Source organism: Coregonus lavaretus (genome assembly GCF_964263955.1).
Source record: "Coregonus lavaretus genome assembly, chromosome: 18".
Lineage (NCBI taxonomy): Eukaryota > Metazoa > Chordata > Actinopteri > Salmoniformes > Salmonidae > Coregonus > Coregonus lavaretus.
This window is the reverse complement of record NC_140005.1, coordinates 39,858,973-40,147,330: the sequence shown is the minus strand read 5'-3', so window position 1 is coordinate 40,147,330 and position 288,358 is coordinate 39,858,973. Positions and strand designations below refer to the sequence as shown.

The 288,358-nt window shown below is 42.1% G+C and overlaps 9 protein-coding genes and 1 pseudogene across 18 annotated transcripts in view; 2 read left to right on the top strand and 8 right to left on the bottom strand.

Annotated features, from left to right (window-relative positions):
* The window catches only part of ahi1 (Abelson helper integration site 1), a 20,064-nt gene extending 13,079 nt beyond the window's left edge, over positions 1–6,985 (bottom strand). The window contains exons 1-11 of the mRNA XM_084182194.1: positions 6,908–6,985; positions 6,385–6,452; positions 6,159–6,292; positions 5,380–6,017; positions 4,985–5,127; positions 4,562–4,751; positions 4,078–4,270; positions 3,809–3,904; positions 3,506–3,691; positions 3,098–3,247; positions 2,721–2,853 (exon numbers count right to left, since the gene is read on the bottom strand). Coding sequence (XP_084038320.1) covers positions 2,721–2,853; positions 3,098–3,247; positions 3,506–3,691; positions 3,809–3,904; positions 4,078–4,270; positions 4,562–4,751; positions 4,985–5,127; positions 5,380–6,017; positions 6,159–6,292; positions 6,385–6,394 — 1,873 coding nt within the window. The 5' untranslated portion in view covers positions 6,395–6,452; positions 6,908–6,985. The remainder of the gene's footprint in view (positions 1–2,720; positions 2,854–3,097; positions 3,248–3,505; positions 3,692–3,808; positions 3,905–4,077; positions 4,271–4,561; positions 4,752–4,984; positions 5,128–5,379; positions 6,018–6,158; positions 6,293–6,384; positions 6,453–6,907) is intronic.
* A 632-nt stretch (positions 6,986–7,617) lies between these two features.
* Positions 7,618–21,389, top strand: LOC311145651 (annotated as a pseudogene). The gene is made up of 10 exons: positions 7,618–7,835; positions 16,061–16,180; positions 16,258–16,362; positions 18,157–18,279; positions 18,987–19,058; positions 19,802–19,933; positions 20,119–20,261; positions 20,641–20,753; positions 20,827–21,078; positions 21,283–21,389. The product of its transcript is annotated as an uncharacterized misc_RNA (transcript).
* LOC311145263 (uncharacterized protein) lies at positions 11,947–14,189 on the bottom strand. The gene is made up of 3 exons (XM_084181499.1): positions 13,733–14,189; positions 13,175–13,283; positions 11,947–12,981 (listed from the first exon to the last, which is right to left on the bottom strand). Exons 1-3 carry the CDS (start codon positions 14,176–14,178, stop codon positions 12,454–12,456), a joined length of 1,083 nt encoding a protein of 360 aa, XP_084037625.1. The 5' UTR covers positions 14,179–14,189; the 3' UTR covers positions 11,947–12,453.
* Positions 21,390–22,981: 1,592 nt separating the features above from the next.
* map7a (microtubule-associated protein 7a) lies at positions 22,982–31,455 on the bottom strand (the record flags this gene model as incomplete). The annotated part of the gene is made up of 16 exons (XM_084182154.1): positions 31,159–31,455; positions 29,886–30,008; positions 29,373–29,447; positions 28,960–29,118; positions 27,825–27,988; positions 27,016–27,118; positions 26,621–26,746; positions 26,100–26,326; positions 25,581–25,753; positions 25,120–25,385; positions 24,804–24,957; positions 24,366–24,558; positions 24,102–24,206; positions 23,780–23,833; positions 23,223–23,434; positions 22,982–23,111 (listed from the first exon to the last, which is right to left on the bottom strand). The coding sequence occupies exons 1-16, from the start codon at positions 31,316–31,318 to the stop codon at positions 22,982–22,984; spliced, it is 2,424 nt and encodes an 807-aa protein (XP_084038280.1). The 5' UTR covers positions 31,319–31,455.
* A 1,387-nt stretch (positions 31,456–32,842) lies between these two features.
* LOC311145391 (pre-mRNA-splicing regulator WTAP-like) lies at positions 32,843–39,991 on the bottom strand. Of its 5 annotated transcripts, none has more exons than XM_084181614.1 (8): positions 39,814–39,991; positions 39,170–39,213; positions 38,984–39,039; positions 38,830–38,888; positions 38,590–38,717; positions 36,581–36,759; positions 35,347–35,501; positions 32,843–33,857 (listed from the first exon to the last, which is right to left on the bottom strand). In XM_084181614.1, exons 2-8 carry the CDS (start codon positions 39,194–39,196, stop codon positions 33,277–33,279), a joined length of 1,185 nt encoding a protein of 394 aa, XP_084037740.1. In that variant the 5' UTR covers positions 39,197–39,213; positions 39,814–39,991; the 3' UTR covers positions 32,843–33,276. The 5 variants fall into 5 exon arrangements, 4 of the variants coding, with proteins under 4 accessions (XP_084037740.1, XP_084037742.1, XP_084037743.1 ...); XM_084181616.1 differs by having other exon boundaries at positions 35,956–36,759; positions 39,814–39,947; XM_084181617.1 differs by lacking the exon at positions 39,814–39,991 and adding an exon at positions 39,485–39,564 and having other exon boundaries at positions 35,956–36,759.
* A 24,378-nt stretch (positions 39,992–64,369) lies between these two features.
* LOC311146083 (otoferlin) lies at positions 64,370–110,610 on the top strand (the record flags this gene model as incomplete). Its single annotated transcript, XM_084182549.1, has 40 exons — positions 64,370–64,497; positions 64,730–64,784; positions 64,888–65,019; positions 65,221–65,283; positions 65,465–65,549; positions 65,675–65,834; positions 66,409–66,595; positions 68,049–68,235; positions 68,846–69,069; positions 76,918–77,026; positions 77,401–77,587; positions 77,780–77,900; positions 78,136–78,236; positions 83,823–83,913; positions 87,371–87,487; positions 87,681–87,833; positions 88,028–88,217; positions 88,552–88,676; positions 88,891–89,025; positions 90,249–90,410; positions 91,493–91,612; positions 91,797–91,958; positions 92,216–92,378; positions 92,526–92,596; positions 92,707–92,733; positions 92,893–93,021; positions 93,177–93,252; positions 94,189–94,307; positions 94,552–94,689; positions 94,966–95,103; positions 103,891–104,018; positions 105,865–106,035; positions 106,202–106,362; positions 107,211–107,353; positions 108,127–108,215; positions 108,491–108,589; positions 108,814–109,055; positions 109,336–109,514; positions 109,818–109,918; positions 110,430–110,610. The coding sequence occupies exons 1-40, from the start codon at positions 64,406–64,408 to the stop codon at positions 110,608–110,610; spliced, it is 5,313 nt and encodes a 1,770-aa protein (XP_084038675.1). The 5' UTR covers positions 64,370–64,405.
* A 2,274-nt stretch (positions 110,611–112,884) lies between these two features.
* Positions 112,885–119,346, bottom strand: mapre3a (microtubule-associated protein, RP/EB family, member 3a). Its single transcript, XM_084182355.1, has 7 exons — positions 119,245–119,346; positions 117,465–117,588; positions 116,987–117,132; positions 116,368–116,524; positions 115,066–115,208; positions 114,452–114,604; positions 112,885–114,189 (listed from the first exon to the last, which is right to left on the bottom strand). The coding sequence occupies exons 2-7, from the start codon at positions 117,583–117,585 to the stop codon at positions 114,121–114,123; spliced, it is 789 nt and encodes a 262-aa protein (XP_084038481.1). The 5' UTR covers positions 117,586–117,588; positions 119,245–119,346; the 3' UTR covers positions 112,885–114,120.
* Positions 119,347–124,639: 5,293 nt separating this feature from the next.
* On the bottom strand, positions 124,640–135,817 carry LOC311145829 (dihydropyrimidinase-related protein 5-like; the record flags this gene model as incomplete). The annotated part of the gene is made up of 13 exons (XM_084182153.1): positions 135,767–135,817; positions 135,396–135,608; positions 131,789–131,947; positions 129,706–129,885; positions 128,835–128,903; positions 128,489–128,533; positions 128,232–128,307; positions 127,801–127,957; positions 127,033–127,174; positions 126,609–126,751; positions 125,482–125,689; positions 124,941–125,106; positions 124,640–124,725 (listed from the first exon to the last, which is right to left on the bottom strand). The coding sequence occupies exons 1-13, from the start codon at positions 135,812–135,814 to the stop codon at positions 124,640–124,642; spliced, it is 1,692 nt and encodes a 563-aa protein (XP_084038279.1). The 5' UTR covers positions 135,815–135,817.
* Positions 135,818–139,373: 3,556 nt separating this feature from the next.
* dnmt3ab (DNA (cytosine-5-)-methyltransferase 3 alpha b) lies at positions 139,374–217,804 on the bottom strand. The gene is made up of 23 exons (XM_084182535.1): positions 217,722–217,804; positions 216,016–216,209; positions 212,439–212,549; positions 194,425–194,866; positions 169,157–169,203; positions 168,152–168,298; positions 153,808–154,086; positions 153,302–153,460; positions 152,925–153,032; positions 149,474–149,630; positions 148,690–148,839; positions 148,161–148,205; positions 147,681–147,760; positions 145,923–146,035; positions 145,495–145,684; positions 145,128–145,212; positions 144,398–144,543; positions 143,993–144,083; positions 143,739–143,887; positions 143,286–143,386; positions 142,805–142,874; positions 142,404–142,522; positions 139,374–142,094 (listed from the first exon to the last, which is right to left on the bottom strand). Exons 2-23 carry the CDS (start codon positions 216,097–216,099, stop codon positions 141,953–141,955), a joined length of 3,015 nt encoding a protein of 1,004 aa, XP_084038661.1. The 5' UTR covers positions 216,100–216,209; positions 217,722–217,804; the 3' UTR covers positions 139,374–141,952.
* A 6,491-nt stretch (positions 217,805–224,295) lies between these two features.
* Positions 224,296–275,604, bottom strand: dtnbb (dystrobrevin, beta b; the record flags this gene model as incomplete). 5 transcript variants are annotated; one of them, XM_084181684.1, is made up of 17 exons in its annotated part: positions 224,296–224,363; positions 224,464–224,553; positions 224,880–225,039; positions 229,450–229,470; positions 229,940–230,036; positions 231,145–231,258; positions 231,900–231,985; positions 232,385–232,490; positions 236,073–236,147; positions 252,937–253,064; positions 262,119–262,285; positions 262,558–262,663; positions 264,997–265,151; positions 268,001–268,086; positions 274,917–275,130; positions 275,301–275,381; positions 275,538–275,604. In XM_084181684.1, the coding sequence occupies 17 exons, from the start codon at positions 275,602–275,604 to the stop codon at positions 224,296–224,298; spliced, it is 1,821 nt and encodes a 606-aa protein (XP_084037810.1). The 5 variants fall into 5 exon arrangements, with proteins under 5 accessions (XP_084037810.1, XP_084037811.1, XP_084037813.1 ...); XM_084181685.1 differs by having other exon boundaries at positions 232,400–232,490; XM_084181687.1 differs by lacking the exon at positions 236,073–236,147 and having other exon boundaries at positions 232,400–232,490.
* Positions 275,605–288,358: the final 12,754 nt, after the last annotated feature.

The following is a 288,358-nucleotide window of genomic DNA, read 5'->3' as shown; positions in this document are numbered from 1 at the left end:
GGGTATATAACAAAGTATTGAGAAACTTTTGTTATTGACCAAATACTTATTTCCCACCATAATTTGCAAATAAATTCATTAAAAAATCCTACAATGTGATTTTCTGGATTTTCTTTCCTCATTTTGTCTGTCATAGTTGACGTGTACCTATGATGGAAATTACAGGCCTCTCTCATCTTTTTAAGTGGGAGAACTTGCACAATTGGTGGCTGACTAAATACTTTTTTTCCCCACTGTATGTATATATTCTTAAATTCCATTCCTTGCTTAGATTTGTGTGTATTGGGTATATGTTCTGAAATTGTTAGATATTACTGCACTGTCGGAGCTAGAAGCACAAGCATTTCGCCTCACCCACAATAACATCTGCTAAACACGTGTATGTGACAAATAAAGTTTGATTTGACATTGGTGCCACAAAAGACAGAAGATGGTGATGTGCAGGTTTTGCAGAAAGAAACGTGTGCTGTTTTGGGATACTGATTAGCGATTGCCAAGGATGCACAGAAATTCCAAGATGTGTGTGGAATTTTTCCTTCAGATAATTTTTTAGCAATATGTAAGACTAAGAGAGCTCCATAAGCTGTTTATTGGATTGTGGGGTTTGAATAGTGTGAGACGGCAACATATTGGGTAAGAATCACAACATAGGGTACAAAACCAATTCTAGCTCTTAAAGGGGTAGTAGCCTACATTGGGTGTACAATTTTCAATTACAGCATTATTTAATCTGCAGTTATTCTTCTCCTATTTATTCTGTTACCAATAATATGTACATGTTAATAGTCTCTTCTGATTACTATAATGTCTCATCTTTGAACTAAATGCAATCTATTAGCTTCCAAAATGTAAGTAGGTATGTCTAGCTGTCCGATAACACGATCTGATGAAATGGCTTGTCCTGCACTTTGTAAAGACCCAGAGTGCATCGAGTGAATGTTGGAAAAAGATCTTGGTTCCTTTTTAAGCATAGCAATGTGAATGCAAAGAGGACTCGGACAACAAAATAGGTGAAGTGAACTGGCAAAAGAGTTAAGTCCTCATTCAAAGGCAAGGGCAGTGTGAATTCAAAGAGAACTGCGTTATTTTGCTCTTTCTTTTTTACTCCAAAGTTCACTTTAAAGAGGACTGAGATCGGTTCTTTTAAAGACTATATGTGAAAGCACATTACAACAGGAAGAACAACAGGCATGTGCCTTCAGAAAGTATTCACACCCCTTGACTTTTTCCTCATTTTGTTGTGTTACAGTCTGAATTTAAAATTGATTCAATTGAGATTGTGTGTCACTGGCCGAGACACAATACCCCATAAAGTCAAAGTGGAATTATGTTTCTCGAAATTTTACAAATTAATAAAAGTTCAGGAGTAAACATTTGCTTAACAAGTCGCATAATAAGTTGCATGGACTTACTGTGTGCAATAATAGTGTTTAACATGACTTTTCAAATGACTACCTCATCTCTGTACCCCACACATACAATTATTTGTAAGGTCCCTCAGTCAAGCAGTGACATTTCATTCACAGATTCAACCACAAAAAAACCGGGAGGTTTTCCAATGTCTCACAAAGAAGGGCACCTATTTTAAAAAGCAGACATTGAATTTCCCTTTGAGCATGGTGAAGTTATTAATTACACTTTGGATGCTGTATCAATACACCCAGTCACTACAAAGATAAAGGCGTCCTTCCTAACTCAGATGCCTGAGAGGAAGGAAACGCTCAGAGATTTCACCATGAGGCCAATGGGACTTTAAAACAGTTAGAGAGTTTAATGGCTGTGATAGGAGAAAAGTGAGGATGGATCAACAACATTGTAGTTACTCCACAATACTAACCAAATTGACAGAGCGAAAAGAAGGAAGCCTGTACAGAATAAAAATATTCTAAAACATGCATCTTGTTTGCAACAAGGCACTAAAGTAATACTGCAAAAAATGTGGCAAAGCAATTCAACTTTTTGTCCTGAATACAAAGTGTTATGTTTGGGGCAAATCCAATACGACACATTACTGAGTACCACTCTCCATATTTTCAAGCATATGTTATGGATATGCTTGTAATCATGAAGTACTGTGGAGTTTTTCAGGATAAAAAAGAAACGGAATGGAGCTAAGTACAGGCAAAATCCTAGAGGAAAACCTGGTTCAGTCTGCTTTCCACCAAAAACTGGGAGATGAATTCACCTTTCAGCAGGACAATAACCTAAAACACATGGCCAAATCTACACTGGAGTTGCTTACCAAGAAGACAGTGAATGTTCCTGAGTGGCTGAGTTACAGTTTTGACTTAAATCTACGTCAAGACCTGAAAATTGTTGTCTAGCAATGATCAACAACCAATTTGACAGCTTGAAGAATTTTGAAAAGAATAATGGGCAAATGTTGCACAATCCAGGTGTGGAAAGCTCTTAGAGACTCACAGCTGTAATAGCTGCCAAAGGTGCTTCTACAAAGTATTGACTCAGGGGTGTGAATACTTAAGTAAATGAGTAATATTTCTGTATTTCATTTTCAATAAATTTGCTAAATTTTCTAAAAACATGTTTTCACTTTGTCATTATGGGGTATTGTGGGTAGATGGGTGAGAAAAATAATCTATATAATCCATTTTGTATTCGGGCTGTAACACAACATAATGTGGAATAAGTCAAGGGGTATAAATACTTTCTGAAGGCACTGAGCAATAAGAGAGATCTGAGCAGTGGTTTACAATTCTTACCTATGATGGGGAAAGCATCTCTGTCAGCACACGCAGCAGCCAGCCTCCTCCCGTTGTGGGAGAATCGTATCGTGAAACAACCCATCTGACCACCACGGAACGACAGCATGGGCTTATTAGGGATCCGGCACACCTGTAACATAAATTCAACTTAATCAAATAACACATCTGGGGACAATTGATGGCATTTCTGGATTTCCCAGCAAACACACAACCACCACAGAACATTGCGTAAATGTTGTCTCAAAGTTGTGTTTCTCAACATGCCTTCATGACTTTATAACAACGATTGGACAGCCCTTGAATTGGGTAGCAGTTAAATACTGTTAGAAGAGAGATTCGAGATTCTTAGAAAATAGATAATTTAGTAAACAGACCTGGCCAGGCATTCTGCTCCAACGGAGCTCAGGTTTGTTGCCTAGAGGTTGTGTTATGGTTCTCCTGGTGATCTCACTCTGCAGCTCGCTAAAGGAAGTGGAGCCTCTCTCCTGCTGCAGGGCCATCATGGAGCGGATACTAGGGTCCACCTACACAACAGACCAACACAGCATATGGTCAAACCACAACTCACCCCATGGGAAATAAAACAGCAACTCCTTATGGATGAAGATTTGATTTCTACTACTAAACTGCTACTACTAATAACGTACTAATACATTATTATTATACTATTGCTATTAGTATTATTTGCATTATCATCATAGTGGTGGTAGTGGTAGTTTTGCTAAAGCAGACATTTCAGTAACATGTTTTTGTAGTATGATTTCAAAGCAGTTTTGACTTACATGATCGGGTAGTTTGAGGCCTTTCACAGTGATGTAGAGGGTGGATGTGTATCTGCTACGGGGATATCTTCTCCACCAGTCCACCACCTCAATGGTCTTTTCTTGTCTCTTGCCCCGGGGAGGGGGACAGAAGAGCTGCAAACGCAGTTTACTGTCGATGTTCAGCACTCCGTTAGTGCCCACAAGCTGCAGGGAACAGAGATGTAGAAATAAAAATTGTTACAAATCGTTTTTTTTCTTCAATAATGGATAAACTCATTGTTATTCATAACGACCTGACACAAATATTTCTAAATGCATTACCTTTAGAAATGCCCAGGCGATCTTTCGAAACCCTCGTTCATGTCTGTCGACGTCAACATTGGCTCTGGCTTCCTCCATGGTCATGAAATCTAGGACCTGAAATATATTTAAGAGACAATCTTTTCAAAATGGCCTTTTGGAAAAAGTTTCTGGTTGATGCTTAATGTGTGTCAAGATTTTTTCCCCTACTGCTGCAAGAAAAGATACATTGAAAATTGCACAAGGAAGATATTGGTGTCACACACTCATCCTCTTTGCATAATTTTTACCTCAAAAAATAGCATAACTCTAGGGCCTTCATGGTTATCCTGGAGGAAATATCCAAAGCGCTCGTTGAAGATGATCTGCTCCTCCCACTCTGGAACGGTTGACTTGTTCTTCTTGAAGTCAAAAGGCTGGGTGATGATGGGAAGGATATGCTCCACACTCTCCTGCTCGTAGAACGACGAGACCGGACGATGACTGCAAAATACGGAGAGGGATACAAAAACTATTTGATCAAAATTCTCGTCACCACCAGTTTTTTAATTTGTTGTGACGGCAACATGTAACAACTAGCCTGGTCCCAGATTGGTTTGTGCTGCGAACTGCTATGGTCATAGTCAGATCGATTTATGCTACGAACTGCTATGTTTATTGCCAAACAACAACCATAGGAGTTAAATGACAGCAGAAACAGATCTGGACCACCAAGCTAGTAACACCAAAAACCCACAATGAACAAAATCACAAACTAACAAAACCATTTCTCACCTGTCCTCTTTTTTCACGTATTGCCCAGTCATCTCATCAATAACATGGATCTTGACCATAGGGTGTGAGACCAACAGGTCAGTCTTCAGGCGGTCTGTCCTGTGGATGTAGACTCCCAGGACCAGGTTATCATCAAAGACTGGTCCCTGAGGAGTTTCAGCAATCTCTGTATCACTCTCCTCCTTCACCACTACAACCAGGGAAATAAGTGTTACTCAATGTTATTATGTTATTCACCTTCCAAGTAAAGCAGAGTATTTTGTGCTTCCCTATCTTCGTACAGTATCACACTAACTAATGTTATTGAAGATAGCAAAAAACATCACACCAACTTTTCAAGAAGAGCTTAGCCACATAATTCCTAACTGTTCATAATGCAAGTTGTATGACCTGCGGAATGTTTTCTTAGCTTTTTCTACCCACCTTGCTTAATTTTTTTCTTCTTTTTGCCTTTAGATTTTAAAGATTCTAGTCTGTCCTCCTCGTCCTCCTCTTGGCTCTTCTCTTTGGACCGCTTCCTCTCAGTGACATCCTCAGACTGGCTATTCTGCAGATCTTCTATCATACTGTAAAACAAAATAGAATAGATTATCATAATTATTTTCCATGGCATTAGTGGGTAGTTTAGGCCTATAGCCTGGTCCCAGATCTGTTTTTGCTTTATAGCCAACTTCTATGGACATTGTTATGCCAAGAATATGGCTATAAAGGTTGCCAAGATAGCACAAGCAGATCTGGCAAGGTCATTTACAGCTTCCTTCCAGGTTCATGCAAACCTTACTAGTTATGAAAGTTCATCCTGTAAGACTTCTACAAACCTCGCCTCCCTCTCCTCCAGATCCAATGACGACCTCAGCTTCTTCTTCTTCTTCTTTGCACCTTCATTGTTTAATGCTACTACTTCCTGAGCGGCAGCATTGGTCTTGTCTGTTGTTGACTTCTTGTGTACAGTCTTCTTCACAGTAGCCATTTCCTCTTCCTGTGCCATCTGCTGCTGGTACTCATGAAGCAACTCATCCTCAGCTTCCACCGCATCCCCACTCTGGGCCCCGGACACCTCCTCCTCTCCTTCTTTACTGTTCCCTTTCTTACTCTTTCTCCTCTGTATATTCCCAGGTTCTTCCGACTCCAAGGAGGCCTTGGATTTTGGTGTTTTGGCATTTCCAGCAGTACTGTCAGTCTGGTCGATTTGAATGATATAACTGTTCTCCTGCTGCACTGGGGCTGGAGGCAGCTCCCTTGTACTTTTACCCTTCCTCTTCCCTTTGATTGGTTGCTCCTCCTCGTCCTGGTTCCCATTGTTGTTGTTGTTGACCTTCTCTGTTACCTCCCTCTCCCTACGCTTGTTCTTGGTGAAACGAGGGCTGCCCCGTTCAGCGTGGTAGATGTTCTGAAGAACAGTCTCATCGTCCTCTGTGTCTTTCACAAGGTCAAGGTTTTGTTTCAAAGTCTGGAGCTGAAAGAGAAGAGTGGGGATGCAAAGGTAAGAATAGGCATTTATGTGCATGGAAGTTAATTTTACAGAGACCATGCACAACAAATATTGTTAAAGTGATTTCAGCCCCAAACCTTCTTGATCTGACCTATTCGAACGTACCACAATACTCTCCTGCTCTGGCTGAGCTGGGATCTTCTTCTTCACTTTTTTCTTCTCCGATGTAGCCGGGTCAGTGTATCTCTTGAAGACCTCGTCAAAACTGGCCCTGGTCTTAGCTCGAGCTTCACTCTCACCTAGAGAATAAATATAGTTTGTTACTCAGTTTCCTATATTCATAAGGCCAGGGCTTAATTTATTAACCAAGCTATGGTATGTGTGTACTCACCTGCTGGCATTCTCGAATGCTGAAGTGACACTCATTCTGCATGCAAAGGACCAAGGGAGATTTTCCTCCTGAAAAATGCAAGGCAGCAGACTAATCAGATAACTACATTCATGTGGTAGATAAATAAGCTAGCTAGTTAGCTAACGTTAGCTAGCTACAGTAACAGGGCACAATACAATGTTATGGGTCTGACTGCAAGCAATGGAAGTTTTCAAACTTCTATTTGAACAATCTGCAAGCAAGCCTGCCTAGCCAGTCCATTTTGACTACATAGGCTAGGCCTACTCAACTGATGACAACACACATAGCTAGCTATAGTCTATAGCATAGAACTGTGGCTAGCTAGCTTGCCGTTTTAGCTAACTTGCTAGCGTTACTAACATTAGCTAATGCTAGCTAATCAAATCAGCTAATCTGGCTAGCTAGGGTCACCACAATGATGCCAAACGTAACGGTGTTTTACAATTGTGCTTATTTAAGTGGATGGACATGCAAACTAACATCGACAAACTGAAAAACATACAATTTACCACAATATTTGAGTAAACGATTGTGACCCCACCACCAGCTCCGTTGCGATGGTTTCCAAAACAACAACAGTGAGAGATTTTTTTTCTCCAGATTGTGGATGACGTTCCAACCATGGTCTTTGATTTCACCAATGAGCATCGGGAAGCGAAGTATCCTCCGCCCATCTAACGTCCAGCTGAATCCTATTGATTTTTTTAGCAACGTGTGTACAATATAACTTTTATCAATCAGTAATTTTTCCTTGGAGAATATATAGTTGAAAATGTATCTAAGACATTGCACATCAGCCATTATTTCTCAATATCTGAATCTACTCTGCAGAACTCTACTTTTGGATACCAATTAATTCATAGCCAAACGTATATGCATTTATATTTTATGTATTTAGCATTTTTTTATGAATGTTGAGTCATATTTCCTTGTATTTAATGAACATGCTCAGAATCTTTGGAATGACAAAGGAACATGCGTCCCCACGTGCTTACTGTTGCGAGTTCAGCCGGATGCAACGTTCAGATAGAAATAGCCTAAGTACTGTAGAACAAACATGCCTCTCTGACATGTAGAATCACATCAGCTCTAGCCATAGCATTTCTATATGCAACGTTCGAAAACGTTTGACAACTGAACTATGCCCTGGTAGAATGTATTTGAACAATATCAATGTTTTACTATAGTGAATGTTGTCACTTTACTTTGGAGATGGCCACTGAAATATGTGAAAAGTGTGCGCAACTGCTGAAGGACTTCGATGCTCATGTAAAGAGATTGTCAGCTGAATTTGCACTTAAGATAAAGGTGTATAAAGGCCCTGTCAAGATGTAACTGTCTGAGGAAGAAGAGAGCATCTTCTGAGTCCTATACTTCTGAGCAGCACCAGAGACAGGCTGCTCGTCTACTGCAGGACCACCTGGACACAGGTAATGTAAATGGATGTGTAGTGTAGTACACTAGTCTAATAACAGGTTTAACCCCACTGCCCAACCCAGTATTGTCTACAAGCATTAAATACATACGAGCATCAGGATATCATGGGGCAGTGTTCATTTATTACACAACTCAGTCTGTGTAAGTGTCATTTTGAGTAGGTGATTTCAGCATTTAGCCTACTGGAAGTGTCATGTTTATTTGAGACAGCTGGTTAATATAAGTTTGTAATATTCTAACTGCTTTGTCATGGCTGTGCAGTGCAGCTTTGTCATGGCTGTGCAGTGCAGCGAGGTCTCCCATCAGTTTAGCTCTCAAACTCTAGGCGGTTTTCTGCCTTCTCCCTTCAATTTTCAGCCAATAGCTTCGCATAGGACTGACTCATGTGAACTACAATCCCGACGCTGTGTTTGAACGTTTAGAAACGTCAATCATCGCTTGCGATACAGCTTTCGAAACATATGCCCTTTATCTTTAATCAGTAATAAAGAATCCTTCAAATAAAAAAAAGATAGATGGATTATTTTAAATATGGTATTGGACCATAAACAGATATGGCTCATTAACCTTTACGGACCAAATAATGATGATCCACAATTCTTTGACAATATATATAATAAATTATCAAGCCTGCAAGCAACTCAAGACAATATTATTATGGTGGGGGATTATAATACTGTTTTAAATAGCTCAATGGACCGAAAAGGAAATCACACCACAAACAATCACCCACATGCTCTTAAGGAAATTGTGAATGTCATGGATACATTAGAACTAGTAGATATATGGAGGCTTAAATATGCTGATCTAGTGAGATATACATGGCGGAGACTGAATCAAGCTAGTCGTCTTGACTTCTTTCTTATCTCATTCTCGTTGGCACCAAAAGTAAAGAAAAAAGTGTTGATAGGGGATAGAATGCGGTCGGACCATCATATAATAGGCATTACTCTGACTGAATTTCCACGTGGGCGAGGATATTGGAAATTTAATCAAAGCCTATTGGATGATAATTTATTTATAATTAGAACAAAGGAATTTATAACTGACTTTTTCCAACATAACATAGGTACAGCGAATCCCCTTATTGTATGGGACACCTTTAAATGTGCCTTTAGAGGCCATGCAATTCAGTACTCATCTCGAAAACAAAAGCAATTTAGGTCAAAAGAGTTTATACTAAGAAAGGAAATAGAAAGTCTAACAGAACAGATAGATGGCAATAAAAACTGTAACATAGAGGCTCAGAATAAATTAGAGGAAAAACAAAAAGAAATGGAAAAACTTATTCAAGAAAGATCAAGTGTAATATATTATAAAAATAAAGCAAACTGGATGGAATTTGGGGAAAAATGCACAAAATTCTTTTTTAATCTTCAACATAGGAATGCTACCAAAAAGAACTTAATGAAACTGGTTACAATTGACGGAGTCACCCATAATTCACCTAATGATATTTTGAAGGAAGAAACAAAGTATTTTAAGCATATGTTTTCTTTTCAGTAGCCTCCATCTCCTCTAACTGAAGCTAATTGTAGAGATTTTTTTTCTATTAATAATGTCAAATTAACAGCCACACAGAAAGACTCATGTGAAGGTGAAATTACAGAGGAGGAACTTCTGGATGCAATTAAAGACTTTAAGTCCGGGAAAACTCCAGGGTTGGATGGCATACCAATCGAGGTATACCAAACCTTTTTTGATATACTAAGAGGACCGTTATTAGCATGTTTTAACCACTCCTATGTAAATGGTAGATTATCTGACACTCAAGAAGAAGGTCTGATCTCATTATTACTGAAACAGGATACAAGTGGAAAATATAAAGATCCAGTCCATTTACAAAATTGGAGGCCCCTTACACTTCAGTGTTGTGATGCAAAAATCCTAGCAAAATGTATAGCGCATAGAATTAAAAAGGTATTGTCGGATATTATTCATTCTAATCAGACAGGTTTTTTACATGGAAGATACATTGGAGATAATATAAGGCAAGTATTGGAAACAATAGAACACTATGGAAAATATGGGAAACCAGGCCTGCTATTCATAGCAGACTTCGAAAAGGCATTTGATAAAGTTCGACTGGAATTTATATATAAATGCCTGGAGCATTTCAATTTTGGAGAATCTCTTATAAAATGTGTCAAAATCATGTATAGTAACCCTAGGTGTAAAATAGTAAATAATGGCTATTTCTCAGAAAGTTTTAAACTGTCAAGAGGAGTGAAACAAGGTTGTCCACTATCGGCATATCTATTTATTGTGGCCATCGAGATGTTAGCTATTAAAATCAGATCCAATAATAATATCAGAGGATTAGAAATACAGGGCTTAAAAACAAAGGTGTCATTGTACGCAGATGATTCATGTTTTCTTTTAGATCCACAACTAGAATCCCTCCACAGCCTCATAGAGGATCTAGATACATTTTCTAACCTCTCTGGATTAAAACCAAATTATGACAAATGTACTATATTACGTATTGGATCACTAAAAAATACAATTTTTACATTACCATGTAGTTTACCAATAAAATGGTCTGATGGTGATGTGGATATACTCGGAATACATATCCCAAAGGAAATAAATGATCTCACTTCAATAAATTTTAATAGAAAGTTAGCAAAAATAGATAAGATCTTACTACCATGGAAAGGAAAATACCTGTCAATTTGTGGAAAAATCACCCTGATTAACTCTTTAGTATTATCCCAGTTTACCTATTTGCTTATGGTCTTGCCTACGCCTAGCAAACAGTTTTTTAAATTATATGAGAAAAAAATATTCGATTTTATTTGGAATGGCAAGCCAGACAAAATTAAAAGAGCATATTTATATAATGAATATGAATTCGGAGGACAGAAATTATTAAATATTAAAGCATTAGACCTATCACTAAAATCTTCAGTCATCCAAAAGTTATACTTAAATCCGAACTGGTTCTCAAGCAAATTAGTAAGATTGTCTCACCCACTGTTCAAGAAAGGCCTTTTTCCCTTTATTCAGATTACAACCTCTCACTTTCAGTTATTTGAAAAGGAAATAATCTCCCAAATGTCACTATTTCTAAAACAAGCCATAGAAAGTTGGTTGCAATTTCAATTTAATCCTCCAGAAACGACAGAACAAATAATGCAACAAATATTGTGGTTAAATTCAAATATACTAATTGACAAAAAACCTTTATTTTTTGACAGAATGTTTAAAAAAGGTATAATCTTCGTAAATGATATCATCGGTAGGACTGGTGGAGTTATGTCGCACATGCAGCTAACAAAAACATATGGAAATGTCTGCTCTACCCAAAATTACAACCAAATAATTGCAGCCTTACCGCAAAAGTGGAAGAGGAAAGTTGAAGGGGGAGAAAGTAAGGAACTTGTCTGTCGGCCTTGCATTAAAGAACATAATTGGTTAAGGAAAACTGTGATAAATAAAAAAGTATATCAGTTTCACTTAAGGACCAAATGATTGACAGCCGTCCCATATAGATTGCAAAATAGTTGGGAAGAGATCTTTGACGTACCGATCCCATGGCATAGTGTTTATGAACTGACACGCAAAACGACACCGGATTCAAAAATTTGAATCTTTCAATTTAAATTATTATATAAAATTCTTGCTACCAATAGAATGTTATTTATATGGGGGATACAATCTTCCCAGCTCTGCAGATTTTGCTGTGAAGAGATAGAATCATTAGATCATTTGTTTTGGTTCTGTCCATTTGTAGCTTGTTTTTGGACACAGGTCCAGGAATGGCTAAAGGATTGCAATATTTACCTGGAACTAACCTTGCAGATAGCATTACTGGGTGATCTGAAAAGTCATAGTCAATCAATCAATAATATAATAATACTTTTAGCAAAAATGTTTATTTTTAATTCACAATCTGTAGAAGCAATGAGAATAGAAAGGTTCAGAACTTTTGTAAAACATCACAGTACGGTTGAAATATATATGGCAAATAGAAATCCTATATGGATGGTGTTAAGAGCAGTGGCGGCTGGTGAAAAATATTCTCGGTGGGGCTGTGCCATACTTTTTTTTTCCTGTAACCATCGCGATATATTTTAACACAAACTGCAGGACAGCAGTGCTCAGTGAAACATTCAGTAATTATTTAATGCCAATATTAAAAAGTTGAGGCATTCTTACACAAAAACATATTACACAAACCCAAGCCTTTCATTTGCATTTAAAGTGAACTTTTCACCATTGGTAGTAAACAGGCAACGCAACAGGCATGCTGTCAGAACAGAGTGGAAAGTGGACAATAACATGAAATTATTATAAAGTTTATAGGAAATCTTACACTGTATAAAAGGATGTATAATATAGAAATGGATATCAAGTGGATGAACTCAAACCTTTGACTGGAAGAATAGCATACAGTATTTTATGATCATACTAAATGTGACTAATTGTTAATGTGCTCCAGAACTGCAACAATTAATTGATACAAAACAACCTATATACAGTAATATTAGCAAAGACACTATTAAGACTTTCTAGAGTACCATATATAACTGGATTTTTTATGCTAAGGTCAACTATATACAAAGAAACATGCGGCCAGAGCTGCTCTGTGTGTGTGTGTCTGTCATCTTATTTGTACAGGAATTTTGCCCGTCTGTCCTTCTGAGTGGCAAACCTCTCAATGACCCTTTGATTAAAGTCAGGAATGTCCCTGACAAGTTTCTTCTCCATGGAGAGCATGGCCAGAGCGTTCAGGCGATCCTGTGTCATGCTGTTTCTCAGGAAGGTCTTGATCCTTTTCAGTGTAGAGAAGCACCATTCTGACTCAGCAGTTGTCATGGGTGTGGTGATGAGGATCTTGAGGAGGCTGGCAGTCTCTGTGAAAGTGCTCTGAAGGTTGTTCTCCATGAAGAACTGGTACAGGGGCACTGCACCACTACAAGCCTTGAACTCACTGTTCTCATAGATGAGGGACAGTTCGGTTTTGAGCTTGGCCTTGTTCAACATGGGGTACGCCTCCACGGTTGTTTCAAGCGCTGTATCGGGGAACTTCACACTGTGTTGTGGGAACAACTCTCCGTGCAATAGTGTTGCGCTGATGAGGTGCTGGGTGAAGGAGAACCTCTCTTTGGCATGACTCAGGATGGTATCACATACCTGTAAAAGATACATCATCAGCTTTAATTTGCAATTAAGCTATTTTGATGCAAGTGATCCTGACTGACACATGCCTATGTCCAACTCAAGTATATGATTACCAAGGTGCTGATTGTTCAGGGTTTTGGCTACATACTACCAGGCCTGAAAAAAGTTATAGGTGGGAAACACTGACAATTACATCACAACTTACCTCTATAGCCAACCTCTGTTGTTCTCCTGGTCCCAGCATCCTCCGTCGCTTGATGGGCTGTTGCTGCTCGTCAGATACGCTGTGCCCACACAAAGAGGGAATTGAGGCCCTGGGTCCAAAAAATAAAGTTTAATTTGATAACTTGCAATCAGACTTCTTAACTCACTGTAATTCCCCCTCAACACACAACCAGTGACTTTTATATATATATATAGACAGACAGACAGACAGTGTGTATATACACACAAACTATGTCTAGTAACTGCTTTTAACCTGTGATGTACATAATTAACTGATGTTATTACGTTTTAAAGCCTTTTTCTATTACATTTGTGAGAGGGATGCAACATCATTTTGTTCTGCTGTTCACTTAGCAATAAAGTTAATATTCAATAACAACTAGGCCTCTTCTAGAAATTGACCTGGTGGACACCTGAATAATTATTACAAACTGTGTAGTACTTTCCTGCATTATTATCAACGTCTGATTGTGTCTTCTCTTTCCTTTTAAAATACTAAAACAAATATAATTGTGACGGCTCTATGATAATCACTCACACAAGCACCAACTGGCAGTGGGTGGAAACGTCAGTCGTCTCGTCAGCTTGAATGGCGATAAAATCAGCACTCTTTACTTCCTCCAGGATGTAATCCTTAAGCATTGACAGCATACAGTCCAACAGCTCGTTCTGTATCGTCTTTGACGTGCCCTTAAAAACGGTAGCTGTCTTCAGGTGCTCCTCCAGCACACTGTCGAGGGAGGCAACAAAATCCACTAAGCCCCGGAAAATGCCGGGGTTGTCTGAGGAGTCAGTCTCCTCGTGCCCACGCAAGGCCAACTCAAAAGCCCCACAGAACTTCACACAATCGATAATTTTGGATAGAATGTGCCTGTTTTTATCCACCTCCTCATTGTGTTTCCTCACCGCAATCCTGTGGCCGTCATCCAGCTGCGTAGCAATGTTCACCCTTCCTAATACAGCTAGCTTTACAGAGTTGTCCATGTGTGCCCTGGTGTTCTCATGTTTCTTTACCTTCTCTGACAGGTGCTTCATATCCCTCACTCCGGTACCTGTCCATGCTGAATCTGACCCCGTCGTTTTAAAAAGCAAGCACGGAAAGCAAAATAAAGCATTAGCATCAGTGCACCCAGCTAGCCAAGCCTTCCTGGTGTACCAGCTACGGGAGAAGCCGCGCATATACTGCTTCCCTTTCTCGCTAGCCTGCTGTCTGATTGAGAGGTCAGGTTGATCTGGGCCCAGCTCTTTCACCCGAACTTTCTCTGACAAAGTTCTCCTCTCAAACGGATCTTGGAGGAGAGATTTCACCGAGTTAGGGTTGGGTCTTGGAGGAGTAACGTTTGCGTTCGCCATTGTTGTCTAGTAAAAATGGCGTCACTGGACCCCGGTCCTTATTTTATCAGGGGCGAGCTTGGGGCGATAAAATAATCGCCCTCCTTGGATTCGATTTAAGATCGCTTATTGACTACATTTTATGTCATACATTCATATCTTAAATTAGCAATTGGCTTAACTGCTACGTAGACCCGCATCCTCGGGGCACTTTCTGTATCGCCCAGAGCTGACGAGGCGTTTGACAGGCAGAGGAAAGGTTGCGAATATGATTTTCTATCATATCTTACACATATTACTGTGTGCATTCCATATTTCAAACACACAAATATTGACATACTGATGTTTTTATTATTATTATTATTTTTTTTATTTTTTTATTTTTTTATTTTGTAAAATAATTTTATTTAAGGGGGCGGCGCCCTAGCGCCCTCTATCGGCCAGCCGCCACTGGTTAAGAGATAGATGGGAGGTATTGAATAGAGTTGAAGGATGGGACTAATAACAAATAACAACTAATAATAACAAAGATAGCTAATAATGTAAGCATACTGTGTCCATAATAAGTATATAGGTTGTATGTTGGGAGCTTTTGGGAAAGAGCACAGTTAGAAAGATATGGCATTTAGAAGCAAACCGGATGGACATCATGAAAATGATCGGAGAGGTTGAGAGTAGAAGAAGTTCAGGAGCAAAAAAATAAATATATATATATATATATATAGAATTATTGTAAAATTAACTCTGTCCATAAGGTGTAGATAGTAAGTATAGACCGGAAGTAGAGGCCTGGGCGTTGTTGTTCACTAATTTACTCCAAGTAGGGAAAGGATGGTGGGGTTGAAAAGTTAAAAAATAAATTAAAAAAAGATACACTTATTGTGGCAGTTTTGCACCGATCCATACAGCTATGGGTAACGTTACCTCCATCCAACGAAACTACACTTCCAGAGTTACGCTTACACACAGGTGTTGGAGCATGCTAGATAGTTAATTAGCACAGGTGGTCGCCTCTTGTCTTCCGTCAGTTTTCCGTAAATAAGCGTTGTAACGTGGAGAGATGGTCATGTGGGAACATTAACCTGAACCATGTCAAGATGTGTATCAATTTAACCTTTTGTTTTTTGAAAATGAAGGTCCTAATGTTTCCAAACCCGTACCGCAAACGAAGCGTGTTAATTGAGCGTCGGGGCTCTTAACAAAACTCCACCCGACAGAAGACGCCTTCGTCCAATGACTCTTATGTGTAATGTAATGTAATGGAACTGAGCGTCATGATCAAGGGCTACCATCAGTTTATCTTTTCTATTGTAGTGCTACAGTTGTGACCAGCATTATGAAAATGTCAGACCAAATGTTTTGCTTGAGGGCTGGGAGATAAGAATGTATTCCCCCTGTAACGTGGAGGCAGCCAATAGGTCTATAGTTGGAAAGCTATACTGTACAGCCTATAGCGGTCTACAGAAAGATAAAAGTTGAAAATATAGCAATATGATTGGTGACATTGATTGTTTTTAATTCTGTCTTGTTGCAGTGGAGGCTCCTTTACCTGTTGCTATCCTGGAGCCATACACAGCCCTACTGCTATCCAATGACCTGGAGGTACAGAGGACCACCTCTCTGTAGCTGGTTAATTTGCTAGTGAAGAACAAAGGTATGTACACACAGACAGACACTCACACTGTCTTTGCCACATGTGTCAAGATTTAACACTGTACTATTGTTTCCCAGTGAGTTAGGAGAAGGTAATTGAGATGGGGATGCTGGTGCCCCTGCTAGAGATGCTCCAGTCTGTACAGTGTAACTCCTGTCAATGTGTTGCCTTACTGGCCTCAGGTCGGTGGACTAATGTTGTCACGTTTGATTTTGACTTCATTTGAACTTTGATTCCCAGAGGAAAATAATACGTCCCGGGCTTACAGAACAAGATCACTACACATGGCCCTCTGTAGCTCAGCTGGTAGAGCACGGCGCTTGTAACGCCAAGGTAGTGGGTTCGATCCCCGGGACCACCCATACACAAAAATGTATGCACACATGACTGTAAGTCGCTTTGGATAAAAGCGTCTGCTAAATGGCATATTATTATTATTATGGCAATATACACATTACAAAATCAAGTGCTGGTGCTACTGTCAGTGCATTTCATGTTTACAATCAATCAGCCTGGTCTCATAGGCTAGACGTAACATAGTAAATGTAAATCTGGTACACTCAAATTAGAATGTTATGTTTGGTATGGTTACATAAGACAAATGTTTACTTAAGGCAAAAACAAAAGTAGGGTTGATGGTCGGGCGTATAATGCGAACGTCTAGCAACCCAAAGGTTGCGAGTTCGAAACTCATCACAGACAACTTTAGCATTTTAGCTAATTAGCAACTTTTCAACTACTTAGCATGTTAGCTAATAACCCATTCAGCTTCCCCTAACCTTAACCCTTTAACCTAACCTTTAACCTAACTCCTAAACTTAACCTTAACTTTAACCTGAAGGTTGCAAGTTCGAATCTCATCACGGACAACTTTAGCATTTTAGCTAATTAGCAACTTTTCAACTACTTGCTACTTTTTAGCTACTTTGCAACTACTTAGCATGTTAGCTAATCCTTCCCCTAACTCTAACCCTTTAACCTAACTCCTAAACTTAACCGTAACCCTAACCCCAGCTGAAGTTAGCCAGCTAGCTAATGTTAGCCACCTAGTTAGAATTCATAACATATCATCATACCTTTGGAAATTCGTAACATATAGTATGTTAAGCAAATTTTTAACATATTGTACATTTTGCACATTTGTAACATATAATGCAAATTGTAATTTGTAACATATCATACAAAATAGGTGATGGACAACCACAAATTAATACCATACGAACTGTAACATATCATATTAAATGTAACGTCTCAAATTTACGCACAGAACTACTCACATGGTTAGCATAGGTAGTTATCTACAGTACAACACATTATGTTAAACAGGAAACTGCTAAAATAATGGAAACACTTGAGTAAGTGAGGGATACAAATATATTGAAAGCAGGTTCTTCCACACAGGTTTGGTTCCTGAGGTAATTAAGCAATTAACATCCCAATATGCTTAGGGTCATGTAGAGAAATGCTGGGCAGCCCAGAATTTTTGCCATTATTTTGTCTACAATGGCTATGCCCCCATAGGATGACAATGCCTTCATCCACAGGGCAAGAGGATGTCTGAGACAGCGTTTTCCACCACCATTAACAAAATACCAAATTATGGAATTTCTGGTGATGCTGAATGGTGTTGCATCCCGCTAATAGAGTTTCAGACACTTGTAGAATCTATGCCAAGGTGCATTGAAGCTGTTCTGGCACGTGGTGGCCCAACGCCCTATTAAGACACTTTATGTTAGTGTTTCCTTTATTTTGACAGTTACCTGTACATTCCAACATGTATGTGTTCCCTGCTGGAAGATGTATGTATGTATGCCTTCATTCTTGCTGGTTAGTGAAAGGCATGGCACATATGTGGGACGTCCTGTTCCATGTGTTTTGTCAATATTTTATGCTAACCCAACATTCCATTCTAATCCAACATGACTCTCAGTTTTCCACACTAAATGTAATCTCAATTTGCTTCAATTTTGTTGTAGACTCAAACAGAGAAGCCATCATGTCAGCTGATTGGGTGATTCCACTACTGGTTTTAGCCAAGTGTTACGATCCTCAAGTCCAAAAGAATGCAGTTTGGGACCATTTAAACCTCAAACAGTCTGGTAGGTCTGCACAGGACTGTCCACCAGTAGATAATGTACATATCTCAGGTTGCCGCCACATTTTGGGTTGTTGCTGTGTTGATATGTTCAAAATGGGTGGAGTTCAAATTACACATTAGTTGGCTGTGTTCAGCTTGTTTGTTGACTTTTCAAAATAAGTGATGTGTGCCACTGTTAACCATAGAGATCAATCAAGAATAGATGGCTAGATTGTGGTCCCGACATTAATTATGAACCCTCATAACTCATTCCTAGACATACACTCACTGGCCAGTTTATTAGGTACACACATCTAGTACTGGGTCGGACCCCCCTTTGTCTCCAGAACAGCCTGCATTCTATAAGGTGTCGGAAACATTCTACAGGGATGTTGGTCCATGCTGACGCGACGACATCACACAGTGGCTCCAGATTGGACGGCGGTACGTTCATGCTGCGAACAGCTCGTTCTATCTTATCCCAAAGATGCTCTATTGGGTTGAGATCTGGGGGCTGCGCAGGCCACTCAAGTAAACTGAAAAAATACAATTTGGTGAACTATTTGGTTTTTACAAATAACCATTCAAATACTCAATAAAATTACTATGTTTTGGGCTGTGTATTTAAAGGACTCAAATACACAGAAAACTTTAAATAATAAATACTCAAATACATATGTATTTGAACCCAGGTCTGCTGTCATGTATTGTTTTCATACTCAACCTCAGCCAAAATGTTTTTATTTTATTTCCAGAATGCATCCCAAGCTTGCAGATGCCTTCGATTCCTTTCAGGGAATGGTAATTATAACGTATAACCACGGAACACACCCATTTAACGTTATGAGGCACATATTCAACACAGATTGTTGTCGTGGAGACAAGGTCAATCACCATTCAGGATATTACTTAATTCAAAACGTATTAATAAGGTAATAAGTGAGGCTGGTCGACCCAACACTCTTGACTGTTGGGTTGAAAAGCTCCGACATAATACAAATATATTTTATAGCACGATACACCCTCCCAGTCTACATTACAAACAGCAGATGTGTGGAATGGGTCAAAAGGTGAGACTTGATATATGAGAAAGGAGTATCTCCCATCCAGATAGCATTTGCTATGAAGACTGTTCTTACTGTATGGAAACCAGAGTTTGGCCCCCAAAACAAGGTTCCTCTCATCATTATCCATACCTGAGCCATCTCTCCCTGGTACCTTACATTACACAAACCCCAACTCATTCTATGGAATGCATGCTGTAGGTTTTATCACCAAACCATCCATAAATCAATTGTCAGCTCCAGATACCCCTATCTCGAGTAAAACCCATGTCCTTGACCACACGCCTAGACTAGCTGCAGGGCGCTGGAGTAGAAACCATCCCTTTACAAAAACACAGCATTAGTAGAACAGTATAGAATTGTTAACTATTAATATTAAACAAAGCAGGTAAACATGATACATGTTAATATTTCTCTCACATTGTGCAGAGCCTTGTGGATTGGATGCAGTGAGTTTGATTGTAATGCTTTGTATTGTAGTTGTGACCCAGGAGCAGCTGATTCCTGGACTGTGTGTTGCCTCTGAAAGCTTTGCTGAGCTCCCCTGCTCTCCCTCTGGCTGCATCTGCTATAACACTACTGTCTGAGCTATCTACACACCAACCCAATAGAGTGAGACTTTTCATAATAGATAATGATGTTGATGGGGGCAACGGTAGCCTCAAAGTTAGAGGTAGCCAGTGAATCTCAGGGCCGACAAAAAAATCTGGAAGGATTCTATCTGTTATGATGGTGATTTACAATCAATGTTCTTTGTTCCAGTGTTAACAGTCAATATTCATTGTGTTTCCTTCAAGGAGAGCCTGGTGAATGAGAGCCCAGGACAGGTGATTAGGCAGCTGCTCCTCTGTCACAGATCTGTCACAGATCTAGCTCCATCATCATGAACCACAGTGTTGGTACCATCACCAACCTCAGCAGCACCAGCGAGGGACAGCAGGTAGTAACTGCTGCCATGTCGCTCACTCACTCACTCACTCACTCACTCACTAGAATATTAGGCTCTGTTCCAATGTCCACACTAGCATATTACGTAGAATACATGGCCATTACATTGCTTAATTCGAGCTGGTCTGCTTGTATGGACATTGGACTGTAGATGTGGTTTCCATCTAAATGTTCAGTCACATGTTCACTTTTTAAAAGGCTCACTTATTTATCAGTTTAGCATACCTATGGTCCTTCGAAACGGATATGGAGATACCGACCTGGTCATGTGATGTTATTATTGTAAAAAAGATTGACAATCATACGAATGCAGCTGATATTGGGAGCCATGCACTGTCATTAAAATGATTAACCTTTGTTGTGTTGTCTAGGCCTTGATGGACAGTGAGTGTGTAACAGGACTTCTCGAGGCCCTTGTGTCCAGTGTGACCTCAGAGGAGACTGTTCTGTGTTACTTCCTGTTTATATCAGCTGACCAGCTGGGGTGAAAGGATTGGGGTCAATATCATTTCAATTCAGCAAGTAAATTGAAATTCCAATTCCTCTTTTCTTTTCAGACTCACTTCGATCTCATTTGGCCACAAAAATGACCCCGGAACATGTTTCAAGTTTAAGTTTTCTGCACAAATGGAAAATGCAGAGCTGTAAAATCCATGTATTTTTCTTGTCGCTCATACAGACCATGTAATCCAACTACTGACACCACACTACGCTATATCTACTGATGTACCTCAAGAATCAGGAAGTGAGATTCCAGCAGCTGGGATTTGTTACTCTATGCAACCTCAAGAAAGGTTTGTCATGGTTTTGTAACAACCCGTTTGCCAGTCACGCTGTCTATGCCTAAAATAGCATATTTCTGTAGTTAATATCTCAGTCAATAACATTAATTTCTAGTAATTTGTCCTGAGCAAGTTAATACTAGCGGATTAACATGAGGGCAGGTACATGCAGTTATAGTCAAAAGGTGCGTTATGCTATGTCATGTTATTCTTCAAACGGAGAGTTGTCAGTGGTGATGAGTGGTAGTGTGCTCGACAAGCAGCTAAAGCGGGTGCATGCACAGACGGAGCAGACAAGACAGTTACTGCAGATGATTCAGAAGCCTCCATCCTCCTGACCAGTCCACTGGAGCCCTGCCTCAGGACACAGACTGAGACCTCTCTGCCTCAGGACACAGACTGAGAGCTCTCTGCCTCAGGACACAGACTGAGAGCTCTCTGCCTCAGGACACAGACTGAGAGCTCTCTGCCTCAGGACACAGACTGAGACCTCTCTGCCTCAGGACACAGACTGAGATGTGGGACATGCGTATCACTGTTTGTACTGACTTGCCATTACCTTTAGAGCATGACAATGATTGCTACTGCATGTCATGATTATGTTTTATGATGTTGATGAGGTGTTCTATTTTATGAGTGTTTACAATGGTGTGTTCTGAGGGTTTACATCCATATTGCACTGGTGAACAGGGGAAAAGGAACTGAATTGGGGTGTATTATATATATATTCTACACAGATTCAAACAGATGTATCAGTGCATTGCTTTATTTGTTTTTACACTTTTGTACGTTTTAATAAACAGGCTTACATTTTACACTTCACTCTTTTTATAATTTGTTTTCTAAAATGATTGCACAATTTCCAAGAAGGGGACTGCCAAAATACTTTGCAAGTGGTCAACCACGAGTGAGTATATCTATAGTACTCTAAAACTATAAACCACACAAAGGTACTGAAACTATTCTGGAACTAAGTTCCATAGCAGCTTTGGATTATATTCCACAAAAATAGGGAATGTAAGACAGAAAGTGTTCTTTATTTGAACTCAAAACTAAAGCTTTTATTCTGAAACTAGGATGCAAGTTCCTACTAACTGCAAGGCAAAGTGCTCAAATAGCAGCACAGTTAAAAAATGCTTAGGGAATAAGCTAAAGCACGTGGCTAAAAACATCAGTCGTGATTGTGAAACCTACAGTTAAAAATGTAGAGAGAATACATCTTTTCACAATTGATTGCTGTGTCTGACTCCCACCAAAGCGAACTCATTTTATCACAGTTTAAATCTACAGCTATGAGGCATGAGCTCTCATTTAGACTAGATAAGACATTGTCATTGCAGCAACACTGAACAAACAAGCTCCCCTGTCTAGTGTAGATACTGATACCACATGCAGCTCGTGCCACTTTGGATTAAAGAGAAATGTGACCAAATGGTGGTGATCGACTCCGAGATAGGAAAGTCTTCCAGGGAAAAGGAGTGTGTGTTGGTTTCACATCACATGCTCTCTCTCAAAGTGCAGGGCAGGAAAAAAAGCTGCAGTTATTCCTTTCTTTGTCGAAAAAAGGAAAAAACACCACAGCTGTGGAAAGATTCTTGGATGGGTTGTCTCCCCCCTCTGATCAGTACGATACTCAGATAACCTCTGAGGAGTATGTGATAGAAAAGGGTTAATAAGATCAAATCAGTTGATTCACTTCATATTTATCTTAGACTTAGAAGCACATACAACAAAAATGATTGAAAGGCCTTAACTATGCAATCAGCTTCATGGTTAGAATCACACATTGAATTTTAAGAGCGCATCATCTCTTGGGGCGCCCAAAGTATACTTTTTTTTTTACAGTGTGTGAGGTGGTGATTTGCTATGGGGGTGCCCACTGCCCAGCCCACCCTTTCCCTTCTGAAATTAGAACCATGAGCTCATTCGTTCAGGACTCTAGTGTAATATCTACATAGCATAGAGCGTATAGATGAGCTGATGCAGGATCTGGTGATGAGCTCTCACCTGCTCGCTGATGGGATTGGATCTCCTCCATGCCTGTCAGAGTTCTCAGGGACCTGAATGAATGAACCAAAATGTGCTAGGCAACACATACAGTACATCACTTCTGATAACATGCATCACAGAACATGTTTCACAAGAAAAACATAAATATACTGTGGATATACCTGCGTTCTTTGAAGGCCACAACAGGAACCATGTCTTCCGTGTCACTCAGACCTAGCTTGGACGGTTTGGTCCCAGTCCCGACACCGACCCCTAGGTTGATGACCTCTTCTAAAGTGCCGTTGCCATTCTTAACAGGCTTAGTGTTCTCTTTTGGTTGGGCTTCCTCTGGAGAGGAGGAGTTACCGTTTGAGTTCCCATTCTGGGCAGGCTTCTGCATGAAAACAAAACAATAATGTCAATTTGGTCAAGTCAAGGGCAAGTTCTGTTTATTTTTTAAAGCAAAGTATGGTTAATAACGTTGGTAATTGAGGCAGGAAATTACAAGTGCTTTGGTTGAGTTTTTTGCTAAAACCATTGTACCTTTGGGATGGATTTCTGCATGAAAGTGATCACATCAATGTGGTCAAGGGCAAGTTTGGTTTGGTTTTTAAATGGTTAACGACTATGGTACTTGTGGCAGGAAAATACAAGTGTTTTTTTGTTTCATTTTAAGCCAAAGATGGGTAACCATTGGTAGGTGTGGCAGAACCTGAGTGCTTCAGGGCAATGTTCTTACGTCTTTATCTTCAATTGAAGGTTTCCTAGTTCTCCTCATGATCAACTCCAGTCGCTGAAAACAAAAAGAGGTCTGTTAAAAGTCTTGAACGCTTTTATGATAAACTATCACCCTTACTTAAGAACAAATGTTTGTTTGTGAAACACAAAACAAGAATACCCCCTAACCTCCCTCCATCCCATGTATTGAAGTTCACCATAATTGAGCTCCACTGTATAGAGATCCTGGGTGCTGCTTGTAGTCAATTGTACACAATATGGATCCCCAGAATATCTTACAAGCATTTCAGTATGATAAGAACATTTGCCTCTGTCTCTTTCACCTTTTTTCTCTCCTGTCGTTGTTCCTCCTCCTTCTGGAAGTGTTTGTCTCTCTCCAGCCTCTGCTGCTCTGCCTTCTCCCTGGCCTGGGTCTCCTCCTCCTCTCTCTGGGACACAGAGAACGGAAAGATCAGAATGGGACAATGTATTACTTAGTGTTTCAGTTATATATCGTCTATATCATTTGAGGGTGCATAAATATCTGATGGCCATCTGACCAAAGCACTTTCTAGCACTGTACAGTATTCATAGACCACATCCCTCACCTGTTTCTGGAGGAAAGCAGCTTCCTGCATGGCTCTGAGGGCTTTCTCTTCCTCTGCACGGGCCCTCTCCTCCTCTGCATGTTTCTGCTCCTCTTTCTCCCTCCTCTTCCTCTCTTCTACCAGCCACTGGGCCTCAGCCTCTAGCCGTGCTCGCTGCTCTACTCTCCTGCGCTCCAGCTCCTCTCTGCCTCGCCTATGATCCCACATAACATAACATTTGCATAACACCACACCATACATCACATTACTATACAAATTAATCTGAACCTTTGAACACACGCTAAATGCCCTCTTAGACTTCCTAAGCTGACAAATAGGTCCACAAGACACAACTGCGTATTTGTATTTTACGCAAAAAGTTTACTCAACAGATTTTGTTCATACTGGGAAGATTAATGTTGGGTCATTCGAAGATGTAAGGTGGCCCTCCGTCCGTACCTCTCTAACCCCTCCCTACACAGGCTTTCCTCCTCCTCTCTCTCTCTCTTCAGGCGGGCCTCTCTCCTCTTCTCGGCCAGGAGACGTGAGGCCTCCTCTGGGTCCATGGTGCCAGCAGAGGGCCTTGGGCTGGGAGTGGCTCTAGGAGGGAGGGCTGAGGAGGTGGACATGTCATAAGAGTCACTCTGAACCAAAACACACCGATCCAAATTTGTAGAACTGGATATCCTGCATTGGAATTCACTCCAACCTCACACCCAATAATACAATATCTGAAATCTATCTAGAAAATAGATAGTAATTGATGGTGCAGTACCTTTCATTTTTAGATACTCACCCTCACCTGCACTGCCTTCAGTACTAAGTGTGGTTTCTCTCTGAGTCTGAGGTTCTGGGGAGTGTAGGAATGGTTGGACCTGGTCCCATGCTGCAGCTGGGGTCCTGATGGGCCGTGAGTTCCCAGGGGAAAGGGTATGGTTGGGGACTGGAAGAACGTCCTCCTCTGGTACAGGGTCCAGTTCCAGCTCTAACTGCTGTGATGGGGGCTGTCTGATCACAGATGTGTGTCTGATCACAGGTTTACTGGAAAAAAGGAAGAGGAGACTTTTGTTTAGATAAATAAGTAAACAACATCAAAAGGGGTCACTAAGATGGGGTTGGTTGCACAATATTCTCAACAGAGTGCTATCATTGTATGAAAGAAATTCGGTACAGTCGTTTTTGTGAAAACAACATCCAGACACAATAACAGACAGACGGACGGATGGACAGTCATACCGTTCTTGGGAGGGCACTGCTGCTCTGCACTGTGGGTTTGTGGGTAACGCTTTCACGCCAGCGTTGGGTAGTGGGTTTGTGGGTAATGCTTTCAAGGGAGCATTGGGTATGTGAGGCTGCTGAGTATTCCTCCTGGCCGTCCTCTCATTTTCCTTCTGCTGCGCTGCTTTTAGCTTCATAATAAATTAACAGGCAGGTTACAAGATCATCTTACTGCAGTCTTTTTAGGACCTCAGAAAGACATGAAAGTGATTTAGGCTTATTACCAATACATGGTATGACAATTAAAATCATTTACCTATCAATATAGCAAATATATGATAGTAAAATGAGTCAGAAGGAATAGAATGGAATAGATTCAGTTTATTGTCTTCATCCAAGGAAATTATTTCCCACAAGTTCATACATTGCATGGAGACAGACCAACAACACCATCCCACCAACCCAGTCGACCCAGACATTTACAATCATAGAGATAAAACGATCTATGTTTACAATGACATTTCCAGCAGGTATTACCTGTGCCGCATTGATGGATCTATGGCTTGTACGGCTGGGACCCGGGGAGGCGGCTACCTGGTAGTTTGCCTGGATGATAGACCGGTAGTCAGCCCGGTAGTCTTCCCGGAGGTCTGCCTGCGCCAGGTGGTGGTCAGGTGTGCCAGAGCGGTATGGTGATTTGTGAGAGTTCGTGGCAGTGGCAGGCATGGAGTGGCATGAAACTGAACGGGGACAAATATGGACAACTGAACCAGTGTGTTTGTTTCATTGTTGTGGGGCAATGGGGTGAGGGTTAGCAAGTGATACAGTGAAAGAATGTAAGTGTGTCCAAAAATGGTTTAGAAAAGAAAAAGAAGCAAAGAGTTAGTAAACAATTCACTTGAGAAGCCTTACCATTTTTGTGGGAATTAAAATATTATGTCCAAATATCCATAGATTTTACCAAAATGTATTATATGTCATTTTTTCTTAGCTTTAGATCTGGTCTTTATAACTTTCTATACTGTATATAACTGTTATTCTACAGGCCTGTAGAGTACCTTCTTCTTCTCTTGACTGACAATTATGACTCCTGCTCCTGCTCCTGGCTAGGTAGGAGCAGGTAGGGGTGAGGAGGCGACTGACCAGAGCCCTCTCCCAGGCAGTCAGGGGGGAGCGGCGAGGAGCTACAGAGGTAAAGCCAAGCATAGTGGAGAAAAGCCAATTAACAGGGACAGCGATAAAGAGAAAATACAAGACAGAGATAGAAAATACAAGTAAGAATTGGTAGGAAATAGGAGGAAAGTGAAGAAGAATTAGGGTTAAAAGATGTTACAGGGTGAAAAATAAGCTCGGTAGCATAAGGGTTAAGAGGATGAAAGTCAAGAAGACACTAAAAGGTAGTTCACTATATAGGAATAGGGTGTCATTTGAGACGCAGCCTTTATTAATTTACCGCTCTTGTTGTCGGTCTTCCTTCCTCGAGAGCCCTGGCTGAGTCTCTGCTTAATCCTCTGGCTCTTCTCCAAGGTCTTCTTCACCACAGACTCATAGCGCTCCTTCAGACAACAACACGAGCCTCAATGTCAGTGATATAGTAGTCTCTTCCCACATCCACTGTAGGTGCTGAGTTTGAGCATTATGACTAGTGATACAGTAACTTGGTCACAAGCTCCATAACATCATATTGAGCCTTAAAATCGTTTAGCTTCAGATGTGTACACAAAATGTGGAAAACAGTATCTGTATATTTTCTTCTCTGTAGAAAAACGGTTCTTATTGGAAAAAACTGTAAAGCAACACTGGTGCCCACAATAGACACCTAAGCCGAAGTAGCTATTGATCCAACATGCCGACCTGGAACCAACAGGACCCTGAACAGCTTATATCCCCAAGTCATAAGTCTGCTAAATATTTAGTTAATAGTTAACCAAATAGCTACCCGGACTATCTGCACTGACCCTTTTTGCACTAACTTTGACTCATCACATATGCTGCTGCTACTGTTTACTATCTGTCACTTTATTCCTAGTTATATGTACATATTTACCTCAATTACCTCGTACCCCTGCACTTCGACTCGGTACTGGTACCCCGTGTATATAGCCAAGTTATCATTACTCATTGTGTATTTATTATCACTTTTCTATTATTTGTCTATTTTCTTTCTCTCTGCGTTGTTGGGAAGGGCCCGTAAGTAAGCAGTTCACTGTTATTCTACACCGGTTGTTTACGAAGCATGTGACAAATACAATTTGAACTCACTGACTCCTCCTTCATTCTCTGCCTCCTCTTCTCCTCCACAGCAGTGCGCCTCCTCGCCTCCTTCTCTCTCTGCTCCTGAAGCCTCTTCTTCCTCTCCTCCATCTGTTGCTCATAGTGACGCATGGCCCTCTCCTCTCGAGCCAACCGGCCCAGCTCTCTGGAAACTACAAACACATTTAGTTGAGTTTTGTTTTGTTTATTCAGTGGTTCTCAACCTCCTTTGGTTATCACATTTTGCTCTGCCCCGAAGTACCCCTTCATATTGTGTGTATTTCTCAGCACCAGTATACAGTATTTAACCCATTTTAGAATAAGGCTGTAACGTAACAAAATATGTAAAAACTCAAGGGGTCTGAATACTTTCCAAATGCATTGTATCTTACATGACTCTTTTCAATATTAGGAATTGTATTAGCATTTTATGCCTTGAGAATAACATATTACATTTTGAGTAAATTTGTATGTGTATGGGTGTGTTTGCACATACGTGTGTGTGTGTGTGTGTGTGTGTGTGTGTGTGTGTGTGTGTGTGTGTGTGTGGATGTGTGACAGAGAAAATATGTGTGAGAGAGAGGCAATGAAGGGGGCTCTTTATAGCACAAGCACAAAATAGCTTGGGATTGATTGTATACTGGGAGTGACAATGTTGATAGTGACAACCAACCCCACATTCCATGTGACAACCATCCCCAACCCCGCCCCCCCCCATGCTAATTAAGATGCTAGTTACCACACTGGTTGGCATAGGAACTCGTTTGAAATATATTTCCTCTTTTCAACAAACATAATTGTTCCAGGATGCTTCCATAATTAAAACATTTAAATAGAAAATACCAAGAATGTATTTATTTACACTACCCTGTGAAAAACACAAAATAAATCCCCTCACCTCAATGTTTTGTGTCATGCTGACATGAATTGACCAGGTGGATGAGTTATTTTGAAGAATTCACACATTTTAACCTTAAAAATATTACACAGCGCCATTTAGATTGGGACTAATTAGCACTGTGACAACCACCCCGCGAGACAAACAATCCGGTATCCCCTACAACTGATCATTAGGCCTATGTTCTTATGAGTCTTCCCAAGTACCCCTTGGGTATAAGGCCAGGTACTCCCAGTGGCTACATACCAAGCTGTTTCTTATGCTCCTCCCTCCGCTCCAGAGCAGTCCTCCTCTTCTCCTCTTTCTCTCTCTGCTCCTGCAGCTTCCTCTTCCTCTCCTCCAGCTGTTGTTCATAGAGACGCCTGGCCCTCTCCTCTCGAGCCAACCAGCCCAGCTCTCTGGACACTGCAAACACATTGTGAGACTTATTAGCCACAAAAATACCAGTACCCTGGTCCCAGATCTTTGTGCTGTATAGCTAACTTCTAATAAACTCATTTGGCGTGACAGTTTCCATGGGAGCTGGCAAAAAGACAGCACAAATAGATATGGACCAGGCTACTAAAATACTTTCAAGAAATGACAAAAATAAGTGACAGAAAATTGAGTGATCTCATTGGTGTATTAGCTGTACCGTCATCATGTGTGGGTATACATACCAAGTTGTTTCTCATGTTCCTCCCTCCGCTCTTTCGCTAGTCTCAGTCTCTCATCAACCTTCAGTGCATGGGGTCCTGGAATATTAGAAAAGATGTCACATTCACTCCACATCAAGTACATACATTAAACAGTATGGGTTTGGTGACATTACTGATCATGACAGGGAGTTTAAGATGGTTCTACAGTAGCTGGAGCTTGGTTCATATGAAGGGACACTATTTATTTCATTCAGACAATATTCAGTTTACAATGGGTGGATTTTTTTGACTTAAAGTTAAGACATGGGGGGAAAAAAGCACAATGTCAGGTTATACTCAAACCGTTCTGTAAGGACAAAGCATGAAATTGAAAATGTCTTGATAGCGGTAGCGCACGTCAGAGGAAGACCACTCATGACGGATAACCCGCAAAGAACAAGCAGTACCCCAGAGAGAGAGAGAGAGAGAGAGAGAGAGAGAGAGAGAGAGAGAGAGAGAGAGAGAGAGAGAGAGAGAGAAAAACTGATGTAAGACCTGCTGGGTTTCCAGGGCTGGTTGTGTTGGTACTGATCACAGCTGATTTGATGGAGGCAGGGACACAGATGACTGCTCTCCTCTTCTCTGAATTATGGGGCTTCATGTCGTCATTGCCTTTTTCTGAAACGAAATAAAGAATAAAAGAGAACATCTTGTTTAGGTCTCTCTGACTTTTTCAGCTGACTCAAAATGACTGTTATTTAGTCAGGATCATTATGAGATGAGAATAAGAAATGATAAGGTGGTCATACAGTAAATGTTTATGACAAGTATAACTGCATCATCATGGTTTATACCTGCTGGCAAAGTCTGAGACACATGACTGCCTCAGAAAAAGAGAATCCTATAATCTTAGTGTAAGATGCTTAATTTCCTTATACAGTAGGTCATATCATTCCAGTTTCCAGAAAACTGACTGGTCATACTTAATACAGGCACTAAGCCTCTAGGCTGAATGTTAGCTGTTAATAAAAGAGCTATTATTATGTGCCTGTTCCTGTTGTGCCTTGCAGGGGTAAACAAATGCCAGCGCCTGACACAAGTCTTCATGGAGATGGCTAAAACAAAACAAGCACATAGAGACAGAAGAGGATAAGAAGAAAGACTTGCTTCACAGGAGGTCGCTAAATAGTGATAAGTACCATCTCAGAATTTTGGTGCAAGTGACGTACACAATAAATTATCATTCTCGAGCAAGTGAGGGACACACAAAAAATGATCTTCCTTGACACTCGATGTTATAATAATGGGCATTCATTTATCTTACTGAATCAGGCCTATGATGAGTGTTGATGTTTACCACAGTAGAGATAGAGGGTGATTCAATAAGCTACATCATTACCTCACTGTTTACAAAAAAAAATGGCAGTAGAGAATAGGATGAACATCTATGTACAAGTACGAGGCAATATCAGATCATCTGATCCATAGACATTTCCAAATTCCCCTGCTGTACATGCTACAGAATAAAACTCAATTAAAATAATGACTTCATTATCTGGCCTAGATACATGATGGAACATCTCCCCACTGATGATGAACTAGAAGGGAGAGGCTGATTCTGGTTCAGATAGCCTGCCCTGTATATAAACACAGTAAACAGTAAAGCTACAATACCAACCTCCATGTCATTCTATAAACACAGTGAACACTCCACAGCAAAGCTATCATCCTCACCATAGCAAAGCTACAGCTACCCACCACCCTGTATCCCTGCTTTTCTAGAAACACAGTAAAAAAATATATATAATATCAAAGCCACAGTAATCACCTCCCTGTCTCCCGGCTCTGCTATCTTTCTTCTGGTTGTCTTGATTATCTCTGGTAGAAAGCCCCTTTCTGTCTTCTTGGGATACTGTCTTCTTGCTGGGGGTCTCCCTCTGTTTCTCCTGTATCACAGCCATGTTACTGCTAGGCGCTGAGCATGGCATACCACAGCTCTGCCACACAACACAGACTCTCCTCCTCCTATGTTTCTATTTTAAGATGCCTGTACTGTACTGAAGGTCCTCCTGGTCCCCTGTGCTCACTGTGCAGCTGACCGACTGCCTTGACTGCCTCTTGCTTCAGCTGCTTGCTCGCATTTCAAACAAATAGAAGAGAAAAATTGAGGAAAAAGCCCTTTGGGGTAAACCAGCTGACTTGCTGGATCCTGCATCCAGGTCCAGTGAAGTGGAAAGCACAGATATGCATAATCAAAATAACACTGAGAAAAATCTATGAGAATATAAAATATATTTCTCTCTCCCAGTTCCACTGAGGGTCCTTCACAAGCTAGATTAGAGACATGGATGTTATATAGCCTAGTGAAAAGCTTTATTCTCGTTTCTCAGGAGCTGGCTACTGTACTGAAATGGTTACTTCCCTTTTGAAAATCTCTCAGCTCACAGACCCTGGAGTGCTACTCTGATCTCTTTAGCTACTGTCACGTACTGCAGTCCTGTCACTTTAATTCAACCCATCCCACCACCCACTGCTGAATGCAAGCAGCCATAGTTTGCATCCCAAATGGTACCCTATTCCCCATGTAGTGCACTACAATTCACCAGGGCCCATGGTCAAAAGTAGTGCACTGCATAGGGAATAGGGTGCTATTTGGGACTGAACCAGAGCCAGCTAAATGGATAAGAAATATTCAGTGCAGAAGAAATAGGGAAAGGAGGGAGGGAGGCAAAGACAGTCACTGGCAGGCAAATTAATCCATCTGGCCTTGTTCTGTGAATGGTTGCCGTGACAACAGTGGTACTGTGCTGTACTATATCCCAAATGGCATCCTATTCCCTATATAGTGCACTGTAGGGCTCTGGAAAAAATAATGCACTACACAGGGAATAGGGCGCCATTTGGGACATGAACATTAACTCACCCTGATGCACTCCACTGTTCTCGTTATGAATCTGAGGCAAGGGATGGAAGGATATTTATACCTTGCAATCCCACAATGCTTCACTCTAGTCTGGGTGAGTCAGCATCCTCATCAACCACTAGATGGAAGTCTTTCCTTGTTGGCTGGAGGTGGGCTAGACTCGACCCTAAATCAAACCATTCGAGAGAAGAATACAGTGAGTGTACTGACTGGCAGCGAGGGACTAGAGAGCTGGGCCTCTAGGAGAGTAGCTTAGCTTTAAGCCTCCTTACATCCAGGGGGATGTCTCAATACTCTACATCGTTTTCCTTTCTTAGTCTCTGATGAAGGGACTCGATAAGATTCGTCTTCTCATGTTTACATTTACGTCATTTAGCAGACGCTCTTATCCAGAACGACTTACAAATTGGTGCATTCACCTTATAGCCAGTGGGATAACCACTTTACAATATGATCAGTCATGGAGGAAAGGACAGAGGGAAAGGAATCAATCTCAAACTATTGAGTTATCAATTTATCTTAGTCCATCTGGACACTTCACCTAATGACAATCTACAACTGATTATTCATACAAAGTGAGATGCTCATTACATTAAAAACAATCTTTATTGTACTTCAGTCTGGATCGAACATCTACAAATTCAGGATGCCACATTTTTGTAAACAGTTTTTCACAATAAATGGGAAATCATAATCAAGTTCAAAATGAAAGTATGCAGCACATGACAACTTGTTACACTTAAAACAAGTAAAAGTCTGACTTCGCCTTGTTGTTATCATAACACATCACACGTGCACAAACTGAGACAATGTACTCATTGAAAAATCTGTATGAATGTCTTTATCACTGAATATCATCACATTCAACAACTACTGGCGAACCTTTTCTCTACATGGGGCATACATAACATTTTATCAGTAACCTAGGCCAGTATTCTTGGGCATGATTTCTATCCATTGAAAGTTTAGTCCACGAATAGCCTTACTCTGGGTTGGGGAAACCGGCCATAAATATCTGAGACCCTACCCTGTAACATTCAACCCATTCTGGATATGGCATGAGCCCACAGTCCTGCCGCCTTTGCCAGACCTAGTCTGTGTCACTATCCTGTCCTCCTGGGGGTCCTGGTTTGAGTCTGTCTCTATAAAGTGTTGTGTGACGGAGGTATCACTACCTGTGGGGGAGTCTACAGTCTCATAGCCCTCGCTAAGCTGGTTCGTTATGGTCCTAAAGTGGCTAGAGAGCTTGGAGTCTGTGCCTGTGGTTGAGGGAGATAGAGACGGTAGGGACTCCTGATCATGCTCTGTATTGATGCCTGTCTCTGCCTCTGTGAAAGGGCCAGGAGCTGTTTCTGTCCTATCAAAGGGGCTGGTGTTGCCTGGTCCGTTGGCCTTGACCAATCCCGCCTCGCAGTCCTTGCTCCGGCCAGCTTCTGGCTCTGGGTGGTGGTCCAGGGGGGCCGAGCGGGGAGCCGACCCAGGAACAGAGCTCTCTCTCAGGGTTAGCTGCTGACGGGTCTCCCGGAGCTGCTGCTGGAGGACCAGGATGGTGCTCTGCATGCCCTCCACCTCCTCGTCCAGCTGGATGATGAAGTCGTTCAACTCTGTGTGGAGACACATCAATATTACCGCAGGGCACACATACCCAATTACCCATATCAAAAATGTATGCACTCACTGACTGCACATCACTTTGGATAAAAGAGTCTGCTAAGTGGCTAAATTATATTAGCATAGAAGAATGACAGAGCCACAACATAAAGGCAGCTGTATAATGTACTGAATAACATATTAATCAAATATGTACCACCAGGGCTCTAAAGTGCGACCTGGAGTTATATTTTGGCCGCACCAGTGCGACTAAGTGAAAATCCTATAAATAATTCAATGCGTAACAATAATTTGCCGCAACACTGTTCTCTACACTGTTCAAACGAGACAGGCTGCCTGCTTCTAGTTCCCGGGCCACACACACCAAGCCCCGCCCTCTGTCACAGTTCCTCCATGCTGTTTATTCTCTCAGCATGCTGTCAATTCATGCACTCAATATATTCTTCCAAAACAAAAACGATGCTGCTTTCCACGTGGCTTCTAAATATGAATCCACATGTTTTCTCTATTATATTATTATTTTGTAAGTTAGTTACTAATTTTGATTTGCGAGTTAGTATAAGGACGCTGGCATGTGCCTACAATTATGCTAATCTAGGGTCAAAAACTGCGACCAAAACACTCGCATTTGCGACCCTTTAATTTTCACGTTAGTTATTTTTATTTTTATTATTACAATTTATTCAAACAACAATGGGTATGCAAACCAGGTATTCATAAAGGTTGGCCCGAAGTCTTGGTTGAATCTTTGCGACGCGCAATTGAGTCAACATGCGCTGTTTAATGAACATTTCTAAAGGCTTTCCCAAAAACCTTCCCAATTAAATGTTGACTGCAAAGTAGGCCTACTGGCTGAACGATATCATGATGATTTGTATCAATCGCGGGGCATTCGTTTTGCGAACTCTGCCATCACATATACGCTACACTGTAAATTGTACAGTACAAAAACACTGCTAGCCAAACACAATGGTCTCTTGCTAGGCACACAATGTAATTAAAGGACAACTACACCCTTCAAATCTTTTTATTGTGTATTTATTGTTCCCAGACCTCAAAAGTGGTCTCCTGTTGTGGCGTTAGAAAAACTACAAAAAATTGAGGTTCTATTACAAAGTGTGATTTTGAGAGTGAAAACATTGGGGAAAAACTGGGAAAACTCAGAAACCTTGAAAAATACATCAGGAAAAACTGAATTTACCAAAAGATCAAACTGATTTATAGGGCCCTACAACTGTAGAGTGACGGTTCAAAATCGTTAACAATAACACCCTCTGTGAGATTTTTCCTTCCAAACGATCAATATAAATATGATAGTCAAGTTAAAATGTAATTATTTGGGTATGGAGGATAGGTCATTATAGGCTACTTGCTCAGCCCGCCATTTAAAGATAACATTTAAATGAATGAATGAAATTTAGAGCCCTGTGTACCACAGAAATAGTGAAATAGCTAAGGATATAGAGAGACTATAGTACTCACCATTCTGGCTGCTCTTGAGCTCCTCGCTATACTTCTTCTGCAGGGCCAGCTCTGCCTCCAGCTGGGCGATACGACCCTGAGAGATCTGTCTGCCCAACTCCTGGTTCTCCTGGATCAACATCCTGCACTTAGCCATCAGCTTCTTCCCAGTCTGGCTGCAGAGGAGACAGGGGTTAACGTCAACATGATGGACTATACACACACAACTATATATAACGTCAAAAGACAGTCCCAGCAGCCCCAATGCTCAGTCCCTCAAAGATATCAGTGTGGGTTTTTTAAGATACCAACTCACACAGCAAACAAGAACGATGGGCATTAGTTTGATGGCAACCAAGATTCAAGGCAATATGATCATATGTTGTCATATATATCATAATACAATATACATTTTGCCCATTTGACTTACCAAATGCTTACACTGCTACCTGAACCAGTTACAGTTTCTAAACAAGTTCAACATTTAGGTGAAATCATTTAAACACATACATCTGAACTAGACCTTGGTAACACAGGCCTGCTTTCAACAGTGCTGTCCAAAAATTGCACAATTCAACTGAACAGAAAAAGTTTGGATTATTGTGTGATTAATAAATGAAACAGTCATACCTGGGTATCGTTCATATTACTGAAAAAGGTGTTCAAGATGACTCCTTGAAGCAAGCCCAGGATCACTATAACAAATGTATTTAGTGTTTAACAGTCTCTGGACTGGGCCTTGTGCAAGTTCCTCCATTTCAACTATTTAACTTAACTCAATATCTATACTCTATGTGGAATGGGGTCAGTGACTTTTAAGTTAGTACATGTTTTCTCCAACAAATGCTAAGTAAGGAGACTACAAGTTGTGTGTTCTAGGCCTAAGCCATTCACACTGAAATGTTCCCATCAAACCAAACAAAGTATAGCAATGTTCCTAGCGGGGGAGAGTTTGGAGGTTGAGTGTCAGTGACCATCTCTTCTGAGCAGTCCCGATTCCTTCAAGCCCCTTAACAGGGTCACTCAGAGCTGAAACCAGTTCACCTGACAAAGAGTTTATGACATATGCAGGAGGAGTAGTGGGGCTGATCTGATCTGTCTCTCTTTCCTTTTTAAAAAGTCACAGTCATGTTTGAGCGCATTGCATTTTCCTGCCTTCCTTTCCCTCCATTTTGCATTCTTGCAGAAGAGAGTCAGTTGTCTGGCTGGCACAGTCTTTGGCTGGAGGATCGAGGGTTATTTTGGTTTGGTTTACCTATCAGGTGTAAATTTCCAGGCATTTAGTTCATTTTGGGCTTGCTCCAATTTGTCTTTGTTCTCTTCCAGTTCGCTCTTCATCTTGAGGAAAAACAAGTTGACCGCAGGGTCCACCATGGTAGATCTCAGCTGGGCCACATTGGGTTGCTGGGCTTGCTTCAGGTACTGGATCTGGGTCTGAAAAGAGGTGAAAATAATACATTTATCAACCATGTGTAACCAGAGCAATCAGGTCCCAAGAAAGAGCAACAGTAGGTACAGTAAATCAAGTTTCCCCATTCATTACAATAAAGTGAGGGAAAAAAGTATTTGATCCCCTGCTGATTTTGTACGTTTGCCCACTGACAAAGACATGATCAGTCTACCATTTTAATGGTAGGTTTATTTGAACAGTGAGAGACAGAATAACAACAACAAAAATCCAGAAAAACACATGTCAAATATGTTATAAGTTGATTTACATTTTAATGAGGTAAATAAGTATTTGACCCCTCTGCAAAGCATGACTTAGTACTTGGTGGCAAAACCCTTGCTGGCAATCACAGAGGTCAGACATTTCTTGTAGTTGGCCACCAGGTTTGCACACATCTCAGGAGGGATTTTGTCCCACTCCTCTTTGCAGATGTTCTCCAAGTCATTAAGGTTTCGAGGCTGACGTTTGGCAACTCGAACCTTCAGCTCCCTCCACAGACTTTCTATGGGATTAAGGTCTGGAGACTGGCTAGGCCACTCCAGGACCTTAATGTGCTTCTTCTTGAGCCACTCCTTTGTTGCCTTGGCCGTGTATTTTGGGTCATTGTCATGCTGCAATACCCATCCACGACCCATTTTCAATGCCCTGGCTGAGGGAAGGAGGTTCTCACCCAAGATTTGACGGTACATGGCCCCGTCCATCGTCCCTTTGATGCTGTGAAGTTGTCCTGTCCCCTTAGCAGAAAAACACCCCCAAAGCATAATGTTTCCACCTCCATGTTTGACGGTGGGGATGGTGTTCTTGGGGTCATAGGCAGCATTCCTCCTCCTCCAAACACGGCGAGAATTGATGCCAAAGAGCTCGATTTCGGTCTCATCTGACCACAACACTTTCACCCAGTTCTCCACTGAATTATTCAGATGTTCATTGGCAAACTTCAGACGGGCCTGTATATGTGCTTTCTTGAGCAGGGGGACCTCGCGGGTGCTGCAGGATTTCAGTCCTTCACGGCGTAGAGTGTTACCAATTGTTTTCTTGGTGACTATGGTCCCAGCTGCCTTGAGATCATTGACAAGATCCTCCCGTGTAGTTCTGTGCTGATTCCTCACCGTTCTCATGATCATTGCAACTCCACGAGGTGAGATCTTGCATGGAGCCCCAGGCTGAGGGAGATTGACAGTTCTTTTGTGTTTCTTCCATTTGCGAATAATCACACCAACTGTTGTCACCTTCTCACCAAGCTGCTTGGCGATGGTCTTGTAGCCCATTCCAGCCTTGTGTAGGTCTACAATCTTGTCCCTGACATCCTTGGAGAGCTTTTTGGTCTTGGCCATGGTGGAGAGTTTGGAATCTGATTGATTGATTGCTTCTGTGGACAGGTGTCTTTTATACTCCCTTTAAGAGTGTGATCCTAATCTCAGCTCGTTACCTGTATAAAAAAGACACATGGGAGCCAGAAATCTTTCTGATTGAGAGGGGGGTCAAATACTTATTTCCCTCATTAAAATGCAAATCAATTTATAACATTTTTGACATGCGTTTTTCTGGATTTTGTTGTTGTTATTCTGTCTCTCACTGTTTAAATAAACCTACCATTAAAATGATAGACTGATCATTTCTTTGTCAGTGGGCAAACGTACAAAATCAGCAGGGGATCAAATACTTTTTTCCCCTCACTGTATGTCACTAACACATGTTACTATCAACTGTCGTTCCCTTGATTTGTGATCATTTTAGCATTTTCATACAGGGTCGGAAAACTCAAACCAATGGACTTCAGACACAGAACAACAACAACACATCACCATACTCACAGTGCATTCCTGCATCTCCTGCTCCTTCGTGGCCAACCTCATAACAAGGATGTTCTCTCTCCTGGCAGCCTCTTGTTGCTGCTGCTTCAGCTTCTCCTCAGACTCCCTCAGGCCCGTCACATCATTTGCTGCAGAGTCAAAACAGGATACATTTCAGTTGCTTGTGCAGACCTTTGAAGAGACTTATTTGTTCAATGGGCATTCATGCATGTTAACATTTAAGAGTTCAGCGTTACTTACAATTCAACTCTGAATATTTTGTCTCAAGTATCTGCACATAAGCATCCTCCTGCTTCCACCTGAAAGAATATTAAACTATTCATAATGGTGCATATTAAGAAAATTAATCTTGCAGACTTGCACACTAGCAAAGTTAGCTAACTTATAGCAATACCTTTCACATAGCTCCTCTCTGGTCAGAGTCTTCAGATCAGCTTCACTGAGGCGAACCTTCATAGACAAATGGGATAATAGATCAGTATTAGTACTGAGACTTTTGACTCTGGTCTTCACCAGGTAAAGTCACTTGAGGCAAAAGTCAGCTTGAGAAAGGTTAATGCAAGGTACTTCTTGAACTCACCTTTTTAGGTAAAGGTTCCTCAGTCATTCTGGCCTTAGGGATACCTTGAAATGATTTATAATCAGAGCTTGATCATTATATAGTTTAGTTAGCTAGCGTTATTTATAATTGTAAGTGTTTTAGCACTAGCAGCTGCTAGCTAGCGACCTAGTTAGGCCAGCTAGCAACACTTTAGATAGCTAGCAGGCTGGTTAGGTAAGCATAAGTAACGTCCGTTAGCCCACAGCATAGTTAGTTACCATTAGTTAGCTAGCTAGCAGTTATTTATCAAATATACAGGGATATAATTTACAATATAGCTAGTTAACTACCTACACTATTGGTAAACAAGCTCATTTCACTTAGCAATATGGCTAGGCTCGGTAGCTTCTAGCTCTGGACCATGCGCATGCGTCTGGTCTGCACTACGACGCATGCGCATGAACTAGAGCAAATTTAGCGGTAAACAAAGTAGCTAGTTCGTGTTTTGGAGAAATTACAGCTTTACTCTGGCGAATAACGAGAGTGTATTCAGCGCGTTGAAGAAAGCGCAAGCCACACGTAAAGCCCTGTAACAGAGCTAGGTAGCTTCTGGCTAACTGTCTTACTAGCTAGCTGGCTGAGCAAGCTCAGCTACTGTACCTAATATCTGGTAATACACTGACCTGTAAGCTTGAAAGGTGAACTTGGTCAGTTAGGCAAATTATGCATTAACAGTTAAGTCGTCTATCTTGGTATATTTTTACAGACTTAGGTTGCTTGCGCCATGTTGTCCTGCATCGCCGCCAAGTGTTGAAAGACAGGAAAGAAACATGCAGCCAGCCAGGAGGAACGCAAGTGCACGAGGAGCGAAAGCGTCACAACAACTTGTGGGATTGCGCGCGTGCCCGAGGCCAGGGACATCTTCTTTTTCTTCGAGGTTTAACGGCGGTTGGCATCCAATAAATGTTGCATTACCGCCACCTACTAGACTGGAGTATAACTCCCTTATATTTTGCTTTTTTTTTTTTTTTTATAACAAAGGAAATAAATCAACAAATACCCTACCATCTTACCCTACACTCATTAAAAACCCACCACCTTGCTCCACTATTTAAATATATATAGTCCTACCTCAGGCCAACAGCCTGAAAGGACGGGACACCACCACACAACACACCCTGTAATTATTCGGACATCAAGTCTCATACACCTAAGTACTTCTCTACAGCTGCCACCACAACCTCAATTTTTTGCGACTTACGTTCCATCCCTGCAGTGGTCCTCTGTAGCTCAGCTGGTAGAGCACGGCGCTTGTAACGCCAAGGTAGTGGGTTCGATCCCCGGGACCACCCATACACAAAAAAAAAAAAAAAATGTATGCACGCATGACTGTAAGTCGCTTTGGATAAAAGCGTCTGCTAAATGGCATATTATATTATTATTATACAGTTGATAACCATTGCTATAAACACTAAAACAGTTGATAACCATTGCTATAAATGCTAAAAATCCAATCTTACTAAAGCATACACTCTCGTTATTGGCCCCGTGTAGCTCAGTTGGTAGAGCATGGTGCTTGCAACGCCAGGGTTGCGGGTTCGTTTCCCACGGGGGGCCAGTATGAGAAAATGTATGCACTCACTAACTGTAAGTCGCTCTGGATAAGAGCGTCTGCTAAATGACTAAAAATAAAAACAAATAAGGAAAAAAAAACACTTGTTGGCCTATCCCTCTGTACTGGCACAGATCTACTAGTCATCACACCACTCTTCTCAGGATCCCTCCCCCTTGACCCATCTTCTTCACTGCCTCAGCATACAATAACTTCTGCACTACTCTAACCCTGTAAACCTCAACCTGCCTCTCTCACACTGGACATTTCTGATCCCCAGCCCCATGGACACCCCTACAATTAACACATACCACTTCTTTCCCCAATGTTACACATTCCTATGTCTCATGCCCTTCTGCACACTTCTCACACCTAGGAACCTCCCTCCTACACACTGCTGCCACATGCCCATAAACTTGACACCTGTAACAACATAATGTATTCAGCACAAAAGCTCAAATCAATCAAATCACATTTTATTTGTCACATGCGCCGAGTACAACAGGTGTAGACCTTACCGTGAAATGCTTACTTACAAGCCCTTAACCTACAATGGAGTTCAATAGAGTTATGAAAATATTTACTAAATAAACACAATCAAATAACAATAACGAGGCTATATACAGGGGGTACCGAGTCAAGGTAATTTGAACATGTAGGTTAGGGTAAAGTGACTATGCATAGATAATAAACAGCGAGTAGCATCAGTGTAAAAACAAGGAGGGGGGGGGGTCTTATGGTTTGAGGGTAGAAGCTGTTAAGGAGCCTTTTGGACCTAGACTTGGCGCTCCGGTACCACTTGCCGTGCGGTAGCAGAGAGAACAGTCTATGACTTGGGTGACTGGAGTCAGGATGCTCTCGATGGTGAAACTGTATAACTTTTTGAAGATCTGGGGACCTATGCCAAATGTTTTCAGTTTCCTGAGGGGGAAAAGGTTTTGTCGTGCCCTCTTCACAACTGTCTTGGTGTGTTTGGACCATGATAGTTTGTGGACACCAAGGAAGTCGACCCGCTCCACTATAGCCCCGTCGATGTGAATGGGGGAATGTTCGGCCCTCCTTTTCCTGTAGTCCACGATCATCTCCTTTGTCTTGCTCACATTGAGGGAGAGGTTGTTGTCCTGGCACCACACTGCCAGGTCTCTGAACTCCTCCCTATAGGCTGTCTCATCGTTGTTGGTGATCAGGCCTCTCATGCGGAATAATTTATATATCCTAACATCACTTTGTCGGGCAAAGACTTAACATCACAACTCAAAAGAACAGACGACTCTTCTGTTTCACCATTCACGCCACCCTGTCTGCATCGCACCAAACGACGAGCTTCACAAACACCGGGAATCTTCCCCTTCAGTTGGTGAACTTTCACCGCTACCCCAGTAATCACTCCTTTCAATGGCAACCTTTTCTTGAGAGAAAAACAATTCACATCTCTTGTCCCCATATTATTTGACGCGGAGCGCCTGCTCCCTCTGACCAGCAGAAACACAAACAATTATCACAAGACCACTTCTGGTTACCTTCACCGATTCCACAGTACCCAACTCTGTTTTCACCCACCCTGAATCCACACTTTCCCCAAAAATGTCACTCCTACCATCACAGACCTGACCCTCAGTGCAAGCCTCGGGCTCCGAGAACTTCACCACACCTACCACCTCCGACAATTCTCACTCACTTCCATTTCTCCTCCTGTCTTCGATTCGGCGTACAGCTCACTCTGCTTACAATTTCTACCATTCCTCTTTAACAAACCATCTCCCTTTTCCCCACCATTTTTAACTGATTCAAGCTCACCCTCTTCCTCCCTCTCTCTCTTCGACCTCCTCTGCCTCTCTTTTTCCCTTAATTCCTCCTCTGTATTCCAAGTATACGTATCCTTATGATAATATTATACTTCCCCTAACAAACATATCGTTCTTGCCCTCTCAATAGACGCCATTTCCCTCGCTACCTGTGGATCCTCCTCCTATCTATGGCAAAACTAGCTAACTCACTTCTAGAGCTATGTTCTGCCCTTCCTTCGTTGTGATTGGTCAGACTCCGCCAGGGACATCTGCTGTTGTGTTACAGTATATTCTGTTGTGACTATGCTAGCGATAATGTCACAATATAATGTACATTTAATGTAGGCAATAGCAACAGTTCAACAGTCGCCTCCAGATGACATACCTTTACTCATTATCATATTCACTGTGTGGTGACTGGTGTTGGGTTCTATTTTTCTCATAATTGGATCTGTATGTGATGAATAGCTTGGAAGGAATGCATTAATGAACTGTACTGATATAAATTGTTTCACATAACAGGCTGTTATTCATGTAAGGAACGTTAGGGGCTAGGATGAGATAAGACTTGTATTTCTCACAGATACGAACACTCTCTCTTTGTTGTCTGTGAAACTGTCCTTGAACATGGGTACATGGAGTACAGTGGAATGGTGTCTTTTGGGTGCTGACTCCACAGGTTATAATGATAGCAACTTATGCCTGGCAAACAATGTGCAACAAATGAAATGCCGAGGAGTTGGGACCAACCCCTGCGCCAACGGATTGGCTGAACCACACTCAGTCCTTTGCTCTGGTTGGCCAACAGAAGAAGTGGAGGCTTTCTGTCAGAGTATTTGAAGAAGAACTTAGAACAATGGATCAGTTCTCTGTCTGCCCTGCGTGGTTTTTCAGTGAGCCCGTATACGAACCTTCATACTTATAATACATACATTTTGCATATAATAAATTTAGCTTGGATTGAATATCTCTTGATTATGTTTTCTCTTATTCCAATACCAGATTTGAATTACGCAATTTCTAACAATTGGTGACCTCCGACTGTGATCTGGTAACGGAACTTCGCTGGAATTCACCCAGCCTATTGGACATCACTGTCATCGAACTGTGTGTTTCACAAATTGCCCGGGCTTCTAAAAAGGTAAGCAAAACACCTATTGTAATATAACTAAAGTTTTGCACATTGGCTTTATCCAAATTAATTTTGTGAAACACCTGTTTGATGTAAGTGAACCCTATTCTACTATAAATAACAATTACAGTATACTACTTCGATTTCATAATGTACTATGCAAAAGTTTGATAATTGTGATGGTTAAACCCATGGGAGTGCGACGCTATGACTGAGGCTCATAGGAGGTACTTTAAAATAGATTAGACAGTGCGACGCTATGACTGAAGGCTCATAGGAGGTACTTTAAAATAGTTTAGACAGTGCGAGCTATGACTGAGGCTCATAGGAGGTACTTTAAAATAGTTTAGACAGTGCAAGCTATGACTGAGGCTCATAGGAGGTACTTTAAAATAGTTTAGACAGTGCGAGCTATGACTGAGGCTCATAGGGGGTACTTTAAAATAGTTTAGACAGTGCGAGCTATGACTGAGAGACTCATAGGAGGTACTTTAAAAGTTAGACAGTGCGAGTGTTGTCATATGCATGAGAGTGTGAATGACAAACCTGTATACCTTGATAGAAAACGAATTGGGAATTAAAACGTCTGTGGCTGTCCAAACTGTATAATTTGGGGATAACTGTTGGGTTTGTGGTTGCTTAAACCATATAACCCGTTAATAACAATTAGGAACATAAAGCTAAAGTGATGAATGACTAGTGTGACTGAACTGAAACGTGTGAGCTGATATGATTGAACTGTGGCGTTTGACCCTGCAAAATACTGGTTAAACAATTAGACTGAAATAATTTGGTTTATCGTTTCAATATAAACATGCACCAGCTTTGACTAATTAGGTGGGAGTGATTTGATTTAAATAAATAGACTAAAATACTTTAAATAACCACAGAATATTGGAAACACTAAAACAGCTCCTCGAAGGAGCCTGCTCCCACCCGAGCACTGGAGAGAGAGTTGCGAGGGGAGGGGCTGGAGAGAGCGAAACTGTGGCTTTTGGAGCGAGGAAAGACTGGAGTTGGCTGGGAACACCACGGGGTGATTATTTGAGAGGTGCCTGTGGGTTTCTGACGAGGGATGAGATGGGTGAGAAAGTAGAGAATATTTACATTTGCATTTTTGGTGATTTGGCAGATGCTCTTGTCCAGAGCGACTTGCAGGAGCGATTGGGGTTGAGTGCCTTGCTCGAGGGCACATCGGCAGATTTTTCGCCTGGTCGGCTCGGGGATTGGAACCGGCGACCTCTCGGTTGTTGGCGCGGCGCTACTGATCACTAAGCTGCCTGCCGCCCCATATGAGTTTAAGGTTGTGGCGTTGTTTGATCATGTGATAAGGTTTAATTTGTAATCGGACCATAACTAAAGTGGTTATAGAAGTAATGTATAGGTAGGGGAGAGCCAATAGGGGGCTCCATTGAACTATTATGGTTTATTTGGCATTTCAATGGCATAAGGTGAAATCTGTATGCATGAGGGGAATTCGATTATGTATTATTATAGTATTATGGACACTCCGTAATAAATAAACTGAACCAAACAAGACGTTACTACAGCAATAGAGAATAGTTAATGTTGTTACGTTAGTTCTTAAACCTGATGATAGAGGTAAATGCAGAACGCTGTTAGAGTGTGTTTTATTTTGGCTACTAGGGTGTTTGAGACGGAAGGGCTGGCTAGACGGGGGTGATGACGTGGCTGGATGTGCGACGTGAAAGTATTTACTTTGAGAGAATCGTAGATGGTGTGGAGTGACTAGCGATGTCCCTGGTTCGAACACAGGTAGGGACAGTAGACAAAGCTTTCGCAGTGGGGCTATATACCTAGATTACTATGTGGATTGAGAAATGTGAAAGGTTGAATTAGATAGCTTAAATAGAAGTATTCTAGAAAAGTCTATGAAAATATGTTATAAGGTTACCATGCGCTCTCCCCGAAGGAGCAAGGGGAGGGTGAGAGACAGTACAGTTCAGATGGTAGAAACATCATTAAATGTATGCTAATCAACGATAGCAAGTAGTTGTTTTATTAATTAGGGCATAATCAGAGAGAACAGTTAAATAAATTGAATAGCGAACTGAAATGGTTTAGCGGGAAATGAGGAATTAGATTGATACAAACAATTATTGATGGGTTAAGACTGGGGATAACCAGGAGAAAGAGATTAGCTCATCTCGTTGGAATGTTGCCAAGGGCTAGGGGAGCAGTAGTGAAGTTAGGCAGTATTTAGGTCATAAAAGTGAGCTACCAAATTAAGGCCTGGCTATTTGTGGTTGTTTTTCAAATTGGGTTTTCAAACAAAAAACAACACACCTAGTATGATGTTTATAAAGCCTTGTTGTTTCAATTTTGGGGGGGTTTCAGCAGGTCAAGGGTGATAGGTCTTAGAGGAGCACACAGTGAATTTTATGGAGTTTTTTAGCTTTTGGCTGAGTTTGGGGTATATATGATTTCTTATGAGAATGAATGTCATGAGGACTTAATGAACACTTGGGATAACTAACATTTATGAAATATTTAGAATAATGGTAATGTTTAGTATACTATGGGATTAAACAGTTCGTTAAATGATTTCAATTGCCTCTGAACTCTGTTTTAACCTTCTGGTGTTATTTTAATCATCCACACTAGTAAATTCTAAAGGCATGAGAGGAGGACTTTAAGATAGTTTATTTTACTAAGTTGAGGGTAATTTGTAATACTGTGCAAATTGTGAAGAAGATTATAATTTGGTAATAATATATTTAATTTGAACCATAAAATAACAGAAGAGAGAGTGGAGGAATGGCAATTGGATAATGAATTACCAATATTAACTAAAGTGATTGTTTAGGTAGGTGGTAATATTGACACATGGCCAAATCATGTGTCAAAAAGGTTGGATGGTTGGATTAAATATTAAACATATACGAAGGAGAGGACAAAATACTTAAAAAAACAAAAACAAAAAACATGTATGATAGTTTATTAACCACACCTGTATGTCAGAGGTTTTGTGCCCCACAGGTGAACTAAAGGAGAAGGTGACCCACTCCATCTCACCAGGAGACTGGGTGTGGATCCAGTCCCTAAAAGAAGAAAAACTGGAAGCAGGCCTGTTGGGAAGGGCCCTATCAAGTCCTATTAGATCCATCTGGGTGCATGTCACACATTGCAAAAAGGTAAACCCAGTTACACCTGATGAACAAACACAGAGTTAGGAGAAAGATCCAATCACCATTAGGGCTCGGGGGTTGGCTCCTTAACGAAGATTCCCTTACCCTGTCTGATCATCCCTGTGTGAGTTTGGTAGAAGGTGAAGTAATGGGTTGGCGTCTGACATGTTCTCAGGGCGAGGGTGGGGATTCACAGGTCTCCTGACGGTAGGTAGCTGTCTGATTGTGGGGGCCATATTCCTAACACACTCAAACCCTTCTGATCAGCCAAAAGTAGTAGTTAACCTAACACAAGTTGAAAAGGCATAGGAGACAGCTAGACGTAGGGAAAGGGGAAATACTAGGGACTTTAGGGAAGGACATCACCAATCTCCATACACAGTTTAGGGACAGGTGGAGTATTGTGAAAGTAGGGAATTATCAGAAATGGCAGTGCGACCCATATGAGGGTAGGTACTGTTTGAAAGTCTGAATTATGCTAAAACAGATTACAGACCTGACAAGTGAGATATCTTCTTCAACTGGGGCACCCTATAGAGTAAACCTCTCTGAGGGAGGTAGTGAGACAGTGCAAACTATAGACCTGAAGGAAGTAGTACAGATGGAGACGGAGTAAATAGATTTTAACCTGTGGTTGGAATGGATTCAGTATACGGTCTAAAGAGGACTGTTATGCATGTAGGACAGCCAAACCAAGGTTAACAACTACTCCGTTCCCCTTGACAGGCTTTGACTCTCTGTCAGGTTTATCCTCCATGCAAGCCACCTGGGGATGTGGTGAAAGAGTCTTGTAGTAACTTGCACTATCTGTTTCCTCCGATAACAAAGTCATCCCGACCTGGGTTGCCTCAGTTTGAAGTCACAGGGGATTCTTATTGTTTTTCTAGGACTAATAAGATAGGATACAGGGTAGGGCATCTTAGCTCCTGCTCCCACACAGAGAATGTCACAACTAAAAGAGACCATGACTAATCTCTCTTCTTTGTTGCAGCCAGAGGATTTTAGGAACCAAAACCAGACCCGTGCTGACATCTGATGGATGTGTGGTGATAACTGATTGTGAACTCACCTACATATGTAAACAATCAAATGTGTCAGAGACTGGTGAGTTGTCACATAGAAAGTAGGACCTCCTCCCGGGATCCTTTGATGAAAGGATATATATTGATGGGATCCACAATCAGATCGCAGCTGGGTTTGAATCAAGTATTTTCTGGTGGTCAACAATTAATAAAAATGTAGATTGGATAAATTATATTTAATATAACCAGCAAAAGATTTATAAACCACACTCGTGATGCAATAAAGGGATTAGCTGAGCAGACAGCGGCAACTAGCTTAATGACATGGCAGAATAGAATAGCTTTAGATATTGTCGTATATGATGAATGGTGGCAATTATTGCTGTCAACAAAAAGTCCGCTATGCTGCATCGTGTTAGAGGCTTTTATTAAAATCACGAGTTTACAGCATAGGTACAGACTCGCGATGTCCGGAGAACGGCTCCCCAGATTGATATGGCCGTTCTAACTCTCCCGCGCCTAACCCCCTTATTTATAAACAATGAAACTACCTCCTCTGGCCAATCACCAGTCTCCCCTTTATATAGCCTTCCAAGAGTTGAATAGCTCCCTCTACTGTCCAATCCCCATATTTTACAAACCCCTTCCTGTCTGTCATATGTCATCATACTAAACATTGCCTTCTGATACTAACATAACCAACATTCCATTTCTTCATGAAAAACATTTAACAAAGGCATAATCTTCAGATACGATATTCCCCCCTTTCGAGACGAAATAAACGTCTCGAAAACAAACAGAATAAGATTATGACTATTAACCATTTATCTTATTGAGTATCTTTAACATTAAACCAAACACATTCTCCTCTAGAGTGTAAATACCTTTCTATGAAATACCTGTTTATGAAGTGTGAATACATTACTATGACATATGAAGAAATCTCTATGGAGTGTAAGAGCGAAAAACTGTCTGGCAGCCATCCATCCATATCAATCAAGACAGTAAAATTCTCTCACGGTCCCTCTGCCCCAGGCAACCACCGTCGGTACTCCAGATAACCTCATTAACCATGTAAATGCATTTGAAACTATGATGCAATTAAATACACATGTAAGCCCCTGCAAACATGCAAACAAAATCCTATCCATAAACATCCATTGTACGGCTGGTCAACCCATAGGACCGGACAATGAAACTCTCCCTTCCTAGCCTCTCTGTCCCTAAACATTCACCGAAATAAACAAAAACATCTAAGATCCTCCCATGTATTCAATAACATCAAACATCATTCTACAAAAATTAATACCTGAGACTATTACACAATTATGTATTACACATGTCTATATTTCATTGCAAACACTGGAATGTAGTCCACTACACTTCATCTCCCTGTAGTGTCCTCTTCCAATGGACTTGTTGATGATGGAATCAGCCACACCCTCCTTGTTTCATCTCCTCCAGTCATATTGTCCCTTCATATTGTCTTTGTTTGAGTATTCCAATCTCCACATGTTCTCCCAAATGCTTCTGGAATGACAAGAAAATAAACGACCAAACAGTATCTTTTGCAAAACAACATTTTCAAATTAAACCTCAACATCAATTTAAGAATATACAAATGACCTATAAATGATGTATGAATCACATTAACCTATCCCCCCCTTGATTCATAAATCATACCAACATCACCCTACTATTGAAAAAAAAAAAATTGAAAAATAATCAACTCATAAAAAAAAAAAAAGATATTTATCCATCAGTAGTCCATCCATCTTTATCCAGATCAGGAACAGTCAACACCGGCATCTGAGTGTTGTCTCCAGGAATCACTCTCCAACCTATCTCAATATCATAACTTTCTCAAAGATCAGTAACAAATTACAAACATCACAGTGTTATCAAAGCTGAAACTAAAATCTGACCCATCACTGCCCCTACTGGCCTAATTGATCTTGCAACCAAATCTTCTCAGATCTCCCAAACACATCCCTTATAATGCATCTATAACCCCAGTGATCTTATCTGAACTATCTGGACTCAAAGTATAACTAATATTTATCAATATGATCTTCCCAAATGTTACACCCTACCATGAATAAGGTCCCCCCTTCTCCCTGACCTTATCCTTCAATGATAGGCTTGAAGACTATGACATGTCGCCATGTCACCCTTTTAACCCTAGATTTAGCTGTATCCAATGCTATCCCTCTTATAATGGTAAAACCTCATATGGAAGCTTCAACGTTGACATGTAACCAAATCCTATCCCTCCATAGGGTAAGAATAAATATACTTTATCCTCACAAACCCCCTCTAAATATCTCTAAAATTCCCCATAGTCATAGGCAAAAGCTAATCTTTTAACCATCAAAGTCCTGCTTTTCTTACTACCTGCTACCTAAAAAGTAACATATTTCTCATTACTACCCTTAAGGTCATGCTTATCCAAAGTTATCATATAACATCCCAATCTGATCTTCCCATAAACACACCCCTTACCTCATATGTTTTATTAGAACAAAAACAACTTTTAGCCCTCAATATTTCACCTGAATACTTCATGGTTCCGTTGTTACCTGATTTTCCTTTCCATCTAACAATTCCCATAGGGTAAACCATTTACCCAAGAACACTACTTAAACCTAAGCTTAAACCACTGTTCTGACAACGACATTATTTTATCGGTCAATGACTGTTGCTGATACCACAGTTATGACAAAGCATAAAACTGAACCACACCTGATAGAGGCTGCGCGACCGTCTAACACGTTTGGTGCTGGAATCCTCAACAGACATGGACCTTCAAGATTCCTCACTGATCTTACAGAATGAGTTAATATATCTCCAATTTCCACAACAGAAGAACGAGCGGTACTGATCAGATACCTCTCCCTGTCTGTCATTAAAATCAAAGATCTCATCCTGTCCTTTCATGATGAATCTATATTCTCTCTACTACTCTCTGTTCTCCTATTTTAACCCCATTCGTACTATCATTGACAGCACTCTCCATCCATAACATAACCCATGAGTCTAACATTCCCCATTTAATTTCAGAAAAGTTGTTGTCGATGTCATACTCCCTACATCGTATCATTAATCCCTTCCAAAGTTATCATTAAAGTAGTTGATTTATTAACCTTAATTACTTCTAGTGCAAAAGTTCCCATTATCCTCTGTGTATTATCTACTGTTGGAGTGACTACTATAATCTACACTTCCTGAACTCCCTTGGTGACTGCGGAAGCTTCAACAGATTTCAAATCTTCCATTATAGGCATCACTTTATGAATTACATAGCCCTTTAACCAATAATTCCTAACCGGAACAAATTCTAATGCTTGCACTAGATAAGTACACATATTCTCCCTGACCTTTCTCTGTAACATTACGCAACATAAGTGAACAGTCACTCCTAACCTCTTCTAAACTATACCTCCTTTTACTCCTGGTCCTGACAACAATACTTATTCTCCATAATTATCTCTCCATATGGGAGAAACGTCCCCATCCTAAACCCTAATAAGTAGTTTTCCCTAACATTGGTGCTGTATTGGTTCCCTTATAATCAAATGCGATATATTTATGGCTTTAATAACTATCAATGTTGAAAGAGTTAAATTGCTTCTTACTGTTGTTATAATAGACTCACGTGTTGATGTCCTTAGTTACTCCTAGTTTTCCCCAGTTTTCCCCTAAGACTTTGAACTCTTTACTTGTACCAAATACACCTATAATTACCTTGATCTTCCTACTCTACAGTGTCATTCACCATTGTTCTCTCTCTCTCTCTCACTACTAACTTTGAAACTTAGCTTACTGTCTTAGAGTCCCTTCAACCTAGCCTACCCCTAACTTATTTTAATCTAATCTTTTCTCTCATAACATTTAACTTTTTCCCCTAATTTTCACAAAATCCCTTACCACCAAATTTGTAGAATATGTGATTGGGAAAGTTCCCCACCTGCTTCTGATTCATTACACACAGACTTGGCAAAACGACTAACCACCTTTTAGCCTAGCCTGAAATCCCTTAGTGTAAGAATGTACCCCAGAATAATAATCACCCCTTTTAACTTTTCAGACAGATTGTCTTAATAGACAGTCTAGTGTACATCTTATTGTACAATTCAATTTAAACAATGCATCTCTTCCCAACACTGCCATAACAGTTTCTTCTAATATTAGTATTTTAAGAATAATTAACTGTTTTACTACCTCAAATCCCTATCCTAATTCGTTATCAATTAGTGAGATGTTTAACCTCTTTAGGCTGAACCCAGATAAGTTTTCCCCTATTCACTATCCCTTCTAATGGTCGGTTGTTTCAACTGTTAGCTATTTCCTCTTCTTCTCTAATCGATGCTCTCAGCAATGCACCCCCCTTCATCTCTTCTAGAACAGGTGATCTTCACTTTCTCCTTCATCTTCCTCTGTTGTTTTCTCCTGTTCTTGGGATTCTCTCAGCAGTTTTCTTGGTCCTGTTCCTTCTCGTCGTTGACATATCAGTATTCTTCAACCTTAGTTCTAAGTTCTGTCCTCGAAATATAATCTTCCATCATCTTCTTACTTTTCTTCTGTGCCAGTCCTTGTAGGACAAACTCCTCTTGAAAATAAAGCACCTTTAATCTCCAAATCTTCATCGCTTTCTTCATCTTCAACTTCCATCAGAGATCAAATCTCGTGTATCCTTCTTCGTTTCTCTCTTGCCAACTTCCTTCTGATCACAGAGTCATATCCACCCATGACCTCTCTCAATCACTCTCATCTTCATCATCCTCATCTCCTTAAGTTCCCAGACATCCCGGTTTTCCTTCCTTCTGGAGTTTTGAATTCATCTTCATCGTCGTTTCTGCTCGTATTCGTCTTCATCTCTGATGCCATAATCACCATGCTAGATGATCACTGAAAGCTTCCTTCTCGTAAGGTGGGTGTCTTTCTGCTGAATCCGTATGTGAGAAAGGTGTACTAACATCTGCCATTAGTCTTTCTAACACTACTCTCTAACCCTACTTTGATTAAAAAATGACTATTTTAATAAATTTTCCCCTATATCAAGCCTTTTATATTCCTTTATTGTGAACTATGTTATTTTAGACTGTATAGCCTATGGCTTCCCCCCTTAAATTATTAATATAACCCTAAGAACCCCCCAAAAAAAAAAAAAAAAAATCAAATATGAATATTAAAAAATTCAATTAAATGCCTTATTCAAAAACCATTTAATTAAAAATAAAAAACCAATTAAAAACTCAATTAAAAATTATGAATAATTTAAAACCAATTCTTTATTCCTATATCACCAATTTATCAATTAGTGTTGGCTATCTTACCACAACCCATCAACTGCAAGTAAATGCAAGTTAGTCATCTTCAGACTAAAATACCCATAAACAAAGCCTTTAACCCCTTGCTCTAACCCCTAATTATCATAAATTTACAGAAGAATCCTCAATCCATCCTTGATTCCCAACACATCTGTAATCAAACCCCAGTGATACACAGAGCTTCCAAAATGCAATTTTTAATGAAATAGTATTTGCCAAGCCTATGTAAAATTGTCATAACATCACATATCTTGTTAGGATGATTTTGTGTACTAGCCTGATCCGATCCTCTCGTCTGCCTCGTCACACCTTGTCACGTGACGCACACGTCAGCCCCTTCTCTCTCTCTCCTCTCGTTCCATGTTCCTCTCATATTTCACAAAAACATAGAAACACACACGATTTCAGCAGTTAATGCAATCACTGAGTATTTCCAACCATTCAATATTCGTTCGTTCTACATTATTCACTCTAAGACTAAACTCAGAACTAAATAGATCGCTCAAAAACATTTTTTATTTTAATCCATCATTCAAATCAATGCATTATACTTCGTCAACATATATTCAATTTATAAATTTACTACATCTCTACAAATAGTTTAACGTTCACATAACAGTTACTTTAACGATTTTAAAAGAGTCATGTTCACCTTTCTTTTCCGGTAGCCATTAAACCCCTGACAAGAAACCCCAAACAACATATGACCTTACGCCACCATTTTGTTTCGTAGGCTCAGCACGACCGCATGTCGTAGCTCTAGCCCTGTAAAATCCCGCATGCGCACATCCAATCAAAAACACGTTTTCACCTCCACTAAATGGATAACAGTCCAGCTGTACCTTTCGTTCCCCTCCTAGTCAACCAACATTTAACAGCGCTCACAAAACATACAACCTGACTTACAGACAGTGACAAGTTTAAGAGACTTTAATCCATCGCAATGGAATCTCTAAGGATATCCGTTAGCATGTAGCACGCAACACAATTAGCATGTAGCATTAGCATTTAGCTTAGCCTAAGGTACACTGCGGCACAAAACACAATTAGCATGTAGCATTAGCATCCACCTCAGCCACCATGTAGAATGTAGCATGATTCACACTTTAGCCTTACAAAAATTAGCCTTAGCAACGATGTACCACGTGGCCTGAAACAATCAAGCATTAGCTTCAGCCTCCAGCCAACTGCGGCCTACTAGCTATACAAATGAACACCCCGCACCGTGGCCAAATCATTGTCTATCAGTAATATCTCCTTCTAACTTTGTGTTGCCGTAAATTCTGGATAATCATAGAGAGGTTACCCCAAGCATTATAGTTCGTCAACCATACGATGAGTATATAACATGCATATAATTCGTCCAGCTTAATAATTCCCAGAATTAACCTTACACCACATAACGCGTTGCAAGGATTTTATGGCCCATTCCTAAAGAATCGCCTCGATCCGAGGGCTTTTCCAGATTCCCGGTGCCCTAACTATGCAGACGTCTTCCAACATTTATTCTCTACCAATCCATTGTCACCCGTTACCAATGAAATATAACCTTATCATTGACCATAGTTACCAATGAAATATAAATGTCTCCTACCGTTTTCCTAAATTTGTCATTGCCCATAGTTACCAATGAAATCACATTTTAGCAGACTCCAGTCGACCAGCAACAACGCCACCGAGGCCAGGTCGAAATGGAACATCTCTTCAGTGTACACAAGTCATATCCAATCTAACAAACTCCGAAGCGATAAGGACACTCACCCTTTTTCGGCCATGCTTCAGAGAGAGTTAGGCCGGCGGTTGACTGAAACAAGGAAGAGACGCAAACCCAGCCCCACGTTGGGCGCCATTATGTCGTATATGATGAATGGTGGCAATTATTGCTGTCAACAAAAAGTCCGCTATGCTGCATCGTGTTAGAGGCTTTTATTAAAATCACGAGTTTACAGCATAGGTACAGACTCGCGATGTCCGGAGAACGGCTCCCCAGATTGATATGGCCGTTCTAACTCTCCCGCGCCTAACCCCCTTATTTATAAACAATGAAACTCCCTCCTCTGGCCAATCACCAGTCTCCCCTTTATATAGCCTTCCAAGAGTTGAATAGCTCCCTCTACTGTCCAATCCCCATATCTTACAAACCCCTTCCTGTCTGTCATATGTCATCATACTAAACATTGCCTTCTGATACTAACATAACCAACATTCCATTTCTTCATGAAAAACATTTAACAAAGGCATAATCTTCAGATACGATAATATGCTTTTGGCTGAGCGGGACGGGGTTTGTGTTCTGTTTGGATATATGTGCTGTTCTTTCATCTCCAACAATACAGCACCGGACGGGCCCGTGACCAAAGCGCTTGAGTGACCATCACCACGCTGGCGAACGAACTGGCTGAGAACTCTGGTATTGATAGCTCCATAAACGGTTGGTTTGATAACATATTTGGTAAATGGACAACTATTGTTGTAACTATTCTGGGTGAAGTTATAGCTTCTATGGGTATACTTGTTCTTTGTGGATGTTGTCTTATTTCCTGTGTCTGAGGGTTGGTGAGAAAAGGAGATGGAGAAGGTGGTTTCCAAACAGATGGTGAGATACGGCCCAATCCCGGACTCCGACCTAAGGAATGAAGGATATGACCTACCAGGCTTGGTGGAGTGACACTCTAGAGGGTGTCTAAAGGGGGTCAAAAATTTACTTCCCTGTTGGTGTTTTATGTTTTAATAATCTTATGTTTTGTGTTCTATTAATCCTGTGTTTTATGCTTTATTAATCAAGTTAACCATTGAGAATGTTTGTCTTTCCTTATGTGAAGGTTTGAAGTGCCTGGGTGACTTGTAGCCAACCGTTTGCAAGTTGGGTGTAGATGGAAGGACTGAAGGCCTTTTATTATCAAATTGTCTATTAATAAAAGTGTGATTCTTTTTGTTTGTATTGTATTTTAATGAGTGACACCCTAGAGGGCGTCAAAAGGGGGATTGTTGGGTTCTATTTTTCTCATAATTGGATCTGTATGTGATGAATAGCTTGGAAGGAATGCATTAATGAACTGTACTGATATAAATTGTTTCACATAACAGGCTGTTATTCATGTAAGGAACGTTAGGGGCTAGGATGAGATAAGACTTGTATTTCTCACAGATACGAACACTCTCTCTTTGTTGTCTGTGAAACTGTCCTTGAACATGGGTACATGGAGTACAGTGGAATGGTGTCTTTTGGGTGCTGACTCCACAGGTTATAATGATAGCAACTTATGCCTGGCAAACAATGTGCAACAAATGAAATGCCGAGGAGTTGGGACCAACCCCTGCGCCAACGGATTGGCTGAACCACACTCAGTCCTTTGCTCTGGTTGGCCAACAGAAGAAGTGGAGGCTTTCTGTCAGAGTATTTGAAGAAGAACTTAGAACAATGGATCAGTTCTCTGTCTGCCCTGCGTGGTTTTTCAGTGAGCCCGTATACGAACCTTCATACTTATCATACATACATTTTGCATATAATAAATTTAGCTTGGATTGAATATCTCTTGATTATGTTTTCTCTTATTCCAATACCAGATTTGAATTACGCAATTTCTAACACTGGTAAGACTCTTCAGAAGCTAGCATGTGGTCTATATCAGGCCTAGTAATACCACAGATAAAAGTTACCAGTATCTTTGCTAATACCAATACACTGGTAGTTGTTTCGCAGCTGGAGAGGCAAAATCTACAATAGATTTGTGTTAATTTCCCTCAAGGTTGTTAAGGAACATCAAGTTACTAACATGAGGGACCTTACTAACAAATCAAATCAAATGTTATTTGCCACATGTGCCGAATACAACAGGTGTAGACATTACCGTGAAATGCTTACTTTCAGCCCTTAACCAACAATGCATTTATTTTTTTATAAAAAAGTAAAATAAAACAACAACAACAAAAAAGTGTTGAGAAAAACAGAGCAGAAGTAAAATAAAATAACAGTAGAGAGGCTATATACAGGGGGGTACCGGTGCAGAATCAATGTGCTGGGGGCACCGCTAGTTGAGGCAGTTGAGGTAATATGTACATGTGGGTAGAGTTAAAGTGACTATGCGTGACTAACACCAGGTATTAACATGAAGTCCTATGACAATAGACCTTGTCTCGCTCTATGCCTCTCTAAGCCAGGTAGAAAACATGCACTCCTATTGACAATGCTTCTGCCTCTCTCTCTGCCTTTAATACGGCAGGTTAAATTCCCCAGGAGACTGTCAGGATGACAGTATGACACATTACACCCCAGTCATCAGATGGCATACCTACAAAGCTACTGGAGCACAAACATATCTCCAGCCATCACCCGTCTGTCCCACAGCCAAGAAAGGGCTTTGGACAGTGTGGGCCTACATGGATAAGATTGCATGGTTGGTATCAAGTCATTTTGTGGTCACCCTGGACAGCATTGCGAAAGGTGTCGTTTGTGAGGGCTCAGTTGCAACCTCATGCATATTCATTGATGTAACCTAAGTACTCATCGTCCACGCTCTTAACACAGTAATACAAATATGAAAATTACAATGTAATTTTGAACCAAGTATGGTATTTGAAATGGAAGCTTTGACATACTGTATAAATATACCTATATTTATATTTCATTAAATTAACCACTGACCAAAGTACATACCTATTTACGTAAACCATTAAATCATCCCTTTCTATGTCGGTGTTCATGTAGACTCTGTGGTGGATAAAGTTTATTCACATACTGACCGAAATCTTTCATTCATATTCTTCAGAGAAAGAGAAGAGAAAGAAAGACAAGCATGAAGAGAATAAAACCCACGACAGAGGAGCTGGCTTGCATCATGAGCCTTCAGTGTCAACTCCCGCAGACCAGAATGTCTCCTGGTGTCATCCTTAACCACACATTAGAGAATGAGTTACAGGTAAGTCAGTAATCTGATGGGGTGGTGACCCTGTTACTGGCCATGCAGGAGTGAGAGGGCCCATCCCAAATGGCATCCTATAGTGCACTATATAGAGAATAAGATGCCATTTGGGACGCAATAAGAGACTACAGTTCAAATCTCCTCAGTCCAAGGCCTGGTACTAAATCATGTAATTAAAGGCCCAGTCTCTCAACAAGGACTGGCGTGTTGATGTCAACACGGGTATCACGCAGTCACACACCACCTGCTGGTTATTGTTCTCCATCAGAACCCTCTGAAGAGCTTGGCAGAATGAGTTTCCCTTCCAATGAGCTATATGGAATGTGAACACAGTCTGGTCTGCACACAGTAGGCTTAGGTAAAGCAACTGGATAGAAAAGGCTATGGTAAAAGTATTTGAATGATACCCAACTAATAATAACTAATTATGAGCAACATAAGCCACTATTGTACTACTGTATATACAGTAACACTCAATATTATACAGCAAAGCTTTGGCTTTCAGTACCAAATCGTTTTGACTCGCATTACACATGTATTGTAAATGCATTCTTTGTATGCAAACCTGAATCCATTTATTTTCTCTTGATGTAGGCGATACCTTCACATAATGAGAATGACACATGCAACATTGACTGGAACCAAAGCCTAAATAATTGATAGACTTGTTTCATTGGATACAGGCAACGTTAGACGTTAGACGTATGGCTTACAGAGTGTATGTGTTATTGATGAGCTGGTGAAATGTACTTTAGTTTTCAGTGGAACTCGTATTGAACACAAGCTGCTAAAGCGTGCTTTAACTGAGTAATACAACCATAATCAATGCTTTTTGCTCAATGCCCATTTTATTTATTGTGGAAGAAAGAGCTAGGTTATTTACATAACAAGACCTTGTTAGATCATGTGGCTAGATTTAGGTTGTTTTTCCACCACATTCCTACTTAGAAATGTGTGATAGATCACTTGAAACATGTAGTCAGAAACCTTGAAAGTTAAAAGCAATGTTAAACCCAGATAAACGCAATAACACAACACAGTGGTGTTGAGAATAGGGCTTGATGCCTTTTGATGGTGCATAGTAGACCAAGATGTCTACCAAGAAATGTACACTGAGATGAGCTCCCTATAGGAGCAGTACCCCATGAATGATTTAAGGAAGATCATTCTTCTTCCTACAATACTGAGACACTCTGACTTCTTGTTTGGTAGCACGAAAATCTATCACAGGTCATTTTCATTCTCGTACACACACACACCTGACCTCACACATATTAACGCATGTCTTTGGTTGTCTACAAAGAAATAGCCTAATTCTGTTCAAACATTTTCGGCCAACCCACGTTCTGTCACAATTCCCAAAGCTACTTTTAGTTCCCTTCACAATGTAAATTGAATTCTGAATTCTGAGTCAGACACATTGCATTACCATGATTTCTTACATTATTAGGCATTACCATCATTTCTTACATTATCAGACACATTGGATTACCATCATTTCTTACATTATCAGACACATTGCATTACCATCATTTCTTACATTATCAGACACATTGGATTACCATCATTTCTTACATTATCAGACACATTGGATTCATCGAATGTGCTGTATATGTTTGCATATCTGAACTTTAAGGTCTCATAAAAAAAGTTGCTGTAACTTGGTGGAACAAGTCTTGTTGGCTTGTCTGGCTTGGCAGACTCTGTTTGCGATGACGTATCGCTCTCACCAACCTATTTAGTTATAGTTACCTGTCTGTTCTCGGGTTCAACATTCATACACTATTCATTGACATATCACATCACTCCAGCCCAACTCCTGGCCCTGGACAAACCATATTCTTTTTAGCGCAACTTCACTTTTGTGACCTTTCTGTTTCTGCAATGTAAATGTCTAAAATGGCTATGTAGGATAACTATTTTGTAGAAAAACTCAGGCCCTCAGAGTTTGGTTTGTTTCTTTCACCAGGAACCATTGGGAGTTGGTTTGAAAAAAAAGAAAGTGTGCCGTTTTCTTGTATGGTATGTATAAACATTATAAATTTTTCGATAGAATTCATGGATAGCAATGCTGTTGTGTATAACATAGTCATAGCTTAGTTTAAAGCATCAGCTTATTCATGAGTGAGGATGGAAAAATATTGAAATAACAAGCTCTACTCAGAAATGTTCAAATGAAATCAAATTTCATTGGTCACATTCATGTGTTTAGCAGATGTTATTGCGGGTGTAGCGAAATGCCTTGTGAGCAAAATATTTTTGCAGCCCCCCTCTTGACAGCGTAGAGAAACATTTGAAGTTTTAGAGTTCATTTCCTGCAATTCTACACATTTTGACATGGGGCGTAGAGAAAAAAGTTTTGCAGTTTTAAAGCAAGTATGCTGCAATTCTACACATTTTGCCATAGGGTAGAGAGGAGATTTAGCAATTTTATAACTAATTTCATGCCATTCTACTCATTTTGCCAAATCAAATCAAAGTTTATTGGTAGCGTACACAGATTTGCAGATGTTATCGCAGGTGCAGCGAAATGCTTGTGTTTCTAGCACCAACAGTGCAGTAATACCTAGCAATACAAACATAATCACCCCCCCCCCCCATTTTTTTAAACAATAATTACGAACCATAGGGTGAAGATAAATGTTTGCAGTTTTTAATATGATATCTGAGTGAGAGTGACTAACAAAATCAATGGGGGCCCCCTGGTCGGTAACTCGACCATGATTACTACAAGTTTAGATAGCTGGCTAGACTAATTTACCAATCTAAAATGTTTTAGCTGATATGGGCTAACTGACTGTAAGTGACTGACTTAAGCGATAAACTGCTGCAGCACAACCAAAGTTCACAACCTTGTGTATTCTACTATTCTAACTCTCAACAGTAAGTTGAGACCCCGACTGAGTTAATAAATTTTTTTGGGGTGGGGGAATTGATCCGCGGGCCTACAAAACTGTGGGCCGCCAGTTGCCCATCCCTGTTCTGAGTAAAGCAACTAACTATAGCTCTACTGAGACTATGCAATACAGAATCCCTGAAGCAAAATCTGTAAATTAATGAAGATCACCTGAAAACAGGTCAAAGCAAACTGAATAGAGATCTATCATGAAATCAAACATGAAATAAATTCACCCAAATTGTACTGTATGTGTTTCTTTTGCTTTTTTGGTTACCTCAATAGAAAAGCCAGCTACAGTATACAGCAGAAAGTCAAGCCCATTGAGAAGAGATCTGTTGGATTCATCATTTACAATTCAAATCTTACAATACAATACATGCTTTTAAAGGTGTTTTATATATAATAATAATTATGGTGAGTTTTATTTTCCACAAAGTATGTAAAATGTATCCGTGGTTAATTGATGTACAGTGCCTTCAGAAAGTATTCACAACCCTTGACTTTTTCCACATTTTGTTGTGTTATAGTCTGAATGTTAAATTGGAATTATGTTTTTATATTTTTTTACTAATTAATTACAAATGAAAAGCTGAAATGTCTTGAGTCAATGTGTGCAGTAATAGTGTTTAACATGATTTTTAAACGAATACCTCATCTCTGTACCCCATACATACAGTTATCTGTAACGTCCCTTCATCGAGCAGTGAATTTCAAACACAGATTCAACCACAAAGACCAGGGAGGTTTTCCAATGCCTCGCAAAGAAGGGCACCTAATGGTAGATGAAAAAAATAAAAATAATAATGCATTGAATATCCCTTTGAACAGGTGAAGTTATTAATTACACTTTGGATGGTGTATCAATACACCCAGTCACTACAAAGATACAGGCGTCCTTCCTAACTCAGTTGCCGGAGAGGAAGGAAACCACTCAGGGATTTCACCATGAGGCCAATGGTGACTTTAAAACACAGTGGTGGAAAAAGTACCCAATTGTCATATTTGAGTAAAAGTAAAGATACCTTCATAGAAAATGACTCAAGTAAAAGTGAAAGTCACCCGGTAAGATACTACTGGAGTAAAAGTCTAAAAGTATTTGGTTCTAAATATACTTAAGTATCAAAAGTATATGTAACTGCAAAAATATACTTATGAATCAAAAGTAAAAATAATAGTATAAATATTTTCAAATTCCTTATATTAAGCAAACCAAATTATAATAATGTTTTTTTTTTTTCTATCTACAGATAGCCAGGGGCACACTCCAACACTCAGACATAATTTACAAATGAAGCATTTGTGTTTAGTGAGTCCGCCAGATCAGAGGCAGTAGGGATGACCAGGCATGCTCTCTTGATAAGTGTGTGAATTGGACCATTTTCCTGTCCTGCTAAGCATTCAAAATGTAACGAGTACTTTTGAGTGTAAGGGTAAATGTATGGAGTAAAAAGTACATTATTTTCTTTAGGAATGTAGTGAAGTAAAAGTAAAAGTTGTCAAAAATATAATAGTAAAGTAAAGTACAGATACTCAAAAAAACTACTTTAGTAGTACTTTGAAGTATTTTTACTTAAGTACTTTACACCCCTGTTAAAACAGTTACAGAGTTTAAAGGCTGTGATAGGAGAAAACTGAGGATGGATCAACAACATTGTAGTTACTCCACAATACTAACCTAAATGACAGAGTGAAAAGAAGGAAGCCTGTACAGAATAAAAATATTCCAAAACATGCATCTTGTTTGCAATAAGGCACTAAAGTAAATCTGCAAAAAAATGTGGCAAAGAAATGAACTTTATGTCCTGAATACGAAGCGTTATGTTTGGGGCAAATCCAATACAACACATCACTGAGTACCACTCTTCATATTTTCAAGCATGGTGGTGGCTGCATTATGTTATGGGTATGCTTGTCATCGGCAAGGACTAGGGAGTATTTTACGATAAAAAGAAACAGAATAGAGCTAGAAAACCTGATTCAGTCTGCCTTCCAACAGACACTGGGAGACAAATTCACCTTTCAGCAGGACAATAACCTAAAACACAAGGCCAAATAACACTGGAGTTGCTTACCAAGACGACATTGAATGTTCCTGAGTGGCCTAGTTACAGTTTTTACTTAAATCGGCTTGAAAATCTATGACAAGACTTGAAAATGGCTGTCTAGCAATGATCATCAACCAACTTGACAGAGCTTGAAAAATAAAATTGTTTAAAAAAAGTGCAAGTATTGTACAATCCAGGTGTGCAAAGCTCTTAGAATCTTACCCAGAAAGTCACCCAGCTGTCATTGCTGCCAAAGGTGATTCTAACATGTATTGACACAGGGGTGTGAATACTTATGTAAATCAGCTATTTCTGTATTTCATTTTCAATACATTTGCAAACATTTCAAAAAAATTGTTTTCACTTTTTCATTATGAGGTATTGTGAGTAGATGGATGAGGGGAAAAAACAAACAATTTAATCCACTTTGAATTCAGGCTGTAACACAACAAAATGTGGAAAAAGTCAAGAAGTATGAATACTTTCTGAAGACACTGTATTAAGGTTATGGGATGTGAATTATTTAAACTCCTCATTGGAGCCAGATGAGGGTGTGGTGGTAGAGTGGAAACCAGGCTACTTGCCTTAAGAAATACACTGGTTTCGTCTCAAATGGCACCCTATTCACCCATAGGGTTCTGGTCAAAAGTAGTGCACTAAATAGGGCTCCTAAAAGCTCACATCAATCAAATCCACAGTGCAGTATTTGTTGATTTATTAACTCAAAAACGTAGTCTATGTCGCAATCAAGAACCTCCCACAAAATCTATATATCTATTCTATTTACTTCACAGAGCAAGAAAAGGATTGTTCTGAATCATGAAGAAATCACGTGGCCATAAGTCAGACCACGGAAAAGGAGGAAGAGGTACAGTATACTACAACACACACACACACACACACACACACACACACACACACACACACACACACACACACACACACACACACACACACACACACACACACACACACGCACACACACACACACACACACACACACACACACACACACACACACACACCACCACCACCACTCACCCCAATTGTTTCTTGTAATAATAATGGAGCTACACAAAATGCTTTCTTACAAGCTTTGGTCCTAATCACTCTCTGATACGCTCTGATAAAATGACATAAAAAAATTAGAAAAGTATAGATGAAAAATGTGTAACATATCCTACGATAAATAGTAATATTCAACTTAAATTCAAACAAAAATGAATACAATACAAAAGTGACACAAACAACCTAAAAGGGTGGTTGTCAAGCTTAGCTATCGTCATCCTGTCAGGCTGTTCTGACAGGTGTGGCCTCCTTGACTGTGATTGTCCAGGCGATGAGGCAGCCATCTTGGAGACAGAGGACCTGGACTTCATGGGAGGAATGGGAGGGGGAGGGGGTCCTGACCCCGACACCATCTCCCTGGCCTCAGTCACAGCCGTCACCACTAATGTCTCCAACAAGAGGTAAGCACAGAGCACAGTTCTATGTTACTTGTGGTTTGCCAGTCAATTTACACATAACAGACAATTCTATGTAGTTAGATAACATAGAAGCAAACTCTTAGTGTTGAATTGAAGACTAATGATTCAATTACATTGTTTACAATGTAGTATCTTGTAGTTTACAAAATTCTGAAATGAAAGTCTGCATTGATTTAATCTCACTGAAACATCTTTCTAACGTGTCTAACATCAGATCAAAACCTGACATTAAGATGGAACCTAGTGCCGGGAGACCAATGGATTTCCAAGTAAATTAAAATATACGCTCAATGAATCAAGGAATAATCAGCATACAGTATAAACAATTGTTACACTAAAGAGTGTTTATACATGATAACCCTATTTTACCAGGTTAGTGTTACCATCATAGAGGCCAGGCAGTTAGTAGGGCTGAACATGGATCCAGTGGTCTGTGTGGAGATCGGAGACGATAAGAAGTACACTCAGATGAAGGAGTCAACAAACTGCCCATACTACAATGAGGTAGCCAACCTGCCCTGGAATGATGATGATGATTATGATGATAAGGAGGAGGAGGTTGATGATGATGACAAGGTCTAAAGCATTGTAATTGCATGTATAGTCATCAATAAAGCTACATGTATAATTTCAATAAAGCTACACATTTTAACAGAACACTTCATTACACTGATACATTTATTTTATGTCACATTTCTCTTTTAGTATTTTGTCTTTGACTTCCACGTCCCACCTGATGTTATGTTTGACAAGATCCTGAAGCTGTCGGTGAGTAGCTTTACCACAACACAAACAAACAGTCACGCTATAATTCCCCTCCCTATCTAAATGAACGGAGAGCCATGGGAATCAATGTGTCCATTATGTATACAGTCATTCATAATATTCAACTCAGGTCACATATTATTGATGCACATTGCAATCTTCACTCTGCTCATCCATCCCTCAGGTAATCCACTCCAAGAACCTGCTGCGTAGTGGGACTCTGGTTGGCTCTTTCAAACTGGATGTAGGCACCGTCTACTCGCATCCAGGTCAGGGAGAAATAGAAGGAAACACAGTAGCTACTAGTGACCTATGTCTATACTCTATGGCTCTGGTACTGACCAGTATACTGTACATATGAATGTCGTTTATTATAATGATTTTTCTCTAATAGAACACCAGTTTTTCCACAAATGGGCCCTTCTCTCTGACCCTGATGACATCACTGCCGGGTGCAAAGGTTACATTAAATGTGACATCGCTGTCGTGGGGAAAGGAGACAACATCAAGACTCCACACAAGGCCACCGAAACCGATGACGATGACATAGAAGGGTAAAAATGACCAACAGATTACTGGGGATATGAGTGTAGTAGTAATAATGTAGTAGTAATACTGTAGTAATAATGTAGTAATGATACTGTAGTAATAATACTGTAGTAGTAAAACTGTAGTAGTAATACTGTAGTAGTAATAATGTAGTAATAATACTGTAGTAGTAATACTGTAGTAGTAATAATGTAGTAATACTACTGTAGTAGTAATACTGTAGTAATAATGCTGTAGTAGTAATACTTTAGTAATAATAATGTAGTAGTAATACTGTAGGTGTAATACTATAGTAATAATACTGTAGTACTAATACTCTAGTAGTAACAATATAGTAATACTTTAGTTGTAATACTATAGTAATAATACTTTAGTAGTAATAATGTAGTAATAATACTGTAGTAGTAAAACTGTAGTAGTAATACTGTAGTAATAAAAGCAGCAATAGGCCAAGCTCTAGAGAGTCCTGTGAAAGCTCTCCCATCTCACAATTCTTTGATTACTTTCTATTGCTGTTTTTAGTGATAGAGATACAATGCAATGTGTTACAAGTGTTTGTCTTTAATTCTGTGGTTTCAGTAACCTCCTGTTACCTGAGGGGGTTCCCGCGGAGCGTCAGTGGGCTCGCTACTATGTGAAGATCTACAGAGCCGAGGGCCTTCCCAAGATGAACACCAGCATCATGGCTAATGTCAAGAAGGCTTTCATAGGGGAGAACAAGGACCTTGTGGACCCTTATGTACAAGTACTCTTCGCTGGCCAGAGGGTAAGTTATAGCACTCTTCTGTTGCTATGCTATGTTATGTTATGTTAAGCTATGTTACATTATGTTATTCTATGCTATGTTAAAGTACAATGGTGAGAGAATGTTTGTGAACCCTTTAGGATTTTCTGCATGTCTGCATACATTTGGCCTAAAATGTAATCAGATCTTCATCTAAGTCCTAATAATAGATCAAGTGAACATGATTAAACAAATAACACAAAAACAATTGTACTTTTTCATTTTTATATTGAGCAAATTGGTCCAACATTCAACTTCTTTGTTCGGAAAAAGTATGTGAACCTCTAGATTAATCAGTTCAATTAAGTGATTTAAAGTAGTCAAAAGTTTAGTATTTGGTCCCATATTCCTTGCACACAATGACTACATCAAGCTTGTGACTACAAACTCATTGGATGCATTTGCAGTTTGTTTTCGGCTATGTTTTGCCTAACAGGAACTGAATGGTGAATAATGTCTACCATTTTGGAGTCACTTTTATTGTTATTAAGAATAGAAGATGTTTCTGAAAATATCATTAATAATGATGTATGAGAAGGTTACAAAGGCAAAAAGATCATACCCCCCCAGAAAATGCTAACCTCCCCTGTTATTGGTAAGATGTTATATGTTTTGTTGTAGCCTCTGTAACTTTCTCACTCTTTTTTTATTTATTTAGCAGACGCTCTTATCCAGAGCGACTTACAGTTAGTGAATACATATATATATTTTTTTATACTGGCCCCCCGTGGGAATCGAACCCACAACCCTGGCGTTGCAAACGCCATGCTCTATCAACTGAGCTACATCCCTGCCGGCCTACCCTGGGCCAATTGTGCGCCGCCCATGAGTCTCCCGGTCGCGACAGAGCCTGGATTCGAACCAGGATCTCTAGTGGCACAGTTAGCACTGCGATGCAGTGCCTTAGACCACTGCGCCACTCAGGAGACTCATCATTATTCGTGATTCATTCAAGTCTTCAGAAACCTCTGATCTACTCACTTATAAAGAAAATTACTGTAGTTATCATTCACCATTCAGTTACTATTGGGCAAAACATAATCCAAAACACTACCAAAACAAGCTTGATGTAGTCATTGCATTCAAGGAAAATGGGACCAAATACTACACGTTTGACTACTTTAATACACTTAATTGAGCTGATTAATCTAGAGGTTCACATACTTTTTCCGACAAAGAAATTGAATGTTGGACCAATTTGCACAATAAATAAATTGTTTTTGTATTATTTGTTTAATCATGTTCACTTTATCTATTATTAGGACTTAGATGAAGATCTGTTCACATTTTAGGTCAAATTTATGCAGAAATGCAGAAAATCCTAAATGGTTCACAAACTTTCTCTCACCATTGTATATTATGCTATGTTATGTTATATGCAATGGGCACAACTTGTTTTATTGTACTGTTTAAGTGGTCTGCTTTGTGATCCCAGGGGAAAACATCTATCCAGAAAAGCAGCTACGAGCCAATCTGGAACGAGCAGATCGTCATCACTGAGATGTTTCCACCACTCTGCAAACGCATGAAGGTCCAGATCCGAGACTCGGACAAAGTGAACGACGTGGCCCTCGGAACACACTTCATTGACCTGAGAAAGATCGCCAATGATGGAGACAAAGGTGCTTCAGTGCAGAAATGTTTCCCTTAATTCAGAAGATACTCTGTATTGTGTTTCTTTCTTTTTCTTTTCTGTGTCTTTCATTTTTTATAAAGTAAAGTGCAATAGGTGACAAGTCCCAGCTGGAGCAAATTGTGGAAGTGTTACCTTATGAAAAAGTCTGACCAAGTGTAACCGACCGAGAGAGGCGTTTTGCGTTTTGCCAGTGTGTGATGCGGAGTTGGCTGTGTTACCGCCACAATCTCCAAAAGCACTTACATTTACGTCATTTAGCAGACGCTCTTATCCAGAGCGACTTACAGTTAGTGAGTGCATACATTATTTTTCATACTGGCCCCCCGTGGGAATCGAACCCACAACCCTGGCGTTGCAAATGCCATGCTCTACCAACTGAGCTACATCCCTGCCGGCCATTCCCTCCCCTACCCTGGACGACGCAGGGCCAATTGTGCGCCGCCCCATGGGTCTCCCGGTCACGGCCGGCTACGACAGAGCCTGGATTCGAACCAGGATCTCTAGTGGCACAGCTAGCACTGCGATGCAGTGCCTTAGACCACTGCGCCACCATGCCAAATTGCCATGCTCTTAACACCCATACTCTTCTCTGCCAGGCTTCCTTCCCACTCTGGGTCCGGCCTGGGTGAACATGTATGGCTCCACTCGTAGCTACACCATCATGGACGAGCACCAGGACCTGAACGAGGGTCTGGGGGAGGGGGTGTCCTTCAGGGCCCGCCTGCTGGTCAGCCTGGGTGTGGAGATCCTGGACACCTCCTCCCCGGAGATCATGAGCTCCACCGAGGTGCAGGTGGAGGGGGTGCCCAACATCTCAGAGGTGGGTCTCACACACATGCATGTATGTAAATATGCACACACGCTTGCCCGTACACACACATGCACACACACACTGTCTCTGCCTCTTTCTCTTTCTCTCTTTCTCTTTCTCTCTCTCTCTCTCTCTCTCTCTCTCTCTCTCTTCTCTCTCTCTCTCTCTCTCTCTCTCTCTCTCTCTCTCTCTCTCTCTCTCTCTTTCTCTCTCTCTGTCTCCTGTCTCTCTCTCTCTGTCTCTCTGTGTGTCTCTTTCTCTCACTCTCTCTCTTGGGTGAGTGCTCAAGCAGATAAACCCTCCTATTTTGACTCACAGCTGACAACATACAGGTCATCACGTTGCAATCTGACTAAATTGATTGATCATCTTTATTAAGCTGATCGCTGATGCTACATTATTAGTCCTGAACCAGAGCTCTGCATGCACCGTATTTTCATACTCATCATTGAAATACTCACCAAACTCTCATACACTATATTGTCATACATCAGACACCATATAGGACACATCACAGCATTCTCAAGACATACATCTCCAGTTATAAACTGGGTGGTTTGAGACCTGAATGCTGATTGGCTGAAAGACCATATACCACGGGTATGACAAAACATGTATTTTTACTAATTACGTTGTTAACCAGTTTATAATAGCAATAAGGCACCTCGGGGGTTTGTGGTATATGGCCAATATACCATGGATAAGGGCTGTATCCAGGCACTCCGCGTTGCATTGTGCATAAGAACAGCCCTTAGCCGTGGTATACTGGCCATATACCACACCCCCTCGGGCCTTATTGCTTAATTATCACAGATGAGGGTTTCCATATTACAGTTTTTCTCAATTGCTAAAACACTAAACCCTATTGTCTGAACCAAATGCTCAGTTGCCTGAACCCACTGATTGAATCAATCACTCTTTTGGCAAAACCATAAGCACTTTTCACCTGTTTAGACATAACTTGCCAACACATTTTCATTGTGATGCACCCGTGCTGCATAATGGTGAGCACAGGTGACAAAAGTCAAACACAATTAGAGCACAGGTGTCACCACTTGAACACAACAACTCAAAATTGATCACACTTGTGGCTAATGATGTGAGGGAACATATACAGTAAGCCAGTTCAGAGAGCACTGGTTTGTGAGGCCCTACAATGGATAGAAATCTGAGAGGAAGAGTTCGTGTGAGAGGAGGTCGAGGTGGTCGAGGTGGTCAGCGAAGACAAAGAACAGTAATATCTGATGAAATCAGAGCTACTGTGATTGACCATGTTCTTGTCCATGGTATGAGCATGAGGGAGGCTGGACAAAGGGTACAACCAAACATCAGTAGATTCACTGTGTCCACCATAATCCGAAGATTTAGAGAAGAGAACAGGTAATTACCTTTTTTTGACATTATAGTACAGTATGTAAATGTTGACAGCAATTACTGTATGACATACTATATACTGTACCACAGTATACTGTAAGTAAATGTATGTTTCAGTACATCACTGTACCCAGTGGTGTAGTGGTCCCTGGAGAAGTGGGTATACTCTCAGTATTCACCTTTTTTTTTTTTAAGTAGTCCAGAAAAAAGCCCTGTTTTAGAAACAGTGACATGTAAGACTATGATTTAGTTTACCCAAAAATATGTAATTTCTACTTGCACACTATTATAAAATGATCATGACTTGATTAGGAGCAGTTTGTAGTTACTACTGGTCACAAGAGCAGCCTGGATGAATGTAAAATGTATTTATCATGAGGCAAACAGGAAATGGTGTTTCGATTATTTTTTGCACATTTATTTAAATAAAATACTTCAAATCTGAAGGTGACAATGCATCCTTGTTCATATTGCTATATGCTTTGTTTTGAACATGTTCATTTACCGGTAAATCATTCAACAAAATATGTTACAACAATATTTAGTTAACAATTAACAAAAATATATGCATTAACAACACATCAACAGTGATATACTCTCTCAACCCAGCACTGGGTTTCTGACCTTTGCTCATACTACAGTATATTCCAGACAAATTTGCTTTCTGCAGGAGCTTTCACACTGCACTGTCTAGAACGCACCGAAGAGGCAGCACGATGGCTCTTCAACCAGGTCCTTGTATATTTTCTAGGATCAAACTTGGAAGTTGGTGGGCCGTTGATATTAATCATCATCAAGTTTGATATGTTTGAGATCAGAAGGACAGCCCTCTTGTCTGAGCTTATATTGTTCATAAGGCTAAAATTCCTCTCACACTCTGCTGTACCGACAGGGAATGTTTTCATACAGTTCATAAGTGGTTTTAGGTCCTTGGGCTCACTACTGGGCTCTTCCAGTAGGTCCCGCATCCCATTCAGTGCTTGGTCTGTGCACAAGTTAAATCGCTTGCACAGTCGCTTAACTTGTTCTTCACCATGGCGGATGCTGGGCTTTGATGGCCACTTACTCTGATCAAGGATGCTGAGGTCCATGATGGTCTCATCTTCAAAAGACAAGCGTTTCTCCAGATTGTTCACAAGGCTTTGTAAGAACTGGCCTGGATTGATAGACTTCAGCTTTGCATTTGTTTTCAGGGCTATAGACCGATACTCCCCAGTCTGTTTTGCTTCTAAAGCCTCACTATATTTCTCACCTGGACTCTCTTTGAATGACTGGATCACTCTGATTGAGCGTTTCAGCAGATGCTCTGCTCTGAGGAGCGTTATAGAACGAGACTGAAGCTCCTGTGACAGGAGACTTAGTTCATGGAGAGTGTCGTACATGAGGCCAAGGTCACAAATGAATTCTGGACTTTGAACACGGTCTAACAAACCTCTGTACATCTGCCTCTCTTTGGTGGACCTCATCTCATCACTGCAAGCATTTTTAAAGTGCTGCACAAGAGCTCCCAGGGATGTCCAAACAGCACGAACAGTCCGAAAGCTACTGGCCACCCAGCGTACATCCAAGATTCTGCCAATGCGAAGAAGTTGTGAGCCTACTTCAGCTGCTGCATTAACAAGTTCACGTTCATTTTTGTTTGACACACTATACAGAGAGTATAGCTTCTGGATAAAAGTTTTAAAGTGATTGACAGAGTTTACCTCATCAACTGCATCTGACACAGCAAGTTCAAGTCTATGGTTCATGCAGTGCCATACAAAAAGCTTTGGGAATCTCAAAGTCAGTCTGGTTGCTACTCCTGACTTCTTTCCTAGCATGACACTGGCTCCATCAGATACAAATGTTACCCAGTTTTCATGAAGCCACTCTTCTGTAAAGCCAGCATTAGTTAAACAGGTGAGTAACGCCTGTAATATGCCATCTGCTCTCTGATTTTCCAGTTCAACAAGTTCCAGGAATATGAACTCAGGGCTTTCTTCTTGAATTGATGCTTTAATAGAAACTGTCATGACAGCTTTGTGACTTAAAGAAGATGCCTCGTCAATTAGGACAGCTAACTTACTGGATGATGCTATAATGCTACTGATGATTTTGCTCTGCATCTCACTAGCAACATGTTGTATTATTTGTGTTGCACTGTAACGTGAATGAAGTATTGAGCCCATTTTTACACCATTCAGTTCCTGCAGCTCAATGAGGCTCTCATGGTCAGAAAAGGGTCGGTTCTTTTTGGCCAGATGGTAGGCTGTTCGAAACACAGCTTCAGTTTCCTTCATGTAGGACTCAGTCATAGTCTCCACTGCATTCTCAATGGCAGCTTCTTTCTGTTGCTCTGCCACCTTCACAGCCTGAGTGTGGGCCTTGGACAACGCATGTTTCCTCACCTTATTTCTCAAGATTGACAAACTTGTTGTTCTACTTCCCTGGCCAGACACTTGAATTTCAAAGTTCATCCATTCTCTTGAGAGCGATACACCTTGTCCTTGCTCCTTGTCGATCCCAATGGAGTTCACACTGCTACAGACCAGACATCCTGCGAAGCATAAACAAACAATGTAACTACTCCTGTATCCACAGCTGTACGTGTGCATGGTCCTTTACACACACACACACACACACACACACACACACACACACACAAAGTTATCTGTGCCCACTGTTTCAGAAGTTACCCAAACTAGCAATCTACCTAAACTTACCCAATTTTTTGTTTTTGGATCCCAACCAGGGGTTCTTGGATTTGAAGTCTTCTGTTTGTTTAGCACTCCACAGGTCTGGCCAGTCATTATTGATGTCTACAGACAACAACAAAACTAATTATGCATCTCCCTGTCTCTCTCTCTCTCACACACTTACACACACACACACACACACACACACACACTACTGTGATCACAATAGTCATCAGCAAGACATGGGTCCCCCTCTTTACATTAACAATCTGCATAACCAAGTGGAAATATTTTCAGCAAGTGAAGCTGAAGCATACAGGAGATTAGTGAGTGAAATACTTGGGAGAGTTTATTTAACAAAAAAACAACAAATTTAACACAAAATGTACAAAATGTTATATAACAGTAGCATTGTAAAAAACAAACATGGATACAGACAAAATAAATAGAAGGGCAATAAAATAAATAACATCACACAGAAATTCAAAATGAGGCTTAATCTGTCAAAATCACCTTTTGTTACAGTGTGAGGCTTCACTTTTCAATAAACTGGAGATGCAATTTACTGCCTGTGTGTTCTGACCTGGTGGTGGTAGACTGGATCCTTCTCTATGCTCACACTGACTTGCCTGGCTAGCTCCCGGTTGAGAGCTGCCAGGGCTGCTGGTTTTAGGGGTGGGGTCTGCCTGGGCCTGATCTGGGCCTGATTTGTGCCTCTTTACAAAAAAGTCTGCAATATCTCCCTTCCTTTTCATGGTTACCTGTCCCTATACAAAATAAGACAGCCTGATTAGACCTCAATATTGTTTTAGGCTGAATCTTAAACTATTTGTCCCCATTCTTGTGTTTTAACTTACTTAAAAATCAACTACCAGCTTAGCTACTATGCAATTAAACTAGATCATATAGGTTAGTTAGGGCTAAGTAACTTGGCTAATGTTATAATTTAGGGCTTAGTAACTTGGCTAACGTTATAATTTAGACCTTTACAATAATAAACAAGCTTCATAAACATTGAGATAATCAGTTTCATCAGTCTGGTATGAAATTCTTATGAACTGGGTTGATTAAACACTTACTGAAAACCAACAATGCCCCGGTTTCCCCACATTATCCCAATCTACGTAGCTAGCTTCATAACGTTAGCCGACTCGCACTAACTATTGGCGGCAACATCTCTTCTCCTCTAAATGTGCAGTCACTGGCAATTTGCCAGTAGTTTAAAATAATGATTCATTTGGAAACCACCTTAAAACTTACCTCAGAATGATGTCTTCCATCAACTGGGGTGGCACACCGCCGCTTGTGTCCTTTCTTCATCCGTTGTTTGGTCTGCTGCCGTTATCGTAGTCAAGTGGCACCGGCACCTGAGTTTTTTTTTTTTTTTTTTTCACTGGCACCTGAGGTATTAGCGATATTTTCCTCGGCATGACCCGCCCTACTCTGCCTCTGATTGGCTCATCAGTCCTCATGCCTAAAGTTAACCAATCTAATCAGTGAAAGCAGCGAGTACCAGCCAATTAGAGGCAGAGGAGGGTGGGTCATGGCTTCACTATCCCCGAGGAAGAAAATAGGCAATCTGACTCACAGATATTACTGAATGATGCGCATCAGGGGGGATTTAGAAGTGGGTATACGCAATGCTGACTGAAAAATAAGTAGGTATACGCCGTATACCAGCGTATACCCTGGACTACACCTCTGACTGTACCAATGTACTGTAGTATTGTAATGGAGGGTTGGTCTAACTGTTTGTAGGCCTAGTATTCCATGTATATTTTTTGTAACTCCATGTTCTCTTTTTGTAGAATTGAAAGACTGCCACATGGGGGTGGGAGGACAGGTATGTTCTCCCCACACCAAGAGACCCTAATTGTTGATATGGTCCGTGAGAACAATGCCATTAAACTGAGCGAAATTCAGCAGAAGATCATTGAGGACCATTTAAATTTTGAGGGTATCAACAGTGTCAGCCTCTCTACTGTTGATCGTGTCCTCAAGCGCAACAGACTGTGCATGAAACAGCTATACAGAGTGCCCTTTGATCGCAACTCAGACAGAGTCAAAGAGCAAAGATTCCAGTATGTACAGGTTGGCATATATCCAGACACATTCAATGTTGATTACTCTAAGTAGTGATTTACTGTAGTGGCCTAAATCACTTTTTCCGTATCACTTACAAAACTATATCTATTTCTACAGAGGGTTTTTCAACTGGATGCAATGGAAAGACCCCATCAATACATCTACATGGATGAAGCTGGGTTTAATCTCACCAAAAGGAGAAGGCGAGGCCGTAATGTGATTGGCCATCGGGCCATTGTTGGTGTTCCTGGGCAGTGTGGTGGCAATGTCACATTATGTGCTGCCATCAGCAATCATGGGGTTGTCCACCATCATGCCAACCTGGGGCCCTACAACACTCACCAGCTCCTCATTTTCCTCAATCACATGCGAGATGCTTTGTTAGGGCAGCAGGATGAGCATCCCATCTATGTTGTTGTTTGGGACAATGTGAGTTTTCACAGAGCCCTCCAGGTTAGAGAGTGGTACAATATGAACCAAGGTTTTATCAATCTTTGCCTTCCACCGTACTCCCCTTTCCTAAACCCCATTGAGGAATTCTTCTCCTCATGGCGGTGGAAGGTATATGAACGCCAACCTTACACCAGGGTAAATCTCCTGCAAGCCATGGGACTTGCCTGTGGTGACATAGGTGTGGAGGCATGCCAAGCCTGGATACGGCATGCCAGGGTTTTTTTCCCCCGTTGCCTGGCCAGACAAAATGTGGCCTGTGATGTGGATGAAGTCCTGTGGCCTGACCCAGTACGGAGACATGATGCTGTGGCTGAGTAATGCACTTATTTGTATATTTTTGTACTTTATTTTTACATGGGCTTACTGTACACAAGTGGCAAACGCATAAGATTTCTGTTTGTTTTTACAAGTGCTACATGTAAATGCACAAGATTTCTGTTTTATATTTTTGTACAAGTGCTAAATGCACAGTTTTTTTTGTTTTGCAACATGCATTTAGCCTACAGTGAACAATAAACATTTATTTCTCCAGCTTCATGTCCTGAGCATTGTGTTTTCTATTTTTCTACGTAGTGTTTAGTGACTGTTCAGTAGTGTTTTTAATTTTGATTGACTCGGGGCACGATTTGACAACATAGTTCAGTTTTGAGCACAGATTGAACTGTTTTGAGGTGAAAGTTTGGTTTTGCAAGAAGAGTCTGAGGTTTTGTGAATGTAGCTTGAAAATTGGGTTTTGTGTTCACCGTTAAGAGAAAAGGAGAGCAGCTTTCAAGAAATGTGTCTTAGCAATCGAGAAAAACTGTAATGGGATACAGAGACAGATGAACTTGTGGATGCCATTTTTATGTCTCTGTGTCCAGTATGAAGGAAGTTAGGTAGTTTCGCAAGCCAATGCTAACTAGTGTTAGCGCAATGACAGAATGACAATGCTAGCATGCTAGTAGATACCCATAGACTAACAGTCGTTGCGCTAACGCTAGTTAGCATTGGCTCGTGAAACTACCTCTAACTCATAAAAATGGTCTCTACTAGTTCATCTGACTTTGGAGAAATAGATAAAGGGCATCATTGTCAAAAGTTTCCTTTTAATCTTTGTCTCTCCATCCATGCAGAACACCACTGTGAAAGTGGAGGTGTTCTTCCTGAAAATGTTTTCCATATTAATCTTTGTGTCTTTACTCCCTATCCATCCAGAATGCCACTGGGAAGGTGGAATAATTATTCTTGTTATAATGTATGTCCATGTTCATCTTTGTGCCTCTCAATCTAGAGCGCCACAGGGAAAGTAGAGGAGTTCTTCCTCTTCGGGGCGTTCCTGGAGGCCACCATGATTGACAGGAAGATCGGGGACAAACCAATCAGCTTCGAGGTTACAATAGGTTGGTAGCTCAATACTCACTCATCACCCCTTGACATCAGTGCATGAGCTATGCAAAGTTAAGCCACATAAAACTCAGGTTCGAATTCAGCCCTATTATATCAATAAAACTGACTTCACTTTATAACATAATACTAAGGCAGCAGGTAGCACATGTAGGGCAGGTTTCCCGGATACAGATTAAGCCTAGTCCTGGGTTTTTTAGTCTAGGACTAGCCTTATCGGTGTCTGGGAAACCGTCCCTCAATGAAGATTCTCCATGAATAATATAAAGAAATCCATGACTAAGCATAATCTGGGTCCGGGTGGCAACCCTTGATGATCTGTATATTGCCATGTTCATAATCATATTTTAAACTTGCGTCTTTTAACTAGGTAACTATGGAAGCGAAATTGACGGTGTTACCAAACCCAAGTCGAGTAGCGGGAAGAAGGGTGGGGGAGACGGAGATGAAGAGGAGTCAGAGCTGATCCAAGGCTCCAGTGATGAAGAGGAGGGAGATGATAATGACCTGGTCTCAGTGTCCTCCACCCCGCCCATGAAACCGGTCATCACCGACAGGTCAGATCCCATCACACACATAAGCAGAATACTACAGCGGGGAAAGCTGGTTGAAATTACGTTAGTTCTGCTAGTTGTTGTAACAATCACTTCAGCTAGTTTTCCTGCTGGGATTGTCGTTCACTATAACCGGATCATAGGTCTCACTAGGTCAGGTTTCAGTGTCTCTCTTTATTAATTTCAAACCTTCAGAAACTATTTCCACCTGCCTTACTTTGAGAGGAAGCCATGTATTTACATCAAGAGCTGGTGGCAGGACCAGAGAAGAAGACTGTACAATGCCAACATCATGGACAACATCGCAGATAAACTGGTGAGTCAGTCAATCACCTTAATACCCATCAAAATGTGTAAAAACAACATAATTACAACATAATTTTCTAGTGATGGGGGAAAGATCAATACAGTTACATATCGGCACCTAAGTATCGTGATAATATTGTATTGTGAGGTCCCTGGCAATTACCAGCCCTATTATTTTCACAATCAACAACATTATTAAAGCATACTCGTAATTTTCTAACATGTCTATGACACTGTGTCAACAGGAGGAGGGTCTGAACGATGTTCAGGAGGTCATTAAGACGGAGAAGGCCTATCCTGAACGCAGACTGAGAGGGGTCCTGGAGGATCTCGGCAACGGATGCAGGTCTCTACTTACCCTTTCTACAATTACTTACACAATTATGGCACCCTGTTCCCTCTATTACTTACTTCCCTCTATTACTTACTTCCCTCTATTACTTACTTCCCTATATTACTTACTTCCCTATATTACTTACTTCCCTATATTACTTACTTCCCTCTATTACTTACTTCCCTATATTACTTACTTCCCTATATTACTTACTTCCCTATATTACTTACTTCCCTCTATTACTTACTTCCCTATATTACTTACTTCCCTATATTACTTACTTCCCTCTATTACTTACTTCCCTATATTACTTACTTCCCTATATTACTTACTTCCCTATATTACTTACTTCCCTATATTACTTACTTCCCTCTATTACTTACTTCCCTATATTACTTTATTTTATTTTATTTTTATTTCACCTTTATTTAACCAGGTAAACCAGTTGAGAACAAGTTCTCATTTACAACTGCGACCTGGCCAAGATAAAGCAAAGCAGTGCGATAAAAACAACAACACAGAGTTACATATGGGGTAAAACAAAACAAAGTAAAAAAAAATACAACAGAAATACATATATATACAGTGTGTGCAAATTTAGCAAGTTATGGAGGTAAGGCAATAAAATAGGCTATAGTGCAAAATAATTACAATTAGTATTAACACTGGAATGATAGATGTGCAAGAGATGATGTGCAAATAGAGATACTGGGGTACAAATGAGCAAAATAAATAACAATATAGGGATGAGGTAGTTGGGCGGGCTAATTTCAGATGGGCTGTGTACAGGTGCAGTGATCGGTAAGGTGCTCTGACAACTGATGCTTAAAGTTAGTGAGGGAGATAAGTGTCTCCAGCTTCAGAGATTTTTGCAATTTGTTCCAGTCATTGGCAGCAGAGAACTGGAAGGAATTGCGGCCAAAGGAGGTGTTGGCTTTGGGGATGACCAGTGAGATATACCCGCTGGAGCGCAGACTACGGGTGGGTGTTGCTATGGTGACCAATGAGCTAAGATAAGGCGGGGATTTGCCTAGCAGTGATTTATAGATGGCCTGGAGCCAGTGGGTTTGGCGACGAATATGTAGTGAGGACCAGCCAACAAGAGCGTACAGGTCACAGTGGTGGGTATTATATGGGGCTTTGGAGACAAAACGGATGGCACTGTGATAGACTACATCCAATTTGCTGAGTAGAGTGTTGGAGGCTATTTTGTAAATGACATCGCCGAAGTCAAGGATCGGTAGGATAGTCAGTTTTACGAGGGCATGTTTGGCAGCATGAGTGAAGGAGGCTTTGTTGCGAAATAGGAAACCGATTCTAGATTTAACTTTGGATTGGAGATTCTTAATGTGAGTCTGGAAGGAGAGTTTACAGTCTAACCAGACACCTAGATATTTGTAGTTGTCCACATACTCTAGGTCAGACCCGTCGAGTGTAGTGATTCTAGTCGGGTGGGCGGGTGCAAGCAGCGTTTGGTTGAAGAGCATGCATTTAATTTTACTAGTGTTTAAGAGCAGTTGGAGGCTACTGAAGGAGTGTTGTATGGAATTGAAGCTCGTTTGGAGGTTTGTTAACACAGTGTCCAATGAAGGGCCAGATGTATACAAAATGGTGTCGTCTGCGTAGAGGTGGATCTGAGAGTCACCAGCAGCAAGAGCGACGTCATTGATATACACAGAGAAAAGAGTCGGCCCAAGAATTGAACCCTGTGGCACCCCCATAGAGACTGCCATAGGTCCAGACAACAGGCCCTCCGATTTGACACATTGAACTCTATCTGAGAAGTAGTTGGTGAACCAGGCGAGGCAGTCATTTGAGAAACCAAGGCTATTTAGTCTGCCAATAAGAATGCAGTGGTTGACAGAGTCGAAAGCCTTGGCCAGGTCAATGAAAACGGCTGCACAGTACTGTCTATTATCGATCGCGGTTATAATATCGTTTAGGACCTTGAGCGAGGCTGAAGTGCACCCATGACCAGCTCGGAAACCGGATTGCATAGCGGAGAAGGTACGGTGGGATTCGAAATGGTCGGTGATCTGTTTGTTGACTTGGCTTTCAAAAACTTTTGAAAGGCAGGGCAGGATGGATATGGGTCTGTAACAGTTTGGATCTAGAGTGTCACCCCCTTTGAAGAGGGGGATGACCGCGGCAGTTTTCCAATCTCTGGGGATCTCAGACGTTACGAAAGAGAGGTTGAACAGGCTAGTAATAGGGGTTGCGACAATTTCGGCGGCTAGTTTTAGAAAGAAAGGGTCCAGATTGTCTAGCCCAGATGATTTGTAGGGGTCCAGATTTTGCAGCTCTTTTGGAACATCAGCTGTCTGGATTTGTGTGAAGGAGAAGCGGGGGGGGCATGGGCAAGTTGCAGCGGAGGGTGCAGAGCTGGTGGCCGGGGTAGTGGTAGCCAGGTGGAAAGCATGGCCAGCCGTAGCAAAATGCTTGTTGAAATTCTCGATTATTGTAGATTTATCGGTGGTGATAGTGTTTCCTAGCCTCAGTGCAGTGGGCAACTGGGAGGAAGTGCTCTTATTTTCCATGGACTTTACAGTGTCCCAAAACTTTTTGGAGTTAGTGCTACAGGATGCAAATTTCTGTTTGAAAAAGTTAGCCTTTGCTTTCCTAACTGCTTGAGTATATTGGTTCCTAACTTCCCTGAAAAGTTGCATATCGCGGGGGCTATTTGATGCTAATGCAGTACGCCACAGGATGTTTTTGTGCTGGTCAAGGGCAGTCAAGTCTGAGGAGAACCAGGGGCTATATCTGTTCTTAGTTCTGTATTTTTTGAATGGGGCATGTCTATTCAAGATTGAGAGGAAATTACTTTTAAAGAACAACCAGGCATCCTCTACTGACGGAATGAGATCTATATCCATCCAGGATACCTGGGCCAGGTCAATTAGGAAGGCCTGCTCGCTGAAGTGTTTTTGGGAGCGTTTGACAGTGATGAGGGGTGGTCGTTTGACCGCGGACCCGTTACGGACGCAGGCAATAAGGCAGTGATCGCTGAGATCTTGGTTGAAGACAGCGGAGGTGTATTTAGAGGGTAAGTTAGTCAGGATGATATCTATGAGGGTACCCATGTTTACGGATTTAGGGTTGTACCTGGTAGGTTCGTTGATAATTTGTGTGAGATTGAGGGCATCTAGTTTAGATTGTAGGATGGCCGGGGTGTTAAGCATATCCCAATTTAGGTCACCAAGCAGTACGAACTCTGAGGATAGATGGGGGGCAATCAATTCACATATGGTGTCCAGGGCACAGCTGGGGGCTGAGGGGGGTCTGTAGCAAGCGGCAACAGTGAGAGATTTATTTCTGGAAAGGTGGATTTTTAGAAGTAGAAGCTCAAACTGTTTGGGCACAGACCTGGATAGTATGATAGAGCTCTGCAGGCTATCTCTACAGTAGATTGCAACTCCACCCCCTTTGGCAGTTCTATCTAGACGGAAAATGTTATAGTTGGGGATGGAAATTTCAGAATTTTTGGTGGCCTTCCTAAGCCAGGATTCAGACACTGCTAGAACATCAGGGTTGGCGGAGTGTGCTAACGCAGTGAATAACTCAAACTTAGGAAGGAGGCTTCTGATATTTATGTGCAGAAAACCAAGACTTTTACGGTTACAGAAGTCAACAAATGATAGCTCCTGGGGAGTAGGAGTGATACTGGGGGCTGCAGGGCCTGGGTTAGCCTCTACATCACCAGAGGAACAGAGGAGGACTAGAATAAGGATACGACTAAAGGCTTTAAGAATTGGTCTTCTAGTGCGTTGGGTACATAGAATAAAGGGGGCAGTTCTCCGGGCGTTGTAGAAAAGATTCAGGGCATTATGTACAGAAAAGGATATGGAAGGATATGAGTACAGTTCAGGTAACCCTAAGCGTTGGGTAACAATGAAAGAGATAGCGTCATTGGAGGCACCGATTGAGCCGGTCTCGGCGTGTATTGGGGGTGGAACAAAGGAACTATATGAGGCAGTTTGAGAGGGACTAGGGGTTCTACAGTGAAATTGTATAACAAGAACTAACCCAAACAGCAATAGGCAAGGCATAATTGACATGGGAGAGAGGCATAAAGCAGTCACAGGTGTTATTAGAGAGAGCTAAGACAACAACTGGAAATAGCGATAACGTTTGGGCTAAGACTAAACAGAATAAACAGGACAGGGTACCGTGTAAAGGAACAGTCCAGCAGGCATCAGCTGTGCAGCTGAGTGATCATAAGGTCCAGTGAACAGCAATATGTGAGTCCGAGAGCAGTTCAAATTGGTGCTTCAGCACAGCTAGCAGGGAGCACAGTTGTAGTTTGCGTGTGCTAGCGGGCCGGGGCTGACAGATGGATCTTCGTGGTCGTCGCAACTGGAAGCCTGATGAAACCACATCAGACTATTTCGTCGGCAAACCAGTCGTGTTGGATCGGCGGGGCTCAGTGTCAACACTAGGAGGTCCCGTCCGGTTGACAGAGAGGTAGATAGCCGGGAGATGGGCCTGAGGCTAGCTCAGGGCTAACTGGTGCTTGCTATAGGGCAATGGTAAATCAGCCACAACAGGTTGCAGCTAGCTAGCTGGTTGTGATGATCCGGCGCTAGGGTCCAGTGATTCCGGCAGAAAGTCCAATAAGCTCTGGGTCGATAGCACGCTGGGTCGATAGCACGCTGTGCAGACTGGCCGACGAATTGTCCAGGCTAGAGCTAGAGCTGGCTGGTGGATAGTGTAGGCCACGGACAGTGGGGAAGACGCTAACGGTGACTAATAACAGGTAGCCATTTAGTTGCGGCTACACTAGTATCAGCTTACGGTTCTTGATGAAAGTTATAAAGAAATAATAGAATCATTTCCACGTTGGGTGAGGCGGGTTGCAGGAAAGTATATTTAGTTAAAGAATGAAAAGTAAAAATTGAGAGATATATACAAAATAGACAAAAAAAATAACAAGAAACGGGATATTTACACAGGACGATGAAATAAAGCGACCGCACTGCTACGCCATCTTGGATTAGAACTACTTACTTCCCTATATTACTTACTTCCCTCTATTACTTACTTCTCTCTATTACTTACTTCCCTCTATTACTTACTTCCCTATATTACTTACTTCCCTATATTACTTACTTCCCTCTATTACTTACTTCCCTATATTACTTACTTCCCTATATTACTTACTTCCCTCTATTACTTACTTCCCTATATTACTTACTTCCCTATATTACTTACTTCCCTATATTACTTACTTCCCTATATTACTTACTTCCCTATATTACTTACTTCCCTATATTACTTACTTCCCTATATTACTTACTTCCCTCTATTACTTACTTCCCTATATTACTTACTTCCCTATATTACTTACTTCCCTCTATTACTTACTTCCCTCTATTACTTACTTCCCTATATTACTTACTTCCCTATATTACTTACTTCCCTCTATTACTTACTTCCCTATATTACTTACTTCCCTATATTACTTACTTCCCTCTATTACTTACTTCCCTATATTACTTACTTCCCCATATTACTTACTTCCCTATATCTCTTACTTACACAATTATGGCACCCTATTCCATTTGGGATGCAGAATTGGCTAACATTGAATTATTTCTTCAGTCAGTTTCTGACTCTGGCTAACAAAGACCAGAATCAGACTGGGAGGACCAAGCTGGACAAGGAGAGACTCAAGTCCTGCATGAGGGAACTGGTACGGCACACCTGATCCAAAGATTATTGTGATATTTTTATATATTATGTTGGTAACACCACAGAATTACATATATACGATCTTTGTGGGTAACACTTTATTTAAAGCCTACAGGTATAATACGGTTAGAATGCATTGTAAGACTTGTTTGTATGGCCCTCCTACTACATTTTACATATTTTGCAGTCGCTCTTATCCAGAGTGACTTACATTAGTGAGTGCATACATTTTCATATTTGTTTGTACTGGCCCCCCTTGGGAATCAAACCCACAACCCTGCCATTGCAAGTGCCATGCTCTACCAAAATAATAAAAAATATAAATAATATGCCATTTGGCAGACGCTTTTATCCAAAGCGACTTACAGTCATGTGTGCATACATTTTTCCGTATGGGTGGTCCCGGGGATCGAACCCACTACCTTGGCGTTACAAGCGCCGTGCTCTACCAGCTGAGCTACAGAGGACCACCAACTGAGCCATACGGGACGAGTGGGTAATCTGCCTCTACAATCAGTCCTATTAGCCAACGTACAATCATTGGATAATAAAATGGACAAGCTACGATCAAGACTATCCTACCAACGGGACATTAAAAACTGTAATATCTTATGTTTCACCGAGTCTTGGCTGAACGACGACATGGATAACATACAGCTGGCGGGGTTTTCGGTGCATCAGCAAGATAGAACAGCTGCCTCCAGTAAGACAAGGGGTGGCGGTCTGTGTATATTTGTAAATAACAGCTGGTGCACAAAATCTAATATTAAGGAAGTCTCAAAAGTTTTGCTCGCCTGAGGTAGAGTATCTCATGATAAGCTGTAGACCACACTATTTACCAAGAGAGTTTTCATCTACATTTTTCGGTGCTGTCTATTTACCACCACAAACCGATGCTGGCACTAAGACCACACTCAATGAGCTGTATAAGGCCATCAGCAAAAAAGAAAATGCTCATCCAGAGGCGGCGCTCCTAGTGGCCGGGGACTTTAATGTAGGGAAACTTAAATCCGTTTTACCTCATTTCTACCAGCATGTTAAATGTGCAATCAGAGGAAAAAAACTCTAGACCACCTTTACTCCACACACAGAGACGCGTACAAAACTCTCCCTCGCCCTCCATTTGGCAAATCTGACCATAATTCTATCCTCCCGATTCCTGCTTACAAGCAAAAACTAAAGCAGGAAATACCAGTGACTCGCTCAATACAGAAGTGGTCAGATGACGCAGATGCTAAACTACAGGACTGTTTTGCTAGCACAGACTGGAATATGTTCCGGGATTCTTCCGATGGCATTGAGGAGTACACCACATCAGTCACTGGCTTCATCAATAAGTGCATCGATGACGTCGTCCCCACAATGACCGTACGTACATACCCCAACCAGAAGCCTTGGATTACAGGCAACATCTGCACTGAGCTAAAGGGTAGAGCTGCCGTTTTCAAGGAGCGGGACTCTAACCCGGACGCATATAAGAAATCCCGCTATGCCCTCCGACGAACCATCAAACAGGCAAAGCGTCAATACAGGACTAAGATTGACTCGTACTACACCGGCTCTGACGATCGTCGGATGTGTCAGGGCTTGCAAACTATTACGGACTACAAAGGGAAGCACAGCCGCGAGCTGCCCAGTGACACGAGCCTACCGGACGAGCTAAAGGACTTCTATGCTCGCTTTGAGGCAAGCAACACTGAAGCATGCATAAGAGCATCAGTTGTTACGGACGACTTTGTGATCACGCTCTCCGTAGCCGATGTGAGTAAGACCTTTAAACAGGTCAACATTCACAAGGCCGCAGGGCCAGACGGATTACCAGGACGTGTACTCTGAGCATGCGCTGACCAACTGGCAAGTGTCTTCACAGATATTTTCAACCTTGACCCTGGCTGAGTCTGTAATACCAACATGTTTCAAGCAGACCACCATAGTCCCTGTTCCCAAGAACACTAAGGTAGCCTGCCTAAATGACTACCGACCCGTAGCACTCACATCTGTAGCCATGAAGTGCTTTGAAAGGCTGGTCATGGCTCACATCAACACCATTATCCCAGAAACTCTAGACCCACTCCAATTTGCATACTGCCACAACAGATCCACAGTTGATGCAATCTCTATTGCACTTCACACTGCACTTTCCCACCTGGACAAAAGGAACACCTACGTGAGAATGCTATTCATTGACTACAGCTCAGCGTTCAAAACCATAGTGCCCTCAAAGCTCATCACTAAGCTAAGGACCCTGGGACTAAACACCTCCCTCTGCAACTGGATCCTGGACTTCCTGACAGGCCGCCCCCAGGTGGTAAGGGTAGGTAACAACACATCTGCCATGCTGATCCTCAACACTGTGGCCCCTCAGGGGTGCGTGCTCAGTCCCCTCCTGTACTCCCTGTTCACCCATGACTGCATGGCCAAGCACGACTCCAACACCATCATTAAGTTTACCGACGACACAACAGTGGTAGGCCTGATCACTGACAACGATGAGACAGCCTATAGGGAGGAGGTAAGAGACCTGGCCGTGTGGTGCCAGGACGACAACCACTCCCGCAATGTGATGAAGACAAAGGAGATGACCTTGGCTTCAAGGACCTTGGTGTCCACATCACCAACAAATTATCATGGTCCAAACACACCAAGACAGTCGTGAAGAGGGCACGACAAAGCATATTCCCCCTCAGGAGATTGAAAAGATTTGGCATGGGTCCTCAGATCCTCAAAAGGTTCTACAGCTACACCATCGAGAGCATCCTGACTGGTTGCATCACCGCCTGGTATGGCAACTGCTCGGCCTCCGACCGCAAAGCACTACAGAGGGTAGTGCGTACGGCCCATTACATCACTGGGGCCAAGCTTCCTGCCATCCAGGACCTTTATACCAGGCGGTGTCAGAGGAAGACTCCAGCCACCCTAGTCATAGACTGTTCTCTCTGCTCCGCACGGCAAGCGGTACCAGAGCGCCAAGTCTAGGTCCAAAATGCTTCTTAACAGCTTCTACCCCCAAGCCATAAGACTCCTGAACAGCTAATCAAACGGCTACCCGGACTATTTGCATTGTCCAGGAATAGATTATATGATCCCCCCCCCCCCTCTTTTACACTGCTGCTACTCTCTGTTTATTATCTATGCATAGTCACTTGACCTCTACCTACATATATATATTACCTCAATTACCTCGACTAACCCGTGCCCCTGCACATTGACTCTGTACCGGGACCCCCTGTATATAGCCTCGCTACTGTTATTTTATTGTTGCTCTTTAATTATTTGTTATTTTTCTTAAAACGGCATTGTTGGTTAAGAGCTTGTAAGTAAACATTTCACTGTAAGGTCTACACATGTTGTATTCGGCGCATGTGAAAATTAAAATTTGATTTGATTTATATCTAATTGATTCATCTTGTGTTTGTGAGCTAAAAATGATGATTGTCTCTCATTGTGTGTGCTTGTAGGAGAGCATAGGTCAGCAGGCTAAGACCATTAGGATGCAGGTGAAGAAGAATACAGTGAGGGATAAGGTCAAGCTGGTTCAGAACTTCCTCCAGAAGCTCAGGTTCCTAGCTGACGAGGTAAGTCAGTAAGGGGTGCATATACTGTACATACATAATTGTTAATACATCTAAAACTATTGATACCATTCTAGAAGTCTTTGTTCGTCTTTCTTTTATTTTATCGTATATGTATATATGTTTGAACTACACATTTTCCAATAAATATTTTTTAGATTGATTGGTTGTTTGATTCCTCTATGTGTAATTGCAGCCGCAGCACAGTATCCCTGACATCTACATCTGGATGATGAGTAACAACAAGCGTATTGCCTACGCCCGTGTCCCCTCCAAAGACATCCTGTACTCTGGGGTGGAGGAGGAGACTGGGAAGGACTGTGGCAAAGTCAAAACCATCTTCTTCAAGGTCTGTGCATAGTTACTCGACATCCAAAACCAAACCTATGCATACTTCCTCTTCCATTGTGTGCTTATTGATTTTGCTTGAAATCCCAAGATTGTATTATTTACAGCCATCCCCTTTTCAGTTTTCACTAGTTCTGAATCACTACTGATGTGTCCATCTGATTTTTCACTCATGTATTTGCCTCATCATCCCAGCTGCCTGGTAAGAAGGGCTTTGGGGCAGCTGGCTGGACAGTGCAGGCTAAGACAGAGATCTACCTGTGGCTGGGTCTGAACCGTCAGAGGAAGGACTTCCTGTCTGGGCTGCCCAACGGCTTTGAGGAGAACAAGATGCTGAAAGGACCTGGCTCGCAGTCTGCTCCCCCCATCAGCCTCACATACATGAGTAAGGGAGACCGATGGCGTCCGATGAGCCACATAGATCACTACGCATAAGGGAAACTAGGGAATCTCATGGATAAGTGCTTACATTATCTGTGGTCTAGATGAGTAAGGGAGATGATAATGTCCCATGCATGTGTACATATCTCCATAGAAATAGAATGATTTGAATAGACAAATCCCTCGGACTTACCCCGGTGCCCTCAGACCATCAGGGAGCTTTGAACTTGAATCGGAATGTATTTTCTTTTAAAAAATTGCACATATTGTATCACTATGAATAAGGGAAACTAGAGGATCTCATTGACAAATGCTTGTGGATCTTCCCCCCTCCACAGTGAAGCAGATCTTCCAGCTGAGGGTCCATATGTACCAGGCTCGCAGCCTGTTTGCAGCAGACAGCAGCGGCCTCTCAGACCCCTTCGCCAGGGTCTTCTTCTCCACACACAGCCAGGTCACAGAGGTAGGACAACTAGATTTGATTGTTTGTTTGTTCGTTCATTCATTACAAAATACAGTGATTCCACGAATATAACTATCATCTTTGAACAGCGGTGAAGTTTGGTCCAGTAATTAAATAGTCCATATAAGAATTACGTGGTACAGAATGGTGAATGGGAGTAACAAGATGGTGAGTGAATTAATGAATCAATTAATGAATATAACTCTCTGCCCAGGTGCTGAATGAGACACTGTGCCCCACCTGGGACCAGCTGATGGTGTTTGACAACATAGAACTGTTTGGCGAGGTCGGAGAACTGAGGGACGACCCTCCTATCATCGTCATAGAAATCTATGACCAGGACACGGTGGTAAGCATAATGCCTGGTTAGAACTCATGAACAGATCTATCATAACAGATTCTATCTGAATTTCAATTGATCATCTGACAATGCATACAGTCATTTAGATTTCCAGACCACTCTTTCCTTGCTGCTCAAGTCCTCTAAGTAACATAAATGACATGTCATTCAAATACGAATTAGGCTCTGCATTTGAAAGAGATACTGCAGTATGTATTTTGTTGGCATCATTATAGAAGAATGTGACACCTTATATGTTTATCAGATTTTACAGAATTGTGATGAATCATATTTGAAAGAATGTAAATGTTGACTCAACTGATGATCATATCATCTATTCCTGAACATAAACACCATTGTTTTGGATTACCTTTACTCGGGATAAGTAGAGTGTGAACTGAATTCTGATTGAAGGTTTGAAATAGCATTATGCCCCAAGGCAGCGCTCTCCAACCCACTTCCTGGAGAGCTACCCTCCTGAAGTTTTTTGCTCCAACCCCAGTTGTAACGAACCTGATTCAGCCATATGGATTCAGTTTATCAACCAGCTAATTATTACAATCAGGTGTGCTAGATTAAGGTTGGAGCGAAAACCTACAGGACGCTAGCTCTCCGGGAACAGAGTTGGAGAGCCTTGGCCCAAGGCATGCAATAGGTATAAGATTTAGCTGAAAATACAAATTCACTGGACATCAGCCTTATCCCTCTTGCATTCCTTCAATTAAAGCTTGTTGCTTATGTGGTACAGTGGTTATGTTTGGGTGTCTTGTCATTGTTTTCTAGCCTGGTCCCAGATCTGTTTGTGCATATAGATAACTCCTATGGTCGAGCTGTCAAAGCATTACAAACAGATCTGGAACCAGGCTAGTTGTTCATTGTTCTGTTGTGTTTTCTTGAGCTTTGAAGCATGTGCATTGTCAAGCCATGCTTCTGTGTTAGGTAAAGCTAATGCCATACTTAACATATTGATGAATGACGTGCCATGAAGACCCTTTATTGTATTTCTTATGATATAGTTTTTTAAATATCACATATTTCTCTTCAAACGCTTGTAATGTAAACTCCGGCCAATTTCCTCGGATTGTAGATGGTACATTATTCCAAAGAGACCATTCTTTCAAATATTTAAACCTTAATATTTGTGGATGTGGTGTGGACCTTGATTTACCACAGAAGGTTCAGGGTTATATTTTGATTGTCTCCCATGTCTTCCTGTTATGATGTGACTCCAGGGCAAAGCAGAGTTCATGGGCAGGACCTTCGCCAAGCCCATAACCAAGATGGCTGATGAACACTACGGACCTCCGCGTTTCCCTCCCCAACTAGAGTACTACCAGATCTATAGAGGGAACTGCACCGCTGGAGAGATGCTGGCGGCCTTCGAACTGTTGCAGGTGAGCCTGGCAATAGATCAACTTTCCACATTATTTGTCCCAGAGTAGAGGGAAATTGGTTGGTAGAAGTTGAAAGTTGACTTTCATGTTGACTTTCAAGTTGCCTTTCAAAGTTGATGTATTCCGAGATTTCCTAGGTTATAGGTCCAATGCAGCCATTATTAAGTACCTTACTGTGATTGTTTTAAATTAAAATGGTCAAAAAGAAACAAAAATAGCTTCTTAGCAAAGGGCAATTTCTCAAGCAAGAATATTGCTAGGACTGTCTGGGAGTGGTCTGAGTGAACCGACCAACTTCACATAGAAATGTGTGTTATAGACCTGTTATTATAATTGAAAACAAGTCTAAAAAACGGTAGATCTCTTCTATGTGCGCTATTTCAATGCTTCCCATTCTTAAGTTTTGTTTTTGCGTCTTTTACTTTTGGTTTTGTACACCATCTTCAAACAGCTGAAAATACAATATTTTATGGAAAATATATTTTACAGAGGTTTAGATGGTACAATCATTCTCTACACTATACTTGCTTGTTTTGTCACATATACTGAAATTAAGCAAACTATTCAAATTTTTTCAACCGGGAAATGGCGGAGCGATTTCTGCATAGTGCATCTTTAACTAATTTAACACATGGTGATATCAGAATGGAATGCCAAAACTACATCCCACCAAAACAGGCAGAAATTTCAGGCGGTCTTTTCAAACAGCTCTTTATTATCATAATTTCACAATATTATTCCAACTTCATAGTGTGGAAATATATGCAAAACACAGGAAAATCACACACTTTAAAATCCACTGGGCCTTTAATAACAGTCAAACAAAACATAATATCTGCCAGTCGTGTGATTATAAATGCTTTGATTAGACCCAAATTGATCAGTAATGTTGATGTCAGTAATGTCCTGTATGGCTCAGTTGGTCAAGTATGGCACTTGCAATGCTAGGATTGTGGGTTTGATTCCTGGGGCCACCCAGAAATATTATGTATGCACGCATGACTGTAAGTCGCTTTGGATAAAAGCCTCTGCTAAATGGCATATATAATATTATTATTATATTATGTCTGTTCATGTTTCAGATTGGTCCTCATGGTAAAGCTGACCTGCCGCCCATCGATGGTCCTACAGACATGGACCGTGGTCCCATCCTACCTGTCCCTCTGGGCATCAGACCAATCCTCAGCAAGTACAGGATCGAGGTGGGAATTAAACTCCTCTTGGCCTTGAAATACAGGCAGTGTATTTGTAAATATTGCACTGTAAATTTTGATGTAACATATGAAACGCTTATGTACTGCTTATTAATGTAGTATGTATGGGTTATAAATGTGTTATGAAGTCCTTATGTAGGTACCCTTTAAATAAAGTGATACTGAAATGTAGGTGCTGTTCTGGGGCCTGAGGGACCTGAAGAGAGTCAACCTAGCCACGGTGGACAGGCCTCGTGTGGACATAGAATGTGCCGGTAAAGGGGTCCAGTCTTCCCTCATCCAGAACTACAAGAAAAATCCCAACTTTGGCACCCTGGTCAAGATGTTTGAGGTGGTAAGTTCTCTTTAAAATCATTCCCATCGTTCACCTGGTTATCTCACCTAATAACAACCAAAATATAACGACTTTCCCACGACATTGTGATGTCATCATGAAAACGAAATCCTTACCTTATTGTAATAGAGGTCAGTTGGTTGTAATCTGGTTATATGACGTCTTCTTAACCAGACAACCATTTTACAACCAGGAAATGACACCATAATTGTGCCAAATGTGGCCCATTCATTTATTGTGAACTTGTTGTTCTCCAGGACCTGCCTGAGAACGAGCTACTCCACCCTCCCCTGAACATCAGAGTGGTGGACTGCAGAGCGTTCGGACGCTACACCCTGGTGGGGAACCATGCTGTCACCACCCTACGCAAGTTCATTTACCGGGCAGCAGACAAGCACGCCAACAACTGGAACACTCAAGGTACACACACATACATGCACACACACACACATACACACACAAACACACACAAACAAACACACACACACACAAACAAACACACACACGCCTTGCTGTGCCCTTACACTTTGATTTGTACATACTAATGCAGTCTTTCTCCTCTCACAGAGGAGATCATTGTCAACTATGAGCCAGAGCCCACCATCAAGAAGATGGAGACCATGGTTAAGCTGGACTCTGTAAGATCTCACACCATTAAATTAATGTTAACCTTAATAATACACTTTAATAAAAGATCCTAACTGAGTTGTAATATGATTGATATAATATGTTGTATGGTATTTTCCAGGGGTCTGATGCTGTGGTTAAAATTGAGGTAGGTGTTACGACGTTGATCTGGAAATGTTTCTGTTTCTCATTGTAGGAGCAATGTTAAAAGCATTTGTACGTGACAGTTTATTTGTAAAGGTTGTACAGTAGTTAACAGTAAAAGGGCTATTGCAACCTGTAAACTAAACTTGCATTGATATTTTAGGAGGATGAGAAGGGAGGGAAGAAGAAGAAGAGGAAGAAGGGAGGAGACGAGGTGGAGGAGGAGGAGTTTGATGAGAGCATGTTGGATTGGTGGTCCAAGTACTTTGCCTCGATCGAAACTCTGATGGAGGTGAGGCCATCTGTGAAAATGACATTTTGTTAACTTTTATACAATTAAACATTATAATCATCTAATGGCTACATTTTGATACTCAGAATTGAATTAAAAAAGTGATCCTGTGTATATGTATTTGATATTATTGGTTTGTGTGTTTTACTCTGTAGATTCTCAAAGCTCAGGAGGCAGCTATGGCGGATGCTGAGGAGAAAGAGGACCAGGATATTGCTGCTGAGGGCGGAGGTAACAAAAACAATCCTAAACTAATGTGGAAAACACAAGAGCAGCAAATGTATTACATCTAGGCCATATCTATACACATTTCATGCAAATATACATCGTATTATGTATCATCAATATGTCCTGTTTAGGTTGTTGATGTTTGTTAATTTGGTAGATATTGACAAGTAGATACTATGTCTTGTAGATGGTCCAGCATGATTAGATAGTCCAGCATAATCATGAATCTCTGCGTATTGATCGAGACTTTAAAGTAGAATATAATTGTTGCAGTCAAAGGGAATGATCATGTTATCAGATTGTATGCTATGTCCACTTTCATATGCCTACTACACTGTCCTCTTCAAATCATGACAACCCATACCACTAACCCTTCACATAACCCTTGACATCTCTGTCATAGTTCATCACTGCATACATTTACACAAACATGAATCCATAATTTCCATCACTTCATATCTCATATCATGACCTCCTCCTGCTCTCAATTGCAGGTATATTACAATATGCCTGCCATGAAAGCACTTATACATTGTTATGTATAGCTTTGACATAACATCATACATAAAATATTTATAGAAAACTAACTGAAACAAATCTTTTGTAATCCCAAATGCACTTTTATGCAGAGATTGTGTGCATGATGGTGTATCTAGATGTGCAAGTTTAGTGATAAAGTTTATACTCATAAGCTAAGCTAGAGACCTATTCCTATTGGGTAAATGTTGTCTTAGCTATTCTGTCTGTTGCACTGGCATTCACTGTATATACTGTTCATATTGTGTATACAGTGGCCAAAATACATTGGTTTGGCAACTTTCATGTGGAATTCATGTCTTGAGTGCCTTGCTGTGCACCACCTCTCCTCTCCATCCTCCATCCCTCCACCCTCAACCCTCACCCTCATCCCTTCACCCCTCACTCCTAACCTATTCTTAGAGATCAAACCTGATGACTCTCTTGTCAAAGGAAAGAGAGGCAAGGGAAAGAAGGACAAGAAGAGGGCTGGGCCTGGAGACATGCCAGAGAAGAAAAAGCACAAAATTGATGAGCTACAGGTATGTGGCTACTCAACAGTGAGCCCCAGCGAGCAAAACTGGTTGAAATTATGTCATTACAACCAGAATTGTAATTTCAAACACTTTAGCCCAGTTTTACCCACTGGAACCTGTCTCTAAGTTTAAGAAAGTCTGGACAGTGGGTCAAGTGCTATATACTTTTTTTTTTTTTTATATGTTGAAATATGTTTTTTAGAAATTATGTTTTTAATGTATAGAGTACTTTTTCGTATTTCCTCATTAGATGTACCCCAAGGAGCTGGAGAATGAGTTTGATAACTTTGAAGACTGGCTTCACACCTTCAACCTGTTCAGAGGGAAGGCTGGAGACGACGACGACCAGAACATGGCGGATGAAGACAGGATTATTGGCAAATTCAAAGTAAAACCCCTTTCACACAGAGGGTGTTCCCTTCTTTGTAGCTTATTTTTTGTCGGCGATGGAAGAGAGATGGAATTATCCTGGTCCCAGATCTTCTTGTGCTGTACATAGACTGTATAATATAGAATATATTGTATAGCCAAATCCTATAGTTCTTGTTCAACGATGATGTCTATACAGCATAAACATATCTGGGACCAGGCTAGGTAGGAACTGGATAGGGTACATTATTGTGTTAAATATCACCACAATTGTGCATGTCTGTTTGTATTTCAGGGTTCTCTGTGCATGTACAAAGTGCCGGTATCAGATGAGATGCAGAGGGAGATGGGCTTTGACTCCAACATGGGCATGTTCCAGAACATTCCAACTAATGACCCAATCAACGTCCTAGTCCGGGTCTATATCATCAGGGTAGGTACACTACTCTCTATTGTGTGCCTACAATAGTACTTACAGTATATGTCAGAGTCTATGTCATCAGGGTAGGTACACAACACTACACTCAGGTGAAAGTACAGTGCCTATAGAAAGTCTACACCCCCTTGGATTTCTTCACATTTTATTGTGTTACAAAGTGGGATTAAAATGGATTTAATTGTTTCTTTCTTTCATTTTTTCACAACGATCTACACAAAATACTCTGTAATGTCAAAGTGGAAGAAAAATTATAAAACAAATTTAAGATTAATGAAAAATAAAACACTAGTATACCTTGATTAGATAAGTATTCACCCAATACATGTTAGTTAATGCATGTTTGAAATGCCTTTGTCAGCGATCACAGCTGTGAGTCTTCTTGGGTAAGTCTCATAAGAGCTTTGCACACCTTTATTGTGTGCATCCATTATTCTTTTCACAATTCTTCAAGCTCTGTCAAGATGTTGGGGATCATGGCTAGACAGCAATTTTCAAGTCTTGCCATAGATTTTCAAGCAGATTTAAGTCAGAACTGTAACTTGGCCACTCAGGAACATTCACTGTCTTCTTGGTAAGTAACTCCAGTGTAGATTTTGCCTTGTGTTGTAGGTTAATGTCCTGCTGAAAGGTGAATTCCTCTTCCAGTGTCTGGTGTAAAGCAGACTGAAGCAGGTTTTCCTCTAGGATTTTGCCTGTGCTTACAGTAGCTCCATCCTGTGTCTTTTCATCCTGAAAAACTCCCCATTCTTTGCCGATGTCAAGCATACCCATACCGTGATGCAGCCACCACCATGCTGGAAAATAAGGAGGCAGTTACTCAGTGATGTGTTGTGTTGGATTTGCCCCAAACATAAGGCTTTGCATTTAGGCCAAAAAGTGTATTCATGTGCCGTGTTTTTTACAGTATTACTTCAGTGCCTTGTTGCATACATATGAAGTTTTGGAATATTTTTTATTCTCTATATTTGTATTTTTCTTTTCACTCTGTCATTTAGGTCATTATTGTGGAGTCACCACAATGTTGTTGATCCATCCTTCGTTTTCTCCCGGGAAGTCTCAAGGTCCTGCTCGCCTGAGTTAGAATACCTCATGATAAGCTGTAGACCATACTATTTACCAAGAGAGTTTTCATCTGTATTTTTCGTAGCTGTCTATTTACAAACACAAACCGATGCTGGCACTAAGACCGCACTCAACGAGGTGTATAGGGCAATAAGCAAACAAATGCTCATCCAGAGGCAGCCCTCCTAGTGGCCGGTGATTTTAATGCAGGAAAACTGAAATCCGTTTGACCTAATTTCTACCAGCATGTCACCTGTGCAATTAGAGGGAAATAAACTCTAGATCAACTTTACTCCACACACAGAGACGCATACAAAGCTCTCCCCCGCCCTCCATTTGGCAAACGGACCATAACTCTATCCTCCTGATTCCTGCTTACAAGCAAAAACTCCAACAGGAAGTACCAGTGACACACTCAATACAGAAGGGGTCAGATCAAGCGGATCCTAAACTACAGAACTGTTTTGCTAGCACAGACTGGAATATGTTCCGGGATTCCTCCAATGGCATTGAGGAGTTTACCACATCAGTCACCGGCTTCATTAATAAGTGCATCGACGACGTTGCCCCCACAGTGACCATACGTACATATCCCAACCAGAAGCCATGGATTACAGGCAACATCCTCACTGAGCTAAAGGATAGAGCTGCCGCTTTCAAGGAGCAGGACACTAATCCGGACGCTTATAATCACGCTATGACCTCCGACGAACCATCAAACAGGCAAAGCGTCAATATAGGACTAAGATCGAATCCTACTACACCGGCTCTGACGCTCGTCAGATGTGGCAGGGCTTGCAAACTATCACGGATGACAAAGGGAAACCCAGCCGAGAGCTGCCCAGTGACGCGAGCCTACCAGACGAGCTAAATGCCTTCTATGCTCACTTCGAGGCAAGCAACACTGAACCATACGTGAGAGTACCAGCTGTTCCAGAATGACCGTATGATCATGTCCTCCGTAGCCAATGTGAGTAAGACCTTTAAACAGGTTAACGTTCACAAGGCCGCAGGGCCAGACGGATTAACAGGACGCGTACTCAAAGCAACAGATCCACAGATGACGCAATCTCTATTGCACTCCACACTGCCCTTTCCCACCTGGACAAAAGGAACACCTATGTGAGAATGCTGTTCAATGACTACAGCTCAGCATTCAACACCATCGTGCCCTCCAAGCACATCACTAAGCTAAGGACCCTGGGACTGAACACCTCCCTCTGCAACTGGATCCTGGACTTCCTGACGGGCCGCCCCCAGGTGGTGGGGTTAGGCAACAACACATCTGCCACACTGACCATCAATACAGGGGCCCTTCAGGCGTGCATGCTCAGTCCCCTCCTGTACCCCCTGTTCCCCCGCACACATCATTAAGTTTGCCCGACGACATGATGGTGGTAGGCCTGATCACAACCTCTCCCTCAACATGTGCCAGACAAAGAAGCTTATCGTGGACTACAGCAAACGGAGGGCCGAACATGCCCCCATTCACATCGACGGGGCTGTAGTGGAGCAGGTCAAGAGCCTCAAGTTCCTCGGTGTCCAAATCACCAAGGACCTATCATGGTCCAAACACACCAATACAGTCGTGAATAGGACACGACAATGCCTCTTCCCCCTCAGGAGGCTGAAAAGATTTGGCATGGGTCCTCAGATCCTTCATAAGTTCTACAGCTGCACCATTGAGAGCATCTTGACTGGCTGCATCACCGCTTGATATGGCAACTGCTCGGCATTCGACCGCAAGGCGCTGCAGAGGGTAGTGTGTACGGCCCAATAGATCACTGGGGCTGAACTCCCTGCCATCTAGGACCTCTATACCAGGCGGTGTCAGAGGAAGACCCTAAATATTGTCAGACTCCAGCCACCCTAGTCATAGACTGTTCTCTCTGCTACCGCACGGCAAGCGGTACCGGAGTGCCAAGTCTAGGTCCAAAAGGCTTCTTAACAGCTTCTACCCCCAAGCCATAAGACTCCTGAACAGCTAATCATGGCTACCCAGACTATTTGCATTGTCCTTCTTAATGCGTTTGAGCCAATCAGTTGTGTTGTGACAAGGTACGGGGGTATTATGACGTTACTTTCATTAATAGGGCGACTGTTATTTATCGAATCAACTAACTATGTTTAATTGTCACTCAATTAAATTAATAATGTAACAATTAACTCATTAGGAATATAGGGCACCACGGAATAAGTTGTTTAACGAGTTACCATCTCCCAAATTAAACTCTTAGAAGATATATGTTATATATCGATAACAGTCACTTATTAAATAATTACCTCTTATCAGTCTCATTCTGAACGTCGCATAATCCTTGAACCTGCAAGAACCCTAACCTTATTGATGAATCAGCGATGCACAAATTGGCATAATTATTTATTTACTAACTAACTAAATAATAACACAGAATACAAACACACACACACATAGGTTATTGATTACTAATGTAATACAATGGAAACAGGTCCCTAGTGGACTGGACTAACAATAGCATGAATGCTTGGTTAGAAGGAGGGGTCAGAGTGGAAGGGAGCGACAGAGATTCAAACTTTCGTTGTTACTTTGGAAACTACGCTCACGGAAATACAAATGCTTAGAACCCTAATAACCGCTCATTCGGATTGGAAATGCAACATGTATTTACGTGTAGCTGTCCTCGATAGTTGAGTTGATGATGTAGGACTGGGTTGCCCACCGGAGATCCCAATGTCCTTGGTAGAGTTTCTGGTCGTAGTGGTGGTTAGAATGGCTACTTCAGCGTACCCTGTAGTTTGTAGAGTTGATCTGTTAGAATAGATACTTCAGATGTACCAACGGTTGTCTGAGAGGGATTGTCCTTCCCAACTCTTGTCTTTAGTGAAAGTTCTCTAGACGACTATACATGCCAGCTGCAGACTGGTAATGCTACGGTCTAGTGAGTTTCTTCTTCTTGTGTAGAGATTCAGAGTTTCAGAGTTTCTCACCATTTCAAACGCATGGACTAACGTCTCATGTTTTCTGGTCTTTCTGGTCTCACCATTTTAAACCGTATAGCTTCAGCTTCACGTTTCCTGGTCTGGTAGAAATTCAACCATTCGCAATATCCGGCTTATACCGTAGTCTGCTTGGTCTTTTCCTTTGGTAATGGAGTTGTAGTTTTAAACCATTTTGCCATAGTCAGCTCGCGCTGTACTTCGGCGGGTCTTATGTGAATTTCGTCACGAGGGGTTTTATACAAAAATAGAAAAGGGGGCGTTTCATCATGTTTGTGCTCATCTGGGCGTGGCCACTGACTGAGAACAAGTCAATATGGAAAACAATCATCTCATCTAGAATGCTAAAATCTCATTGTTATCTTCACAAAAGTATTATTATACTTAATCATTCGTTATATACAACAATTAGTTGCAAACCTCATAACTGGGAAGTGTACACCCCCAGAGATACAGTTATGTTGTTCCACCGTCTTTAATGACATCACAACATAGTAACGCATTTGACATGATTGTTCTTTAAGTCCCCACTGACCATTTCCCACATTCTTTGAAGTAGAAATATTCTTTCATTATCCACTTTGGGATGTTGGAGTCTTGGCGGGAAGACTTCCTTTGTTCCACAGGGATATTCCCTCTCCCAATACTGCATGGCACGGAAGAGAAAGTTTCTGCAAGGAATTTACGACCGGTCATAAAACTGGCCCCCAGGAGAGGGGTTGTTCAAACCTTTGCCTAGCTTCTTTGATCCTCAGCCCATGAGGGCAATTCATGACAGGGGGTATACAGAAGCCCTATTTGGTAAAACACCAAGTCCATATTATGGCAAGAACAGCTCAAATATGCAAAGAGAAACAACAGTCCATCAATACTTTAAGACATGAAGGACAGTCAATACGGAACATTTCAAGAACTTTGAAAGTTTCTTCAAGTGCAGTCGCAAAAACCATCAAGCGCTATGATGAAACTGGCTCTCATGAGGATCGCCACAGGAATGGAAGACCCAGAGTTACCTCTGCTGCAGAGGATAAGTTCATTAGAGTTACCAGCCTCAGAAATTGCAGTCCAAATAAATGCTTCACAGAGTTCAAGTAACAGACACATCTCAACATCAACTGTTCAGAGGAGGCTGTGTGAATCAGGCCTTCATGGTCGAATTGCTGCAAAGAAACCACTACTAAAGGACACCAATAAGAAGAAGAGACTTGCTTGGGCCAAGAAACACGAACAATGGACATTAGACCGGTGGAAATTTGTCCTTTGGTCTGGAGTCCAAATTTGAGATTTTTAGTTCCAACCACTGTGGCGTTGTGAGACGCGGTGTGGGTGAACGGATGATCTCCGCATGTGTATTTCCCACCGTAACGCATGGAGGAGGAGGTGTTATGGTGTGGGGGTACTTTGCTGGTGACACGGTCTGTGATTTATTTAGAATTCAAGACACACTTAACCAGCATGGCTACCACAGCATTCTACAGTGATACGCCATCCCATCTGGTTTGGGCTTAGTGGGACTATCATTTGTTTTTCAACAGGACAATGACCGAACAGGCTGTGTAAGGGTTATTTTACCAAGAAGGAGCGTGATGGAGTGCTGCATCAGATGACCTGGCCTCCACAATCCCCTGACCTCAACCCAATTGAGATGGTTTGGGATGAGTCGGACCGTAGAGTGAAGGAAAAGCAGCCAACAAGTGCTCAGCATATGTGGGAACTCCTTCAAGACTGTTGGAAAAGCATTCCAGGTGAAGCTGGTTGAGAGAATGCCAAGAGTGTGCAAAGCTGTCATCAAGGCAAAGGGTGGCTATTTGAAGAATCTCAAATATAGAATATATTTTTGTTTAACACTTTTTTGGTTACTACATGATTCCATATGTGTTATTTCATAGTTTTGATGTCTTCACTATCATTCTACAATGAAATGAAAATAGTAAAAATACAGAAAAACCCTTGAATGAGTAGGTGTGTCCAAACTTTTGACTGGTAGTGTACATATTACCTCAATTACCTCGACTAACCTGTGCCCCCGCACATTGACTCTGTACCGGTACACCTTGTATATAGCCTCCCTACTGTTCTTTTATTTTACTGCTGCTCTTTAATTATTTTTTATTTGCATTTTTTACTTATCTATTTTTTACTTAACACATATTTTTCTTTAAACTGCATTGTTGGTTAAGAGCTTGTAAGTAAGCATTTCACTGTAAGGTCTACAACTGTTGTATTCGGCGCATGTGGCAAATAATATTTTATTTTATTTTATTTTATTTTTTTAGACCCCTTGACTTTTTCCACATTGTGTTACGTTACAGCCTTATTCTAAAATTGATTAAATAAATAAAAATCCTCATCAATCTACACACAATACCCCATAATGACAAAGTGAAAACAGTTTTTTAGAAATTTGTGCAAAACAAAAGAAGGAAAATAAATAAGATAAATACCTTATTTACATAAGTATTCAGACCCTTTGCTATGAGACTCGAAATTGAGCTGAGGTGCATCTTGTTTCCATTGATCATCCTTGAGATGTTTCTCCAACCTGATTGGAGTCCACCTGTGGTAAATTCAATTGATTGGACATGATTTGGAAAGGCACACACCTGTCTATATAAGGTCCCACAGTTGACAGTGCATGTCATAGCATAAACCAAGCAATGAGGTTGAAGGAATTGTCCGTAGAGCTCCGAGACAGGATTGTGTCGAGGCACAGATCTGGGGAAGGGTAACAAAACATTTCTGCAGCATTGAAGGTCCTCAAGTACAATGTGGCCGCCATCATTCTTAAATGGAAGAAGTTTGTAACCACCAAGACTCTTCCTAGAGCTGGCCGGCCGTCCAAACTGAGCAATCGGGGGAGAAGGGCCTTGGTCAGGGAGGTGACCAAGAACCCAATGGTCACTCTGACAGAGTTCCTCTGTGGAGATGGGAGAACCTTCTAGAAGGACAACCATCTCTGCAGCACTCCACCAATCAGGCCTTCATGGTAGAGTGGCTAGACGGAAGCCACTCCTCAGTAAAAGGCACATGACAGCCCGCTTGGAGTTTGCCAAAAGGCACCTAAAGACTCTCAGACCATGAGAAACAAGATTCTCTGGTCTGATGAAACCAAGATTGAACCTTTTGGCCTGAATGCCAAGCGTCACGTCTGGAGGAAACCTGGCACCATCCCTACAGTGAAGAATGGAGGTGGCAGCATCATGCTGTGGGGATGTTTTTCTGGGGCAGGGACTGGGAGACTAGTCAGGATTGAGGGAAGGATGAACAGAGCAAAGTACAGATAGATCCTTGATGAAAACCTGCTCCAGAGCGCTCAGGACCTCAGACTGGGGTGAAGGATCACCTTCCAACAGGACAATGACCCTAAGCACATAGCCAAGAAAACGCAGGAGTGGCTTCGGGACAAGTCTCTGAATGTTCTTGAGTGGCCCAGCCAGAGCACGGACTTGAACTCGACCTAACATCTCTGGAGAGACCTGAAAATAGCTGTACAGCGACGCTCCCCATCCAACCTGACAGAACATGAGAGGATCTGCAGAGAAGAATGGGAGAAACTCCCCAATTACAGGTGTGCCAAGCTTGTAGTGTCATCCCCAATAAGACTCGAGGCTGTAATCGCTGTCCAAGGTCCTTCAACAAAGTTCTGAGTAAAGGGTCTGAATACTTATGTAAATGTGATATTTCAGTTTTTCATTTGCAAACATTTCTGAAAACCAGTTTTTGCTTTGTCATCATGGGGTATTGTGCGTAAATTGATGAGGGAGAAAAACAATTTAATCAATTTTAGAATAAGGCTGTAACGTAACAAAATGTGGAAAAAGTCAAGGGGTCTGAATACTTTCCAAATGCACTGTACAGCCTTGTTATTGTTTTTATTGTTTTACTATTTCCTTTTTTATTTTTGAAAATGTCTCGTACTTTTTAACGCTGGGAATGGGCTCGTAAGTAAGCATTTCACTGTAAAGTCTACACCTGTGTTAATTCTGCGCATGTGACCAATAACATTTGATTTAATTTAATCACAGCCATTGAACTCTGTAGCTGTTTTAAAATCACCAATGGTCTCATGGTGACATCCCTAAGCAGTTTCCTTCCTGTCCTGCAGCTCAGTTCAGAAGGACGACTGCATCTTCGACGTGTCTGGGTGGTTTAATACATCATCCACAACATAATTCTTAACTTGACCATGCCTAAAGATATTTTCAATGTCTGATTTGTTATTGTTACCCATCTACCAATCACTGCCATTCTTTATGAGGCTTTCCAAAAGCTCCCTGGTCTTTGTAGTTGAATCTGTGCTTGAAATTCAATACTTGTCAGAGGGACCTTACAGATGTTGTATGTATGGGAGACAGAGGAAGGGGTAGTCATTCAAAAATCATGTCAACCCCTATTATTTCACACAGAGTGAGTATAAAATATAACTTGTGATTTGCTAAGCCAAATTTGACTTCTGAACTAATTTATGCTTGGATAAACAAAGGGTGTGTATTCATTTGTAAAAATTTGTAAAATGTTCCTTTCACTTTGACATTACAGAGTATTTTGGGTAGATCAATGACAAAAAATTACAATGAAATCTATTGCAATCCCACTTTGTAAGGCAACAAAATGTGAAAAAGTTCAAGGGGGTGTAGACTTTCTATAGGCGCTGTAATTAAACTACCCTGTGATTATGAACATGTCATATCTTGATTGTCAAATAAAACAAATAAAATCTCTCTACTTGATACTTTCCTACAGGCTACTGACCTGCATCCAGCAGATATCAATGGAAAAGCAGATCCATACATCGCTATCAAACTGGGCAAGTCAGATATCAAAGACAAAGAGAACTACATCTCCAAACAACTCAACCCTATCTTTGGCAAGTGAGTGGAGAAACTTTAAAAACAACATTTTGTCCATTTCCACTAACGTTCATGATGTCGTAATAGAGTGGATTTATCCTTAATACGGCCTTAATTCTTAATCCTTAATAGCATACAAGCTAGCCAAATAATTTACTATTGATGATTGCCACTTATATACAGTGAGGGAAAAAAAATATTTGATCCCCTGCTGATTTTGTACGTTTGCCCACTGACAAAGAAATGATCAGTCTATAATTTTAATGGTAGGTTTATTTGAACAGTGAGAGACAGAATACCAACAAAAAAATCCAGAAAAACGCATGTCAAAAATGTTATAAATTGATTTGCATTTTAATGAGGGATATAAGTATTTGACCCCCTCTCAATCAGAAAGATATCTGGCTCCCAGGTGTCTTTTATACAGGTAACGAGCTGAGATTAGGAGCACACTCTTAAAGGGAGTGCTCCTAATCTCAGTTTGTTACCTGTATAAAAGACACCTGTCCACAGAAGCAATCAATCAATCAGATTCCAAACTCTCCACCATGGCCATGACCAAAAAGCTCTCCAAGGATGTCAGGGACAAGATTGTAGACCTACACAAAGCTGGAATGGGCTACAAGACCATCGCCAAGCAGCTTGGTGAGAAGGTGACAACAGTTGGTGCGATTATTCGCAAATGGAAGAAACACAAAATAACTGTCAATCTCCCTCAGCCTGGGGCTCCATGCAAGATCATGAGAACGGTGAGGAATCAGCACAGAACTGCACGGGAGGATCTTGTCTATGATCTCAAGGCAGCTGGGACCATAGTCACCAAGAAAACAATTGGTAACACACTACGCCGTGAAGGACTGAAATCCTGCAGCGCCCGCAAGGTCCCACTGCTCAAGAAAGCACATATACAAGCCCGTCTGAAGTTTGCCAATGAACATCTGAATGATTCAGAGGAGAACTGGGTGAACGTGTTGTGGTCAGATGAGACCAAAATCGAGCTCTTTGGCATCAACTCAACTCGCCGTGTTTGGAAGAGGAGGAATGCTGCCTATGACCCCAAGAAAACTATCCCCACCGTCAAACATGGAGGTGGAAACATTATGCTTTGGGGGTGTTTTTCTGCTAAGGGGACAGGACAACTTCACCGCATCAAAGGGACGATGGACGGGGCCATGTACCGTCAAATCTTGGGTGAGAACCTCCTTCCCTCAACCAGGGCATTGAAAATGGGTCGTGGATGGGTATTCCAGCATGACAATGACCCAAAACACACGGCCAAGGCAACAAAGGAGTGGCTCAAGAAGAAGCACATTAAGGTCCTGGAGTGGCCTAGCCAGTCTCCAGACCTTAATCCCATAGAAAATCTGTGGAGGGAGCTGAAGGTTTGAGTTGCCAAACGTCAGCCTCGAAACCTTAATGACTTGGAGAAGATCTGTAAAGAGGAGTGGAACAAAATCCCTCCTGAGATGTGTGCAAACCTGGTGGCCAACTACAATAAACGTCTGACCTCTGTGATTGCCAACAAGGGTTTTGCCACCAAGTACTAAGTCATGTTTTGCAGAGGGGTCAAATACTTATTTCCCTTATTAAAATGCAAATCAATTTATAACATTTTTGACATGCGTTTTTCTGGATTTTTTTGTTGTTATTCTGTCTCTCAAATAAACCTACCATTTAAATGATAGACTGATCATGTCTTTGTCAGTGGGCAAACGTACAAAATCAGCAGGGGATCAAATACTTTTTTCCCTCACTGTAGTTATAGCTTGTGCATTGAATAGGCTTTGAAAATGTAAAACCTGTGGAAAATTATAACCAAAGTTATGACCAAAGACTTAACAAAGTCATTTATTTTTGAACCCATCAGATCCTTTGACATCGATGCCACATTTCCCATGGACTCCACACTAACAGTGTCAGTCTATGACTGGGACTTAGTGGGAACTGACGATCTCATTGGAGAAACCCAACTGGATTTGGAGAACCGCTACTACAGCAAGCACAGAGCAATATGTGGCATCCCATCTAAATATGCCATGTAAGTGCGGCCTAGCTCTCTGTAGCATTACGCCATTTACAGTACATGTAATCAATATATACGAACAGCATAGGATATACTATGTAAAGGATAAATACCCATATATCATCTTATAAGAACTGTGAGGGAATTGTGTGTCATTCATCATTGTTATTAATTCCTGTAGCCATGGCTACAACGTGTGGCGGGACCCCCTGAAGCCGACCCAAATCCTGGCGAAGCTGTGTAAGGAGTGCAAGCTGGACGGGCCACACTACGGCCCTGGAGGACGGGTCAAGGTGGCCAACCGGGTCTTCATGGGCCCAACTGAGATCGAAGATGAAAATGGTACTGTATAGTGCAGAACAAAATAACACTACCTGAAATGCTTCTTTAAATCAAATCAAATCAAAATGTATTTGTCACATACACACGTTTAGCAGAAGTTATAGCGGGTGTAGCGAAATGCTTGTTCTTCTAGCTGCGACAGTGCAGAAATATCTAACAATTTCACAACATACACCCAATACACAGAAAAAAGTAAGGAATGGGATTTAAGAATATATACATATATGGACAAGCAATGACAGAGCGGCATGGACTAAGATACAGTAGAATATTATAGAATAGAATGCAGTATATACATATGAGATGAGTAGTGCAAGATATGTAAACATTATTAAAGTGACTAGTGTTCCATTTCTTAAAGTGGCCAGTGATTTCAATAGGCAGCAGCAGCCTCTAATGTGCTAGTGATAGCTATTTAACAGTCTGATGGCCTTGAGATAGAAGCTGTTTTTCATTCTCTCGGTCCCAGCTTTGATGCACCTGTACTGACCTCACCTTCTGGATGATAGCGGGGTGAACAGGCAGTGGCTCGGGTGGTTGATGTCCTTGATGATCTTTTTGGCCTTCCTGTGACATCGGGTGCTGTATGTGTCTTGGAGGGCGGGTAGTTTGCCCCCGGTAATACTTTCGGCAGATTACCCGGATTTACCCTCCTATGTTGGTTACTGTACCCTGAAATACCACCAGCCTGGTATTTTACTCTGCCTGAAATACCCCCTCATGTACAACTGATCATATAGGTCTATGATGTTATGAGCTTTCCCAAGTACCCCTTGTGGGTAGGCCAGGTATTACTAGACTAGTCTGTGCTGTATGTTAGTCTGGGTTGGTCTGATGATGCTCTTTAGGTCTGAAGAAGCAGACGGATGAGCACCTGGCCCTGACAGTGCTGAAGCATTGGGAGGATATCCCCAGGGTGGGCTGTAAACTGATTCCAGAACATGTGGAGACCAGGCCACTCCTCAACCCTGACAAGCCTGGGATCGAACAGGTAAGACAAGTGTTAAGGTTGTGCTTGCTAACTGCCTGAGTGCCTGCTTCAGTGTCTTTCAAACAATCCAGCTGGTGAAGGTTGAAAGCAAAACTAAAGTAGAGTAAATTAACGTTCACAATCTGATGGGAAATATTATTATACTCTTAGGTAAAGTATTTATTTTTAAGGCAATCTCAGTAGAAATGGTACAAATAGAGAGGTTCAAGACCCTTGTGAGACATCACAGTAAAATAGAAGGATGTATTGCAAAAGGAAATAGTAAAATGATAATATACTGGGAAAGATGGGTTAGTCTGTTGACATCTGAGGGGTGGAATTAAGATTAGAAGGATTGGTTAATTTGATGATGCACTTGGAGTCCAGTACAAATAGGTGTAGGCTATATGTATATATATAGAATTTTTACGTTTTCCACCAGGTCTTCCAACCAGGGGAGCGGGATGGTAAAACATAAAAACAAAGAAAGGGATCAGAAATGATGCAACTAATGTTATTTTATAAACCAATCTGTCTGCTAGTTTCATAGCTACCCCCCCCCCCCCCCAATAAAAAAAATATATATATATAAAGTTAACAAAAGGTACTGTAGGCCTGATTGATTAGACTTGATCTTAGTGTTTCGCCTAGCAGAGTTTCGGGGAGGGGGGCAAAGCTCATGGGCCCCAAGCTCATGGGGCCCCCTGCTTTGCGGGGGCTGCAGGGGTGTGTGCTATGCCACTGGTTCAATTGCATCTCATCCCAAGTTTGTCTTTGTGTTTCTCTATGTGTAGGGGAGGATTGAGATGTGGGTGGACATGTTCCCCAAGGATTTGCCTGCACCTGGACCTGCCATTGATATTTCACCCAGGAAACCAAAGAAGTATGTTCTAGTACAATGTAATGTGCTTTCAAAAACATTCAGTAAGAGAATTTGCAAGGTGAAGATAAAGTTCTCTGATGAATGTCCATTGTCCCCCAAGTTACATTTGGCATAGTCGGCAGGATTTGATATCAGTAATATAAATATCAGTAAATTCCCCATGTTATATGATCAGATATATCACATAACAGGCATGTCACATTTTAAAAACAGGCATATCACATAATTCAACAAAAGTTGTACTTTGTCTCACTGTACTGTTTGGTCGTCGGCAGGTTTGAACTTAGGGTGATCATCTGGAACACAGACGAGGTCATTCTGGAGGATGATGACATCTTCACTGGAGAAAAGTCCAGTGATATCTTCGTGCGGGGGTTAAGAATGTTTCCTTTGAAAGTATATGTTTTTCGAATTTCAGGGGGTATCTTGTACTAAATATTTAAACCATGTCTTCTTCTTCTTCTTCTTCTTCTTCTTCTTCTTCTTCTTCTTCTTTTTCTTCTTCTTTTTCTTTTTCTTTTTCTTCTTCTTTTCTTCTTCTTCTTCTTCTTCTTCTTCTTCTTCTTCTTCTTCTTCTTCTTCTTCTATCATTCAACAGCTGGCTGAAGGGCCAGCAGGAGGACAAGCAGGACACAGATGTCCACTACCACTCCCTGACAGGGGAGGGTCTCTTCAACTGGCGCTTCATCTACCCCTTTGACTACTTACAGGCCGAGGAGAAGATCGTCATCTCTAAGAAGGAGTCCATGTTCGCCTGGGACGAGACTGAGTATAAGATCCCTGCTCGTCTCAACTTACAAGTCTGGGATGCTGACCACTTCTCTGCAGATGATTTTTTAGGTGGAGTGATTTGATTTCCCTCTACTAAACATTCACCATAATGATTTTCTGGGCTGTAGATGTTGGTCTTTCTGTGAATATAACGTTTCAGACTAGGGCTACAGTGGATTGCATTTCCCTTGTTGTACTATTTTAATTTTTGTAATTGAACTTGTATTGTGCGACATGGAAAATACTGTTGTGGCAGTCATAACAACAACATCAACATAATCAACAACAACAGCTGAGAACCCTTCATGCATATAAAATAAAGATGTATGATATTTATGTCTCTTCCTAGGCGCCATTGAGCTGGACCTGAACCGTTTCCCTCGTGGAGCGAAGACAGCCAAGCAGTGCTCCATCAACATGGTGCTGAACGAACAGGATATTCCCATGGTGTCTATCTTCAAACAGAGGAGGATCAAGGGCTGGTGGCCCTTCCTGGCCAGAGACGAGAACGACGACTTTGAACTCACGGTATGATTCAGAGGGGTTGGGTTAAATGCGGAAGACACATTTCGGTTGAAAGCATTCAGTTGTACAACTGATTAGGTATCCCCCTTTTCCCTTTTTCTAATGTAATGTGGACTGGATTAAACACATTCAACTATACACTTGTCAAAACGGTGTCTTTGATTCAACAAAACGTGACAATTGGGTTACACCCTGAAGAATCTAACTGAGTTAAATATTGAACAGATCAGTCAAAAGATACAGACCTACTTTATATACTGTATGAACCCCAGTATTTTAGTAGTGATGTTGTTTGTGTCTTTGCAGGGGAAAGTGGAAGCAGAGCTGCAGCTGATGACTGCAGAGGAGGCTGAGAAGAATCCAGTAGGTGACGGACGCAACGAACCTGAGCCCCTGGAGAAACCCAAGTAAGAGCACCATTCACCCTTTACCACTACCACCCTTTATGGTGTTTACACACTGAGCTAACAAATACAGTGTAAAATGTTGGAGCCAACTCAATGTATTTCAACTGGGAAGTTGCATTGGAGTGGGGAAGGGGCAGGAGCATGATTTTGCATCACGAGGTTGCCCTAAAACAACGCTCTACCATGCGGTCGGATTGCGCACCCTCGTTGGTACGCACCCTAACGTAATGGTCCATTTGATTACAATACACACAAATTATGGGATAAAGAAAGGGTCTTTTACGAAATTGCTTCGACCAAGTACCGGATTTGACCAGGGATCATCATACTTTACAAGGTAAGTTACTAAAATACCCTTTATTTTCCCCATAATTTTTATGGATTATTTTATATTCACAGGAAACCGGCCCTAATTCTTATAGTCATATTTGCTCATCCTCTGTGTGTCTGTGTGATGGCCTTATAAGGCATTAGTGCAGACTAACCAACCAACCCTATTTTTCTCCACCAGTCGTCCAGACACAGCCTTCCTATGGTTCCTTATGCCTTTCAAGGCCATCAAAAACCTCATCTGCAACCAGTACTTCTGGCTCACGGTCAAGTTAGTGGTGGCTCTGCTGCTGGTGCTCATCCTGGGCCTCTTCATCTACAGCATGCCTGGATACATGGCCAAGAAACTAATGGGTGTCTGAGAGATAGGGTTGTGTCCTTTGCCCAAACACATAGACAGACGTATGTATAGCCTACTATGTTTTAAATGCAGTGCCTACTTTTTCTACAGTGGAGTGCATTGTTTGGTGTACCTTGATAAGCGAACATTGTACAATGCAGCTCATTGAAACTCAACTTGGTGTCTGAGAGGGTGTTCTTGTCTGTAAAGCTCTACGATATCTATAGGCAGTTAGGTTTCAGCCCCACACATCAGACCTGGGTTCAAATACTATTTGAAATAATTTCAAAATGCAGATACTTTATCTTGGTTAGGCTTGCCTGGCTTCAAGGACCAATAGAATAGTCAAACTGTAAACCCCACCCATCTGGTGCTCTAGGCAGTATTTTATAGATTTTATATAGTATTTGAACCCAAATCTGCTACACATAGACCTATGTATGTATAGCCTACTATGATTTTAGTGGAGTGTATTATTTTACTTGGTTTGCCATGATAGGCAAACACAGTGCTGTGCAGTCCCTTATGGCTACTGGAAAAATTGCTTGTCTCCCTTCACTAGTCCTATGCTCTGCAGCCAATTTGTGTGTGTTGATGTGTAGGCCTACTTCCAAAAGTTATAGAGGTGACTTGATACTGTAGTTTAGTTGTAACACATAGTTTTAACTTACTGGCTACAGAATCTTATACTAGCTACCAGGAGCATGTCTATGTCCAATTCACTTTCAAGGATTTTAGCATTATTTTATTTCAAACATCATTATTTGAATTGACAATACTGTATTGAATTAAGGAGTTTATTAAATCTATTAAATATGTAGTCTATTTACTGATATTTTGATTGTCTATAGGCCTATCCCGCCACACCACCAAAATAATGGACCTATTGATGAAAACGTTTCGTAAGTTTACAATCTCTCAGTTCTAAAGGTTGATTTAGATATTTTATGTTATTTACGTTGAGAGAGTAAACTCATAATAAGCACGCTTACATTCACTTCTGTCGTAAAAAATGAAAACGATTGGAGGATGCGGGCATCGATCCCGCTACCTCTCGCATGCTAAGCGAGCGCTCTACCATTTGAGCTAATCCCCCGGATGGGTGCCTTGGCTTCTTAATAGTTTAAAACGTCGCTGGTGTTGCGTTGAACTTGTGTAATAAGCATTGCCTGTATTGATGTGAGTAGTACGGTGATTCGACATCTATATCCGAAATTGTAGATACATTTTCTTTCTACATGAATGTTTCTGGCTGATCTACGAAATAAATAGAATTACAATTCCTTTCACCACTGCAACACTTTGTGTGGAACAATACTGCCCTCTACAGTCGTTGAATGGAAACGCATTGTCTTTTCTGGGCCCTACCATTGACAGTGGGTCCCATAGTGCAGTGGTTCCCAACCAGGTGTACTAGGACCCCCGGGGGTACTTAGCCTATCCACAGGGGGTACTTGAAAAGACTCATGAGACCATAGGCCTACTGGTCAAATGCACATGAGGAGGTACTTCAGGGGTACTCCTGGCAGAGCAAAATTCAGTTGGTGGTACAATAACCGAAAAAGGTTGGGAACCACTGCGCATAGGGGGCCCACTTGGAGCCAATTGGGCCCCCACCATAGCCCTTCTAAGGTTTTCTGTGCGCACAATCTTGTAGCCAAACAGAAATAAACAACGGTATTATAACAGTTTATTTCACAATAGTTTATTTCCTTAATAAAACTCAAAGAGATGAGAGTTATGCAAACACTGGTATACAGTCAACGCGCGAGAGAGAATGCAGGTCAAATTCTATTACAGATGTCTGTTTGCATTGTAAAGGCAGTAGTACAGGGGAAAGGACTTCTATTCCTTATGATGCTCATGACGACCAGCATCATTTTGAACTTGTCATAGACCCCTAACTAACTCTGTGTGTCCCAAATGACACCATATTCCCTACATAGTGACGTACTTTTGACCAGTAGTGCACGATATACGAAATAGGGTGCCATTTGGGACGTAACTCTGACTTCACTGTTCACTAAACTCAACTTGCAATTCGTAAGACTACAGCTGAGCAATATATTATAGCAAATCAAAAGTACAAACACAGCAAAATTAGCAGCAGAAACGTGATATGATCAAATCAAAGTAAATCATTGTTTTCAGGCTCTTTAAAAGCTGAAATCCGCATAAGGGGAAACAGCGCCACTGTTCGCCCCCAGCACGTTTGTTATTGTTTTAATTATGAAAGGGAGGAGAGGAGCATCCAACATCGTGAAAAAAAAAAACAGTGTTCGTTGTTTGAAGTAACTTCTTTTGTTTTTGTCATTTTATTTATATATCGCAAACGGAACAGGCAGTTTCACCATTACGGATTCCAGCTTCAAATAACACATTTTTACAGTTAAATTTAAAAAACATTTTACTGCCATAATGTCAGCCTACATAGTACCTCAGGTATTGTTAATACCAAATGAAGTTCAAACTCATTATACAAAATAAATACCATTGCATTTAACCAGACACTTCCGACTGAAGACAAAATCTGCACATAAAATAGTTGACAAATATATTGCCCATTCACTGTCAATTATAACATTCTCATGCTCAGATACAGCTAATCAAGAATGAGTCAAAGGGCATAGGTCATATCCTATGCCCTAAATGATCATTTCTATACCAATGTATTTTTGTATGTGTTTTCCCTTGATGTTACTACATGCCATCAACTAAAAGAAAAAGCTTTTTATGCTGTTTCACTGCCATCAGCACAAATTACAGTATTGTTTAATTTACATACATTTTACATCAATTGTTCTACTAGTTGTTAAATCAAATCAATAAATAAGAAAGTATAGACAAATGAAATATAATTTGTTGTCATAGACCATTTTGTTAGAGTCTAAGTATGACTCTTGTGGTAACGGGTAACCTGTAATACAGTAACATGCACAAGGTGCTTTCTATGCTCCGGAACAAAACCAAAATGAGGTTTCGAAAAAGCATGAGTCAAACCAAAAGACAAACTAACAAATGCATTCTGACAACTACCTTATTTCAAAACCGTTCCTTTTTTGTCATATTTACAACTCTGAATGAATTGTGTAGGCCTAACACCCCCATTAATATCACCTCTGTTCATTTTTCTGTGTTATACTATGTACCATGCTGGAACGACCAGGATATGTTCTGTTATTGTTGTTGCTACTGTGTCACTGGGGAGGGAGGGAGGGAGGGAGGGAGGGAGGAGTAGCTTATGACACTGAGAAGTAGTGGTGTATGTACAGTAGATAGCCAGGGGAAAGGGCGGAGACAAACATATATACATATGAAGAGAGAGGAAGAGAGGAAAAGAGAGATAGAACAGGAATAGGATAGAGGTATTTTTAGCGTGCAGAGTGAAAGTAAATGAAAGAGGGACAAAGGAGAGAGGCAGAGAGAGGGTGAATATGGATGGACAGAAGGGTTTAGAGGAGGGAGAGGGGGGATATGGACAGAAGGGTATAGAGGAGGGAGAGGGGGGATATGGACAGAAGGTATGAGAGGCTCAGTATTCATCCTGGTCCAAGTGGGCCTGTTCATCAATCTCATCGTCATCTGGAGCAGCGAAGCCGTCCTGAAACACAAAATACAGATATCATCAGATTTACAGTGTATGTGATGATAACCCACAACCCCTAATATTTGATACATGAGAGAGGGATAGATCAAATTAAGGATAGATCAGGGCTACACAAAGATTAGTACAATTCTTATTAAAACTGTAGAATCTCTAGTTTAAAAAAGTAGCCTATTCTTTATTCAGTTTCAGTGTTGTGACCAATGATTTATATGAACACATTGAATTATACTGTATATGTCTGAGTTGTGACAAGTACCTCTGTGGCATAGAGAATGTCCATGATCCTGGAGAGGTGAGGGTTGGTGTCACACTCGTGTTCCTGACAGATCAGCTCAATGTCTCTCAGCTTACTGAAGTAGAAATCTCTCTCCTTCTCTAGTCCGTCCACCGTCAACTTAAGCTCCATCAACTACACAGACAAGAAAAAGTCGTTTCAAACACATGGGGAATGAAAAGGTCAATGTAGTACTCACTGAGTAGTACAAACTTATGTTAGTTACATGCTTCCTATACTTGAACTTACATTTTGTTTCCTAATATGCATCAAATATCACTTTTTATCCTCCTCTTTATTGGATAAGTCACAACTGAGTCAGAAATTAGGATACAAACTCTAGTGTGAACTTACACTCACCCTTCACATTACAAAGACCAGAGCATGACTTAGCCCGGAGACATGGATTTAGCCTACAGCCAAGACTTAGGGCTAAGCATGACTCTACTTGCAGTAAATAAAACCTGATAACTGAGGTAAAACTAATACAGGACACATTAATTCGTATTGAATACTGTCAATACTACAGTAGTATGGCCCATGAGTTTACTTCTCCAATGTAGAGTAAGGCCTCCTTACCCTCCCTGGGACTCTACCTGTTGATTTAGCTCCATGAGTTCCGCGTCGCTGCCCCCGTTCCGCGCCAGAGCCGGGGTCTTCCTCACATGCACGGTGGTGTTCAGCACCCTCTGGGGCGCGGGCATTATCTTGGGCACTGTGGGCGACATCCTCTGGGGGCCTGGAATGAACAGATAGTGTTAAGGCTCTATTCAATCTCGCTCGCTGATACGTTACAGATTGTGCGATAGAAATGTAAAGGTAATGTCAGATTGAGCCGACATATGGAGCATATGCAGTTTACCGTAAATGCAGTCTCCGCTAACGCAGAAACATTGCCTTTAAATTTCAATCACGCTGTAACGCTGAACTTCCGTGGTACTGATTGAATAGAGTCCTTTGTGTTGCAGTGCAGGTTTACTGTTATAACATTTAGGCCGGGATTCAATCCAAGGAGCGTTATTGAGCAGCGCACTATAACAGACTTTTAAAGGTAATTTACAGTGAATGCGATCTCCGCAAACTTTGGGGGAAAATGCCTTTAAAGGGCGCATTGAGGGCTCTCTAGTGCACTGCTCTGTAATGCGCCTTGGCTTGAATCCCAGCCATACTCACAGTAAATGTCAACAAAATATTATTAAACAAATAGTTCTAAACTAAAAGGAGTACAAATAGTAGTAAATACTAGTAAACATAGTAAACAAGTGTTCATTGTTTGTCACCCCATGCGATCAAAGCCATGGATACTACTACTACAGAGTTTCAAGGAGAACCCATGTTGTAAGCATAGCATAATGTTGCGCCTGTGGTGTAACACACACTTGCTATATTATTGATTTTGAGAACCGATGCTGATTTATTTTCAACCTTAATACCAAAAGACAATGCACAAAAAAGCTGCTTTTACACATACCAGGTCTAAGATCAAGGCTTAAAACATCTCTGTTAGTCCAAAGGGTCCCAAAGCGGTACCACAATTATCAATTCACTCAATACAGAATAACTGGAACAATTGTATTTATAAATTGGAAAATAATGTATTTTTGTTCCAAAAGTCTGCTAAAGGCACTGTGGAGATCACAAGAATCCGGACACTGACTCCCAGAGCGACCTTTCCTTGACTGTTTCTAAAATGCTAGCCTGTGAAATGACCATCAGAGCTGTCATCCAGTGGATCGTGCACACACACAAACAGACCAGTTGCTTGCAGAGCGCTGTGCGTGTTTTGAGCCATCCAAAGCTCAATCAGCGAGACAATCCCATTCAGAAGATATATAACCATTATTTGGGGTTACCTGGAGGACCATGAGTTCTCTTTGGTCTGTGGGAAAAGTGATCACCTGGATTGGGGGCGGGAGCCATGTCTTGCCCCTGTCTGGCTTGAAGAGGGTCGTACTCCTTCCCATCATAGTTGGCGTCGAAGAACTTCTTGAACCACTGCACGAACTCAAAGTTGTCCTGGAACTTTCCTTTTACCAGCTTCTCCACAGGAATTATCTGTAGAAATAAGATTAAATGTTTGAAAGCTTTTTGAGAGATGAAAATCTTTCCATTGAAAAATCTAGAGGCAAGCCCTCACATAATTGTATGTGTGGGGTACAGAGATGAGGTAGTCACTAACAAATCATGTTTAACACTATTATTGCAAACAGAGTGAGTCCATGCAACTTATTATGTGACTTGTTAAGCAGAATGTTACTCCTGAACTTATTTAGGCTTGCCATAACAAAGGGGTTGAAGACTTATTGACTCAAGACATTTCATTTGTAAAATATTCTAAAAACATAATTCCACTTTGACATTATGGGGTATTGTGTGTAGGCCAGTGACACAAAATCTAAATTTAATCAATTTTAAATTCAGGCCTTAACACAAACAATTTCGGAAAAAGTCAAGGGGTGTGAATATGTTCTGATTTGTAATGTTTTATAGATGATGATAAATAGATAATAGTCTGACTTTGTCGACTCCCATCCTCTTGAAGGCAGCCTGGAGAACTTTGAAGTTGTGTATGAACTCATGTTCCAGCTTGGCCTGAAACTTAACCTTCTTTAGCAGGACACAGCCTGGAAACAGCATGTCCATGAACTGACAGTACGCTGCCCCTAGAAGGTGAACAGAAGGAGAAAAGATGCATACTGGTATAAGACAACACAATTGAAATCTCATCTCCACTCATTATTTGAATGGGTTTGTTGAGGACTTGAGGTCCTTCCCAGCAGGCAAAACTGGTTGAAATGATGTCATGATTATAACAAAATTACAACCAGTGTAATGATGTCATTTCAACCAGATTTTCCCAAAGGGATAGGGCCATTCATTTACATTATTTGGGAGATGAGAGAACAACTCGTGTGTTCTCTACGTGGAGATAAGAAACCAAAAATAGATAACTTTGGAGGCACAATGAAATCACAAGTCAGGAATGGAGACCTACCTGAGCAAAGCTGTTCTATTTTGGTGTAGGTGAGGTGTAGGGAATCGTTGAGCCAGGCCAGCATATCATGTCGGCTCAGGGTGTCACAGGACACAGACGTGGCGTGCACATTCACTGCCATCCTCTATACATGAAGAAGAAAAATACATTACAATTTTACATTCACTGCCAAAACATTTTTTTGCGCAAAGATGTTAAACTGGGCTGCATTTAAGCAAACTCCATAGCATAGCATATGAGTGCTGCAAAACATAAAAGGAATTTTGTGGTTAAAAATACAAGGAATTCAAGGAACTATTATAAAAAAAATCAAGGAATTCATACTTTGTTAGAGAGGAGAACATGAGGGTTCCTCACAGGGTCACAAGACATCAGCACAGAGGGCTTTGTTCCAAAACTTGCTTTGACATGGTCTACACTACAGCCTTGACTAAAGGTATTTATATGTCTGCAAGATTTGATCACTACAAAACAGGAATGTAAATAAAAACTAACTTATGCCTAATGTTGAAGTGAACACTACACCTTCTGGGCTAGTTTTATGTTGCAGAAGTGATTTATTTTTAACATTTAATCTTCTGTTGTCACAATAATCCTCTCAGATTAGACAGAATTTCCTAGTGCTTGAGAAAAGCAGCAGACAGATAGGACGCATCTCGTAGTCAGTTTAGTTGGAGTGTCTGCCTTTCTGCTGTTTTAGGAATATAATGTATTTACTAGGATACGTTTCTAGCAAAAAACAATCTCTCTTATTACTACGGAGAAATCACTGGCGCTGATGGCACTGATAATAACCAATCAGAAATATTTTTTTAGCGGTTATTACCTGACCCAGGATCTGTGGATACGTGCAGAGAAATGGGCCATGTATTTGACATATGCATGACCTGATAAAAATAAATAACCTAGGCTAGTATCATCACCTTTTTGGAAACGAAAAGAAAAGGCATTAGCCAACGCAACGAGTTGCGTGTAGAAAGGTTAGCCTACACTGTACATATTTTTATGACATTTAAATTATAGGATTATAATGTATTCATATGAACGAATGATCAGTCTGTTCCGACAGAGGAGAAGGGCCTAGCTCTTTCCCCATGTCTGCCCTTGCTCTCAGAAACATTATACATGATTGCATAGCGATATACAATCCGTGCACATCCCAGGAGCGTGGATTGAATAGCACTAGTCTGCCTATCTGTCAAAGTCCCACCGGGCCGCACAATTAGGTAGGCTAATTGTAGCCTATAACGGACAGTAAGCCTACTCCACCTGCCGTTTACTGTTTTATAGAGGGCTGTATGTAAAGGGTTATTCAATCATCATGACTATTCTACTGTAATAAAAGCCCAATTACAAGCAACCATAAACACCACAGACACTATCTTGCGAGGAGTCAATTTTATTGTCGTCTCTAAACCTTATTCTAGGCCTTTACAGAACGGTGCGCAATCTCACTCTATATAAGGTTCACAAAATATATTAATTTATTCGGTATTTTTTCGTCGTAAATTGATCCCTTATTGCATGCTTAGAGAACAATACATTTGCCCAATTAGCATTAGGTGTAAAGAAACAAAACCCTGCAATGTTACAGTTGCTATCCAAGGAGCAGGGCCCCCTCTGCAGGCCTCTCCGAAAAGAGGACTGTCACTGTAAACGAAATATCCTGACTGAATGGACAAGAGGCACCATATTAAGCCCTAAAAATGCAAAAGGCAAGCATAAAATGTCTAATTTGCAAAGGCAAATGCAGTGTTTTGGTAAAAAATGCATTACTCACTGTATTCCGAGAGCTATCTTTCTCTGTTGTTATTTCGCTGGCAGTATTCCTACGCTCCAATCCTCCGCTGTCGTTGTTGCCAGAGCTCCTGCGCCGTCCACTGGTTAGTAACGGGCCGCCCCCACCACTTCGTCAGTGCTATCCGGGATCCTTGGGACGTCCATACCGTAAACCTCACTGACCCAAGAGGTGAAAGTAAGGCGGTAAGTTCCGGTACGGCGTCCCGGCAAAATAAATAGTGAGCCTATCACAATAATGAAAACAAAATGTCAAGAAAACTGTAGGCTGTTACACCATTATTTATCATTACCGTATGTCAGAGACATGAAAAATTTGCGAATGGAATTAAAAACGGGTGGTATGGCTGCAACCTGGTCTCATAGCATTTCGTATTATTCTGTACGTAAACCAAAACATAATTAATGATGATGTTACGTTTCGTATGGTATGTATTAATTTGTGGATGTCCATCAACCATTTTGTATGATATGTTATGAATTACAATTAGTATGATATGTTACAAATTTGCAAAACGTATGAAAAAAAAATTATGCTATCACTAACTGTAAGTCGCTCTGGATAAGAGCGTCTGCTAAATGACTAAAATGTAAATGTAAAATGTTACGAATTTGTTAAAAGTACTATATGTTACGAATTTTCTAAATGTATATGTTCCGAATTCTAGCTAGGTGCCTAGGTAGCTAATGTTAGCTAGCTGGCTAACAATAGCTAGGCTAGGGGTTAGGGTTAAGGTTAGGGTTAAGTTTAGGAGTTAGGTTAAAGGGTTAAGGTTAAGGTTAGGGTTAGGGGAAAGGTTTGCTAAAAGGGTTAAGATTAGGGTTAGGGAAGGGTTAGCTAAAATGCTTAAAGTTAGGGTTAGAGGAAGGGTTAGCTAACATGCTAAGTAGTTGCAAAGTAGCTAAAAAGCAGTAAGTAGTTGAAAAGTTGCTAATTAGCTAAAATGCAAAAGTTGTTCGTGATAAATAAATTAAAACATGCAGCCTTTGGGTTGCTAGGCCTTCACGTTATACTCGCATCCATCCACCCCTACAATTCGTTTTTTGCCTTAAGTAACCATCTGTCTCATGTAATTACCAAATTTAACAAACAAATAATATGAGTCTCTGGATTTACGTGTACTATGTTACGTCTAATATATGAGACCAGGCTGCAACCCTACGCTCCAAAATGCAATGTCGTTCGACAAGAACATTTGCATCTTGCCAAGACAGAGATGCACCGAGACGCACACGGACAGCAGTGGCTGCAAACATTCTGGACTAATGGCAGTGGCTGCAAACATTCTGGACTAATGGCAGTGGCCAAATGTCATCAGCACTACACCTTTTGGTGTTTTGTTTAAACGATGTCTCTTTGCATTCACCACTGTTTGGAGGCTGGAAATATGTTGTAAGTGGATGAACGTGCGTGGGTAGCCTAGTAAAGGAGCCCTTTGAAGAGATTGTTTGACAATCAGATGAAAACATCATGACTGGTTGTGTTTAGGCCTCTATAAAAAGGTAATACATTAAAAAAGTTAAATGACGAATCTTTACGACTAGGCCCACAGAGATCCTATTGAATTAGGCTAATAGAGATTATACATGATTAGGCCCATACATTTTTTTGATGCACGCGCATTTAGGAGGTCCGGTACCGGGAAGAAAATAAATCTACATTCACCTCTAACTAACCCTAACCGTAACCATTTTAAATGTCAACTTCAAAAGGTTATGGACGTCTCAAGGAATCCCAGATAGCACGGACCCCACCACTACCGACGTTTCGTCAGCAACAATCCAGGAACTAATGCGCATGCGTACGACATGCTGTTAGAGGTGCGTCTATGGTAAATATATAAATAGGACTTTGACCTATTATAGGGAGTAGTCACTAGCCTACATGTACTTACAGTTACATAGGGCTTTGCTAAAGACCAATGTGGTTATTGAGGTCGTTTTATTCACCATTGATAAACCCTATTATATTCTAGCTATTCTATTCTATCATATTATAGGCTATTATTATTATTTTTTTTTTTTTTTTATTTCACCTTTATTTAACCAGGTAAACCAGTTGAGAACAAGTTCTCATTTACAACTGCGACCTGGCCAAGATAAAGCAAAGCAGTGCGATAAAAACAACAACACAGAGTTACATATGGGGTAAAACAAAACAAAGTCAAAAATACAACAGAAATACATATATATACAGTGTGTGCAAATGTAGCAAGTTATGGAGGTAAGGCAATAAATAGGCTATAGTGCAAAATAATTACAATTAGTATTAACACTGGAATGATAGATGTGCAAGAGATGATGTGCAAATAGAGATACTGGGGTACAAATGAGCAAAATAAATAACAATATAGGGATGAGGTAGTTGGGCGGGCTAATTTCAGATGGGCTGTGTACAGGTGCAGTGATCGGTAAGGTGCTCTGACAACTGATGCTTAAAGTTAGTGAGGGAGATAAGTGTCTCCAGCTTCAGAGATTTTTGCAATTTGTTCCAGTCATTGGCAGCAGAGAACTGGAAGGAATTGCGGCCAAAGGAGGTGTTGGCTTTGGGGATGACCAGTGAGATATACCTGCTGGAGCGCAGACTACGGGTGGGTGTTGCTATGGTGACCAATGAGCTAAGATAAGGCGGGGATTTGCCTAGCAGTGATTTATAGATGGCCTGGAGCCAGTGGGTTTGGTGACGAATATGTAGTGAGGACCAGCCAACAAGAGCGTACAGGTCACAGTGGTGGGTATTATATGGGGCTTTGGAGACAAAACGGATGGCACTGTGATAGACTACATCCAATTTGCTGAGTAGAGTGTTGGAGGCTATTTTGTAAATGACATCGCCGAAGTCAAGGATCGGTAGGATAGTCAGTTTTACGAGGGCATGTTTGGCAGCATGAGTGAAGGAGGCTTTGTTGCGAAATAGGAAACCGATTCTAGATTTAACTTTGGATTGGAGATTCTTAATGTGAGTCTGGAAGGAGAGTTTACAGTCTAACCAGACACCTAGATATTTGTAGTTGTCCACATACTCTAGGTCAGACCCGTCGAGAGTAGTGATTCTAGTCGGGTGGGCGGGTGCAAGCAGCGTTCGGTTGAAGAGCATGCATTTAGTTTTACTAGTGTTTAAGAGCAGTTGGAGGCTACTGAAGGAGTGTTGTATGGCATTGAAGCTCGTTTGGAGGTTTGTTAACACAGTGTCCAATGAAGGGCCAGATGTATACAAAATGGTGTCGTCTGCGTAGAGGTGGATCTGAGAGTCACCAGCAGCAAGAGCGACGTCATTGATATACACAGAGAAAAGAGTCGGCCCAAGAATTGAACCCTGTGGCACCCCCATAGAGACTGCCATAGGTCCAGACAACAGGCCCTCCGATTTGACACATTGAACTCTATCTGAGAAGTAGTTGGTGAACCAGGCGAGGCAGTCATTTGAGAAACCAAGGCTATTTAGTCTGCCAATAAGAATAATTATATGCTAAAGAAACACAATTGTACATACATTGCAATGTATTGAACCTCATTTGCCAAATACAGTATAGGCAATAGGTCCTATTATGTTTTTTAGTTTTTAAAGAAACACAATTCAAACTTGAAATTTCCGTGTGGTTTATTTGCACTCAATCATGTGATAAAGAGCTGCAACACATAGGATAAAATAAAACAAAACCTCAGTGAAAACACAGTAGGCTATTCAGCACCAGTAAGGACCTCTTACACTGCAGTGATATCATGTACAGTGTGGTTTGGACTATGGCAAAACAATAAAGTATATTCTTCACAAATAAAACTCACATGATATGTTCTCAGTAGCTTACAATGGAACAGTGTCAAGACAATTTGAAACAAAAACACATCAGTGGTTTTCGTTGACACAATCTTGAATAAGCATGCCATCCAGTAATATAACGACAGTGCATTGTTGAATGACATTATGACATAAACACATAACAAACCTGAAGAACTTGCATTTGTATATTTACATTGCCATTATAATACCCAAGATTCAATCGAATTATAGATCATGCACTTCTCTTACCCAATCGACAGTGTTACAACCTTGGAAATGTCAACCCAAAAGATATACAAAACTGTCAAATACTTTTCAGTGCAAGACCAGAATTCCTCAGTGTTGTAATTAAAAAAAGAAACTCAAAGTAATAAAAAGTGTTATGTGCTCAGTAGTTAGTTTGCACATTCTAAGAGGAATCCCAATGATAAACATGTTATCTCTAGTAACTGTATATGTGTTTAATGTGAGACTTCTCTTGTGAGAAAAAGGCATTTCAGAGTGGAGCTAACTAACTTATCGCTAACAGACAGAAAAAAGTAAAGAAATATCATACCACCACTTACACATAGAATGCTGCTAAATATGAGTCATATCAGTGCCTCACATATAAGTGTTCTATGCCACAACATACATACAGTAAACACAGCGGAGGTTCATTCACATTGATGGGAGATGAGATGACCAGGAAGGAGTGCTACTATATTAAACTGTAAACAGCAACATAGAAGCTATAAAAACTCTGAACTTACTTAGCCTACGTATTTTGATGAGCTATGTCATCCTTAGTTGTTCAGGACTCATGATTATACTGTTGACAGTGATCTAAAGGGACATCTTTTCAAATAACATTGTAAGATACAAAAAAATGTAAAAGTATCAGCTTGCATTTGAGTTTTCGTCAATATTAGACAAATGGAATCATGAAGGAACCGGAAAAGAAAATAGGTGTTTCACACATAAATTATGATATCCACGTTATATCATGTCAAGTGCTTTGAGATATTGTGTAGTAAATAACTAATCACGTGAATTCATGACAGTTCTGTATTGGTAGAAAAAGTTGTTTTGTTACACATAAAATCATGTAAGGAAAAGGCAGCTAAGTAGTACATGATACAAGTGCAATATTGTAGGTTAAACAGTGAGGTAAACCAATTATCAACTCAACCCCATCATCCCCCTAAAACCATTAGTGTATAATGACATAGAGTACTTTCTCTAACATACATACATGTATCCAAAACAGTCAACTAGCAACTTAGCTACCGTGCAAATTTAGTTTCGATTTGTCTAAAATTTGTTAAGCCCAATATTGTTCAGGGTTCGACCATACAGGCAGATATTCCAACAAATATTAAAATGACATCAATGTCATATAAATGTTACTCAGACCCTGTCATCATATATACACTAAATACGTGAGTTCGTTTTTGAAATAACATGTAAGGTTTTCTTTGCTTTCTATGCTTTCTGGGTGAACGTAACAAGCAGTTTGTCTTGGTTGGCCCTGAACTTCCCTTCAGGTTTCATTCTTCATTCTAATAGAGAACTACAGTAACTGTTTGGTTTTAGAACTCACTACTCTTCCACACAGTTACCAGATGCCACTGGATCGACCACCTGGGGGGGCCAGAATCCTCGCAGAAGATCTCTTTGGGATTTTATCATCGACCTGGGCACCTGGAGAGATTGATAAAACAAAAAGTGGGAAATAACAATCTGTCAGGTTAACAAAATGTAGCTAATTGTGCATCTTACCAGTGGAGATTGAAACACATATATATAGTAGATACTGCATTAGAGCTGGTGATTAATAAAGTTATATAGGCCTTAGAGGCAGAGATGCAAATTATACAATCCCAAATTGCAAAGTGATATGTGTGTGTGTGTGTTACCAGAGAGGCTGAAGCTGGACTCATGCAGGTCTCTCTGTCCTCCGTGCTTGGTGTGTGGTCGTGTTGGAGTGTCCCCATCACATTGTCCACAGTCCTTCTTCCCAGAATTCATCAATGCTACGTCTCCTACGTAGGGCTCACGCTCCACGGGCTTCAGGGCCTGACACTGAGGAGAGAGAGACACACAATAATTACATAGACACACACAATAATTACATAGACACACACAATAATTACATAGACACACACAATAATTACATAGACACACACAATAATTACATAGACACACACAATAATTACATAAACACACACAATAATTACATAGAGAAGCACAATAATTACATAGACACACACAATCATTAGTCTCTGGTTATACACACAGTAATAACAGATTCATAATACTTGATGACAATCAAGACAATCTGAAGCAGGTATAGAAAGTTTATGCGATTTATGCAAAGATCACCTTTTGTCTGCTGCAAAATTCATGGGTAAAGGAACATTTTCAAATCCACATCCTGTTGATGGCTTTTTACAATACCTTCTCCCGCTGCACCATCTTCTTGTAGAGGTAGTCAGGGAAGGTTCTGAGAGGATAGAACTTCCCAGAGCCCTCGGAGCACGTGAACACTCCGTTCTCATAGACCAACCGACCACGGCTAATGGTAACCAGGGGGACACCATGGCAACGAAGACTCTCGTACAGGTTGTAGTCTCCACCCTGCACCTGTGTGTCCACAGAGATGGTCCTGGACACAGAGAAATATATATTCTTAACACATACGATAGGTTATTGGTCTTGTGTGGCTCAGTTGGTAAGAAAAGCATCTGGTAAGTGGCATATATTATTATTATTATTAGAGGTAAATGTGCCTGGAAGAACCTTATGAGTTGCCACACCGGCATAACCTTTCTAGTTCAAAAAGGTTCTGAAAAGTGTATTTGAGGAACCCCTGTTTAAAGGTTCAAACCGGAACCTTTTTGTGATGGGATTATTTTTTCTCCTTTTTAATAATATATTGTAGATGTGTCAGCCTATCAGATAGGAGGCGTGGCTTATTGGAGGCGTGGCTTTCGGATAGTTATTTTTGGCCACCCGTTAATGTAAATGTCATTCCTGTTCATCATGTAACGTTTGAATACTGCAACAACAACACTAAATCCTTGAACATTTTTGCATATTACATATTTTTATATAATATTAACATTACTGATTACATATAATAAAGTTGTAACTATTCCAACTTTTGGGATTGCATAGGCTCTTGAGAAACTCACCTCTGTTAGCCTCATTGACGCTGCAAAACTGTCAGTGTTCAACCTTGTGATGACAATACAACAGAACACATGAACAGGAATTACATTTACTCTAACAGGTGGCCCAAAATATATCTATCTTAAAGCCACATCCCTACTAAGCCACACCTCCACTCCAGGGTTCCTCCAGGAACCCGTTGCTACATTGAACCATTAAAGATTCCTACAAGAACCCCTCAACTAACCGAAGGTGCAAATATGAACCATTTACTAACAATGGTTCCTCGAGTCACCACTAATTCTAAGAGTGTGTAAAATAAAAACCTTAGCATCCCCCATAGGGTAAAGGATCGCTTTAGCGGTAGTAGTGAGAAGGGAGGGAGTGAGTGGATAGTGGATATGGTTACATACTTGGTCCCTTCAGGGTCCCAGACCACCACGTCAGCGTCAGCCCCTGGGATGATCCTACCCTTTCTGGGATACAGGTTGTAGATCTTAGCTGCGTTGGAGCTGGTCACTGCAACAAAACGGTTCTCGTCCATCTTGCCTCCGACCTACAGTAGCAAAGAATCAAAATGTTCCATGTCAAAGGGAGAGGGCAGAGGGAGCAATCTGTTATCAAGATGTCAAGCACTAGACTCAAACAGCATATGTATTTGACAGGGAACATGCACAACAAATATTGCAACAGATACATTGCCGACTGCAACATGGTATCAAGGCAGCAGTTAGTTACAGCAGTCACAATTGCAGATCTAATATTTCTGTTGTCTTTCTATACAGCCGTAGAGGTTTGCCTACGCACAAACAGTAGAGATCCATCATGTTTGCTTACCACTCCTCTCTCCCAAATGACGCTCATGCGGTCCTGGATGCCCGGGACTCCGTGGGGGATCTTTGTGAAGTCATCCTTGCCCATAGCCTTCTGTTTAGTGGTGAAGGGACGGTGGTCAGACACCACTACGTTCAGCGTGTCACTGTAGTGGGTCAGAGAGAAGGAGGAGAGGATAGGTCAGGGGAAACATTTAGAGAATGCAAATATATATTGTATTAACTTCGATTTGATAACACTACGTTCAGGGTGTCACTGTTAAAGCCCAGAGAGAAGGAGGAGAGGACGGGTCATGGGGGAAATGTTGTTGACATTTTAATAATAATAATAATAATATAATATGCCATTTAGCAGACGCTTTTATCCAAAGCGACTTACAGTCATGCGTGCATACATTTTATTTTTTTTTTTTGTGTATGGGTGGTCCCGGGGATCGAACCCACTACCTTGGCGTTACAAGCGCCGTGCTCTACCAGCTGAGCTACAGAGGACCATTTTATAATACCATTGAATGCAAACAGCTAAAATAATGTATATATATATTAATGAGAGCTACAAGAGCTGTTAAGACTGGTGCCTGGATTCAATCCAACGCAGATGTACGATCTGTGCACAGCGGTAGAATTTAAAGGCAATTTCACAGACGTTCAGGGGACATCACATTCGCTAAATAAATCACCTTCAGCAGGGTACAAAGGATATGTGTTACACTTAATTCCCAAGTAGACTCATCAGATAGTTGTTTGTGTGTGTGTGTGTGTATGCTCTTACTTTCCCAGTAGACTCATCAGGTAGTTGGGTGTGTTTGGGTCCAGGCGTAGAGGAGGCACAGTGACGTAGGCTGCAGCATGGGCCCAGTCCTGGTGGTAGTACTGCAGGCCGTTCAGCACCGCATGTGCCGTGGTGGTCTCCCCATGGACTACTTTACCTACAGACAGATTACATAGATGGGTTCATACATATCTGTGATGTGTCGTGTGTAGTGATGTGTAGTGTGGCCAGTTACTGTACAAGACAGACAGACAGACGGGTGGGGTTCCAAAAGCACTTGTGGTGAAGATCAGCCCAGACCAAGCCAGCAGAGGGTCGCAAACCACATGAAAAGTAATCTGTGATCTGTACAGGACAGGGCAGGACAGGGCAGGATATGACAAGACAGGATAGGCCACGACAGGACAGGATAAGATATGCCTTGGCCTTACCCTGCATCTTGGCTGTGGCGAGCACATCTCCTGCTGACATGCTGGACACGTTGACAAGGTAGATAGGACAGTGGGCCTGAGGGAGAATGACAGAGAGCGAGACAACATGTCTTAGAGAGAGTTTCACCAGAAATAAACATACAAAATGCCCATGACTATTTCTAGATATTGCAGGGTATTTCGGGGGCAGTTATCATTGTGCTGAAGTGCTTGATGATAAAGAAAATGCAACAACTTGACACAGAACACACACTCACCCTATTGGCGATGGTGATCGCTCGATGGGTGGCCTCTGCCTCCAGCTGTGAGAAAGACAAAACAACCGGATATTGTATTGAGTTAGTATAAGACACTCCTCAATTCTAGGGTCATTACAATATTATGAAGGGCTGATATCTATAACATAGGCACTGGAAATGCTTCACTGGATAACAATAAGGCTATAAAACTGCAGTTGTAATAGAACTCCTTGAAATGTGTTCCATTGATGGCTTTGTCTATGAAGTCATGAAAGAAATACAAGGAGTGTCCATTATGAGCTCAGACTACAATATATAATAATAATATATGCCAATTAGCAGACACTTTTATAGTATGTCTTACCTCCTCTGGCCTGCTGATCTCAATGCCTTCTGGGCCGCTGATTCCCAGGTCCAATGCCTCTTTGGCGCCCTAGAAAACACACAGGAATCCTGGTGTATGTGCTGATAGAAATAGGATGTACACTAAATATGGCCGCCGGGTTCATCCATCACGGAACGTTGAATGTCCTTTCAAGTAATTTTAACTCTATGGCAGGGATGGGCAACTTTGATGATGGTGGGGGCCACAAAAAAAACAGAACTCATCATGATGGGCCGCAGTGGCTTGTGGGTCTGCGTACCCACATCCATACTACTTACTGTGGTGGCAGTCCCTCTGTAAAACCAGTACCAGTCAGTTTCCCACACATTTACATTTTAGTCATTTAGCAGACGCTCTTATCCAGAGCGACTTACAGTTAGTGAGTGCATACATTTTTCATACTGGCCACCGTGGGAAACGAACCCACAACCCTGGCGTTGCAAGAGGCATGTAGCTTAGTGGTTAAGAGCGTTGTGCCAGTAACCGAAAGGTCGCTGGTTCTAATCCCCGAGCCGACTAGGTGAAATCTGTCGATGTGCCCTTGAGCAAGGCACTTAACCCTAATTGCTCCTGTAAGTCGCTCTGGATAAGAGCGTCTGCTAAATGACTAAAATGTAAAAATGTAAAATGCAAGCGCCGTGCTCTACCAACTGAGCTACAGGGGACCCTACCACACTTGTGTAAACTGTTTGTGTCAGCCAATTTCTTACAGTTGGATAAATAAGTAAGGGTTTTTAAAAGTAATTAATGAAATTAAGCTGACTTTGTTGTATTTATTTCTGATCAAAGATATGATGGAAGAAAAGTAATTGATATGGGACTACATATTGAACCATTGTCTGAGACTCACCTCGGCCACTAGTTCTCCGTTCTCAGCATGTACGCGGGCCACAGCCCCGATGTCCTTACAGTTCTGTAGGGCCTGGAAGAGCTCTGAGTCCCTCAGCATGAACAGGTCCTTATAGGCCATGAACATCTGGAACGAGTTGATCCCTTTATCTCTTACCAGGCTCTCCATCTCAGCACGCACCTACAGGTCAGGGGTTAGAGGTTAGAGTTCACCTGAACAAGATGAACACAGACAGGAGTAGGGCTGTTAAAGTGACTGTATTACCACCATACCGGCGGTCACGAGTCATGACGGCGGTCAAATTGCACGTGACCGTTTAGTCACGGTAATTAGTCTTCTCCACGATCTGATGCTGCTGATGGTCATTAGTAGCCTACCAAACTTGCTAACTGCCTGGTACTCTATTGTCCCTCTAATCACTCTGACATCAATTAAAATGTAATCGAAAATCTAATCAAACACTTCATGAGAGCCCATGAGCTCATGTTGCGCAACATTTCTATAGGCTATGCAATTGCGTGAGAAAACAGAGTGATGACCTTTATTAAAAATATAAGGATCCCATCAGCTTTCTAAAGGCTAGGCCTACTATATTTATTTCTCAACTTTCCTAATATTAAGCACATTGCTTCTCTTTACAACAGGAGAATAGCCTACCTGGCTGGCATGAAAATGAACCACGGGAAACGTGTCCTCCATTCTCTATTTAAGTGCATAGATTACATGTATTTTTTTCCCCTGCCCCTGTTTTTCGAGACAGGTGCATGATAATGGTCTGTTCTAAATCAAAACAAATTTCATACATACAGTACCAGTCAAAAGTTTGGACACATCTACTCATTCAAGGGTTTTTCTTTATTTGCACTATTTTCTACATTGTAGAATAATAGTGAAGACATCAAAACTATGGAATGAGTAGGTGTGTCCAAACTTTTGACTGGTACTGTATATTATTTAGTATATGTAATGATTAAATCAAGTATAGTCTGATGGGTGACAATATTAGCCTATCACTTGTGAATTATATATTATCACTTGTGAATGATGCACAGCTTATGGCAAGAAACAGCACATGCCTTTTTTTTGGCGACTTTTTCTAATCATAGTCGCACACCTCATGTAGCTTAGCCCATAGGCCTATATGTTTTGTTAAGGTTTGTATCACAACTAAAGTGGCCAAATAACTTCTTAAAATGAAGCACATTAATCCGCAATACAATGGGTGTAGACCCTACCTGGCATACATACGCAGCGTGTGAGTTTCAAGTTTGGGGAAGATCATTTTCACCATAAAAATGCATCTTGATAATAAAAGCGTTACATGCATAATCACATTTGCGGTCACTTTTGAGAATGGTGTTTTCCTGCTAATGGAACATTCACGCTTATAGCCTATTGCCGTGTGCGCATTGCTGAGTTTATAATGTGAAGAAATAGCCGAATATTTAATCAACATTTTAAGCTAAACGTTCTGATCTGTTGTGTCAGGCTCATTGCTTAAAAAAGGTTTTTTGATGCTAGTGGTTGTATTAATTTGGGATCTATCACATCCCACAACTGTCCCAGACTATGTTTGGAATATTTATTTATCTCACAGAATAGAATAGGTCAACTTTTGTACTATGGGGGATAGTAGATTGACATAGGCTAGTGCTTTTGGCTGACGAAAAGTAAATGTGGACAGTTCTTCCAATATCTTCAATGTGCGCCTCGGAATTGGATAAGGACGCGTGCAGTTGCGTCCCCGATGTGTCTGTCTTCACTTGTATGTAGCCTGTGAGAAAGACCTGATCACGTGACGGAGAGCCGGCAGTTATTTGCTTGACAATCACAGGCTAACAAAATGTCATGACCTCCACAGCCCTAGTCAGGAGTCATACCTTTTCACACTATCGTGCCAACCTGAATCGTAGTGTGCTGGCTTGGATATTTTCCTTTCAGTGACTTTTGCAGCACAGTTCCAGCAAATATGGTGGATGTGTAACCAGGTCAGTGCAGTACAGATCAGCTCCGCTAGGTTCATCTTAGCTCAGTAAAATGAAAAGGGTATAAACACCAGTTATCAAGGGAGTGTGACAGTTACCTTGGGCCCCCACCAGGTGACCCCCATATGAAGGGCGTAATCGCAGCAGGCTTTATTGTCGGCCTGGGAGCGGGTCTTCTCGTAGGCCTCAAGTAGAGATTCATTCTTCTCTGGTAATACATGTCCTATAACCATGGTGGTACCTCCAGCCAGGGCAGCCTGTAGACAGATCCACCAGTATCTCAGATCAGAGAAGACACACACATTACAACTATGGATACCACTTTACATAAAGGTATATTATACTGAACAAAAACAGAAACGCAACATGTAAAGTGTTGGTCCCATGTTTCATGAGCTGAAATAAAATATCCCAGAAATGTTCCATTCGCACAAAAATATTATTTCTCTCAAATTTTGCGCACAAGGCCCACCAACTTCAGGAGTATTTCTGTCTGTAATAAAGTACTTTTGTGGGGAAAAACTCATTCTGATTGGCTGGGCCTGGCTCCCCAGTGGGTGGGCCTATGCCCTCCAAGCCCACCCATGGCTGTGCCCCTGCCCAGTCATGTGAAATCCATAGATTAGGGCCTATTGAATTGATTTAAATTGACTGATTTCCTTATATGAACTGTTACTCAGTAAAATCGTTGAAATTGTTGCATGTTACGTTTATATTTTTGTTCAGTATAGGTACTACGTTACATTAAGAAATACTTTATAAAAGGGTTTGTAAATGGTTTATAAGTAGGAGGCCACTGAGACACAATACATGTAAGTGTCGCTAGCCAGAGGCTCCATGATGATGTCCGGTCTGGTTAATGCCAATGACTGTATAGGGTTAATGCATGCATCCATTATTCTCTATAAATTCAGGGGCAAGACATAATTAACATGCCAATATACCTCAGGTTTAAAACCAACAGTAAAAGGTGTCAATTACCCCTAATGTTTATTTACTGGGTGGGATGTGAAAAACATATATCAATAACTAGATTAGAACATGGGAAGGGGGACTGGGAGATAACCCGTGGGGTATAATGAAGAGGTATTACAGCCATGATGATGGTCTGTGAGCTAACGTATATCAAGAAACTGTCAGTCCTTTCATTGTTTATTACACTCTCAATCAGCTATCCATTTAGGGCTGTCTATCTGAAGCAGAGGCAGACATACTAGATCGGAAATGTAGGAATGAAGAATACATTGTATTGCCATCAAAATAGTACAAAAAAAAGGTATTATTAAAGAGGTTACATTTCTATATTCATAGATTCCAAGATATGAAAGCTTCACTACTGCTCCATTACATATTTGTGAATGTACTAAATCCTTACAAAACCAGGTTGATACTGATGTAAACAACAAATACATTCTATATAAATCCTTTAAAATACTGGTAGTCTGTTACTATGTGTAGCTAAGTGAATGCTCCAAATAGCATCTTTCAGTCAGCTGACAATAGAGAGAGTGGAGTAGTGTCTGGTAAGGGTTGGCGGTGTGTCTAGTGTGTTTGAGAACTATTGTCTTCAAGCACAATGGCCTGAGTGAAAAGGCTTCGCAGCAGTCTTTGCAGCAACCAGACGGTAGCCATGGAAACAGAAACTGATCTGCATTTGTCTCTGTACTCTAGCCGGGCAGCACGGCAGCAGCAGCAACGGCGGGCGGGGGGAGCAGAAAATAGTGCCTGTGTCGCCAGGATCTGCCAACCCCAGTATAGCAGAACGATAACATCTCCTTGGCTAGCTTGTCATTAATGTCTAAAACACAGCTATGTTCTCAGACTCTATATGTCATCTCTGGGTGGTAGAGAATGATAATTGATGAGTCATGCATGCCCTGATCTGGGATAGCCCCAGTCTCAGTCTGTGCCCCTCCACCATCTTATCTCTCTCTCTCTCTTGCTCTCTCTCTTGCTCTCTCTCTCTCTCTTTCTCATTCTATCTTTGTCTCTCTGTCTCTCTCTCTATCTCTCTCTATCCCTGCACCATCTTTTCTCTCTCTCTCTCTCTCTCTCTCTCTCTCTCTCTCTCTCTCTCTCTCTCTCTCTCTCTCTCTCTCTCTCTCTCTCTCTCTCTCTCTCTCTCTCTCTCTCTCTCTCTCTCTCTCTCTCTCTCTCTCTCTCTCTCTCTCTCTCTCTCTCTCTCTCTCTCTCTCTCTCTCTCCCTCTCCCTCTCCCTCTCCCTGTCTGTCTCTATCTATCTCTCGCTATCCCTCCTCCATCTTCTCTCTCCAGTCTGTTCAGTACCCTTCTGTCTGACTGCATCAGCACACCCTGCTACCGATTCCACAGCTTTCTGCCACATTATCTATATAAACCATTTATGGGGTAGGTGAGATATGTAATAAAATAAAATAAAGATGACTCAGAAAAACAGAGAATATTATATAATAGATAACTTGAGTCAGCAGCCTTATGTATCCACTATCTTTGTCTAAATCAAAGCAGCATCTCTGAGTCTGAACCACGCCCAGTTTAATACTGTAGTAGTTCTCTGAATATTTCTTGGTCTCTACCCAAATCCCTAATCAACCGCTAGCTCCTAGCTACTTCTGTAGATCAAAGAGTAATTCATTGGCAATATGGTAATTACTTCAATGTGCCTTCTGATAGGCTGAGTGGGGTTTTGGCCTTAGGGCCTATTGCTTACACCTATCCAAATCTTTCACATCTACAGGAAAGGAGTGTCTAGGGATGAGGGGATAAGGGGCTAGAGGTTGACTTGGGATTCAGAGTCTGTCTCCACCTTAAGTCTGAGGTTATTTTCTCACACTGCAAGGCAAGCTGGGAAGATGAGTTTATTTAGTTGCCATGGTAGATGGTGGTCCACTGGGTTCCCGCAAGACTGGGCCAATTATTGTGTATTAAATGGTACATAGTAATTATGTATCTGTCTTTCAATACATATACCACCATGTTGGTTCTAATCAATATACAAGACAATACTGCCTCTTGTTCCAATAGTTGCTATCATTTAGTTCATCATTCAGTTCAGTTCAATGACCCACCCTATTAGTATAATGTATTACTAAATTCCCAGAGGGTATTGTGGGCTCCTGAGTGGCGCAGTGGTCTAAGGCACTGCATCTCAGTGCTTGAGGCATCACTACAGACTCCCTGGTTCGATTCCAGGCTGTATCACAACCAGCCGTGATTGGGAGTCTCATAGGGCGGCGCACAATTGGCCCAGCGTTGTCTGGGTTTGGCTGGTGTAGGCCGTCATTGTAAATAAGAATTTGTTCTTAACTGACTTGCCTAGTTAAAAGTAATAATGATGTCATTGCAACCATTTTCCTTCCCACTGGGATTTTAATTGTTGTAACTGAGTATTTGGCATTGCTAGACAAACCCTGCCGCAGGTTTCTACCAAAATACACACACAGACCTTTTTCTCAATGAACCAACCAATCAAATGTGATTGATACAGCCCTTTTTGCTACAACATTTTGTTCCGTAACCCTGCCTAAATCTCCAGAGCAAGCGGCAGCACAGTGGCAAAGAAAATCTCCCTAGAAGGAAGAAACCTGGAGAGGAACCAGACTCAGATGGGAGATCCATCCTGCACTGCCTATACAAGGTTACTGAGGATAATGGCAGTGTCCTTAAGCGTGGGTATTTCTTCTCAACCTCACAGACAGTAGTAGAACAGCTGTAAACCAGCCATACCTTGGTGCCGCTGTAGTAGTCGTCCACGGTGGTAGCATTCATGAAACTCTGCTGCAGGTGCACGCTGGTGTCGATCCCCCCGGGGAGGACCAGTTTCCCGGAGGCGTCAATCACCTTGGCCCCTCCTGGGATCATCAGCCCCTCCCCCACCTGCTGGATGATGCCGTTCTCGATGTACACATCCGCCTCCAGCGTAACGTCATCGTTCACCACCTGGTGGCAAAAGGAAAAAGATATGCACTAATCAGGTCCTGGAGAGAATCAGGTGCTGGACAGAAGAAAATGAATAAATGTAATGCTTCACAATCACCATTTTTCGATCCCACTGAGATCTTCACCAGCAACAACAACAGTCAACACAACATACCCACCTTGCCACCCTTGATTAGGATCCTGGTTGTCGCTGAACTGGAAGACATGATGGCTCTGGAAGAGAGAGATTAGAAGTGAAGGGTTAACAAAAACACTACCATGATTTTCTCATTTGTGGGGCAGGGAGTTACAGCCCCAAAATTGATATTGTAGAAGAATAACCATTTTTTTTGTATATCTCTGCATATTTTCTCTGGAAGAGAGACACGCAGACAAAAAAAACGATGTTTCACTCTCATGGAGAATGGTATTAGTTTCTGACCAGTTATACCACAACACTTCAACTACAACTAGGCATACAAGCTATGGTACTACTATCTGTCATTGGCATTACATTCAGATGTGAGGGGGGAGTGACCCACTGAAGAACACAAATGAATCGCTGTGTTCTAAAACAAGCTATAACACAGTAAACATTGTGTTCTCAACTTGGCATGGCCAAGCTGTTGTGACATCAACTAATGGGCCTGAGGCTGTGTCTGTCACTGAGTATGACCAAACATCCCTTAGCTTAGCTGTCTGTCTGTCTGGACTAAAACTGTTCAACAAGTCACACACTGGTTCACACTTTTCATCCATAACAGAATTCCATCATTTTTTTAATTCTAAAAACTAAATGTAGCACATTATAAACTGAACCTGTACATACATATTGTAGAAGTGTACTGTGGTACGAGACATAGAGGAATTTCTTATTGCATCAGAACATTAAAATATTCCAATACTATAATCTTTCTTGGATTAATATGAATAATATGATAAATATCCCCCAGGGACTCCCCCTCTTTATGTGTGTGTGTCTAGGTGGGTGTGGGTGTGGGAGTGGTAAAGTATGTGACAGTGTGGGTGCGGCAGCCAGCAAGTTTACCACATGCTCTCTATCCTCATGGCTCCAGATTTGGAGCTGAGATCATCTATATAAAATGATGACTAGATGACATCTTGCACATGAATGCTCAGACTCAAATTTAGGCCAATTGTAAAGGCAGACAGCGGATGTCTAAAACGTCATATCATGTTCATTTTGAAAGGTGGGAGGAAGGAAATATGCCCCAACCATTGGTTATCCATCACTTCTACTGACCCACATCTGACAGTGTTCTAGGATTTAGGATTAATGAATGAATGAAGTTACAGCAATATGCCTTCCATATATAGAATAGAAACAAATAGCCTACAGGATACAACAACAAAAAAATCGACTAATTTTAGGGTGGAGCACAACTCATTAGTCTATGCTTGCCTACCGCATAAATAATAGGACCTAAGTCTATTACAAACAGCGTTTAGGATATTCACACAAAATTGACACAAACCTAGAAATTACAGTAGCCTACGTGGATATTTCTTTTGAAAATTGGTCATGGAGTTTGATTCCCTCATAAAGTATAGCCTTTCCAAGGTTTATAGCCTAAACATGTTATAGGCTAGTCCGTAACAAATACGGACAGAACATACATTTAATTTACTGTGGTAATAAATCACTATGTAAATAGATCTACAATGATAAATCCCACATCCCACTTGTGCCACTTGACACAAAGAAACACCGGCCTTCATCCTTCAGGATACATAACCGACCCAGAAAACGGTTCCCAAAACCCTCCCACCCTCCCATAATAACGGAACACTCCATAATAACACCCTCTTCCATCACACCGCCTAAAGATAATGTTGCACTTGCATCGTAGTAATCAATGGGCCAAATTCATAGCAGGTGTAATTAGATAGCTATAGCATTTAGCCTATGTTCCCAGTCTGAGTTCCATATGCCGTCTGCCGGTATACTCATGTAGGTTCTAATTTCGACTACCCAAACAAAAGTCAATGGCATGAAAGGAATCAGGATGGCAAAATCAGAAATGGAAAATAATCAGTCAGGACGCCAGGTAGCAACCCCCAGACAGACATTCAGCCAGTCGGCATAAGAAACAAAGTATCCACATAAAGCAAGCATCCGTGTCTAGGGACGATCCATACACCTGCATGGTCTGGGGCCCCAAATCAAAGCCTCCTCACATAATTCTTAGTAAATAGCCTATCAGTATGCTAAGGTTGCAAATCTCGATTGCGCTCCACATACCTCTCCTACAGGCCTACGGCTCCAAAACGCTTTTTCGGTTACTTTCTGATAGCCTACAACAGCACCAATCCGTTGAATGAGACGAACACTTGCGGCAGCCAGGGGCAGATGCTTCACTCTGAATACAGCCTGCTCAACCTCCGGTCGCAGCATCCAAGCCCGTGCGACATGCAGACGCTCCAATCACCGATAGGGAACGCAGACTCGGTCACCAGAGGAACCAATTACTTTGCACTTAGGGCGTGTCCACTTGGAGGGGGCTGTACCATTGTGTGAGGAAGTGGGTGTGAACTGTGCTTATGGGGAAAGGAAAGATCATGGATAAAGCAAGGAGGCCATATAATCATTAGAATACACAGTATTTCTAAATAATTCATAAAGTATGCTATTCTGATTTATGGTTTGTGTAATCATTATGAAGACAAGAGAACACTACAAACACAGATTATTATTAGTAGTTGCAGTCATTAAATGTGTGAGCAAATGCGGTGATATGAAAAAAAGCAAAACCAACAAACTATTACCTTTTATACTGTTAAAAGAAAAAGGTCCCTCTTTGAGATTTTAAAGTAATTTTTTAAGATTTTAAAGCAATTTAAAAGTAGGCTTTAGCTATAACTTTAGTATAGATGTGCAACAATGGTACCATAGACATGGTATGTTATTATATTGCCAAGGAACCTGATCAATAGTGATAAGATTTTGTATAGTTCAATTTATTCTCGGTACAGGTGAAGAACAACAGGAGCTATCATATTTTTGCACAAAAACAATACATTTATTCAAGTGTTCTCCAGCACAAATACATAAGGAGCCTTTTTCTTCTTTCTGGGTACTAAAACATAAGTATTGGGTAAAGGGTGGAGAATGACTGCTACATTTGCTGTACGCACTGATCATCTTAAAGAAGAAAAACATAGGCCATAAAACAATTAATATGACACAAAAGAAGAAGTCACACAGACTGAGCGCCAAATAACAGTATCACTGGATAATAGAACTGACCTGTCTGAAACAGTGAAATGTCATGGGGAGCATCCCAAATGGCACCCTATTCACTATATATGGCACCCTATGGGCCCTGGCCAAAAGTAGTGCACTATAATGGGAACAGGGTGCCATTTGGGACATAACATTAGCCAATAATAACAAAAGCATCAATCAAAAAACGACAATTGAAAACAAGACATGGAAAATAGGATGTTACGGCATGGAATGTGGGATTAAGAAGCAACGCGGATGCCAAGTTTTAAGCATACATTATGCATTATGCTACAGTAAAAGTTATTACCGGAATGTTTTTTTTTTTTTTGTTATTTCCCATTACGGAGTACATGGTTTTTCCCACAGATAAGCACCAACCAACTACAGCAATTTCTAGTCTAAAACAATATCGGAAACTCATTATTTATTATTCATAATTTTTTCAAGTACAAAGTTAAAATGCCTTTGTTAATATATGCATCATATGAGAGTGAAATAATAGTGCTCTTCCATCATTACCATAAGGAACTTAAAAACAGTCATTGTCAAGACAAGTTTTATTTCTCTTCCAAACAAATATATTTTTTCTTGATTAGATAATTTTTTTAGCACCATCAGAAACACCTACAATCCCTCTTTATAATTCTTTAAAGAAACAAAAGCAAAAAAACAACCAACATTATGTAGGGCTGTGCAGTGAAGTATAGACCGTTCCATCTTAAAGCTGTCATTATTAGGCTACTATTAAGATCACGTGACACATTTCAACTGGATTCACTCAGAACATTGAAAAACAAAAACAAATAAAACAAATTAACAGTACTAGAAGGCAAGACTTGGAGTCTACCCACCTCTAATGCTTCATAGCTTATTTTGATTCAATTTTTTCCATTTTACTTGATTCCATTTTTTTCTTCCTAATCTTTTTTTTCTAATTCCATGATATATATTAGCAAAGAATTATATTTGTACATCTCATAGGTAATTAAAAAAGATAAAAACAAACCAAAAACAGCAACAGGAAAACTCTATGTACAAAATGTACAAGGGGCATGGTCATTTGCTATATGGAAGGGGAATGAATGTCAACACAACGCACAAGAATTCCTGAGAACCCAATGTGTGAAGTTCAACTAAAATGGTGACAAGGATACAATAAGGTCACTTAAGAACTTAATCATGTATGAAACTACATTTATGAAATTAAGTCATATTGAATATTTAGATGGGTAAGTCATAATCTCTGCTCTTTTTTTTGGCCACGGTTCACTCTTCAATTTTGAGTTCTGACAAACTCATTTCTAAATCGTCCACATTCAAGGTCACAATAATTCAGATAATCAGAAAATTCAGATTTGGAATGTAATCCAAGTGTGGTTAATAATCGTTTGAATATGTCTCTCTCTATCTCTCTCTCTCTCTCTCTCTCTAACTATTTGGGATCTAAATCCTACAATCTTGATAGAAATATACATTATTTTTTATCCAGAGGATGATACTGAATTACTGCTTTGAACAGAAGACAATATGGTAATGGAGCACATTAATAATTTTCAATTAATCTACTGTACATTGAGTAGGACCAATAATTAATTGTTTCCATGGATACATGGATAGAACATAATTCTAATAATCCATTCTTTCACTTCTATTGGCACAGCCCTACTGTATAGAAAACATACTGTATTACACAATGGTAGAACAGTTCACCTCATAAAAACAAAACAAACGTTTCACAAGAAAAACCAAGAAGACATTTTCTAATACTAAAGAAAAAAGAAAGAAATATACATATAAAAAGTGCTTTATAATGTTGGTAAAACAGCACAAAATTGCTATAAAAAGGTAGAAGAACATTGTGAAGCCGCACCATATTGTTTGAAGACTTGCACCTGACAGTATCTAGTTTGCAGGGGTGAGAAGGGAAGGAGAGTCTTTACTTGGTTGTGGAAACACCAGGGCACCCACACTCCCTCCAGTCCACCGACCATGCTCACTAACAGTTGTACAGTAATGACATTGGTCAGGATGAAACTAGAAAAAAGTAGTTCACCACAGACTTTGATCAAGATTTTTTTGTTTTTGTAACTACAGAAAACATCACTGCCCATGTGGCTAGCTTCATTTTCTGTTTGTGCAGAGTCTGACACAGGCAGGCATGGGGGCCTGAGTTTGCATGTAGCAAGGCTTGAAAAATGATTGAAAAAGCACCAGTATAATCTTTGTTTAAAAAAGCTGTAAAACATAGGAAAGAGGAGGATATGGCATGTAATTCTGCAGTCTTCTGCCACCACGCCTTATTTTATCGCCACTTTCAAGTCATTTCAAGTTATTAAGATAGCACATAACTTATTTAAAAGTGTGAAAATATCACACTGAAAAAACAACTTTCCAGGTGATATTTTGTATTTATTATTCCCATCTTGTCTAAAGTGTAGTGCCTGTGCCACATGGACTGTGATGTTTCCTATTGTCTCGAAGCACCATGGTATTGTAACCATTTTACAGTAGTACCTTTACCTTCAGTTAACTGTGTATATAAACTGTAAACAAAGAGGTATATGTGATCTGGTGTTTTGGATTCATTAAGACACAGCTTTCTGTCACACTGAAGAAAATCACTCTTATTCACTTTAGCTCTGCGAGGCTCAGTGGCTGGAGGTGGATTTGCTTTGTCCACTTCAGATATAGGCCAATACAATATCATGCCTACACAGCCAAAATCATTCACATACATACTGTACATACAGTATCATAAATTCTATCTTTCAGATCTTTTCCAATCATCAAATCCTAGTCTTTATTCAAAAAATCGCACAGATCATAGTTTCTTCTTTCTCAGTGCCTTGAGAAGAAAGCCTTGTCTCAAGTATAGCTTGCACAAATAAATCAATAAAAAAATACTGGATAACACTGCTAAAAGGTAAAATGACATATACAAATTAAATAGAATAAGAAGTACATTTCAAAATACAAGAAATAATGTGAAATATCTACTCTGATGATGTTTTGCTTGCCTGAGAAATGATACCAGGGAGTAGTATAATTTCACCAAGACTCTTGTTTCTAGTTACAACATCAGTTATATGTTTGTGATGGTTTGTTGAGCCAAGTCTTGTTAAACACAGGCAAAGTATTCTTTGAGTGGTGCAAACAAGTGGCGGATGACCGGTACACTCCACGACCTTCCCAGAAGCCTTTGCCTGGCCAGTCGACTCATGTTGGACACGTCTGTGTAATGGACTGGGAAGCCAAACACCCTAGGGAGGGAGACAGTAACCAGACAGCCACCAGAGGGAACAGACAGACAGACAGACAGACAGACAGACAGACAGACAGACAGAGCAGGAGACAGACAGACAGATACACTTGAGAATTAGTGACATCTAAAATGGCGTTATATTTCAATGTGAGATTTACTTTTAGGTGCTTCATAGAAGGGTAATATGGAATAATATATATGACTTCCTGTAAGGGAATCATTCGAATAATAAAGAGGTAACTGCTTGTAATAACGTCATTTCATTTGCTGGTATGATGAATGAATTTGAAAGGTAATCAGTTCCTACCTCTCCATCTCAGTGCACCAGAGAATGTCCTCCTTCTCGTTCATGAAGACGGGGAAATGCTGGTCTTTACCCTGCTTAATGGAATTAGAGCGAGTGGTGATGGTCCTCACTTTGCCAAACTGAGGGGAAACCAGACAGTGCACACACTAAGTGGCTGGTGCATGAGAATAAGATAACCAAGTATTGTTTACGGACCAAATTGTCCATATGACCAAACATTTCATTTGAAAATTCAAAAGGTACTCACACTCAATGTTTGTTTCTACACCGTTTGAGTGCATGTACCTTGAACTAAGTTGTACAAATGAATGAACTACACAATTTACATGTTCGGGCAATTTGGTCTATGCCAGAACAGCAAAAGCACAGCTCCAATAAGAAGCCAGACATCTATAACTGACCTTCGCTGTTCTGCCATGCTCCAAACACTCCTGAAGGTCCAGTCTGTCAGTGCACATGGCAGTCAAGGGTCTGCAGAGGAAAAGAGAGGGAAAGGTAAGGGATGTGTGAAAATAGAGAGAGAGAGAGAGCGAGAGAGAGAGAGAGAGAGAGAGAGCGAGAGAGAGAGAGAGAGAGAGAGAGAGAGAGCGAGAGAAAGAGCGAAAAAGAGAGTGTGAGAGAGTAAGAGCGTAAGAGAGAGACGGTGAGCGAGAGAGAGAGAGAGAGAGAGAGAGAGAGAGATTGAGCGAAAGAAAGAGAGAAAAAGAGAGTGTGAGAGAGTAAGAGCGTAAGAGAGAGACGGTGAGCGAGAGAGAAAGAGAGAGAGATAAAAACAGTGCGTAAAAGGAGGTGATGATTCTTTCGTTGCAGGGTTTGACTGGCTCAGGAACTAGCCACGGTGTGCGTTGCTTTAGGTGACAGGCTGGCTGTTGCTTCCCTCACCGTTCTCTCACCAACCTGTTCATGCCAGGCAGGTTGCCCCAGAAGTAGCGGGCGCGGTGAGCAGCAGACACCTCCTTGGCATCGATCATCACTGGGTTACACTGGGAGGGGGAGACAGGAGGTTTATTTAACCATTATTTAACCAGGTAAGTTATTGAGAACATATTCTCTTTTACAATAATGACCTGAAGGGTTTTATTGAAGTAGTGGAGATGATCTTTCGTATAAGGAGAATTTCATACAATGATAAATTAATATCTTTAAATTAACCGTTTAAATTGTTCCCTCATAACCTAACCAGTATATTGACACCATGCACTGTGAATTATCACCACAAGGTGGCATTCATCAAAAATTCATCCATATTCCAAAGGTTAAACATTTACATGCCTGATGTACAGTTCGTTCTCCTAGAACTCCTAGAAGTGATATAGTCTCTGTAAAGGAACAAACCTCTAGAAAGCGAGAGATGTCCCTCTTGTCGCTTACGCCCATGGCCACCACATTCTCAAAGAGCCAGAAGAACGGCCGGTTGTCGCCCTCTTTGGGCCGAGCCTCATGCAGCAGGCGGTAGAACTCAAAGAACAGCCGACCAGTGCCCTCTACAGGAGAAACAGAGAAGGACAGTCATTTAAAATTCAGCAACAGGAAATAACTCTTCACCAATCACAGAACACAAGTGATAAATGTACAGTGTTGTTACCTACCATAAAGACCCTTCCTAGCCGGGTTGACAATAGAGAGGTCGTTACATGGACTTCCACCAATCACTAAGTCAAAGGGGCCCCACTCGTGTAACTGTACCAAGGGAGAGAGAGAACAGGAAAAACAATACGAGAAAGAGGAGGACAGGAGATAAGAAAGACAAAATAGACAGATTATCCAACTAAGAGATACTTTTTTGTGGTTTAGAGGTTGAAGTAATGTTATATGAAGTGTTTTTGTAATGGCCCTAGCTGATAGGCACCTTCCAATCTTTCTCAATTGAAATATCCTTATTGAGATTGTGGCTAGGGCGTTCGTCTTTGAGCCAGGCTAATGTGATTCATGGGCCATGCGTGACCTTGCACTACTCCCATGGTTCATAACATTATAAAATATGATATACTCACATGTTTGCGTGTGACGTTCCTCACGTCGCCCACGTACATGATGCGTCCCTGATGCCTGACGATGCCCACCGTGATGGAGTCCTCACACACCTCCGACGCCACGTAGCGCTCCACCTGGATACCCAGCTCCTTCAGCACCAGCAGACCTAAAGGTCAGGGGTCAACGTGGAAATAGGTCAAACAGTAGCATGTTTTTGTTCTTTTGATGGACTCCATGACTCCCTGGTCAACAGTGGCAGTTGTTGCTGAGTGGATCCTGGTTAAATAAAGTGGATGATTAACTTGAACTTGGTGAACTGAACTGAATAACAATACCGACGAGACACAATACTGAAGGCCTGGTCTGGCCTGAGGCACACTATTGTGGTGGTCTTTTCTTTTCACAGGAATGGGAATTCCCACTTCTTTAGTATTTTTGTGTGGTTTTATTGAACAGATAGGGAAGTGAAGGACAGCCAGGAAAGGTATGAGAAGCGCACTGCTAGACAATATGGTTAAACAGCATGCTGTGTGGATTAGTTTGCTATCTATCTATCTTTACAACAATAGACAGTCAGCCTAGTTTGTAGTCATGAGTCAGGGGGACAGTCCCAGTGAAACCTGAGACAGACGGAACACTTTGTACAGACAGAGACAGAGAAGTTCAGAGGGTTTTGTGTCAAGGAGAGGAGAGAAGAGGGGGAGGAGGAGAGGGGGAGGCGAGAAGAGGGGGAGGAGATTCTCTTCTAACCTGTTGCTATGCCGTCGAACAGTGACAGGACACGAATGGGTTGTCTCTTCTCTGCCATGACAGGAGGGTAAAGCTTTGGTGGTTCCTGTGAAACAACACAGAGAGAGAGAAAATATGGGGCTAGTACTTACCCAGAGAGCCTGGAATGACGTCAGCTGTCTCTACTGTTTGAAGCTCAATTCGTAGAGCCCCAGAGCCGTGATAGTCTGCCTGCTCATTATTTACATATTTAGGAAGCTTGTTTGAGCTCATTTGGCCCTTATAGAGGCGCGGACGTACTGTGTCACGATGGAACACAGACTAATTGTGGCTCTGTGGCTGTGAACTTTATAGCAAGCTTGACACATAGTACTGAGGTACTACTCACAAAATCTTGGTCATGATTATTAGCGAAGAAGTGCTGTAGACGGCAGGGCCAGTCAGCGCGACGCTCCAGCAGGCCGAACACCCCCTTCTGGCCCTTCTCACACATGTAGCAGCTCCAAGGGTCCTCTTTTATAGCTATCTGTGCTGCGCCTGGGCCCACCAGCAGGTCCACACACTCCACACAGAAACACCTTGGGGGGGGGGGGGGGCTGTGTTATTATCCTGCTAGACGCTAATACACACAGACACATGGACGCACATAATCACATACACGTAAGAACGAACATCCGCACGCACAATGTTACACACAGACACACTTATGAAGGTAAACCGGCATACTCACATACTAACCTAACACACACAAATACACTGAGTGAATCACAACAATTATGAACTTAGTTAGCATCAGATGAAAGTACCCCCCCTCACCTGCAGCAGTTGTTGTTTCCACACATGAGCACCTCTCGTCCCCCACAGCAGATAGTGCAGTATGACTGGTAACCATCGTCATCATACTGATACGCACATTCTAGAAAGCAGTTCTGGGACACAGCAGTGGAGAAATATTTGATTCGTGGTGTAATGAAATGCGCTCTATAAGTTGAATAAAGTATTGTCAATATTATTATTAACAGAAAAACAAGTAGTGATTAGAAAACCACCACTCAATATGTGAATACTGTGGTTGTGTTTTGGTAACAGAGAGCTTTAACACTAGAAAAGCTGAGCGCGTCATGTGGACGCCAAACTAATTTCCATTTTTAATTACTCTGCCATTTTAAAGTAATTTCCCTCCCCCCTTTCCTTTACTTTTCCTAAATAAGTCTATATAACACACTGTCATTGTTAGAATCTTAATATCAGTTTTAAGAGGACATGTCATTTTCACCCCCTGCCCCTCATTCACCACCAGTCAGCCTGTGCAGCTGATGGCCCATCGAAACTACGCCAAAACTTTATCCAAACTAATATAATAATAGAGTTAGCCTAAAGACAAGATTAAATGAAGAAAAGTCTGATAGGTGACAATATTACCAATTGGGAATTGACACAGATGCAGGGAAACAGAGCGCCAAAAAGTCACTTTTTCAAATCCTCCAACAGAGTCACATGCAGGTAAGACAATTTGATTTCTATATAGTATCAGAAAGAGCAAATTCTGCAGTTCCTAAAACACTTACCTTTGTCAAATAACAAAAAAAAATTAAGAGGTGAGCTCCATTTCAAAATACCACTTTTTCCAAGAATAACTGCGGTTCCATGCGTTCAACACGTGAGCACTCGCGGCAGCATTGCTCAGGCTACTAAGCAAAGACTAGTAACAAAATACACATTAAAACATGCTATTCTGTTCTTTTGAAATACATTTTCTTATTTCCATAATGTTTCTTAAGACCTGCCAAAAGGAAATAATGAATTTAACTGTTGAATTGTTGGGGTTTCAGTGGTTTTCCATTTTTACTTTATAGCCTACAGTAACATTAACTAATGAAAATGCTATTATGTTCTTTGAAATACATTTTTTTTTCATATTCTAATGTTACCTAACACCTTCATAAACACAACCAAAGGATAATTTGTGATAGCATATATGAAATGTATTTATTAGAATGTTGACGTCCAAAAGACGTGTTAATGGCTCAAAGTGGGGTCCCTTGAGGCCAGGCTTTTCTAGAGGGGAGCTAGACCTGGGCCCGTATATGTCAAGGGAAAGGAAATACCTAGTCAGATGCACAAGTGAACGCATTCAACCGAAATGCGTCTTCCGAATTTAACCCAACCCCTCTGAATCAGAGATGTGCGGGTGGCTGCATTAATCGCCGTCATCGGTGCCCGGTGAGCAGTCGTTGTCGGGGGTTAACTGCCTTGCTCAAGGGCAGAACGACAGATTTTTCCACCTTGCCGGCTCGGGAATTCAAACAAGCGACCCTTCGGTTACTGGCCCAACGCTCTTAACCGCTAGGTTACCTGCCACCCTCTACGATCAGGTCCTACCTGTCAGAGTAGGAGTGCCGATATAGCATCAGGTCCTACCTGTCCATGTAATCTTATTCATTGTGATCCAAAAGGCTAAACCGATCATCAGCACTCCGGCTTGAGTGGCTTGATACATACAGCCCCAGATATACAGACTCCATGGCCTACAGCTAGCCCTGATTCAATAGCCTTAATGGCCTCCATCCTTACCTTACAGCTTTGGCACATTCCTCCAGCAAATAGAGGGTGTTCACGGGAAACATTCAAACTTCCACAGGAGATGCAGATGTCTGTGGAGAAAGACAGAATGTAATTAGTGCAAGCCAGAGATGCAGTGGTAAGCAAATAAATGGGTAAACCCTGATCGCCGATCAAGATTGAGAAACGCTACTTTAGCATAATAGGTACAGGCACTATTTACAAAAGGAAATGATGTATAAACAACGTTTCTAAACATTTACCCTCCACTAAACCACTGGTGCTAGGCAAGCCAACTGGAGGTCTAAAAACCCCACTGCCTTGCATCAAGCCTTGGATTCAATAGACATATTTGAACAGCTGTGAGAGGAATGTACATTTCATAAGGAAAGCTAATATGCTTTGAGGACTCATATAAAATAGTCACTTTCTTTCATTTGCTGCCTACTGAACATGACCCTGGCTGCCTGAACACAGAGACAGACCACTTACCTTCTATGCTTCTGCATTTCTGTCTCACTTCATACACAAGTCTCTCTGGAAATACAGACAGAAAACAAACATGGTTTCTGATCAGGATATGATTTGAATGTTTGTTACTATACATCCTTGCAGATGACATCTTCAAGAGAGAGAAAAAAGCTGCAGACATACCCTGTCTTACCCCTACTTCTCCATTTGCTTTTAAGATATTACATTTGTTTTTTTTGCCAATATAAAGTATATTATAACGAGAGCTAGGCTGAGTATATTCATAACACCTACATAAGTGATACAGTGCTACATAACATTTACTAGCTACATAACATATAATACCTACACTCATTAATAGAGTTGACCATGTTAACCCTTTGACTTCTAGTACTAAGCACCTGCTACCCTGTCTTTCACAAACAGTCTTTCTCTTTCACACTCACACACACACACACACACACACACACACCCCTAGCTAAATCTCCCTGAGGGGGAGGGATATAGAGGTCATAACCCCTATTTAACCCAATGAAAAAAGCTACCTTACCTCTCGTCCCCTCGTCAATCATCTCCTTGACCTTGGGTTTCTCTGCTGCTGTGCTTTTGCGAGGCTTTTTGGCGGGAGGGGGCGTGTAGGCTGCCGCCTCTGGCTCCACCCACACGTCAGGGTACACCTCCTTATATGGGTTACGCTCCTCTGGTGGACGGGGCATATCAGTAACACAATAAACAACTCAGATAACCAGACAAAAACAGACATTTTTACTATTACCAAAAGACTACCAAAGATAGGTAGGGGAATGCTGGATAAAAAGGGTGGAATTGATCTGGCAACTGGAGGGCTGCTGGGTTCACATCCTAAAGACATTCCCCTACCGTTAGGCCCTTAACCCCACAACATACTCCCCATCCATGCTCCCCATCTGCAGCTTGACCATGTGTTTGTCTCAACTGTGTGTGATGTGTGATGTGTTCTGTCTGGGGGGGGGGGGGACTTTTGTTATTCGCTGTAACATGGACAACAAAATGTTATTGTATGTATGAGTCTTCAGATAGGTGTAGTGAAATGTGTTGTTTTACAGGGTCAGCCATAGTAGTATGGCACCCCTGGAGCAAATTATGGTTAAGTGCCTTGCTCAAGAGCACATCGACAGATTTTTCACCTTGTCGCCTTGGGTATTCAACCAGCAACCTTTTGGTTACTGGCCCAGCGCTCTAACCGCTAGGCAACCTGCCTGTTATAAAGCTCCTCTTGTCTTCAGGTGGCTCTAAGCTAAGGTGATTTTCAATGTATTCATTACAAATAATTGGCAAATAAACTTGAAACGTACCTTCTGGTGGCTCTAGGCCCTTGGGTCCGGTGGGTTGGAAGCCTGTCTTTGCCCACTCTATCATCTGTTTGCTCTGTAGATCCACTGACTTGGAGGTGTCTGTCTCATCGCTCTCCGGACAGCCTATGAAGGCTTTGCCTGCTCGGGTGCTGGCCACCTGCAGAGGGACATGACCAGTCATTGTTGTCATCATTTCATCACCTGTATATACAGTCAACTCCAAAATTATTGGTACCTTGATCAAGATGAGCAAAAAAGACTGTATAAAATGGAAACACTGAGCTATATTGTATGCTCATTTTATATTATTTTATACTGTTTAACAAGTAATACCTTTTTTTCTCTCAAAAAGAATAGGGGTCAAAATTATTGGCACCCGTTTTCAATACTCCGGCACGCTCCCCTTGCGAGGATTGGCACTGAGTCTTTTTCTAAAATGTTTTATGAGATTGGAGAACACATTGGGAGGGAGGCTGAAACTTGGCACATAGTTGGATCTTCCAGCAAGACAATAACCCCAAGCACACATCAAAATCCAAAAAGAAATAGTTAATTGACCACAAAATCAACATTTTGCAATGGCATCTCAATCTCCGGACTTGAACTCCATTGAAAACCTGTGGTTTGAATTGAAGAGGGCAGTCCATAAGTACAGACGAAGGATATCAAGGATCTGGAAAGATTCTGTATGGAGGAATGGTCTAAGATCCCTCCCAATGTGTTCTCCAATCTCATAAAACATTATAGAAAAAGGCTCAGTGCCGTAATCCTCGCAAGGGGAGGGTGCACAAAGTATTGATAACAGGGGTGCCAATAATTTTGACACCTATCCTGTTGAGAAAATACATTATTACACAAGATCTCTTTCTCTGAGTAATTTTATTAGTATAATAGAATATCATTTTATCATTTTAAAAAAATCATACAATATAGCTAGGTATTTAAATGATTTATTTTATAGTCTTTTTTTCTCATCTTTATCAAGGGTGCCAATAATCTTGGAGGTGACTGTATCTACAGTGGGGAGAACAAGTATTTGATACACTGCCGATTTTGCAGGTTTTCCTACTTACAAAGCATGTAGAGGTCTGTAATTGTTATCATAGGTACACTTCAACTGTGAGAGACGGAATCTAAAACAAAAATCCAGAAAATCACATTGTATGATTTTTAAGTAATTAATTTGTATTTTATTGCATGACATAAGTATTTGATACATCAGAAAAGCAGAACTTAATATTTGGTACAGAAACCTTTGTTTGCAATTACAGAGATCATACGTTTCCTGTAGGTCTTGACCAGTTTTGCACACACTGCAGCAGGGATTTTGGCCCACTCCTCCATACAGACCTTCTCCAGATCCTTCAGGTTTCGGGGCTGTCGCTGGGCAATACGGACTTTCAGCTCCCTCCAAAGATTTTCTATTGGGTTCAGGTCTGGAGACTGGCTAGGCCACTCCAGGACCTTGATATGCTTCTTACGGAGCCACTCCTTAGTTGCCCTGGCTGTGTGTTTCGGGTCGTTGTCATGCTGGAAGACCCAGCCACGACCCATCTTCATTGCTCTTACTGAGGGAAGGAGGTTGTTGGCCAAGATCTCGCGATACATGACCCCATCCATCCTCCCCTCAATATGGTGCAGTCGTCCTGGCCCCTTTGCAGAAAAGCATCCCCAAAGAATGATGTTTCCACCTCCATGCTTCATGGTTGGGATGGTGTTCTTGGGGTTGTACTCATCCTTCTTCCTCCAAACACGGCGAGTGGAGTTTAGACCAAAAAGCTCTATTTTTGTCTCATCAGACCACATTACCTTCTCCCATTCCTCCTCTGGATCGTCCAGATGGTCATTGGCAAACTTCAGACGGGCCTAGACATGCACTGGCTTGAGCAGGGGGACCTTGCGTGCGCTGTTGGATTTTAATCCATGACGGCGTAGTGTTTTACTAATGGTTTTCTTTGAGACTGTGGGCCCAGCTCTCTTCAGGTCATTGACCAGGTCCTGCCGTGTAGTTCTGGGCTGATCCCTCACCTTCCTCATGATCATTGATGCCCCACGAGGTGAGATCTTGCATGGAGCCCCAGACCGAGGGTGATTGACCGTCATCTTGAACTTCTTCCATTTTCTAATAATTGCGCCAACAGTTCTCACCAAGCTGCTTGCCTATTGTCCTGTAGCCCATCCCAGCCTTGTGCAGGTGTACAATTTTATCCCTGATGTCCTTACACAGCTCTCTGGTCTTGGCCATTGTGGAGAGGCTGGAGTCTGTTTGATTGAGTGTGTGGACATGTGTTTTTATACAGGCAACAAGTTCAAACAGGTGCAGTTAATACAGGTAATGAGTGGAGAACAGGAGGGCTTCTTAAAGAAAAACTAACAGGTCTGTGAGAGCCGGAATTCTTACTGGGTGGTAGGTGATCAAATACTTAAGTCATGCAATAAAATGCAAATTAATTACTTTAAAATCATACAATGTGATTTTCTGGATTTTTGTTTTAGATTCCGTCTCTCACGGTTGAAGTGTACCTATGATAAAAATGACAGACCTCTACATGCTTTGTAAGTAGGAAAACCTGCAAAATCGGCAGTGTATCAAATACTTGTTCTCCCCACTGTATATACACTGAGTGTACAAAACATTAGAAACACCTTCCTAATATTGAGTTGCACCCCCTTTTGCCCTCAGAACAGCCTCAATTCGTCGGGGCATGGACTCTACAAGGTGTCGAAAGCGTTCCACAGGGATGCTGGCCCATGTTGACTCCAATGCTTCCCACAGTTGTGCCAAGTTGACTGGATGTCCTTTGGGTGGTGGACCATTCTTGATACACACGGGAAACTGTTGAGCGCGAAAAACTCAGCAGCGGTGCAGTTCTTGACACAAACTGGTGCGCCTGGCACCTACTACCATACCTCGTTCAAAGGCACTTAAATATTTTGTCTTGCCCATTCACCCTCTGAATGGCACACATACACAATCCATGTCTCAAGGCTTAAAAATCCTTCTTTAAACTGTCTCCTCCCCTTCATCTACACGGATTGAAGTGGATTTAACAGGTGACATCAATAAGGGATCATAGCTTTCACCTGGATTCATCTGGTCAGTCTAAGTCATGGAAAGAGCAGGTGTTCCTAATGTTCACTCAGCAGGTATTATAAGCATCTATCATTACTACAGAGCAGACCTTCTCTGAGCCATTCTAGAGGACTTGAGGCCTTTTTCAACAGTCTATGATTTTGAAAGGTGCTGACTAGCAGTATCTTTCAGCGCACAAAGCTGGTTGACATGACATAATCACAATCGAATTACAACCATTAAAACCAGATTCCAATCCAGTTCTAGTTGTGAACTGGTTGTAATGACGTAATTTCAACCAGTTTAGCCCGCTGTGATTAAATGGGACACGACTGAATGCTGTGAATGAGACATAATGAAATTTAGCCCAGTGCTGACCTGAAGCACCTCGTAGATAGCTTTTTTATACATGGGCTGCTTGCTGTAGGTGGGCTGGTGGAAGGCGTTGGAGAAGGAACTCAAAGGCAACAGTTTCTCTACACACACCTGTAGGAAAATAGTAGACACAGATGAACAACTGAATTTAGTAATTTCTAATTTTATTTGTTTTCATTAGTGGAACAGAAAATTCAGTTTTAATGGGTCGTGTTCAGTAGGGCACACCATAGCAAAACGTTTTAAAACGGAAACCGAAAATGACTGTTTCTTACTGGACAAATTAATCCAGGTAGTCACTCCCAGTTCCAGTCTGTTTTCATATGTTTGGTGCCTACTGAACACGACACTGGTGTGCTGTTTTAACCGTTTTTACTCACCACAGAGAATTTTCCGTCACCAAACCACATGACCCATCGTGTCCCCTCGGCAGCTCGGCTGCGTCCGGTCATCCACCAGGAGACAATACGACCAGGCCACCAGGAGAACCCCCTCAGCTTCCCCCACACTAGCTCCCCAATGCTGAAACCACGCCCGTCCTACAAGACAACAACAACAGTAAACAACTACACCAGGATAACAACACCAGAAAAACACCCTCAGCTTCCCCCACACCAGCTCCCCAATGCCGAAACCACGTCCCTCCTGCAGGACAACAACAACAACGGTAAACAACACCAGGAGAACCGCCTCAGCTTCCCCCACACTAGCTCCCCAATGCTGAAACCACATCCGTCCTACTGGGATAAGATCATCACATACACATACTAACAAACAAAATGTATCTACTCACTGTACTTTAAGTCAGTTTCTGGTGGATGACCGTCTGCTAAGCATTTGCTAAGTGGCATATATGTAATTGCTACATTGTGTGTCTTGTGTTTACCTCGTACTCAGGCTCAGTATCAGCTGTCTTGGGTGACGTCTTGTCCCCTCCTGCCATGGCGACAGGTTCAGGTGTGGTGGCCACTGTCGGGGACGCTGGGTCCGTGGGCTGCTGTTGCTGCTGCTGCTGTTGTTGTTGTTGCTGTTGTTGTTGTTGCTGTTGTTGTTGTTGGTTGTGTGTGATGACTGACACCTCTTCTTTCTGTTGTGGCTCAGGCTCCATCTCCTCATGGTCCTCCATTGTGTTCATCACTGACACCAGCAGGGCCTTTTTCTCTGCCTGAAACACCACAGAGGACAGAGGACAGGGAGAGGTCAGTTCTCTCTGCCTGAAACACCACAGAGGACAGAGGACAGGGAGAGGTCAGTTCTCTCTGCCTGAAACACCACAGAGGACAGAGGACAGGGAGAGGTCAGTTCTCTCTGCCTGAAACACCACAGAGGACAGAGGACAGGGAGAGGTCAGTTCTCTCTGCCTGAAACACCACAGAGGACAGAGGACAGGGAGAGGTCAGTTCTTTCTGCCTGAAACATACTCAGATAGACCACAGGCAGGGGAGATGTCAATCTAATATAATATGTATTCCATTTAGCAGATACGTTTATCCAAAGTTACTTACAGTATACTCGTAGAAAAAAGGGTTCCAAAATGGTTCTTCGGCTGTCCCAATAGAAGCCTTCTTGGTTCCAGGTAGAACCATTTTTGGTTCCAGGTAGAACCCATTTGGGTTCCATATAGAACACTCTGTGGAAAGGGATGTACATGGAACGCAAAAGGGTTCTACCTGGAACCAAAAAGGGTTATCCTATGGGGACAGCCGAAGAACACTTTTAAGTTCTAGATAGCACCTTTTTATCTAAGAGTGTGTGCACATAGAATTATATATAGAAACTACTTATCTATTTAATAGGATCTGTGTGTGTGTGCATACATTTTTTGTATGGGTGGCCAAGTGAGAATCGAACCCACAACTCTGACATTGTAAGTGCCATGCTCTACATACTAAGCCACAAAGGGATGATGAGGAAGCTCCATGTACACTTCAGCACATTTAAAATTAAAACATTCAAAATACCTTTCTGCAGAAAGGTTAATGGGACAAACTTTTTTGTGGAGTAATGTCAATCAGCAATCTTCTGACAATACCCCATGTAATTAAATACATTTCTTAATGTATTTTATACTGAACAAAAATATGAACGCAACATGTAAAGTGTTGGTCCCATGTTTCATGAGCTGAAATAAAAGATCCCATAAGCACAAAAAGCTTATTTCTCTAAAATGTTGTGCACAAATTTGTTTACATCCCTGTTAGTGAGCATTTCTCCTTTGCCAAGATAATCCATCCTCCTGATAGGTGTGGCATATCAAGAAGCTGAATAAACAGCATGATCATTACACAGGTGCACCTTGTTCTGGGGACAATAAAAGGACACTCTAAAATGTGCAGTTTTGTCACACAACACAATGCCACAGATGTCTCAAGTTTCGAGGGAGCGTGCAATTGGCATGCTGACTGCAGGAATGTCCACCAGAGCTGTTGCCAGAGAATTGAATGTTAATTTCTCTACCATCAGCCGACACCAACGTCGTTATAGAGAATTTGGCAGAATGTCCAACCGGCATCACAACCGCAGACCACAAGTAAACACACCAGCCCAGGAAGTCCACATCCGGCTTTTTCACCTGCGGGATCATCTGAGACCAACCAAACGGACAGCTGATGAAACTGTGGGTTTGTACAATCAAAGAATTTCTGCACAAACTGTCAGAAACCGTCTCAGGGAAGCTCGTCTGCGTGCTCGTCGTCCTCACCAGGGTCTTGACCTGACTGCAGTTCGGCTTTTCATGGACGAATCCCGGTTTCAACTGTACCGGGCAGAAGGAGATGTCGCGCTGCATGAGGCAAATGGTGTTCACAGCAGATACTGACTGTTTTTCTGATCTGTGACCAACAGACGCATATCTGTATTCCCAGTCATTTGAAATCCATAGATTAGGGCAAATTAATTTATTTCAATTGACTGATTTCCTTATATGAACTGTAACTCAGTAAATCTTTGAAATTGTTGCATGTTGCATTTATATTTTTGTTCAGTGTACATCCACTTTGTAACAAACTTACAGCTTATGTACATCGCTGCAGTGCAAGTTTTCAATTCTCAGAACTGTACAGCAAAGTCTGGCTTCAGGACTACCGACCACTAGGACTAATGTGTTTCACACATTCTTGTAGTGAGCTGAGCTCAATGGGTGTAGCGTTTAAATGTCAACAAGAGTCAGAGAAAAGTAGCCTCAATTAGGCCTACCTAATGTTTACACATCTATGGAGCAGGAATATAGCAAGTAATTATAGCCATAAACTACTACATAAAAATATAAAAACAGATATCCCTTGAAATAGTGGGATTTTGACCTCAACGGGACAACCTGGTAAAATACAGATTTAATAAAGATAAAAAACTGATTCTAGATTCTAGCCATTCTAAAACCTGTGTAAACATTATGCTAACCTGTATAAAGGTAAAAGGAATCCAAAATACTTTAGTGTCCAGCACTAGTGACTGTTCACACAATACAAAACACATATTTTGTATTTCCTGTAGTGTAGAGAGCACTGCTATCTGCTCACCAATACGAAAACCAAACCTATCTCTCAACTGTAGTGTATCTGTGTAGCTTTCTCTGGTGGCTCCCAGCAGTAGAGGAAGAGTTCACTGGGTTTGTGGTACCTGACACTGAACCATTAGGTCAATCACACAGAGGACGAGCAAGCCAGGCCCAGACATGACTTAAGCCTCTCACACTAAATCCCCAACAGCTGCACTCATCCTACTGCAGTCTGCCTCTCTCTCTGTCTCTCCCGGTTTCTCTCTCTCTCTCTCTCTCTCTCTCTCCCCCCCGGTTTCTCTCTCTCTGTCTCTCGCGGTTTCTCTCTCTCTCTCGCGGTTTCTCTCTCTCTCCCGGTTTCTCTCTCTCTCCCGGTTTTTCGCTCTCTCTCTCACTCTCACTTTCACACACACACACGTGAATCCCCTTCACAGCTGCACTCATTCCATCGCTCTGGTCCAAAATCTTTCTCAGGTTTCTCTCACACGCATGAGTGTCCCAGGGCTGACTGTAGTGTGTGTGTGTGTGTGTGTGTAGAGGGGCAGAGGGAGAGGAGAGAGAGGGCTGGGAACAAACCCTAAGCCCCTGTCTCAGCGGTCTCAGTGTGCCTCTCTCCCCCCATACAGTAGGCCCCCGAGGGGGAGGGGGGGAGGGTGGGACAGCATGGAGATGGCTGGTGGGGCAGAGCAGAAACATGTGGTGTTCAATCAAGAGGCTCTGCTCTAGTTTATAAATATCTTCTGTCCAGTAGAAGTAGTGGATGACTGCCTGGTTCAAAGCCCTCCTCAACCATATGTGTGTTAGAGAGTTGGCTCAGCTGGCTCAGCTCCAGGAATGCAGGAGGCAGGGGATGAGGTATGTGACTCTATGGTCTTATTAACCTTTTTACTACGTTTTGTTGAACACATGAGTCAGAGGATGAGCAGAGCAGAGCATAGAGGTGGTGTCCTCTTGGATGTGTATTTGATTCAAACTTCTGAATCAAACACTCTGATTCAAACAGATTTGTGAAACAAACACACTGATTCAACAAACTTCTGAATCAAACACTGATTGATGAGTTTTACTACATTTTCTTGTGCAGTCAAAGAATTGAGTTGGTGCCAAGAGCATTCATGCCAAGTCAAATCTGTTACAAGTGTAACTGTTAATACAACTGTACTGTGTATACAGTATGGCACAACAAAGGAAACTCTGCTAATCATTGACTGGAAAAGGGAAAGAAAATTAAAAGGTAACTGAGTTCAATAGGTTCAGACTCATTGCTAATGTAGCAGGCTATATGGTGGGACTACAACACAGTAAGCATACCACCCTGCATCCCACTGCTGGCTTGCCTCTGAAGCTACGCAGGGTCGGTCCTGGTCGGTCCCTGGATTGGAGACCAGATGCTGTTGGAAATGGTGTTGGAGGTCCATTAGGGGGCACTCTGGTCTAAGGAGATCCCCAGGGCAGTGAAGGGGACATTGCCCTGCATAGGGTGGCATATATCGGATGGGACGTTAAAATGGGTGAGAGTAAAATTATCGTAAGAGTAGGGGCATTAACCCCGGTGTCGTGACTAAATTCCCAATCTGGCCCTCATACCATCATGGCCACCTAATCATCCCCAGCTTCCAATCGGCTCATTCTACCCCCCTGTAATTCTTCCCCAGGTTGTTGCTTTAAAAGAGAATATGTTCTCAGTCATCTTACCTGGTAAAATAAGGGTAAATAAATTCAGGGTGGATTTCAAAGAAAGTGAGGAAAATCCTGTAGCCTAATGTGGTGGCCATTTTGGCAAGATTGGGGGAGTAACTGCTCTCTCCGGGGTGCTGCTATTGGGTTATTTATCTTCAGAATCAATGGAAAACTGACTCTACCAAACGCTGGTGGGGGAGGAGTAGAGTACAGTGGCTATAAGAACCAGATATTTGTCTCTGGCCTTTTTCCCAGTTGTAAATGCCCCCTTTTGAGGGCCTCTCTCTCGTGTGAGTGCAGCTACACCAGGCAGGCAGCCTGCAAGACAGGCTCTCTAGATCCAGAGGAGAAAAAAATATAAAGAGAAGGAGGTAGTGGAGAAAAGAGACAATGCAGTATTTATCATTTAGACACGCTGCCTGCCACTGACAACCTCAGAAATACCAACTAGCAGCACCAACAGTGCCTTCAAAAAGTATTCACACCCCTTGTCTTTTTCCACATTTTGTTGTGTTACCGCCTGAATTTAAAATGGATTAAATTACTATTTTTTGTCACTGGCCTACACACAATAACCCATAATATCAAAGTGGAATTATGTATTTAGATTTTTTTTTAAACAAATTAATACAAAAAGAAAAACTGAAATGTCTTGAGTCAATAAGTATTCAAATCCTTTGTTATGGCAAGCCTAAATAAGTTCAGGAGTAAACATTTGCTTAACAAGTCATATAATAAGTTGCATGGACTCACTCTATGTGCAATAATAGTGTTTAACGTGATTTTTTTTATGATTACCTCATCTCTGTACCCCACACATACAATTATCTGTAAGGTCCCTCAGTCGAGCAGTGAATTTCAAACAGATTCAACCACAAAGACCAAAGACCTCGCAAAGAAGGTCACCTATTGGTAGATGGGTAAATAAAATAAAAAGCAGACATTGAATATCCCTTTGAGCATGGTGAAGTTATTAATTACACGTCGGGTGGTGTATCAATACATCCAGTCACTACAAAGATACAGGCGTCCTCCCTAACTCATTTCACCATGAGGCCAATGGTGACTTTAAAACACATACATAGTTTAATGGCTGTGATAGGAGAAAACTGAGGATTACATTGTAATCCTGAATACAAAGTGTTATGTTTGGGGCAAATCCAATATAACTCATTACTGAGTACCACTCTCCATATTTTCAAGCAAAGTGGTGGCTGCATCATGTTATGGGTATGCTTGTAGTCGTTAAGGACTAGGGAGTTTTTCAGGATAAAAAATTAACGGAATGGAGCTAAGCACAGGCAAAATCCTAGAGGAAAACCTGGTTCAGTCTGCTTTCCACCAGACACTGGGAGATTAATTCGCCTTTCAGCAGGACAATAACCTAAAACACAAGGCCAAATCTACACTGGAGTTGCTTACCAAAAAGACAGTGAATGTTCCTGAGTGGCCGAGATACAGTTTTGACTTAAATTTGTTTGAAAATCTATGGCACAACTTGAAAATTGTTGTCTAGCAACGATCAACAACCAATTTGACAGAGATTGAAGAAATTTGAAAATAATAATAGGCAAATATTGTACAATCCAGGTGTGGAAAGCTCTTAGAGACTTACCCAGAAAGACTAACAGCTGTAATAGCTGCCAAACATGATTCTAACATGTATTGACTCAGGGGTGTGAATACTTAAGTAAATTAGATATTTCTGTATTTCGTTTTCAATAAATTAGCAAATATTTCTAAAACATGTTTTCACTTTGTCATTATGGGGAATTGTGTGTAGATGGGTGAGAAAACAAATCAATTTAATCAATTTTGAATTCAGGCTGTAACACAACAAAATGTGGAATAAGTCAAGGGGTATGAATACTTTCTGAAGGCACTGTATGTGCCATGTCAGAGATAACCACAGAAAATAACACCATGCATGGATACTAAAAATAAAACCACTCTATTCAGGAAAAGTAGCTACTTGCTAGTACATGGTACATTTGATGTTCACAAGAAGCTGAGTATTCATATAATGTACTATACACACTGTACTATACACTGAACGTATCTGAAATATACAGTAGTCTATCTGACAGAAAATGAGGCAAACATAGGCAACAATGGAGAACCTTTCAACTATACTGAATAAAAATATAAACGCAACATGCAACAATTTTAAAGATTTTACTGAGTTACTGTTCATTTAAGGAAATCAGTTAATTGAAATAAATAAATTAGGCCCTAATCTATGGATTTCACATGACTGGGAATACAGATATGCATCTGTTGGTCACAGATACCTTTAAAAAAAAAAAAGATATGGGCGTGGATCAGAAAAACAGTCAGTATCTGGTGTGACCACCATTTGCCTCATGCAGCGTGACACATCTCCTTCGCATAGAGTTGATCAGGCTGTTGATTGTGGCCTGTGGAATGTTGTCCCACTCCTCTTCAATGGCTGTGCAAAGTTGATGGATATTGGCGGGAACTGGAACAAGCTGTCGAACAAGTAGATCCAGAGCATCCCAAACATGCTCAATGGGTGACATGTCTGGTGAGTATGCAGGCCATGGAAGAACTGGGGCATTTTCAACTTCCAGGAAATGTGTACAGATCCTTGCGACATGGGGCTGTGCATTATCATGCTGAAACTTGAGGTGATGGCAGCGGATGAATGGCACGACATGGGCCTCTCGTCACAGTATCTCTGTGCAGTCAAACTGCCATCGATAAAATGCAATTGTGTTCGTTCACCGTAGCTTATGCCTGCCCATACAATAACCCCACGCCACCATGGGGCACTCTGTTCATAACGTTGACATCAGCAAACCGCTCACACGCAGGACGCCATACATGTGGTCTACGGTTGTGAGGCCGGTTGGACATACTGCCAAATTCTCTAAAACAACGTTGGAGGCATCTTATGGTAGAGAAATGAACATACAATTTTCTGGCAACATCTCTGTTGGACATTCCTGCAGTCAGCATGTCAATTGCACGATCCCTCAAAACTTGAGACATCTGTGGCATTCTGTTGTGTGACAAAACAGCACATTTTAGAGTGTCCTTTTATTGTCCCCAGCACAAGGTGCACCTGTGTAATGATCATGCTGTTTAATCAGCTTCTTGATATGCCAGACCTGTCAGGTGGATGGATTATCTTGGCAAATGAAACATGCTCACTAACAGGGATGAAATACAAATTTGTGCACAACATTTCTGGGATCTTTTATTTCAGCTCATGAAACATGGGACCAACACTTTACATGTTGCGTTTATATTTCTGTTCAGTGTACTAACTGCGCCTGGGTGTGATTGTGATATGGGTTAGTTAAACGGTGAAAAAGCCCTCCATTCCTCTGGCTGACTTCCTGACTGTAGAGACATGTTGAGGACACAATAGAAGGGAAACTTGTCACGTCCTTGTAGTTCTGTACACCACAATACCCCCAGGGCAACTACAGGGTGATGGAGTGCAAAGTCAGGTAATTAGAACTGCTTCTCATTCATAGACTGGCTCTATTACAGTTTCCACGTACGTAGGCCTGTGTACTGTACACCAAAGGCTATGCTTTTCTTACGTATACCCAGGGCTATGTTATTACTGCAGTAACTACAGTGTTACTACACAGGTATAAGAGCAGCTTCATGTGTTACCAGATTAAATACACAACTAAGGTGTTACCACACAGGTATGGTAAAAGGGCTGACCTAGTCATTTGTCTCACACAACGTCCTCCAACACAACTGCAGTAGTGGGGCATTGTCTTGTGGAATGATATCTATCTGTATACTATATGGCAGACTGGGTTTTGTATTTGCAAAGCTATAGACACAACAATCTTTTTTTCCACACATTAAGAAATCAATGGAGATTCCCAGAGAGATGTGAGGTAACTTTATAGTTCACAGACATTAGGATCATCAGATCATGAACTGTTATCCAGAAAGCTGATTTATGGCAGGAAATTAACCCTTAAAATGCCTCAACACACAGATTAACACAGAAGAACCATGTGTAGCAATGTGGCAACAGCATTCATTAGCCCTGATCTTTACCATAATGCCCGACAATGGCTGTGTATTTTATTACTGACCCAGGGGGGTCACTCTCACATACACACACAATCACAGCCCCCCCCCCCCCCCCCCCCCCCCCCACACACACACACACACACATCCATCCAGAAAGACGCCATCTGGTCCCCATTGTATTATGTCCTTTTAGGAGACAATTAGGAATATTACAGGGTCAGTCATGAATATATAAACATAGTTCACTATGAATCCACAAGTGGCATTCTTAAAACTGCCTCCTGGGGAGCTTGGTTAAATGATATTCAAAATAACTTGAAAAGCTTTTAATCATCTTAAAAGGATTTTCCATTAAGTATTTTTTCCATGTAAATGTAAACTATTCAAGTATGCGATAATCGGGGAAAAAAACGTCCATAGAATTCTATAGGTCTATACAATTACAAAAGGTCTACAGCAAAGAAGGTGATTATAAAAGTGTTATTCTGGTGTGTTTTAAGTGTAATTTATCCACTGATAACACATGGGAAGGGGGTGGGGCCTAGTAGTGAACTTTCTCCCAGTTCAACCGGTTCAGTTATTCAATCTTTACAATCAAAACCTCCCAGCTGCAAACTATCTGTCAGAAAATGTATAATGTATGTATAACTATTCAAATATATAATGGATGTGTGATTATGTACATACAAATGTTATGTATTGTATAAGCATGTAGCTTATCTAAACAAAAAAAACAAAAAAGACAAAATAGAGAAAAATATTCTGACTAACACAAGTGATATAATATGTACAGTAAGAAATAACTTTTACTGCCACTGCTGTTAAACAGAAATAACTTTTATTGCCACTGCTGTTAAACAGAAATAACTCTTACTGCCACTGCTGTTAAACATAAATAACTCTTACTGCCACTGCTGTTAAACAGAAAGAACTCTTACTGCCACTGCTGTTAAACAGAAATAACTCTTACTGCCACTGCTGTTAAAAAGAAAGAACTCTTACTGCCACTGCTGTTAAACAGAAAGAACTCTTACTGCCACTGCTGTTAAACAGAAAGAACTCTTAGTGCCACTGCTGTCAAACAGGAAACACTTTCTGCACAAACACCGCTCTGGATCACTTTCTTCTCATCTCAAAAAACTTTTTTCAAACATGAGCACTTTTTCTCAGCACTTCTGCAAATCACTGCTCTCACGTTCCTTTTTTAAAGTGACGGTTTCCCTTTAAGCTGCTGAGGGAGAGCAGATGGTCTGTAGCAACTCTAGTGGAAATACCTTAACTCAGCATATTCCCCTCGCTGTACGCGGGCTAATCTCTCATGCACACTAACCACCACCATGTTATCAAACAAATAATGCAATCCACATACCCATACACGCCAACACACGACCCTTTTAATCCAATGTAGGGCTGCAATTTTTTACCCCCCACTCGGGGTAGAGGAGATCGCTCAAAAAAAAGAAGAGAAAGAAGCATGAACATTTCTTTGTCTGGGAATTCAGGGTCAGGTGACTGCCGACAGGAATTCTGGTTGGCTAGAGAGGACTTGCAAAATGTTGGCGGAGAGCCAAGAGGCTGTCTTGCAAGCAGGGCTGGAAAATTGCTGCAAACCTCATCTTCACAGAGTTCATTTCCATAGCTGGGGCTGGGGGAGGGGTTAGGAGAAGAATGAGGGGTGGGAGGAAGGAGAGAAAAGTCCACTGTAACACAACGAAAGGCACATAAAAAGATTGATCCCTTCCTGCTCTCTCTGTCTATCTCTCTCTCTCTCTCTCTCTCTCTCTCTCTCTCTCTCTCTCTGAGAAAGCGGAAGACGAGAGCAGAAAGGGATTCTTCCCCTTTAAGCTAACCCTTTCAGTTAAGATATCTCCTCTTCATTGGTCAGCTCTAGCAGCACAGTGAACCTGATGCCCTGGACCCAGCAGCAACAACACAGTAAAACCAGCAAGCTTCTTTACCTTCTCTGTTTAGTCCTGAGCACAGGGCTGCAATGCCATCACAACAAATTCATCCTTATGTAATTATATCACCAAAAAAATAATGTTCTCAATAACAAAATACTGACTATTTCTTCTTACACATGCTTATTTATGTGCAATGTCCTCTTATGTCATCTTATGATTTTTAAATCCTTTAGTTGAAAGAAAAACAGCCTCTCTCTATTTATAAAATGTGAGCTGCCTAGCCCCAGCTGCCTGTTTCTCTGGTTCTTTACGACGTTTCACTCGTGAGACCCCAGCATGTCCTGCTAATTTGCCAATATTTCCCCCCACCAGACACTTTTATGGGATCTCCCTGAGCCTGCTCCAATGGCAGAACTGTGTACTGGAGGGGGGGGGAGGAGACAGAATGGTAGGGCCCATCTTGTTGCCATGGACACAGCCACTCATTATGTAACTTTGAGTCTCACTACATGTTCCTGAAGTGAAGAAGGGAGGGAGGGAGGGAGGGAGGTAAAGAGTGAGGAGAGGAGGGAGAGAGAGAGACGGAGAGAGACAAAGAGACAAAGAGAGAGAGAGAGAGAGAGAGAGAGAGAGAGAGAGAGAGAGAGAGAGAGAGAGAGAGAGAGAGAGAGAGAGAGAGAGAGAGAGAGAGAGAGAGAGAGAGAGAGAGAGAGAGAGATTTACAAGGAGACATTTACAAGGATGTATGACATATTGTTTTGGGAAAATAAAAAATAAATAAAAAATAACAAGTTATGAATAATCTGAAATGAAATCACACAATCACTACATGTTCCTGATGTGAAGAAGGAGAGTGAGAGAGCGTGAAGAACAAACACCATTGTAAATGCAGCCCATATTTAGGTTTATTTATTTTCCCTTTTGTACTTTAACTATTTGCACATCATTACAACACTGTATATATACATAATATGACATTTGAAATGTCTCTATTCCTGTTTACTGTTCATTTTTTGTTGTTTATTTCAATTTTGTTTATTATATATCTCACTTGCTTTGCCAATGTAAACATGTTTCCCATGCCAATAAAGCCCTTTGAATTGAATTGAGCGAGAGAGAGAGAGAGAGAGAGAGAGAGAGAGAGAGAGAGAGAGAGAGAGAGAGAGAGATTTACAAGGAGACATTTACAAGGATTTATGACATATTTTTTGGGGAACGAGTTATGAATGATCTGAAATGAAATCACACAACTTGAATAAGCTGTAGAGTACATTGTCACATCAGGTTAGTAAGATGCTGTGTAGTCACATTCAGGAGGAGGCATGTTTAAATAAATACAAATGCAAAAGCCTATTATAGGGGTGTACATTTGGCAGCCACACTACTGCAACATAAACTACACTGAGTGTACAGAACATTAGGAACACCTGCTCTTTCCATTACATAGACTGACCAGGTAAATCCAGGAGAAAGCTATGATCCCTTATTGATGTCACCTGTTAAATCCACTTCAATCAGTGTAGATTAGGGTTGAATGGCGGGAACCCGGTTACCGATACTTACCGGCGTTTACCGCCCAAAACCACTCTCTTTAAATAACTGTGAGAAACCGGTAAATTATAATAAATGATTTGTATGAACAGCATAGCGGGAAATGTAACTGTTAAATTACATGCAATGTATAAATCTGGCTTGATGAATCAACGCTCAGGGTGGGGACAGACAGCCCATCTCAGTATGGAATGCAGTTCACAATCATCTCATCATGGTAACTTTTGTTATTGTGACAGGTAGGCCTACATTTGCTGCAGCATAGCCTATGCTACAGTAATATAAAGACAGAATACTGTACCTAGATGTCCTAGCCTACCTCTTTCAGGTAATACATTACATTCAGTATTAGCCTTATATTTAGCTAATGAATGATGGGTTATGCATAATATGCATCTAACTTAGGCAAGCACCTGTGCTCCGGTGGCCTCTCCTTAAAAAACGTACCTTAGCTTGAAGTCCCATAGAGGAAAAGCTAGACTAGAATAGCTTGCTGGACATGATTTTTTTTTGCATTTCTTATACCAATAGACTATTCGAAGAGGGATGCAAGCTCTTTTTTGCTGAATGTTAAATACAGCAACCAATAGAACTCTGAGGTAGTTTGAAAGAGGAGCGAACGCGAAATGGCGGTAGTCTATAGCAGTTATTTATTCAGACCATAACCACTGAATCTTTGTGAAGCGAAGTGAAAGCCCTCTGCATCTCATTCTAGTCCTATATTATTCAAGGATGTCATTAGAATGATGAAGATAAGGACAACGAAACGTATTTCATTTAACTGTTGAAAGCGAGGAAGGAATGAAGCAACACTAGAGAGAGAAAGAGGCAGGCTAATAACATTAGGGGAAATATTCTGAAAGGTATATATGCGTCAGCCTACTAATTATACAAACAGGTCCTATTATATTTCAAATTTCTAATCAAATTCGCTAGCCTATACTTCTAACTTTGCAGGCCGCATGTGCTGCACCAAAATCACATGTTCTCTTCTTCTGCTCTATCATGGTTTGAACGATGTGCGTAATTCCAGTCCAGTATAATACAATACAGTACAGTAATACAGTTCACACTCAAAAAGATTAGCCTACTGGAGCTAGTTTCATTTATTTACCCAAGAGACCATATAGCTAGCTACATCTATGGGTTTTTATATTTTTCTGTCGCAGTAGCCTATATCAAATATGTATTGGATAACAGCACAATCATTTGGGCTTTTTTGGGCTTGGGCTCAATAAATGTCGTTAATGTAGGGCTCATAAAATATATTTAATATATGGCTCATCAGGCTCAGGTAGCATCAGGTTTGAATTTTCATGCTGATCAAAGCTCTAATCAAATCCAGTCATATTTATATGCTTCAGAATGCTTTTGAATGACACTTCCGGTTTTGGCGGGAAATACTGGGTTACCCGGGAGAAAAGTTATTTATTCTCGGGATGGAACATTTGTAAGATGCTGGGAGATGAAGGGGAGGAGACAGGTTAAACATGGATTGTGTATGTGTAGATGGTAGGTGCCAGGCGCACCGGTTTGAGTGTGTCAAGAACTGCAACGCTACTGGGTTTTTCACGCTCAACCGTTTCACATGTGTATCAAGAATGGTCCACCACCCAAAGGACTTCCAGCCAACTTGACACAACTGTGGGAAGCATTGGCATGGGCCAGCATCCACGTGGAACGCTTTTGACACCTTGTAGAGTCCATGCCCCGATGAATTGAGGATGTTCTGAGGGCAAAAGGGGGTGCAACTCAATATTAGGAAGATGTTCCTAATGTTTTGTACACTCAGTGTATAATGAAGTGGATGTAACAATGGAAGAACTTGCTTTTTAGTCTCGATATTGTAAATGATCTTATTGGTTTGCTCTCCTTAGTTTGGATTCTTACTGGTGAGTAAGATTTCCAATTAGTTTATTGCATGGCAAATCAACTTAAAATGAGTTTGGATTCAGGTGGAGGCTAGATTAGTCTCTGACTGGTGCAAGTCCACGGCATGGACCATGACTATAATGTCATTTTGGGCTGTATAGTGGGAACTAATCCGAGGCAACAGAGAACACGAGTGAGCAACAACAATTAGTGGTCATTTATCATTGGTAGGCCCTACAAAGACAGGAAGGAAACTCCAGGAGACTCAAACACCCTACAAAGCCAATGAAATAAATGGTACCTCTATGATAAATCAAATGACCCATCAAATACACTTGGCTGTGAAAGCACCCAACAAATACCGGTCCACTTGGCTGTGAATGCCCTGTCTATTGGACTCTTGCTAACCTTAATAGACAGGCAGCTCCGAACCATCTGTAGTCCCTGAGACCAGGTTTGAATAACAGGATGGCTAGAGAGGACTGGGAACCAATCATCCCCATAACAAATCTTTGTGGTCAGCCCTAGAGCCCACACATAAGCCCCACAATTGTCAAAAATATCAACATCAGGCAGCCCCAAGACACATTGGGTAGTTTGGGCACCCCCAAGACACAATGGGAAGTTTGGGCACCCCCAAGAGTCAAAGCCTGCCTAAGACAGTGGCGAGACAGCCAGCCGGTGGGTGGTACTGTACTCACCTCCATCTTCCATTTAGCCAGCCACTCCTCCCTGGTCCTCTTGCTAATGTAATATGGGTCACCGGCCTGGAAGGTTACTCTGGGCATGGGCCTCTGACGCAGACTGACGGAGCCACGCAGCCTGCCTGTCCCAGGGCCTCGAACTCCCTGTTTAAAGGGATACAAAGAAGAACACCAAAATAAAGAAATTAACTAACGTATTAGTTTGATGTTTGTTTGCTCTGCTAAGATTTTGCATGTTTGCAGAGGAGGAAGATGACGCAAGCAAACAGTTTCATGCTATCACTGCTGAAACTGCTGGCTAATACTGTTGCTAGCTAGTCGGAGTAGCATTTTCTTGCTCTTTGTCTTTTTTGGGGTGTGGAGGGAGGGGGTGTGTGCTCCGGAAAGAGATGATGACTCATTCACAAAACTGCAGCCCAATGCAGACAGTGTGTAATTGGTCAAACAGCAAGGAGCACAAACTGTCTCTTCCAGAGCCATTGCAACCCACTACAGTCTCAACCAATCACAGCCTGGCGTGGCGAGCCTGCTGACACCATCGATTAACGCGAGGACCTTCCGTGTCGGACTGGGCACCAAGTGGATTTGATATGTCAGATCTATATGCCATTAGGTACCATTTCTTTCAAAAGTCCAAGAGGTCATGATATAAAAATAATCGACTAAAGGAAAACATCCCCCTAGTCCATCATCACCATCACCCAACATGTGGGCCGTCCTAAAGGTGCGTCTGAAGGCACTGACTGAGGCTACACCCTTTTCCAGGAGCCTGTACTTCTACACTCCCCATCAAGCACAGACTTCATGTAAGCATTGGCTGGAGGGAGTTTACACCATTGTTAAATCCATGCCATAAGCTTAGAAACTGTACAGGTGCACACTTCACGAGAAAGCTGGAGAACAGACACACCTACAGAGACCGAACCATTGATTGATTGATTGATGATTGATTGATTGATGACGTAACACAACACAGCAGAATGAAGACAGTTGATGACTTACCTCATTCTTGATTGCATCCCCTCCATCCTCCTCCTTCTGCTCCACATCTAGAGGGAAACACAGTGAGTCACATAGGAGCAATCAATCAATAGTGTACCTTTGGGCTAGCCAATAGTCACAGTAGTGTCGCTGGCCAGCCTATTAGAAGACAGAGACTACAGTCACAGTAGCTGTAGTCTAGAGAGAAAACACAGCGAGTCAGCCACACAGGACCAATGGATCCCCTCAATCATTCATAGGAGTCTACCTGTAGGCTAGTCACTCACACCTCAATGCTAGATAGTCACAGTAGCCTTCATCACCTTGGTTTAGCCTCTAGAGAAAAACACAGCGAGTCAGCGACACAAGAGCAACGTTCACCTCAATCTTTCATAAGAGTTCTACCTGACCTGTAGCTAGTCACCTGTGGGCTAGCTAGCCACAATAGCCTGTCACCTTAGCACCTGATATCAATGTCTGCCAATGTCTGCCGACCGGATTAGAAGTCTATTCACCCCATTGCTCTATTGTCTTAGGAAAGTTAGACGTGTCAGAATGACGTAGCTCTCTGGACTCTGGAGACAATGGCCATGGCCCCTGAAGATGATCTTCATTTTCTCTGATTCAGACTCTCAGGCCAAACATTAATCCATTAACTGCCAGGTAGAAAATAAAACCAGAGGTAACTGAACATGTCTGTTGTAGGCCCTTTCATAACTGAAGCTCAGACACCACACTGTGCTGAATGACAGAGAATAGACCTAACGTGTGGCGAGGCGGCATTTGCCACAGCACTTTTCAATCAGGTGTGGCAGCGCCACACCACTTTTGATTTAGTTTAATAAAATATATTGACGCAAAGCTTCAAAAAGCTGTGCAAAGTGCTGTTTTTTAGACCGATTTCCCTCATGATTTGTCAACTCTCTCACAATTTCTTTGTCCTTCACATCGGAGTGCTGCAGTAGGCTCTTTGCGTGTCTTGAGCAATCAGATTCACAGAAATCGCAGGTCGCCTGGCACACAAAACTCATGGCGTGCTCTCCACTTTCCTCCGGTATTTATTTAGCAAGCGTGATAACACATCACTCCCGACAGACACAAGAAGAAACTCTTACATAAATGTAGAAGCCTATACACCTAAACAATAGCGATCTGACCTGCTGTATTGCATGGAAACAATACTATTTTTCAGTCTGATCAACTGCAGAGGACTACAGGGGCGAAGTGGCTACTCTTAGCATACAGGTAGCGAACCTACACGAGCTACTGGGGAATCCAGTAACCAGACGCCGCTCTGGTCAGGTGGAAGTGTTTCCGCCATGTTGGCTCTCCAAAGCCAACTGGCCGGTACTCTGCAGGGATCCCTTCCCTGGAGAATGGAGTTGGTGAGATGCTCTTGGATGACTTGGTGGATGTTCCTGTTGTTGATCTTACCAACCAGCCATGGAGATACAGTGCATTCGGAAAGTATTCAGACTCCTTCACTTTTCCACATTTTGCTACATTACAGCCTTTTTCTAAAATGGATAAAAAAAATTTTTTTATCATCAATCTACACACAATACCCCATAATGACAAAGCAAAAACAGGTTTTTAGAAATGTTTGCACATTTACGGAAATATCACATTTACATACAGTAAGTACCCTTTACTCAGTACTTTGTTGAAGCACCTTTGGCAGCGATTACAGCTTCGAGTCTTCTTGAGTATGACGCTACAAGCTTGGCACACCTGTATTTGTGGAGTTTCTCCCATTCTTCTCTGCAGATCCTCTCAAGCTCTGTCAAGTTGGATTGGGAAGGTTGCTGCGCAGCTGTTTTCAGGTCTCTCCAGAGACGTTCGATCAGGTTAAAGTCTGGGCTCAGGCTGGGCCACTCAATGACATTCAGAGACTTGTCTCGAAGGCACTCCTGCGTTGTCTTGGCTGTGTACTCAGGGCCATTGTCCTGTTGGAAGGTGAACCTTCGCACCAGTCTGAGGTCCTGAGCGCTCTGGAGCAGGTTTTCATCAAGGATCTCTCTGTACTGGGGCCTCCCGAGTGGCGCAGCGGTCTAAGGCACTACATCGCAGTGCTAGAGGTGTCACCACAGACCCGGGTTCGATCCTGGTCTGTATCACAACCGGCCATGATCGGGAGTCCCATAGGGCGGCGCACAATTGGCCCAGCGCTGTCAGGGTTAGGGGAGGGTTTGGCCGGGGGGGCTTTACTTGGCTCATCGCGCTCTAGCGACTCCTTGTGGCGGGCCGGGTGCCTGCAGGCTGACCTTGGTCGTCAGGCGAACGGTGTTTCCTCCGACACATTAGTGTGGCTGGCTTCCGGGTTAAGCGGGCAAGTGTTAAGAAGCGTGGTTTGTTTCGGAGGACGCATGACTCGGCCTTCGCCTCCCGAGCCCGTTGGGGAGTTGCAGCGATGAGACAAGATCAAAATTGGGGAGAAAAAGGGGGTCATTTTTTATTTATTATACAAATGAAAAGGATCTCTCTCCATTCCTCTTTCCCTCGATCCTGACTAGTCTCCCAGTCACTGCCGCTGAAAAACATCCCCACAGCATGATGCTGCCACCACCATGCTTTACCGTAGGGATGGTGCCAGGATTCCTCCAGACGTGACACTTTGCATTCAGGCCAAAGAGTTCAATCTTGGTTTCATCAGACCAGAGAAGCTTGTTTCTCATGGTCAGAGTCCTTTAGGTGCCTTTTGGCAAAACTCCAAGCAGGCTGTCATGTGCCTTTTACTGAGGAGTGGCTTCCATCTGGCCACTCTACCATAAAGGCCTGATTGGTGGAGTGCTGCAGAGATGGTTGTCTTTCTGAAAGGTTCTCCCATCTCCAGAGAGGAACTCTGGAGCTCATTCAGAGTGACCATCAGGTTCTTGGTCACATCCCTGACCAAGGCCCTTCACCCCAGATTTCTCAGTTTGGCCAGGCGGCCAGCTATAGGAAGAGTCTTGGTGGTTCCAAACTTCTTCCATTTAAGAATGATGAAGGCCACTGTGTTCTTGGGGACCTTCAATGCTGCAGACATTTTTTGGTACCTTCCCCAGGTCTGTGCCTCGACACAATCCTGTCTCGGAGCTCTACGGAATATTCCTTCGACCTCACGACTTGGTTTTTGCTCTGACATGCACTGTCAACCTTACATAGACAGGTGTGTGCCTTTCCAAATCATGTCCAATCAATTGAATTTACCACAGGTGGACTCCAATCAAGTTGTAGAAAACTCTCAAGGATGATCAATGGAAACAGGATGCACCTGAGCTCAATTTCGAGTCTCATAGCAAAGGGTCTGAATCCTAAATAAATAAGGTATTTCTGTTTTTTATATTTAATACATTTGCACAAATGTCTAAAAACCTGTTTTTTCTTTGTCATTATGGGGTATTGTGTGTAGATTGATGAGGAAAAATATGTATTTAATCCATTTTAGAATAAGGCTGTAAGGTAAAAAATGTGGAAAAAGAGAAGGGGTCTGAATACTTTCCGAATGCACTGTACGTCACTCGCCGTGGAAATCAAAAACAGCGTCCTCTGGCAATGGGGGCCTCCTTGCAGATGTTAAGCCCAGACCGGAGACAGACTAGAAACAGCTTGGATCCAGAGACTTTGGCGCCTTCTTCCCTGGGGGATTCAGAGGTACCCGGAGGTACCTGCGCCTTCGTCCTCTGTTCTGGATCCCTCTCCGATGGCTCGGGTTCAGATCATCAGAGTTCCCACCCTCAACAGACCATGAGGCTGTCTGAGACTCCGGCCCATTCAACATCCACGATGGATACTACAGCTGGCTCGTGTCCATCGGGCCCTACTGCCCCTCAGTCCTCAAGTAGTTTGCGAAACCACTCAAGGCGAAAGAACAGCCGGACCTCCTTAGCACCAGCTTTTGTCATCAGCAGGTCTATGGTAAGGAACATCAAGGTTCCCGGGGCAAAAACCCTGTGCTATCCTGGAGCACGGTTACAGGACATTACAAGGCTGCTTCCGACCATTCTACAACAGTTGCCGGGAGCTGACGCTGTCGTAGTCCATGTTGGGTCAAACGACATTATGAGGGCTAGCTTGGAACTTCTGGAAATTAAAGAACGGATTCTAGCACTGAAAGATTCCAAATAGCGGCCAATTATTTCAGGTCCGGTACCATCATTGGGCCGCAGGTGTGGCATTACACACCTGGCTAAAAGATTACTGTAGCTCTGTTGGAATCACTTTTATAGATACAGTGGGGGAAAAAAGTATTTAGTCAGCCACTAATTGTGCAAGTTCTCCCACTTAAAAAGATGAGAGAGGCCTGTAATTTTCATCATAGGTACACGTCAACTGTGACAGACAAATTGAGGGAAAAATTTTCAGAAAATCACATTGTAGGATTTTTAATGATTTTATTTGCAAATTATGGTGGAAAATAAGTATTTGGTCAATAACAAAAGTTTCTCAATACTTTGTTATATACCCTTTGTTGGCAATGACACAGGTCAAACGTTTTCTGTAAGTCTTCACAAGGTTTTCACACACTGTTGCTGGTATTTTGGCCCATTCCTCCATGCAGATCTCCTCTAGAGCAGTGATGTTTTGGGGCTGTCGCTGGGCAACACTGACTTTCAACTCCCTCCAAAGATTTTCTATGGGGTTGAGATCTGGAGACTGGCTAGGCCACTCCAGGACCTTGAAATGCTTCTTACGAAGCCACTCCTTCATTTGTGTTTGGGATCATTGTCATGCTGAAAGACCCAGCCACGTTTCATCTTCAATGCCCTTGCTGATGAAAGGAGGTTTTCACTCAAAATCTCACGATACATGGCCCCATTCATTCTTTCCTTTACACGGATCAGTTGTCCTGGTCCCTTTGCAGAAAAACAGCCCCAAAGCATGATGTTTCCACCCCCATGCTTCACAGTAGGTATGGTGTTCTTTGGATGCAACTCAGCATTCTTTGTCCTCCAAACACGACGAGTTGAGTTTTTACCAAAAAGTTATATTTTGGTTTCATCTGACCATATGACATTCTCCCAATCCTCTTCTGGATCATCCAAATGCACTCGAGCAAACTTCAGACGGGCCTGGACATGTACTGGCTTAAGCAGGGGGACACGTCTGGCACTGCAGGATTTGAGTCCCTGGCGGCGTAGTGTGTTACTGATGGTAGGCTTTGTTACTTTGGTCCCAGCTCTCTGCAGGTCATTCACTAGGTCCCCCCGTGTGGTTCTGGTATTTTTGCTCACCGTTCTTGTGATCATTTTGACCCCATGGGGTGAGATCTTGCGTGGAGCCCCAGATCGAGGGAGATTATCAGTGGTCTTGTATGTCTTCCATTTCCTAATAATTGCTCCCACAGTTGATTTCTTCAAACCAAGCTGCAGATATTGCAGATTCAGTCTTCCCAGCCTGGTGCAGGTCTACAATTTTGTTTCTGGTGTCCTTTGACAGCTCTTTGGTCTTGGCCATAGTGGAGTTTGGAGTGTGACTGTTTGAGGTTGTGGACAGGTGTCTTTTATACTGATAACAAGTTCAAACAGGTGCCATTAATACAGGTAACGAGTGGAGGACAGAGGAGCCTCTTAAAGAAGAAGTTACAGGTCTGTGAGAGCCAGAAATCTTGCTTGTTTGTAGGTGACCAAATACTTATTTTCCACCATAATTTGCAAATAAATTCATAAAAAATCCTACAATGTGATTTTCTGGAAAAAAAATCTCAATTTGTCTGTCATAGTTGACGTGTACCTATGATGAAAATTACAGGCCTCTCTCATATTTTTAAGTGGGAGAACTTGCACAATTGGTGGCTGACTAAATACTTTTTTTCCCCACTGTATATTATATCAAAAGAGAAGTATCCTTTCTGGATGATTTAAATATTGACTGGCTTTCATCAAGCTGCCCACTCAAGACAAAGCTTCAAACTGTAACCAGTGCCTGCAACCTGGTCAGGTTATCAGTCAACCTACCAGGGTTGTTACAAACAGCACAGGAATTAAATCATAAACATGTATTGATCACATCTTTACTAATGCTGCAGAAATTAGCTTTAAAGCAGTGCCCAAATCCATTGGATGTAGTGATCAAAATATAGTAGCCATATCTAGGAAAACCAACGTTTCAAAGGCTGGGCCTAATATAGTGTATAAGAATATTTACTGGTCTGTGGTGTGTAATGAGGAGCAACCAGACGCTGCACTTGACACATTTATGAAATTGTTTATGAGAATTACTAATAAGCATGCACCCATTAAGAAGATTACTGTAAAAACTGTTAAATCCCCATGGATTGATCAGGAATTTAATCATTTTATGGTTGAGTGGGATGAGGCAAGAGGTATGGCAAATAAGTCTGGCTGCACAACCGATTGGCAAACGTACCGCAAATTGAGAAACCATGTGACTAAACTGAATAAAAAGAAGAAGAAACTATACTATGAAACAAAGATAAATGATATAAAGAATGATAGTAGTTTGAGTAAAGCCAGTGTGTCTATGTATGTGGATGACTCAACAGTATACACGTCAGCTACTACAGCGAGTGAAATCACTACAACACTTAACAAAGAGCTGCAGTTAGTTTCAGAATGGGTGGCAAGGAATAAATTAGTCCTAAATATTTCAAAAACTAAAAGCATTATATTTGGGACCAATCATTCACTAAACTCTAAACCTCGACTAAATCTTGTAATGAATAATGTGGAAATTGAGCAAGTTAAGGTGACTAAACTGCTTGGAGTAACACTGGATTTGTAAACTGTCATGGTCAAAACATGTTGATACAACAGTAGCTGAGATGGGGAGAAGTCTGTCCATAATAAAGCCTTCGTAACAACACTATCAACCAGGCAGGTCCTATACAGGCTCTAGTTTTATCGCACCTGGACTACTGTTCAGTCGTGTGGTTAGGTGCCAAAAAGAGGGACCGCAGAAAATTACAATTGGCTCAGAACAGGGCAGCACGGCTGGCCCTTAAATGTACACGGAGAGCTAACGTTAATAATATGCATGTAAATCTCTCATGGCTCAAAGTGGAGGAGAGATTGACTTCAACACTAATTGTTTTTGTAAGAAGTGTTGATATGCTGAACGCACCTAGGTGTCTGTTTAAACTACTAGCACACTGCTAGGACACACATGCATACCCCACAAGACATGCCACCAGAGGTCTCTTCAAAATCCCCAAGTCAAGAACAGACTATGGGAACTATATTCCACATCAGTTAACTGATGCAAGCAGTAGAATCAGATTTTAAAAAACGGATAAAAATACACATTATGGAACAGCGGGGACTGTGAAGAGAGATACACACACAGGTACAGACACACGCAAACGCACAAGCACACTAGAACACGCACTCTACACGTACGTACACTACCGTTCAAAAGTATGGGGTCACCTAGAAATGTCCTTGTTTTCGAAAGAAAAGCAATTTTGTTGTCCATTAAAATAACATCAAATTGATCAGAAATGCAGTGTTAATGTTGTAAATGGCTATTGTAGCTGGAAACGGCTGATCTTTAATGGAATCTATCTACATAGGCGTACAGAGCCCCATTATCAGCAACCATCAGTCCTGTGTTCCAATGGCACGTTGTGTTTGCTAATCCAAGTTTATCAATTTAAAAGACTAATTGATCATTAGAAAACCCTTTTGCAATTATGTTAGCACAGCTGAAAACTGTTGTGCTGGTTAAAGAAGCAATAAAACGGGTCTTCTTGAGACTAGTTAAGTATCTGGAGCATCAGCAATTGTGGGTTTGATTATAGGCTCAAAATGGCCAGAAACAAATAACTTTCTTCTGAAACTCGTCAGTCTATTCTTGTTCTGAGAAATTAAGGCTATTCCATGCGAGAAATTGCCAAGAAACTGAAGATCTCGTACTACTCCCAGCGCAAACTGCCTCTAACCAGAATAGAAAGAGAAGTGGGAGGCCCCGGTGCACAACTGAGCAAGAGGACAAATACGTTAGAGTGTATTGTTTGAGAAACAGATGCCTCACAGGTCCTCAACTGGCAGCTTCATTAAATAGTACCCGCAAAACACCAGTCTCAACGTCAACAGTGAAGAGGCGACTCCGGGATGCTGACCTTCTAGGCAGAGTTGCAAAGAAAAAGCCATATCTCAGACTGGCCAATAAAAAGAAAAGATTAAGATGGGCAAGAGAACACAGACACTGGACTGAGGAAGATTGGAAAAAAGTGTTATGGACAGACAAATCGAAGTTTGAGGTGTTCGGATCACAAAGAAGAACATTTGTGAGACGCAGACCAAATGAAAAGTTGCTGGAGGAGTGCTTGATGCCATCTGTCAAGCATGGTGGAGGCAATGTGATGGTCTGGGGGTGCTTTGGTGGTGGTAAAGTGGGAGATTTGTACAGGGTAAAAGGGATCTTGAAGTGGGAAGGCTATCACTCCATTTTGCAACGCCATGCCATACCCTGTGGACGGCGTTTGATTGGAGCCAATTTCCTCCTACAACAGGACAATGACCCAAAGCACAGCTCCAAACTATGCAATAACTATTTAGGGAAGAAGCAGTCATCTGGTATTCTGTCTATAATGGAGTGGCCAGCACAGTCACCGGATCGCAACCCTATTGAGCTGTTGTGGGAGCAGCTTGACCGTATGGTAAGTAAGAAGTGCCCATCAAGCCAATCCAACTTGTGGGAGGTGCTTCAGTAAGCATGGGATGAAATCTTTTCAGATTACTTCAACAAATTGACAACTAGAATGTCAAAGGTCTGCAAGGCTGTAATTGCTGCAAATGGAGGATTCTTTGACGAAAGCAAAGTTTGAAGGACACAATTATTGGACACAATTATTATTTCTATTAAAAATCATTATTTCTAACCTTGTCAATGACTACATTTCCTAGGCATTTTGCTATATTTCCTATTCAAACTCATTTCATGTATGTTTTCATGGAAAACAAGGACATTTCTAAGTGACCCCAAACTTTTGAACGGTAGTGTACATTGTAATATTGTTGTATGGTGGTATTATACATTTTGTATTGTAGATACAGTGCAACTGCACATGGGGACAAAGATCGTACTTTTTGGAGAAATGTCCTCTGGTCTGATGAAACAAAAATATAACTGTTTGGCCATAATGACCATCGTTATGTTTGGAGGAAAAAGGGGGTTGCTTGCAAGCCGAAGAACACCATCCCAACCGTGAAGCACAGGGGTGGCAGTATCATGCTGTGGGGGTGCTTTGCTGCAGGAGGGACTGGTGCACTTCACAAAATAGATGGCATCATGAGGAAGGAAAATGATGTGGATATATTGAAGCAACATCTCAAGACATCAGTCAGGAAGTTAATGTCACGCTCTGGCTCCGGGACTGTGTAGTTTGAGCCAGGGTGTATTCATTTGGTTGTGTTGGGTATAGGGTGTGTTCATTTGGTTGTGTTTGGTTTTGGTTGTAGTGTCTTGTCTCGTCATGTGACTCCCAATCGGAGGTAACGAGTGTCAGCTCGTTATCTCTGATTGGGAGCCATATTTAAACTGTCAGTGTTCACCTTAGGGTTGTGGGTTTTTGTTCCATGTTTCAGTCTGTGTACTGAGGACTTCACTATCCGTCATTGTTTATTGTTTTCTCGTTCGTGCACTTTAACTTTAATAAAGTCATGTTCGCTACAAACGCTGCGCTTTGGTCCACTCCTTCCGTAGACGGCCGTGACAGAAAAACCCACCAAAAAAGGACCAAGCAGCGTGTCCAGGAGCAAGGAGACTGGACATGGGAGGAAGCGCCGGGTAAGGAGATCGAGAGGCTGGCGATGGCCCAGGTGGGCAAATCGTGGTCCTGGGAGGACATGCTCGGGGGCAAGGGACCTTGGGGGAGGATCAAGGCCCTGGCGAGAGAGGAGCAACGGCGTCAGCAGGGCCATCGTCGGAAGGACGAGAGGCAACCCCAAAAAGTTTTTTGGGGGGGGCACATGGCTTGGGCGGCTGGGCAGCAGGAGGCTGCCACAGGGAGACGTGGAGAGAAGGCTACCGGATTACGGGAGCCATTGGCGAGTAGAGGGAGGGAAGTAGTGGAGGCACGGCGTGAGAGACTGAGGTGTGTTACCAGTCCGGTCCGGCCCGTTCCTGATCCCCGGTTGAGGCCAGTGGTGTGTGTTCCCAGTATGGACCGGCCTGTTCCTACTCCACGCACCAAGTCCACGGTGTGCGTCGCCAGCCCAGCCCGGCCTGTTCCTGCGCCACGCACAAAGCCTACGGTGTGCGTCGACAGCCCTGTCCGGCCTGTTCCTGCTCCACGTACCAGACCTACGGTGTGCGTCGCCAGCCCAGCCCGGCCTGTTCCTGCTCCACGCACTAAACCTACGGTGTGCGTCGCCAGCCCAGCCCGGCCTGTTCCTGCTCCACGCACTAAACCTACGGTGTGCGTCGCCAGCCCAGCCCGGCCTGTTCCTGCCACCCGCACCAAGTCTACGGTGCGCGTCGCCAGCCCGACCCGGCCTGTTCCTGCCACTCGCACCAAACCTACGGTGCGCGTCGCCAGCCCGGTCCGGCCTGTTCCTGCCACCCGCACCAAGTGTACGGTGTGCGTCGCCAGCCCGACCCGGCCTGTTCCTGCCACCCGCACCAAGTCTACGGTGCGCGTCGCCAGCCCAGCCCGGCCTGTTCCTGCCACCCGCACCAAGTCTACGGTGCGCGTCGCCAGCCCGACCCGGCCTGTTCCTGCCACTCGCACCAAACCTACGGTGCGCGTCGCCAGCCCGGTCCGGCCTGTTCCTGCCACCCGCACCAAGTGTACGGTGTGCGTCTCCAGCCCGACCCGGCCTGTTCCTGCCACTCGCACCAAACCTACGGTGCGCGTCGCCAGCCCGGTCCGGCCTGTTCCTGCCACCCGCACCAAGACTACGGTGCGCGTCGCCAGCCCGACCCGGCCTGTTCCTGCCACTCGCACCAAACCTACGGTGCGCGTCGCCAGCCCGGTCCGGCCTGTTCCTGCCACTCGCACCAAGCCAAGGGTGCGAGTCGTCAGCCTGATCCAGCCCACTCCTGCTACTCGCACCAAGCCAGGGATGCGAGTCGTCAGCCTGGGGAGGCCCGTTCCGGCTCCACGCATCAAGCCTAGGGTGCGTTTCGTCGGCCCTGTCCGGCCCGTTCCTGCTCCCCGCACCAGGTCTGTGGTGCGTGTCGTCAGCCCTGTCCGGCCCGTTCCTGCTCCCCGCACCAAGTCTGTGGTGCGTTTCGTCAGCCCTGTCCGGCCCGGTCCCGCTCTCCGCACCAGGTCAAGGGTGCGCTTCGTCAGCCCGGTCCGGCCCATTCCTGCTCCCCGCGCCAAGGCAGTGGTGCGCGTCGTCAGCCTGGTAAGGCCCGTTCGTCCTCCACGCACCAAGCCAGGGGCGCGTGTCGTCAGTCCGGCTCCGGCCAGCGGGGCTAGACAGGACCAGGGGTACTTTGGGGGGTTGGAGAGGAGGTGGGGATCAAGGCCGGAGCCAGAGCCACCGCCGAGGAGGTATGCCCGCCCAGCCCTCCCTTGTTTAGCCCGTATTGAGGCGCGGTCGCAGTCCGCGCCTTTAGGGGGGGGTACTGTCACGCTCTGGCTCCGGGACTGTGTAGTTTGAGCCAGGGTGTATTCATTTGGTTGTGTTGGGTATAGGGTGTGTTCATTTGGTTGTGTTTGGTTTTGGTTGTAGTGTCTTGTCTCGTCATGTGACTCCCAATCGGAGGTAACGAGTGTCAGCTGTCGGCTCGTTATCTCTGATTGGGAGCCATATTTAAACTGTCAGTGTTCACCTTAGGGTTGTGGGTTTTTGTTCCATGTTTCAGTCTGTGTACTGAGGACTTCACTATCCGTCATTGTTTATTGTTTTCTCGTTCGTGCACTTTAACTTTAATAAAGTCATGTTCGCTACAAACGCTGCGCTTTGGTCCACTCCTTCCGTAGACGGCCGTGACAGTTAAAGCTTGGTCGCAAATGTGTCTTCCAAATGGACAATGACCCCAAGCATACTTCCAAAGTTGTGGCAAAATGGCTTAAGGACAACAAAGTCATGGTATTGGAGTGGCCATCACAAAGCCCTGACCTCAATCCTATAGAAAATGTGTGGGCAGAACTGAAAAAGCGTGTGCGAGCAAGGAGTCCTACAAACCTGACTCAGTTACACCAGCTCTGTCAGGAGGAATGGGCCAAAATTCACCCAACGTATTGTGGGAAGCTTGTGGAAGGCTACCCGAAATGTTTGACCCAAGTTAAACAATTTAAAGGCAATGCTACCAAATACTAATTGAGTGTATGTCAACTTCTGACCCATTGGGAATGTGATGAAAGAAATAAAAGCTGAAATAAATCATTATCTCTACTATTATTCTGACATTTCACATTCTTAAAATAAAGTGGTGATCCTAACTGACCTAAGACAAGGAATGTTTACTAGGATGAAATGTCAGCAATTGTGAAAAACAGAGTTAAATGTATTTGGCTAAGGTGTATGTAAACTTCCGACTTCAACTGTATGTAGTGGTGCAATAATGTTATATGATGTACTGTTTTATCTTTTGTTTTATGTGTGATGTAAGTGACTTAATGTGTTTGGACCCCAGGAAGAGTGCTTAGTTCAACTGTCGTACCCCATCAGAACCCAAAATATAAGCTTGTTTTACTCCAATGTCTGTAAACAAAGTAAATGTAAACAAACACTCTATAGCCCCAAAACATGATTGAAACTATAATTTTGATATCATGGATGGTCAGTCCTTGCATCCATAGCTCTGTCTATGAATTTGAGAGTGGTTACATTCCATCAGCCCCGTCCCTCAGCTTTTTACCGAAACAGGGGTGGGGAAAACACTTAGTTATTGTTTCTACTGCTGATTGCCGCTTTAATGAAGGAGGATCATTAGATTTCCTGTTTTTCCCCAAAAAATTATTCACGAACGCATTAGGTATCTCACCGCACATTCATATGCCATGTCTTGAAATATGCAGATAGACGGATTAAAGGTCCATTTAAATTGTAAAGCTTCTGATAGCCAACTTTCTACCTCTGACCATAACTTTTGGACTTTATAGCACTCCCAGGAGGCGTGAGTTATTGAGTCTTTGTTTGTTTTCCACTTAAGACATGACTCTGTCGTTGTGCTTGTATAATCAATTCTATACATTAGTTTATACTGGATTAAGCATACATTTTCGTTAACTGTAATCTCATTAGTTATGATCCAACACTCCCTCTATCTTGTGCCAATATCAGTTCTTTTTAAGTCTTGGTTCCAATAGTTTATATATTTTTTGTCAGGTGGATAGGCTCTCTGCAATGTTTCGTATATCTTACCTATCATATGAGTATCCTTTTCTGAGTCAAATAGGATTCCCTCAACATTGCTCTGATGTCCAAAAGATTTCAGATCAACATTTTGTGATATAAAACTGTTAAGTTGCATGTATTTGAAAATCTCTATATTGGTCTGTTCAAACTTGCTTTTTAATTCTGTCATGGAAATCATTATATTTCCTATTACCAAGTCATTTACAGTTTCCGTGCCTTTAGTTTTCCATGTGGGCCAATTTATCAGTGAATTCTGAAAAGCTATCCAAGGATTGTTCCATAGGGGTGGGTTTTTAGGGAGTGATAGACACATGAAAAGATTCTGAGCATGAGCATGCACATCTTCGACATGTACCCATTGTTCCTCTTTAGTGCATTTAACTATATGTCGCAAGTAAAAGCCTTGGGTGGCGAGTTGAAACCACCCTCAGACTTATGGAGATGTAAAGCTTTCCTTTATATTCTATGAGTTTTATTTCCCATATAAAGTCTGTTATGACCGAGTATACATTTTAAAACATTTTACATTTTTACATTTTAGTCATTTAGCAGACGCTCTTATCCAGAGCGACTTACAGTTAGTGAATACATATTTTTTTTTTTTTATTTTTTTATTTTTATACTGGCCCCCCGTGGGAATCAAACCCACAACCCTGGCGTTGCAAACGCCATGCTCTATCAACTGAGCTACATCCCTGCCGGCCATTCCCTCCCCTACCCTGGACGACGCTGGGCCAATTGTGCGCCGCCCATGAGTCTCCCGGTCGCGGCCGGCTGCGACAGAGCCTGGATTCGAACCAGGATCTCTAGTGGCACAGTTAGCACTGCGATGCAGTGCCTTAGACCACTTATTTCCCTCATTAAAATGCAAATCAATGTAGAATATTTTTGACATGCGTTCTTCCGGACTTTGTTGTTATTCTGTCTCTCACTGTTCAAACAAACCTACCATCAAAACTACAGACCGATCACCTCTTTGTCAGTGGGAAAACGTACAAAATCAGCAGGGGATCAAATACTTTCCTCCATCACTGTATATTGTTGATGTAAATTGAGAAGAGCGTGGGGCCTAGGATCGAGCCTTGGGGTACTCCCTTGGTGACAGGCAGTGGCTGAGATAGCAGATGTTCTGACTTTATACACTGGGAGGTTGTTAGCAAACCAGGCCAAAGACCCCTCAGAGACACCAATACTCCATCTGACCCAGATGTTTTTTTGGTGTTAAGTTTAAGGAGCTCCTTTAGCACCTCAGACTCCGTGACCGCCTGCAGGGAGAAACTTTGTAGTGGGGCAGGGGAAAAAGAGGGAGGTGCATCGGGGCTAGTCGCATTAGAAGGACTGGGAGATGAGGAAATGTTGGATGGGCAAGAAGGCATGGCTGAGTCAAATAGGAATCCTGACTTAATGAAGTGGTGATTAAAGAGCTCAGCCATGTGCTCTTTGTTAGTAACAACCACATCATCAACATTGTGGTTGTCTTCATTGTGGTATTACCGAAAAAAGAACTTTGTGAGCCATGCCATTCTAAAGAGGTTTATTCTACCTGTAAGATTTATGGGAAGATTGTTGCATTTAGATCAATCTGTTTTCATGTTGTTGAGTAATAGGATAAAGTTATCTTCATATATTTGTTGTCACTAATTAAACATCCTAAGTATTTCATATTTGTTGTGGTCCATTTAAAGGATTGCTGTGTAGATCATGAGTTATTATTTTTCCTATTGCCATTACAGTTTTTTACACGTTCATTTTATATCCTGAGATTTTAGAGTATTCTGAAAATATCTTTAACAAGGGGTGCAATGAGCTTTCGATATAAGTCAGGTATATCAGGAGATCGTTGGCAAATACAATTAGTTGATATTCATGCTTACCAATACCGATACCTGTTATGTTTGGGTCCTGTCTAATTATTTCTGCAAACGTTCAATTGCCAGTGCAAACAGCAAGTTTACATTTATTGTCATGAATCTTGCCCTGGAGGCAGAATTGAGCGATTTCCGCTAGATGGGCCAGCTGCAAAGTCAAAATGGGCTATATTGTAACATTTCATGCAAACAAAAATGTGCTTTTTTGTCTTAGGGTTAGGCATTAGGGTTAGCAGTGTTGTTAAGGTTAGGGTTAGGTTTAAAATCAGATTGTATGACTTTGTGGCTGTACCAGCTAGTGACAACTCTGCAGAGCTGCCTCCAGGGCAAGATTCAAGACAATAAATGCCAACCTAAGCTCAAACAGGAGGGAGGAGAGAGGATATCCCTGTCTTGTGCCCCTTTCTAAAGTGAATTCATCAGATAATGTTTTTTTGTGTATATATTTGCTTTAGGATATTTTTATAATTGTTTTATGATTTTTAGTTATTTTAGCTGGAAAGTTGAAGGCTTCCAAAGTTTTTAATAGAAAAGGCCATTCAAGACGGTCGAAAGCCTTTTCGGCATCAACAGCCAATATTGATAAATCTACATCTAGTTTTTTTGCGTATTGTATTATACTAAAACATGTTGCTGTATTTGTTTCTAAGTATCTATTTTTAATTAACCCCATTTGATTAATATGTACAGTGGGGGGGAAAAGTATTTAGTCAGCCACCAATTATGCAAGTTCTCCCACTTAAAAAGATGAGAGAGGCCTGTAATTTCCATCATAGGTACACGTCAACTATGACAGACAAATTGAGGAAAAAAAATCCAGAAAATCACATTGTAGGATTTTTTATGAATTTATTTGCAAATTATGGTGGAAAATAAGTATTTGGTCACCTACAAACAAGCAAGATTTCTGGCTCTCACAGACCTGTAACTTCTTCTTTAAGAGGCTCCTCTGTCCTCCATTCGTTACCTGTATTAATGGCACCTGTTTGAACTTGTTATCAGTATAAAAGACACCTGTCCACAACCTCAAACAGTCACACTCCAAACTCCACTATGGCCAAGACCAAAGAGCTGTCAAAGGACACCAGAAACAAAATTGTAGACCTGCACCAGGCTGGGAAGACTGAATCTACAATAGGTAAGCAGCTTGGTTTGAAGAAATCAACTGTGGGAGCAATTATTAGGAAATGGAAGACATACAAGACCACTGATAATCTCCCTCGATCTGGGCAAGATCTCACCCCGTGGGGTCAAAATGATCACAAGAACGGTGAGCAAAAATCCCAGAACCACACGGGGGGACCTAGTAAATGACCTGCAGAGAGCTGGGACCAAAGTAACAAAGCCTACCATCAGTAACAAACTACGCTGCCATGGACTCAAATCCTGCAGTGCCAGACGTGTCCCCCTGCTTAAGCCAGTACATGTCCAGGCCCGTCTGAAGTTTGCTAGAGTGCATTTGGATGATCCAGAAGAGGATTGGGAGAATGTCATATGGTCAGATGAAACCAAAATATAACTTTTTGGTAAAAACTCAACTCGTCGTGTTTGGAGGACAAAGAATGCTGAGTTGCATCCAAAGAACACCATACCTACTGTGAAGCATGGGGGTGGAAACATCATGCTTTGGGGCTGTTTTTCTGCAAAGGGACCAGGACGACTGATCCGTGTAAAGGAAAGAATGAATGGGGCCATGTATCGTGAGATTTTGAGTGAAAACCTCCTTCCATCAGCAAGGGTATTGAAGATGAAACGTGGCTGGGTCTTTCAGCATGACAATGATCCCAAACACACCGCCCGGGCAACGAAGGAGTGGCTTCGTAAGAAGCATTTCAAGGTCCTGGAGTGGCCTAGCCAGTCTCCAGATCTCAACCCCATAGAAAATCTTTGGAGGGAGTTGAAAGTCTGTGTTGCCCAGCGACAGCCCCAAAACATCACTGCTCTAGAGAAGATCTGCATGGAGGAATGGGCCAAAATACCAGCAACAGTGTGTGAAAACCTTGTGAAGACTTACAGAAAACGTTTGACCTGTGTCATTGCCAACAAAGGGTATATAACAAAGTATTGAGAAACTTTTGTTATTGACCAAATACTTATTTTCCACCATAATTTGCAAATAAATTCATTAAAAATCCTACAATGTGTCACGATCGTCATTCATAGAGGAGGACCAAGGCGCAGCGTTGAATGCGAACATTTTATTTATTAGAATGATCACACGATCAAAACAACAAAACGAAACGTGACGTCCCTGGTTACATAAACAAACCAACACGGAACAAGAAACCACAAATAATGAATGCCTAACGGCTACCTAAGTATGACTCCCAATCAGAGACAACGAGCTACAGCCGTCTCTGATTGGGAGACACCCTGGCCAACATAGATATACAACAACTAGAACATAAACAAATGAAAACTCACACCCTGGCTCAACATACTAGAGTCCCCGGAGCCAGGGCGTGACACAATGTGATTTTCTGGATATTTTTTCTCATTTTGTCTGTCATAGTTGACGTGTACCTATGATGAAAATTACAGGCCTCTCTCATCTTTTTAAGTGGGAGAACTTGCACAATTGGTGGCTGACTAAATACTTTTTTCCCCCACTGTATCAGGTCTGGTAAGAGTTTTGCTATTCTGTTGCTTATGAGTTTTGTTATTATTTTATTGTCACAATTTATTTAACTTACTGTATAGGTGTGTAATCTGTAGGGGACTCCCCAGATTTTCCTGTTTTAATATAACTGAGATAACTCTCTGATACATGGAACTAGGAAGCACTGAATTGAGTGACATGTGTGTTGTCATTTGAGTAAATAGGGGCACTACTTTGTCCCAGAATGTTGAATAAATTTTTATGGGAAATCCGTCCAGACTTGGTTCTTTTCCCAATGCGAATGTTTTAGCAGTGTCTAATGTTTGATTTTGGATGATTTCTATTTTTACACACTGTGACTTTATATCACCCCGACATACCATCAAGGGAGGAGAGGAGAGGAGAGTGGAGAGGAGGGGGAGGAGTGGAGAGGAGTGGAGATGAGAGGAGAGGAGAGCCACAGCTGGCTGCTATTACCATAGCTCCTCTCACCTCACAACCCCTTGACACTAAGCAGAAAAAACAACAACACTGTAACCTACTCACTGCTTCTCTTGTGTGACTTTAGGCCCACATACAATCTCTGCTGCGATCTCCACACACTTAATAGAATCGGGCTAGTATGGACATGTGCTACACCAACTGGTGATCAATGGTACATGCCTTTTTGATTATGTTAAGATTAAGATCACTTTATTAGTCAATTGCACACAAGGTCCAACCGAAATGTTACTTCCGCTTTTAACCCAACCCCTCCGAAAGACACACATACATACGCATACATACATATACAGGTTTTGGTGAGCTGCGGGGGGCTGCCACACTGGGCGCCCAGGGAGCTGTTGTTGTGGGAGGTTAAGTACCTTGCTCAAGGGCACAACGGCAGGAAATTGCACCTATGTGCACTACGTTAAGGGTTAAGTTTAGGCATTCATTCCAAATGGTTAAGGTAAGGGTTAAGCTTTGGGATAGGGTTAACACACTCTGCCTCCTTCATAATGATGCACAACTTTCTGCAACAATGTCGTTCCAATGACTTCATTGGAATAAAGTAGTAATAGTAGTAATAGTAGCCTCAGCAGTTCTCTTCACTACTTCAACATAAGGGCACTATCAAATGAAGTACAGTGTAAACAAATCTCCTAATCACTCCTATTTGTATCAACTCCCTGGCCTGACTGTATGTTTCTGTGTGTTTCCTATCTTCACATCACCCCAAAGAAATATGTATTGCATTTCCTGTATGAGCACATGGTTTAGTTGAAAATATCTATCCTGTGTGTGTGTGTGTGCGTATGTGTGTTCATGTGTGTGCACGTGTGAGCGTGTGGATAGAAAATAGGGCCCTGAGCCTCAACATAAACCTTCAACATTATACCTGGTTTGAAAGTACAAAGCCACATTGCCGTTGGTAGTGTGATGAAATTGTGCAGAAAAGGAAACTGACACACTTCCTGTAGGCTAAATGCTGCACAAAACATATTTCCTCTAGACCCCAATGTAGCTTAGCCTACTCCCCCTTCTCCACTAATAGTACAATATCTAACTTCTGAAACTGTCCTTTTTCCCCAAAAGGCACCCTATATCTTACATAGTGCACTACGTTTGACCAGAGCCCTATGGGTCCTGGTCAAATGTAGTGAACTACATAGGGAATAGAGTGCAATTTGGGACGCAACCATGGGGTTTTCCCACATATCTGGTGTTGAATGAAGTGAGTTACTGAGGTCTGCAAGTCAGTCGTGGGTTCAAACATTATTCAAAATATTTCGAATACTTTGAGCATTTGCTCTAGCCTGTCTGGGGTGCCATATGGGTGGGGCTTGTACTTCTGCAACTATTCTATTGGTTACATTACACCGGGCAAGCTCAATCAAGCCCAGATAAAGTATTTGACATTATTTTGAATAGTATTTGAACCCAGGTCTGCTGTAACTGTAATGGCGTGTTAGCCATTCCTAAGCAGCATTGTTTTCCTGCCTGCGCTCAGCAGAGGTTAGCCAAGGAGCATGGATGCTACCCAACTGAAACACTAGAAGAGTCACTAGGCCACTATGATTCATGATTCATGAAGAGTTTTTCACTACACACATTACAGCAGCAAGAGGCTGAGGGAGGGAGAAGGTCCAAGCCAAAAGCAACTCCCTCACAAACACTCACAACAATTACACGTCTTTATAGATGGGTTAGCTGACAACATCACGAAAATCATGCGCATGCTTAAATGGGCCAGAAGTCTGTGAGTTATGATTCTGGATGGCTAGTTAGTTACCAAAAATGACAAGAAACTGCCATGTGGGGAATCTTGATACCATGTCTTGTTTAGAGGTGTTTTGACTGATTTCATGTCAATGCTAATATGGCTCAAATTAGCTAGCTAGCTAACTACTGTAACAAAGTATTTGAGAGACAACAAGTGCTCATTGTGCAAATGTATTTATGTTTTCAATAAACATTGGAGTTGAAATATAGTTTACATGTTGTCAACAATCTAAGCCAGTGGTCACCAACCGGTCGATCGCCAAACATTTCGGTAAAAAAAAAAACAATAAAGCCTTGCGTTCCTGTTATTTTTCTTCGTTTCGCACTGTTGCCGTTAGATGCACTTTATTCAGCAGCCCTAGCGCCAGGAAGGAAAAGTCTTCCCATTTTGAACCATTTCATGTGTCTGAAGGTAGAACTCCGCCTACCCGGCACGCCCAGCGAACAAATCAAGTGCACCTACAGGCCTACTGCTGGCCAATCAGATAGCTCAGACCACCGTGTCTGTACAGTTTCCTCCAGCTGTAAAAATAAGCCTCGAACGAACAGCAAAGTTGATAGTGTGAGATTTAAAAACGTTTAAAACCATATCTAGAGACTTAACAAATACAGCAAAGAGCTGCTGTTTTTATGAGTAAGTTTAAGTTGTTATTCAGAACTGTCAACACTTTGTTTAACACTGTTATGACATTGACATTACATTTTAGTCATTTAGCAGACGCTCTTATCCAGAGCGACTTACAGTTAGTCAGTGCATAAAAAATGTTTCTCCATACATTAATGTAGGCCTATAACCTAGCTTACTACGTACGGTAAGACAGCCCATTCCTCAGACGGTTACAGCTCCATCATGTGTGCGCCACACAGACACACACAAACCTTTCTGCTCCTCCACCAGAAAGGAATATGAGAAAATATTTGCCATTACATGCACTTGCCAGACTTTCTAAAACATTATCTTTCATCATGATTTGTCCAGCTGCATAAATCTATACATTTTTTGGAGGTTGGCCAATAGGGGGGATAGTATCGTATATCACAATGTTTTATGGGTACATAATCACGATAGGACAAAGGTTGACATCGCCCAACCCTACTGAGGACTCACTGCAACATTCAGTCATGGGTGAGAGAGGGGAGGAGGGGGCTGCCTGGGCCTGGCTGCCTGCAATATTAGGGGGGATGGATGGGGGGGGTTGGCTCAGAAGGGAGGAGAGGCAGAGAGTGCAGCGGAGGCACACACACAAGCCATAAAATGTGCGTTCTCCCTACTTCCACTCATGCTACAACCAGCACTGCAACTGCAATTAATCAGTATAGCAAAGTGTTCCGATAAGCTTGCGTTGTTATTATTAGCGTCTTGTGTCTTTTTTTAATATCGAGGAATACTTCACTTTCTCATACGAGTAACAACATGAATCGGTGCATGAGGCAGAAATAATGCAGTGCGACTTGAGTCGAAGTGAGAGGCAGCCTCACCGCTGCTCCTTCCCTCTCCTCAAGCCTCGTTCACATCACCCATAAGCACTCCGTTACGTTGCGCCGGATGTCATGCATTTCAACGGGGACTTCCACAATGGAGTGGAAACGCAACGCCCCCTTGTGGTTGAAGGCTCCATTGTGAGACAGACGGCCCATACATTGACATTTTTCAAACTTTGCGTCTTCTTCAGTCCAGTCAGAGTCTGTCGAAGAACAGGAAGTTACCAAACCACAGAAGATGAAAACACAGTATGTGGTATTCGGTGATGGCTTTATGGGATAGCTAGCAACTTATAAACAATTACCCATCGCTATAAGTGTGTACTATTTTAATAGTAATGTTAAATAATACACATTGGCTGCTAAGCCAATTATATGACTGTTGCCTCCCGTTTAAGTTTATTGTGATGGTAATGACGTTTGTTTTTGATGATAATTATTAGGTGGAGGTCGCTAACTACAATGGTATCTTCAACCTAGCCTAGCGTTTAGCTAGCTAGCTAGCTAGTAACTAAACAAAACATGTTTTATTATCACCTGAAACAATATATTTATCCTGTCTTGAATGAAAAGGTCATATTTTGCAATCTCCCACAATAAATGCATCTCTGACGAGACAGGCTCTCCTCCATCTTGTATCACAACACTACACTTGTCCGTTCAGTGGCGGGGCAAGACTCTGTGAAGATGACATACGGCGTAATGAAATACGTCACAATGTAAATGGAGCATCAGACTCACCATCAGATTCAGGCCATAAGTCCAGTAAAAAAAAAAAAAACCAAATTATTATGCTCACTTAGCTGTGCCTCACAAGTAATGCAACAAATTCTCTATTACCTAATCATATACCTAATATTTTAAAATATAATTTCAAAATGGTCTGAGAAGAACATTGGCAGGGCAATTCAAGCATAGCCAATATGCGTTGATAATGTATTGGGCCTATAGCCTACTGCACAAACCTCATTGCTACAGAAATGTTTTTATTGGTTAATGTTGCATAGGCTTATATTTTTTAAATCATGTAAAAATAAAATCTGAGCGGTAGATCTCACCTTGCATTTTTACTCAGAAAAGGTTGGTGATCTTGACTCTGAAAAGGTTGGTGACCACTGATCTAAGCAAACTCCATCTGTTTTGCCCCATAGCTGCGCACGTGTCGGTTTTGTTGCTAAACATAGTTGCAATGTTCGCATTTGTGGAACAGTGGTGATACAGTACACCTTAACGAAAACTATACATTGTTTTCATATCAGCCTTCAATGTCTATTGAAAATGTAAAACAATATTGCATGTAGCTGTTGCACGTAACAGAATGACACAAAGAAAAACACAGAATGCAACCACATTATTACCATACCCTAAAAGACCATGGCGGCCCAGTTTAAACAAACACAGTACTCTTAAGAGTTGTATCATCCAGCCCCATTACAACACTTGAGCTCTGAGAGGCCTGGGGTAGTGTCCTTATAGTATGGGTTTGGCCCAAATAGGCCGTGGTCAAATGTAATGCACTATATGTGAATAGGTGCCATTTGGGAAACAAGCCCATGTTTTCTGCTTTAACTATCCTGATGTTGTCACTGAAGTACCCTACACACAATGGATCACGATCCATAGAGGCCTCTTCAACTTGGTCCCTTGTGTAACTCTCTCTTTCTGCCTCCACCTCGCTTTTCCCTCTCTCTGTTTTTCTCTGTCTCTCTCTCTATTTTCCTCTCTCCCTTTCCCTATCCACCTCTCTCTCTCTTCCCCTCACTCTCTCTCTCTCCCTCTCTCTCCCTCTCTCTGTGCTTCCTCAAAGTGAATAAGTGACTACATAACCAGTGGGTGAGGCAGACTTACTTTACTTTGGGGCTGCTACCAAGGCCTGGGAGTTTCTGTTGCGTTGTAAGGAGAGGAGAGAGGGGAGAGTTGGCTGGCGCTACGCACAGGAGATATCTAGTCAGTTGCACAACTGAATGCATTCAACCAAAATGTGTCTTCCACATTTAACCCAACCCGTCTAAATCAGAGAGGTGAAGGGGGGCTGCCTTAATCTACGTCCACGTCAGCGTTGCCCGGGGAACAGTTGTTGTTACGGGTTAACTGCCTTGCTCAAGGGCAGAATGGCAGATTTTTCCACCTTGCTGGCTTGGAGATTCGAACCAGCAACCTTTCGGTTACTGGCCCAACGCTCTTAACCGCTAGACTACCTGCTACTATAGCTGTGTCCCAAATGGTACCCTATTCACTATATACTGCACTAAATGAGGAATAGGGTGCCATTTGGGACTCACCCTATACCTTGCCAGTTTGGGGGTGTTCCAGCTCTCGTATTGCTAGCGCTCATGCAGTTCCTCTCTTCCTCCTCCTCTCCTCCTCTCTAAGCTGCAATCCTTCCTGTGCTGTGCCCTTCAGATGGATGGCAGAACCCCCTCCTTCCATTCAGCCTGTTATCTATCTATCCATCTATCTATCCATCCATCTATCCATCCACCATGCTGACAAAAGTTAATATCTTCCTCTCCTCTTCCTTTGAGATGAATTAATTAATCAATTTATAACTAATGTATTAATTTAATGTGGAATAATCAAACGGAATTATCTACAGCAGTATTATTCACTCCAGTGAATGTGTGATTTACATTTCAAATGAATGTGCTGTACACACAACCAAATACAATCCCTGTATCATTCACCCAGCACTGATTTTGCAATGCAGTTTTGGAGAGGTACATTTAGATAGGAAGCTGGCTACACAGCGTGTAGGGCAGTGTGTGTGTGTGTGTCAGGTTATTAGAGTGCAGACTCAGTGTGTAAGTGGCTCTGCTCTGGGCTGTGTGCCATCCACCTGGCGTGCCCCCGACAGAGACAAAGACACACACACACACACACACACACACACACACACACACACACACACACACACACACACACACACACACACACACACACACACACACACACACACACACACACACAGAGCACAAGGAGCAGCGGCCACAACAACACACACACACCAGACCTGCTCCCTGAGCCTGAGCACAGCCCCTACAGAACAGGGAGACACACACAGCCCCAACAGAACTAGAACAGAACAGGGGCAGGAAGGCAGGTTGCCAGGAGACGGAAGCTCTCCTCTCTCTCTCGTTCTCTCTCACTCTCTCCTCTCTCTACTCTGAGCTCTCTCAGGGCTTTATTTACTCTACTCCTCATCAAGGTCACAGCCAGGCTGCACCACTCTGAGAGAGAGGGGGGGGTAGGGGGATGGGAGAGATGGGGCGAGAGGGGGAGGGAGATTGGGAGAGGAACGCGGAGGTCATAGCCTGGCTGCACCTCTGAGAAGAGCGAAGAGAGGGAGAGAGGAGTGAGATAAGAGGGGGGCCACAGAGGTGACCAGGGTAAAGTTAATTAGGCACCAAACTGAAACACCTGTCCAGTTTTGCTATGGTGTGACCTAATGAACACGACACAGGAGAGGGGAAGCTAGCAAATTGGTTAATCTCTACGTCATGACAACAGACTGGCAGTGAACAGGATTCTCTCCCTCTCTCTCTCTCTCTCTCTCTCTCTCTCTCGCTCTCTCTTTCTATTACAAGTTATTTAAAATGTTTTACATTACTGTGTTAAATTCATCCATATTGAACACAACCAAAGAATAATTCAAAATGGCCATAGCAATTAATGAGAAACCGCTCACATCCATTCAATGCGAATTCATTGTTCATTTTCATTCCTTTGGCATTGGCCGTCAGTGGTGCCAGTGCAGAGCTGGCTGTGCCAAGAAAGTAGTGAGAACGAAGATAATAATATAACCAAGCAGGAGACGCAACTCACATTTTGTTGGGCGCTCCAGTTTCCGCCTGCCTCGTTTCTTGCGCGGTGGAGTTGGCAGACTCTCCTCTTTGTCCTTTTCAGAGTCGTCCTGCTCGTCCCGGCTTGGCTCCCGGCTCAGTAGAAACCCGTTCTCCAGGGAGGGGGGACTCAGGCTCCGGCTCTGACACAGGAGGGTGTGGGGTCCGGGGGGGGCATCCTCAGCCCGGCTGGCAGGGGCACTGGGGGTACCAAGGGCGCCTTGTAACCCGTTCTTCTCTGAAGCTTTCCTGTCCTGCTTGGGGCAGCAGCGGGCATCAGCCTGGGTCCTGTCTCTGTCTCTGTCTGCGTGCCCGCTGCTCACGACTCCATTGTGCACCTGCGCCACAGACACAGACTGTCTCTCTCTCTCCGCTGCCACCCCGGTGCGACTGTTGCACCCACCTCCGCCCACACTCTCCTTCACCTGCAGGCAAAGGAAGAAGATATATTAAGACAATAGGAAGATTACATTTGAGTGTTGATATTATTGCCAATCACTTCACGTTGTTAGAAATGTATAAAATAATAAAGTCATATATATCATATTCCACTGCATCACTTTAACCTTTATTTGAATGAAAAGCACAATTCAGTATATTTGTATCTCATGCTTCAATAGCCTGAGGTCCTGTTAGCCTCCCTCCCATAACCATTGTAGCTCTACACCTGAGTCAATACAGTAACACTGTACAAATAACCGTTTGTTGGTTATTGTATTATCCAGCATTGAAAGGGTTACAGTCAGAAACCCTGTGAACTCAACTGGCTGTGCATTCGTTGAGTGCTGTAACTCATTTGTAGAGTTTTTCAAGGCATTACAGCAGCACAGAAATATGAGAGGAATGTTGGATTTTTGTCAAAGGAAGGAAATCTTTAATTTTGTTTGGATACTTCATTGACGTGGGGACTCACCCCTGGAAACCATTTCAGAGATTCCCCAACCCAATGACCCCATAGCAGACCCAAACAAGATTATCTGGCTGGGATTATATGGGCGTGATTTAACTACATTGTAAATCTATTTCATTGTATATCTATATAATATCTTTACGTCAAGGCAGACACGCCAATACTCTTTTAAGATAAGTACATAGATAAATCAAATGTCGATCACCTGATTTACACCTCTTCTTAATGACCTAGGAAATTTATTAATTTCATTTCCAAATGTTTGAAGTAGAGGACATGGGTCTTTCTATAAATAATGGGGCCAATGTGTGACATTGGGATAAACATTTCTAAATAGTTTGAAACAAAAATAAAAAGGATTTTCATGCAGTTCCACATGTGTACTTAGAGGAATAAAAGTGCATATATGCAGATTTACCTGGTCAGTCTATGTCATGGAAAGAGCAGGTGTTCTTAATGTTTTGTATACTCAGTGTACATCCTTTAAGCAGGGTTCATAAGACATTGGCAAGTCAAATTCAAGGACTTTCAGGAACTTTTAGAAATAACTTAATTGTAATTTAATGTTATACAATTGTATAATTGATATAATTGTACATTTAGGGCCTAATATAGAACCCTCCCTCCCCCCAAAAAACAATGAAAATTAATTTTTTAGGCCTTGCCATGCATTGATATTCAAATTATTATTACATAGTAAAATATGTGAGAATAATGTGGACATTGCCTGACTAAATAGATTGGACGCATGCATGGTGATTTTTCTGCAGCCTATCTATGTGGCCGACGCACGCAACATTTGATTTCTCACCATCGCTGATTTTATAATAAGAAAGTGACCAGAAACCTTGTTCCTTTTTTAATCGAAGGATTTGTATGGAAATCCAAGTTGAAGCCAGCATTAGATGTTGTCGTCTTCATAATACCGCACATGGTTTTACTGCAACAGAGTTGCGCAACAACACCCTTCAATTGAAGCAGCGGGAAACAAACTAAAGTGGCCACATCTCTTACAAAAACGGATCAAAAATGAAACCACGGATAATTATAAGGGAGCAGGAGAACTTATAAATTGCCTACAATAATTAAAAGGACTTTCAAGCATCAAATGTAGGACATTTCTCATTTTCAAGGTAGGCCTATCCAGTACTTTAATTTCTGAGATTCAAGTTCAAGTAGGATACTTCAAGCCCCTTGTATTGTTTAAAATTGCAGGTGTAACATGGAAAACAAAATGTATTTGTCATGTTATTTCATTACCAGATCATATTGTGAAGAAGCCCACTAGGATATGTAATTTGTTGTCATTATATCCTGAATAATTCATAGGAATAGCGTTGGGTGTTGCACAATAGTCTATCCTACACAATTGCGCACAGTAGACTCGGTGTCCAATCCGAGGCACAATAACATATGAAAACATGAACAAATTACCTTGATGCTTTCTCTGCTAAATAATGAGACCCTGCTGTAAAGCAAGCAGACAACAACAGATGATCAGTTCTCTAGGGATATTAGATCCAACGTGGACGCAGGCACAACTGTCTTCAACGGCGTAACGAATGAGACACCAACATATTCTGGACATTCCTCGCGAACACCTTTTTTTCCAGCACTTGGGCTGTTGTATTGCATGCGCCATCACAACAGCTGTTCGTCACTTGACTGTCATTCAGAAAATTCCTTCCTGGATCAGATTATGTTTAAAGTATCAAGGGAAGGTGACTTTTTAGTTAGAAGCATTCGATTTTGCACATTCATTATTTTGGATTTGTGTGCCCATGAAAACTGTTTTCACCCAGTAACATAAGGAGATATGAAATGTTACATAGTTACAGTGGGGGAAAAAAGTATTTAGTCAGCCACCAATTATGCAAGTTCTCCCACTTAAAAAGATGAGAGAGGCCTGTAATTTTCATCATAGGTACACGTCAACTATGACAGACAAAATGAGAAAAAAAAATACAGAAAATCACATTGTAGGATTTTTAATGAATTTATTTGCAAATTATGGTGGAAAATAAGTATTTACTCAAATAAAATAAAATAAAATGTTTTTTGTCACATGATTCGTAAACAACAGGTGTAGACTAACAGTGAAATGCTTACTTACAGGCCCTTCCCAACAATGCAGAAAGAAAAAATAGAAAAATTATAACACGAGGAATAAATACACAATGAGCAACAATAACTTTGCTGTATACACAGGGTACCAGTACCCAGTCGATGTGCAGGGGTATGAGGTATTTGAGGTAGATACAGTTGAAGTCGGAAGTTTACATACACCTTAGCCAAATACATTTAATTCAGTTTTTCACAATTCCTGACATTTAATCCTAGTAAAAACTCCCTGTTTTAGGTCAGTTAGGATCACCACTTTATTTTAAGAATGTGAAATGTCAGAATAATAGTAGAGAGAATGATTTATTTCAGCTTTTATTTCTTTCAAAACATTCCCAGTGGGTCAGAAGTTGACATACACTCAATTAGTATTTGGTATCATTGCCTTTAAATTGTTTAACTTGGGTCAAACGTTTCGGGTAGCCTTCCATAAGCTTCCCACAATAAGTTGGGTGAATTTTGGCCCATTCCTCCTGACAGAGTTGGTCTAACTGAGTCAGGTTTGTAGGCCTCCTTGCTCGCACACACTTTTTCAATTCTGCCCACAAATCTTCTATAGGATTGAGGTCAGGGCTTTGTGATGGCCACTCCAATACCTTGACTTTGTTGTCCTTAAGCCATTTTGCCACAAATTTAGAAGTATGCTTGGGGTCATTGTCCATTTGGAAGACCCATTTGCGACCAAGCTTTAACTTCCTGACTGATGTCTTGAGATGTTGCTTCAATATATCCACGTAATTTTCCTTCCTCATGATGACATCTATTTTGTGACGTGCACCAGTCCCTCCCGCAGCAAAGCATCCCCACAACATGATGCTGCCACCCCCGTTCTTCACGGTTGGGATGGTGTTCTTCGGCTTGCAAGCAACACCCTTTTTCCTCCAAACATAACGATGGCCATTATGGCCAAACAGTTATATTTTTGTTTCATCAGACCAGAGGACATTTCTCCAAAAAGTACAATCTTTGTCCCCATGTGCAGTTGCAAACCATAGTCTGGCTTTTTTATGGCGGTTTTGGAGACGTGGCTTCTTCCTTGCTGAGCGGCCTTTCAGGTTATGTCGATATAGGTGTCACGCCCTGGCCTATAGAACTCTAGCTAGTTTGGTCAGGGTGTGAATATTCTAGGTTTGTATTTCTATGTTTGGCCGGGTGTGGTTCCCAATCAGAGGCAGCTGTCGCTCGTTGTCTCTGATTGGGGATCATACTTAGGCAGCCAGTTTTCCTGCCTGTGTTGTGGGATCTTGTTGTGTTCCTGTTTAGGCTTGTGTGTTAGCCCTTTGGACCGTCACGGTTAAGTTTGTTATTTTGGTTACTGTGTCGTGTGTTTAGCCTTTCACGCTGCACCTTGGTCCGACCCTTCTCTTAACGTACGTGACAATAGGACTCGTTTACTGTGGATATAGATACTTTTGTACATTGTATCTCCAGCATCTTCACAAGGTCCTTTGCTGTTGTTCTGGGATTGATTTGCACTTTTCGCACCAAAGTACGTTCATCTCTAGGAGACAGAACGCATCTCCTTCCTGAGCGGTATGACGGCTGAGTGGTCCCATGGTGTTTATACTTGCGTACTATTGTTTGTACAGATGAACGTGGTACCTTCAGGCGTTTGGAAATTGCTCCCAAGGATGAACCAGACTTGTGGAAGTCTTGGCTGACTTCTTTTGATTTTCCCATGATGTCAAGCAAAGAGGCACTGAGTTTGAAGGTAGGCCTTGAAATACATCCACACGTACACCTCCAATTGACTCAAATTATGTCAATTAGCCTATCAGAAGCTTCTAAAGCCATGACATCATTTTCTGGAATTTTCCAAGCTGTTTAAAGGCACAGTCAACTTAGTGTATGTAAACTTCTGACACACTGGAATTGTGATACAGTGAATTATAAAATGACTTGTGTCATGCACAAAGTAGATGTCCTAACCGACTTGCCAAAACTATAGTTTGTTAACAAGACATTTGTGGAGTGGCTGAAAAACGAGTTTTATTGACTCCAACCTAAGTGTATGTAAACTTCCGACTTCAACTGTATGTAGTGAGGGCCAGCCAACGAGAGCGTACAGGTCACAATGGTGGGTAGTATATGGGGCTTTGGTGACATAACGGATGGCACTGTGATATACTACATCCAATTTCCTGAGTAGAGTGTTGGAGGCTATTTTGTAAATGACATCGCCGAAGTCAAGGATCGGTAGGATAGTCAGTTTTACGAGGGCATGTTTGGCAGCATGAGTGAAGGAGGCTTTGTTGCGAAATAGGAAGCCGATTCTAGATTTAACTTTGGATTGGAGATGCTTAATGTGAGTCTGGAAGGAGAGTTTACGTTCTAACCAGACACCTAAGTATTTGTAGTTGTCCACATATTCTAAGTCAGACCCGCCGAGAGTAGTGATTCTAGTCGGGCGGGCGGGTGCAAGCAGCGTTCAATTGAAGAGCATGCATTTAGTTTTACTAGCGTTTAAGAGCAGTTGGAGGCTACGGAAGGAGTGTTGTATGGCATTGAAGCTCATTTGGAGGTTTGTTAACACAGTGTCCAATGAAGGGTCAGATGTATACAAAATGGTGTCGTCTGCATAGAGGTGGATCTGAGAGTCACCAGCAGCAAGAGCGACATCATTGATATACACAGAGAATAGAGTCGGCCCGAGAATTGAACCCTGTGGCACCCCCATAGAGACTGCCAGAGGTCCAGACAACAGGCCCTCCGATTTTACACATTGAACTCTATCTGAGAAGTAGTTGGTGAACCAGGCGAGGCAGTCATTTGAGAAACCAAGGCTATTTAGTCTGCCAATAAGAATGCGGTGATTGACGGAGTCGAAAGCCTTGGCCAGGTCGATGAAGACGGCTGCACAGTACTGTCTTTTATCGATTGCGGTTATAATATTATTTAGGACCTTGAGCGTGGCTGAGGTGCACCCATGACCAGCTTGGAAACCAGATTGTATAGCGGAGAAGGTACGGTGGGATTCGAAATGGTTTGTTAACTTGGCTTTGAAATACTTTCGAAAGGCAGGGCAGGATGGATATAGGTCTGTAACAGTTTGGATCTAGAGTGTCACCCCCTTTTGAAGAGGGGGATGACCGCCGCAGCTTTCCAATCTCTGGGGATCTCAGACGATACGAAAGAGGTTGAACAGGCTGGTAATAGGGGTTGCGACAATTTCGGCGGCTAATTTTAGAAAGAAAGGGTCCAGATTGTCTAGCCCAGCTGATTTGTAGGGGTCCAGATTTTGCAGCTCTTTCAGAACATCAGCTATCTGAATTTGAGTGAAGGAGAAGCAGGGGGGGGGGCATGGGCAAGTTGCAGCGGAGGGTGCAGAGCTGGTGGCCGGGGTAGGGGTAGCCAGGTGGAAAGCATGGCCAGCCATAGCAAAATGCTTGTTGAAATTTTAGATTATCGTAGATTTATCGGTAGTGACAGTGTTTCCTAGCCTCAGTGCAGTGGGCAGTTGGGAGGAGGTGCTCTTATTCTCCATTGACTTTACAGTGTCCCAAAACTTTTTGGAGTTAGTGCTACAGGATGCAAATTTCTGTTTGAAAAAGCTAGCCTTTGCTTTCCTAACTGATTGTGTATATTGGTTCCTGACTTCCCTGAAAAGTTGCATATCGCGGGGGCTGTTCGATGCTAATGCAGTATGCCACAGGATGTTTTTGTGCTGGTCAAGGGCAGACAAGTCTGGGTTGAACCAGGGGCTATATCTGTTCTTAGTTCTGAATTTTTTGAACGGAGCATGCTTATTTAAGATGGAGAGGAAAGCACTTTTAAAGAACAACCAGGCATCCTCTTCTGACGGAATGAGGTCAATATCAATCCAGGATACCCGGGCCAGGTCAATTAGAAAGGCCTGCTCGCTGAAGTGTTTTAGGGAGCGTTTGACAGTGATGAGGGGTGGTCGTTTGACTGCGGACCCATTGCGGACGCAGGCAATGAGGCAGTGATCGCTGAGATCCTGGTTGAAGACAGCAGAGGTGTATTTATAGGGTAAATTAGTCAGGATAATATCTATGAGGGTGCACATGTTAACGGATTTAGGGTTGTACCTGGTAGGTTCCTTGATAATTTGTGTGAGATTGAGGGCATCTAGTTTAGATTGTAGGACGGCCGGGGTGTTAAGCATATCCCAGTTTAGGACACCAAGTAATACGAACTCTGAGGATAGATGGGGGGCAATCAATTCACATATGGTGTCCAGGGCACAGCTGGGGGCTGAGGGGGGTCTGTAGCAAGCGGCAACAGTGAGAGACTTATTTCTGGAAAGGTGGATTTTTAGAAGTAGAAGCTCAAACTGTTTGGGCACAGACCTGGATAGTATGATAGAGCTCTGCAGGCTATCTCTACAGTAGATTGCAACTCCGCCCCCTTTGGCAGTTCTATCTAGACGGAAAATGTTGTAGTTGGGAATGGACATTTCTGAATCTTTGCAGGCCTTCCTAAGCCAGGATTCAGACACTGCTAGAACATCAGGGTTGGCAGAGTGTGCTAACGCAGTGAATAACTCAAACTTAGGGAGGAGGCTTCTGATATTAACATACAAGAAACCAAGGCTTTTGCGGTTACAGAAGTCAACAAATGATAGCGCCTGGGGAGTAGGAGTGATACTGTCACGCCCTGACTCAGGGGACTCTTGTATGTTGAGTCAGGGTGTGGATATTCTAAGTTGTATTTTCTATGTTTGTGATCTAGGTTTTGTAGTTCTATGTTTGGCCGGGTGTGTTTCCCAATCAGAGGCAGCTGTCGCTCGTTGTCTCTGATTGGGGAGCATACTTAGGCAGCCTATTGGCAATTATGGGTTGTGGGATCTTGTTCCGTGAGTAGGCTTGTTTTGTGTTCAACCTTTGGACTTCACGTTTCGTTTGGTTTGTTGTTTTGTCGTGTGTTTATTAGTTGTAAATAAACATGCATATCACGCTGCGCCTTGGTCTGACTCGTTCTTCAACGACCGTGACAGAAGATCCCACCAAACACGGACCAAGCAGCGTGCCCAGGAGGACCGAACACCCTGGACACAGGTGGGGAAGATGTGGTCGTGGGAGGAGATATTTGCGGGGAAAGGACCACGGGCGAAGGTAGATGCCCAGGCAGGAGAGGAGCAACAGCAACACAGAGGGCGCCGGTCGAGGAGGAAGCCCGAGAAGCAGCCCCAATAAAATGTTTGGGGGGGGGGCACACGGGGTGGTTGGCGGAGCCTAGTTTCAGAGCAGAGCCAACTCCCGGACTCCTGAGTGGCGCAGTGGTCTAAGGCACTGCATCACAGTGCTAACTGTGCCACTAGAGATCCTGGTTCGAATCCAGGCTCTGTCGCAGCCGGCCGCGACCGGGAGACTCATGGGCGGCGCACAATTGGCCCAGCGTCGTCCAGGGTAGGGGAGGGAATGGCCGGCAGGGATGTAGCTCAGTTGATAGAGCATGGCGTTTGCAACGCCAGGGTTGTGGGTGGTTGTGGGTTCGATTCCCACGGGGGGCCAGTATAAAAAAAATATATATATATATGTATTCAAGTCACTCTGGATAAGAGCGTCTGCTAAATGACTAAAATGTAAATGTACTCACGCGAGGAAGCGTGTGACTGGGCAGGCTCCGTGTTATGCGGAGCTACGTACTGTGTCGCCAGTGCGCCGGCACAGTCCTGTACGTCCTGTGCTAGCACCACGCACGTGCCGTGCGAAGATGGGCATCCAGCCAGGACGGGGTGTGCCGGCTCAACGCTCCTGGTCTCCAGTACGCCTCCTCGGTCCCGCATATCCTGCGCCGGATCTACGTACTGTATCGCCAGTGCGCGTGCACAGCCCAGTGCGTCCTGTGCTAATGTCTCACACATACTGTGCGGAAGTAGGCATCCAGCCAGCACCAAGCCAGTGGTGCGTGTTCCCAGTCCGGTACGGCCCGTGCCTGCTCCCCGCACCAAACCTGTGGTGCGTGTCGCCAGCCCGGTACGACCCGTACCTGCTCCCCGCACCAAACCTGTGGTGTGTGTCGCCAGCTTGGTACGACCCGTACCTGCTCCCCACACCAAGCCAGTGGTGTGTGTCGCCAGTCCGGCCCGGCCTGTTCCTGCTCCTCGCACCAAGCCAGTGGTGCGTGTTCCCAGTCCGGCCCGGCCTGTTCCTGCTCCTCGCACCAAGCCAGCTCCACTCCGGAGCAGTCCGCTCCACCGGTGCCTGATCCAGCTCCGGTCAGCTGCTCCACTCCGGAGCCAGAGCAGTCCCCTCCACCGGGGTCCAGTCCAGCTCCGGTCAGCGCCTCCACTCCGGAGCCAGAGCAGTCCACTCCACCGATGCCCAGTCCAGCTCCGGTCAGCAGTTCCAGTCCAAACCCAGACGTCAGCCCCTCTCCAGGTTCGGGGTCTCCCACACCAGGGTCCAGACAGGGCTTGGAGTATCGTGGGAGGAAGGAGAGGGGAAGCAGCGCGCCGAGGTCCAGACCAGACCAGGGGCGCAACAGGGAGGCGGAGAGTATGTGGTCGTCACGCCCGGAGCCGGATCCGCCTCCGAGGCGGAATGCCCACCCGGCCCCTACCCTGTTATGTAAAGGTTGTGCGGTCGGGGTCCGCACCTTTGGGGGGGGGTACTGTCACGCCCTGACTCAGGGGACTCTTGTATGTTGAGTCAGGGTGTGGATATTCTATGTTGTATTTTCTATGTTTGTGATCTAGGTTTTGTAGTTCTATGTTTGGCCGGGTGTGTTTCCCAATCAGAGGCAGCTGTCGCTCGTTGTCTCTGATTGGGGAGCATACTTAGGCAGCATATTGGCAATTATGGGTTGTGTGATCTTGTTCCGTGAGTAGGCTTGTTTTGTGTTCAGCCTTTGGACTTCACGTTTGGTTTGGTTTGTTGTTTTGTCGTGTGTTTATTTGTTGTAAATAAACATGTATGCATATCACGCTGCGCCTTGGTCTGACCCATCCTTGAACGAATGTGACAGATACTGGGGGCTACAGGGCCTGGGTTAACCTCTACATCACCAGAGGAACAGAGGAGGAATAGAATAAGTATACGGCTAAAGGCTTTAAGAACTGGTCTTCTAGTGCGTTGGGTACAGAGAATAAAAGGGGCAGATTTCTGGGCGTTGTAGAATAGATTCAGGGCATTATGTACAGACAAGGATATGGAAGGATATGAGTACAGTGTAGGTAAACCTAAGCTTTGGGTAACGATGAAAGAGATAGCATCACTGGAGGCAGCGATTGAGCCGGTCTCCGCGTGTGTGGGGGGTGGGACAAAGGAGCTACAGTGAGGGGGAAAAAGTATTTGATCCCCTGCTGATTTTTTACGTTTGCCCACTGACAAAGAAATGATCAGTCTATAATTTTAATGGTAGGTTTATTTGAACAGTGAGAGACAGAATAACAACAACAAAATCCAGAAAAACGCATGTCAAAAATGTTATAAATTGATTTGCATTTTAATGAGAGATGCACACATCTCAGGAGGGATTTTGTTCCACTCCTCTTTGCAGATCTTCTCCAAGTCATTAAGGTTTCGAGGCTGACGTTTGGCAACTCGAACCTTCAGCTCCCTCCACAGATTTTCTATGGGATAAGGTCTGGAGACTGGCTAGGCCACTCCAGGACCTTAATGTGCTTCTTCTTGAGCCACTCCTTTGTTGCCTTGGCCGTGTGTTTTGGGTCATTGTCATGCTGGAATACCCATCCACGACCCATTTTCAATGCCCTGACTGAGGGAAGGAGGTTCTCACCCAAGATTTGACGGTACATGGCCCCGTCCATCGTCCCTTTGATGTGGTGAAGTTGTCCTGTCCCCTTAGCAGAATAACACCCCTAAAGCATGATGTTTCCACCTCCATGTTTGACAGTGGGGATGGTGTTCTTGGGGTCATAGGCAGCATTCCTCCTCCTCCAAACACGGCGAGTTGAGTTGATGCCAAAGAGCTCGATTTTGGTCTCATCTGACCACAACACTTTCACCTAGTTCTCCTCTGAATCATTCAGATGTTCATTGGCAAACTTCAGACGGCCCTGTATATGTGCTTTCTTGAGCAGGGGGACCTTGCGGGCGCTGCAGGATTTCAGTCCTTCACGGCGTAGTGTGTTACCAATTGTTTTCTTGGTGACTATGGTCCCAGCTGCCTTGAGATCATTGACAAGATCCTCCCGTGTAGTTCTGGGCTGATTCCTCACAGTTCTCATGATCATTGCAACTCCACGAGGTGAGATCTTGCATTGAGCCACAGGCCAAGGGATATTGACAGTTATTTTGTGTTTCTTCCATTTGCGAATAATCACACCAACTGTTGTCACCTTCTCACCAAGCTGCTTGGCGATGGTCTTGTAGCCCATTCCAGCCTTGTGTAGGTCTACAATCTTGTCCCTGACATCCTTGGAGAGCTCTTTGGTCTTGGCCATGGTGGAGAGTTTGGAATCTGATTGATTGATTGCTTCTGTGGACAGGTGTCTTTTATACAGGTAACAAACTGAGATTAGCAGCACTCCCTTTAAGAGTGTGCTCCTAATCTCAGCTCGTTACCTGTATAAAAGACACCTGGGAGCCAGAAATCTTTCTGATTGAGAGGGGGTCAAATACTTATTTCCCTCATTAAAATGCAAATCAATTTATAACATTTTTGACATGCGTTGTTATGGATTTTGTTGTTGTTATTCTGTCTCTCACTGTTCAAATAAACCTACCATTAAAATTATAGACTGATAATTTCTTTGTCAGTGGGCAAACGTACAAAATCAGCAGGGGATCAAATACTTTTTTCCCTCACTGTATCTGAGGCAGGTTGAGCGGGACTGGGGGCTCTACAGTGAAAAAGTACAGTAAGAACTAACTGAAACAGCAATAGGCAAGGCATATTGACATGGGAGTGAGGCATAAAGCAATCACAGGTGTTATTCAAGAGAGCTAAGACAACAGCTAGTAATGGCGACGAAAGTTTGAGCTGAGGCTAAACAGATAAACAGGATGGGGTACCGTATAAAGGAACAGTCCAGTAGGCATCAGCTGTGTAGCTGAGTGATCATAAGGTCCAGTGAACAGCAATAGGTGAGTCCGGGAGCAGTTCAGTGGCTGCTATGGCACAGGCGAGCAGGAGCTGTTTTTCATGGATAGGGCTTGGCCCCTTAGTTGCAGTGAAGGGAAATCTTAACACTACAGCACATTCTAGACGATTCTGTGCTTCCAAATTTGTGACAACAGTTTGGGGAAGGCCCTTTCCTGTTTCAGCATGACAATGTCCCCGTGCACAAAGTGAGGTCCATTCAGAAATGGTTTGTCTAGATCGGTGTGGAAGAGCTTGACTGGCCTGCACAGAGCGCTGACCTCAACCCCATCGAAAACCTTTGGGATGAATTGGAACACCGACTGCGAGCCAGGCCTAATCGCCCAGCATCAGTGCCCGACCACACTAATGCTCTTGTGCATGAATGGAAGCAAGTCACCGCAGCAATGTTCCAACATCTAGTGGAAAGCCTTCCCAGAAGATTGGAGGCTGTTATAGCAGCAAAGGGGGGACCAACTTCATATTAATGCCCATGATTTTGGAATGAGATGTTCGACGAGCAGGTGTCATGTAGTGTAAATTGTTATTTTAAAAACTCACTTGCTATGGCTTTACATCACCTGCCATCACATGGTTGGAGAGTTATTTATCCAATAGAACCCAGAGAGTGTTCTTCAATGGAAGCTTCTCTAACATCAGACGTGTTCAGTGCGGTATCCCTCAGGGCAGTTGCCTTGGGCCGTTACCCTTCTCTATTTTTACAAATGATTTGCCACTGGTCTTACACGAAGCTAGAATGACTATGTACTGTATGCGGATGATTCCACATTCTACATCTCAGCACCCAAAGTGAGCTCAGTGAAATTCTAAGTTACAGTCAGTATCAGAATGGCTGAATAATAATAAACTGGTCTTAAATATATCTAAAACTAAAAGCATTGTATTTGGATCAAAACATTCTCTAAGACCTAAACCTCAACTGGAGTTGTGCATAAAGGGTGTAACTATTGAGCAAGTTGAGGAAAATAAACTCCTAGGTATAACATTGGATGGTCAATTATCATGGTCAAGTCATTTTGACAAAGTTATTGGGAAGATGGGGAAGGGTTTATAAAAACATGTTCTGCATTTTTTACACAAAAATCAACTGTACTAGTTGTTCAGGCTCTGGTCTTGTCCCATCTTGATTACTGTCCGGTAATATGGTAATGTTCAGCAAAGAAAGACCTAACAAAGCTGCAGCTGGCTCAAAACAGAGCAGCACGCCTTGCCCTTAACTGCACAATCAGAACTAACATTAACAACATGCATGCCAGTCTTTCCTGGTTCAGGGTTGACGAGAGATTAACTGCTTCTCTTATAGGTTTTATGAGAAATATCACTGTGATGAAAATGTAAGATTGTCTGCATAATCAAATAACATACAGCTCAGACACCCATACATACCCCACAAGACATGCCACCAGGGGTCTCTTCACAGTCCCCAAATCCAAAACAAATTCACGCAACGGACAGTATTATACAAAGCCATGATCACCTGGAACTCCCTTCCATCTGCAACTACTAAAGCAAACAGCAAGATTACAGTTAAAAAATTGATAAAACAACATCTCATGGCAGTGATGGCACAATAGGGACTGTGAAATGAGACACACACAAACACACGCACACACTCTATCACACTCTAAAGCCCTATTCGGACAGGATAAGTTTTACTGAGGGAGCTCAGGTCATGTAATTATGTGCACAAGCACAAATCACCACATCTGTCATTTTAGTCCCGTCCGAATCTGCCATGTCAGTCATTTTTACTAGGCAGGAAGGTTATTATCCCAGCCCTAAAAACCTCCTGTTTTTCGGCAAACTCCCAGGCCCTCTGATAATACTTATCCCGTGCCAATCGTCATCCCTGTGTTGTGAGGGATATTACAGTTTAACAGGTGCTGCACCCAGTTTGGGTAAGAACATGGGAAGAAATTGATGCTTCAAACAAAGTGCTATGGACCTAGCCTACAGATTAATGATCTGTTTTGTCACATATCAACTTTACTAATGCCATACTTCTCTTTAAAAAAATGAAGTGGATGATATTGTGCCAATGAATTGATAAATTGCCAAATATGTCAGGTAATTACATTTCTACATAGGTTACAGTTCATAGTTCTTATTGATATGCATTCTTATTTAGACTTTCTCCAAACTGAAGGTCATTAGGCCAATATTAGGCCATCCCTAGACATGTGAAATATCTTCATGCCTAGAAGAGCCTCCAGGCTTCCGTCATAATGGTCAATTTTGAATAAGGAAAAAATAATAATTACAGGGGCAGTTTGGTAAAACTAATCCTGTCCGAATCATCCACTGGAAAAACTGACATGCTGGGGTAATAATTACATAACCGACGTTCTATAGTAATACTTGTCCCGTGCGAATAGGGCTTAACATACACAATCTACACACACATTATTCTATAGTTATGTTGTTTATATATCGTTGTATTTTACATTTGTGTGACTGTTTTGTTACTTGCCGTGTTTTATGTTTTTGTGTGGACCCCAGGAAGAATAGCTGCTGCTTCGGCAAATAATAATAATAATAATAATATGCCATTTAGCAGACGCTTTTATCCAAAGCGACTTACAGTCATGCGTGCATACATTTTTGTGTATGGGTGGTCCAGCTGAGCTACAGAGGACCACATAATAATAATAAACTGGTCTTAAATATATCAAATGCTAATGATAATCCAAATAAACCAATAAAAAAATCAATAATACATGAGATCTGAGACTTTAGATTGTGAAACATTAAATGGAGGATGTTGTGAAAAATATTTTTATTATATCAGACTAATGACTGCTTATTAATAACTAATGACTGCTTCCTTGGTCTCCTTAGAGCAAACAATCTTAATTATACTGCAATGCAGAGTAGAAGAAAAAAAATGTCCACTGCTATTTGTCAAGCTATTTTCAGAAAAGTGTTCTGAAATCAAATTCCACTGATTTCTCACTGACATAAGAAACAGGGATAGCATTTTACAGAAACATTACACAACAACACGTAGTGTAAGGAAGAGAGAAAGAGTGAGAGAGCCAGTGAGAGACAGTGTGTCTGAGAAATGCAACATTACACTTTCTGTCAGCACCAGGGTGTTACGAAACACAACCCAGTGACCGACAACTGGCCCCCTGCCAAAGGTCACAGAGGTCATAGACAAGACAGACATAGAATGTCAGGAAACTCAGCCAACTCATGGTGTTAACTATCACAACACCAAGAATAACACAATTATGCTAAAATCAATCTTGGCCACATATACTGAATATATATATGTTTTTTCTTCATCTAATCAGCCAATATAAGCCACTCACATTTTTTGGTCTCCATACATTTCTAAAGACTTTTAGTTCTCACTGCACTGTGTGTTGGTTGACCAGCTGATCTCTCCTGGCTAATCGGTCAGTTTTAGCGCGATGAACTCCGTTTAGAGACCCATTGACTTAAGGCTGAACCTGTTAAACTCTAAGCGGTTGTTTTGGGCCCTGTGAGTTTGGAGGGTACCCCCAAAGTGACATATTATTTGAAAGCTACAGGCTTTGTCTTTTTGGAAATCAAACTCAAATCTTACTGCTGGCAATGTCATACGAATGTTTAGAGCGCAACCATTCGGTAAAAGATCTGACAATTCATTTTGGAACAGTAATTTGTGACATATTTTATCTCAAACCTAGACTTTCAAATCTCTTATTCCCAAATGTTTGGGGGGGCCTGCTGTATCTCAGGCTCTGTAGTAGTCACATTGTTTCTGACCCCTTTCTAACAGTACTAAGCATGTGTTTGTTGGACTTACAGTTTTGAAACCGAAATGTACTTTATGAGGGTAGCATCCAATATTATGCGTCGTTTAGAAAATGCCACCAGAGGGGTTCAGAGTTTAACAGGTTTTAAGGTTCTGTTTGTCACGTCTCCTCCCGTTGCTCCCCTCCGGCGCTCTGATTCGTCGGTCTACTGAGCCACCGGTCTGAGCGCACCACCTCGGCAACACCGGAATGGGAACCCAACGCACCCTAATCACCTCCAGCGCACCTGCACCTCATCATCTCATCACCACCCCTATTTAGCCCTGGACTGTTCTGTAGGATTTTGTGTGTGATTGTTTTGCTTCGTGTCATGTACTCTATCTTTGTTAATTCTCTTAGTCATTGTTTGAGTAAACCTTGACCTTGTTAATTCCTGTGTCTGCGTCCTGCCTCTTTGTAAACTCAGTACTCGTCACACTGTCAATAGTAACGCAAGAGAAAGATTCCTAATGACAACTATGTGATTCACCCAGCCTCTAGTAGGGATGGGCACGGTTATTCGAATATCCGAACGGAGGTTAGTTTTCGAATACTTGCGAAAGTATTCATTTTTTAGGGAAAAAAATCATAGGCCTAATTTAACAATGAAAAGGTTTTGTCTCAATTAAATATAATTATCTATGTGACATTGCTACACAAAAGAATATACCATGATATTTGAAATTCTTAATTTAATTAAAAAACAAACTTTTGAATGTAGGTTTTATGACATGTGCGCCATAAAAATACAAACCGTATAGCCTACACATGTTTCACGCGTGTAGCTTGTTGTTGTTGGCACTACAGTCAGAGGGTCCATGTGAAGCAATGTGAAGTGGAGGATTTCTAATCAATGCAAAATGGAATTTAAATTACGGAATTAAGTTAGCTACAACGAGCAACCGACAGGTAGGCTGTTGTTTAATCTGAATGGAGTTGTAGACAAGGACAGGGAGTACAGCAAAATAGCCTCACTTGCCTAGCTAGCTGGCTATCTTAGCTAGCTTATTTACATCTATTTGATTGCAGTAAAGACAGGCACTGCCAGATAGGATGATAGCATTTACAAGTTTACAAGTTTATCTAACTAGGGCAAGTCAGTAGCTACTTTTTTCTCTCTCTCTTTCCTGTGTCATACACACCACCGGCCCTAGCAGACCACTCCATGGTGAAGGCCGTTTATGATGAACTTCACCAACGCCGTGGAGCCGAGACCAAGCTTTGTAGAATCTATCTCCGACCACATCAATTTGCCCCAGGTCAATACTTACAAAAATAATAATTATGAAATGCCCACCTTGCACCTATGTTTGGCCTCTGTAGTTGTTTGCTGAAATTCTGACTTTTTCAATAAAGTTTCATCAAAATGAACCACCAATTGTTTGCTCATTGCTGTTGCTCTAAGATGGCAATGGCGCAAATGCGAATGTGCCCATTGAATCTCAATAAGGAAATAGTCTGTGGTGGTACAAGGTAGGCGTTTCATTTTTTCTTTTTTGGGGCAAATCGATGTAGTCGGAGCTAGATTCCACAAAGCCTGGTCTCAGATCCACGCCGTTGGTGAAGTTCATCAGAAACTTCCTTCACAATGGAGTGGAGTTTAGTCCGCCACACCGACCGCTGCCCATCCCCCGCCCTGCTGCCGAGTTGCACAGGCTGCGCAGCAAACAAGTGTCCCAGTTTTTAAAAAGTTACAGAAAAACATGTTTTTCGACTATCCGGATATCCGAAAAAATGTCATGATATTATTCGAATAGTGAAATTATTTCAAATACCCATCCCTATTCTCTGGCACAGTGTTTTCTCCTACGACTGCTATCCATGCATCTCACAGCTGTGAAAACACTCACTGAGGCACAATGTCACTATGCATGACGGAGTTTCGTAAGAGATGCCTTTGCAATGACTGTAAACACATAGTATATGTTATAGGACCTTTGGCATATGGCAAATGAACTTGAAACTTGAACCGTTGTATACAAACATATCTGGGATCATTTTAATAACCAAATTGTATATTTAGCTAGTTTTACAATAAACCTACAACGTGTGCAGCTTTCAGGTCCATAAGACAGTGTTTCTTGTTTCTCCATTGATGGTTATGAAAAAAATTCTAAAGCCCAATAAAGATATTATTACAAATAATCTACTCACAGGTATCTGCTTGCGTTTCTTCCCAGCAGGCCGGCCCACTTTACAGGTGGTGTTGCTTTTAGCTGATTTCTCCTCTGTTGCCAGCTCCTTGTCCAGTATCGCGCTTTCACTCTGTCAAACAACCACGCAACACAATATTATCAATCTCACTCTGTCAAACTAAAACACACAACACAATATTTTCACCCTCATATGAAGAATCAGGTAGAATCACAGTCAAATCAGGTAGAATCACAGTAGAATCAGGTAGAATCACAGTAGAATCAGAGAAAATCAAAGCAAAATCAGGTAGAATCAAAGTAGAGTCCGATAGAATTACAGTAGAATCAGGTAGAATTACAGTAGAATCAAATAGAATTACAGTAGAATCAGAATGAATCACAGTAAAATCAGGTAGAATCACAGTAGAATCAGAGTAGCGTCAGGTAGAATCACAAACCAACCATATAATAAATGTGACATCAGTCAATTAGATATCTAACTACTATCAACTACCTTATCTAAGGTGTCTACTTTAACCCTAAAATTGTACCCTGAATTTACTGTATAGCTCTCAGTTCACAGTTAAAATGAAATGCATAGTAAACATCACCCATAGAATTGAGAGGCAGTATGAATGTGTAATGTGATTCTAATTGTAGTGCAACTGTATACTGTACATGGTTGGGGTCAATTCCATTTAAATTCCAGTCAATTCAGGAAGTACACTGAAGTTCTAATTCCAATTCCAATTCTCTTCATTGTTTTCTAACGACGAAAATGTGGAATTGGAATTTGGTTTACTGTCTGAATTGACTGGAATTGAAATGGAATTGACCCCAACCCTGTACAGTGTGCAGTATAAATTCCAACTCTTGAACAGTTTAGGGACTCTCAATAGGTCTCCATCCTGTGCCTCTTTGAGATGAAGAGAGACAATGGGACAGATGGGATTTGAATGACATGTCCCTTTGAGTCTGGGTGAAGTGAGAGCTATAGATACTACCACAGAGCCTGACCTCACTGAGATACATTCCCTAATGACACTATTACAAAGACACTGTGAGTGTGTGTGTATGTGTGTGTTTGTGTGTGTGGACCCCCTCCTGCACATTCCCTTTGATGAATAAAACTGTGTCCTCCCCCTAAGACAAAGCCCTCTAAGGTGATATGGACCGGGGGTCCTGATCCTAGATCAGCACTCCTACTCTGACTGAGACTATTTTTGTGAATACAGGCCCAGGGCCTCAATATTAACTGAATAATATGTACTGACTGAGTGTCTTAGTGAGTGTGTTGTTTGGGGTATGAAGGGAGACAAGCTTGAACAATTAGTTGAAGCAGACCAAATCCTGCTTAGCAACCAGCTATCAGCATCACGAGGTGGGAGCTACTGGGAGCTGCCGATGAAAAACAGCCTTGGCTTTTTCAAGGGGATGGATGGAGCACAGTGAAAAAAAAGGCTGCCACATTATCTAGTCACATTATTTGTAGTAAATCTAGTATCTAGTACATGGAAAACCTTGTTTTGTTTTAATATGACTTGGGCGAGACCTGGATTCATATGCAATATTTCAATCATTCACATAATCCTCATAATCTATTTTTACATTTGATTAATAAAATGATCAGATTTTGCATTTTCATTGTCTGTTGTTTATTTCTCCAGCAGTGATTTCCCTCCTCCTCCTCCTATCTAGGACTGCGTCCCTATGGGCCCTGGTCAAAAGTAGTGCCCTACATAGGGAATAGGGTGCCATTTGGGACAAAATCCTAGTGCCTGGTTAAGCCTGCCTCCACCAAAGGAGTATTGGCACTGCATGCACTCCTATTGCCTTTCTATATGGGATGAGCTGTCACCAACCCCCCACCAAATGGCAGAAATCACCAAGGGTGGAAAGTCGGTAATCGCAAGGGCGTATGCAGCCCTAAATGATGCCTCGTTTGGAGTGATGCCACACAACTAACACAATTCAGTGCTGTCTGATTCCATGGACATGTAGCCTTCTGTTGTATTGACAAAATCCTGAAAATGTTCAATGAAACACAACACACCATTCTAACACATTACTAAAAGATGTAAAAATGGCAATTCAAAAAGCAATACATGGCATAAAATACAATAACTATTTGGCACTATTCAATATCTCTGGCACTATTTCCAGTCGGAAGTCAGTTTATTTAAGGCAATGGTTGTTGCTTAGCAACAATAATACATTGGGTGGGCAGTGTGATGGGAGGAGAGTGTAGTAGATGAGAGAGGAGAGGAAGAGGAAGAGAGGAGAGAGGAGGATAAATGCCCCAGTATAACACAGAAACAGAGCAGTTTCAGCACCAACTGGCTGGCTCGCTGGCTGGCTGGCTCAGCGTACAACAGCCAACGCCCCACGTCACAGTAACAAACCAGTGGCATCTTTCTAACAGGCACAATCAGCACATAATACAGAAAGCTACCATTTGGGGGGGGGGGGGGGGGCATCAATGATGCTTTAACTATACAGTAGGCCTATGTGATCATGTTACAGACAGTACACTCTCCATTAATATACATTACTAATCATTTTCTTCTCCATATTTTCATCACTAGGGGTCCTATAGCGTCTCCTTATTGATTTTCTATAACTTGGTTAACCACATACATTAGATGACATATAGACAGTGGTTACTGGAAACTAATAGGCTATCTCTATGGCTAAATTCTCTGAGCTCAAACTGATATTGGTGATATTGCTAATTGGTTATATTGACTAATAAGCGTCCAGCATTTAGGAGTGTCTCTTCATTGATTTTCTTATAAGTTGGTTAACCCTAAGTAGAAGACATAGCAACATACATTAGATAGATGACCGATAGACACTGGTCACCAATATCTATGGGAATGGTCTGAGCTAAAGAGGTGATTGGTGATATTGTGGGTATATTTATCAATAAAGTATGACCTACATTGATGGGTTGAGTCCAGTTATATAAACCACAAAAATGTGTGTGGGGGGGTCAAAGAGAACACTGTATTAATAAAGCCCTTTCACATCCGCAGTTGTCAATGTGGCTAATGGGTGGCTAATCACGGTTAACCCAGAACTAAAATCTTGAGTAATATGGTCAGATGCGTAGTCTGTCGCCGAGAGATCAATGGGTGGCTAACTTACAGTGATCCAGCATTACATTTTATGATGTGTATAGTACAACTGTAGAGCGTATAGATTAATTGCACTATATGAAACCTTACCTACAATCGCAACATTTGATGGGTGTATTTTGTGTATGGCAATTCTTGTATGGCAATTATGGAAATGATGTCGACATTATTATGGAAATGATGTGTATTCCATCTGGGACCACGTTGGAAGCAAGAGAATCGCTTTAACGTTTTATCCCTTCGGTTGTATTCAGTTTCTTTTCCACAATAAATCAATCAAATCAATTACACAGTGGTTCAGGCTAATAATGCACAAAAAAAAACTCCATGACAAGATCGCTGATCAACATGGGTATGACATGTTATAATACACTTGTAATACACACTCTTATAACGTAATAGCACGTTATAGTGCTTAAATGACAGTAGTTTTGCTTTACATAGCTGTTTGTTTCTTACCATTCTGTTCCCAGGTGCATCACAGGTGTAGTCAGAGTTTTTGAATGCAGCGGTGTTGGTGGTGGCAACAGTGTTGGACGGCATCGCCAAGAGTGCAAATCGTATGGATGATATTCTTAATGGAAATCAGAAGAAGCTTCAAAATTTGAAAAATAAAATAAACAGAACAAAAAATGGTGATCAATGATCCTCCCCTGCAATATGAAGAACAACAAATTGAATCATTCATGCTGAAAAACTGGCAATACATAAAATAAGGACAAAAACATAAGTATTTATTATTAGAATATTATAACTTTATTATTATTCCTTAGTTTTTGTATTAAGTTGAACATTATTCTAGCCTACACAATGGATTCAATCAATCACAGTCTCCCTACTAATTGCAGTGATCTGATTAGGCAACAGTAGGGCCTATTAGGGCCGAACTGTCCAAGGCTTTAGATTAGATTACTTGTTAGAACTACATTTTAAGGATGCTGAGAAGTTGTCAGTTCTCTCTAGTTTCTCCAGTTTCTCTTACACACAGTATAACACGTGTGTAGGCCTACGGTCTTATCGAAAACGAATGATATGCTGTATATGCATTATGCATATTATAGTCTATATGCATATTACATTTTCATTACAGCCAGTCTTTACAAACTGGACTTACTACTTTGCACAGACTACTGGCTACATGCAAGGCCTAGACTAGCCCACTTTAGCCTCCTACCTCTTTACCTAATTGAGATCAATAGCCTACCATGTGCACTTTAGAGCCTATAGAAACGGTATCAATGTTGATGGTCAATGTAACACTTTTCAGTGATTTTTCCAGAAGGCTTGTGATATAGGCCTAGTCTTGTTAGAGGCTAAACCTCCTTTGTGTTTTGGTCATTGCCCCCATTTTTAGCTAACGTTAGTGCTACACTACGGATAACTGCCGGCGTTAAAGTGCTCAAGACACACGTTCACCCACAGGCAGACTTTCTGACACATTGATACAAATGTAGCATGAATGCAACATTTATAACAGATTGGAATGATACTTAATATAAATGTAAACATATTGGTAAATGTATCACCATTGTTAAAGTGTAAATGCATGTTTCCATTTTTTCTTGAACCGACAAAAATGTTGCGGAAAATGATATTGCAGCTACAAAACGTGTTACTTTTAAAATTAAAAAATGAGTGTGGACTCAACGTTACGGCCTACTGTTCCATTGTCAGCACAAAACACACATCTGTACATTATAACAATTATGATTGATTGAAAGACTTTATCAATGCACACATGGTTGGCGGTCACCTGCATTTGTCACTCTTGAAGGCTAAATGACAAAGTTTTACACGTATTTGCAGTGGAAATCAGAATCTGTAAACCGGTGGGACTGTAGCCTATCCCGTTTATAGGCCACAACCATTTAAAGGATAAAACCCCCGATATTTTCAGACGGGCCGGTATTCTGTAGCAACAATCGCCGTTCTGTGTCTACAAATACGCGGTCATCAAGTTCAAGTGCATATCGCAATGTCTAATCGTCAGTCTCCACATCTGCAAAAGCACAAAAAGGCTAACTGTTTCCCTTCACCACCACCATCGAGTGCAGCCAATCTGCCTTCCGTTCTCAGGGCTCTCATGACTGTGTCTATTCCGATAACGGTTAGGCTACCCATACAGAGGGTTTGGTGTTAACGGGCTATGTCACGGTGTTCATTACCCGTTTTGCCAAGTCCCAGGCCTGACCCTTTTTGTTTTCTCTTGCTCCGGGATACTCCTACTTCTTCTCTCCCCGTCCTCCACCTCCCCAGCCGGCCAGCACTCCGCCAGATGCTCCGTTCACACTGCAGGGGCCAGCCGACTGATCGTGTCTCCACCAGGTCCTAAAGGTAGTGGTGTAACGGCTGCTGCTTTACTGCCATTAGGCTTATATTTTTATACAAAATATATGATTACAATTGTTGTTTCAAAATTATGTTATATTTCTGTGCCAAATACTGAAGACCAATATCCCAATAAATAAAACCCAATAACAAATAAAGATTTGTCCAAAGTGATTTGACCTAAATTACCTTTTTAGTGGATTGATTAAACAAATATAGCAATAGTAATTCAAATATACTCATCATATATTATTTCCATACATGCCCACTAGACGGGGACATAGTGTACATTCTGTCTGTTGCTTCGGGAGGATGTCAGTAGGCTATGTCAGTCTCAGACACATAACATAGTGCCTGAGGCTGAGGCTCTTACAAGCACAAACAGAACAAAACCATGGGGAGCAGACAGGCTACAGCTCTTTAGGAGAGAGGAGGGAGGGAGGGAGAGACGGGAGAGAGAGAAGGAGAGGGGGGGGGAGAGACAGAGAAAAAGAGTGAGAGAGAGCGTGAGGGACAGCAGGTGGATGTGGTTCAGTGAGCTGGAAGCATGGCTGGAGCAAGGAGCTCCTCACATCACACAACACCACGTCTGTAGAGTAGACTGACTTTCTCGGTCTCTCGTGGTCTGGTTCAGTCAAGGACAGCAGTATGATGACACAACCCACCGCAGAGGGAGAAGAGAACAGGAGCTGCTCTCACTGACCCCCACCCCCACACAGACAGACACATATAACACACAAACACTCTTACATTTACATTTACGTCATTTAGCAGACGCTCTTATCCAGAGCGACTTACAGTTAGTGCATACAATATTATTTTTATTTTTTTCATACTGGCCCCCCATGGGAATCGAACCCACAACCCTGGCATTGCAAACGCCATGCTCTACCAACTGAGCTACCTCCCTGCTGGCCATTCCCTCCCCTACCCTGGACGACGCTGGGCCAATTGGTCTCCCGGTTGCGGCCGGCTACAGCAGAGCCTGGATTTGAACCAGGATCTCTAGTGGCACAGCTAGCACTGCGATGCAGTGCCTTAGACCACTGCACCACTCGGGAGGTTATGCATGCATGCACACGCGAACACAACTTACCTTGAAACATAGCACTCATCTACAGACATCCAAGTATCTAGTTGACCTCTGTCTTGATTTCTCTTTCAGTGTGGTCTGGTCTGATGCCTTCTTTGTATGTTATGATTACAGTTCATCTGCACATTAAACATCACACAATATTGTTTATCATTGGACGTCCTAGAATTTATTACTCCCTGGGACCAATGGTAATCTCATCAGATAGGAGGGAGTTTTTTCCCAGGAATACTTTTTGGGCTTTCAACAACCACTCAATTACTTGAGACCACATAGACAGTGCATTCCTGTACATAGTGCAAATGATAACAATCAGTAAATACAGTTCTGGAAAAAGGCATCCCAATACAAAGCATATCAAGCTTTTAAATATTTTAATATATTTCACAATTTATTCATTTTATTTACAAAAGACAGTGGTCATGTGACATAAAACCATGTTTTAAAAATTAACATTAGAAACAAATGTATACCAGAAGCATAACGGTACATAACAGAGATAGATAAATAACATTTAGGGAAGCTTGTGGTTTGTCATCTTGCACATTTTCTCTATGCAAAAAAAAATGATCACAAAGTGCTGTATGTACCCTTCTATTGCATCTGTTGGCTAGAAGGAGATAATTCTAGAACTCTTGATAGCTCTAGAATGGTTGGTAGCTCTAGAACAATTGTTAGCTCTAGAACAGTTGGTAGCTCTAGAACTGTTGATAGCTCTAGAACTTGTAACGATTCAACATTTTAATTAAGGAAGACCATGTAAATGTGGGTGGTCTCAAAATTTGGACATCAACAACAACAACATATAGAATGTAGATATATCTGTATGATGACACACAACGTCTGCAAACATTGACACAAATGTAAAGGCTGAATAAAAGCGTACTGCTTTCCCTCCTGAACAACAATACATAAATACACTTTTTCCACATTGTCACACACTGAGACTAAAACTCCTACTTAAAAGGCTGATTGATATTCTTATATCTGCATGAATGGATTTTACTTTATACAGCACTTTATACAGAACATCTAGGCACAAACTCAAATCATAACACTGCATTCCTATCTGTGACCGGAGTGAAGAGGGAATACAATTATTCACTTTTCAAAAGGTTCTCTCAGCACTTCAATTTTCCTTTAGATCTTGAATATACATTGTTGTATAGAAGAAACAAAAGTGTCAAACCCTCAGTGTATAAGACTTCATTTGTATTAGTTACTTCTATGTTTATATTTTACAATGTGGGGCTGTACTTTACAGTATATTGGTCACCGTTTCATATAATATACTCTCCTTAATAATTTAGGCAACTAACTGATGTGCAAGACAAGTGCTCACTCGATTGAGATGTGTTTCGATAAATCATTATCAATGATTAAATTCCACAAGCAAACTAGAATAACACCCAGAATGATATCATGTAAAATAAATAACCAAATAAAAACATCACATTTAGAACAACGGAAACACTTTTTGTTCTTTTATTTCTCGACACAGTGTAATAGGTTGATAAGACCTTGTACTTAGCTTATAGGATAGGCGGTCTGTACTGTACACATCATATCAATGCAAAATGTACAAACTCAGTACAGGTCATTGCTTAACCATTGTTTGGTATCATTGAATTATTATCATTCTGGTCCAATTATTATCATTCATATGTTATTATCATGTTATATCATTACAAACCAAACCAAACTGAACCAAACCCTACTCTTCTCTGTCTAGCCATTTATTGTTTCACATTGCTAAGCCTAACATGTATTATGAAGTTATTAATGTCAGTGATTGTTTTCAGAGATAAATGGAAATCTTGAACAACAGAAAGTTCCATCAACCAGAAGACGTGAGTGTTTTATTGGACCTGATATCCTCCTAATTCAAGTAAGTCAGTATCCTTTTCCAGTCCACCTCTGTCTCTAAGCCTGTAGCTACTATATAGCTTATCTTATGCCAAATCAGACAACAATTCACAAAAACAACATGCTCAGTCAAACATAGCACTTCAGCAATAGCCTCCTATTTCTCTCCTCTAAGTCATTCAACATTCTTAGTCAACACCAGACTTGCCGTCTGGTTAACCCCACTTGCCCTATGTCCCAATAATCCTTTCTCCTAAAGTGAGCACTAGTTCACTACCCTTCATGTACACTGAGCGCACAAAACATTCGGAACACCTGCTCTTTCCATGACATAGACTGACCAGGTGAACGCTACAATCCCTTATTAATGTCACCTGTTAAATCCACTTCAATCAGTGTAGATGAAGGGGAGGAGACAGGTTAAAGAAGGATTTGTAAGCCTTGAGACAACTGAGACATGGATTGTGTATGTGTGCCATTCAGATGGTGAATGATCAAGACAAAAAATGTAAGTGCCTTTGAATGGGGTATGGTAGTAGGTGCCAGGCGCACCGGTTTGAGTGTGTCAAGAACTGCACCGCTGCTGGGTTTTTCACGCTCAACAGTTTGCCGTGTGTATTAAGAATGGTCCACCACCCAAAGGACTTCCAGCCAACTTGACACAACTGTGGAAAGCATTGGAGTCAACATGGGCCAGCATCCCTGTGGAACGCTTTCGACCCCTTGTAGAGTCCATGGCCTGACAAATTGAGGCTGTTCTGAGGGCAAAAGGGGTGGGGGTGCGACTCAATATTAGGAAAGTGTTCCTAATGCTTTGTACACTCAGAGTATTTAAAAGGAATGAACCGATAGAATAAATATGGTGGAAATTCTACTTTAGTTTATGCTCACACCAATTTAATGCTTTTGAATGTGTGGGGAAGAGTGCATGAGTGCACATTTTGGGAGAAAGACAGATTATTGAGACGCAGGGTTGCTGTCTGCTCCCTCCAGGCTCTTTTATGATCACAGTCTCTGACCTCTGACCCCTACAGACACAGGTCTGGAGCCCATTAGGGCCTAGGCTACTGACTCCTAAGAGTTAACCACACAGAGGATGCTTCCCAAATGGCATCCTATTCCCTATATAGTGCACTACCTTTGACCAGGGCTCATAGGGCTAATGGGCCCTGGTCAAAAGTAGTGCACTATGTAGGGAATAGGATGCCATTTGGGATGCAACCACCCGCCACCACATTCCATCTACGTCTACAGTCCCTGAGCACCTATCTATTAACTCTCACATAAACATGTTCCAGTCCTCGTTTCTTTTAACTAAATAAAGCTATCAAAGAAACGTTTCAGTGCATAACTTTTATTTCTGTACCGCCTGTCCTCACCTACGTACAGCTGTATAGGTGGATATGTTGTAACTCAACATATTTGAACGAAAGAGCACACAATATAATCATATTCTTTTAAACTAACGTCCTGAGGTGCTCTCCCTCGCTTTACTTTACGTGGACAATAAATACTGTTACTACTAAGTGACTAGTTAGTGGATTAGGGACGAGGAACCATGCAGTTTTAAATGCTCTTTAAGATGCATTTACTAGCTTCTCTCACTTAGTTAATTTTTTATAGAGACAAAACAAGGACAATAATACATCTGTTTCTAACAAAGGGACGTTTCCCTGATTAAATGAAACATTTAGCATTGACAACAATAGCCCCCATACTAGGTTCCCTTTAACCAAACAAACAAACAGCCCTCATATTTTTGCAAGGGTGTCTCACGACAGTGAGCACACAGTAGCAGCAGTATGTGACTCAAAGGCTGTGTCCTAAATGACACCCTACTCTCTATATAGTGTACTACTTTTGACCAAAGCCCTATAAGCCTTGGTCAAATGTAGTGCACTGTATAGGGAATAGGGTGCCATTTGGGACGCGGTCAATGTGAATTCTGAGGCATGACAACATACAGGACTACAGATCCCAGCAGTCATTAGAACCAAGCGTTTCTCAACCTTTTTTTGTACCAGGGAACTGCAAGGCCCAGCTACGGTCCTTCCTCCTTTGAAGACCACTTCTATTAAAACTAGCATTTGAGAACTGACTATATCAGTTTCAGCTCACTATCTGAGGGACCGATCAACAACATCACAGGGACCAGTGCTGGCCTGCGGACCACAGGTTGAGAAACACTGATAAACCCACAAAGAGCTGGCATAATATCGTACCTACCTACCTACCTACCTACCTACCTACCTACCTACAGTACACCCAGTCAGACTCAGGACAGTGCAACATCATGCAAAACCCCTAATAAAAACATACTAGCTAGCGGTCTCTAATCATACAAAAGCAATGAAGGCTAGGGAACATATCATCATCATGAAAATAGGTTGCTTTCAGTGCTGTGTTCCCAAGGTCATGTATAATGTGTACAGTATATACAGATAGATAGGGAGCATTCCAAATGGCACTCTATTCCCTATGTAGTGCACTACTTTTGCCCAGGGCCTATAGGGCTCTGGTCAAAAGTCCTGCGCGATATAGGGAATAGGGTGCCATTTGGGATTGAAACAGAATGGTCTGTTATTGACAAGACAGGTTGAGAGAAAGCACAGCTAGCCATTCCTTAGAGCTTTGACCATTGCAGTCATGATGAGGGGAATCAATCAATACATAATAATTACAGCTTTAAGTTTTTATACAGAACAACATATACACTCGCTAATAGACACATCTTGCTTTTTTTCCGCAGCAAGGTGTAATAAACATGTTTGATAGTAGTTCACATAGTGAAATCCTGTTTGATAACAGCATGCATTACTCTACGTGCTTATGCCTGATAGAAGGGTTTGGTTGGTGTGACTGATTCTCATTTGGATTCTTCTTTTCCAGTCAAGTCCAGTCTGACATCCGGTATAGATGGAGTGGTTGTTGCTCCCTCGATGATGCTTTACTTCTCTCACTGTGCCTGAAGACACACAGACAGACAGGGAAGAAGGATAGGTTTTAGACTGGGGCACAAAATAACCATAAAGATAACTATTCGCAGAGGAAGTTTGGATTTCGACGATCCAAGTCGGACTGAAAAAGTTCCTCTGATCTCTGTTTTGTTCATAGGTCCTTGGCAGATTTGTTATATTACAATATGAATTACTAATGAATTACTATGGGATGATATTATACGGACAATATCACAGATATCAGAATATTCATACATACTTTTTCCACTCCTTTCATTCTGCCTCGGCTGGAAAACAGTGAGAAATGATCCGTTATTTGCAGTAACATAAAAGTCTAATACATACGATTACCACAAATAATGACCTGCTTCCTTTTGGAATGGAGAATTACAATTAGAATACTAGAATGATGTTTCAAAGGAATGACGTTTCAAAATCTCAAACAGCTTGATACAGGAACTAAGCAATGTTAATAACATAATACTGAGCCAAGACTTATTCACCCCTGTCCCTTAGGCCTCCGTTCCTCATGTTGTTGTCCTCTTCCTCTGCAGCATCATCTACTTTATGACAGAGACCCAAATAATTCAGAGATGATATCTTCAGTCCCAGAGTTATAAAACAAACACAGGCAACCAGGAAGTCATGTGCCTTTCAACTAACCTGAGTGGAGTTCTTTGACGAGTGAAGACATTGTGTTTGTGATTGAATCTGCAGCGACCAATAGATCATTACGAAGATTTCTAGGTACACCTGAAAGACAGAGGACACAGTCAATGATAGAAGTAAGTGATTTACATGGCATTTAGTGGCTAGTATTTTTTAGACATGGTAAAAAAAAATAAACATACTTTCATCAAATTTGGCACAGCTCAAACACAGGTCAAACTGTTGTGTTCTCCTTGACACAAACAAGGCAAGGATAACTAACAACAGACAGGCACTGGGTCACATTGGATCTAAAGGAGGACATAGTCCGGCGGGGAAAACAGGTTGAAATGATGTCATGATGCCTTTTCAACCAGAAACTGATGTCATTTCAACCAGTTTTGCCCGCTAGGTGGAGGTCCAGGACTCACCCTGAGCGAAGGCCTCCAGCACGTCCCCCCCCACCCCGGCCAGGCAGTCCTGGGGTGTGTGGGTGGGGGTGGACCCAGCTGAGGTGGAGCGGATGGGCATGGGCATGGAGCAGCCTGCCCCGTGGCTGGGGGAGGAGTGGGGTGAGCCTCCTGTCTGTGCCTGATAACATAACATACCAACACCACCATGGGTTAGGATCCAAATACTATAGAAACATACCAACATCACCATGGGTTAGGATCCAAATACTATAGAAACATACCAACATCACCATGGGTTAGGATCCAAATACTATAGAAACATACCAACATCACCATGGGTTAGGATCCAAATACTATAGAAACATACCAACATCACCATGGGTTAGGATCCAAATACTATAGAAATATACCAACACCACCATGGGTTAGGATCCAAATACTATAGAAACATACCAACATCACCATGGGTTAGGATCCAAATACTATAGAAACATACCAACATCACCATGGGTTAGGATCCAAATACTATAGAAACATACCAACACCACCATGGGTTAGGATCCAAATACTATAGAAACATACCAACACCACCATGGGTTAGGATCCAAATACTATAGAAATATACCAACACCACCATGGGTTAGGATCCAAATACTATAGAAACATCCCAACATCACCATGGGTTAGGATCCAAATACTATAGAAATATACCAACATCACCATGGGTTAGGATCCAAATACTATAGAAATATACCAACATCACCATGGGTTAGGATCCAAATACTATAGAAATATACCAACACCACCATGGGTTAGGATCCAAATACTATAGAAATATACCAACACCACCATGGGTTAGGATCCAAATACTATAGAAACATACCAACACCACCATGGGTTAGGATCCAAATACTATAGAAATATACCAACATCACCATGGGTTAGGATCCAAATACTATAGAAACATACCAACATCACCATGGGTTAGGATCCAAATACTATAGAAATATACCAACATCACCATGGGTTAGGATCCAAATACTATAGAAACATACCAACACCACCATGGGTTAGGATCCAAATACTATAGAAATATACCAACATCACCATGGGTTAGGATCCAAATACTATAGAAACATACCAACATCACCATGGGTTAGGATCCAAATACTATAGAAATATACCAACACCACCATGGGTTAGGATCCAAATACTATAGAAATATACCAACACCACCATGGGTTAGGATCCAAATACTATAGAAATATACCAACACCACCATGGGTTAGGATCCAAATACTATAGAAATATACCAACACCACCATGGGTTAGGATCCAAATACTATAGAAATATACCAACACCACCATGGGTTAGGATCCAAATACTATAGAAACATCCCAACATCACCATGGGTTAGGATCCAAATACTATAGAAACATCCCAACATCACCATGGGTAGGGTTAGGATTAGAGGAGGCCTAGTCCACCACTTATTATCTTTGCTAAGAAAACACACATATGCACACACACACCTACACCCCCCATGACACACACACACACCTCTACACCCCCCCGACACACACACACACACCTCTACACCCCCCCGACACACACACACACCTACACCCCCCCGACCCACACACACCTAAACATATACTCCCTGTCTATTACAGCACCTTTACTGCTCTGAAAGCTAATGAGAACCATGTGTGAGCCTGCCTGTCTTCCTGCAGGGGCTAAAGAGGGGCCTGTAATGTGCCGCCTGGGTACTATGCTGCCTGGAGAAAGGGGCACTGTGTCCTTCCTAGGGTGGGGAGGAGGTAAGGAGGGGAGAGGAGAGGGTTGGTGCAGGGCCCTTGGCCAGACCTGGGTTCAAACACTATTTGAATCATTTCAAATACTTTATCTGTGCTTGATTGAGCCTGCCTAGCTTAAAATGGACGAATAGGATAGTCCCAAAACTACAAACCCCGCCACAACTGGCACTCCAGGCAGGCTAGAGCAAATACAGAGGTATTGGAAAGATTTCGAGTACTGTTTACTTTGAACCCAGGTCTGGCCGGGTCCAGGACTGTATGGCTCAGAGCCAGGCAGCAGATGGTTAGCCAGACTGCAGTCACATTAGAGGGAAGGTTGTTCGTTTTGATGAAAGGAACAGGTCTCAGACGTTTGTTTGGCAAAGAAAGGAATACATGGTGGAGTTCTCACCAAATAACCTAGCACACTAAAAGGACTTTACCTCAGTCTATAATTGACTGTATGATATCTCACGAAGCAACATATAACCTAGATATAAAATTGTAACTTAGTGTAGATTAGAATGTATGTTCTCTCATATAGAAATGACCAAAAAGGTACCAGTAGACTATAATATGTAAGGGATAATCAACGAGGGGCTATGTGTTCTATGGAGAATTATGAACGAAGTGGAAGGTGATTTCCATGACACGCTAGTGGAGTGAAACTAACCTTCCACGGAGTTGCATGTTTTGCCAGAGAACGCATAGAGCCCCGAGTCGATTATCCCTTTTATACTATGACTATAATTTAACACATTTGCTGCTAGAAATGTGTGCATTTGCAGGTCAAAATGTGTTCAACATCCACTGAAGTAGCTAGCAAGTTTACTAGATAGCTACAGTAGTTGCCTTGGTAACCAAACAAACAGACTTGCTAGTTTAGTTAACCAAACCATCAGTCCTAGCTTGCTATTATGAAAGTCTAATTAATCAATGCCAATAATGTTTTCATTTCAACTTTTGCTTTCAAAAGCATCTGAAACATAGAACATGTAAGAATGAACTATAGCCATTGAATTCTACCGTGCTGATATACCGAGCGTTATAGGGATTATACAACGGGTGGGTCTAACCCTGAATGCTGATTGGTTAAAAGCGCATTCCAGCCTGTGTCTATTCCACAAGTTACCACCGGCTAAATCTATGACGTTAAAATGCCTATTTACTCTGTTCCATCTGACTGCGCAATCCACTGTCTCATCAGCCCAGCCAGGCAAATTATAAACTTGATCTCCACTATAAAAAGCATCTAGACATTCTCACATTTCTTTTACATTTTGGTCATTTAGCAGACACTCTTATCCAGAGCGACTTACAGTTAGTGAGTGCATACATTTTCATACTGGCCCCCCGTGGGAAACAAACCCACAACCCTGGCGTTGCAAGCGCCATGCTCTACCAACTGAGCTACAGGGGACTAACATTTAGTTTTCAACAGCGGAGATTTGTATAAACCTCCTGACATTTGCAACATTGTTTCAATTTTCAAATTCGATCTCCAGCTGTCCCATAGTAATGGAAGTGTAGGGGTCGGGACGAGACAGGCAGGCAGGCAGCGTTTCTCAGCCAGTCGAAATCATGAATCAGCTGGCATAATTTTTATGGATATATACAAAGAAATGTCAATTGAAAAAAGGTAAAAACCAAGCAAAGTGCATCTAGTTTGCAGTCTTTCCAGCTTCAGTGTTTGAAGTGATTGTGTTAGCTGTGTTGTTGGCTAGCTCCTCTGAACAACAGTGTCCTGACGAGAGAGCACATTTTCTATGCCAGGCAAAATCGCTCCTCATTAGCTCATTGTTATGGATGTATCCAAATAAATGTCACTAGAAAACAGCTTAAACAAATGCAAATGCAGCTACTGTTGTTATTCTTTTTGATGTTTGACGTGACTAAGTTAGCCGTAGTTGGCTAGTTAGCAAGCAAGGGATAAGAACTTTGCCAGCCAGTATGGCAACCGAACAAATAGAACGAACGACCAGCCGGCTTGGGTAGCAACCCTAGATTTGTGTCGGGACTATATCTTGTGGAAGGATGAAATAATATGAATAAATTCATAAAAATAATGTTTTTAATGAAAATATGTCAATCATTATTTGAATATGTTGGTAACCAGATGCATAAAAGTGAGAATGCCCGATAAGCCAGTGTTTGGTGGATATATTGGCACAGTTTGCTTCGTCCCGGGCCTAACACCCGTGCCAATATATCCTCCAAACACTGGCTTATCGGGCATTATCACTTAAATAATGCACGCTCTAGAATGCCCTTCAAGCCAATCAGAAACAAGTATTCAACAATGCCATGGTATAATTAAGCAATAAGGCCTGAGGGGGTGTAGTATATGGCCAATATACCACGGCTAAGGGCTGTTCTTACGCAACGTGGAGTGCCTGGATACAGCCCTTAGCCGTGGTATATTGGCCATACACCACAAACCCCCGAGGTGCCTTATTGCTATTATAAACTGGTTACCAATGTAATTAGTGCAGTAAAAATAAATGTTTTGTCATACCCGTTGTATACGGTCTGATATACCACGGCTGTCAGCCAAATCAGGGCTCGAACCACCCAGTTTATAATGTAGTCTAGTGTATGGTTTACTGTACATATGTAAAAAACAAATATGCTACTCTAAGTTCCTTGAAACACGATCTGTCTGAGACAGACATGCATTAAGTTTGGAGAGTAGTATGAAACATAATACTATGGTGGCTGAATGAGTGGGTCTGCTACTGTATTGCTCTATTAGTGTATTAATGTATAGTTAACTGAATATAGAGACACTTACTGCCTGCTTCTGCTCCTCATCCTATCAGCCAGCCAATGGTAAGCAGTGATATAAAGCATGAGCAGTGAGGGAGAGGAAAGAAGTGAGATGGAGATAAAGAGAGAGAGAGGAAGAAAAATATAGAAAGAAAGAAAGACAGATGGTGGCAAAGGCAAAGAGTCAGGAGCTTCAATATCAGGACAGAACAGACAGGTTTATACGTGTAAGGTCCTTTCAAGGTAACCAATGGACCCTGAGGCAGACTACTGTCAGCTACAATCAATGCAGCGTCTAACACGTTCTAAATGGTTGTATAAAATATAAAACAAATTCACGGTTGATGTTAACGAATACCTGATGACATGAAAAGCAATAATGATAGATGTTGATACGGATATACAACTAACAAATAGTACAGCGTTAGTATATAAAAGTCAGAATAACAACAAACAGATAGTGATATAGTGTATCAGATAGTGTATAATACTCCGTAGTCATAGTCCTCTCCTACCTTGAGTAGCCTCATCAGTCCCTCTAGCTGGACCATCAGTTCACGTCTGCTCTCCTGTAGGGCCGACATGCGCCTCTCCAGCTCATCCTTCCTGTGTCTGTTGTCCCGCAATTACACACAAACAACACCTGGCTGTCAGTCCCTATTGCCTCCTGAAAGGTGAAAGCCTGTCAGTCCCCACACTCTTCTGTCAGGTGGCGTCGTGCTGATGTAAGACAGTGGTTTTCAAACCTCTTCTCTGGGACCGTCAGATGTTTCACAATTACCTCAGTCTACCTCAGTTGATGATTAATAGACGATTGGAATCAGGTGTGATAGCTCTGAAATAGTTCAAATACATTGAATGGCTGGGGGTCCCCGAGGAGCGGTTTTGAAAACCACTGATGTAAAACATGAGTCAGTCTTTTGTTTATCTGTCCCTTTCCCAACATCCCAAAGACAACATGCTCACAGACAGTCCCTTCTTTGAGCCTGCTGGTTACACTCCAGCGTAACAGAAAGAGACAACTGAACACACTACTGGCTCAATCCCTTTTTATGTGATGATAATCCAATTGAACCATTGGCGTCTGAACACCCTCTGGTGGTCAAATGTGGTAATTATCTTCATTCACATTATGAGCTCAAAACGTTGTTGAGGACTGAATATACTGTCCTGTCCATCTATCTGCCTATTCAAAAATTCAACCATCTGCTTCCTGGCTGTCTTTCTTCTCCTCTCTACCTCAGGGCTATAGGCCATAATAAAGACAGATATCTAACACACACATAGGCCACTGGCTGTTAGTGCTGTTATAGGTCATGCTGTGTTTACTGAGGAATTAAGGCATACTTTACTTTATTAAGGCATATCAATTAGTAATAAAGAGTTAATAAAGGCGTAGTTATGACTTTAGAGTGTATAGATATGTGATGAGCAGTTATAACATTGATTATAGAGGATATAGATGGGCATAGATATTAATGATATAGACCAGGGTTCTTCAATTCCGGTCCTGGAGGGCCGAAACACCTCTGTTTTTCATCCTCTCCTTCTAATCAGGGGCTAATTCAGACCTGGGACACCAGGTGAGTGCAATTAACTACCAGGTAGAAATAAAAAACAGAAGTGTTTCGGCCCTCCAGGACCGGAATTGAAGAACCCTGATATAGAAGGATATAGATAAGATATATGTGGGTAATAGATCTAGGTGGATATGTGGTACCTAAGGAGCCTGAGTTCGGCCAGCAGTGTGGGGTTTTGCTGGGCCTTCTCGGGGGTGGGCTGGGAGGCCTGCTCATGCTCCAGACGCAGCCGCTGGATCTCCTGAAGGATCTCTCTGAGGGACCAGAAGACACAACAAAATGGAGATTTAAAATCTGCCGATGACGTTTTGAAAGCAGGTTCTGGTGACCAAGATAGATTTCAGTTTATTTACTTATATTTCACAAAATTCTTAAGTTATGAGCATACAATACATCTAATGACTGATTTAACTAAATTACCTGATAAAGTCACTGTCCAGTGTTTCCAGATTTCTATGAAATATGACCTATAATTCATTACAATATGAGTGAAATAGTTTTCCTTCCAATTTTTTATTGATTAAGTATGTTAAAAAGCAGCTTTTCTGTGTTGGAATGGTGTGGGCGTACCCCAACAACAGAATGGTCATTAAAAATATTAATGCGAGTAGACAGCTGATTGGCCAGCTCAGCCAATGAGCCAATATCTCATCATGTTCTATGAGGAAATAGCAAGCATTTTTGAGTTTGAGGTGGGGTTTTGGAAGTGTTTTTTCTCAAATTTATGCTTTGGCCACAGATACGAGTATAGGATGAGTCAACTACATTATTTGGGTATGAATTAATAGAATATTAACTTTTAAAAGTGAAATTTTCACCGGACAGTTCCTTTAAGTAGTGATTTTTTGATTATTTTCATGTTTATTCATAAAGTGACAATCAAATACATTCCCACCTGTTCTTGTTCTCTAGTTCTGCTATTAGCTGCCTCTGTTGTTTGTTGGCATCAAAGTTGAAACTCAGATCTGTTGGAGGACATTGCTGAAAGACAAAATTACCATTAAACACAGAATTAATAAAACTGAGTGGATAAAAGAGAGAGTAACACATCAAACATGATCTATTGCCCAGAATTAAAAGTCATGCGTGCTGTGCTTTAGACGTTTGAATGACTATTCTAACATCAGGGACCTTTTCAGCCAACCTGCAACTTAATTTCATCTAATTTTGATCGACGGACTACACTGTGGGTAATGATTGTGTTAGTCTCTGGTGACAGCCTTAACATTATCTGATTTGATTCTCGGTGCAGGGATCATTATTATCTCTTTATGGACATTCTGCAGTTACACAAAGTGTTACATAATAAGAAGAGGCTAAATGCAGGCTGACAGAATACCACCCTGGGGTTGCCCTACTAGTCACATACACACTACTCACTGTGGAGCTACTCACTGTGGAGTTGCCTGCCTCTGCTGCCAGGCGTGCTGCGTAGCGAGCAATCAGACGATGCTCCTCGTCTAGCCTACTGGGACTCTCCAAGACACTGGCGAGAGAGAGAGAGAGGAAGGGGGGAGAGAGGGAGAGTGGGGTCACAGCCAGCCATTATCAACGGCAACCCTGGAGCAATGAAGTTAAATGCCTTGCTCAAGGGCACTTCGCCATATTTGTTATCGTGTCAGCTCAGGGATTTGAACTAGCAACCTTTCGGTTACTGGCCCACCGCTCTAACCGCCGCCCATATAACTTATGCCATCCCTGTGGTCTTATCATTAATAACTTCTGTGAAAAAGCGCTCTCTCTCCCTCTCCCCCTCCCTCCCTCCCTCTCTCCCTCCCTCTCCCCCTCCCTCTCTCCCCCCTCTCTCCCCCTCCCTCTCTCCCCCTCCCTCCCTCCCTCCCTCCCTCCCTCTCTTTGGTTTTAGCTTGGCTGACATGTGACTCTCAAGTCAAGGACGTAGAGAGGCTGGTGTTAGCAAGACTACTTTGGTTTGTCTTATACCCACAGTACATTCCACTGTCTCATGGAGTGCATGTTTAAGGTCACCACCAATCTTTTTGCATCCAGGAAACCGGCCCTAGAAGTCTAAATTAAGTGTGAGGTCAGTCCTGTTAGAAACCAACTATGGCTTTCTATCCCGCGTCTTAACTCTAGATTGAGTTCTGAGAGGTCAGTCCCAGGATTTAAGTAATACATTTGTGTACATCAGTGTGGAAAAGAGAAAGATGACCCCACTGGGTCAGTCAGAGTTGGGCTGTTAGCTGTTCCTCTCCATTAATCTACAAGACCACTACGACCAGGTCGTGTCTTAGTGCCTCTCCTTCAGAGACAGAGTTTCCTGGCACTAGTCAATAGCCTGGTCCCAGATCTGTTTGTGCTGTACAGCCAACTCCTATGGTCACAGACAACCTTGTCTTCTAGCCTGGCCCCAGATCTGTTTGTGTTGGTTGTTTTCATGGCCTGGTCCCAAATCCACTTTGCTGTCCTGCCAACTTCTATGTCATTTTCATGCTAACTTGGCATGACAATGACCATAGGAGTTGGCAAGACGGCACATATACTGTAGATCTGGGAGAAGGCTTGCAGACAAGACTGTGTGTAAACGGCTTGTTGATCCTCTGTGAGCAGCCGGTCACCAATGCCCTTCTGTCTGTACTAGGTTCAAATGAGCTTATGCCATTTGACGCACAACATGCTCAAATACTGTATAATGTAGCGGATTCTGTGCTGCTTTGAGTCTCAGCATACACATTTCCCATTCAAATTGGACAATAAAATAGTTTGTTGTTGTTAGGTCCTACCGCAAAATAACACAACTGCTCATATACACACAGAATCTGTTTATCAACACAATCACATGGCTATGTTAATCACAGGGCTATCCCTCCCTCCCTCAGTCTCTCTAACATATGCCTATGTTCTTGTTATTACAATGTAATCAATGTAACATTTCATGAAGTATTTCAGTGGGGAAATACTGTGAGTTACTGTTCTCGTCTTGGGCATGATAGCAACAATATTGACACCTCTCGTTATTAACATTCAGTCTGCCTACCAGTTCAGTCTGTGATTTCATATCTGGTGGCGTTTCGGTCAATAGTCAGTTAACTCCAAATTAAAACTCATCGAACTCTCCAACAGCAAATTATTTGTATTTTCTGGCGCTGTGGTTCTGCACGAGTATTAGGTCATAAATTGTGGGGTGTTGATTGGTCGGTGGGTTGGTCCTTGGAAGAGCAGCGCTGAGCAATCTGTTTGAGAGAGGCTGGAGGAGGGAAAATATGCTTTGTCAGCAGACAGAGAGGACCAGACAGGTTTCGGTGCAAGACTGGGATAGAAGGTTGGGCCTCCACAAACATAATCTACAATAATACCCATTCTTGATGGAAATGTCAGAGATTTTTTTATTGTAAGCTTAGTCCATCATAGGGTTGCACAATTCTGGGAACTTTCAATAAATTCCATGGTTTTCCAGAAATCCTGGTTGGAGGATTCCAGATTTCCTGCTTATTCCCTCCTGATTCCAGGAATCCTCCAACTGGGATTTCAGGAAAACCATGGAATTTATTGAAAGTTCACAGAATTTTGCAACTGTCAGTAGGTGCTGTAGGTGGGTGTGGTGTGGAATCAGGCGCAGGACGCATACGTTAAGTCCAACAAAGACTTTTAGTAGAGCACACAAAATACAATCCAAACAGCCCGGAGGCGAGAAAATGCGCACACAGGCGTAAACAAACGGGCGCACAAAACATGTGCGAAAATCCTCTCCTAAAAATACAAGGAGGCAAGCTACAAATAGCGCACCGAAACGGGTAGCGCACCAACACGACAATGGGAACAATCACTGACAACACCTGACAAACACAACGAGAACTTATAGGACACTAATGACACTAAACGACAACAGGTGTACAATACCAGACCAGACCAAACGAACATAGAAACATACAACGGTGGCAGCTAGTATTCCGGAGACGACGAACGCCGAAGCCTGCCCGAGCAAGGAAGAGAGGCAGCCTCGGCCGAAACCGTGACAGCAACCCTATGATGGACTAGGCTTACAATAAAAACATCTCTGAATAAAAGAAAAAAGATAAGATCGCCTCATCAACTGGAATCCGGAATTTAAAAAATACTACACTGTATAATTTGGGACATAAAACAGTGGTTGATACTCTAGGTACTGTTTTAATCATGCTATTGTTAATGCGAGAGCTGTGGTGAGTAAGATTTCCAATGTATTTATTATAACATATGGCAAATAAACGTAAAGCTCTTTTGGTGCATTCAGCTAAGCACCAGTGAGCTAAAGCAGAGTCCTATTATTCAGCTGTAGTGACATCTCTGACATCCAGGCCCTTCACATCAGAAGAAGCCAAGCAGAACACAGTAATAATTACATGGATTCATATTTAAAAACCAAATGTGACAGTATGTCAGCTCACACAGTCAGACGCCAGGCTAGAAGGATCTGGGAGGGAATAGGCTGGCTTGCTGCTTCGCAAACAAGACCTTAGCATGCACACACACACCTTTCCTCTGCCTGCTTCTGATCTGATAATGCGAGAGAAAACTATCTACCTTAACCATCTCTTTGCATCCACATTGACACTTAACTCTTGAACAATCTGGAACCAATTTAGCCTAAACATCAGAATGGATTTCTCTGTTCTGTTGATATGCAGCTTCTGGCAATATAGTGTGTGAGTGCGTGCGTGCGTATGCGTATGACCTCCTAGAGGAGAATGTGTTCTGAATCCTGCCTCTCAATCGCCCGGAGCTGCTGCCAAGGCCTGATTACATCGCAGTACTGCACACACACACGATCATACACACTCATCTCTTCTACTTCTAATGACATAGCGAACGCTATCGAACCCATGTGTACATGTCACTTCAATCAAGAGTTTATCATTAGGGCTACTAAAGTAGCTAACAAATAATGAGTTTTCTCAGGAATGACTCAAAGGGGAAGACGGGGACGGACTTGGTAACATCTTTAAGGGCGCAGGACATAAGGGGCTGGAAGCAGTCGGTCAACAATGGCCTATGTTCTGCAAGGAATTCAGGAAATACGTTAGGTATGATAGGTATAGGGCCATAACAAAGCTCATTCTGAGGAACTTACCTTTTAGTAGGAGTAGGTGCCCCAGACGACATGAGCATTGTGTTGTTCATATTGTTGGCCACTGGCTTCGGCTGACTACAGTAAAACACAAGATTATACCACTTTATTGCTACACTGTGAAATAGACTTATACACTGACTATGGGGTGGGAGAGAGGACATTTGCATTACATTACTGTAGGAATCATGAATATGCAATGGTGACTGTAAGCAATCACCATACAAAACTACTGTACAGTATGTAGAAAAAATGCCACAGTAAAACAAGATTACAGGACTTTATTGCTACACTGTAGGAGAAATATACTTCATATACTTATACTATTATACACTAGGGAGATCTGAGGATTCTGTCACTACAGGGGAGGAGAGAGGGCATTTGCATAAAAATGTAAATTACGGTAAGATTCATGAATAAGCAATCATGACTGTAGACTACAATCAATGGATGCAACCTTTCGTGTTTAAGGATTATCATTATCATATAGGGAACAACTGTACTGTATGTAGAAGATTGTGCTGTACAGTATATGGGAGTTAATTTGTCATGTTTGTATAAAGAATAATAGATTTGGCATTTTGATTAGCTTAAAACTAATTAAAACCGAACAAGAGGCACAAAAGCAGACAAGGAATCTAATTAAACTCGAAGTCTGTGGTTGGTGAGGAACTGGGAAAGGTGACATTGCACTACAGAAGGTAATTTGGGAGAGTAAATAATGACTATTAAGTCCATCTGGCTTTCATATCAGCACCGCGGTCCTGTGCTAGCTGGCTGGCTGGCTGGGGCTCAATCTGTTTGGCTAGCTTCTCCAGACTCATTGGCTCACTCTGGGTGCGTCTGAAATGGCATCATATTCACTTTAACACCTTTAACCAGGGCCCAAAGTAGTCTACTATATAGGGAATAGGGTGCCATTTCAGACGCAGACTCTGCTGCTTGGACCAGAAAACTCTTTAAACATGATCAAAACCTCTGCATATTTCAGATGTTTCAAGTTCACACTCCAGGGCAGCAGGTAGCCTAGTGGTTAAGAGCGTTGAGCCAGTCACCGAAAGGTCGTTTGTTTGAATCCCTGAGCTGACTAGGTGAAACATCTTTTGATGTGCCCTTGAGCAAGGCACTACCCTAATTGCTCCTGTAAGTCGCTCTGGATAAGAGCTAAGATGTAGTCCCATGTATGGAGAAATAACCGTTGTAAATTAGTGTTGGTCTGTTTCTCTCCTGATCTGTCTTTCTCTCTTTCCATGTATGGAAGAAAAACTGTTGCAAAGTAATCTCGATCTCTCATGCATTCTTCCTAAAGTACTGTAGTGTAGCCTATCTCACTTCACACTCCCATGCATACAATTGGTCAAAAAAGAACATTGTATGGTTACTCTCACTATTTCTATCTCTCATCCATTATCTCTAGACCTCTCTTTGTAGCTTAGCCATTAATCAGCTACAAGCCTCCAACAATTTAAACAGCCATGAGTACTGAGAAGTATTTAGCATACGTTTCTCCAAAATATGTTCAAAGAATGTTTGACCTTCATGGAAGTGAACCATTTCTATAAATAAGACGTTATATTATATAGAGGAGTCTCCATAACAGTAAGTGTCAGGGAAGTAATACTAGTATGTTTGCACAGACATTTCACTGTTCTGTAACTGATCATTAGTTTGTGTACTCACATGACAGTACACAAATGAACGGGACGGAAAACAAGTGTTATCTCCTCTCTATGAACGCAAGGGAATAACCATTATACTGAATCAGTATTCATCATATTTGTATCAATATTTCTCATAATAAAGCAACTGAATTCATTATTCAATCACAGTACTACTCATGAGTATGACCTCAGGGGGTCAGCAGTGTATTTGCATTACTATGAAGATCCAATATTAGATTTCCCCAGAGTCAAGCTAATACCTTCAAAGCACACCATGGAACATATTCTTTAGCTACTATTTTTAAACTGGCTCCACACATACAATCCCAAACAATAAAAATAGAATGTTTGATCACGTTCAGACAAGAAAGAGATGAGAGAAATCACTGATATTTCTGTCTTTATACTCAAATCTGAACATAGACACTGGGCAGACTTCTCTTTTGGAATGTTCTACTGTCTAAGCAAGACAGGACACATACACGTCTCTAGTAAGATGCTGATTTCCTATAATCAAATATTTCAGAGTAACTCCAACTGTATGAAAAAGCCAGCGTGCACTAACATGTAGGATCTAATACTATAATAACTGACTCAGTGATAACCAAGACAAAGATACGAGGCTATCAGATCTCACTTACCTCCTTTAGAGTGTAGAAAGCACCTGTCTGGCTAGCGGCTAACCAAATACATCCAACCATCCAAGTGCTGCTGTAGCCAGCTGCATACCCTGGTCCGCTCTGCTCTCAACTGAGCCAGTATCTCAACGAACTACTCTGCTGCTGTCTCCAAGGAGACCCAGCAGTCACATGACTGTATGACAATGCAGAGTCAGACTCTCTCTCTCTATCTCTCACACGCACACCCAACACACACATAGACAGGGGCTTCATGCATCCATTATTTTAGAGTCCCCTTACAAAAAAATAAATAATAATCATGTGGCTTGAATTTCATGACATTTCATGAAGTTTCACATCTGGATTTTCACATATGACATTCCATGAAGATTCACATCTGGATTTTCACGTGATCACAATCTTTCACATGTGGATAAAAAATGTCACGAGATTTCAAAGGTGATGCCCTGCAAACAAAAATGAGACATTATGATACAGTGTTTCCAATGTACATCTTTGAGATACATGACTACATTATGTATGTTTAACTACACAGTAATTATTATTCAACATGTCCTTACCTGGGATGTAAACTCACAACCTCTTGGTTCACTGCATTCTGATCTTCCTGCTACGTCACTTTGTCTGTGTTAATAACTGATTTCACCCGAATTGCTACACTTTGGACTTCAAAGTAAATCTCAGCTTTGTTAAAAAATACCCTCAAGAAAAACGATTATATTTATCATAGTGATTCAGGAGTAATATTAAAACAGAAAAATATGCCCCACCAACATTAGACAACTATACAGAAAACCCTCAAATTCCTGAAATAAGTAAATGTAATCAATGATGAGAGAATAACTCATAACTAAAATAGTCATGAATGTGTAGGGAACGCTGCAGACTTCGTGGCGCAGCAAAAATATCAGGGGACCTTAAATCCAGAGGTTGTGAGTTCAAATCACAAATTAGGTCATATTTTCGCTGAACAGCATACCACTTACTTTAAAACCCCCATACCATTACCTTACTTTACCTATAATGGTTTGGAATGGTTTAATCTTATGTGAAGTTAACGTGACAACATGTGACAACATGAAACTACACACACACACACACACACAGTTAAAGCTTCAGCCATTCCAAATTATTGTTCTCCCAATTACTGATTGGAGGGTTGGCTATAACAAAAAATAACTGGCTCTATGGATACAAAGAACAAAGAGCATAAACCTGTCCAACAATGTCGTGAATTCCACAGAACATAAACCTGTGACCATACACTTCAGTCGTCCACCTATTTCTTTTCACTGAGCTAGCAGCAAAGGCAAACAAGCCTGTTGACATTTTCAGATGGTAAAGCTGCTCTCTTCTTCTGTACGATATGCCCAGAGAGTGAAAACAACCTCTCACAAGGTACTGATGTGGCAAGCGTTGCCAGGTACTTTCGTGCAATGCAGGCCAGCCTGGTGTGTGCCCCTGCATGCTGTGACCACCACTGTAGTGGACAGTCCTCCATGTTGATGCTGGGCTCTGCTTTGTAACGCTCCACACATTTCTCAATGGACTCCTCTTCATCAGTGTCAGAAGAACTCAACAAGAGGGCAGCTTTCTTCTTTGGTGGCTCTTACTCTGTTGGCTTATCAGGTTGCTGTGCAGGCCTCTGTTCCTTCAGCAAGTTGCTGACCAAAGCCCACACCTCACCCCGCTAAGGTCTGGGAAGGCACTTTAGGTCCTTAAATCTTGGGTCCAGGGCTGTGGCGATTTTCAGCCATGTGAGGTTGGTGTTTTCCTTGCGTTCCTCCAGGTCTGTTGTGAATGTCAGCTTGAATCTTACCACATAGACAGGGTCATCATCAGAGCTCTCCATCACCCGGAGGAGATGGCACAAAGCAGGCAACACCACCAATGTACTTCTCTCCTCCCAGAAGAGTTCAGTCAAGTACCTGCAGTGGAAGCACTCGCTCTCGCTCTCTCTCCTGCAGGTCAGCTGTAGCTGGCATGGTGGTTTGTTTTCTGTTGGGTCACCGCATCGCTCAGTGGTTGTTGGTTTCTGTGGACACACTTTACCATTTCCAGAGTGGACTTGTGACATGTGACTCCTTTTGCCCATTTACGTCCTAGCTCTGCAGCGTTTGGTGGTCTGTGTTTGAAATGCCCAACAATTTCTTGGCATTTGGCTAGGGCATTGTCGAACCCGCTGTTCTGTAGGGACACTGTGATGGACCTTTGGAGGCTGTGCGCGGTGCAGGGCAGGTGTTAAAAAGGCAGATGCTACATCCATGAAATGCTCGGCGCACATTTCTGTCTTCATTACGGCCAGAGCGTGTGAATGCAGTTTCCATCGATGTGGAGCGCAGTAACACCAAGGTAGTTGTGGTTACTCACCGAAGTCCAGTGGTATCCCGGGAGAGCAACAGCCATTGCATGTTTCAACTCCTCCGCTTTCGTAGCCCTCTCGCTTTCATACAGCTCGTGTATTCTTGTAACGACGGTTGCTCTCAACTCATACTTTGAGTCGTTCCATTCGATGTGATACAAATTACATCCCTCTCAAGGCTTCGTCCTCCACAATGTGGACTAGCCTGCAAGCTGTAGCTATCCACTTGGCTATTGCTTGTGTTAGCTTGCTGCTCGTCAATGGTGTATTTCGCTTGTAAGTCGCTCTGGATAAGAGCGTCTGCTAAATGACTAAAATGTAAATGTAATGTAAAATGATAACAAAGACTCGATGTACTTCGGTGATAAACAAATGTAGCCTTGCAGTAGATGTAAATTACTTTGGTTTTATCCAGAGAGCCATCTGGGAGGGATTTTAAATTGAATTTGCCATTTAAAAGCCCCTTAAAGCATTCTCCATCATTCAGTCATACGAGTAGCGAGCTAGTAAAGTGTTTGTTAAACTTGTGCATCGGCTGCCGAGGCTTGAATTTGAACTATGGATGGTTCAGGGGGTCAAACTAAGAAAATGCATTAACGGCATTAAAAATGTAACTCTTTAACGCGTTATTAACGCATTACCTTTGACAGCCCTAGAAATGTCACGTGTGAAGCCTTCCAAAAACACGTTCACATGTGAAATGTCACATGTGAAATGTTCCAAAAACACATGTTTTCACACAAAAAAATCCTGTAATTTTATAGTAAGTTACTGGCTACTGAGTTGTGGTGAAAATAGTGGAATCAACTTTTAATGTATTTTTACAGCTTAACTGTATTTTGGCAGTAAATATACAACAATGACCTTTATTCAGGAAGTACACAGAAATTCCAATTCCAATTATTTTCAATACCAGAAAATGTGGAATTGGGTTTACTTTCTGAATTGGCCGTAATTTAAATAGAATTGACCTCAACATTGACTGGCACACTTGGGACACAACCACACCTGGGATTTGAACACAACCTATTGGATACCAGCAATCTGAATTTCCAGCTTCGCCACCAGGTCTGTGGACCATGAGAGCGATCGGCCACAGATTTTCTGGCAAGAATACATTTCTGCACTTTGCTAAAAGTTGCCCAGAATCAAGACAATAATTGTGCGATTATCTGACAACACCAACTAAAAAGTAACAGTGCTCAGGGACACTTGACATTAAGGCCTAAACTGTAAAAAACGTAACTTGTTTTTACGGTAACTTACTGTCAGCCAGTTACCTGTAAGTTGCTGTAAAAAAAGTACAGTATGTTACTGTAAATTCCAAAGAAACGTTGGTTTACTGTTAAACCAACGTTTCTTACAGTAATGTAATGAAATAAGCGCTTTCTTTACAGTAATTTACTGTTAAACCAAAGTATATTTTGAATTTACGGTAACATACTATACATTTTTTTACAGCAACTTACAGGTAACTGGCTGACAGTAAGTTACCGTAAAAACAAGTTACGTTTTTTACAGTTTAGGCCTTAATGTCAAGTGTCCCTGAGCACTGTTACTTTTTCGTTGGTGTTGTCAGATAATCACACAATTATTAGCTCCATTCAGTTTTTATTTCATACAAAAAAAGTGCCCAGTCCTTAACGATTACAAGCACACCCATAACATGTGTTCCAAAAAGACATGGTTTCACCTGATTTAAAATGTGAAAATCCACATCATATGTGAAGAGTTCCAAAAAAACATGGTTTCACATGAGCAAAACATTTGGAAATCGTGTTTTTTTTGTAAGGGGACTTTGTGCACCCTTTAAAATAATGGATGCATGAAGCCCCGTCTACGTGTGTGTCTGTGTGTGTGGGGGGAGGGGGGGGGGAGGGGTGCGTGTGTGTGTGAGAGAGCGAGAGATTTTACAGTAATTGAGAGAGAGATTTTACAGTAATTGAATTCAGAATGCAGCACCATACTGTCATTTTATAGAAATAACACCAAGTTCTTGTATATATTTACTTTATTTCTACTGCAACTTGTGAGAAGCAAAGTGCAGAAATATATTCTTGGCAATAAATATATAGCCAATTTCAATTCTGTCCACAGACATTTTTACATTTACATTTTAGTCATTTAGCAGACGCTCTTATCCAGAGCGACTTACAGTTAAGTGAGTGCATATATATATACACATTTATTAATTTTTTCATACTGGCCCCCCGTGGGAAACAAACCCACAACCCTGGCGTTGCAAGCGCCATGCTCTACCAACTGAGCTACACGGGAGCTGTTGGTGCAGCAGGAACTTCAGGTAGCTAGCAACAGAGAGGTTGTGAGTTCAAATCCCAAGTGAGGTTGAGTCCCAAGTAATCAGCAGCATACTGTCCTTTAACATTAACACCTTAATTTAGCTGAACAAATACATTAACATTTTGTAGTATTTACACCACAACTAGACAAAACCTCCAGGGGACACAACGTTCAGAGAATGTCCTAAAAATGTCCTTGGGGACATTCCTGGAACAAACCAGGAACTAAACAAAACCTGCAGGGGACCATGACAGTTTAAATTGAATTAATGTAAATTATGCCTTTTACAGTAAGATATTTCTAAATTACATTTGACACATGGGCTTTCACGTGCTCAAATGTTGTAACATATGTAATTTCATGGTATCACATGTTGAAATTTTGCATCCCCATTTTGTCACATTTATTTCAAGAGAGCATGCTCTCACGTGCTCAAACGTTGTCACGTGTAGTTTAACATTCACATGTTGCTTCACATTAAATCACGTGATCACATTTTCACGCGTTCATATGTGAAATTCATGTGGTTTTCCATAAGTGAGGATGGAGGGGGGAGGTTGGATAAGAAAAAGCTGTTTCAGGTGTTTCAAAAATCCAAAGTTCTCCAAGGCCCATTACATAACAGGCATTTTATATCAGTGGAGGCTTCTGAGGGGAGGACGGCTCATAAAAAGGTAGGGGCGTAGATCAGAAAACCAGTCAATATCTGGTGTGACCACCATTTGCCTCATGCAGTGCGACACATCTCCTTTGCATAGAGTTGATCAGGCTGTTGATTGTGGCCTGTGGAATGTTGTCCCACTCCTCTTCAATGGCTGTGCGAAGTTGCTGGATATTGGCGGGAACTGGAACACGCTGTTGTACACGTCGATCCATGTCTGGTGAGTATGCAGATCATGGAAGAACTGGGACATTTTCAGTTTCCAGGAATTGTGTACAGATCCTTGCGACATGGGGCGGGCCTTGCATTATCATACTGAAACATGAGGTGATGGCGGCGGATGAATGGCACGACAATGACCCTCAGGACCTCGTCACGGTATCTCTGTGCATTCAAATTGCAATTGTGTTCGTTGTCCGTAGCTTATGCCTTCCCACACCATAACCCCACCATGGGGCACTCTGTTCACAACGTCGACATCAGCAAACTGCTCGCCCCCACACGACGCCATACACGTGGTCTGCAGTTGTGAGGTCGGTTGGACGTACTGACAAATTCTATAAAACGACGTTGGAAGCGGCTTATGGTAGAGAAATGAACATTAAATTTTCTGGCAACAGCTCTGGTGGACATACCAGCAGTCAGCATGCCAATTGCATGCTCCCTCAAAACTTGAGACATCTGTGACATTGGGTTGTGTGACAAAACTGCACCTTTTAGAGTGTCCTATTATTGTCCCCAGCACAAGGTGCACCTGTGTAATGATAATGCTGTTTAATCAGCTTATTGATATGCCACACCTGTCAGGTGGATGGACTATCTTGGCAAAGGAGAAATGCTAACTAACAGGGATGTAAACAATTGTGTGCACAAAATTAGAGAGAAATAAGCTTTTTTCTGTGCATATGGACAATTTCTGTGATCTTTTATCTCATCTCATGAAACATGGGACCAACACTTTACATGCTGTGTTTCATATACAGTACTGTACTATCCTCTTAGAAATAATCATCAAACCTTTCTGCATACAGTATACAAAAATAGCTCCTAATTCTGGAGAAATACTGTGCGCAATGTGCGGTATTAAGAGTAGTGGTTGAGAAGACTCTTATACAAAAGGTTTAAGACTGACATGCTCTGAGAGTGTTTATAAGGATGTTTTTCCACTGCGACTGAAGCTCTCCCTCCCTCCCTCCCTCCCTCACTCCTTCCCTCTATAATATTAATCTACTACTTAACGCACTCTCCCTCATTCTCTCCATCTGTCAATATTCCTGTCATAAAATCCCATGGATCACATCACGCTCACAGCAAAATTAATTACAGAACTATTTTCTATTGCAATGGTAGTGATAGGATTAGTATTGACTAAGGGGATGAGGGAAGGAATAAAAGAACAGGAGACATTCTGACATTACAAACAACAGTTACTCCTTTAACGATGAGTAAAGGTTGGGTGGTGGAAATATTTAAAGTTACACTGAGTATGACCTGGGGCATCATTTATAAACATTGCGTACGAACAAAATATGCCCCAAAACATACATACGCCAGTTTTCACGCACAAGTTGGCATTTATAAAAACGTAACTTGATGTGAGAATGTGCTTATCATCCGGCAAACTTTAGACCATGCATACGCACAGTTTCTAGTGGTTGAAGTATTCCATTGCAAGAGCAGATAAATGTAATAACATTTGCCATTAGTGAGAAGAGCGAAAATGTATTTATTTAATGTATTTTGCTCTTTGCGATCCGATCTGAAGTGCAGTTTAACGGTAGAACAGACAGTTCACCTTTTCGTTTGTAGGCTACGTCGGAATACTGTAATGTCAAATTTCTCGAGTAGACAGTATTTCATTTATAAACCTAATATACAGTGGGGAAAAAAAGTATTTAGTCAGACACCAATTGTGCATGTTCTCCCACTTAAAAAGATGAGAGGCCTGTAATTTTCATCATAGGTACACGTCAACTATGACAGACAAAATGAGAATTTTTTTCCAGAAAATCACATTGTAGGATTTTTAATGAATTTATTTGCAAATTATGGTGGAAAATAAGTATTTGGTCAATAACAAAAGTTTCTCAATACTTTGTTATATACCCTTTGTTGGCAATGACACAGGTCAAACGTTTTCTGTAAGTCTTCACAAGGTTTTCACACACCGTTGCTGGTATTTTGGCCCATTCCTCCATGCAGATCTCCTCTAGAGCAGTGATGTTTTGGGGCTGTCGCTGGGCAACACAGACTTTCAACTCCCTCCAAAGATTTTCTATGGGGTTGAGATCTGGAGACTGGCTAGGCCACTCCAGGACCTTGAAATGCTTCTTACGAAGCCACTCCTTCGTTGCCCGGGCGGTGTGTTTGGGATCATTGTCATGCTGAAAGACCCAGCAACATTTCATCTTCAATGCCCTTGCTGATGGAAGGAGGTTTTCACTCAAAATCTCACGATACATGGCCCCATTCATTCTTTCCTTTACACGGATCAGTCGTCCTGGTCCCTTTGCAGAAAAACAGCCCCAAAGCATGATGTTTCCACCCCCATGCTTCACAGTAGGTATGGTGTTCTTTGGATGCAACTCAGCATTCTTTGTCCTCCAAACACGACGAGTTGAGTTTTTACCAAAAAGTTCTATTTTGGTTTCATCTGACCATATGACATTCTCCCAATCCTCTTCTGGATCATCCAAATGCACTCTAGCAAACTTCAGACGGGCCTGGACATGTACTGGCTTAAGCAGGGGGACACGTCTAGCACTGCAGGATTTGAGTCCCTGGCGGCGTAGTGTGTTACTGATGGTAGGCTTTGTTACTTTGGTCCCAGCTCTCTGCAGGTCATTCACTAGGTCCCCCCGTGTGGTTCTGGGATTTTTGCTCACCGTTCTTGTGATCATTTTGACCCCACAGGGTGAGATCTTGCGTGGAGCCCCAGATCGAGGGAGATTATCAGTGGTCTTGTATGTCTTCCATTTCCTAATAATTGCTCCCACAGTTGATTTCTTCAAACCAAGCTGCTTACCTATTGCAGATTCAGTCTTCCCAGCCTGGTGCAGGTCTACAATTTTGTTTCTGGTGTCCTTTGACAGCTCTTTGGTCTTGGCCATAGTGGAGTTTGGAGTGTGACTGTTTGAGGTTGTGGACAGGTGTCTTTTATACTGATAACAAGTTCAAACAGGTGCCATTAATACAGGTAACGAGTGGAGGACAGAGGAGCCTCTTAAAGAAGAAGTTACAGGTCTGTGAGAGACATAAATCTTGCTTGTTTGTAGGTGACCAAATACTTATTTTCCACCATAATTTGCAAATTAATTAATTAAAAATCCTACAATGTGATTTTCTGGAAAAAAAATTCTCAATTTGTCTGTCATAGTTGACGTGTACCTATGATGAAAATTACAGGCCTCTCTCATCTTTTTAAGTGGGAGAACTTGCACAATTGGTGGCTGACTAAATACTTTTTTCCCCCACTGTATATACAGTACCAGTCAAGTTTGGACACACCTACTCATTCAAAGGTTTTTCTTCATTGTTTACTATTTTCTACACTGTAGAATAATAGTGAAGACATCAAAACTATGTAGTAACCAAAAAACGTGTTAAACAAATCAAAATATATTTTAGATTTTAGATTCTTCAAAGTAGCCACCCTTTGCCTTGATGACAGCTTTGCACACTCTTGGCATTCTCTCAACCGGCTTCACCTGGAATGCTTTTCCAACAGTCTTGAAGGAGTTCCCACATATGCTGAGCACTTGTTAGCTGCTTTTCCTTCACTCTGTGGTCCAACTCATCCCAAACCATCTCAATTGGGTTGAGGTTGGGTGATTGTGGAGGCCAGGTCATCTGATGCAGCACTCCATCACCGTCCTTCTTGGCCAAATAAGCCCTTACACAGCCTGGAGGTGTGTTGGGTCATTGTCCTGTTGAAAAACAAATGATAGTCCCACTAATCACAAACCAGATGGGATGGTGTATCGCTGCAGAATGCTGTGGTAGCCATGCTGGTTAAGTGTGCCTTGAATTCCTGTGTGCCTAAATTAATCACTGACAGTGTCACCAGCAAAGCACCCCCACACCATCACACCTCCTCATCAATGCTTCACGGTGGGAACCACACATGCGGAGATAATCCGTTCACCTACTCTGCGTCTCGGCGGTTGGAACCAAAAATCTAAAATTTGGACTCACCAGACCAAAGGATAGATTTCCACCGGTCTACTGTCCATTGCTTGTGTTTCTTGAACAAAGCAAGCCTCTTCTTCTTATTGGTGTCCTTTAGTAGTGGTTTCTTTGCAGCAATTCGACCATGAAGGCCTGATTCACGCAGTCTCCTCTGAACAGTTGATATTGAGATGTGTCTGTCACTTGAACTCTGTGAAGCATTTATTTGGGCTGCAATTTCTTAGGCTGGTAACTCTAATGAACTTATCCTCTGCAGCAGAGGTAACTCTGGGTCTTCCTTCCTGCGGCGGTCCTCATGAGAGCCAATTTCATTATAACGCTTGATGGTATTTGCGACTGCACTTGAAGAAACGTTCAAAGTACTTTACATTTTCCATATTGACTGACCTTCATGTCTTAAAGCAATGATGGACTGTCATTTCTCTTCGCTTATTTGAGCTGTTCTTGTCATAATATGGACGTGGTCTTTTACCAAATAGGGCTATCTTCTGTATACCAACCCTACCTTGTCACAACACAACTGATTGGCTCAAACCCATTAAGAAGGAAAGAAATTCCACAAATCAACTTTTAACAAGGCACACCTGTTAATTGAACACACCACGCTTGGCGATTTCTTCATAGAACAACTATGAGAAGGTCAGTTCTGGAGTGCGTTAAGATCGATTGAATGTTTGCTACATTGCATAATGGGTTTTACTGAACGACACGTTTCCTCCAAAGACACGGTTCCTCCAAAACATCCTTCAATGTTCTTGAACAGACTTTGAGGTAGCCTACATGTTCTTCATTTGGTGGGTGCGGCTTGAAGCAATTAGTGACGTATTTGAAAGGCAGTGGTGCATTTCGAACACCCAACCTCTCCCCATTTTTTAACTGGTCATTCAGAACAGCACTGTTTCCGTTTAATTGAGCGTTGCATCACGTGTTTTTCCTACTCCATAATTAATAAAATGATGGTGACCATTAAAATATGATTTTACCCTGCAAAAATGAGCCTAACAACATATTGGTCCATATTATCAGGCTGGTGTGTTAATAAGCATTATCACCTGTAGCCCAACTGATGCAGCATAGTGGCTATGAATAAATCAATAGGCTGAAGCATGGGGTTGCCCATCTGTATTTGTGCTAATCATTAGCTAGATCAGTGCTTCCCAAACCTTTTCTGTTATGGCTCCCTTTCATCATGGGGGAACATCAGATGAAACCATCTTACTGCTGTGCAACGTCACTTGCGTCCCTATCAATGAAGACTAGGGTTGGCCAATTTATTTTGTAGATTTTCTCAATTGAAATACAATATGGTGGTTCTGGAAGTATTCTGCATGAACATGATGAGTGCTCTCCCCCCACAATTCTGGCCTTCACATTTGTTTTCTAAACATAATTAAGGAGGATAGGTTGCTGCTGATGTTCAGAGTCTGTGAGACAGGCAGGCTGCCACTGACTGGGGAGAGAAACAGGCTTGCTTGAGAATACTGCCTGAGGTTCAGAGAAACATCACTTCTCTAATTCTGTAGCCTACTAAAAACCAGTTTCAAAGTTTATAATAATACCAAAGTTGTCTTTAAACTCACAAAATTGAGCCCAATATAACCGTTACCAATTATCACTTGTTTTGAGAAATATCACTCACACACGAGATGCGCATCTCGCCACTTTCCAATAGAAACTTTCTCCATTTGAAAAATATCATTCTATATTATTCTTATTCGTGCTTGTGAATTTACCATGTTAAATGTGACTGTACTTCTTTATTTGTTACACGTTAGCTCACAGAATTAAGGGTTTTGTTAAGAAGAGAGAGGAGAGAGAGAGAGAGAGAGAGGAGCTATTGCACCATTCTTCTTACAAGCCTTGCGCAACTTTTTTTACCCTTTACAAACTGCGGCCTCTGAGGACCGGGCCAAACCAAAAGCATAATTGGTGGCGGGGGAATCCAATCATAAAATGAGGAATTGAGTAGTACTGTGTAGCGTAAAGCCAATCCATCAAATTCATCATGATATATTATAGAGGGGGTCAAATTGTCAGGTGCTAAAAAATGTTTGCCTAAATCAGTTTAGATTACAGATCAACAGTGACAGATAGTCCATCACAAAACCATAACTCTGCTTCCCTTCATGTAGTGTATAAATCCACTGGAAACTCACTGTTAGTCAGGGGATCCTAAACTCACAGCTTGCTTATAAGCCTGCTGAGGAGCTATCAGACCATGCCAAATATCTCATACCCACTGTCTGTCACACAAGGGTCTCATTGCCTCAATAGGTTTAAATCCTGTACATTGACATTAGCCTACACTTCAATCAATCACATATTAATCCTTTATGCTTCAAACCCAGTCATTTATCTGACCATGTCTTAACATTGTAGCCAGACTTCAATTTAAATACCATCATCCTAATTACACTGTTTCATTTCGGTTCAGGCCTACTAATACAAATTCAGGAAATTCTTCCGAATCCTCATCCTCTCAGAATACATTTGTCCTTATTAGAAAACAGATGACTAGATCTGCATCCTAAATGGAACCATTTTACATTTTACATTTTAGTCATTTAGCAGACGCTCTTATCCAGAGCGACTTACAGTTAGTGAATACATCATTTTTTTAATACTGGCCCCCCGTGGGAATCGAACCCACAACCCTGGCGTTGCAAACGCCATGCTCTATCAACTGAGCTACATCCCTGCCGGCCATTCCCTCCCCTACCCTGGACGACGCTGGGCCGATTGTGCGCCGCCCATGAGTCTCCCGGTCGCGGCCGGCTGCGACAGAGCCTGGATTCGAACCAGGAACCCTATCCATTTTGTAGTGCACTACTTTTGACCTGGGCCCATAGAGCTCTAGTCAAAAGTAATCCACTTTATAAGGAGTAGGGTGCCACTTGGAACACAACTTAGGTCTTTGAAAATGGTATTTGAGGAAGAGGATGTATTTTCCCCTACATTTATTCCAGAAGGGTTCCAGGGAATATTGCTGGAAGGAATAGCAGCATTTAATTGCCACAGATTTAAAATTGAAATATGAAAATGAAGAAGCAGAAGCTATGTGCAAAACAAACAGACCATTGTGCCCTCTGGTCAGAGCAGATATGGCAAAGAGAGAACAATTATTTTATGAGTTTTATTCAATGCTTAGGTTTTACAGATTATTACTTTTCAGCCCCTCATCATACTTCATTATCATCCATAATACTGTACTTGGACTCGTTGCTCAACTCATTCCCTGCTGTCAGCACATTTTGATAGAAATAGTGTTTGGTTTGGTGAAACCCAGAAAATCGTTTTCAACATCATTCAAGGGAGTTATGGAGGGAGGAGCTCTGTGAATAACCCTCATACTGCGTCAGTTTCTACTTTGACTCCCCAACAGCAACAAAGAGGCACAATAACAGTAGCCTGGTCCCAGATCTGTTTATCTGTCATGCCAAACAACAACCATAGGAGTATGCAAGAAAGCACAAATAGATGTGGGACCAGGCTAGATGTGGGACTCCATACTAGTTTATTTTTACACTATGTGGCTTCGTTCTATCTGCTAAATTCATCATCAAATGCAACATTTCTGTGAAATGCAGTGAATACACTAGAGAGCCATATATATCTGATATATGCATGCACTCTGGTGTTTAGAAGTTAATGATAATTTATACTATAAATCATTTTTAAAGCTCTTTAGACCATTAATAAGTCTGATCTCCCTTAAGCAGTTGGAGAGAGAGGCCTGCAGAACTACCCTACAGGGTCTCAGTAGGAGTACTGATCTAGGATCAGTTTAGCCTTTTAACTCATAATGAATAAGAGAGGGGACCTGATCCCAGATCAGCACTCCTACTCTGAGACGCGGACCCAGGAGTGATTCAGAGTCTGGAGATGCAGTATTTCTTAGGCAGTAAAGCAGGAAACCATGCACAGCACACATACTTCCACACGCAGCATGTTTCCTCTTGGCATTTTTCTGATTACTACTTTTTCCTCTGATGGCTCTGAATGTCAGTACTCACTGACATTCAGCCCGGGTCTTAAAATAACTAGTAAACCAGATAGAGAAAGAGATTAATCTGACTTGTAGGCGGATGGTGGTGCAGCGCAATGGTATCAAAGTAATAAGGGATGTAATTGACAAAAAACTAATTTGCAGCTTATTTGACTTGAAAGATCAGCATACTAGAGAAGACATCAACACGGGGAAAGGGTAAGTCAACAACATCTAAACCAGAACAATCTTTAACCCGTATTTTTAAAATTTTTAATCAATATTTTCAAGGAAGTGCCCATCAAATATACTGTATGTTGGTAATAAAAATGTGAAATGGACTACGGAACACACAGTACATATTATTCTGAAAAATATGACATTTTCTGAAATGTAAATTAGACTGAAGGTATGCAACAGCCAGTAAGATATACAACAGTTTCTGTAATGACTTTCAAGAAAGAGCCTCCCAGCCAGAGCCTTAGATTTATACCAAAGCTCCAGCTTCATGACATAACACACAGTGGAGTGAAGGGGCCCAAGATGCTGTTCAAAGCGCCTACAATTTCTTAGAATATAATAGAATTACTTGGAATATAATATAGCATTCTATTTCTATGAAAGCACCGTCCTCTCAGTAAACCAACCTGAACCTACACAACACATCAGCTTTCTCACACGTCCCAGATGTACTGTATAACTAAATAATCATGGTCCTTCCATCTTAGTGAGAAATGATTGACAATGCACCATCAATTTAGACTGCCGAACACCTAACTTTCGAAGTCCGCTCTCCCTACGCTGTGAGTCACGTGGGACGCGTCAGCCAGACTACCATCAATTGACAGCGAGCCAATGGTTGTATCATAAGGAGTTTAGAACCCTTACAGTGCAGCACTTGAAGGGAAAAGGACAGAGACAGATGGGACACTCTTTGGGAAGATAGACATACAGGGCCGGTTTCATGGACACAGACTTTCAATGGAGAATCTCCATTGAAAATGCTCTTTAGTCTAGGACTAGGCTTAATCTGTGTCCAGTGGTGGTAGAAGTATCCAGAATACTTACACAGTGTGGGCCATGCTGTCCTGCGGTTTCTCTGACTGCTCAGGGAACATTGGGTGAGGTGGCTCTCCAATGGGGACACAGCCCAGAGACTTACTGATGGCGTGGCTCAGCTTTTTAGCCGGAGACTTCTGTGAGAGAGGCAGAAACAAGATGGTGGACATTACATTCACTAACTGAAATTCCAGTTTACTTACCGAATTGATTAAAATGAAATGGAATTGACCCCAACGCTGTCTGTTATGTGGGAATTGCTTATAGAAGTAGTGTAAAGAGATGTATAGTAATTGACCTTAAAATTCTTTAAAATATCCAGTTATATTGTGTAGTGCACAAAGAAGGGCCGTTGTGGTATCGGCTTGAGGGGGAATATACACTGTGTGCCCAATTATTAGGCAAGTTGTATGTTTGAGGATTCATTTTATTATTGAACAACTACAGTGCTCTCAGTCAATCCAACATGTTAATAAACCTCAAACCTGAATATTCGTCCGGGAGCAGTGGTCGGGAGAGGTTGTGTTTTCTCTAGCAGGAGGTAAGCTTGAGGTAAGCTTGGCTTCTTATATGGTGTTGAGTAAAGCTTAAACCATGCATTTGATCGTAGGTAGGTAGTTGTAGTTAGGTATTGTAGGTAGTTTATTTAGGTAGTTATTGTAGGTTTCCGTAGGTAATTATTGTAGGTAAGTATTGTTTACGGCGGAGCCCGGAGAAAGCACGAGGCTAGCTAGCTAGCGGGTAGCTACTGGTAACGTTTAACAACGGTGGAGAGTTGTTTCCAATGTTAATGTGCTAGCTAGCCAACGTTTAATTTTTGCTGCGTTATGAAAGGAACTAGACACGGACACGAATTATCTGTTTAGTGTGTTAACACACTATTGGTAGTTTGTTGTAACCAAGTATTGGTGCTAAACTGTGTGTTATTGGATGCTAGCATGCTAGTTAGCTATGGCGTCATAGTTAGGCATCGTGGGCTGTTGTGGGTAGTTACTGTAGGTTGGCATTGTCTTCGGTGTAGCACGAAGCTAGCTAGCTAGCCGTTTTTCGAACAGAGTCAACACAGTAGCCATTGTGTGCTGTACTGTGGCAGCTAAATACAATATATTTGTGCTAAGCTAGCCAACGTTTAATTATTGCTGCGTTATGAAAGGAACTAGACACGGACACGAATTATCTGCTTAGTGTGTTAACACACTATTGGTGGTTTGTTGTGACCAAGTGTTGGTGCTAAACTGTGTGTTATTGGATGCTAGCATGCTAGTTAGCTATGGTGTCATAGTTAGCTAGCTGAATAAAGTGGGTTGAGTCTACTCCTTTAAACATTGAACCGCTGTGGTTCACAACAATTCTGATTTCTAAAGGTGGAAGTTGGGAGAGTTTTTGTTCGGGTGGTTCAGTGAAACAATTATAGTTTCTGAGGTGGAAGTTTTGGTGAGGGAGGCCCTGCTCTCTCTTCTTCCAGATGTTTAGTTCATTTCATTCCGATCTCCTCTGCATTATTGTAGCCATTTGCTACAGCCTGTCAACTATGCCTCTGCCTATCCCTGTTCTCTCCTCTCTGCACAGGCTACACAAACGCCTCACACCGCGTGGCTGCTGCCTCTCTAACCTGGTGGTCCCTGCACGCACCCCACACCTGGAGTTCCAGGTCTCAGGCAGCCTCTGGAACTGCCGTTCTGCTGCCAACAAAGCTGACTTCATCCCAGCCTATGCTAACCTCCAGTCCCTCGACTTCCTGGCGCTGACGGAAACATGGATTACCACTGAAAACACTGCTACTCCTACTGCTCTCTCCTCGTCTGACCATGTGTTCTCGCATACCCCGAGAGCATCTGGTCAGAGGGGTGGTGGCACAGGAATCCTCATCTCTCCCAAGTGGACATTCTCAATTTTTCCCCTAACCCACCTGTCTATCTCCTCATTTGAATTCCATGCTGTCACAGTCACTAGCCCATTTAAGCTTAATATCCTTGTCATCTATCGCCCTCCAGGTTCCCTTGGAGAGTTCATCAATGAGCTTGACGCCTTGATAAGTTCCTTTCCTGAGGATGGCTCACCCCTCACAGTTTTGGGGGATTTCAACCTCCCTATGTCCACATTTGACTCATTTCTCTCTGCCTCCTTCTTTCCACTCCTCTCCTCTTTTGACCTCACCCTCTCACCGTCCCCCCCTACTCACAAGGCAGGCAATACGCTTGACCTCATCTTTACTAGATGCTGCTCTTCTACTAATCTCACTGCAACTCCCCTCCATGTCTCCGACCACTACTTTGTTTCCTTTTCTCTCTCGCTCTCCTCCAACACTACTCACTCTGCCCCTACACAGATGGTAATGCGCCGCCGCAACCTTCGCTTTCTCTCTCCCACTACTCTCTCCTCTTCCATCCTATCATCTCTTCCCTCTGCTCAATCCTTCTCCCTCCAATCTCCTGATTCTGCCTCCTCAACCCTCCTCTCCTCCCTTTCTGCATCCTTTGACTCTCTGTGTCCCCTATCCTCCCGGCCGGCTCGGTCCTCCCCTCCAGCTCCGTGGCTTGATGACTCATTGCGAGCTCACAGAACAGAGCTCCGGGCAGCGGAGCGGAAATGGAAGAAAACTAAACTCCCTGCCGACCTGGCATCTTTTCACTCCCTCCTCTCTACATTTTCTTCATCTGTTTCTGCTGCTAAGGCCACTTTCTACCACTCTAAATTCCAAGCATCTGCCTCTAACCCTAGGAAGCTCTTTGCCACATTTTCCTCCCTCCTGAATCCCCCCCCCCCCCCCCCCTCTCTCTCTGTGGATGACTTCGTCAACCACTTTGAAAAGAAGGTTGACGACATCCGATCCTCGTTTGTTAAGTCTAATGACACTGCTGGTCCTACTCACACTGCCCTACCCTATGCTTTGACTTCTTTCTCCCCTCTCTCTCCAGATAAAATCCTGCGACTTGTGACTGCAGGCCGCCCAACAACCTGCCCGCTTGACCCCATCCCCTCCTCTCTTCTCCAGACCATCTCCGGTGACCTTCTCCCCTACCTCACCTCGCTGATCAACTCATCCTTGACCGCTGGCCATGTCCCTTCCGTCTTCAAGAGAGCGAGAGTTGCTCCCCTTCTCAAAAAACCAACACTCGATCCCACTGATGTCAACAACTACTGACCAGTATCCCTTCTTTCTTTTCTTTCCAAAACTATTGAGCGTGCCGTCTTTAGCCAACTCTCTTGCTATCTCTCTCAGAATTACCTTCTTGATCCAAACCAGTCAGGTTTCAGGACTGGTCATTCAACTGAGACTGCTCTTCTCTGTGTCACGGAGGCTCTCCGCACTGCTAAAGCTAACTCTCTCTCCTCTGCTCTTGTCCTTCTAGACCTGTCTGCTGCCTTTGATACTGTGAACCATCAGATCCTCCTCTCCACCCTCTCCGAGCTGGGCATCTCCGGCGCGGCTCACTCCTGGATTGCGTCCTACCTGACCGGTCGCTCCTACCAAGTGGCGTGGCGAGAAGCTGTCTCCGCACCACGTGCTCTCACCACTGGTGTCCCCCAGGGTTCAGTTCTAGGCCCTCTCCTTTTCTCCCTATACACCAAGTCACTTGGCTCTGTCATATCCTCACATGGCCTCTCCTATCATTGCTACGCTGACGATACACAACTAATCTTCTCCTTTCCCCCTTCTGATAACCAGGTGGCGAATCGCATCTCTGCATGTCTGGCAGACATATCAGTATGGATGACGGATCACCACCTCAAGCTGAACCCTGGCAAGACGGAGCTGCTCTTCCTCCCGGGGAAGGACTGCCCGTTCCATGATCTCGCCATCACGGTTGACAACTCCGTTGTGTCCTCCTCCCAGAGTGCGAAGAGCCTTGGCGTGACCCTGGACAACACCCTGTCGTTCTCCGCTAACATCAAGGCGGTGACCCGCTCCTGCAGGTTCATGCTCTACAACATTCGGAGAGTACGACCCTGCCTTACACAGGAAGCGGCACAGGTCCTAATCCAGGCACTTGTCATCTCCCGTCTGGATTACTGCAACTCGCTGTTGGCTGGCCTCCCTGCCTGTGCCATTAAACCCCTACAACTCATCCAGAACGCCGCAGCCCATCTGGTGTTCAACCTTCCCAAGTTCTCTCACGTCACCCCCCTCCTCCGCACACTCCACTGGCTTCCAGTTGAAGCTCGCATCCGTTACAAGACCATGGTGCTTGCCTATGGAGCAGTGAGGGGAACGGCACCTCTGTACCTTCGGGCTCTGATCAGTCCCTACACCCAAACGAGGGCATTGCGTTCATCCACCTCTGGCCTGCTGGCTCCCCTTCCTCTGCGGAAGCATAGTTCCCGCTCAGCCCAGTCAAAACTGTTCGCTGCTCTGGCACCCCAATGGTGGAACAAGCTCCCTCACAACGCCAGGACAGCGGAGTCACTCACCACCTTCCGGAGACATTTGAAACCCCACCTCTTTAAGGAATACCTGGGATAGGATAAAGTAATCCTTCTACCCCCCCCCCCCAAAAAAAATTGTAAAGTGGTTATCCCACTGGCTATAGGGTGAATGCACCAATTTGTGAGTCGCTCTGGATAAGAGCGTCTGCTAAATGACGTAAATGTGCCCTTGAGCAAGGCACTTAACCCTAATTGCTCCTGTAAGTCGCTCTGGATAAGAGCGTCTGCTAAATGACTAAAATGTAAATGTAAAATTTTAGAAAGTAAAAGTGAGATTTTGGCTTTCTTTGGAGAATATCTATGTGTGCACAATTATTGGGCAACTATTAGTGTGCAGAATTATTATGCAACTAAATGAAAAACGAAAAGTTCACCATCTCACTAATTTTATTTTCATCTGTTAGTGAGAATAATAAACAAATAACTCATAATTTACAAATGAACATTAAAAAAAAAATCTGTGACCAATATAGCCAACCTTCTTTTCAATAACAGTCATAAGCCTTCCATCCATGGAGTCTGTCAGTTTCTTGATCTGTTGACAATCAACTTTTTCTGCAGCAGTGACCACAGCCTCCCAGACACTGGTCAGAGAGATGTACTGTTTTCCTTCACCGTAAATCGACCGTTTAAGAAGGGACCACAAGTTCTCAATAGGGTTTAGGTCAGGTGAGGAAGGGGGCCATGTCATTATTCTTTCATCTTTAAGGCCTTTACTGGCTAGCCACGCAGTGGAGTACTTCGATGCATGCGATGGAGCATTGTCCTGCATAAAAATCATGGTCTTCTTGAAAGATGCAGACTTTTTCCTGTACCACTGCTTGAAGAAAGTGTCTTCTAAAAACTGGCAGTAGGTTTGGGAGTTGAGTTTGAGTCCATAATAATAATAATATATCTTCAACCCGAAAAGGTCAAACTAGCTCATCTTTAATAATACCAGCCCATTCCAGTACCCCACCTCCACCTTGCTGGCGTCTGAGTCGAAGTGGAGCTCCGTGCCCGTTACTGATCCAGCCACGGGCCCATCCATCTGGTCCGTCAAGAGTCACTCTTCATCTCATCACTCCATAGATATTTTTGGCCCAGTCTTGACGTTTCAACTTATGTGTCTTGTTCAGTCGGGTTTCAGCCTTCCTTACCTTGGCCATGTCTCTGAGCACTGAACACCTTGTACTTCTGGGCACTCCAGGTAGGTTGCAGTTCTGGAATATGACAGCACTGGAGGTTAATGGGTTCCTGCTACAGTGAGGGAAAAAAGTATTTGATCCCCTGCTGATTTTGTACGTTTGCCCACTGACAAAGACATGATCAGTCTATAATTTTAATGGTAGGTTTATTTGAACAGTGAGAGACAGAATAACAACAACAAAATCCAGAAAAACGCATCTCAAAAATGTTTTAAATTGATTTCCATTTTAATGAGGGAAATAAGTATTTGACCCCTCTGCAAAACATGACTTAGTACTTGGTGGCAAAACCCTTGTTGGCAATCACAGAGGTCAGACGTTTCTTGTAGTTGGCCACCAGGTTTGCACACATCTCAGGAGGGATTTTGTCCCACTCCTCTTTACAGATCTTCTCCAAGTCATTAAGATTTCGAGGCTGACGTTTGGCAACTCGAACCTTCAGCTCCCTCCACAGATTTTCTATGGGATTAAGGTCTGGAGACTGGCTAGGCCACTCCAGGACAAACGTACAAAATCAGCAGGAGATCAAATACTTTTTTCCCCTCACTGTAGCTTCATATTTGATTCTTCTCAAATCTTTGGCAGTTAATTTGCATCTTTTTTTCTCAACACGGTTCTTGCGACCCTGTTGACTATTTGCAACAAAATGTTTGATGGTTCTGTGATCACGCCCCAATATCTTAGCAATTTCAAGAGCGCTGCATTCCTCTCAAATACTTTTTACAATTTTTGACTTTTCAGAGTCAGTTAAATCTATTTTTTGGCCCATTTTGCCTGAGGAAAAGAAGCTGCCTAATAATTATACACACCTTGATATAGGGTGTTGATCTCCTTAGGCCACACCCTCCCTCATTACACAAATACACATCACCTGATATGCTTAAATGAGTATTCCAGTTCATACAGCTTGGAGTTGGGAAATATGCATAATAATGATGATATGGTCAAAATACTGACTTGCCTAATAATTGTGCACACAGTGTACACAGCTGTGACTATAACCGAACAGAATTCTCTTGGGAGGTAATACGGTCGGCATTTGATTGTGAGGTATTCTAGGTCAGGTGAACAGAAGTACTTGAGTTCCTGTACGTTATCACAATCACACCATGAGTAGTTAATCATGAAACATACACCTCTGCCTTTCTTCTTCCCGGAGAGTTCTATATTCCTGTCCGTGCGATGTACTGAGAATCCAGCTGGCTATATGGACGGGGACAGTATAGCCTTAGAGAGCCATGATTCCGTAAAACAGAGTATGTTACAGTCCCTGAAGTCTCTCTGGAAGGAGATCCTCGCCCTGAGCTCGTCTACTTTATTGTCCAGGGACTGAACATTAGGGAGTAATATACTCGGAAGCAGTGGATGATGTGCATGCCTCCTGAGTCGGACTAGAAGTCTGCTCCTAATATCTCTTCTCTGCCGGTGGCATCTTGGAGCAGCCTCTGGGATAAGATCAATTACCTTGGGGGGTAAGAAGAAAGGATCCAATTCGGGAAAGTTGTATTTCTGGTCGGAATGCTGGTGAGTTACCGCCGTTCTGATATCCAAAAGTTATTTCCGGCTGTATGTAATCACACAAACGTTCTGGGCAAATAATGTAAAAAATAAAAAAAATAAAAAAGGATACTGCAAAGTTACTTAAGAGCTAGAAGCAGAGCTTCCATGTCTGTCGGAGCCATCTTACTTCATGGTCCACCCACACAGACAGTGTGGTGAAGAAGGCGCAACAGCGCCTCTTCAACCTCAGGAGGCTGAAGAAATTTGGCTTGGCCCCTAAGACCAACAAACTTTTACAGATGCACCATTGAGAGCATCTTGTCGGGCTGCATCACCACCTGGTATGACAACTGCACCGCCCGCAACCACAGGGCTCTCCAGAGGGTGGTGCGGTCTGCCCAACGCATCACCGGGAACACACTGCCTGCCCTCAAGGGCACCTACAGCACTCAATGTCACAGGAAAGCCAAAAATGATAATCAAGGACATCAACCACCTGAGCCACGGCCTGTTCACCCCGCTATCATCCAGAAGGCAAGGTCAGTACAGATGCATCAAAGCTGGGACCGAGAGACTGGAAAATAGCTTCTATCTCAAGGCCATCGGACTGTTAAATAGCCATCACTAGCCGGCCTCCACCCAGTACCCTACCCTTAACTTAGTCACTGTCACTAGCCGGCTACCACCCGGTTACTCAACCCTGCAACTTAGAGGTTGCTGCACTGTGTACATAAACATGGAACACTGGTAACTTTAATAATGTTTACATACTGTTTTACTAATTTCATATGTATATTCTGTATTCTAGTCAATGCCACTCCGACATTGCTGGTCCTAATATTTATATATTTCTTAATTCCATTATTTTACTTTGAGATGTGTGTATTATTGTGAATTGTTAGATACTACTGCACTGTTAGAGCTAGGAACACAAGCATTTCGCTACACACGCAATAACATCTGCTAAATATGTGTATGTGACCAATAACATTTGATTTGAAGAATGACAAGATTGGTTCATGCAAAATGGGACCAAATACATAGTTCACTTTGCTTTGTCATAGATTTTTTGTCTGACAATTACCAAGCCCTTTTTCTACTTCCAAATATGCTCAGACATTTCATTCCAGTCACGATGCCCTAAAAAATAAATAATCATCACCATCCTTATCGCGGGCACACAGAGAGTTCAGTATTGGATTTGGAACCAGCGCAAATCATTTCCCCAGCTTGAATTTACATCACACTGATTGAGAATTGGGAAAATGGTGGAATTGGCATAGCATTGGAAATTCAATTTAATTAGCTGAAATTAGTAAAAACCCATAAACTCCCTTCCAGAATATTTAAAAAAAGGTTTGTTCATGTGGAAACAAGCCCAATGCTCTGCTATGTAACGTGTACTGTTTACACCTGTTGTATCCTGTATCCTGTGCACATGGTGAATAAACTTTGAAACTTGAAACATAATGCATGCAGGTAGCTATTGGATTGTCCGAGCACAAAGGAATGATGAATCTTGGTATTCGTTAAGATGAAACGATTATAACTTATCTTTGGTGTGTATGAGTGTGATTGTGAGACATGGGCTCTTTCTCAATTGTCTTAAAAATCTGTAATCTCCTCTTCTCCTCCGCTCCCCTCCTTTCTTGTAGTGATCTGAAAGAACTGACCAGGTGAAAAGCCAGCCTAATGATGTGCTTCCACCTTACTATTTTCACCTGTCAAGTAGGGCCGGGACTATACCAGTATCGCGATAGCCATTTGTATCGTGGCAAAGAAACAAAACACAAAGCGGATTTAACTTCTTCATCATTATGTTGTCATCCAGAGTCCTATTTATTTATTTTCTAAGCTATAGTACACAATATTTTACATACAGCAGGTTTTTAAAGGACCAAATAGTTTGGCCTGCTTCGTGTTTTCATTCTTGCCATGGAAAAAATATTGTGATACTGGGATCGTCACAGCCCTACTGTCAAGTCTTTTTCCAATCAGTGCAGATGAAGGGGAGGAGACGAGGAGAGGGATTTTAAAAACCAATTGAGATAGAGCCTTTGTGGTTGCTGTGCCTACCCAAGAGGAGTGCTCCTTCATTTGATGCTGGTTGCTATGGGGACCATTGGCATGGCCACGCCAGAAGCAGCTCTGACAGAGTTGGTAGCCATGGCACTGTTGGCACCGGTAACGGAATCCCATCATACTTTCACTCCGGCAATAGGAACATTCCACGGGATGGAAGACTAGAAGGAAACAACAGAGAAATGGTTCATAGGTCACTGATGTTGTCAGTTGAAATGTTGATACAGTGAGACATAACATATTATAAGATTTATTATAAGGCATTATAAAAGCACATATATGCTTATAATAGCATTATACCTACAGGTAAAAGTGTTACCACATTTGTCAATAGAAATGCTTAGATAGATTAGAATGACAATTACTGGAGTTTGGAGGCAAATTCACTGTGAAAATAGAGCCTAGAAGAAAACTAATAACAGGGAAACGTTACCATTTTCAACATTAGCGAGTCGGTGCATGAGAGGTAGCCACACGAGGCACTGAGGGGGAGGATCTGCCATCAAAATGTCCAAAAACGTGTTCAGCAAGATCTTCTTCTAGATACAAACACACCAAGATGCATTCAGTTATACAGAGATACCACACCACAATGCATTCATTGACACAGAGGCACAGAGCGGGACAATTAAAATAATTCAACAAACAGATACAAACAGATGTGGATAAGGTTAATTGACAGACAGCAGAGCAGCAAGACGTTGTCAGACAGAATGCAAGTAGTAATGATGCTGGCATTGACTCCATGCGTACGTCCCAAATGGGACCCTATTCCCTATGTAGTACACTGCTTTTGACCAGGGCCCATTGGGCTCTGGTCAAAAGTAGTGCAGTGTATAGGGAATAGGGTGCCATTTAGGACACATCACATAGTGAATGAAATTGACAGCACTGCAAAAGGTCATCTTCAATAATAGATTAACTTGCCCTGCTTATTGAGGATAACCTTTTATAATGCTGTCCATACATTTTTCTATTTTTGTGGACTATATTTACAAGGTTCTAGCACCCAACCAGGCTGTCAATCACACTTGTGCTAACCTGGACCACCTGGTAGGTACATCCTCTGTTAATCTCTCTCTCTTCAACTCTCTCTCCAACTCTCTCTCTCTCCCAACACTCTCTCCAACTCTTTCTCTCCAAATCTCTCCAACTCTCTCTCTCCAACACTCTCTCCAAATCTCTCCAACTCTCTCTCTCCAACACTCTCTCCAAATCTCTCTCTCCAACTCTCTCTCTCTCTCTCCCAACACTCTCTCCAAATCTCTCCAACTCTCTCTCTCCAAATCTCTCCAACTCTCTCTCTCAACTCTCACTCCAACGCCCTCTCTCACTCCAACGCCCTCTCTCACTCCAACGCCCTCTCTCACTCCAACGCCCTCTCTCACTCCAACGCCCTATCTCACTCCAACGCCCTCTCTCACTCCAACGCCCTCTCTCACTCCAACGCCCTCTCTCACTCCAACGCCCTCTCGCTCTCCCAACACTCTCTCCAAATCTCTCCAACTCTCTCTCTCCAAATCTCTCCAACTCTCAACACTCTCTCCAACGCCCTCTCTCACTCCAACGCCATCTCTCACTCCAACGCCCTCTCTCACTCCAACGCTCTCTCTCACGCCAACGCCCTCTCTCACGCCAACGCCCTCTCTCACGCCAACGCCCTCTCTCACGCCAACGCCCTCTCTCACTCCAACACCCTCTCTCACTCCAACGCCCTCTCTCACTCCAACGCCCTCTCTCACTCCAACGCCCTCTCTCACTCCAACGCCCTCTCTCACTCCAACGCCCTCTCTCACGCCAACGCCCTCTCTCACGCCAACGCCCTCTCTCACGCCAACGCCCTCTCTCACGCCAACGCCCTCTCTCACGCCAACGCCCTCTCTCACTCCAACGCCCTCTCTCACTCCAACGCCCTCTCTCACTCCAACGCCCTCTCTCACTCCAACGCCCTCTCTCACTCCAACGCCCTCTCTCACTCCAACGCCCTCTCTCACTCCAACGCCCTCTCTCACTCCAACGCCCTCTCACTCCAACGCCCTCTCACTCCAACGCTCTCTCTCACGCCAACGCCCTCTCTCACTCCAACGCCCTCTCTCACTCCAACGCCCTCTCTCACTCCAACACTCTCTCCAAATCTCTCCAACTCTCTCTCTCCAAATCTCTCCAACTCTCTCTCCCAACACTCTCTCCAAATCTCTCCAACTCTCTCTCTCAACACTCTCTCCAACGCCCTCTCTCACTCCAACGCCCTCTCTCACTCCAACGCCCTCTCTCACTCCAACGCCCTCTCTCACTCCAACGCTCTCTCTCACTCCAACGCTCTCTCTCACTCCAACGCTCTCTCTCACTCCAACGCCCTCTCTCACTCCAACGCTCTCTCTCACGCCAACGCCCTCTCTCACTCCAACGCTCTCTCTCACTCCAACGCTCTCTCTCACTCCAACGCCCTCTCTCACGCCAACGCTCTCTCTCACTCCAACGCTCTCTCTCACTCCAACGCCCTCTCTCACTCCAACGCCCTCTCTCACTCCAACGCCCTCTCTCACTCCAACGCCCTCTCTCACTCCAACGCTCCCTCTCACTCCAACGCTCTCTCTCACTCCAACGCTCTCTCTCACTCCAACGCTCTCTCTCACTCCAACGCTCTCTCTCACTCCCAACGCTCTCTCTCACTCCAACGCTCTCTCTCACTCCAACGCTCTCTCTCACTCCAACGCTCTCTCTCACTCCAACGCTCTCTCTCACTCCAACGCTCTCTCTCACTCCAACGCTCTCTCTCACTCCAACGCTCTCTCTCGTTTATTATGTGTGAGCAGTGCACGTTGTATATAATTTCAGTGATAGAAACCCACTCCTGGCCAGGCCAACCTACCTGTTGAGGGAAGCATGTCCGTACGGAGTGTTCTGTGTATCCAAACGACGGGCCCTCGAACACAGCTGTGGGCAGCTTCAGAACCTCCCTCAGAAACTGGTCAAACTTAGCAAAGGCCATCACACCATTAGAGTCAGATATCTGGGAGAAGATATCTAAGAGAGAGACCAAGTGTGGTGGTGAGTACATCAGTGCCCTATACTGCCGCTAGTGAAAGTCTACACACCACTTGCAGTCTTCACATTCTGCTGCCTTAAAATTAAATCTAAAAAGGGATTACATTAGATTTTACAAAATGTTCCAAATTACTAAGAAATATAAAATGAGGATGTTGATTGCGCATGTCTTCACACCCCAAAGTCAATACTTGGTGGAAGCACCTTTGGCAGCAATTACAGCTGTGAATCAATTTGAATAAGATTCTACCAACAATCCGCTCTTAGGGCAACATACAGGGGCGCAACTTTGGATTTAGACGTGGGGGCGTCATAATATATATATATATTTTTTATCCAGTCAGATAAACACTCCAAACAGCCTACCCGACCGCTCGGAGGCGTCCGCATGGCCCTAAAGCACACCGTTGCCTCTTTTTGTATCATATTCCAATGATACATGTGATACATGTGGTCCTCTGTAGCTCAATTGGTATAGCATGGCGCTTGTAACGCCAGGGTAGTGGGTTCAATCCCCAGGACCACCCATACGTAAAAATGTATGCACACATGACTAAGTCGCTTTGGATAAAAGTGTCTGCTAAATGGCATATTATATTATTATTATATAAAACTGGGGGGGACAAAAATGCAATTTCAGAATGTGGGGGGGACGTGTTCCCCCCGTCACCAGTGAAGGTTGCGCCCCTGGCAAAATATATCCATTATTTTTGTCAAAATTGCTCAAGCTCAGTCAATCTGGTTGGGAATCAATGATGGTCAGCAATATTCAAACCTTGTCTCTGATGTTTTAAGCATATTTAAGTCAGGACGGAGAATGGACCATTCAGGTACACTCGATACCTCTTGGAAAGGTAATCTGGTGTGTCTTTGGCATTAAAATGTGTGTAAATATCCCGCAGAAAAATACAACTCTATCCCAGGGTTTTCAGAAGACTGAGGCTGGTTTCCTCTAATTTGTTACCTGGTCTTTGCTCCCTTCATATATATTTTGATCCTAACAAACTCCCCAGTCCCTGCGGGCGAGAATCATACCCATAACATGACACTGCCATCACAATACTTGAAAATACAAAGGGATCACAACATTGCATTCACTCTACATTACTGGCCTGTTTGACAAAGTGAACAAAAGTGAAGTCTGTGTTAAAAAATCAAATCTAAATCATCCATTCTGTTTGCAACAAGGCCGTTAAGTAATACTGCAAGACAACAAGGCAAAGACATTCACTTTTGGGCCTGAATTAAACTACAGGTTTGGGTCAAATAAAACAAAACAACAGAGTGAAACCCTCTGTATCTTCAAGTATTGTGGGTGCAACATCATGTTATGGGTATGCTTGTCACAGGCAGGGACTGGGGAGTTTGTCAGGATAAAAATAAATATGAAAAGAGCAAGCCCAATGTAAAAAGTTAAAAGAAAACCCGCATCACTCTTTTGAAAACCTAACCCTGGGATAGAGTTTTATTTTTCAGCGAGACACTAGCAATGTTACCATTCAACTGGCGACAGATTTTCATGCAAATAGGCTAAAATCCACATATAAACAATATGCGCATTTTCCCACCAGAGATGTGTTTCCATCAAATTGACCTGTTGTGGATAAAAGGCTGTAGGTGATTACGTAGTGCACATACAAATTAAAAATACAAGTTAAATGGGTTTCCATCGCATTTTCAACTCTGATGGTTTTCTCACTTTTTTTGTTGTTGTTTTATAATGAGTATATGCCAACTCTGGTATTGGCACATGCGCTCTAGCCGACATCTCACAATACAGGGCGGTTATAGCCTACATGATGAGATTATTATGGAAAAAAATAGCAAGATTATTTTTATTTGTCAAATGGCAGCCAAGCATTGATGATCATGTCACCAGAAGAAGACTCTCAATATTTATTGGAAAGGATTATCAAGCTTGCACTTTCACCACCCTGTGAAGTTCATCATAACATACATTTGTTGCCCTAAGAGTTGTGCAAAATTGGTAGAATCCTATTCAAAATGTTTCACAGCTGTAATGGCTGTCATAGGTGCTTCCACAAAGTATGTACGTGGTCCTCTGTAGCTCAATTGGTAGAGCATGGCGCTTGTAACGCCAGGGTAGTGGGTTCGATCCCCGGGACCACCCATACGTAAAAATGTATGCACACATGACTAAGTCGCTTTGGATAAAAGCGTCTGCTAAATGGCATATTATTATTATATTATTATTAACTCTGGGGTCTGAAGACATATGCAATCAAGACATAGAATGTAATAATTTTTTATTTAATTTTAAGGCAGCAAAATGTGAAGACTGTGAAAGCGGTGTGTAGACTTTCACTAGGCACTGTATATGCCATTTCTATAATTTATTGAATATGAGGTATGGGTGATACTTCTTCTTGACATTTCCATCTAATAAAATTACTCCAATTACAACGATGATGTTTGTGCTGTAATTGACTCAACAGCGCTCCTGTGTGTATCATTTATGCAACTGCAGACAGGATCAAAAAGCAGATACTGTGGACCAGGGTTTCTCAAAACTGGTCCTGGGGCCCCCTGGGTGAATGTTTTGGTTTTTGCCCTAGCACTACACAGCTGATTCAAATAACCAACTCATCATCAAGATTTGATTGGAGGCTCCAGGACCGACTTTGGGAAACCCTGCTGTAGACTACATGTATTCAAGGGTCTCATAAAGGACTTCCTTGTGTCTGATGCAAACTAATTAGCAAACTAAGCAATGAAAGTGTGACTACTGCAAAACAGAATTAACTTTCTATTAAGTTACTTTAACTGTAACTTATGCCCTTCGGCTAAATTCAAGGAGATTTACTTACAACGTAGTTTGTCCACTATTTTCCCTCCACACATGGTTGCCAACATAGACTTCATCGAGAAAACGGTCAGTTTCCCGTGGCCTTCACTAAACAAAAAAACAAAACAAAAAACATAATTTAGGAAAATATGTAACAAACGTATTGAAACACACATTGTTATCATTCTGATAAAGGTGAAGCATATTTCCCAAAGCAAATTCATTTTTTTCCATTATCTGCTTTAGCATGCTGGTCACAATGTAGCACAAATAATTGGCACTTCTGAATCCATCTTGACCTTTACCATGTTGTCTGAAGGTCCAAAATCATAATTTCAAGGGGAGAGCTTTGAGTACAGTTCAGCATACTGATTAGCCCTGGAATGTATAGCGGTCATTTTACGGGTTCATAATGTTTCCGCCATCGTTTCCTATGATAAAAAAGAGCTTCTGGACATCAGAACAGCGATCATTAACCTTGATTTGTCTGAAGATTTCTACTTCACTGAGTCAGTGGCGCAGGACATACTGCTCACCACAGAACAAGCCCTAATCCCCGACACTCGGAAGAGAAAGAGATGGTGATATAGAGGCCGATGTGTGGGCACACTGATGAAACTACGGAGAGTAAATAAACCCCCTCTACCATCTGTTCTATTGGCAAATGTACAGTTGAAGTCGGAAGTTTACATACACCTTAGCCAACTACATTTCAACTCAGTTTTTCACAATTCCTGACATTTAATCCTAGTAAATATTCCCTGTTTTAGGTCAGTTAGGATCACCACTTTATTTTAACAATGTGAAATGTCAGAATAATAGTAGAGAAAATGATTTATTTCAGCTTTTATTTCTTTCATCACATTCCCAGTGGGTCAGAAGTTTACATACACTCAATTAGTATTTGGATTTAACTTGGGTCAAACGTTTCGGGGAGCCTTCCACAAGCTTCCCACAATAAGTTGGGTGAATTTTGGCCCATTCCTCCTGACAGAGTTGGTGTAACTTCAGTCATGTTTGTAGGCCTCCTTGCTCGCACACGCTTTTTCAGTTCTGCCAACAAATTTTCTATAGGATTGAGGTCAGGGCTTTGTGATGGCCACTCCAATACCTTGACTTTGTTGTCCTTAAGCCATTTTGACACAACTTTGGAAGTATGCTTGGAGTCATTGTCCATTTGGAAGACCCATTTGCGACCAAGCTTTAACTTCCTGACTGATGTCTTGAGATGTTGCTTCAATATATCCACATAATTTTCCTTCCTCATGATGCCATCTATTTTGTGACGTGCACTAGTCCCTCCTGCAGCAAAGCACCCCCACAGCATGATGCTGCCACCCCCATTCTTCACGGTTGGGATGGTGTTCTTCGGCTTGCAAGCAACCTCCTTTTTCCTCCAAACATAACGATGGTCATTATGGCCAAACAGTTCTATTTTTGTTTCTTCAGACCAGAGGACATTTCTCCAAAAAGTATGATCTTTGTCCCCATGTGCAGTTGCAAACCGTAGTCTGGCTTTTTTATGGCAGTTTTGGATCGGTGGCTTCTTCCTTGCTGAGCGGCCTTTCAGGTTATGTCGATATAGGACTCGTTTTATTGTGGATATAGATACTTTTGTACCTGTTTCCTCCAGCATCTTCACAAGGTCCTTTGCTGTTGTTCTGGGATTGATTTGCACTTTTCGCACCAAAGTACGTTCATCTCTAGGAGACAGAATGCATCGCCTTCCTGAGCGGTACGACGGCTGCGTGGTCCCATGGTGTTTCTACTTGCATACTATTGTTTGTACAGATGAACGTGGTACCTTCAGGCATTTAGAAATTGCTCAAAAAGATGAACCACACTTGTGGAGGTCTACAATTTTTTTTCTGAGGTCTTGGCTGATTTCCTTTGATTATCCCATGATGTCAAGCAAAGAGGAACTACGTTTGAAGGTAGGCCTTGAAATACATCCACAGGTACACCTCCAATTGACTCAAATGATGTCAATTAGCCTATCAGAAGCTTCTAAAGCCATGACATCATTTTTTGAAGATTTCCAAGCTGTTTAAAGGCACAGTCAACTTAGTGTAAGTAAACTTCTGACCCACTGGAATTGTGATACAGTTAATTATAAGTGAAATAATCTGTCTGTAAACAATTGTTGGAAAAATTACTTGTGTCATGCACAAAGTAGATGTCCTAACCGGCTTGCCAAAACTATAGTTTCTTAACAAGAAATTTGTGGCATGGTTGAAAAACAAGTTTTAATGACTCCAACCTAAGCAACTTCAACTGTACAATCACTGGGGAACAAACTGGACAAGCTCCGTTCGAGACTATCCTATCAACGGGACCTGAAGAACTGTAATATCCTATGTTCATCAGAAACTTGGTTGAACAAGGACATGGATAATATTCTAGTTGGTTTTTCAATGCATCAGCAGGAAAGAATAGCAGCGTTGTGTAAGTTCGAGGGTGGTGGTGTGTGTCTCTTTGTTAACAACAGCTGGTGCGCGATCTCTAGAGGCGAAACAATTCTAGATCACCTTTACTCCACACACAGAGACGCATACAAAGCTCTCCTTCGCCCTCCACTTGGCAAATTTTAACATAACTCTATCCTCCTGATTCCGGCTTATAAGGACAACTCAAACAGGAAGTACCTGTTCAATACGGTGGTCTGGTGAAGCTGAAGCTAAGCTACAGGACTGTTTCACTAGCACAGACTTGAATATGTTCAGAGACTCATCCGATGGCATTGAGGAGTTTACCACATCAGTCACCGGCTTCATTAATAAGTGCATTGATGACTTCGTCCCCACAGTGACCGTATGTACATATCCCAACCAGATCCATGGATTACAGGCAACATCCCCACTGAGCTAAAGGCTAGAGCCTTAAACAGGTTAACATTCACAAGGCCACAGTGCCAGACGGATTATGGTGGAGCATGCGCTGACCAGCTGGCAAGTGTCTTCACTGACATTTTCAACCTCTCCCTGACCCAGTCTGTAATACCTACATGTTTCAAGCAGACCACCATAGTCCCTGTGCCCAAGAGTGCCAACATAAGCTGTCTTAATGACTATCGCCCCATAGCACTCACATCTGTAGCCATGAATTGCTTTGAGAGGCTGGTCATGGCTCAACACCATCATCCCAGAAACCCTGGACCCACTCTAATTCGCATACCGCCCCAACAGATCCACAGATGACGCAATCTCTATTGCACTCCACACTGCCCTTTCCTACTTGGACAGAAGGAACACCTAAGTGAGAATGCTGTTCACTGACCACAGCTCAGCGTTCAACACCATATTTCCCTCCAGTCACTAAGCTAAGGACCCTTGGACTGAACACCTCCCTCTGCAACTGGATCCTGGACTTCCTGACGGGATGCCCCCAGGTGGTGAGGGTAGGCAACAACACATCACCACACTGACACTCAACATGGGGGGCCCCCCAGGGGTGCGTGCTTAGACCCATCCTGTACTCAATCAATCAATCAATTTTATTTTATATAGCCCTTCGTACATCAGCTAATATCTCGAAGTGCTGTACAGAAACCCAGCCTAAAACCCCAAACAGCTAGTAATGCAGGTGTAGAAGCACGGTGGCTAGGAAAAACTCCCTAGAAAGGCCAAAACCTAGGAAGAAACCTAGAGAGGAACCAGGCTATGAGGGGTGGCCAGTCCTCTTCTGGCTGTGCCGGGTGGAGGTTATAACAGAACCATGCCAAGATGTTCAAAAATGTTCATAAGTGACAAGCATGGTCAAATAATAATCAGGAATAAATCTCAGTTGGCTTTTCATAGCCGATCATTAAGAGTTGAAAACAGCAGGTCTGGGACAGGTAGGGGTTCCATAACCGCAGGCAGAACAGTTGAAACTGGAATAGCAGCAAGGCCAGGCGGACTGGGGACAGCAAGGAGTCACCACGGCCGGTAGTCCCGACGTATGGTCCTAGGGCTCAGGTCTCTCAGTTGGCTTTTCATAGCCGATCATTAAGAGTTGAAAACAGCAGGTCTGGGACAGGTAGGGGTTTCGTAACCGCAGGCAGAACAGTTGAAACTGGAATAGCAGCAAGGCCAGGCGGACTGGGGACAGCAAGGTGTCAGCATGCCCGGTAGTCCTGACGTATGGTCCTAGGGCTCAGGTTCTCAGAGAGAAAGTGAGAACGAGAGAATTAGAGAGAGCATACTTAAATTCACACAGGACACTGGATAAGACAGGAGAAGTACTCCAGGTATAACCAACTAACCCCAGCCCCCCGACACATAAACTACTGCAGCATAAATACTGGAGGCTGAGACAGGAGCGGTCCGGAGACACTGTGGCCCCATCCGAAGAAACCCCCGGACAGGGCCAAACAGGAAGGATATAACCCCACCCACTCTGCCAAAGCACAGCCCCCGCACCACTAGAGGGATATCCTCAACCACCAACTTACAATCCTGAGACAAGGCCGAGTATAGCCCACAGAGGTCTCCACCACAGCACAAACCAAGGGGGGGCGCCAACCCAGACAGGAAGATCACGTCAGTAACTCAACCCACTCAAGTGACGCACCCCTCCTAGGGACGGCATGAAAGAGCACCAGCAAGCCAGTGACTCAGCCCCTGTAACAGGGTTAGAGGCAGAGAACCCCAGTGGAGAGAGGGGAACCGGCCTGGCAGAGACAGCAAGGGCTGTTCGTTGCTCCAGAGCCTTTCCGTTCACCTTCACACTCCTGGGCCAGACTACACTCAATCATATGACCTACTGAAGAGATAAGTCTTCAGTAAAGACTTAAAGGTTGAGACCGAGTCTGCGTCTCTCACATGGGTAGGCAGACTGTTCCATAAAAATGGAGATCTATAGGAGAAAGCCCTGCCTCCCGCTGTTTGCTTAGAAATTCTAGGGACAATTAGGAGGCCTGCGTCTTGTGACCGTAGCGTACGTATTGGTATGTACGGCAGGACCAACTCGGAAAGATAGGTAGGAGCAAGCCCATGTAACGCTTTATAGGTTAACAGTAAAACCTTGAAATCAGCCCTTGCCTTAACAGGAAGCCAGTGTAGGGAAGCTAGCACTGGAGTAATATGATCAAATTTCTTGGTTCTAGTCAGGATTCTAGCAGCCGTATTTAGCACTAACTGAAGTTTATTTAGTTCTTTATCCGGGTAGCCGGAAAGTAGAGCATTGCAGTAGTCTAACCTAGAAGTAACAAATGCATGGATTAATTTTTCTGCATCATTTTTGGACAGAAAATTTCTGATTTTTGCAATGTTACGTAGATGGAAAAAAGCTGTCCTTGAAACAGTCTTGGCCGCGCACGACTCCAACACCATCATTAAGTTTGCCGACGACAACGGTGGAAGGCCTGATCACCGACGATGATGAGACAGCCTATAGGGAGGTCGTCAGAGACCTGGCAGTGTCGTGTCAGGACAACAACCCCTCCCTCAATGTCAGCAAGACAAAGGAGCTGATCGTGGATACAGGAAATTGAGGGCCGAGTACACCCCCATTCACATCGACAGGGCAGTAGTGGAGCGGGTCGAGAGTTTCAAGTTTCTTGTTGTCCACATCACTAAGGATCTATCATGGTCCAATCACCAACATAGTCGTGAAGAGGGCACGACAACGCCTCCTCTCCTTCAGGAGGCTGAAAAGATTTAGCATGATCCTCAAAAAGTTATACAACTGCACAATTGAGAGCATCATGAGTGGCTGTATCACCACTTGGTATGGCAACTGCTTGGCATCCAACCATTAGGTGCTACAGAGGGTAGTGCATACGGCCCAGTACATCACTGGGCTGAGCTCCCTGCCATCCAGGACATCTATACCAGGCGGTGTCAGAGGAAGGCCCTAAAAATTGTCAAAGACTCCAGCCATCCAAGTCATAGACTGTTCTCTCTGCTACCGCACGGCAAGCAGTACCGATGCACCAAGTCTGGAACCAACAAGACCCTGAACAGCTTCTACCCCCAAGTAATAAGACTACTAAATAGTTAGTTAAATAGTTAACCAAATAGCTACCCTGACTATCTGCATTGACCCTTTTTGCACTAACTATTTACACTCAACACATACGCTACTGCTACTTTGTACTATTCGTCACTTTATTCCTAGTTATATGTACATATCTACCTCAATTACCACGTACCCCTGCACATCGATACGGTACTGGTACCCCTTATATATAACCTAGTTATTGGGGGGTTGGGGGGTGCACACAAAGGCACATTCAACTAAAGTTCTACAGTTTTATAGATGTTACCCCAGAGGCAGAATTTAATTGCATATTGTTTACGGAACCGATTAGACAGCCTACTTTTAACACTGTCCTCGCTGTAACCTGAATGATTGTGTGCATTTATGTGAACAGTAAGCATATGCGACACTGTGTTGAATGCATGTACCCAGGAGACAGCGACCTTACCTTGGTCCAGGGTCAGCTCTGTCTTGACTACTTTGGGTCGACGAGCCCAAGCGGATTGCTATTTGTTCAGATGATGACGAAAATAAATATATACAGAAAGGAAAACTACAAACAGGCATGCCCAAAGTAAAGATTTAAAACCAAAACGAAAGGCCTCATGGCCACCAAACAAACCAGTAGCCTCACGGCTTGCAAGCTGGGACCCTGACTGACGATCACCTTAATTGGAAGCACCTGATGTGCTTATCAAGGCTTCCTGGCAGAGCACAGCCCTTGAGCCGGTTGCTGCTTCCACCTGGGGGATGCAGTGTGGAGTGTGTCTCCTGGTAGAGTGTGTTGTCCAACTGTGCGCTAACACTAAATTCTAAATTGTTCTGTAAATAAGGTGTTGCACCATAGACATATCCATGCACTATATGTACATCCTATGTCACTGTATAGCACTTTTCAGAAAGCAGTTCAAAGCAAATGTATATATCTAATATCCTATGTCAAATGTACTGTATATCCTGTGTCTAATCTACTGCACCTGTCGTATGTGGCCACCATGAAGTTGAGCAGCAGGCCGATGGACTGCTCTACGTTGATCTGGTGTGTGGTGGGCAGACGCTTATTGAGCTGGTAATATATAGAGGACAGGATAGTCTCCAGTCTAGACACGTTGATTTCTGCGTTGTGGTCCAGCGTGTTCAGACCGCTGTCACGGAACGCCTCAATCATGTTCCACACATCCACCAAGTGAACTGGGATAGGGGGATAGCAGGAGAGGAGAGGAGGAAAGAGGTTTAGAATAGAATCGATTTCTTCAACATAAATTAATTACATTCAAGTGTACCATATTTGAAACAAACACATGTAACACAGTGTCATTTTCAGTAGAGGAAACAAAACGAGCCAGGCAGGCAGTACTTACGGTTGCATCTCTTCTGCACAAATCTTAGCTTGCAGGCCGTCCTATAGGTTGACAGCCTGATGACGTCAAAGTTTTGTGCCCCTGATAAAAATAAAAAAGATGAATCAACAACTCTAACTCAACCACACACAAAACCCACTGCATGGGGAAGGGAGTGTGTGTGCTGTATGGCTTTGCTAAGACACAGCAGAGTGTGAATGTAATGGTTTGGCTCTGGAGACTTCTCTCTCTACTCACTCATCTCCATGAAGAGTTGTCTCTTCTCCACCATGGCTTTGCCTCGTTTACTGCCCTCCTCTATCATTCTGAGGGGAATAACAGGACAGGCAATAAGCACGCGTTACCTTCTCATTATGTAATGACATCATCATTGTATACAATTTACATGATCAAGCTGTATTATCGGCCTTCACTGCCCTCCTCAATCATTCTGGGGAAAGAATAAAGCAAGCATTACTACCTACTCACTAAGTAATTACATAATTATTGCATACATTATCAAGAGTTTGTATAACATTGTCTACATCAGACCTATTCCACATTTTGAGGAAAAGAAAACCGCAAACATGCATTACCAGTAATGATTGTATATCATTGTAATCATTTTATACATTATCAAGGTCCATTATAGTCATGTGAAAATAAAACATCTTATAAATTTTTTACATTAAAGCTGCAATATGTAACTTTTTGGGAGACGCGACCAAATTCACATAGAAATGGGTGTTCTAGATGTGTCATTCTCATTGAAAGCAAGTCTAAGAAGCAGTAGATCTGTTCTATGTGCGCTATTTCTATGCTATGTGTTCTTAAGTTTCATTTTTGCGTCTTTTACTTTCGGTTTTGTACACCAGCTTCAAACAGCTGAAAGTACAATTTTTTCAGTTGAAAATATATTTCACAGCGGTTTAGATGGTACAATGATTCTCTACACTACACTTGCTTGTTTCGTCACATTAACAGAAATTAAGCAAACTATTCGAATTTCTGCATAGCGCATCTTTAAAGTTACATGCAGTATGTAAATCTAACTGATTCTGTTTACTCTATACATTGATCCCTCTAAGTATGTATACATCATATATGGAATGTTCAATAATGTACAACACATACCATACATTTAAACACACATTGTCTATGCATAAAGCTCAAGAAAACAGATGCTTTTATCAGATGAAAGAGGTATTTACCTGTCGCTGGCTGAATTTTAAACAAAGTGAAGCATTAGCTGCTGCTGCCCTGTGAAGAGAATACAATATTATGTGTATCTGGTATGCTCTGTAGTAGTTAAAATAAGCAGTCATTCCAGACAAAATGGGCTTGACTTTTAAATTAGTCATTAATGCCCTCCCTTCAAGGACTTGATGAACGCTACAAAACATTGTGTTTTTTTCTTCCTCTAAAGAGATGTGTGCAATTTCACTGTCTGGCACAAGTGAACACTTGAGTGCTCCTGCTCTGTCTCTCTGAATGTGTCCCAAATGGTACCATATTCCCTTTACAGTGCACTACTTTTGACCAGGGCAGGGTGCCATTTAGGAAACACACCGTGTATGTACACTACAAATGATAATTCTCCATGACATCGCCACTCAGCTAAGACTGCATCCGGTGAACTAATGACACCGACGGCCAGCCAGGGATGCAGACAGAGGAGACACTTAATGATGATGGACACAAAACACATTATAGCTATTCAATGACTGGTTCAAAAACCCGGGGAATGGCATGATAGGCTTGGATGGCACCAGACCTGGGTTCATAAAACTGACTATCCTACCGATCCTTGACTTCGGCGATGTCATTTACAAAATAGCCTCCAACACTCTACTCAGCAAATTGGATGTAGTCTATCACAGTGCCATCCGTTTTGTCTCCAAAGCCCCATACACTACCCACCACTGTGACCTGTACGCTCGTTGGCTGGTCCTCACTACATGTTCGTTGTCAAACCCACTGGCTCCAGGGCATCTATAAATCACTGCTAGGCAAATCCCTGCCTTATCTTAGCTCATTGGTCACCATAGCAGCACCCACCCGTAGTCTGCGCTCCAGCAGGTATATCTCACTGGTCATCCCCAAAGCCAACACCTCCTTTGGCCGCCATTCCTTCCAGTTCTCTGCTGCCAATGACTGGAACGAATTGCAAACATTTCTGAAGCTGGAGACTCTTATCTCCCTCACTAACTTTAAGCATCAGTTGTCAGAGCACCTTACCGATCACTGCACCTGTACACAGCCCATCTGAAATTAGCCCACCCAAATTAGCACCCCAGTATCTCTATTTGCACATAATCTCTTGCACATCTAGCATTCCAGTGTTAATACTAATTGTAATTATTTTGCACTATAGCCTATTTATTGCCTTACCTCCATAACTTGCTACATTTGCACACACTGTATATATAATTTCTCTTGTATTTTTTGACTTTATGTTTTTTTACCCCATATGTAACTCTGTGTTGTTGTTTTTATCGCTTTGCTTTATCTTGGCCAGGTCGCAGTTGTAAATGACAACTTGTTCTCAACTGGCTTACCTGGTTAAATAAAGGTGAAATATATATATATATATATATATATATATATATATATATATATATATAATGTTACTATTTGACATCTTTCAAATACTTTTAGCGTTTGCTCTAGCTTGCCTGGAGTGCCAGGTGGATGGGGCTTGCACTGATGGAACTTTTCTATTGGTTCCATTAAGTCAGGCAAGCTCAATCAAGCCCAGATAAAAGTATTTGAAATTATTTGGAATAATATTTGAACCCAGGTCTATACAGTACAGTATCACTATCCAATCACATGGCTGCCTACTGTGGCCATGGGGTGACGGACAAGCCAGGGATCAGCATTAGCTGACCAGTTGAGTGTGAGCAGTCAGTGGCTTGTGTCCCCAATGGTCCCTTATTCCCTTTATAGTGCACTACTTTCGACCAGAGCCCCATAGGCCCTCGTCAAAAATAGTGCATTATAGGGAATAGAGTGCCATTTGGGACGTAATCAGTGAAGCCAGCCAAGGCTGAACCCTCAGGAACTCTGTTGACATGGCCTTTTTATTCCCCCCTCCTCATTCGTGTGGCTGGAGAGCCAGGGTTTGCAGGGCCATATATTAAGACATATCCTAAACAAAAATATAAACGCAACATGTAAAGTGGTCCCATGTTTCATGAGCTGAAATAAAAGATTCCCAACATTTTTCATACACCCAAAAATTGTATTTCTCTCAAATGTTGTGCACAAATCTGTTTACATCCCTGTTAATGAGCATTTCAACTTTGCCAAGATAATCCATCCACCTGACAGGTGTGGCATATCAAGAAGCTGATTAAACAGCATGATCTTTATACAGGTGCACCTTGTGCTGGGGACAATAAAAAGCCACTCTAAAATATGCAGTTTTGTCACACAACACAATGCCACAGATGTCTCAAGTTTTGAGGGAGCGTGCAATTGGCATGTTGACTGCAGGAATGTCCATCAGAGCAACTGCCAGAGAATTTAATGTTCATTTCTCTACCATAAGCCACCTCCAATGTCATTTTAGAGAATTTGGCAGTACGTCCAACTAGCCTCACAACCACAGTCCACATGTAACCACGCCAGCCCAGGACCTCCACATCTGGCTTCTTCACCTGTGGGATCGTCTGAGACCAGCCACACGTACAGCTGATGAAACTGAGGAGTATTTCTGTCTGTAATAAAGCCCTTTTGAGGGGAAAAACTCATTCTGATCGGCTGGGCCTGGCTCCCCAGTGGATGGGCCTATGCCCTCCCAGGCCCACCCATGGCTGCGCCCCTGCCCAGTCATGTGAAATCAATAGATTAGGGCCTAATTTATTTATTTCAATATACTGATTTCCTTATATGAAATGTAAACTCAGTAATTGAGTTGAAATTGTTGCATGTTGAGTTTATATTTTTGTTCAGTATACATACATTCACTACCGGTCAAAAGTTTTAGAACACCTACTCATTCAAGGGTTTTTCTTTATTTTTACTATTTTCTACATTGTAGAATAATAGTGAAGACATCAAAACTATGAAATAACACATATGGAATCATGTGGTAACCCAAAAAGTTTTAAACAAATATATTTGAGATTCTTCAAATAGCCACCATTTGCCTTGATGACAGCTTTGCACACTCTTGGCATTCTCTCAACCGGCTTCACCTGGAATGCTTTTCCAACAGTCTTGAAGGAGTTCCCACATATGCTGAGCACTTGTTAGCTGCTTTTTCTTCACTCTGCGGTCCGACTCATCCCAAACTATCTCAATTGGATTGCGGTCGGGGGATTGTGGAGGCCAGGTCATCTAATGCAGCACTCCATCACTCTCCTTCTTGGTAAAATAGTCCTTACACAGCCTGGAGGTGTGTTGGGTCATTGTCCTGTTGAAAAACAAATTATAGTCCCACTAAGCCCAAACCAGATGGGATGGCATATCACTGCAGAATGCTGTGGTAGCCATGCTGGTTAAGTGTGCCTTGAATACTAAATAAATCACAGACAGTGTCACCAGCAAAGCACACCCACACCATAACACCTCCTCCTCCATGCTTTACGGTGGGAAATACACATGCAAAGAGCATCCATTCACCCACTCTGCGTCTCACAAAGCTACGGCGGTTGGAGCCAAAAATCTCAAATTTGGAGACCAGAACAAAGGACAAATCTCCACCGGTCTAATGTCCATTGCTCGTGTTTCTTGGCCCAAGCAAGCCTCTTCTTCTTATTGGTGTCTTTTAGTAGTGGTTTCTTTGCAGCAATTCGACCATGAAGGCCTGATTCACATAGTCTTCTCTGAACAGTTGATGTTGAGATGTGTCTGTTACTTGAACTCTGTGCAGCATTTATTTGGGCTGCAATTTCTGAGGCTGGTAACTCTAATGAACTTATCCTCTGCAGCAGAGGTAACTCTGGGTCTTCCCTTCATGGCGGTCCTCATGAGAGCCAGTTTCATCATAGCGCTTGATGGTTTTTGTGACTGCACTTGAAGAAACTTTCAAAGTTCTGGAAATTTTCCGGATTGACTGACCAACATGTCTTAAAGTAACTGTCGTTTCTCTTTGCTTATTTGAGCTGTTCTTGCCATAATATGGACTTGGTCTTTTACCAAATAGGGATATCTTCTGTATACCCCCCCCTACCTTGTCACAACACAACTGATTGGCTCAAACGCATTAAGACGGAAATAAATTCCACAAATTAACTTTTAAGAAGGCACACCTGTCAATTGAAATGCATTCCAGGTGACTACCTCATGAAGCTGGTTGAGAGAATGCCAAGAGTGTGCAAAACTGTCATCAAGGCAAAGGGTGGCTATTTGAAAATATATTTTGATTTGTTTAACACTTTTTTGGTTACTACATGATTCCATATGTGTTATTTCATAGTTTTGATGTCTTCAGTATTATTCTACAATGTAGAAAATAGTAAAAATAAAGAAAAACCCTTGAATGAGTAGGTGTGTCCAAACTTTTGACTGGTAGTGTGTGTGTGTGTATATATATATATATATATATATATATAGCTCTGATAGTTTCCCTACTATTTATTCTAAGATTGAGGCCCTCCTTTGCATAGTGATCACTCACTGTTGTGATAATACTATAATGTTGTCCATATAATGTGTAATAAAGGGTTATTACATGATTATGATATGTAGTAAACAGGATGTAGAATGGTAGAAAACACAAGCTGAGCTCAGGAGGGAAACTAACAGAAGCAAGTCAGAAGAAATTGTACAATTGGCCCTCTGTAATATTCCACTATGAAGTAGGCCTACTGTAAGCTTGCCTGAGCTATTCATATGTAGGCAACTATTGCCCGAAATGAGGAACTGGTTAACCAAAACAAATACATTCTATTGATAGAGGCAAATGTCCATCTTAGATTGCCCATTGTGAAACTGAATATAACTTATGAGGATATCAGAGCTTGATTGGTCTCTCGTGGACAGCAGTAACATAATACGCAAGATTTGGTTATGGGTTGCCGACATTATATTTTTATAAACCTTGGAAAGGCTATTTACATTGCACCTGTAGACATTAAAAGTAAATAAGCCTAATGAACTTTAGGTACTATATGGTGAATAATTAATAACTTCTGAGTTCCCTGGTGACAGGCCTGCAGGTGCACATTCATCACATACAATTCAATTTCCAGATATGTTGGCTTAAGCTACAGTTTACTGTAAATAAGAATGGGCTACCAAGGCATCATAAGGTTAAAACAGAAACCTAAAATAGCAGTGGTGATGATGAAGCTATTTCATCTGCATTATTAGGCCTATAGGCGTTTTTAATATAAGGTAAACCTAAACAAAATGCAAATACAGAGATGATAGTAGGCCTATTGCCAAGCATTATGTCATTTCACGGGTTCCTTTTGGGAATTACTGAACTCAAGCCTATCACCCTCTATAGGAGCATCCCCGTACAAATACTAATTTAATAACTAGTAGCTACATGTAAATGATGTCATCGAATAACGCAGTGATTCTTCAAGCTATGCAAAAATATCCTGGATGTCTGAATGTGATTTAAATGTTTAAAGGGCGATTATTAAAGGTGCAGTATTCACCGCACCTTGTCGGGTATGTAGTTAATAATGACAACATCCTATTACATGAGGCAAAAGGAGGACTAGGCCACTGCAGTGGCAGCTTTAGGGCTCGAATGTCTAAACATCACCCACTTCCGTCTCTGTTGAGCTGCTCAAACGCTCTCTGTGACGAACCGTTTAGCTTTACAAGACTTTATGCGTCTCAGGTCTTGAAGGAACCGCACCACCGACGTGGCCATTTGCGGTTTTAACTCCCAATTTACATTGTTTCTGCAATATGAATATATGCGTGCGATGTATCTTAAAGGAATATTCATATTGAGATGCTATGTGATAATTTCTCCTAAATATCTGCCCTTATAAATGTGTAGTGGCCTAATTTAGATGTTCCTTCTGCATTCTATAGGCTATTTAAATTAGAATGATGCATCTATTAGCCTTACCAGTAGGAAAATCACGCAGGTTGCGTTCATAGCACCATCATCATTATTAGATGATGAGGATAAGTAGTCAGGATATTTCCTTCGTGAATCATCACTGCGCTCAATCTCACCTTTGACAAATTTCACACGCTGTCTGTCTGCTGTCGTTCGTTTTTGCTGTCCGAGCAATGCCAAACGATTGAGATTATCTATCCATCGTTACATTTCCAGTGCGTTTCCAGTTCCATAGCCTACGACTCAGAATTGCGTTGGACGGTGGTGTCTCATAAAAATGTACGAGCGCGCGCTCTCTCCTCAGCATCATCAACGACCGAACAGCAGAGGACAGCAAAGCGCAGGCAAGCAAGAAGATGAGGCTGCGCGCGCATCACAAACGGCCCTACGCGCCTGCGCGAACGCTGGCAAGTGTAGCGCCAGGCGTCACTTGGAGACACACACAGTAGAAACCACTAAAGAGTCACGTTCCACGTTTGTTTATATATTTTATGTGCATAGTAATTATATGATTTGTGATAGTCAGCAGGTGTTCCATAATATTCCAAGCAATAATAGACAAAAAAAAATTATCATGCATAATATGGAAACGACATGCATCTGATTTGACTGGTGATTGTATCTTAGTGGAGTGTAAAAGCCTTCTGTAGTATTGTGATGTGGTACTGATAGTAGGCCTGCAGTGTAAATTGTACTAGTATTAGAGTAGAGTAGTCACTTACATACATACCAGTTACCGCCAGGTTCCTCTCTAGGTTTCTTCCTAGGTCCCTTCTTTCTAGTGAGTTTTTCCTGGCCACTGTGTTTCAGCTTTAGGGTTTAGGCCGGTTATCTGTAAAGCACTTTGCAACGACTGTTGAGGTAAAAAGGGCTTTATAAAATACATTTAATTTAATTGACATAAAAAAATTATGGCCCCGTGTAGCTCAGTTGGTAGAGCATGGCGCTTGCAATGCCAGGGTTGTGGGTTTGTTTCCCACGGGGGGACAGTATGAAAGTGTATGCACTCACTAACTGTAAGTCGCTCTGGATAAGAGCGTCTGCTAAATGACTAAAATGTAAAATGTAAATGTCACACCCAATCAAAATGTTTTCTCATTGTTATTTATTCATAATATATAGTTTGATAAAATACACTTTGTTTACAAGTGCTGATTACTATATTACATTCACCTGCATTTTAAAATGAAGACTTCCAATCTAAAAACAGCAAAAATGACACAGACTGAAGGGAATGCACCCTTCACAAGACAGACAGACATTTTCAAACCATAATTGGTTGCCTGATGACACTTAGGAAACGTTTCCTCCTAACCAAGTCTATCCTCACTCTTTACTTTTTGTCCTTAGGTTTAAAAATGGGATCTAATCAATATATCCCTCAGAATTTAGACTATCGATTGGTTAAAAAAGTCAATCATGGTTTGAGAGAAAGGACAAAGTGGAGTAGGCTACTGAATCAATAATTCAACGCTCTCTTATACTTTACAAGATGTCAGCTGCCTGTTTACAAAATGTCGGTAAAAACGACTTTCTCTTTGCAATCCATCACATACACAAGTCAGTTAATAGAACAAAAACAAAATTCATTACAAAAAAAACATCAATACTCAATACTAGATGTTGGGGAAACCAAATGAGACTAAAACATGTATTTATTTCAAATAAAATTAATACAATTTGATAGCCGATCAAATGAATTTACAAAGTTTGCAATGATAGATGTCAAATCATAAATATTGGGTCTCTTTTTATCTTTACAAGATACAGTTGAAGTTGGAGGTTTACATACACTTAGGTTGGAGTCATTAAAACTCATTTTTAAACCACTCCACACATTTATTGTTAACAAACTATAGTTTTGACAAGTCGGTTAGGACATCTACTTTGTGCATGACACAAGTAATTTCTCCAACAATTGTTTACAGACAGATTATTTCACTTATAATTCACTGTATCACAATTCCAGTGGGTCAGAAGTTTACATACACTAAGTTGACTGTGCCTTTAAACAGCCAGAAAATGATGTCATGGCTTTAGAAGCTTCTGACATCATTTGAGTCAATTGGAGGTGTACCTGTGGATGTATTTCAAGGCCTACCTTCAAACTCAGTGCCTCTTTGCTTGACATCATGGGAAAATCAAAAGAAATCAGCCAAGACCTCAGAAAAAAATGTGTAGACCTCCACAAGTCTGGTTTATCCTTGGGAGCAATTTCCAAATGCCTGAAGGTACCACGTTCATCTGTACAAACAATAGTACGGAAGTATAAACACCATGGGACCACGCAGCCGTCGTACCGCTCAGGAAGGAGACGCGTTCTGTCTCCTAAAGATGAACGTACTTCGGTGCGAAAAGTGCGAATCAATCCCAAAACAACAGCAAAGGACCTTGTGAAGATGCTGGAGGAAACAGGTACAAAAGTATCTATATCCACAGTATAACGAGTCATATATCGACATAACCTGAAAGGCCGCTCAGCAAGGAAGAAGCCACTGCTCCAAAACCGCCATAAAAAAGCCAGACTACGGTTTGCAACTGCACATGGGGACAAAGATTGTACTTTTTGGAGAAATGTCCTCTGGTCTGATGAAACAAAAATAGAACTGTTTGGCCATAATGACCATCATTATGTTTGGAGGAAAAAGCGGGTGCCTTGCAAGCCGAAGAACACCATCCCAACCGTGAAACACGGGGGTGGCAGCATCATGCTGTGGGGGGTGCTTTGCTGCAGGAGGGACTGGTGCACTTCACAAAATAGATGGCATCATGAGGAAGGAAAATTATGTGAATATATTGAAGCAACAACATCAGTCAGGAAGTTAAAGCTTGGTCGCAAATGGGTCTTCCAAATGGACAATGATCCCAAGCATACTTCCAAAGTTGCAAAGGACAACAAAGTCAAGGTATTGGAGTGGCCATCACAAAGCCCTGATGTCAATCCTATAGAAAATTTGTGGGCAGAACTGAAAAAGCATGTGTGAGCAAGGAGGCCTACAAACCTGACTCCGTTACACCAGCTCTGTCAGGAGGAATGGGCCAAAATTCACCCAACTTATTGTGGGAACCTTGTGGAAGGCTACCCGAAACGTTTGACACAAGTTAAACAATTTAAAGGCAATGCTACCAAATACTAATTGAGTGTATGTAAACTTCTGACCGACTGGGAATGTGATGAAATAAATAAAAGCTGAAATAAAAAGCTGAAATAAATCATCTATTATTCTGACATTTCACATTCTTAAAATAAAGTGGTGATTCTAACTGACCTAAAACAGGGAATTTTTACTAGGATTAAATGTCAGGAGTTGTGAAAAACTGAGTTTAAATGTATTTGGCTAAGGTGTATATAAACTTCCAACTTCAACTGTATGCACCCTCCATATATGAACCATTTGGCTGCATCCCAATGGCACCCTATTCCATATATAATGCACTACTTTTGACCAGAGCCCATTTGGGATGCAGACTTTGTGAACTTTTTGAGACTATAAAGAATCATGAGACTATAAAGAATCATGTGACTGTAAATGAAGACTACAACCAACTTTAAAACACTCACTCACTCACACACAAGGAGGCCTGGATCCAATCCACAGACCACTTACAAAATGGTGCCATGATATTGCATAGTTAACTTACAGGCATTCATTTTTCCCCAAATAAGCACATAATGCTGAAAATATGTGTTAGACAAAACAATGCCCCATATCTTTTTAACCAAAGTCGTTACAAGAGCATACAGTTCAGATGGTTAAAATATTCCAGGCAGGACTTCAGCGGAAAAGGACATGTAGATTTCCATAAAAATACATGGGTCATACAGAATCAGAAAATTTGGGGATGTTTTTTTGCTACAAAGGTTGTTGTGATCTGTCCACTCTTTCACACAAAAACATAAGAAAAAGGGACAGACAATATACACTCACCGGCCAGTCTATTAGGTTCACCACCCCGTTCACAAAAATGGATCGCTCCTACAGACAGGAGTCACGTGGCCTGCTATATAAAGCAGGCAGACAGGCATCCAGTTACTGTTCGATTGAACGTTAGAATGGGAAAAACAAGTGACCTAAGCGACTTTGAGTGTGATATGATCTTGGTATGATAGTCGGTGCCAGGCACACCTGATCCAGTATCTCAGAATTGTCCGCCCTCCTGGGCTTTTCAAACACGACAGTGTCTAGGGCTTACTGAGAATGGTGCAACAAACAAAAAATATCCAGTCAGCGGCAGTCCTGTGGGCGAACACAGCTCGTTGATGAGAGAGGTCGAAGGAGAATGGCAAGAATGGTGCAAGCTAACAGGCGGGCCACAAACAGACAAATAACGGAGCAGTACAACAGTGGTGAGCAGAACGGCATCTCGGAACGTACAAATCATCGACCCTTGTCACGGATGGGCTATTGCAGCAAACGACCACACCGGGTTTAATTCCTATCAGCTAAAAACAAGAAGAAGCGGCTCTAGTGGGCACGCGATCACCAACACTGGACAATTGAGGAGTGCAAAAACATCGCCTGGTCCGACAAATCCCGGTTCCTGTTGCGTCATGCTGATGGCAGAGTCAGGATTTGGCGTAAGCAGTATGAGTCCATGGACCCATCCTGCCTGGTGTCAACGGTACAGGTTGGTGGCGGTGGTGTACCGCCGTCCAATCTGCCGCAACTGTGTGATGCCATCATGTCAGCATGGACCAACATCCCTGTGGAACGTTTCCGACTTGTAGAATCCATTCCCCGAACAATTCAGGCTGTTCTGGAGGCAAAGGGAGGTCTGACCCTCTACTAGATGGCCGGTGAATGTATATAATTCTTGTAAATACCCTGTTGTTTTTTTTCAATGATTTGTAAATAGTTTATTTTTATATTAAAATATATTACTTTGTTTAACTAGTCAGACATTTAAAAATGAGATCTGATCATTTTGTTTTCATAAGGTGACTTTGGCATGTTAACCATGGAAATTAATTATATAAAATATACCGGTACACAGCAACTATCTTCAGTTTTAGTCAGATAATTTCAAAAATATGATTGATACCATTTTGATTTCATAATTGCAATCACCATGCATACCCATATGATGTTCCTTTGTTTTATATGTCGCTAGTAAATTGTATCTCTACTGCCTATCAACCTGAATACTGTACCTGGAGCCTATGCAACTTTGAATGGTTTCATGATAGCACAGCATTTAGCGTTTAAATACACATTTTTGTGTAGCTTCTTTTAGAGATATAAACTCTTTTGCAATAAACCCATGTAATGTTGGATATGCTTAAGCAAGGAACATAAAGCTAAATTAATGTCTAAATCTAGCTCAAAGAAAGCCAATATTTACAAAGCAAAATAATAATACAAGAACTGAAATCTTCATTTTTCTCCATTCTTTCTCTGAGTGTTTTAAATGTACATCACTGCTAATAGTTACTCTGCTATACACAAACAAACATATATGAAAACAAATGCGTCATGAGACAGAATATCTACAAGTCGAGGCATTGGGAGTTCATGGAGTCGGTAAACTTCACACAATGATCTGAAATGGCAAAGACCTCAGTTTGTAGCCGGGGCCCAGATCTGTTTGTGCTGTATTGCTAACTCCTATGGTCATTGCCATAAAACACCACAAACAGATCTGGAATCAGACTATAGTCAGCTTGCTCCTTGAAGGGCACTATTCATCCATTTATTTGTGAAGTGCTTTTACTTTTCATCACCCTGTTAGAGTACAAACACTGTACAGTACATGTTCTATACAGTCTCAGTGTCAGTCACCCCTGTTAGTAGAAACGCTATGTGCAATCGTTATGTGAAATAATGTTTTATAATCTAAATAATTGGAAATATCTATTATCTTTTAATATATATGTAAGTTTGTTTTTAGTACTGTATATATATATATATATAAATGATTGATTGCAACCTTTAAAATCTATATAAATCAGTATTTGTACTCCCCCACCTACACACAAACCCCAACGGGTCTATGAATATAAATGTAACTCCCTTCTTCACCTTTTAAAACATCATAACTTAAA

Coding starts and splice junctions, on each gene's coding strand:
- LOC311145263 (XM_084181499.1), bottom strand. CDS start 14,178: ATGGACAACTCTGTAAAGCTAGCTGTATTAGGAAGGGTGAACATTGCT. Junction 13,284..13,732: donor CACTGCCAGTTGGTGCTTGT/GTGAGTGATTAT, acceptor TTTTGGACCCAG/GGCCTCAATTCCCTCTTTGT. Junction 12,982..13,174: donor AACAGAGGTTGGCTATAGAG/GTAAGTTGTGAT, acceptor TATCTTTTACAG/GTATGTGATACCATCCTGAG.
- LOC311145391 (XM_084181614.1), bottom strand. CDS start 39,196: ATGACTGAGGAACCTTTACCTAAAAAG. Junction 38,718..38,829: donor AAAATATTCAGAGTTGAATT/GTAAGTAACGCT, acceptor TTGACTCTGCAG/CAAATGATGTGACGGGCCTG. Junction 36,760..38,589: donor AGGAGATGCAGGAATGCACT/GTGAGTATGGTG, acceptor ACCTCTTTTCAG/ACCCAGATCCAGTACCTGAA.
- mapre3a (XM_084182355.1), bottom strand. CDS start 117,585: ATGGCAGTGAATGTGCACGCCACGTCTGTGTCCTGTGACACCCTGAGC. Junction 116,525..116,986: donor AGAGGATGGGAGTCGACAAA/GTCAGACTATTA, acceptor TTATTTCTACAG/ATAATTCCTGTGGAGAAGCT. Junction 114,605..115,065: donor TCATGGAGCTAAATCAACAG/GTAGAGTCCCAG, acceptor TTGTCTGTGTAG/TTGATGGAGCTTAAGTTGAC.
- dnmt3ab (XM_084182535.1), bottom strand. CDS start 216,099: ATGCCGTCCAACACTGTTGCCACCACCAACACCGCTGCATTCAAAAAC. Junction 145,213..145,494: donor ATAATCATGACCAAGATTTT/GTGAGTAGTACC, acceptor GTTGTTTCACAG/GAACCACCAAAGCTTTACCC. Junction 143,888..143,992: donor GGCTAGGAAGGGTCTTTATG/GTAGGTAACAAC, acceptor TTTCTCCTGTAG/AGGGCACTGGTCGGCTGTTC.